At 41.8% G+C, this 288,358-nt stretch overlaps 3 protein-coding genes and 1 long non-coding RNA gene across 7 annotated transcripts; 2 read left to right on the forward strand and 2 right to left on the reverse strand.

The window, feature by feature from the left end:
• Positions 1-3,621: 3,621 nt before the first annotated feature.
• Positions 3,622-237,674, forward strand: Pdzd2 (PDZ domain containing 2). Of its 3 annotated transcripts, none has more exons than XM_027936223.2 (24): positions 3,622-4,253; positions 136,648-137,149; positions 147,299-147,441; positions 150,429-150,561; positions 155,149-155,304; positions 178,609-178,720; positions 185,362-185,504; positions 188,885-189,004; positions 190,138-190,252; positions 193,956-194,029; positions 194,177-194,402; positions 195,140-195,257; positions 197,882-198,014; positions 203,717-203,798; positions 205,272-205,306; positions 206,044-206,200; positions 206,920-207,722; positions 210,741-210,885; positions 216,423-220,464; positions 221,303-221,420; positions 224,747-224,848; positions 225,490-225,760; positions 228,122-228,256; positions 234,793-237,674. In XM_027936223.2, the coding sequence occupies exons 1-24, from the start codon at positions 3,778-3,780 to the stop codon at positions 234,954-234,956; spliced, it is 8,505 nt and encodes a 2,834-aa protein (XP_027792024.2). In that variant the 5' UTR covers positions 3,622-3,777; the 3' UTR covers positions 234,957-237,674. The 3 variants fall into 3 exon arrangements, with proteins under 3 accessions (XP_027792024.2, XP_071468737.1, XP_071468738.1); XM_071612636.1 differs by lacking the exon at positions 3,622-4,253 and adding an exon at positions 39,744-39,836 and having other exon boundaries at positions 234,793-237,673; XM_071612637.1 differs by lacking the exon at positions 3,622-4,253 and adding an exon at positions 95,796-96,009 and having other exon boundaries at positions 234,793-237,673.
• Positions 205,829-226,587, reverse strand: LOC117794754 (uncharacterized). 2 transcript variants are annotated; one of them, XR_011707636.1, is made up of 3 exons: positions 226,556-226,587; positions 215,964-223,295; positions 205,829-207,402 (listed from the first exon to the last, which is right to left on the reverse strand). It is a non-coding gene; the product is annotated as an uncharacterized lncRNA (long non-coding RNA). The 2 variants fall into 2 exon arrangements; XR_004618620.2 differs by having other exon boundaries at positions 205,829-207,409.
• A 9,989-nt stretch (positions 237,675-247,663) lies between the features above and the next one.
• Golph3 (golgi phosphoprotein 3) lies at positions 247,664-280,920 on the reverse strand. The gene is made up of 4 exons (XM_027936240.2): positions 280,696-280,920; positions 260,066-260,197; positions 256,538-256,652; positions 247,664-249,597 (listed from the first exon to the last, which is right to left on the reverse strand). The coding sequence occupies exons 1-4, from the start codon at positions 280,918-280,920 to the stop codon at positions 249,173-249,175; spliced, it is 897 nt and encodes a 298-aa protein (XP_027792041.1). The 3' UTR covers positions 247,664-249,172.
• Positions 280,921-281,086: 166 nt separating this feature from the next.
• LOC114093461 (uncharacterized) lies at positions 281,087-282,580 on the forward strand. Its single transcript, XM_027936241.3, has 2 exons — positions 281,087-281,659; positions 282,350-282,580. Exons 1-2 carry the CDS (start codon positions 281,087-281,089, stop codon positions 282,401-282,403), a joined length of 627 nt encoding a protein of 208 aa, XP_027792042.2. The 3' UTR covers positions 282,404-282,580.
• The last annotated feature ends 5,778 nt before the right edge of the window (positions 282,581-288,358 follow it).

Consider the following 288,358-nt stretch of genomic DNA (forward strand, 5'->3'; position numbering starts at 1 on the left):
CAAGGTGGAAAACATTCTCCAGCCTGCTCAGGAAGTGATTTATTTAACAAGGAATAATAACACATGGGCCAAGTGTCAGAAGCCATGTCAGTAATAAATGACCTTATTACTCAGACACCAAAAAGATATTTCCAATAGAGTGTGTTTTGAGTTTCCAAAGAACTTGAGTGTCAACTATTAATTGGTTCCAAATAAATCAAAAGCTTAGCAAATACCTACATAATTATACAGCTCTTAAAAAGAAATGCAAGATCAAAAAAAAGATAATTCATGTATGTGCAAAGATTGAATGTCTCCTTTGGCCAAAATAAGTAACACCTCTCACTGAAAAATAACTTTACTCACAGATATATTAAAATCTTATGAACAAATCAAAACATTTTCATCAGGTCTAACGGCTCTTATGAGTCTCCTTTTTCTCATCTGTACAATGATCCGTGAGGTCTCTCAGACCCAGCAAGGTTTCCTTGAATACAGGGATACTATCTTCTTCTTCAGCAGTGTGTTCCCTTCCTCAGCTTAGCACCTATCACATTGTAGACGATCAATAATTTAGAAAAAAACATTCTGAAGGTCCTTTAAATTAAATGTTTAATGTCTTGAGATTCAAGGTGCTAGTCACAATTCAGATGATTCCATACATAGAAAACAGATGTAAATATCATGGGCAAGCTGCTCTTTAAATAGGTCTGAGGAAAACCAAACTTAAGAGTAGTAGAGAATTTCTTTTTCCTAGTGTCAATTTGTGTTCACACATCCATTCATTCACCAAGTATTTATAGAACATACATGAATAACCAGGCCTTGAATGTGTCACTGTGAGTGTGCTATCAATATGGCAAATGTCTTACCCTGGAGGAATTCGTGATATAGCGGAAGCACAAATAAATGGAAATTATAGGCTGGAGGTGTAATTCAGTGGTCATATACTTAGCATATACTCAGCCCAGGGTTCAAACTCCATAACCCCCCAAAAATCTTAGAATAAATGAAAATTAGTATATAATATATATGACAACCCTCAGCAGAATCAAGAAGTTGCTGGGTGCCAAGTTCAAATAATAATGCACACGCGCGCACACATCAGTTCATGAGTCCATGTCCATTGGTCCCCAGCTGGGTATCTTATCAAAGCTGGGACAGAGTTCTTCCTTGAAAATCGTGTGCAGAGACTCAGAAGGTCCTACTGCAGGTGGCAAACACTTTTGAGTGTTTGGATGCTCTGAATGGCAATATCCTGCCTGCTGTGTGCACTGACTGAGATGCAAAGAAATCATCCTGCCAAGAAATAAGGTCGATCCCTGGAGTGCAGCGGTGCAAGGCTGGGGAGAGAAAGCATCCCGGCACCCCCCAGCATTCCTGTTCTTAGCTTCAGGAGCCTGGATGAAGCTGCCTTGCTGCCCTCCCCCTCAGCCGGAAAAACTGCATCAAACTTTACCTTACATTACATTTTAAAATTAAACTACTACAAAGAAAAAGAAAAACAAAACTTTAAGTGAACCTAGAGTTAAATAGACTGGAGTCAGTTTCTGATCTTGGAGGTGAGCAAAGCCGATTGGCTCAGCTTAGACCAGTTGCCCATCTGTAGTCCAATCAGCTTTGGCCAAGGAAGTGCAGTCAAAGATGACAACTCTGCTGAGAGTCCAAGCTCCGACTCTGAGAAGTGGTGAAGACAGGGAAGCCGTTTTCAGGAGAGGAAAAATTGTTGAAGCGCAGGACATCCTCACAGTCTTATTCTTATGTAGGTGTTCATAGGCTCCATAATCTTTCAGTTCCATGCCTATAATTGAGAATTTTCCAGTAGTTCTTCTAGTCCTTTATTCTATGTACTCATTTTTCTGGGTTTTTCTATTAACTAGAGAAGTAGAGGGGCCTCATTCACTTGCAACGATTTGAGATGATTCAGGGCACAAGAAAAGTCTGATGATTTCACAATACAGGTGGAGCATCCCTAATTCAAACATCTGAAATCATCCAGAATCTGAAGCTTTTTGAGCACTAATGCGATGCCACAAGTGGAAAATTCCACACCATGAAACTTTGTTTCATTTCAAAATTTATTACAATCGTCTGTAAAGTTACCTTCATCCATATATAAAAGGTACATACGACACAGAAGTGAATTTCATTTTAGACTTGGATCCCAACCATAAAATATCTCAATATATACTCAACCTGTACTATGAAAAGAGTCATTCTTCAAAAACATCTAATGAAACATCCCAGTAAGCAAAATGTTGACCCTGAGAAGACAGAGACCACAAACCTGAATTTAAAAATATGGATGTCCTCCCATGACTGATCTGTGCAAAGATCTACAGTTCTCTGGGTTAGTCAGTTTTTTGTCACTGACACAAACAACTTAGAGGAGGAAAATTTTATTTCGGCTCAGAGCTTTCAGTCTATGGTTGGCTGGTTCCATAGCTCTGGGCGTGAGGTGAGGCAGAACGTCATGGTGGAAGAGCATGGTGAAGGAAAGCTCAGGACAGCTGGGAAGCAGAGACAGACAAAGGAAGGGACTAGGGACAAGATATAGTCCCCAAGGGCATGCCCCAGTGATCTTCTTCCTCCAACCATGCTCTGCCTACCTGTGGTTTCCACCCCCTCCCAGTGGTCTGTTCAGCTATTTGTGGGTTAGTTCACTGATAAGATCAGAATCCTCATGATCCAATCTCTTCCCAAAGCTCCACCTCTGGATATTGCTGTGTTGGGGACCAAGCCTTCAACACATGAGTTTTGGGGGGACATTTCATATCCTAACTGCTATAGTCTTCCAAATACAGTTCATTTCATTTGTGAGCAGAACTCTGGCCACTGAGGCCCACTGTGGCAGTCCAATCTATCACATGCAATTCTCCAATTAGATTCCCATCTCAAACAAATAGCCATGGTAATTTAAATCAGTTTTGAGTAGCTTGAAGCTGACAGCCTTAGCATTCAAAATAGATGCTTTGGTTACTGAGGTAATCTATTACCACACTGTTGAAATCTGTCAGCTTTCTTGGATCTTCTTTCAGTTAAGTCATGCATCTTCAGGAGAGGTGACATTATTGTCAACAGAGTGGACACTGGTCCAGAACTCTCTGTGACCTTCCAGGGGAGCTTTCCACACTGCCTTCCAGTTGGTTGTGAGTTAGATGGTATGTTGGTGGGGGTTGATGTAGCAAAAAGCATCTCACTTCTTTGCTGATCAGGGACACTTCCTAGAGAAGGTCAGAGTTCCAGAAGCTTCTGCCTGAAAGAAGTGTGTATTTGCATGGGTGTGGAGGGAGCCACACTGGGGGATGGAGAGAGGCCTTAGGTTCCGACTGGAAAAGCAAACATGGTCCTCCCAAAGCCCAGGGGCCTTGTGTCCTGTGCCACCAGGCTCACTATTTTGATTTTTTGTTTGTTTGTTTGTTTCCTCTTCCTTTCCTAGATGCCAATGAGCCCAGGAAAGGACACACTGTTGCTGCTGCAGGAATACCCAGCTTCCATGGGACGTGTATGGACCCTGCTGTGAAATGAACTCAGCAAGGACTTGTTGGCTATGACCTCCCTTCCCCTGAGGAGCACCCAGAGCCATCGTTCCTGGGTTTTCCTAATTGTGTCCTGTCCTCTTCTTGCCAAGGTCAACGGGCCAGTCTTGAGTAGGCGTCCCTAGGCTCATCTGCCAGCCTCAACATGAACACAGGCACAGCTGATGACAGCCAGGGTTCCCAAGGGACGTGGGGCCCCACGGGGTCCGGCCCCCAGCCGCAGGACCTTTCATGATGCGGGTGTCCGGGAGTGAGCACCATGCCCATCACCCAGGACAATGCCGTGCTGCACCTGCCCCTCCTCTACCAGTGGCTGCAGAACAGCCTGCGGGAGGGCGGGGACGGGCCCGAGCAGCGGCTCTGCCACGCGGCCATCCAGAAACTGCAGGAGTACATCCAGCTGAACTTGGCCGTGGATGAGAGTGCGGTGCCCCCCGACCTCAGCCCTCCAGAAATGGAGATCTGTACTGTGTACCTCACCAAGCAGCTGGGGGACACAGAGACCGTCGGCCTCAGTTTTGGGAACATCCCTGTTTTCGGGGACTACGGTGAAAAGCGCAGAGGAGGCAAGAAGAGGAAGACCCACCAGGGCCCCGTGCTGGACGTGGGCTGTATCTGGGTGACAGAGCTGAGGAAGAACAGCCCCGCGGGCAAGAGCGGGAAGGTCCGGCTGCGGGACGAGATTCTCTCCCTCAACGGGCAGCTGATGGTCGGAGTGGACGTCAGCGGGGCCAGGTGAGTGGGCGGGGCGCCGGCCGGCACAGGGGCTGGACCCACCCGTGGTCCGCTTGGGTCTGAAGGGCGAGTCTGCAGCTGCAGCCGTGGGCCCTGTATTCTTCCTCTAAGGGAAGAATACACTGAGTCCAAGTTTCTCTGTATTTCTTTGTTCTCTTTCTTCACTTATTCATGGTATTTCTGTTTTCCCCTGTAACTTGGGATAAGAAAGAGAGGGAACAGGATGTGAAAGGAGTATGAGAAAAGCCACATTGAGTTAGAAGAGGAGGGGACAAGATTGATTCTTTTTCAAGGTTCACTTCTTAGCTCTCTTGAATAATTATGAGATAACATTTATTGAGCTGGGTCTACTGCAGTGGGCATCTGCCAGCCAGTATCTCACTTCATACCCACCTCCAGAGGACAGCTTAGATGAGAAAACTCAGCTTCATGTATCTTGTTCAAGGTCACTGACGTAAGAGACCAAAACAGACTTGAACCAGTGTCTGTCTGCACCACAGTCTGTGCTCCTGACCACTGAGCTATACTTTGTTGTTTTGTGGCCTGTGCACAATTTCATGGATGGTTTATAGCTGCACCAAATACCTCCTTAGCATAATTGCAGACACCAGCAAGGAAATTACTAGAACAAATTAATAAGGCTTCCATCTACCCAAAAAAAAAAAAGGAAAACAGAAGCCATTTATCAAAGGAAATTCAATTTTTATACACACCCTGTATTAGGCCAGTCATGGTAGCACACACCTGTGATCCTACTACTCAGGAGTTTGAGACAAGAGGATCACAAGTTCAAGGTTAGCCTGTGCAATTTAGACCCCATCTCAAATTTAAAAGTAGAAAGGTGGTAGTGCACATCTAGGTTCAATCCCCAGTACTGCGGGGGGGGGGGGGGGACTGTTAGTTTAATTTACATTACTATAATTGAAATATCTGACAGAGACTACTTATGAAGAAAAGAGTTTATTTAGTTAAAAGTTCTGAAAGTCCAAGATTGGACAGTCCATTGGTTCAGATTCTGGTGAGGGCCTAATGGTAGATGGTGTCATGACAGGAACAGATGGGTGAGGGGGAAAAGCATGCCACCAGATGGGAAGCAGGCAAGAGACTGGAGTCCCACAGTCACCCCAATCCCAACCTCCCACTAGGTCCCCACCTGTTAATAGTCCACACCCCCTCCCAACATTGCCATACTAGGGATCAAAGCTTCAACACATAAATCTTTGGGGGACAAACCACATTCAAAGCAAGCAGAATCCCTTTGGCAAATTACATCTAGCTTTAGGGTAGAATCTCTTTGAGATTTGGGTACAGTTGTTCCTCCTTTTCTGATGGGTATTGGTTCCAGGACCCCCAGTGTATTCTAAAATCCAAGAATTCTCAAGTCCTTTACATACAGTGGTGTCATATTTGCATAATTTCTATAAACTTTAAATAATTTTTGTTTACTTATAATACCTAACAGAATGGAAATGGCATATAGTGGTTCTTCTGTACTCTATAGGGTATAATAACAAGAAAAAAGACTGGCCAGGTGTGGCCTGTAATCCCAGATATTCTGGAGGCTGAGGCAGGAGGATGGCAAATTAGAAGCCAGCCTCAGCAACTTAACAAGACCTTATCTCAAAATAAAATCAAAAGGGCTGGGGATGTGACTCAGTTTGTAAAGCACCCCTCAGTGCAATCCTTTGTTCCAGACACACACACACACACACACACACACACACACACACTGCCTGTTCATGCTCTTTTCCTTTTAATATTTTGGATCCACAGTTGGTAGAATCCTCATGAATAAGGAAGACAAATTGTAGTGGGGAGTTTAAAGTGTTTGAAATGTTCTCAAAATGTTTCTTTTTCAATCATTGTAACTGACTGTTTCTATCAACACCAGAATTTCCAACTACCCATGTGGATTTTATCTTAAAAGAGTGGTGATCAGAAATTGGGGTTTTGTAGGGACCCAAGGTATTTCCCTGCTCCTCAGCCAACAGCCCCCTCAGCCTCTTCATCATTATTTGTAAGCAACAAATTTCAGGGGCCAACACACCGACTCCTTGCCCACACTGCCAATCTGATGAAATCATCTATAACATGAGGCATTCTTTTGGGCAATTTGGTCTGTTCCCTCTCTTGAATTTGATTTTAAGTTCAGAATTATCTTCGATGATATTATCAGTTATCCCCCAAAATTCATATGTCAAAGTCCAAATCCTCAGGACCTCAGAAGGCAACCTTATCAGGAAGTAGCTCCGTAGCAGATGTGATGAGTTAAGATGAGGTCATACTAGAGTAGGGTGGCCCCTAATGCAATCTGACTGGTGTCATTATAAAAGGCACATTTGGACACAGACACAAGGAGAATGCTAAGTGAAGACTGAAGTTCTGCTGCTGCATGACAGAGAATTACCAGAAGCCGGGAGAGAGCCCTGGAACAGATCTTTCCCTGCACCAGGGGAGTATGGCCCTGCTGTATCCTTGATCTTGGACTTCAAGACTCTAGAACTATGAAATAACACATTTCTGTTTCTTAGGCCACCCCATTTGTGGTGCTTTGTTATGGTGTTAGAGTTAAAGCTTCGTCCCAGGGTTTCATAAACTGACTTCCAGACCACTCCGTATAATCGAATCAAGCCTTTATTGAAGCGCACCGGTGGTGGCTGACCAGAACATAAAGCTGTTCCCCTGATCAGCCCCGAACAATTGCAAGGGCACTCCTTATAAGCCTGTAAACCTCAAAAGGGATGTTCAGGGGGTCTAGCCAACGCAAGCAAGCCAGGTTATAGAAGCGGGACAGTGCAGTCAAGCGGAGGGAAGCCTAACCAATCACAGTTAGCCCAATCACCCCAGTTATAGAATCCCGTTACCCTAGTTACAGAAACAATGCCCCATTAGGTAGTTCTGTGTTCTTAAAGGTTTCTATAGCAAAAGGAAATGAACATCTTGCCCCAGTCATGACTCTTCTACTTGGCATGGTTGTTTTACAAGATGAAGTCATAAAACAAAATGGAGTCACATTTGATCCTACTATCACAACGGCAGCCTTAGGAAACTGACACAGGAGATACTTTGACCAGTCACCTTATATCAAGTCAAGTTTCAATTTTCTCCCTGCCACAGGTTCCTTTAGAGCACTGTGTGTTTTTGGAAAGGACACTGAGAATTACGTGTGCTCAGCGTGGGAGGATCAGGTGCACCATGTGCAAGATGAGGTCATAGATTGCTTCTTTCGAAAATTAGTTTAGATCAATTTGGAATGTCCACCTCTGAGGAAAGAACAGGAAATTCATAGACTTGAGTGGGTTCGACAGCCTTCTGTGCCCCAGACCCTTAGGAGAACTGAATCCATAACTGCCCCTGAATTACAGGCACTATTCCTGCCTTCTCAACTGGCCCACACACCTGAGGTCCACAGCTGGGTGCTAGGCTCCTGGAGGACTTCTGGGAGGTCCTTGTTCCATATCAGTGATAATGACTTTATCCTGGTGTGAACTTCCAGAGAACTTTCTAGGATGGGGGAAGGACATCAGTTGTGTTTGATGTCACACACCCCATCTTGCAGCCAAAGCCCATAACACATCCGAAGAAGGTTCTGTTTGTGAGCTCTATCACCACCCTCTGAGGCAGATAGTGTTTTCTGGAATGTTCTATTTACCTCTGTTTGGTGCAAAAGAACTGCAAAGGTTTTTAGCTTAGTTCCTACAAGGAATACTTTGTAATCCCAGTTACTCCCTCCACTAGCTTTCTATAAGTAAACCAGATCTGTTCCCTGAGGACAGATTGTTCCAAATTGGTAAGGAAATGTGGAATTAATTAAAATGAAACCCACACACCAAAACCAAAACAAATAGACTTTTCTAAAAAGTAGAAGGGCCCACGTTTCACTTTTAGAATTTATTTATTTTTTTTCAGAATGTGAACTTTGGGCATTTTCATACATTAATAAACATGAACAGAGCAGAGTGCAGAGGACTCAGGCCCAAGAGAGATGGCTCCGGCTTCCAGAACTGCTTGTTGGCCGTGTGACTGTGGAGGTGGATTCCGTTTCCTTAATAGGGCCGTGTAGTGGACGAGCAAAGATGATTTACTCGATGTACTGAGTACAGCATCTGGCACACGGTAGATGTTCAGTCAAAATAGCTTTTCACACCCACCCAGTGGACCTCAGGCAACCTGAACCCAGAGCACATCCTGCAAATGAGAAAAGGCCTTTGAGTTTTGAAAAAGAGAAAAAGCCTCAAATGCTGCCAGTCAGTTCACAGAGAGACAAAGAAAAAGCTTCTGTCCCCAAACTGGGGAGATAATCAAATTACAGTAGTCCCCCTTCATCCATGGGGTGCATTCTAAGACCCTCGGTGGATGCCTGAAGCCAGGGGTAGTACTGAACCCTGTACATACTATGCTTTGTCCTATAGGTACCAATGACAAAGTTTTAAATTAGGCACAGTAAGAGATTAGCCACCATAAGTAATGATCAAATAGAATAATTATAACAGTTTACTATAATAAAAGTTATGTGAATGTGGTCTCTCCCTCTCTCAAAATATCTTACTGTACTGAACTGTATTTTGGGATCGTGGTTGGCCACAAATAACTGAAACTATGGGTAAGGGCACTACTGTTTTGCACAACTGGTGTGGCATGGCACCAACCACTTGGAAAGGACCCTGGCATTTGTAGAAACAGTGTCCCTGAGCCCACTGGCCAGAGAGTACTGGAGTGTGAGGAGTGTGTGGTCCCAGAAGAGCCAGGTTCAGGGGCAGGCAGGGGGTCAGAGGGACAAGCTGCCTGGCCCACAAGAGTTCCATGCTGGAAGGACTAGCCGAGTATCAGCCCTGGCCAGAAGTAACCTTCAGCACGGTCCCCCGTTGCCTTGAAATTGTGTGTAAAATTAAATTTAGGGTTGGTTCCAGCTTAGACTCCGGTTACCCATGGCAACCTAGAGTTCTGTCTGGATTATAGCAGATTTGAAACAGAGTTTCAAGAGGCTGCAAGAAGGTGTTACTTGGAGAAATGACACAGAGAGTGATATAGGCAACAGAGAGGAAGAGTGGTCAGTTAGAGCTTTATTCTAGTCTCTGGGGCCTGCCCACCTGAATGTGCCCAGAGTACCTGATGTTCCACGAAGCACTATACAGGTGTAAGAGATGGTCATCCTGATGACCCAGGGACATTAAGGAAAGGCTAAATTATACTCAGCATACTGTTTAAAAAGCCAAAGAAGCGTGTAATACACTTTAGAAAGATTTCCATTACAGAAGGTTAAAAGAAAAACAAGCTTCAGCATTTAAAATTCAATTATCTGGAAAACTCACCATGTGGAACAGCCCATTCCCCGAGGACGTGGTGTAAATGAAGCGTTGCAGGACCGTACATTTGCACCCTACTTCATTCTTTTCCGCCTGCTCTCTCCTCATGCTATTTTGTTTCATGCCTGGGTTTCTGGAGGGTGTCCCAGAGTTCACCCAAGTCCTGTTTTCTCATTGTGGCAAGGAGGAAATCAAGGCTTGGGGAAGTGGCTTCCTGAGGTCAAGTGTCTTCGTAGAGAAGAGCAAGGACTGGAATTCATGCCCTCTGACTTGGATTCCAGAACTTTCTCCTTAACACTGTAAATAGGAACCAATAAAATTAGGAGATTTTTTTTGTATAGTTTATTATTTATAATGAAAACAGAAATCAGTTTGTTTTATGTGTTCTGTGAGTGGGTGGGGATTGCATCTAGAACCTTCCATTCTTAACAAGAGTTTTGCATATAGCAACTTCATGAAAGGTGTAACTGAGAGCTGGAAGTCACAGCTGGAGCTGGCACTACTCTGGCTCTGAGTGCCACCAGGGCAAGGCTGCAGAGGATCAGAGGATCAGAGGGCCATCGCCTGCCACCTTGTGGTGGAAATCGAGCACAGTGCTTGGGAAAGTGCTGGGAGTTGAGGTCAGGCGTGGGATTCATTGAACGGTGTGTGCTTCACAACTGTGCCATTACAGTGATGCTTTTGGCCTTCACGTCTCTCCCTAGAATGGCAACTTCTTAGCCATCTGCAGGCGCCATGCCCTCCTCTGACTGATGTTCTCGTGTTGCCCAGGAAGTCGCTCCATCCCTCCTAACACACCCTGGTCCTGAGGTCCCCCCACTGGTAGTAGATGAGGAGTGATCCAACAAGCTCTTTGTGGCTGATGGAATTAATTAAAATGAATCTTACCTGGTTTCTCTAACTCGAGCCTCGGGAATCAGGGAGTTTCCAGGGAAAGTGTGAGTGGCAGCAACTAACAGGATGCCAGTCAATGGGTGGTGGGGGGGGGTTCTGTTAGAAAACGGGCAGTGTTGGCACACCAAGATCATTGTCACAGCCCAGATCATCATCCCAGCCACTTACAGAGAGGTTTCTGAGGGCCCACTTATGATGGGATAGTTTACATTAAAAGGATAGACTTCTCATTATTTAAGGGTGGAAGTTCAGGGCTACATCCACAGATGCTCTTTGATTTTTATTCCAGTGACCTGCTTCTCTGATGGTACCCACATCAGACCTGAATGGGGTATTTCAGCCACCGCTAGGTGACAGACTCCTGCCCTGGAAGGTGGAAAACCAAATATCTCACTTAAGACACTCACTTTTAAAGGGTTAATATTACTTCCACAGATTATAATTGTAAACCGTAAAGAGAAAAAAAGATCAAAGTGTCTTAGTGTGATTATGGTGTTAGCTCTGGCTTCAGAAACTTCTGTTTATGGGTACCCCTGGGCCGTTTTCAGGAATCTTGACTTCTACCTCACCTTTCATGTCCAGGTATTAAATAAGTTACAAGCATTTTTATTCTCTCATTTGAGTACCAAATGCCCCCTCATGACTCTCAAGCTTTTTTTTTTTTTCCCCAAAAGAGCTTTGAATTCCAAGCTTTGGCACTGGTTCACCTCTGGTCTGTCCCTTCCGAAGTGGAGGTAACCACATCGCTTGGCTTTGCTTTCATCCTACCCCGACTTGCCAACACAGAAATAAAATGACTTGAGCCCCTGTCTTCTGTTGTTCAGCTGAGGGTGGCTGCCTTCTGGAGAGCAATAAAACCTGATGCCTTAAGGGCCCAAATATATATCACTTGATACAATTTAAAATAAAACAAAGGCCGGGATCTAGTTCAGCGGTAGAGTACTAGCCTGGCATGTGAGAGGCCCTTGGTTTGGTCCCCAGGACTGTATAAAATAAAATATAGGTTTTAAGCCAGGTGCAGTGGTGCACCACTATAATCCCAACTACATGGGAGGCTGAGGCAGGAGGATCACAAGTTCAAGGCCCAGCCTGGGCAACTTAGACCCTGTCTCAAAATTAAAAAAAAAAAAAAAAATTAAAGGGCTGGGGGTGTGGCTCAGTAGTAGAGTACCTCATTCCCAATACCATGAGAAGGAGAAGGAGAAGGAGTTGTTTTTATATAGTTTGATTTCTCCATGAGATTCTTCTTTGAAATGTGATCTTCCTCCAAAGATTTTGAGGACGTGAGTTTAAATCATGCTAATTTAAAATGTTCATGGAGACATAACTACTAGTAGCTTTTAGGGGGACGTCATAACAATGTTGAAATGCACAGAGTAGTACACAAAGGTGTGGCGTATCTTGTGGATTCTGCCATCTTTGATTCTTAGACTCAGATGCCAGCCCTGTTACATAGGTCTAACAGCCAACTCATCCCACAGGTGCCTATGCAGGGCTTTCTTCACCAAGGAAACGGGAAACGATGACTCTGTCATTTATAATGTCCCTTGGCCTTAAAATGAGCCTTTTCCCTTTGGGGAGAGAGAAGAAGACAAAGTCTGGGTTATTTCCAAGGCTGGAATACAAGGTCTAAGATCAGATGGTTTAAATGGGACTGGGATTTTATTAAGACGCTCTTGACCCGTGGGATCCCAGATGTGTATTCTCAAATGTCCCCGAAAGATGTTCTAACTATCCTGGGGTAGGAGATGGAAAGTGTGTATCCCTAAAACTTCCACTTGGAAAGTACAAGCCTCTGTCGAATTGCGTGGCAGTTCTTGTTTTTCCCGACTCCTGGGTTTTCAGAAGTCCAAGTGTACTTTTCTGCAGTCCTTTTCTAACCCAGCAATGTAGACAGAAAGGACTTCCATGGTGGTCCACCTAAAAATGGCTCATGCCCTAGCACAGAGATTGCCAAAGTGGAAAGCCCAAGAAGATCCATGGGGAAGCAGAAAAAATATTTGCATCCTGAAGTATATTTTTTATCTTAAAAAAATAAGAAATTGAGCTCGACTAATATTTTCAGTATGGATTGACGACAACCTCCTTATTCAATGGGTACATCAGAAGGTCCCTTGTCCTGTATGACCTGTGATGTATTGTGAGGAAAGGGGGAGAGATCCACAAAAGGCCATCACTGCTTAATTCACTTCTGACTTATTTCAAAGGACTGTAGTTGATGTAGGTCCACTCAGTGAAGTAGGTTTATGGATTAAATGACTTTGTTTTAACTTATCAACCTTCACAAAATGGGCAGATAAAATAAAGAAATTCTAGAATGGAAAAAGAGGATTAAAAAGAATGCAATGAATGCAGACACAAGCAAACAATAAGAACATGGCTTAGTTAACTAACACTTCTCTTTCTGCCAGTATGTCCTTGGCCACATTATGAAATGAAACAGCCTGTTCATATTGCCAAGAAGTCAGACAAAAAGATAACATTGGGAGCTAGCAAGAGTCTATATGAAGTACAAATTTATAACCACTATCATTAAAGAAAAAGTTCCGCCTATATATAGATTATGTATTGAGATACTACTTAGTGATGGTATGAGGCCATCATGAATAGCAAGATATTTAAAATCTAAATATGCACAACAGGGATGCAAATAGTTTAAAATATTCTAGCAATGTTTAAAATTATGCAATACTAAATCTAGTCCAGAATTTTACTAAACTGAATATTTAAGAGCCTGTCATGAGGGTGTTGTTTTTTTTTTTTTTTTTTTTAACTTAATTGCTTATCACAAAAAGCCACATACCATCAGGAAAACACTCATTCTTCCTGGTGTGGTAAAATAGCTAGACTAATACATGGAAAACAATATAGGTACAAAATAAACTGCATGGTTTTGTTGTCAGCAATTTCTTTTGGAAGATGCTCAGAAACATCACTGAAGTTTTAAAGAGAGAGTGCTGCAGTGTTGGGAATTTGCTATGCAGTTGGGCAAAAGTACTGCTGATTTTCATGTGAAGTAGGTTTATGGATTACATGATTTAAGAGAATGTGCTTGGTTCTGTTTCAGTAATGAAATAGAGCTACTTATCCATGAGTCACTAAAAAGGTACCAAAAATAAGGGCTACGAAAGAGAAGTTTCCTTAATTCAGACTCCCACTCTCTTGTCCCTATCAATTACTGCACCCCAAAGCAACACTCTTACTGGTTTTAGAGTTCCTTTTCAAGAATTCTCTAAGCATATACAAGTGCATATTGGCTATATTTTCTCTAGTGAGAGCACACTGTCATACTGTTCTGCATCTTAACTATTTTAACTTAAAAACCTATTTTAGAGATTGTTTCAAGTCAGAAGATCATTCTGTTTTGTCTTTCACTTTTGAACAGCTATATAATAGTCCACTAAAGGTTGCCAATGTGATTTTAATCAGTCACCAATTAATGGGTGTTGTATTGTACAGTTTTCTTTTGCAGTTTTAACAAGTCTGCAGTCAATTTTATGTTCACATGTACAAATGTATGTGAAGGATAAATTCTAGAAGTGGGATCCTCAAACAAATCACTTGTTAAATTTATTACTCACACTGCAAATTGCATCCCAATTGACTTTATATATAAAAAGTACTGCTTTCCCTCATAGCTTCCCCAACACTCTAGTATCTTTAAAATATGGGATCATGCTACATGCAGAATTCTGTTTGATCCTTTTTTCACTTAACACATTTAAACATGTTCCTCCTAATTAAATGGTCTCAAGGTATGCTCTTCAATAATCTAGGCGAGCATGCTCTTTCTGCCACTGCCAGTCTTTCAATATTATACTTAACATTGCATCTAAAATGTTTGTACCATGGCCTTTTCCCCCTTTGACCGTCCTCTTTAGACACATTTCTTGGAATGACGTTATTGTGTCAAAAGGACATTTTTGTCAAATTGCTTTTCATAAATTGTTTTTACCAGATTATTCCACTACCAATAATGTTTGAGCAACAGTATACCGAGCCATTTCCAGATTGGACATCACAAATTTACATTTATGTATGATTTTTTTTTTTTAAAAATCTGTACTTAGTTGATCAAGGAGTTTGGTTATTTCCCCCTAAGGGTTCTCTTGTTTGTTTGCTGGAGGAAAGTAAATGTCCCCATCATGAGCAACAGATGGAAGGATGCAGCCTCGGAGCAGAGAGCAGTTCCTGGCTGGCATCTGGCAAGGAAACTGAGACCTCAGTCCTACAACTCAAAGAACCAAACCCTGCCAACAGCTGGTGAGCTTGGAAGAGGTCCCTGAGCCCCAGATGAGATTATTGGCAGCCCAGGCCAACACCTCATGCCAGTCTTAGCAATGCTGAGCCGAGAGCCCAGGCAGTCTGTGGCTGCTCCTCACCTGCGGAATTCAGAGCTAATAAGCGGGGGAAGCCCCAAAGTCTGTGCATTTATGGCACTTTGTTGCACAGCAGGAGAAAACTAATAAAATGGAAACAGACAATAAAGTACTTAATTCCTCTCATGTCATTTACTCCTTGATTCACATGTGGAAATCTTGTCTCCCTTAGCCAGATTATAACCTCCCTGAGAACAAGACCAGTTGTGATGTTTCTCCTGCGCCAGCCCCATTATCTGCCTGCCATAGGGTCTGCACTTGGGGGAGACAGGGGTCAGTGGGAGTAGCCTAACTATTCCCTGCCTCGGCTTAAACCTTGACTCAACCTGTCTAAACTTTGGTTCCCTCATCTTTAAAATGCGAATAAAATGCATCAGAAAAATCATTGGAAAAATATGCAAATGTGACCAGCAGTCACTTCTGAAAGTGGGCAGTGACAGAATCAAATTCCACAGGAGATTTGTGGGGATCAAATGAGACAATTTTAAAGCCCTTAGTGGAGTTCATCGTGGTACATGGTCAGTAGAAAAAGGCCATTTGTTTGGTATCATGTTACTCCAGCCCTTTTTCCCTACGCGCGCACGCGCGCGCACACACACACACACACACACACACACACATACCCAACAGCCCCAACAGCCCCGCTTCCACCCACTGGCCATCAATCAGGGGTAGATAAACTAAATCCAGCCTTTGGCACTATTGGCAATCAGTTTTATCTCCTGGGAATTTGGAGCAACCATGCTGAAAGTTCAAGTGGAATGAGGTCCAAAATCTGGTCCAGAAAGAGCCAGAGCCACATGCACACACTAGAGTTAAAGAAGGACAGACATCAGGAGGAAACCTATTCCTTTACAGGAACACAGATGCAGGATAAAGAGAATGTCCCCAGGTATAAAGTATGGGATAGTGCTTCCAGGGGCCAGGGGACTTGCAGTTCCCAGCACAGGTTCCCACAGTGCCTACCCGGACTTGATTCCATGAGACTTGTGTGTCCTCACAAAGTATCCTTGTAAACAGATAAGCCTGGCCAAAAGGTTGCTGGTGGGGGACAAATCAGACAGCTGGTCAGGTTCTAATAAGCCCTAGCACACCAAGCCCAAGTGAGTGCTGATTCCACATAAATCTTTAAAAGAAAACTAAATTGTGTTTCTCTTCCTCCAGACGGTCCTTCATCTGTCAGCAGATGAATTCCCAGTGGCCTCTGGAGGGCACTATTCAATTAAGTTTATTGCATGGTAGCGAGCAGAGCACTGTACCGACGGAGCATTTTAGGAAGTGGGTGTTTGAAGGAATCATTACCATTTATTGAATCCCTGCAATGCGCTTGCTGGGTGCTCTGTATATATTACAGCTGAAACAATTACAATTCCTCTTTCCACCCACCAATTGTAGATTCTTTTCTAGCTTTGTTTCTTGTTTCTATAGACATGTCATTAACAGGTATCAGGCAAAAATGAAAGCTTTTATTTTTCCTTTTAATAAACAGGAAGACCTGAGGTTACTGCTTCTGTTGGGAACCGGTTCAGGTTCAGTTGGCCTTCAATTACTTGATGTACTTGGACATCATTTGCATTTTTATGGGCATGTGCTCCTTTTTAATTAGAAAAACAAGGAATTAAATGTAGCACCACTATAAAACAGAAAGAAAAAGTATTCTGCTGACATGGGTATAATTGGCTGTGACCTTCTCTCTCAAGAGGAGGTGAGGTGCTTCCTGTCTCATCTCTTTTATCCTCCCAGAACTTGGCTGGTGGCTGCTGGGGTGTGGGAACTGGGCGGGGCGGGGGGGGGGGGTGTGCTTTCTCCACTTTGCCCAATACCACGGCAAACAACCACAGACCTATCTCCATCTTTTTCTTTTTCATTTCTTTTTAGTCTTTAATTGAGATATTTGGGAAACTTATCTATTCATTAGATAGTATCAATTTAATTGTTTATAAATATTGTCCACAAAATTTGATCCCCAGAACCCCCCCACCCCCCCCCACAAATATATACACACACACACACACACACACACATACCTGTTGTTCACAGGAAACATCTATTACAGGTACTTTTCTCATTTAATTTTTACAACAACCCTATGAGGAAGGAGGTAAGTATTAGTTTTTTTGAATTGGCACATAATAATTGGACATACTTATGAGGTACCATATGACCTGTATACATTTTATAATAATTGTATACATTATATACAATAATTTGAACATTATATTATGATCATAATGTTCAAATCAGGTTAAACATATATATCTCATCTGCCACTTCCTAGTGATGAGAATATTTGCAATCCTTTTTTCTGGCTTCTTTTGAGGTGTGCAGTACATTAGTGTTATCTGTAGTCTCCGACTGTGCACACCAGAACTTCCTGCTCCTATCTACCTAATATAGTACCCTGCTCAACCTTTCCTCCATCCCCCTTCCCCCTCTGTCCCTGGTCTCTGGTCACCACCATTCTACTCTCAACTTCTGTGAGATGAACTTTTTAGATTCCACATATGAATGAGATCATGCAGTGTCTGTTCTTGTGCCTGCTCATTTCGTTCAGCATGTCCTCCAGCTCCATCCACGTTGTCACGAATGACAGGATTCCACCTTTTCTGTGGCTGATTAGCATTCCACCACGCACATACCAAGAGGGAAGCATTTCCGTATTATTGTCTACATGCTTCAGTGGGAAAGTGCAGGCTGAGACAGATGGACAAACCTACCAGGTTGCTAAGGGGGGGAGCCTGGGATCAAGCTCAGGTTTACCTGCCTCTAAGACCTGAGTCTTTTATGGCCAGGATGCTCTTTGTACTGCTATTCATCCCACAAACAGCATATCTGTCCCAGCAGAGAGCACATCCATACAAGTAACAGCATGTCAGTCCCCAGTAAGGAGCATGAGAATTCTGTAAATTTATCCTGATCCAGGCACCTCACTCCTTATTTTTGACATCACTGTCTTTCACACGTAACCACAGTAGAAGAGAAGAACCCCAAATCAAGAGGTCTGGGTTCTGAGACGCTTCTTAATATCTTTATATTCTTATTCACATAAGGATGTTTATTGATCACCTACTATGTTTTAGCTGTGATGCTTCCTCTCAGAGGAATACTAACGCACAAAACGTAGCAGGTCCCCTGTTGTCTGGAGCTTGCAATCTAGGCCTTGAGGAACTGCCTTCCTTTTGTAGGAGTAATTGTGACTAATAAGGATATGAAGGACTTTTTAAAGTAAACTTTCTTATAAGAGCTTTACTTAGATATAGTTCACATATTGATCAAATTTGTCCTTTAAAATGTACAAGTGGTGCTGTACATTCACAGAGTGAAATATCACCAGTCGCTAAGTTTAGGATGTTCTTCTTTTTCAAAAGAAGTCCCAGCCCATTGCCAGTCGTTTCTCACGCCCTTCTTCTCCAGGCCCTGAACCACCAATCTCCTTTCTGTCTGTTAGAGATTTGCAATCCATTCTGTGCATTTCGGTTGTGATCTTCGGTCACGGGCTCCCTTCATCTAGCCTGATGCAGTCCGTGTTCACTCATTTTGCAGCCTGTCTTATTAGAACTTTGCTCCTTTGTGTTGCCAAACAGTGTTCAGAGGATGTTTAGCCACAGTTGTTTGTCATCTATCAGTTGAAGGACATTGGGGTCACTTCCGCTTTTTGACTGTAACAAATAATGCTGTGAACCTTGGTGCATGCTCTCTTTTGGATGTGGTTTGTCTCTCAAGGGTTCATGTGCTGGAAGCTTGGTGCCCAAGGTGTTGGGATGGTGGAGGAACCTTTAAAAGAAGCAGTCTAGTGGGAGGTCCTTAGGTCATTAAGGGTCCTGCTCTTAGGAGGAATTAAAGTAGTTCTCATGGGACTTCTTGGAGGTCCTCTCAAGAGGATTGTTACAGAAGCCTGAGCCTGGCCCCAGCCAGCTCTCTGCCTTCCTGGATCAAGAAGAGATCTCTCACCCCCCCCACACACACGGTCCTACAGTGATGTGATGCTATCACCAGAGGCCAAACCAGTGGGGCCATCCGAACGTGGGCTTTGAACCTCCAAAACTGTGAGTTAAATATACCTCCTTTTCTTTATAAGTAGCCTGTCTCAGGTATTTTATTATAGTAATAAAAATCTGATGAATAAAACTTACAAGTTTTCATGTGAGCATGTATTTTCCATTTTCTTGGGTGCATACCTAGGAATGGCATTGATAGTTATGATAACTTTACAGGTAACCTTTTGAGGAGCTGCCAAATTGTTTTCTGGAATGTCTATACCACTCCCCACCAGCAATATTTAAAGGTTCTAATTTCTCCCTGTGCAGATGTCTTTTCTTCCCCTGACCAAGGTTTCCCAACAGTGTAGAGCCTTTGTTGACCCAGCCCAGTCACAGGATGGAGGCCTTCCTTGGGGTGATTTATGAGGTACAGAGACCCAACTCCCTTCCACTGTTTTTCCTTATCATGGATCATTAACCAGTAGAAAGAGAGATGTTCGAGGGGGATTAAACTAGATATAGTAGTGACAGTAATGTGGACATTTAAGAGTGATTGCTTGAGAAGTAAAAATGGGTCACAGTAGTTGAATTTAGTGGTACAAAGACTAACCAAAGGGTGGGAAGAACTGTAAACTGAATAAAACTTTGGGCAAAGATAAGGGACTCCAAATAACTAACAAAAATCACTAGGAACCAATTCTGCCTTTTAAAGGAATTTGTCATTATAATAGGAGATAACTTGCCTTAAAATATAACAAAGGCCAAAATTTTCAGAGTCCAAACTAATATACTATATAAACATTTTTAAATTTTTAAAAATTATTTATTTTTTAGATTTTTTTTAACCTTCATTTTGTTTTTATGTGGTGCTGAGGATCGAACCCAGTGCCTCACACATGCCAGGCGATCACTCTACCTCTGAGCCACAACTCCAGCCCTATTTTTTACGTTTGTTCTACAACTTTTTACCATGAATAGCAAGGAAAATGAAGTGTGCAAGATGGTATTCTCTAAAACTTAAATGTAGAATTACCATATGATCTAGCAATTCTAATTCCAGGTATATATACCACCCCAAACTGAAACAAGAACTTGAACAGATATCTATACCCATGTCCATAGTTGAATTATTCACATTAGCCAAAAGGTGGAAGCAACTCAAATATCTATTGATGGATGAATGGATAAACAAAGCTGTGGAATATACATTCATATTTTTTCAGCCTTATAAAGTGTATTAGGGCTTCCAAGAATCACAGAGGGGAGTTCAGAAATTTATTTTCTCTCAATCCTAGAGGTTGCAGGTCCAAGAGCTAGGTGGGTTTCTTCTGAGGCCTTGCTGCTTGGCTACCTTTGTGCTGTGTCCTTACATGGTCCTCTGTGTGTATGTATATGTGTGTGAGTGTGTGTGTGTGTGTGTGTGTAATAAGCCACCTATGAAAGATAAGCATGTATGATTTCACTTATGTAAGGATCCTTGAAGAGCCAAATACAGAGAGAACATGGAATGGAGGTTACGGGGGGCTGGGAGTCTGGAGTTGCTACCTAATGGAGGCTGAACTAGTTTCAGAACTAGATGATGAAAAAGTGGTGGGGTTGTACTGTGCTGACGGTTGCGCGACACCATGAATGTTGTGCCTTTAAGAAAAATTAAAGTGGTGAATATTATGGGATGTATATTTTACCACAGTTTTGAAAACGTACAGTAAGTACGAACTTAGTTGTGTGAGGACAGGTCTGGGTCAGAGGTCTGAGGAATGTCAGGGTCTTATAGGTCTTCCCTTGTCCCTCCACTCTACCCTCAACTCCTATACGCAGGTCTTAACCAACCCAGTGCCAGGGTGTTGCTAACACTCTTGGTTCTAGTTAACCAGTAGCCATGTCTGTACCTGGTTGATTAATAGGACAGTACAAGGCTTCCTCCCCAAGCTGGGGAAATGAGACAAATATCAAAGGTCAAGACATTTGTTGTATGCATCTTGAAAGTGACCACTGGGAGCAAAGGTGGAGGAGGAAATGTGGATACTTTCTGATTTCCTGGAACTTCTAGACACCCTGAGAAGCTGTTAGAGGAGAGCTTTCCATCTTTCCTCCTGAGCAGGGAAGCAACACATGGGCTGGGATACCCTGATGATACCTCAGCTGGGACCCTGGGAGCCACACTAACCTGGCTCACACTCCGCATGTGTGGACCGTGGCCATGCAGTGATGTCTGGGCCAGCCAATGCACACTGGGCCTGCATGGCCCTGCAGGGCAGGGAGAGGACAGGTAAGCTGTCTGTGGGTAGCAATGCCAAAGCTGTGGGGGTGCCTCAAAGGAAGAAGGTTCTACGGGGTGCCCACTATTTCTCCTCTGATGCACCATCCATTGTGATGGCTGGACATTTATAGGACATTTTCCAGGATGATAAGTTTCATTTAATACAAAGTAACTTCAGGAACAAGCAGCACCAGGAGCTAAGCCAGGTTTCATTGCCAAGAAGAGGAAAGAAACAGCTCTAAGGATCTCCCTGGCCCATTGGTCCTTCTCTGTGGGTCTCCAGGTCTGGAGAAGCATGTGACCAGTTGGAGCGACTGCCCACCACTCCTCCATCACTATCTGACCACCAGTCCACCTGTCCAAGAGCTTCTGCTTGAACAGGACTCCTAGAAGCACACGTGATTTCATGACAACTAGCAACAGCACAAAGATGAAGCAGCAAAAGTTTTCTTGAGTTTATGGATACTCTTTAAAACAAATTTTGGACTACACAATAGAAATTAAAGCTAGAAAAATGGCTCTAAGCTGTGACTTTCTGGTGACATCTCTGTGTGTATCTTTCTGCTACCTAGAACATTATGTGGTACTCAACCCTGGTGACTTTTCACTTTGACATCTCAAGCCTGAAAGGGAGTAGATGGCCTCAGCTTGTAGAGGATCCAAAAAGGTGACCAGGAAGCCCATCTTGAAAGATTTCTCTCACTCTGTTATTAATTGAAGGAATGATTAAAAAGAAAGATCCTGAACTTCTCAGGAATATCTATTGGTGTTTCCTAACCCTTCCCAGTCAAGAGGACTCCACCATTGATGCTTTTGAGTTAAAGAACATTCTGTGTGTCACAGTAAGACACTCCAAGACAAATATGTACACATTTTTGTGTACGTAATCCAAGGATAATGATATTAGAATTGTCATCACTGGTGTGTGGATATTATTGGTTGGATTGTTGTTACATGAGATTGCTGCAAGCTACCATCCCTCAATATCTTCTATGCCTTTTTTCTATGTGCTGTGTCACTCTATTTAAAGTTTTTATGAGTTTATGTTATAGCCTCCAGGATCCTGCCTTTTGTAAGAAGGTAAGGGTTCATCTAGGTACAGTTATATAAACTGTCTTCTTTTAATAATTTCTGGAGCTGATATTTTTTCATCATTTATACTTGGAAAATAAGAGCTTCCTTGTCTTGGACCACCATATATACCACACACATAACACATAATGAAAGCTTAGCAAGCATGTGTTGAATAAAATAAATGTTCCTTCTTAAGATGAAAGTGTGTTAATCAGCTTTCTATTGCTATAACAAATACCTAAGATAATCAAGTTATAAAGAGAAAAGGTTTATTTTGGTTCAGTTGTACAAATTTTAGTCCGTGATCCATTAGGTCTGTCGTGGCACATCATGGTAGGACATATGGTAGAGCAAAACCACCCAACTTACAGCTGGGCAGCAGGAAAAAAAGAGAAAGAGAGCAGGGTCGCACAATCCTCTTTGAGAGTATGCCCCCAGTGACCTGCAGACCTCCTACTAGATCCCACCTCTTAAATTTCACAATCCCTCGCAACAGCGCCACACTGGGGAAACAAGCCTTTAGCACATAAGTCTTTGGTTACCATTTCAGATCCAAACCCAGAGCAAAAAGTCTTGGGTTTGTCCATTTCTATAACTGGTGCTGAGTCAGTTCCATTATTTCTGGCAGACACATCAGTCGCTGAGAATGTCTTCTTAAACCCTGGAGGGTCCCAGATTGGAACTTCCATAATTGTCCACCTAAAAATAAACAGAAGTGTTGTATGTTATGTGCTTTATAATCTGCTGTGTTTGCAAAAGGGGAGGGGGCGTTTTACATTGGTGTTCCCAATTTACCAGTCTGACTTGTATGTTTTAAAATAGGATGAAAGCTATTATAAAAAATAGCACACGGATGGTATTTGTGTATGTGTATTTCTTTGATTCTATAAAGTAGGGTTAATTTTATTGTTTCTGTGTGGGGAGGAATGACTTTTACAATTTCTACAACTCAATCTAACTCCTTCCTTCTTTTGCAACCTCTGCTACCCAGGTGGCTTGGTGCCCCAGTGACAAAACGTGAGGGGCAGGTGAAAAGGCTTCTGTGATCATCTCTAGAAACCTCATTTAGAGAAGGAGGCCTAATCGGTCCAAGCTTGTTTTAAAAAGCCATGCATACTAATCCACTTTTGGAAGAAGAGGAAAAGTACACTGAAGTAAATTCTCATTGTGTGATAAGAATCTGTATTGGATTTTTAAAGCAGAATACAGGAGCGTAGGTCCCTCCCCACAGAATTCAGGCTCAGGTGCCTGGGTGTGCATTCTTCGTGGTGAGCTAGGCGGACCCGCTTGTTATACTGATGAGAAGCTCCCAGCCTAGGAGGTGAAGGGACTCCCTCTAGATCTCAGGGAACTGATGGCAGAGCCAGTCAAAGCCGCCAGGTCTCCAGACGTCACCAGGACCTTCTCGCCAGGGGATAGCAACTCCCACCTGCCAGCTAAGAATGGTTTTTACATTTTTAAAAGGTCACAAAGAGTATGAGACAGAAACCATATGTGGCCAGCAAAGCCCCAAATACTTAATCTCTGGCCCTTTTACAGAAAAGGATTGACAATCCCTGCTCTGTCCCTTGTTAGAGATAAAAATTTTCATAGCTTTTCTCTGGGTCTGAGGCCCTAAAAGCCCTTGATTAGAAGCTGGATAGTGAAGCTGGAGGCTGGGGTGGGTTGGTTTTGTGTTGAATTGACCAAGCCTATAATGCTTTTCCCCAAAGTCCCTCCCTGGCACATTTCCAGGTTGGTGTGGGCCACAGGAGGTGTTTGGGTGAGATGTGGAATGTAGGAGTAAAGCAGCAGCCACACTCTCTGTGCCCAGAAGGGCAATGTGACAATGTGATGTAACTTACTTTTGGGAGTAGAGCAGCAGCTGTCTGAGCTCCTTCCCTGTCTCCCTCCTCAGCTCCCCTGGCTCTGGCCAGGGCAGAGGGTGAGGTTCCTGGGGTGATGGCTGGGCCTGCAGCCCCTACTGCCCCTGGTCTCCTTTAGCTACTCTGATTCCCAGACCAGAAGCTCCACAGGTGTTCAGTTCCTTGATGATGGACACCAGCTAACCCAGTGGGTCAGCAGAATTATCCAGGCTGGAGGCTGGAGGCAGGGAGAGGGTGCCTGGCCCCTCTCTTGGTTCTGGCTCATTTTTACACATTTCGGCTTCTTCTGACTCTCCGCCCCTTGACTTCTGGATTCCCTTCCCAGTTGCCCACCTGGCTGGCCTTAAAGGTACTGCCGAATACAGACTATTTACCCAGTTCCATTCATTGACAGGGTCTCACTAGTTTGCTTATCTAGTGAGTTGCTAAGTCACTGAGGCTGGCTTTGAACTTGCAATCCTCCTGCCTCAGCCTCCTGAGCCATTGGGAATACAGGCGTGTGCCAATGTATCCAGCCCTATAACATTAAACATTAAATTCTGTGTTTCCAGACTCTCCAGGCCTCAGGAGACCTGTAGATCTGGAAACACTACCTGTAGAGAGCTGTACAAGCCTCACTCTAGAATCAGAGTCTGGAAGACTTTGAAAACTAACCTCTTTTTGAAAAAGAAAATCGCCCAAATTCGAAGAGCTAAACACTCATGCAAATGTGCAGGTGGATTTTTAAAAATGTGTCTGGAGGCACTGTTCTCTGAAAATGGATTAAACAGGGACAAAGACTCAGCCAAGAAGTCTCTCTTTTAAGGTGTCTTATTCTTCAAAAGTTCATGGTTTCTCAGCAGTGGTTTTTCATTGACTTAGTAGTTCAATATCACTGTAAATTTGACTAGACCTCCCTGCCGTCCTCATGCGACAGCCCAGTCAGGGCATCCCGCCCTGTTGCAGAAATCCAGCTCTGGGGCATTCACAGGACCTCAGGCCTGTGAACACAATCTGGGCCTCCCTGAGTGGAATGTAGCTGAACTCCCAGCCATTGCTGTCCCGAGTGCCCTTTACCTTCATCTTCCAAGTGGTCTCTATGGTCTGGAAGGGAGGCACAGCCTCTGCATTGCCAGCCTCTAACTTGACTTGTCTGCACACCTCCTCCAGCCCCCAGATCATCTGACTTAGGGGGACCCATAGAGCTCTCAGGGGTCGCTGCAGAGAGCAAAACAGGCATCTCTCTCTTACCTCCTCCTGCATTGTTACAAACTGCAGGAAAACAGGAAAAGGTCATTGCTTTTGAGTTCCTTCGATTTGCTTTCGATTCCCTTACTCCCTCCCAGAGGTCATCTTTGAAGACCAGCTCTGTTTATAGGGGGCGTGGAATCTTAATTTATCATTGCGGTTCTCCTGGAACCGCAGGGTTTGGAGCAAACAGTTAAGACAAATGTTTGCTTTGGTGATCCTTCATCATTTTAACCTTAGTAATGACCATGGAAGAGAAAGAGTTTGTTCCTCAATGATAAATAATCATGCAAAAGGAAAATGTGATCAACAAAGAAAACAGATTTTAGGAACTCGTTGCTGATGTTACAGAGTACATAACTTGCAGATCTTTGGGTCAGTAATGCTCATGCTCAAATTGTGAATACATTCAAAGTTTAGAACTCAGATCTACCACCCCAAAGACTGAGCTAATAGAACCTGAGCTTTTAGGCCACAGGGAGGATATAATCTTAATTTTCAAGAAGTTCATTTTATTCTGAAGGTTTCTCTGGGGTGGGGAAGGGGGACCGGAAAGTTTAGTTATAATGGACCTTGAAAATGCTACATCTGACATATCATATTTCATACATTTGATTGAAGCAGATTATGAACTCCCATTTTTACCCTGTATACATATTGCAGATTCACATTGGTATATGATATGTCAAGAGGTTTGTAATGTTTTGAGCAACTAATAATAATAATAAAAAAAAATGCTACATCTGTGTCTTTCCACCCTGCCCCTACTGCTGTCCACTGTGGACTAGCTATTCTCATTTTTAGGAGCCTAATTTTGACTTATTTTTTAAAGTTTGCTATCAAAATGAAAAACATTTTTAAACTGTAGAACATGCACATTCAGTTCAGTAAGGCATAAAGAAGAATGTAAACGTCACCTGTCAGCCCACCATCCGGTGGTGACAACTATAGCTGCCAGGTAAATTTTCCTCTAAACTGAACATACACACACCATAGAAGCATCTGCAAGAATGGTTTGACTGGGCTTCAAGTGGCTAAGAGCAGGAACTTGCTGCATCCTGATCCTACTACTTGAGAAATGTGTGACTGTGGGCGATTTCTTAACCCCACTAAGCCAAGGTTTGCCTAACTGTAGAATGGAGTAAAGAAAAATCCCTAATTCACAGAGTGATGAGAGATTAAAGGAGGATGTGCATGTGAGGGTTTATCACAGGGCCTGACACACAGCACTTAAAAAGTGAGCCATGCTGCTGTGGCACCCGCCTGTAATCCCAGCTGCTGGGGAGGCTGAGGCAGGAAGATCACGAGTTCAAAGCCAGCCTCAGCAAAAGTGAGACACTAAGCAATTCAGTGAGACCCGGTCTCTAAATAAAATACAAAACAGGCCTGGGGATGTGGCTCAGCAGAAGAGTGCCCCTGAGTTCAATCCCTGGTTTAAAAAAAAAAGCCAATATTAATTTGTAACTTTCTGTTGTCATTAAAAAAAAAAAAATGTTATAACTTGGTAAGCCTTGTGGTAGCTTTAGAAAACTACCTGTTCCCCTCCATTTCATCCTGATTTCAGTGGAATTTGCATATATTTGAACTCTTCTACACAGTTAGGTTCCTGAACCTACAATTATAGTCATTGTTCAAATAATGTTTATACACATTCACAGTTACGTGCCAGCACTTGATACATGCCAGCTCATTATAGCTCACAACACCTCTACAAGGTAATTGTCCTTATCCTCAGTTATAGATGAGAGAATCCAGGCTGATAAAGAAGAGCTCAGATCCAAACCCAAGTCTCCCAACTCCAAGGCCTTCCCTTACTGAGCTGCTCGCCTGACACTGTCCAGTCCCCAATCAATAGCACATCCTTCCAGGGACATTGGAATAAATCTTAAAGCAGCTTTCTGGCCAGGGTCCAGCCAGTTCCCAAAAGAGCTAACAACTTTGTGCCAGGAAAGGAGGGCATACCCTGGAACAGAAGTCAAGACACCTGGGTTCCAAGGTGGGAGGATCACAAGTTCAAGGCCAATCTGGGCAACTTAGCAAGACCCTGTCTCAAAATAAAAGGCTGAAGGTGTATCTCAGTGATCTTGCATGTGCAAGGGTTCAATTCCTAGCACAAAAGTAAGAAGAAAAAGAAAACCTGGGTTCCTGAAATTTTTATATCCTTCAGAGGTATTTTCATCTCTGTGGAGTGGGTACAATCATATCTATCTTTCCTTCCTTGTGGAATGAAGTGATATCCAGATAAAAATACAATACCTTTTTATCACAAATTACTAATGCTTTTATGACTACTTACTAATACTTTCATTACAAATTGCAAAGTATTAACAGCAACTTATTAAGTTGCTAAGTATTACTAATAGCAACTTACCATTTTTACCACTATGACTGTGTTTAATGATGTCATTCATGACTCTAGTAATTCAAAATGCATACCGCCCCCTACCATCAATCCTTACACTAACAACTTTCTCTTAATCTCATTAATGTCCTTCCTTCAAGGCCCAGGCTGGCCTTGAATCTGCAGTCCTCTGCCCAGCCTCCCAAGTAGCTATGACTACAGGCATGCACTGCCACATCCAGGAACAACATGGACTTAAAGGTTGAGATGCCCCAGGGGCCTACAGAGGAAGCCAGCTTTATTCATTTTTGAGAAAATTACTGGAGGCTTTGCCTGGTCCTTTGTTTTTCCAACTAGGAGCTTCTCTAGCTGATGAAGAGTAGTGGAGAACAGATCAGAACTGAGGTCGGAGACCTGAGTGACTTTTCTGGAAGGATTTCTTGGAGTTGGAAAGTATGGAGAATTAGGAATAGGAATGCAATCCTTGAGGTCAGTTTGGAAGAACTGGAGCTAGAGATACCTGCTCGGTATTTCCTTAATGTGGTTCATTGACTTGTAAAGAGGAGACATTTTGATATAGCATCAGAAGAGAGCAAGTCAAGGTGAAGCATTCAATGGAATGGTAATTGCTTGGGAAGGGAAGAGGGTCAAAGTGGTTGAACTTAATGATGCAGAAAGAGTGATCATAGAAAGAGAATTATAAACGGAGTGAGAAAGGTTAGGCAAAGGTGAGGGACTTGAAGTCAGCTATAAAGAAAATGATTAAAAGCCTCTCCTTGTAAGAAGACATCCATCAGTGAGGGACAGGGACCACAAAGAATGTTTTCAAGGGTCCCAAGTTCTGACCAGGTGATATGTTCTATTTTCTCTGTATTTACCCATTAATGAGTATAGAAGGGATTTTTTTTAATAAAGGCAAAGTATAAGTACAAATTAAGATTGTCAGATTTAGCAAATAAAATTTTTCATGTGCTATTTGGGACTTACTAGAATAAAAATTTATTCATTTTTCATCTGTAATTCAAATTTAACTGCATTTCCTGTATTTTGTCTGGCAACATGAGCCGGAACCTGTGTAGGGAAGGGTACCAGCCATGCTAGATGAAAGTTTGTAAGGAGAAGAATAGCCTCTGGGAGACTCTCCAGATTTAAATCTCCTTAAGAGTTTATTGTAGGACCTTCTGGATAACACAGTGCTCATTATTATAAAACCATCTGGTAGGGCCAGTGTGGGCTAGGCCTAGAGAGAGGTAGGCAGTGGCTACATTGGATTTTCTGCTCCTAGGTTCATGGTGTCCAATGCCCAGTTCTCAGGGGCAGATTAAAGCCAAAGACTTCTGTGAGCTGGAACAAGTTTTTTTGGTCCAGGAAACAAAGAAGGAGGAGCTTGAGTATTTGGTACAGACCAGAGAGGGAGAGACGAGGATTTGGATCTGTAATGCCCTGATATTATTTCCTGGGAAAGCAAACACTGAAAAAACATCAAATCATATGCAATTGACAGGACCACGTATTAATGGGATTAAGGTTGGGTAAGATTCTGAATCAGGTTAGTTGGAGTTCATGAATGCTTCTTGCAGATGGGAGACTGTTTTATTTTACACTTAATATGTAATGAAATGGACGCAGGATATCTGAAGGGAGGCAGAGGCAACTCCACTTAAATGGGATTACCACTGGAAAACTTGCTAGGTGGTAGGAGAGGGACCTCTTACAGCTGGGGCCTGTATGGAGTCTTGACAAGATGAACTAGTAGAATGAGCTGGGCCTCAGTGAAGAAAAGGTCAGCATAGGGTATTTAGGGGACTACGAAGACTAGAATCACGTCTTCCTATGGAAGGAAGTAGAGTCACTCTATACCTTGGAACATCTAAATGTAAAAAAGAGTATAGTAATGGGTGAAGAGAGGTTTTTTTTCAGGCAGAGAAGATGGAAGTAAGGGTGGAGTGAGGTTAGGGGCCCCGGTGATGAGGGATTAACAAAAGTAAATCATTTTGCACATAAAGAATTCTGACATTCAACATGCACAAACAACCCTTTACTAAAGGTTTTACCACCTGTGGCCACTGAGGCTCCAGCAATGAGTAGAACAGTCCCCCCTAATCTGTGGTCTTGCTTTCAGAGGTTTCAGCTACCTGCAGTCAGTCATGGTTTGAGAATATTAAATTAAAAATTCTAGAAATAAAAATTTCATAAGCTTTAAATTGCATGCCATTCTGAGTAGCAGGATGAAATCTCATGCTGTCCTGCCCCATCCCTCTCAGTACATAATTGTCCCTTTGCCCAGTGTATCCACACTGTATATGCTACCTGCCCATTAGTCACTTAGTAACCATCTCAGTTATCAGATCAGTTGTTGCAGTACTGCAGTACTTGTGTTCAAATTCGTTATTTTACTTAACAAGGACCACAAAGTGCAAGAATAGTAATGCTGAAAATTCATAGATGACCCCAAAAAAAAAAAAAGCCATAAAGTGCTTCCTTTAAATGCAAAGGTGAAGATTCTTGACTTAAGGGAAGAAAACATGTGCTAAAATTACTAATATCTGCTATAAGAATAAATCTTCTATCTATAATATTATGGAGAAGGAAAAAGAAATTTGTGTTAGTTTTTCTGTCATACTTGAAACTGCCAATGTTATAGCCACCATGCATGATAATTGCCTACTTCAGATGGAGAAGGCACTAAAGTTTATATATATAAGAAAAACTGAGTACCTATAGGGCTTGGTACTATCTGTAGTTGCAGGCATCCACTAGGGTCTTGGAACATATCCCCTAAAGATAAGGGGATACTACCATAAAGTCCGAAGTCTGTCCCTATGGGACTGCCAGTCTAGTGGAAAGGGGGAGCTTATAAATAGTGCAATGCTGGAGTGTCATTCCACACACCAGAGAAGCTTGGGCCAGGCTCCATCTTTCCTTGCCTGGTTTCTTATGGCAACATCCTCACCCCTCTTGCTGCCTCCACCCAGGATATTCTCCTAGGATATTCTCCTCCTTGAAGCCCATGTGATCTTTCCAACTGGAGAATCTGTCCATACCGCTCTCCTGCTAAAAGCCCTTCAAGGATGAAGCCCAAACCACGGCCTTGTGGGCTCTACCTCTCAGCCCCTGTTCAGTTTCCACTCTCCTAACACCAGCCCCAGGCCAACCAAATTTGCAGCCAGTGTGCATTTTCTAAGGCCACAGAACATGACCTCCCCTGTCTTGGCATGAACCTTGGCACTTGCCATTTCTACTTCCTGGACTCTTTTCTTTACGGTTCATCTCATATTCACTTGTTCTGGAAGCCTTCCCTTAGCCTTTCAGGTCTAATTAGCAGCCCCTAATGGGATTCTGCCAGCTCCCTGGATTTAACATTATCCCTTAATCTCCGCCCGTCACTTCATTTGCCCACCTCGGCCTCTAAGCTTATGTTGCTCATTGGCGCCTCCTCACCTAGCATGGCACCTGGGTCAATAAAACATATTCTAAAATAAATTCCTAGTAAATTAGAATTTTTCAGGGTGCAGGAAGAGACCTGCCCATGTTTTCATAGCCAATTGGGGTTCGTAAGAAAGATCTCAGAAGAAGCCATTTGGGCAACTCTCAGAGATCCCAAAAGGAGGTGATTTATCAAGAAAGCCTTCACAGTAGGGGGGATTTTTGAGCCCAGTGTTGAAAGATGAATGGATGTTTGCCTAGCCAGGGAAGGGGACCCACCTGAGCTGCCTGCTCAACAGTTGTCAGGTTCTTTTGTTCCGCATTAATAGCCTTAAATTATCAGGAAAGATTGAGAACTACCTGTCCCCTGACCATAACCTTACTACCAGGTGGAAGGTTACCAGGAATGCAAATCCTTGACTCTGGCCATATGAAGAGTATTAGTGACCAGTCACAGAAATAACCCTACCTCCTTTGTAAGTCTGGAGATATCACCAATCAGCCCCTTCCCAGCAGGTTCACTCTGGAGCTCATGCAGTAGCACCCTGAAGGAAGAATCAGCTGACCTTATCATCAGAATCCTGCCTTATTGGGGGACGCTGGTCTCATCGCCACAGCTGAAGTCAACACTAAGAAGTATGAGGAAGCTGGTTCCCTGATTCTCACAGCCCAGCAGGCAGGGACAGGGGTGTTTGTATGAACTTTCCTAACCAAATTACCTTGAAAATTTTCATGCCACAAATGAGAAAAATTTGTTTCCAACTTCCATGTTGTTATCTACAGAACCTGCTGTAGATGTAGATAATGGTATTTCAAGAATTTGATGCAACCGTGGAATGTAGACTCCTGACAAATGTCCTTCACACGTCAGTTCACAGTCTCTAAAGTGTGGAGTGTGGTTGACACTGCTTGACATCACACAGCGTGCATCAAAATATTTTAAAGTAGATTTCAAACAAGATGAAGAGTGAGTAGGGACACTCCAGGCAAGGTGATAGCCACCAGCAAAGCACGGGAGTGAATTCATGGGTAAACTTGTCTTAGCTGGTGTGAGTTAAACCCATGTATGTAGAGCTCTGAAAACTTAAATGTTAGAGATTTGTTTACATTAAGGTCCATGTGAATGACTTTCTTCATGTGTACAGTAGGAATAATAATAGTACCTGCCATATGGGTTTGGGGAGGAGGATTACAAGAAAAAAAAAAAGAGAAGAATTCAACATGATGCCTGGTACCTAGGAAATGCCCAGTAATCATTAGCCATGGTTCTTTTTATCACCATCGTCATTGTTAATATTAGGGTAGTAATAGTTGTTCTCCCAGTGCCTACCCCTGTACCTGGTTCACAGTAAGCACTCAATAAGTAGTTGCAGGAATGAATGCATTTGGAAGTCTCCTGGCTTATACTCATTCATTTGGCAACTATTTCCTGGGCAGCTGTATGTGCCAGACACAATTCTAGGCCCTGAGAATAAAACAGTAAGCAAGGCCACATGACCTTCCCCTAAAAAAGCTGCTAGTCTACAAGGGTTACAAACAAGTGCACAGGCAGCAAGGCTGCTATGGGGTCTGAAGAAGAGCCCTGAATATATTCAAGAGGAAGGTCAAGATGGGCCCCCTGACTTGGGCATGGGAGGGTGGTTAGAGTAGGGAGAACAGCCCCAGCCCAATGTGTACAGAGGCCCCAGGGAAGAAAGAACTTAACTTGCTTTCACCAGCTCTGGGCAGGCAGTTAAATATCTCCCCGAGAGGCTTAAGAATGACTGGAGACTAAGGTTTTAAGTTCTCTCATATACAGCTGTACCAAAACCACCTGTGTTTTCTGACTGTAAAAGATACATCTAGAAGATATGGTCTTCAAATCTAGAGAATGGGGGATGCAAGAATGGGGGATTCTCTCTCTTCCCCTCCCTCCACACCCCCTTTAGTCTTCTGGTTAATGTAGTGTGATTTGTGCTCTATCTAAGAATGTTGGCCTTTAATCTTAAGTTTCCAGGTCTCTGACCCCATTTCACTGACCCTGTTGAAATCTACAGGTCATGACTGGACCATCTTGCTGCTCCCACATGTTTTCCCATCAGCAGCAGGAGAGTTCTCTGGCTTGAGGCTGCTGGAGGCTCCAGGTTGTGTGGTTGTGGTTGGAGTGGGTGGTGGACAAGGGCTGAGAGATTGAACAAATCCCTCCATGACCTTCTGGCTCTTTTGCTATATTTGTTCTTTGAAGCTGGGTGAAAATCAGCTGGGGAAGTTTTCACAGCTTAATAGTGCGTCACTGCAGATGCCACCAATAAGGAGGAGCTGACCTTTGCCCAAGTGTGTCAGTTCTCCTAGGATCAACTTCGACATCCCTTGCATTGGGCTCAGGCTCCCAGCGTGAGATTGGGTTCATTTCAGAATTCCCTTCTGGGCACTGGGTATTGGACGGTTCTGGTATAGATAAATTAACTCCCACCCAATGCCCTGCCATCACAAGACCACCCTCAATTAAGTGTTTCCTGCAAAGGATCCTGGGAGTGGCAGTCATTCAGCCCTTTCTTTCATGTTTACTCAACCAGTATTTACTGAATTCCTACTAGAAGCTTGGTGCTGTTAGAAAAGAGAAAGAAGATGGGAATTTACATTTTTAATAGATTTTTAAGAGCTTTTAGCGGTTTCTCCACCTCTGCATATTTACATTTCGAACTGGATAATCCTTTGGGAGGCTGTCCTGTGCTTTATAGAATAAGAAGGGTTTTGTGGGAAGTTCGTAGGTCAATGGGGTTGTGAGATCCCATCCTGTTCCTCTCTTTTTCCTTCCTTTCTATAAGGTGAGCAGTTTGTCCACCACACACTCCCGACCATTGTCATCTGGCACCCCCACCAAAATCCTAAAAGCAATGGGTCCCCTCAGTCATGGACTGAAACCTCTAAACCATGAGCCAAAGTAAATCTTTTCTCTTTATGATTCATTCTCTCAAGCATTTTGTTACAGTGACAAAAATCTGACTAACATACACTCTTAAGATTGTAATAAGGATTTATTGAGGAACAGATGAGTGATGTGGCACACACCTATAATCCCAGCTACTTGAGAGGCCAAGGCAAAAGGATCCCAAGTTCCAGGCCAACCTCAGCAACTTAGTGTGACCCTGTCTCAAAATGCAAAATATAAAGAGTGGGGAATGTAGCTTAGTTGTAGTGTGTCTCTGGGTTCAATCCCCAGGACCACAAATAAAATGAAATAAAAATTAAAATGTAAAGAGCCTAGGGAAGAATTTGGCTTCCAGCAAGTTGTCAGTAGATGTTAACTATTTTGTACTTGATTCTGTTGGACTTCAGAGTTTAGAATCTATACTATTAATAATAGTGACTTTTGAATCAAAGCCTGCAACTCCTCCTCCTGTATTTATGGCAAAAACACAGTAGGTATCTTTGGGTTGGAAACCAATCTCTGGTGCCATGCACTGTTTCCAGGGTACCAGTGTCAAATGGCTCAGCCCCTGTTGGAGCTGTGGGCTGTGCAGCATTGATGACATCTTCCCAACCTAGATTCAAAGGGGCAAAGAGGCGGCACCAGCATCTGTTGAGACATCTGCACACTCATCCATCCCTTCAACCAACTTTACCAAAGATCTTTTTGATTCTGGGCATCATGTTTCTATTAAGTGCATCTGGAATGCCAGTAAGTCACCACTCTGTCCATGTGTTAACTGAAAGTTTATTGGGTAGAAATGTCATTGTTTAGTTTCAGGACAATTCGAACTTATTTATGTGGATTGTGTCAAAATACTGAGGTTTCTTTTCGTGCTTTGCTTGATGTCACAGTTGGGCTTTGTATGTATGGAGATCCCATGGCCTGGATGTGGTTGGGGATCTCCTGGGAATTTCCGCTTTCTTCCTCTCTCCAGCTTTTTATAGCTACATAAGGTTCAGATCTATTAACAAACACTTGTATAATTACGCCCTTCTCTGTTTATGGACTCAGGATAAATTGTCTTGATGGGAAAATATCTATCCTTTGGAGTAATTTAGATCAAGCCTTTTTAGTTTTTGTTTGCATGTGGTTCATTTGCCCTTCTAAAAATTATTTTGATGTCTGATTCATGAATCATCTACTGTGGATAAATTACAGTATTCAATAAGCCTCATTAAAAATCTCGTCTTGACCTAAAAGTAGTTGGCATAAAGAAAATATGTGACCCATCCATATGCTTTCTCATGGAGCTAAATCAAAAGAAATAGTTGAGGGCCGGAGTTGTGGCTCAGTGGTAGAGCGCTTGCCTAGCATGCGTTTGATCCCCGGCACATAAACAAATAAAATAAAGGTATTGTGTTCATCTACAACTAAAAAAATATATATTAAAAGAGAAATAGTTGAGTTTTAAGATTCTTAGGGGACACCCTTAGGGGACTCCCTGGAAATGATCAACCAGGGCCTTGGCCACCAGCGTGTTGGAAAAGTTTAGTTCAGCTCAGTTTGTTTTGAGCATCACAGTCAGAATACACTTGTATTCATAAATTCAACAGTCACAGAACCATTATATGCAAGGTGAGACTATTTATGGATAAATTTTTCTATATGTTACTAATTTCAATTTTACTAAAACAGACGTGACTCTCATTTGGATTTTTCAGCCCTGTGGAAGACAGCCATACACCCTCTGAATCAGAAGGTCAATTCCATCCTTCTCTGTTATACTGGGAAAAATTGACTGTGTTCCTCCAGTAATATAAACATGTAGAAGACTTGACTTTTAGTCCACTTGGGCCAAGAAGCACGAATTATTTCCCCAGTGTTTCCTCCCTCTGAATAGCTAAAAATGTTTAATGATGGGAGGCAGTGTTTTAATTAAGTACACCCTTTTGAGTCAGACTAAATGTGTTTGAATCGGGACTCCCAACATTTACCAGCTGGGTTTCTTAACCTCTTGGTGACTCAGTTTCTTTGTGTTAGAATAAAGCTAATAATTATTTCCACTTCACAGAGCTACTGCAAGAAAATAAATGAGAAAGGTAGCCTACATGAAATAGATTGGGCGCTGTGCCCAACATAATTATAGTAAGAGCTTAATAATTCATAGCTATTATTATCATTATCATCATCAACTAATATTTCTTTGCCCACACAAAAAGCAATGCTTCCTGTATACTGAAACATAAATTTGAGAGTGTATCTATGAGATCTTCTTATCATCTATCCAGTATGTGAAGTTGGGCATATTTTTAGAGGTACCCATTCCAATAAAGACACAGGCTCAGTTTGGAGATCATTACATTCTTGGGGCACCTTGTTTGTGAGTTAGGAACACAGAGACTCAGGGTCCTTGCTCCTACATGGATGGAATAACTATCATTCAAGAAGGGGATGGAGGTTTTTCTTTAGCATAGCTTCTGCATAAACAGGCAAGACTCAGATGACATCTACATGGAGTCTGCAAAGGAATGGCAAATGAGACTGTTCTGATGTCAAGTCAGTTACCATTAGGACAAGCAAGATAAATCTGACCCAGATTTAAAGTGGTATTTTGAGTCTCTTACCTCTTCTGTCCTCTGGAGAGATGAAGAACAGCTGGTCGGTATCCTCTGTATAATAACCCTTCAAATAGAAGACTGAGTTTGCCTTTAGGTACTTTTCCTCTCCAGACTAAACAACTCCAAGTCCTCTAACCTTCCCTCATAGATTCTATTTTCTGTCTCTTTAATCATTTAGGTTCTCCTTTGGAACCTTTCCAGTGTCTCACATCTTCCTTAAAACAAGGTACCTCAAAAGGGACATACCTCCTCATAAGATTCTGTCTGCTACCAAATTCTTTATGACAGGATAGGGAGCAGTGGGGTATTTCCCTTCCATGTCACCAGTGTGAACACCCCAGTGTTGGGTTGCCTGTTTCTTATCAATATGGGGTGCAGATTCCCATTTCATGCATGATCTTCCACGATCCCCATGATCCTCACCACTTTGTCTGTTTTTCTTGAATGTAGATATTAAGCCTCATTTGAGCCCGTCCTGCTGATTATCACCCCCGAGGATACTACTTTGTAATCAGCCATCATGCTGAATTCTAAACTGTCTTTAATGAACCATTCCTTAATGTGTTGAAGCCACTTTGGATTCTCTTAACATATTAGCGGTTCCAACCTAAATTCCTGTTGTTCGTAGAGTCTGGGTGTGCATGGAGCAATTTCAAGTATTATTTAAACCAGACCCAGGATGAAATCTTAGAGTACATTTTAAGCACTACTTTGTTTACTGAGCCATTGATTTCTTTTCCAGGCAGCAGTGAAGCCTGGGTAGGGAAAAGACAGACCCGATCCTATCTTTCTGACCTGCTGATGAGAATGGCATATGCTTTTTAAAGCCTTCCTGAAGCTAAGATATTACGCAGATGTGGTTAGATTTTTTAATTCCCAGCAATACACACACTAAAGTGATATTAAGCAACAAAGATGGAGTGGCGGGGGAGGGGGGCAGGATATTTATTTACATTATACTTAAAGCCCCTGATTTACTTTAAAAGGAACTGATTTACACATCATAAATTACACACTGGATTGAAAGAATAAAGAAGCAACAGCATTAGGAAATCATCAGTGGAAAAGGCTCTCAGAAAGGAAGAAAAGGAACACTTCTGGAATTATTTAAAAAATTATTCAATTTGAACATGGTTCCCATAAAACTTATCAAATACTGATTTGCCACATAAAAGGATGCTCATGAATCTGCTTAGAACTTCCACCCTATGTCAGGAGAGCTGGAAAAGGGGAGGGAGGAGGAGCTAGCATTCATTTTAATATGTGTAAGCCAGATACTTTGCATTGGCATCATGATACATTTGGCTTTTTTTCTGAAGTCATCAGCCTCTAACTTGCCTTGACCCAGGAATTGCAGTCTTCTGGGGACTGGCTGGCAAAGCTTGTCTCCCTGGACATGCATAGAGTTCTCCTCAATTCCACGAGGTGGTGTTGGTTGCAGTACACACACCTCCTTGAGATAGACTTTATCCTGAGGTTTTGTTTCCTTCCAGTACTTCTAAAGGAGGAATGCCACAGCCTGGCACTCCTGCCTGTTTCCGGTTTCCTCTTGCATTGGCCTGAATGAAGCAACTGGAGGTAGTAGTTCCAGGACTGGTAATTATGATGAGTATTTACCGAGTGCTCTTGGGATGCTTCTCAGAATGGGCAGATTTCCAGCCCGGGCTTGACATGGGCTGGCCCCTCCTAGGCTCTAATTACCTATTCCAGTGTCAGTAATGGTACTGGGAATTGAAGCCTTCCCTGGCCTCCTCCATTTTAATTAATTGCTTTGAATTCCACCAGATCTGTCCATTGCAAAGTTCATTTGCTTTTAGGGGCTGCTACATGCCTAGGGGGAAAAAAATAGCTTAGAGACCCAGGGGCAGGTTGGAAACCTGGCAAGATTTTGGTGCAAACCCCAAGGAGAGGGGAGGGTGTGTACCTGTCCATGCAAGTCCCCGGAAGGACTCACGGGGCTGGAGTGAGTTTATTTGTGCCATTTAACCCCAGGCGCTCTCCATACCTCCAGCTCAGCTTCCCCTGGGAGCTCCAACTTGGAGCCCTCCCCAAGCCAGGTGAAAATGTGTTTTGAGCAGAAGTTCCTTAATGGTTTGAGGTTTGGCACAGCAGTGCTCTTACTTTTCAACAAATGTTAGAAGTGTAAAAATGGAATAAATTTACAACTGAAGTTTTGAAAAAGCAATGAAAAGCGACTCCCCCCTGCCCCCAAACCCCTCTCCTACTTTTGAGAAAAGCAAACACTCTTTTCCTGTCTTATTTGTATTACCATTAATTTAAGACAGGAAGCCCTCAGTGGGTGTGATGTAAACAATTGGGCCTCGTGGGTCGGGCTTCCTCATCAGTTTGCAGCTGGAGAGATGGTTGTGCAGCCCAAGCCCATTCGGGCCTCTCAAGGGGTTGACTTGCTGACTGAACCCGCTGAAGGTGGGAGGGGCAGGCGAGCAGGCGAAGGTATAAAGGAAATGCTTGAGTCGTGCAGTCACGGGCAATTGTAATTCAGGGGTGGTAAATTTGGTTACTACTGCAGAGAGGATCTGACTGGTGATTTCTGGAAAGTTCCCTGACATCCCACCCTGTGTGATAGTTGTGATTTTAGTACCCCCCCCCCCAAAAAAAAAAAACACCCATGCTTCTGCTGATTATGAAACTGAGTGGTTATGAAATGAATGATGTTAGGGAGGTGGAGCCTCTTTTAGGGTGGCTCTGAGAGAGAACTTCGAAGCTGGGTGAGGGTATCAGGGTACCGGGAGGGCGTTTTCTCCTTCAGTCCTGCTCTCAGTTTGCAGCTCCTGAGCACTTGACATAAACAAAATCGTCTGCCTAAGAAACCCCAAACTCCTTGCAATCCTTCCCGGGGCGGTTTCCTTTTCCCTGCGAGAGGAGGGGAGTGTCGGGGAAGGGATTCTGGAATGCTGTGGAGTTTTGACAAGTGAGCCCGGGAGTGACGAGCCGCGTTAGGATTACATTACAGTCTTTTCATAACCTCCTCAACCGGGGCCCGAGGAGGGAGGGAGGGGGTCCTCCCACAGATCTGTAGCCAGCCGAGGGGAGCGTTCGGGAAGTCCTGCACGGATCCTGCTCCTGGACTGCCCGCCGCCGTCGGGACCTCGGGAGGGCGGCGGCCCGGGGCGGGGAACCGGCCTCTCGCCCGCCCCTCCCGACTGCCAGCAGGTGATTAGGCTAATGACCGGCCCCTGGGGGTTGCTAAACCCGGCCCCGACGGATTACCCGAGGCCAGCTGCTCTGGACGCAGTCTCCAAGGAAGCTGCGGGAAGGGGTCGGAGAGGAAGCCTCCAGAGGTGACTTCAGAACTGGAGGTAGGGATCTGCCTGGAAAACCCTCCCGCTCACCGATCTGATCCGGGCTGCGGTGCAGATGGAGGCTGGATCCCTCAGCCTGGGAATTTAGCCACAGAAGGCACGAAACCGAGCAGCCGCACGCTCGCCTTCTCCCAGATCGCTTGAGTGTTTGGTTTTCCACCTGGGGAATTGCGTGTTTAGAGGTGGTTTGTGTTCCTCGGGAGGAGTGATTTGGAGCTCGTTTGTCAATTACTGGACGGAAGGAGGCGCCCTGTGTGTGTGTGATGGGCAGGGAGGGGGCGCGCACCAGGAGGAACCCCGAGGGGCTCCCGAGCCACTGTCCTTTCCTACTACACCTTTTGTGAGAGTGCTGATGAAGCCCCAGAGGGGCGGTGAGGAGGTTGCAGCCCAGGCACCTGTCCTTATCCCTTGCTTCTCACTTTGGCTAGCAGGCCAGCAAATCTGGGGCCGAACAAAGCTGTGGTCTCTATTGCAGGGAGCTGTGTTTTTGACCCCACAAGAGGTCACAGTCTCATTTGGGACAGATCTTTGCCCCAAACTACTGAACATCCTGCTTGGACAACAGCCCCGCCACTGATTCACGAAATGTTTTGATTAGAGTATCCACTAATGAAAAGATCTTTTAAAGATGAAAGATGTTTGGAAAGATAATGGCATTTTCTATCATGTAGCTTCTCTCTATTAGAGTTTATAAATACTAGGAGTGAAATGAAGTCAATTTTCTCTCATGACATGAAGGGAAAGGAGGAGGTAACTTAAGCTGTCATTCTGGGAGAAAATATTTTTTTGAATGTAAACAATAAATGCTTTTCATAAAAATAGGTCAAGCTGTTTGATATAAGGGGATAACATAGACTCTAATATGGAAGTACCTTAAAATACACAAAATATAGAAGTATGGGTGTTTTTGCAAGTGTAAATTCACATTGCAGATGAATTTTTAAAATATAGTTAAAATTTTTAAAATGTAGCAGGGCACAGTGGTACACACCTGTAATCCAGCAACTCAGGAGGCTGAGTCAGGAGTATTACAAGTTCAAAGCCAGCCCCAGCAACTTGTCTCCAAAAAAAATGAGGACCCGAGGCTCACTCCACTTGCTCCCAGGCTTGTGCTTTGAGGCTGCACAGCCAGGCATAACTGTCCAGGAGGTGCATTCAGCATCCCCCCCCACCTCTGGCCCCATCCAGGGTGAAAGGGAGAAGGCGCAAAGCTGCAGAATTACTAAGCACTGCCTTTCAGTTTGCCTTCTTGCTTCCATAAATTACCCAATGCCGTGCCTGGCATGGAGTTGAGCTTCCTTTCAGCCTGTTCCTGCTGATTCCATATGCTCCAGCAGGTCACACTTGGGAATTGTTTCCTTGAAGGGACCCCACTCCACCCTGACTCCTGGGACCTCCAGGTGTCGACTCTGCTGCCATGGTACTTGGCTGGTCGTCTTCATCAAGGCTTCTGTTTCCCAGGGCATTCATTACTCAGGCACCTGTGCTCTGCCTTCTAGAGAGTGGGCGCTCCAGGGTGCTGCTTGGGAATCTTTCTGATTCTTACTCTCAATCTGAAACCCAATTCCTAGTCTGACCTTCTCTTCTTTCCCTCTTGTATGTGTATCAAAAGGACACATATACATACTTTTAAAAGTGATATGTTTCTATAAGACTTATAACTACGGACCCCTCACCAACCGCAACATCTATGCCCCAGAGACAATCACTTTTCAAGTTTTTATACATTTCTTAGTGCCAAATGTATCCTGTCCTCTGGTTCACCTCTTGTCCTCCAGTTATACCCTGGATTTGCTGTCTGCACAGACACTATCATGGGATGTCCTTTCTCTATCATACTAGGGAGGCATTTTGTCTCTTTCTCAGGTGGCATCCCCTGTCTTCTAAACCTCACGACTTTCTTCTTATATTCACTTTCTGAAAAACACATCTTCCGGAAAGAAGGTCCTGACAAAAACCACATGTGAGGTGATTTTTTGAGATCCTCCAAGGTTAACGGACAGTTTGTATGGGATATGGATTCTATATTGGGGATCCCTTTCCCTTTGAATTGGGGAAGCACTACTCTTCCAGATTTAATACCGTTCAGATGTCTGATGTCATTCTAAGACCTGAGGCTTTGAATGTATTTCTCTGAAGGTTTTTAGGATTTCCTCTTTGTCCCTCGTAATATTCCTTTCTCTTTGTAATGAGACTTCATTGTATCTCGGTGGTACTCTTTTTTCATCACATTACTGGGCTTCCAGTGGCTTTTCTCTCTGGAAGCTCTGCCCTTTTGTTCTGAACAGTTTTCTAGAGTTTTAAAAACTAAAATTTCCATTCCTCTCTTCTGTACCACTTATTGATTGGAAGGAAACTCTTATGGACTGACTCCCTTTCTTTTTCTATTACATTTTTCTATCTCCTTTAAAAAATATTCTACTTCCAACTGTGCTTGGTGGTCATGGTGGTCATGAGTGTAATCCCAGCTACTCAGAAGGCTGAGACAGCAAAAGGATCGCAAGTTCAAGGCCAGCCTAGGCAATTCAGCTCTTTTTTTTTTTTTCTTCACCTTTCCTCAACAAGACTCTGTCCCAAATAATAGTCTAAAAAGGGTTGGGGACACAGCTTATTTGTAGTGGTAGAGCCTTTGCATAGCATGAGTGAGGCCCTGGGTTCAATCCTCAGTATCACGCACATACAAAAAAAAGTACAGAAATACTTTCTGGGAAATCTCTTCATTTTATCTTCCAACCCATATATTCCTTTTTTTATGTCTGCCATCAAATTTCTAATTCCCAAGAGCTCCTTAAAGATCTGTGATTTTCTTACAGCCTCCTGTTATTGTTTCATGGATGAAAAGCTGCTCAACTCTGCAGATCTCATTACAGCTTCTTTGAAGTATTTCTCTCCTCCCTGCATTGTTTCTGTTTCCTCTGATTTCCTCTTAGTTTTGTTTTTGTTTTTTAATCTCCTCCATGTAAAGACTTTCCTCACTTGTCCGATGATCCCTAACTGACTACTGAAACCCTAACTGTAATGTCTGAGAGGATGGAACTTGCACCCAGAAATAGCTCCCTTCCAAGAAGGTGACCCAGGAAAATCTCAGAATCCAGAACAATGCCTGGCACACAGTAACTTCCCAGGGACATTTGCAGAGTAATGGAATGACTATGATCTTGCTAGGTCCCAGGTGGTGGTGATTATTAATTAAGAGTTCTGCAGGTGACTTGAATGCACAGCTAGTGTGGAGGACCTCTGCTGTAGAATTAGCTCGCTGGTGGTTTTACTGGAGGACTCTCATTAGGGGAGGATCTTGTATCTGGAGAAACTACCCAGGTAAAGAGAAATTTCAAGACACAGAAGAGTTGATTGGTTGTAGCATTATGGAAGCCAGATGGAAAGAAGACTAGGAGTCTAACCATTTGATATGGAGACTTTCTCTTATTCTGCTGTATTTAGAGTGGTATGCCTTCCACAAGGTTGGTGTCTCCAATCCATAGCTGTCCCGACTCAGCAGAGCAAACAGGTCACAGAATGCAAGCCCTTACCAGGGATCAACAATTAAAAGAGGGATGTGGCGGTCTGATGGCTTCATATTCAGATCTTCAGCGTGCCCTCCTGCTTTGGGTGGGTCCCCTGCTTCTTCAGTGCCTGGTGCTCACAATTCCAGAGCCTCTCTGGAGTTCTGGCTGTGAATCTCAGACTTCCCACACTGCTGGGCTAGGTTTTGGCTTTCTCTCATCTACAAAGTCAGTTATCACTAGTTTGTGTGCTTTCCAGCAGCCAAAATTTTGTTGCAATCATTGTTTCTCTTGTTCTCTTTATTTTTGAGAGTTTAGTGCTCCTCCCTTCCCCAAGCTTTTAAAAAATCCTGTACTCTCCTTTTACTCCATCATGCTTACTGGCAAGAGTCTCCCTGCCTGGGACCCCGCTTTGACTTGGAACCCTCCTCTCAGTTCTTTCTTCAACATTTATACCCTGATACTGCAGGTGCCCACTTGGCATGACTATGCAAATAGGCCACCACCCCATACTGAGGGATTGCCCCCAGGGGTACAGTGCAACTGAGCTACATCCCCAGCCCTTTTTATTTTTTTAATTTTGAGATAGTCTTGCTAAATTTCCCAGGATGGCCTTGAATTTTCAATCCTCCTGCCTCAGCCTTCCAAGTAGCTGGGATTAAAAATATGGGCCACTGTGTCTGCCTAGACCATGTTATACTTTGATCTCAGCCAGTAGTGCTTAAAATTGCCCCAACAGGGTGGTTGTTGAGCATTTATATTGATGTGCCCGAGAATTCTCCTTTTGGTCATTATGCCACTGCTTATGGATAAAGTATCAGGCAGAGGGCATTTGATCCTGTGGCTTATCAGGGCTCCATTTGAGAGAATAGCTGTACAGCATGTTAACTTCTTTGAATTAGGGTCATGCTTATTTCCCTCTTTGGTCTTCACCAGCAGCCCCTTGGTGGGTGGAGTGGATTTGAACTGGGAAGCATTGTTCTCTGAGATGATTAGCCCATTCCGGTCTGGTGCCTCCATGCCACACCCAAGACACAAGTGTAGGAAAGTGCCTGCCACACAATTCTTGCAGTGGAGTGTGAAGACCTCCAATCTGTTGGGGAGTTTTTAGGGAAGGTTTGCTCATTCCTAAGAAGGACACAAATGGGTGGTCCCTTTGCTTCCTCTGCATGTTGCCATCTTGAACTGCTAACAGGTCTTGCTTCCCTCTTGGGATGAAGCCAGCGTGCAGGAGAAAGCAGGGTGTAGAAAGCCCCAGAGAAGCCCCTCGAGCCCCTCCCCATGCCCCCTCTCTTCTGGTCTTATGAGATGGTTCAGTTCCTCCCTGTTTAAGCCATTTGGAGTCAGGGTTTGGTATCATTTGCTGCCAGACTGATACAGGTGGAGATTTATTTATGCCTCGCCTTATCTCCAAAAAGAATTAAGGAGACGGTGGGCTCACTCCGATTTGAGCAGTCCGATTCCTCATTTGATTCTTATTTTGATTCCATATGAGATTCCTCTCGACTCTGCTGTTTTCTAGGCAGATGAAAGTAATTTTACTCTCTCTTCCAACTTCAAAGGTAGGAATGACTATGAGAGATTTGGGGGTAAAAAGGTTTCTTTGCTTTGGAGCTTGCTAGCCAGTCCCCATGTGAGAACGTCCCAGGCTGTCTTGGCAGTGGAGACTGTTTTAAAATGACATGGCACTGCTGGAGTGAAAAGCCAAACGGTGGCTCTGACTCACCCCTGCCTGCAGACTGGCCATTGTTCCCTCTGCTTTCCATCCTTTGTGCATGTCAGCCTCTGGGAAGCCTTGAAGATGAAATAAACTCCGGAAGTGCTCAGTGGCGTCAGGAAGACCAGAATGCAGGAGAAAGTGGACTGTTCATTTCTGTGTTTTCCGGTTGGGCTCAAGTGCAGTGATGCCCTCTCTCTCTCTTTTTTTTTTTTTATGAATGAAAGGACTATTGGAGCCATTCCATTCCTCCTAGAACGTTGGTGTGAAAGGAAGTTCTTAATTGCACTTAGCATTATACCATCATTTTCCTGTTTATATCTGTCTCCTACTAGACCCAAATTTTAGGAATGCAATTTTTATATTATAGCCAAATTTTGTTGAGCACTTACTACTTACCAGGTACTGTTAGAAGCATCACATATATGAGCCTATCTCATCCTCATGAGGATTCTGTGAGCAGAGATTCAAATATCAGCTGCTGTAATCCCAGCAGCTCGGAAGGCTGAGCCAAGAGGATTGCAAGTTCAAATCCAGCTATAGCAATTTAGTGAGACCCTAAGCAACTCAGCGAGACCCTGTCTCTAAATAAAATATTTTTAAAAATGGCTGAGGATGTGGTTCAGTGGTTAATTACCCCTCGGTTCAATCCCTGATATATATAAAAAAAAAATCTGGTTCTGGAGCCTACTAAATACTATATAATGTGTATACTTTTCACTATGTAATTCATTATTTTATCCTGAACACCTTTATACCATTGGCGGTATATAACAGGAATTCAGATGTTATTGTGAATGAATAACACCAGGATTTTTCATCGTATTATAGACACTCATTAATTGTAATGGTAGTGAATTTTCCCACAGAGGCAAAGGACCGTAATATGGGCAAGTCTCCTCCAGATCTGACATATAAGTAGCATGGGCTATAAGAGCTGAGACTGTCCTGAGAAATCTCAAACACACAATCACTAATTGGGATATGACCAAGAGGTATTTTATTTTTAATTCAGCTTTTCCTTCTCTTCCCTCGTGTTACCTTTCACCCCCTAAACCTCCACCCCTAGAAGGGGCGCTAATCCCAGTTCCAGATTTCCATTGCCATCAGTAGAATCCTGCACAAAAGCAGATGGCATTTTGGAGACACTAATATTTTGGAATCTTTTTCCAGGGGAGCCTGTTAAAGGTTAGCATTAGTTGGCAGAGAATTGCCCTGTGAAAGTCAGATCCCTGAAATGCTGCCTGCTGAGTGCCGTTTTCCAGGTGGTTTCTCATAACATGTCTTATTACACTTTGGAATCAAGAGATAATATATGACTTTCATTCGTTATTTAAGACTTTTGGCTGACCTCCGAGATTCTTATTTCAATTGCCAACCGATAAAATATATAAATGGAAAAATGCATTAGTATGCAAACTTTGGAGTTGGTTTTATCATTTGAAATTGGGGGGAGGCCTCTGTGGATAGATAAAAGAATACTTGTGAACCAATTTTGTCTGGTTAGGAAGCTGTCTTCTGAACAGTTTCACTTTTTATGTCCTTTGGAAACAAATACACTATGTCTTAAACAATACAAATGTCCTGAAGAAGTTATTTGCACTTCAAGAAGTTCCCATTTTAATAAATTAACTATATCTGAGATATTCTAGAAGACCTTTATGTTTCCCTTTAGATCGATTCTATGGTGGGAGCCATTTTGCAGAACAAATTATTTTTTTGAAAACTCAAAAATGTATTTGTCCTCCATACAGCATAATTATGGACATGTTCTTGTTCCTTCCGGTCCCCAAGGTCAATTGCCGCCTTCCTCTATGCCATGTGGATCACTTGTATGACCTGCAGCATCCAGGTTCTCTTGCCTTCTCTTTCTGCTTGGGTTCAACCAGTGTGATCTGTCAGTGGGAGGCAAGAGGAGAGAGCATCAAGGTATTTATCATTCCCCTCACTGTCCTGCCCGCCCAGCTGAGGTTCTGACAATGGCTGACTTCTTCCAAGTTCTTGAGGGGCAGCTCACTTTCATGGCTCCAGCTCCCACACAGACCACTACCAATGCTTCCTTCCCTTGCCTTTCAGATCTAGAGGTAGCAACCATTTCCCATGGTTGCTGGCCTCTGTGTGCTGCGCCCTGCCTGACACTTCTGTAAACAGTCCCCTTTAATTAAACCTTTCTGATCGTGCCTTTGGATTCCTGCTAGACCCTGACTGACAGCACACCACGTCCATCTCTTTCTCATTTATAGTCTTAATTGTCAAGTCTGGCTCTAAGATGCCAGTTACATTTACCACATTTGAATTGGAATCGTACCTTGTCTGAGATTTGTCATCTTCTGCCTTTTTTGGTTTGCTAGTCCCAGGTTGCTGTGGCAAGTGAGGAAGATTATTCTACCCTCTCCCTACAATGTCTAGCACACTGCCTGACCAAGGTCATAACACTTTGCAACTCTTGAAGTAAAATAACACATCTGGGAATGTGTGTATGTGAATGAATATGGTGCACTGTATCTGTTAAAGAATTTTCTTTTTTAAAAAATGTATTTCTAGTTGTAGATGAACACAATACCTTTATTTTATTCATTTATTTTTTATGTGGTGCTAAGGATCAAACCCAGTGCCTCACATGTGCTAGGCAAGCGCTCTGCTGCTGAGCCTCAGCCCCAGTCCCTGTTAATGAATTTCCATAGGCTTCCTTTATATCCTTATCAGCGTTGGTTCATTCATTTATGCAGAGAGCAATTATCCAGCACCACTGAGAGGCAACAAGCGATGCTAGATATTAGCATTCATGTTTCATCAGTCAGGGGGTCTCTCTCTCTTAAAGGACCAAACTACTAGAATTTTCAAGCTAAAAGGGATCTCAGAGCACATCTAATCCAATTTCACTCTCTCGAGGTAAAGTTCAGGCTGAGAAGTTCAGGGCTTCATCTGGAGCACATTTGGTAGACGGTAGGGATGATACCAGAACTCGTATTCTGACTCCTCCTGGGGTCCTTTCCCCATCTTCCTCCAGCCACACTGCCTGGTCATCTTCGAGGTGCCTTCTGGTGCAACAAACTTCCACCAGGTGTCTTTTAAATAGCCCTTCTGCTGCTCCTTATTGCTTCCCTCTGTGCCCCAAATGCAAACCAGACAGTCATGCCCTGAGCTCATAAATGGGCCTAATGGGATGCAGATGGTGGATTCCAACCCAGGCTCCAACATTAGCCCCAAGTGTAGACAGCGGGGGATCATTCAGAGCAACCCACAGTCACTCTTGGAGATGCCTCTCCACCAACTTTAAACTTGGAGCAACAATTTATGTCTGGGAATGAGGTGCTGGGGTTGGGTTGAAGGAGTTCGTTAGAGTTTCTGTGGTTACAGGAGCCAGAGGCTTTGCTCTCATCTGCAGATGTGGTCTCCTTCAAGCCAGCCCAGGGCTGCTGGTGAGCCTTTGGGGGACAGGGGTGGAGAGTGTTGCTGTAGAGGGATCAGTGCTGCTGCTGTCATGGTGGATTTTCATGGGTCCATTTAGCACAAGGATCACAGTATAAGGTGTTCCCTACAAAACCCAAAGTCTCTGTCTCCACTAATTCGCAGCTTAAAGTTGGCTTAAGATGGACGGGAAAAACATTTTTCCTTAATGAATAGAAACAAAGCAAATTAGATAGACCGCCGAGAGCAAGATTAGGTCTTTGCATGATGAGATGATTGCCCAGTTAGTGTTCCAGGCTCAGTCTCTCCTGTGTCCCGATGAATCTTTACCCCATACCTGTGGGACTTATGTTCAGAAGATTAGGGAAAGCAGGGAGGGTTGGTGGCCTTTCCTGAGCCCCTGTTCTTTGTCAGGCTTTGTGCTGAGGTTTTTAACTAAAGGATCTCATGCTTGGATAGCTCAGTGTTGTCCTCGTTTTGCAGCCCTGGACCTTAGGCTCAGAAGGACAGTGCCCTACAGAGTTACACAGATAGTGTAAAGTGGTGTTATGGCTTAGATATGAGGGGGCCCCCCAAAGCTCACGTGTGAGATAATGCAAGAAAGTTTAGAGGTGAAACAGTTGGGTCATGAGAGCCTTAACCTCATCAGTGCATTAATCCCCTGGTAGGGATTAACTGAGTGGTAGCCACAGGCAGGTAGGGAGTGGCTGGAGGAGGTGGGTCACAGCGAGCATGGCTTTGGGGTTTCTGTTTTGTCATTGGTGAGGGGAGGAGTCTCTCCCCTCCCCGCTTCCCGGTGCCGCGTTCCCAGGTGCTTTCCTCTGCCACACACTTTGGTGTGATTTTGTCCTCATCTCAGACCCCAAAGAATGGAGTCGGCCATCTATGGACTGAGACCTTGGAAACCATGAGCCCTAAATAAACTTTTCTTCCTCGAATTGTCCTTGTCACATCTTTCAGTCACACCAGGGAAATAGGGGACTAAAACAGGTGGCATAGCACGTACTCAGTTCTTTTTTTTTTGTTTTTTTGTTTATTATTTATTTATTTATTTTTATTTTTATTATTGGTTGTTCAAAGCATTACAAAGCTCTTGACATATCATATTTCATACATTTGATTCAAGTGGGTTATGAACTCCCATTTTTACCCTGTATACAGATTGCAGAATCACATCGGTTACACATCCACGTTTTTACATACTGCCACACTAGTGTTTGTTTGTTTTTTTGATACTGGGGATTGATCGCAGGGCTGTGCACATGCTACGCAAATGCTCTATCACAGAGCTCTATCCCCAGCCCTTTGTATTTTTTATTTTGAGATACGGTCTGAGTTGCCCAGAATGACCTCCAGCTTGTGATCCTCTTGCCTCAGCCTCTCAAGTAGCTGGGATTACAGGTGTGCACCCTGCGCCCGGCCACATACTCAGTTCTAGCTCTCTTGTAAATGAAGTACTGACTTTCCAAGCCCAGTTGGCCCACATGACTTTGGGGAAAATTAGTTTTGCCTTGGTTTTCTTGACTATAAAGTGGGGATGAGGTTTGCCTCTCCCTCATAAATTAGTGCTAAGTATTAAGTGTTCAATACTGTGCTGGGCACATAAGCTTTTTATTAAAAAAAAAATGGACCCTTGTGCTGAGCTTTCTGCTTCTCCTTTCTCCAGTGTTCTTTGTCACTTTGGAGCCCACTGTTAAGGTCCCTGAATTAGTTTCCATGTTCATCAAATGAAGCGTGGGTTAAAGATCAGTTTTCCTAATGGGGAAAACACCAAGGAGAATTAATCAAATCTATGTTTTCCATATTATAACTATGAAACTTCCTGATGTGCCTGGTCCATATGTTACTTTGGGACCTTATTCATTCATGTCTACTGTGAGAATCTAGACTTTGTCAGTTACCCTGCAGGAACCCTTTGTCTCAGTCTGTATTCTGTTGCTATAACAAAATATCTAAGATTTGATAATTTATAAAGAAAAGAAGTTTATTTTGGCTTATGGTTCTAGTGGCTGGGAAGCCCAAACTCAAGTGGCCACATGGAGCAAGGACCTTGGGCTGCTTCAACTCATGGTAGAAAGTGGAAAAGCCAGTGCGCATGTGAAGGGGGGAGAGAGAACCTGAGGGGAGGAGCTGCTTTATAAAAATGCACACTTGTACCTAATATAGTCCTGTGAGAGTGAGATCTCACTGCAATGAAAAGGGCATTGATCATTGATCCACTCCTGAGGTTCTTCCTTGGCTCAGACACCTGCCACTAGGCCCCACCTCCCATCACTGCAGCAGTGGGATCCAGCCTCCACATTAATTTTAGTGGGAACAAACCATATGTAAACCATACCACTGGGTAAATCCCAGCAGCACTCAATTCTTTTATTTTTATTTATCTATTTTTTTTTTTTGGTACCGGGAATTGAACCCAGGAATGCTTTACCACTGAGCCACATCCCCAGCCTTTTAATTTTTTATTTTGAGACAGAATCTCATGAAGTTGCTTAGGGCCTTGCTAAATTGCTGGGTCTGGCCTCAAAGTTATGATCCTCCTGCCTCAGCCTCCTCAGTCTCTGGGATTACAGGTGTGGGCCACCATGCCCAGCACTCCTCAGTTCTTACTGCTTAGGTTTTTTTCTCCTTTATGACTTTCTGTCCTTGCCGATACCCATTTGTCATTGTTATCAGCCTCCTTTATTCCTCCTCTTCTCCCTTCCATTTGAAAAGAAACGTATTGGTTGTATTGAGCCTTGTTTACAGCTTGGAATGCTATCCATTCTTTCTTTCCACTTCAGTCAGTGGTGACATAGGTAATAGGCTGGATAGGTCTCCAGTGAAGCTCCCAAGAAAGTTAGGCCCTTCTTGAGAATGTTCCAGAAAATTCTCCATATCTCTTACACACAGCCTCCCTGGCTCATGTTGCTGTTGGCAGTGCCTCTGGCAGTGCTGGAGCTGAGCTCAGATTCTCACTTCTGATGCTGTGCGCTGGGGCATCTGAGGGCAGGAAGGGTGGGTCTAGCCCCTTCAGAAAATAGTGATGGCATCCGGGAGTATTCATGGCCACACAGCTGCTGCCCAGGAGCCTGCCCCCAGCAGATACTTCCTGCCATCCTTAAAGGCGTCTTGCCACACTGCACAAATCACTTTAAAAGGAAAAAGGAAGAAAGACAAGTCGAGACAGAAATCCAGTGGCCCTTCCAATGCGTCTCAGATGGCAGTACCCATCTGCACTGTGAAAGAGGCACCTGTTTCTGGATCCTCTGCACCCAAAATTTTGGATTCCTCTGGAGTTCCCAGAGCCTCTCTGAGAGAGTCCACTTATGTTTTGTGCCATGTTGCCATGGCTACCTGCTGGGGAAAAGAGGCAGAGAGGAGAGGAAATGTGGGAAATGAAGTTATAATTTACCTCATATACTCAGATATAAGGCAGGGTACCCCAAAAAAGTTACCAGAAACGAGAGATTTGGCTGAGCACAGTGGCACACACATGTTTTCCCAGCTACTTGGGAGGCTGAGGAGGGAGGATCACAAGTTTGAGGCCAATCTGGATGACTTAGCAAGACCCTGTCTCAAAATAAAGAGGGCTGGAGATGTGGCTCAGTGGTAGAGTGCCCTTCTGGCATGGCATGTGTGAGGCCCTGGATTCAATCTCCAGTACCAACAGGGAGGGGAGGGGAGGGGAGGGGAGAGAGCAATGCCTTACGTTTAAATCTTAATGAATCTCTCATGTTGTGGGAATATCTTGCAATTATTTTATTTTGGAAATCAGAGTCTTATTTAGGGAACACCCATTAGCCTGAAATGACCTTAGTGCTGGTTTTGGCTGTTTATGAAAATCAACTGAGAAAATCATATTTTTAAATGAGGGAAGTGTTAAAAAAAAAAAAATCTAGTAACATTACAGGGCATCTGACCTCACAGTAAGAAGTGTTGGATTTCTTTGTCAACAACACTTTTAAAGATCCTCTGTAAATGGAACCAGTTAAGAACCTTATTCAAATAACTTAGCACAAAGTGAAAAGGGTATGTTCTGGAAAATTCAGAATGAAGTTGTAATCACAGAAACAGGTGTAAACTTGCCACTGACACAGAAGAACTGAATAAACGTCTCCTAAAGTGTGGGAGCCAGAGGTGGAGGAAGCCAGAAAGCTTCTAAATTAGCAATAACTTCTATAATGTTGACATGCTATTTGTACATGTATAATTCTGTATATTGCTATTTTGAGATCTTCAAGTAAATATCTTAAATGTAGCATATTTTAATATCTTAAATAGAACATTTATATCTATGAATACAAATTCTTTCATTTATATCATTTATGTTTGTCTAATCAAATTGTCCATAAAACATTTTCAGTTATCATCTGATTGGGACAGTTGATGATCACTTATATTTGGAGTCACCTTATGATCCAGTGAAGGGGTCTTTAATTTACCCCTCATTGTAAAGGAAGTGAAATTTGGTGTCAAGTATTTATATGAGACATATTGTCACCTTGAATCACTGCATCAGTAACTCCATTCTTGTTTCTTACTTGAGATTTTTTTGGTGTGCAAGAGGCAAATCAAAAAAAAAAAATGAACAGAAATGCAGAAAATTAAAAAGACTCAAACATATTTTTTTCTGAAATCAATAAGGACTCCAGCTGGGCATGGTGGCACACACCTGTAATCCCAGCAGCTCGAGAGGCTGAAGCAGGAGGATCGCAAGTTCAAAGCCAGCCTTGGCAAAATCGAGGTGCTAAGCAACTCAGTGAGACCCTGTCTCTGAATAAAATACAAAATAGGGATGGGGATGTGGCTCAGGGGTCAAGTGCCCCTGAGTTCAATCCATGGTACCAAATAAATGAATAAATAAGGACCCTATTCTAGGAAAGGGGTACCAGCTTATATTTGGGGGTGGTGTGGTTTAGATATGAATATCCTCCAAAGTGTTAAAGGCCTGGTCTCCAGTGCAGCAGTGTTCAGAGGTGATTGGGGAAGTGATTGGATTATGAGGGCTCTGACTTCGTCAGTGGATTAATCCATTGATAGCTGGGCAGTGGTAGAGAATGTCCTCAGTGGGACCTAGCTGGAGAAGGTAGGTCATTGCAGGCAACCCTGGAAGGGTATTTCTTGTCACTGGTTTGTCTGTCTGTCTGACTGACTGTCTGTGTCTCTCCTGGCTGTCATGAGCTGAGAAGCTTTTCTCCTCCAGACCCTTTGCCATGATATTCTGTCTCACCTTAGGCCCAAAGTAATGGAACCAGCCCACCATGGAATAAAACCGCTGATACTGACCCAAAATAAATCTTTCCTACTCTAAGTTGTTTTTCTGAAGACTTCATCATAGCAACAAAAAGCTAATAACACAGGGGGTCACTTTGTACCCAGGATATGTGGCATTTGGAGCTGCATTAGGCAGATTATTTTCGGTTGTGTGTGGCCAACCCACTTGACGTATTTGATAACAATATGAGCAAAACAGAGTGCCATCTGCAGGAGAATCTGTCTCCAGAGAGTAATCATCCTCAGACAGCATGTCAACCTGTGGTTTTGTTGAAGCAAGCATGGAGAGTCCCCTGTGGAAGCCTCCTAGGGACAGGAAGGACGGACCTCCCTTCTCCAGCTCTTCTTCACCCCACATGGGGGTGTGGACTTCTGTGCTCCCCACAAGGCATCTTGCCAATAAGTCATCACAGGTGGAGAGAAATTTCCACCATGGGGAAAAAAAAAACCCATATCCAACAAGAAGCCACCTCTCCAAGAGCTTTATATTCTCATGAGATATATATTCTTCCAGAAAATAAATGCAAGATGTGTTACATCCCAGTGTGTCAGTGTTAACTGGACTATCATTGGCCCTCCCTCCCACAAAGCATGTTTTTCTACCCTTGCCAGTGTTACAAAAATTGTGCGCCATTTTAGTTGTTGAGAGACCATGGCTGCCCCAAAACTTGCAATGTTGGTGTATTAGTCAGGGTTCTCTAGAGAAGCAGAACTGAGAGGGTATGTATATCTGTGTATATTGTGTACGTGTGGAGAGAGAGATTGAAATTTATTTTTTGAAAATTGGCTTGGAGTCCAAATGGCAGATATTAAGAATACAAACAACAATAAGTGTTGGTGAGGATGTGGGGTAAAAAGGCACACTCATACACTGCTGGTGGGACTGCAAATTGGTGCAGCCAATGTGGAAAGCAGTATGGAGATTCCTTGGAAAATTGGAATGGAACCACCATTTGACCCAGCTATCCCTCTCCTCGGTCTATACCAAAAGGACTTAAAAACAGCATACTACAGGGTCACAGCCACATCAATGTTTATAGGAGCACAATTCACATTAGCTAAACTGTAGAACCAACCTAGATGCCCTTCAGTAGATGAATAGATAAAAGAAAATGTGGTGTATATATACACAATGGATATTACTCAGCATTAAAAGAGAATAAAGTCATGGCATTTGCAGGTAAATGGATGAAGTTGAAGAATGTCATGCTAAGTGAAGTTAGCCAATCCCCAAAATCCTAATGCTGAATGATTTCTCTGCCTTAAGGATGCTGATTCATAATGTGGTGGTGGGGGGCAGGGGGCATGGGAGGATTAGATGAACTCTAGATCGGACAGAGGGGAAAGGGGGAAGAAGGGGAAAAAGGGGGCATGGGGGTAGGAAAGACGGTGGAATGACATGGACGTCATTCCCCTAAGTACATGTATGAAGACACGAATGGTGTGACTCTACTTTGTGTACAACCAGAGATATGAAAAGTTGTGCTCTATACGTGTAATATGAATTGTCATGCATTCTGCTGTCATATATAACAAATTTTTTAAAATGGGGAAAAAAAAGAAAAGAAACTGTCTTAGGGCTGGGGCTGTAGCTCTCAGTGGTGGAGCGATTGCCTCACTTGTATGAGGCACTGGGTTCGATCCTCAGCCCCACATAAAAATAAACAAATAAGTAAATAAAGATATTGTATCCATCCACAACTAAAAAAATATTTAAAATAAAAACAAACCAAAAAACTGGCTTGTCCATGTGATTGTGGGGCTGGTAATTCCAGTATCTATGGAACAGGCCAAGAGGCTAGAAATCAAGGGAAGAGTTGATGTTCCAACCTTCAGTGAATTCCACAGGGATGTCTGTGGGTGTCTGTGTTGAAACCTCGAGGACAACTCTGTGTCCTTTGGGAAACCTTAATCTTATCTCTCAAGGTCTTCAGCTGCTTAGATGAGGCCCACACACATTTTAGAAGGTGATTTGTTTTGCTCAGAATCTGCTGATTGAAATGTTAATCACATCTAAAATCCACCTTGATAACAATATCTGGGCTGGTGTTTGATGGAGCAACTGATCACCGTAGCCAGCCATGAAGACATATAACATTAGGTATCACAGCTGGGATCTGCACTGTTTATATTTTATATTTTGAAGTGAGAATGAGATTATAAATAATCGAGAAAATACTCTGTGGGTTGATAGAGAAGTTGATGGAGAAACACTAGATTTGATGATTGTGTTTTTGAAGATTCTTTTAAAAACTTAAAACGTGACAAACTGCAAAAAATAATCTAGCAAACATCCATATTCCTGCCACTAGGATTTAGAAGCCATTAGTATTTTGTCATGTCCGTTTTTAGGTTTTATTTATTTAAGCAGAGAATTATTTGGTTTTAACCGAAGTCTCTATTTTTGTTTTTAAAAATATCTTTATTTTGTTTGTTTGTTTTCATGTGGTGCTGAGGATCGAACCCAGTGCCTCCCATGTGCCTGCAAGCACTCTACCACTGAGCTATAACCCCAGCCCCCAAAGTCTTTTTTAATCCTGGGGAACCTAGCTCCATCTCACCCCAGTTTAGTGCATATCTTCCAGTCTAGGTTTTAGATGGATAAATATTATATGTTACCTAAAAGTAAATATATGCATTTTTTGTGTATTTTAATTTATGTAAATGCTATTGAATTGCATCTTAATTTTTATATATAACATCTTTTTGAAATCTGGCTATGTTAATGAAGTCATTAATTAATTAATTGATTAATTAGTTTTTATAGTATAGAGGATTGAACTTAGGGCATTTTACCATTAAGCAACATCCCCAGTCCTTTTTATTTTTTATTTTGAGACAGGTTCTTGCTAAGTTGCTGAGACTGGCCTCCAACTTGTAATCCTCCTGCCTCAGCCTCCCGAGTAGCAGGGATAACAGGTGTGCACTACCACAGACCACTTGGAGTCATTCATTTTAACTATCTTTTCTGTTTTAAGAAAATCCTCTACCCTCTATATTTTTCCTTCAGCAGTTTTTCAAATTTAGGGGAGATCTTTTGGCTTTCATGTGGAAAATATATAATTAGACACTTAACTCACTCCGAAGAGAAAAACAAATTTAAAATGGACTAAAAATAAATTTCAAATGGATTAAAAATCATTACAGTGATTAACATGTTCTCACTCCACATATATCATGTAATCCCTAAAATATATATAGGTCTCCTAAATACATATATAGATAGGGCTCCTATTCCCTTCTGATAATTCATCTAATCCTGCATTAATATCACCTTGTCTTAATTACTATAGTTTTCTAATGTATTTTAGTGTCTGACAGAGGGAGTGCATCCTTTTGCATTCCTTTTTTTAATGTTATTGTATTTTTATACCTTTATTTAATTATTTGTATGTGGTGCTAAGGATTGAATCCATTGCCTCACACATGCTAGGCAAGTGCTCTACCACTGAGCCTCAATCCCAGCCCCTTTTTGTACTTGTTTTTTGGAATGGTCTTATTCTTGGTTCTATACTGCCCTACATAGTTAATAAATTTTTTCAAGTTTTCTAAAGATTATTGTTGAGAGATTTGTGAAAATTTCACCAAAGATAATCGATTAATCGGGGAATATTGGACATTTAAAATATCTCTTCTCTCCATAAATAAGGCTTATCACCCCATTAATCAAAATCTTCTTTTATATCCTTCAATAAAGTATTATAATTTCTCACTAAAGTTGCTTTAGAATTTTGCCTTTGTGCTGGGTGCAATGATGCACACCAGTGATCTAGTGTCTTAAGTGATTTGGGAGGCTGAAGCAGGAGGATCAGAAGTTCAAGGCCAGCCTCAGCAACTTAGTAAGCCCCTGTCTCAAAATAAAAAAAAATAAAAATAAAAATGATGGGGATGTAGTTCAGTGGTAGAGCATCTCAGGTTCAATTGTCCAGTGCCACCAAAATAAAAAAGACTTGTGCCTACATAATTTACAGTTTTGGCTACTATGGCAGCCAATTTTTTTCTTATATCATCTGGTTGCTGCTGGTATAACATAATGCAACTGATTTTTTAATTTGAATTTTTGTTTTCAGCAATCTTGCGGCATCCTCCTAATTGCTTAGAGGTTAGTCTTGGTAATTAAGCATGAACAACTGACTGCAGGTCTAAAGTACCTTTTTAAATTATAAACTCTGTAATTACATTGTCATCTGTAATCACACAAATTTCCCTGAGCCTAACACAGCACAGAGAGCATTGCCTCCGGAGCCCAGAGGTGTGCCAGGGCACACACAGGCAAGATCAGTGGAGCTCCAATTGTCATGGCCTCAGATTCTGTTAACAAAACTGCAATGTCTGTGCAGCTCTTCAGACCACTGGGTCCTATGCCACCCTGCCCAGTTTTCACATTTTCACAGGAAATGGTCTATGTCTCAGATTTTCTTTTTTCTGTAAAATGCTGCTAATAATAATATCTCCTCATAAAGGACTATGAGGAGTCAATGAGTTATTGCATGGACCTGGCCCAGTTTAAGCTTTCAACAAATGTTAACTATTATTTTAGGAGAACATTACTGCATTTTAAAAATTTCAGCTATTTTAGTAGGGCTGGGGATATAGCTCAATAGTAAAGTGCTTGCCTAGCATTCACAAGGCCCTGGGTTCAATTCCCAGCACCAAGAAAAAAAAAAATCAGCTGTTTCAAAACCTCTCTTGAGTAGCATAGGATTGTTAGTAGTTTAGACTTACAAGTGCGTTATCAGAAAACCAACCTTTTCCCTTTAATAACTTGTTTTAAAGTGCTGTGCTTTGTTCTTTTGTAATCACATCATTTCTGATAAGATCATGCCTGGTACCCTCCACACAAGTCTAAAGGAAAATCACTTCACAGAAGTTTGCTTTGCAAACGTTGCTGAAAGGCTCCTTGTTTTGTTGTTGAAGATATCTCACAGCTCTGTATTAATTGGCTCTGTCATAGTGCCTGAATAAAATGATAAACTAGAGTCCAGAGATTTGAAGTAATTTGCATTTTAGTTTCTGAGACAAGAAGGAAAATCCCATGACAGTGATCTGTATGCTCGGCAGCCAGAACTGCACATGCTCAGATTGCTTACGATTGTGACAGCCCATGCCTGGAAGAGCTGCCCTGGCCCCTTCTCCATTCACTGAAAGTACGCTTGGCCTATATCTCCCTTAGTGACTTTGTTCTGGGTCCCAAACAACGGACGGATGCCATCCCTTCCTATTGTCCCCTGTCAACCAACCTGTCTTCTTCTAAGAATTTGGATTCAAAAGCACTAATCTTCTTTTCTGAACCTCAGAAGAACAATCCCAAGACCCTGAATGGCACAGGTTGCTGTGAAGTTCCCTGGCCCCTTGTTCTAAGGGCCACAGCAAGGGAAGAGGGGAGAAGTGCTTCAAAAGGGTGCAGCTCTTATTCTCCAACATGCATCCCCCCAACCTCCACCCATGGTGCCAGGGATTGCACCCAGGGCCTTGTGCTTGCAAGGCAAGTGCTCTACCACTGAGTCACACCCCCAGTCCAGGTCATGTTGTCATGGTTGAATGAATGTGATTGATTTTGGAATTTGATAGAAGTTAGCTAACATAGTATTTAAGTGTCTGTTATTATACATCCCTCAATCCTATCGGCAAACTATGTAGACATGGCACCATCTAACAATGAAGGTGTCAGACAATGTCAGTAGTCTGGCTATGACATTGATGTGGTCTTTCTTTGAGGGTAGCCCAATATATATTCCAAATCTTCTCAGTGTTGTATTATTCAAATGGATATTGAAATTTGACATTTCTTCTCTAGTATGACCCAGTAAGTTGTCACACACTCTTGTTTTTTAGAGTAGAGTCTGAGACTAGGAACAACTCTAGTTTTCCTGATCACTGTTTCCTGAGACCCTTCTCAGCAGGAGAGGCAGCATCCAATGTTGGTTCTAGGGGTTAAATCCAGGGCCATGGACTTGCTAGGTAGGCTCTTCCCATAAGCTGTACCCACCAGCCCCATGTAGATTTTGTACATTTCTTTTCCTGCCTACATTTTACTTTCCCTCTCCTTTTCTTCTTTCGATGCAATCTTCAGAGCTCTGTAAGGATTGAGATATTTTTCCCCCTTTCCTTTTGAAGCAAATTTTAAAATGGTTTCCTTACTATCTGTCTTCGTGCCTTCAATATCTGTTAGGTTAAAAACAAATCCTTCTGGTATGAACAGAAGGGTGCCTTTAGCGACCAAACAGATCCCCAGTTCAACCCCAGATGGGATTTTGGCTATGCTGTTGATGGGGTTCTGAAACTCCTCACAATTTTTCTCGTAACATCTGTTTTAAAAGACCAGAGTGACGATAGACCTTTTGGCTGATGCTTTATGCTAAAATTCATGAAGATATTTCATATTTGGTCAACTTGAAGATACTAACTTTTCACTTATTTGAAATTATCACCATACATGGATCCCCTGTGTTTCAACCACCTGGAACCATCTCTGAATGGACAGAAGCAAAAGTGTTCAAAATTCTGTGGACAGAATGTTCTCTCTCCTTTGCTTCTCCAGAGTGACTGTAGCTTTTATCCTCATTTGCAGAGATCAAATCTGGTCCTCAGGAACCCTATTTGTATTGGCCGTTGGGCCCTCATACCTCTGTAACTAAATACCAATGTATGAAATAGTTATTGTTCCCTGGAGTGAGGTCCCTGGCCAAAAAACATTCCTTGTGATTTTAAGGAAGCCAAATGGAAGCTGTAAATGTCCTGGCAACCAAATCGGGTTAACATGAGCTCCTCTAGCCTCAGACACAGAGATAGGAAGGTGACTTTGGGGCTGTGGTTCAGGACTAGGATCTCTGGTCAGCAGGTTGGCATTTAACTGAAGCTTCCCCATCAACCTTCCCCTCTGCTCTACGAAGTCTAAGACTTAACGACTAATATCTGCCATTAGGATTGGATTTGACTTACTTTGTAAATTAGAAGTATTTTCTCAGGAATGTATTTTTAATGATGTTGGTTCATCCTGTCCCATTTTGCCATATTGACCGTATTTTGATGAGTCCATTCTCTGATTCTAGGCCTGTAAAAACTCCTCCTGAAAGTTGACAGCTCTGCGGACTGTCTTTCCTGAGCCAACCAAATAAACTCCAGTGATTTCATTCTTGTGGCATTATGCTAAGCAATACCCTTCGAGGAGCAGAGCCTATTATTGAGTCCCCTTGACAGAGGAAGGACCTGACACAAAAACCCCACAATTAGCTAAGTTCCCACAGTTGGGAGATGGAGCTACTCCAGGTGAGAGGAGGATCTCAACCAGAAGCACACTGACTCAGGCTGTCCCGGCTCCCTGGGGATTTTGCCAAGGGACCCTCAAGTGCCAGATTCCTGTACAGCACAGGCATAAGGATCAGAAGACTGGGGAATTCCATAAAGAAGGAGGAGGAGGAGAGGCAGCCATGTGTCTTCAGCACTGTCACTCTCTCTTCCATGTGGGTTATCCAGACTGACTGGTTCCCCCCACCCCCTGCATTCCACATTTTAGGCCACTCATTCATGGATAGCTAGTCTAGCAAAGGCTATATTGGTACTTGCAGATAATTTTTTTTTTTTAAAGAAAAAGGCAAAGTGCATCATTTTTTGATTATTTTCAGCTTTGTGAATGGTTTTAAAAGTAATGACTGGTGTTATCATTCAGCACCCATTCACCAAGACCAGTCATTACATGGGTCCAGCTCTGGGTCTTGGGAGCACAAGAAAGAAATAAAAAGAAAGGAAAAAAAAAAAAAAAGACAAGGATTCTCTGCTCTGTTCTCATTTAGCTTAAAATCTAGTATAGAGAAAGAGAAAGTTAACATGTTGGTAAATAATTAGACAGCAATGATAAATGCATATTTCAATGAGTTGTTTTTTTTTTTTTTTTTTTTTTTTTAGTGAAATTATCAGTTAGTTTCTTTTTCTTTGATGAGAGAAAAGTACATGAATCAGACGCAGACTTGCCAAGTTTTGTTTTCAGGTCAAATCTCAAATCATCTCCCCTGTGCAATTTAAATATCGGGCTGGCCCACAGACACAAAGTGGAGACCTGGGCCCTGACTGGTCCTGTCCCTGTTCGGAGGCCTCAGGCTCGCCTCTCCAGCCCCTCTCTTCTTGGATGTCATTTGTTGCCTGAGGGAGCTCTATCACTCTGTGGTTCCAAAGTCTGCTCCTGGGAGCCCCAGAGGTCCTTTCAGAATCAAGAAGGGGAAGTTGATGGGACTCAGGACACCCACTCGACCTCTGCCAGAACAATTGTGCCGTTGTCTGTTGGCTGTTGAGGATTTTCTTGCATTGGAGAAATAATTCTGCTACTGGAAAGAACCGTTTGGCAGCCAATGAGTTGTACGTGAGAAACTGCCTTTATCCTTTGTGGGAAAATGCCATGACTCAAGTTTTTAAAAGTAATAGACTGAGAGTTATATCAATAATTGCTCCCCATCATCCAATCTGGACAATGTGAAGGTTAAGTTCAGGCTTAGGTAAAAATGGACAATGGATTAATAGCTCATATAAAAACCTATGAAGTAATGAAATAACATGGGAGAATCCAGAAAAGGGCAGAATACAGTTGTCTCTTGGTATCTGCAGGGAATTGATTCCTTACAATGCAAATGCCATTTAAGTAGTTGTTAGGCTGTATGGTTTAGGGAATAATGACAAAGTCTGTACATACTCATTAAAGATGCATCCCCCCCCCCACCGTGCCCCCAAGTATTTTTGATCTGGTTGAATGAATCCATAGGTACAGAACCCACCAGTATGGAGGGCTGACTCTATTGGAGATGGTAAGTCAGAAAAGAGAACATGCAAATGCCCAAAAAACGTTTCTAAAAAAATGCATTTTTGTCACTGTGACTAAAATACTTGACAGAAACAACTTTAACGAGGAGGAAAAGTTTATGTTGGGTCAGAGTTTCAGAGGTTTCAGTTCATGATTGGCTGACTCCATTGCTTTGGGCCTGAGACAAGGCAGAGCATCATGGTGGAAGAGTGTGGCACAGGAAAACTTCTCAACTCCTGGCAGCAAGAAGCAGAGATAGAGAGGGAGCAGGGGAAGGGATAGGCCTGGGACAAGATATCGTTTCCAAGGATGCATTTATAGTGACCTACTTCCTCCAACCAGGCCCTACCTGCCTGCAGTTTCCACCACCTCCTAGTAGTCCATTTAGCTATCAGTTGGGTTATCCACCTCTGGATACTACTGCATTGGGAACCAAGTCTTTCACACAGGAGCTTTTTGACATTCCAGATACAAACCACAAGAACTCAGATCATCAGGAAAATGCAAATCAAATTTGTTGCTTTTTTTCCCTACTGCTCTCCATCATCCGATCTGGACAATGTGAAGGTTAAGGTCAGGCTTAGGTAAAAAAGGAAAAAAGAACATTGAATCAAGTCTAGTTAGATTAGGGAAATGGGTATGTGCATGCTATCAATGGGAGTAAAACTTGTCACAGGTATTTTGTCACTGTCTATTAATATTTAAATTGCACATATTCTTTGACCCTGGAATTGCACTCTAGTTAAATTCTTGCACGTGAACACACATTCACTCCAAAAGTGTTTGAATGGGGAAACATGAAAATTAAACATTTATCAGTGTAGAAGAATGAATGAATAAAATATGGCAAGTCTGCATTTTAGAATACTATGTGGCTGTTTTCAAAGAATGAAGTGGATCTCTGAATGGAATGATCTCTAAAACTTATTAGGTGAAAAGAAGTAAGTACAACATGTGGCCATTTAAAGTAAAGGCATGCATTCCCCGCCCCCCCCCCCAAATGAATCTAAGAGTAGGTAAATGCTGCGTCCAGAAGATCTAGATGAAAAACAGAAAACAGTGGTTTGGTGGGGGAGAGGAGAGTAGAATTAAGAAGGAGATTAAGCATTCTCTCTCTGGTTTGAATAGAGCACTGAAGGAATGTCTGGGTACAGATCTTCAGCAATTAATGATACATTTGTTAACGCATGCTCTACCCCAGAGGAGCTCCAAGATGGTCACAGCTCAGAGGTCTGATTGCCCAGCTGTTTATCTGCCTGCAATAGGCCCCTTCCTTCCCTGCCTCTCCTCCTTCCTCTGGCTTGCTGAGTCCACTGCCCTGACTCCCTTCCTCTCTCCTCCCCATTGAGGATCTGCCAGCTGGAGACATTCTTCCCTTGGCCTTCCACCCTTCTGAGAACTGTGGGTTGGCAAGGGCCCAGCAAACTCCCTGAAGGAAACTGCTTCTGTGACGGATGCTGTGAAATACAGGCCCTTTGCCATGTCCGGGGACCTCTCCTTGGCCCTCCTGCCTTGGTGCCCAGGGTAGATTTCAGTTCTTACCTTGGGACCCAGTGACTCCCTTAGGCAGAGCCCGGAGGCAATTAGGCACACAGCAGGTTCTGTAAATGTCTTTTGAGTACTTATGGTGTACAAAATCCGGTGACTGGAGCCTTACAAGTACTTGGATCAGCATATCCCTTCTGTCTGAATCCTTAACATTTTGATATGGGCAGGACTCGTGCTTACAGTGGATTTTTGTATAACCATCACTCTGATAAGTTCTAAAAACCCTGAAAAGTGGATAGTTTTAAGTAGGGGCTTGATAGTCAAAAACAGATCACATACACAAATTATGGTCTGAAAGGAGCCGCAGGGACAGAGAGGCATTGTTAGGAAATTGACTCTGGTCACAGAAATGCATGTGCCCCGGGGTACACGCTCTGGAGGAGGGACAGGACTTAGGGTGTCAGCAAAGACCACCCACACTCTATTTTGTTTCATTTTGCTTTTTGCGATTGAGAAGTAGCCCTGCAGGTGAAGATGGCAGCTTTTCCAATGAGAACCTTTTCAACAGCAGGAAAGGGCCGTTCCTGAGATCTGCAGAATCTGCTTCCCCTGTACCTCTGTCCTTACTATCAGTTGCCCTTGGAACAATGGAGCTAATTTGGGGGGGCTAGGAATCTGACAAAATTTAGTGTAACTTTACAGAGACCTGCCAATTAGGGGGATAGAGTGGAGAATAGCCAAGGACAGATGCAGAGGGTGGCCTGCACAGACACTCTGTTCTGAACCTATCCCCTCTTTGGTTTCAGTCATTAATTTTGTATTTTTTTTTAATTACTTTATTCTAAAGGAAAAATGAAATGGATTGGCCTACTGGGGGCCACACATAGCTTTGAAAGTTTGCTTAGTTGAAAGGCACTGAGAGTAGGGAGGGGGCCGTTCAGCACTGTTAAGTTCAAACACACACTGAGTATTTGGGGGCACATCAGAGAGAAACAAGCTTGGTTTCCAGGGGTGCAGTTGTTTCGGCCCATTGAGAGCAGTGGAATTTGGCTGGAGCAGATGATGCCCAGAGAAGCTTTCTAAACAAGAATATGGGGTCGGGTTGGTCAGGACTGTTCTAGGATTTGTGAGGTGTTGAACTCCTTGTGGGCTTAGCTGTTAATTTGGTGGTTTATACTCTACAATGCATGTTAAGTGAATGTGGGGGTGGGAGGGCAGGAGGGCTGCTTATCCACCCGTTACTTTAATGCCTCACACGCAGGGGGAAGTCGGTAGCCAACTGTTGGCCATGCAGCTTTTCTTAACACTAAATCACTCCCTGAGAGAAGCCAATGAGCTTGACTGATTTAGCTACCTGCTACTTAGAAAAATTCTTATGCTGAACACCAGTAGGGGTAGGAAGTCAGTCCGCCTAGGATCTCACCATTTGGGAGAGTGGTCCCATTCAATGATAGATAAACAAATGTTAGGGTGGAAATATTCAAAATGGAGAGACCCTAACATCCCGAGCCAGGAAGAACTTGAGCCCAACCTCCGTGCTCAAATTTTCCTTTTTTCAGCTTGCTTGACCCTCCTCCCCGTCTCCCTCAATCGCACACATTTTACAAGTTGTTCTATTGTTTGTCTTTGAAAAGATTGATTTATACATCTGCACAGAAAATACCAGAGCCTTTTCCTCTTAATGCTATAAAGTTGCCATTTAATGAGGCGTTTGGAAGGCCACCCAGCCACTTGAAATCTGAAGTGTCACGCTGAGGGATTGTTACCAACAAGTATTTACGTTGGAACCAGGGCTCTAACTCTCTTTTGGCAATTGATTAATTTACTGCAAGAGCCAATAAATCTTTGGACAGATGAGGAACAGATTGGAGGGGCGGAGCTTCTGTTTGAGGTCATTTTCTTTTGGAATGCTTTTAACACTTGGCCCATGGAGGATTCTGCTCTTTTGTTAAATAGTTCAAGTTGACCATTGGGTGGGTGCTACGCAGAAAGACCTGCCAGGCCAGCAGGAGGGAAGTGACTGGGGCGTCCTGGGCCCGGGCTTTGCATGGACCTGACACTTCTATGGAGAGAATATTTCAAAATGCATTTCCTTAAAAGTAGGACTGTATAAATTATAGATCAGGTCTGAGAGGGTGATCTGAGTGGAGCAGGCTGTAGGAGCCGTGGGAGAAGAGCCCCTCGCTTGCCAATGCTATTTTATGTGATGGGAAAAAAAAACTGCTGCTTTCTTTGAAAAATTTGGAAGAGGTCCTGGTTGTGGCCCTGGCATGTCACTGTGAAGGACTTTTCTCTTTGCAGTCATTAAAACACATGTGGCGCATGGCCTCCTGAGTGTTGATAGGGCTGGGGCGTTCAAGCTTTTGAAGAGAGGAATCCAAGGGAAGCTCTAGAGCCGCATTGTGCAGTAGAACTTTCTGGATGGTGGCAATGTTCTCTTTTTGAGGTGACCCAAATGGCAGACACTAGCCCTGTGTGGAAGGTGACTAGTGTGATAGAATTTCTTCTTTTCCTGTGGTGCTGGTGATGGAATCCAGGGCCTTGCACTTGCTAGGCAAGTACTCTATTGTCGAGTTACACCCACAGCTCAGTAATTGAATTTTTAATTTTAGGTTTAAATAGCCACATGTGGGGAGTAGATATCAGATTGGCCAGTGTGTTCTGGAGGGCTTTATGCTTTTTCTAAAGAACTCTAAGTTAATCTTTGATTTTCACACTGCTGGTGAGGAATGGAGGTTTGGTAGATAGTCTGCTCCCAGTAGGGAAAAAAATGAAGAAACCAAGACCCAGAAAGCCAAATGAATGGCTCAAACCGTGGACTAATTTATACAGTGGAGCCAGGACTAGAGCCAGGGCCCCTTCTGCCCGGACTCCCACCTCTTCCAGTCTTCAGAGCCTGGCTTTAGATGTTAATTAGACGTACTACTTAGCAGGGGACCCCAATCACAAAGTGAAGGCTTGCTTAACATCTGGAATCTTGGCTGTGGGCCATGTATTTAATCTTCTGCTTTAAAATCAAACAGGCTTAATGAGCAGCGAGAGTTGGGAAATCCCTCTGGGCCCTTAAATCCAAGGAGGGGTTTCTGGGGAACCAGAGGAAGTGGGCCAGACAGGTGGAGTAACTCCCCTCCTCTCCGGCCTCTTTCACATGGCCCTGTCTGTGGCCATTCCAAGCAGGGAAGGACCTGTGTTGATTTGTGGTCCTAGTTTCCTATCCTTAATTTGCTACAAAAAGACCAGACCCCAGGACAAATGGCATACACTCAGATAATCCTGATTTTATCAGCGCTTCTGGCGACTATGTATCAGTGTGCTTTTAGCAACAATATAAAACCAGAACCCTCAACCTCCAGGGCTTTAATTGGCTCCAGCTCTTTCCTCGCCTTCTCTCATTCTTTCTGCTCCATCTCATGCTTGAGAACATAAGAAAAGCTGAGAGATTTTTCCATTTCTAAAGGGTACCTGTAGGCCCTTAGAGGATGACTCTGGGGCAGGACACTTAGCCTGGGAGCAGAGAGGACTGGGTGGCAACAGTGAACACTAGCCATTGCTGTGGAATTCTCAGTAATCCTGGTGTAGGTTTAATGCTGGACTGGTTTTCCCCAGTGCCACCAGCATGTGTTTACCCTTGCCAGCCTCACTCACTGCCCAGATTAGTCCAGTGTGCTCAGAGGAGCAAAAGCAAGGCAAGATTGATACTGCTATTAAAGGATTGGCCAGATAATCTGGGAAAGGGAGGGGAAATCTGCTGAGACAATTCAAACCACCATCATGCTTTCAAATTCTTAACAAAATTCTGTATTACAAATCCGCAGAGTCTGTCTACCAATCTCCCTACCTACCTACAAAAATCAGAGCAGTTAATGGGAACATGACCTTAAAAACAAATTTCATAAAACCCAAAGCCACATTCGTTCACTGTTTATTGACCGGATAGTTGTAGAATTTATCGTACATACCAGGCCACTTCTGAGAGTGAAGAGAGGTATCAATAATTACACTAGAATGACCAGTTTAAACTAGGGTGAACCAAGAATAACAGGGCAAGGTGAGCTTCTGCTGAGGGCCAGGCTGTGTTTGAGTTGGGGATACACAGGCGCAGAAAGCTTTGCGTATTCTCTTAAGAAACTTACAAATGGCAGTAGAGACAGGTGTCTAAGCACAGGCAGTGCTACAGCTGAGTATGGAAATATGGATCTCAACAAGATGGTGGAGTGGGAAGATAATGGGGAGGGGAAAAGAGGGGGAAAAGGGGCAAATTGTCCTGGGGACTATTAAACTTGCGTTCACTGATCAGAAGGGACCTTTCAACCTCTTCCTTTTCAGGGTTATTTGTGTAGAACTTGGTGAAGACCATATATATATACCAAGAGTCATCCTTGAATGTTCAAGGATGTTCTACAACGTTCAATCCAACATTAACTGTGGTTCATGGGGAGGGGAATACTCTACATATATGAGTAATGAAATTTAAAGGGTGCAGATGACTTTCCATTGGTGAATGTAAAGTGATCAGTTTGGCCTGAAGTGTGTCTTATGGTGTTAGTCAGGTCATGTAGGTTCTTTGTCTCTCCTCCTCCTTATACTAAAGACTGCCTAGTTCCACAGCAGAGATGCAGGTGCATCTGCGTGTGTTCATCTGTGTGCTGTTGCTGCTACAAACTTCAATCCGGGTTTTTTGTTTTTTTTTTTTGGGGGGGGGTTATGCATTTGTTGGAATGAAGTTAGTTAGACCAGAAATTCTCAGATCTAGTTTGAGATAAGTATTTTAAAGGTGTTCCATAGGATTGGAATTTGCACTGAAGTTCTGACCAGAAGAAATTGAGTCTTTGGTCTTTCATTCCTGGAATCTCTGGACTCTGTGGGCTGCAGCTACATCTGGCCTGTTCTTCAGTGGATTGAAAGCCAGGCATGGTGTAGTGTGTGATTTCAACAGCAATCTTGGGCCAAAGGCTCCTAAGGCTAAGAGGCGTGGATAGGATTGGACTGGGCCTGACTTGATATGTTTTTCCCTTCTCAACTTTTACATATTACACTACTGAGATCATAATAATGTAAAAAATATTTTAAGGGGAAAATTCTCAGTCCTACTCTCCAATGCATAACCACTGTATTTTGTTCTTCCAAGCTTTTCCAGACCTCTGTCTGCATGCACACTCTTAAGAAGTGGTTATATAATAGTGTATCCTGATTTTATTTTCTTCTGGTTTTTCCATAAAATGAGATTAAGTTTGGGGTGAGCTGGTGTGACCCAAAAGATTGAAAGATAATGTCCTAAGTGTGGTCCTGTCTTCATCCCAATGATTCCTTAATGATGATTGAGGGAGATATCCCAGAAAGTGAACTGATGGGTTATTCAAATGCTGATAGTGTTTCTGGAATTTATTGCCTCATTTTCTCAATCTGGCCCCATTTTTCCTTTTGCCAAGTGCAATGGAACGTGTGTTTATGTTCCCCTAAAATCCCTATGTTAAAATCCTAACCCTGAAGGTAATGGTATTTGGAGGTGGGGACCTTTTTTTTTTTTTTTTTTTTTTTTCAGAGTAGAAATTAGAAGTTTATTAAAGGACAGCAGAAAAGACTTCTCCCAGAGGAAGAAGGGGACCCAAGAGGTGGAATCCCTGGAGGTGGGGACCTTTGGAGTGACTAGGTATGAGGGTGGACTTCTTCATTAATGGGATTAGTGTCCTTATGAGAGAGTTCTCACCCCCTCTACCATGTGAGGACACAGCAAAAAGACAGCCATGTATGAAGAAGGCCCTTACCAAGCACATTAGCCCTTGATCTCAGACTTCCCAGCCTCCAGAGCTGTGAGAAATACATTTCAGTTGTTTGTCAGCCACCTGATTTGTGGCATTTTGTTATAGCCACCAAAACGGAATATGACACCAAGTGACTTTTAGTTCACTGACATGTCTTCTGTACAACTCATCAGAAAGAGGATTTTCTGTTTTAGCTGGGCCAAGGGAATGACTTAATTCCACCTGGAATCTTACATGAACATGTCGTGCATCTTCTTCCTCTTTTTCACTCAGCCACAAAATAAGCGTGCCTCTGGCACAAAGGCCTCTCTACCTTTTCCTTTCCTCACTCCGTCTGCTCCCACCCGTCCCAAAGACTGCTGTGTTCATACCTGAGCAGCAAGCCCTGGCCAAGGGCCCTTTTCACCTCAGCTTTCTCCTCTGTTCTTGACTGTGGATAATAAGCTCCACGTTCCTGCCTCTGCTAGGGATCTCGTGCCGTGAAACACCAACCATGCTTCTCAAGAGCTTCTGCATACACTTGCCGCAGCCCTTCCAGAAGCTCTGTGAGATAGCTGTTTGTTCCATTTTACTAATGAGGAGACTGCAAGTTGGAATTGAAGAAATGTGCCTGAGGACACAGACTCAGTACTGGTAGGATCCGTAACTGGCTCACTAAACCCGTCATTTTCCACTGGGCCATGCTTGCCTCTGGCCCTCGTTGACACCTCCCAGGTACTGTGACAGAAAGGAAAACACTTGCACAGAGAGTTTGGCAGAATGTCATCCGCTGGGCAGAGAAGGGATTGAATAGGGTGCATCAGCTAGTTTCCTGGTGGTAACCATTGGCGGAGTTGGCCCATCCCAGGTGTTTGATTGCCTCATCAAATTCCTATTTGATACCCTCATGTGATCCTTAAATCCAACTGCTTGGAGTCACAGTTCAATGCCTGCTTCAGCTTGCCCACCTCAGCCATGTTTTATATTCTGGACTTGACCCAGCTCCTTTTCCCAAATGAATTCATCTATCTAAAAAATGTTTACTGCCCTCTTTCCATGCACAACGCCCATTGAATAGATTACAGTTAAGTTTCTCAAACAAGGACTTCTGAGTCTTTAGAGATGCATAGGAATTTTTAAAACTGTATTATTACCATTATATTTTTTTTAAAAAAAATTCACGGATTACTAAGAAATAGCTTCCTCTTTTAGAGCAATAATTTATAACTGAAAAGAGCGATAAAATAAGATTTCATTTTCTTAAGTCAGTGTTATTCAAAATGAAGTCTGAATATACAGTGGGGGTCTGATAAGACTGTCTTTATAACGCATCATAGGATGGGGATGTGGCTCAGTGGTAAAGCACATGTCTAGTATGCACAAGGCTCTGGGTTCCATCCCCAGTATTATTCTTCTTACTTCGTTAAAATAAAATAGTCAATACTTTACTCATGTGAAAAATAAAAGGTTAAAATATTTTTCCTCCTGCAGAAACATATTTCTGTTTTACGATACATTCCGAAATAGCACCTAAACCCATGGAAGAGCTCAAATCTTTGAATTCAGGGCCCCAGAACGTATTGGCTAATGGAAAAGCTGTTTCTAGAAAGTGAGCCCTTGGTGTCCCGTCACAACATGGAAGCTGTGTTCCTGCCTTGTGAAAATCTATAGGCACATGGCCACTCTCTATTCTTTGTGGTGCTTTCTCAGCTACCCAGTATGGTCCCTCTGTCCTCTCAGCCCTCAGGGGTTGTACTCACTTCTGATCTCACTCCTCTACTTTGTCTGGTCTTCAGATATAAGTCAAGAGTGATATGCGTTCAGAAGTATCACTGGCTGTAGTTGCATAGAGATCACAACTGTGATGACTTTGACACTCCTTCCCTTCCCCAGTGTCAGCAAGACAGTGCCTTCTATTGCCACAAAAACAAGGCAGGTAGAGAACTGTTGCATGCAGAAAGTCCCAGCAACCAGCAAATCACCATCTAGCTGGGTACAGAAAAATTGCACATGAAACATTCAGGCCATGCAAGGTCTCATTTTGCTTGACCACTGTTTTGTCTTCACCCTTGGACACTCTTCATCATTCATTTCCTCTCTGGAGTTGACTAAGTATTATGAACATTGTGTTTACTGATGAACTAAAATGAATCATACCCAGAAAAGTATGGGGTCTGGTAAGATCCAGACCTGCTTTGAAACCATTGGCCCTTGCTTGTCTGTAGAATTACCTGCTTCTATCAATTTATCAAGAAATCGCACCTAATATACGGTTGATGATAGAAGTGATAATAGACAATGAGCCCTTAGTGGCAAGACTCTGGGAAGGAGCAGTGGCAAACTAGACTCTTCCAGCCAGTGGTCAGGGACAAAGGACAGTGATGGGTTAAGTAAAATACTGACAGTCCAGCTCCAGTACAGGCTGTTGACAGAGGGTGGAGGCTTGGTGGGTTCAGTGCAGAAAGCTTTCCAAAGCTGCTCCGCCACCTTTTCCTTTGGAGCAGAGCCTCTCACCTTCTGCCCTGCTTCTATGAGCTCTGCTCTTGGCAGCCCTAAGAGACTCACACCCCTGGTATGTGTGGTGTAAATTGTGCTCCCCTCACCTGGGAGAAGATGTCCACACGCACAGGTGGGCTCAGAGCTTCCTCCAGCTAAGCCTTTCCTAGCTGTCTGTTTCCTTAAATGGGTGGGCACTCGCTGGGCTGGTCACCCAGGATGGCCTCAGGGTCAGGCTCAGGGATGGGTGGAGCCTCTTTTGCACAAGAGGAGAAGCACTGGACTTCCAGCACTGTCCTGGCATGTTAGAATCTCCCACCTTCTGCAACTAAATATTTTAGCTTCAAGTTCCTGGTATCACATTACCATGTTCAACCATGTCCTAATCATGTAGCCTTAGGTGAGTTAATTAGACGCCTCAGTGTATTTGCTATGGTCGGAATGTTTGTGCCTCCAAATTCATATGTCAAAATACTTCCTTATCCCCAAGATGACAGTATTGGGAGGTGGACCTTTGTGGGGATGACCAGGTCATGAGGTGGAACCCTCATCAATGGAATTGGTGCTCTTATTAGAGTGAATGAAGGGAGCTCATTTGCATCTTCCATCATGTAAGGACACGGTTACAAGGTCCCAACTGTGAACCAGAAAATGACCCTCCCCAGACACTGAGTCTGCTGATGCCTTGATCTTAGACCCAGCCTCCAGAACTATAAGAAATAAATCTCTTGTTTATCGGCCACCCTCCTCAAGTGGTGTTACAGTACCCTGAACAAATTAAGTGTTTATCTATAAATTGAAAGTAACGACTGTGCCTCCCACTCAGAAACATGGTGGGCTGGAATGGAAGAATGCGTGTGAACGGCTGACTTGGCTGTGGACTAGCACACAGGTGAAAATGGCAGAGGGCGCATTTGGGACCCGTGGTTGTGCACTTTCTGGTGTGTTCCCTCTGGCTCCTCCTCTTGGCTCCAGATTCCAGAAAAGCATAGATAGCACCACATTCAACCTCGCCTGGTCTTGGGCTAAGGTCAGGCAGTCAGGAAAAGCTCACGAACAAGTGTGATCTTGACTGATTTAGGCATGATGTGCCGGCTCTTACCCTTACTCCCGAGGAGGTCACCTTCCTGTAAACAGAATTATAAACAGCTCACTGTTGACACCTTCCTTAACAGAAGGAGATGGGCAGAGGACTTTGGGCCTGGCAGGAGGTGAGTTCCAGGTTTCCCAAGGCCAGCTCTTCTCCTGGAGAAGGGGGAGGACCGTCTCGGGCTGCTGTGGAGGTCGGGCCAGCCATCAGCACCCACCATTCCTACTGTCAAGCATCTGTCTGAGGAATGGCCTTGGCCTGAGGAAGCAAGGTCCTGCCAAGAGGAAATGAGGAGACGGGAGATCAAAAGAGGGACTCTCACGTGTAAAATGTGTTTAGTTATTTCTTATGGCGGAGGGGACAGAAGGATTTGAGCCCCTAGCAGTCCTGAAGCTCGCTCTCTCTTTTATCACCCTGACACTTCCCTGAATTTTTGGTACTTTATGTAATAGACTTGTTGTGTCAGCTCCTTGGAATAAGGAAACGAAAACCTCTCTTCTTTTCAGGGCCCCAGGTTTGTGTGGGGTCATCGGGGAAAGAAGGAACTACCCAGCAAGAATGCTTAGATTATTTTATTTATTTACTTTCTTTAAAACACATCTTCATCAATCTGAGTAGATACTTTTCTTTTTAAAATGTAGATTTCTTTTTCTCCCTAGTTTTGTCTGACCACTGTGTGTTGCTGGTTTAGAAAAGAGGAAGGCAAAGCAAGAAATGACCTTCCTGAGAACTTTCTTCTTGATAAGCATTTAAATATGCATTTAGGCCAATGGCTATAGGAAAGGGGGACTTGAAGTGAGATAGTATTAGTGGATCTTGACTTTTGCCTGTTTCAAATTCAAGAAGTAAATATTTCTTCTTCATCAATCAATTTTCAGTACCTAGTAAGGGACAGATAATCTTAGGGAATCCACATCTGTCCTCCTAGGATATTTCTTAATAACTTTGTTGATATAAAATTATTATACGTACAATTTATGCACTGAAAGTCTTCAATTAAGTGTCTTTTAATATAGTCACAGTTATGCAAACATATAACTATTAATTTTGGAACATTTATATCATCCCCAAAAGAAACCCTACATATTAGCAGCATGTATTAGTTAGCTTTCTATCAGTATAACAAAAGAGTGCTAGGTGCAGAGTAATGAGAGGCTTATTCTGGCTCATGGTTCTGGAGACTCAGGTATATAATTGGGCAGCCCCTTTAGTTTGAGCCTCTGGCAAGGTGGCACATCATGTCAGGAGCATGTAGCTAAGCAAATGGCTCATATCATGAGTCAGGAGGCAGAGGATTGACCAAGGTCCCATCATTCCCTTTGGATCATGTCCCCAGTACCCAAGGGCCTCCCACAAGGTCCCACCCACCCATAGTAGCACCCTCGGGACCAAACCTTTAATTCACAGGCCTTTGGGGGACATTACACAACCAGACAATTGCACAGGTGTTCCCTATTTCTCCCCAAGCTTCCCCTTCCTGGCAACCACCAATCTACTTTCTGTTGCTTTTTCTTTTCTGGACAGTTCATATAAATTAAATCACACAATATGTGGTGTTTTGTGACTGACTGCTTTTCAAGGTTCACCCATGTTGGAGTATATATCAGTACTTCATTTCTTTTGATCACCAAATAATTGTCTAATGTCTGAATATAGCACATTTTATTTATATTCTCACCCATGATCAGTATTTGGGTTGTTTCTACTTTGGGGCTATTATGGATGATTCTGCTATGAACATTAATTTACAAGTTTTTGTGGGGACATATGCTTTTGTTTCTCTTGGGTGTATATTACAGTCTCACCTGCAATGCACAGGGATTTCAGTTTCTCTACATCTTCACCAGCACTTGTTAAAATCTACCCTTTTAAATTATGGTCACCCTAGTGGGTGGGAAGTGGTATCTCATTGTGGATTTAGTATGCAATTTCCTAAAGACCAATAATGTTGAGTATCTTTCTATGTGCTTGTTGTCAGTCTGTCTCCTTGGAAAAACATCTGTTCAAATCCTTAGCCTATTTTGAAGGTTGTCTGTTGATTATTGAGAACATTGAGTTATTAGAGTCTTTAAATATATATTTAGTACTGGGGATTGAACCCAGGAGTACTTAACCACTGAACCACAACACTAGGCCTTTTTATATCTTATTTTGAGACAGGGTGTAAGTTGCTCGGGGCCTCACCAAATTGCTGAGGCTGACTTTGAACTTTCAATCCTCCTACCTTGGCCTCCCGAGACTCTGGTATTACAGGCATGCACTACTGCACCCAGCTAAATATATTCTTGATGTGATTCCCTCATCAGATATGATTTGCAAATATTTTATTCCACCCTATGGGTTGCCTTTTTCTCTTTCTTGATGATATCCCTTGAAGAACAAGTTTTTAATTTTGATGAAGTCCAACTTATTTTTTTTGTCACTTGTTTTGGTTTTGTATCTAAGAGGCTTTTGTATAACTTAAGGTCATGAAGATTTACCTTTATGTTTTCTTCTAAAGGTTTTATAGTTTTAGCTCTTATATTTAGGTATGATCCATTTTGTGTTAATTTTTACGTATGGTGTGAGGAAGGGCTCCAACTTCATTCCTTTACGTGGGAATTTCCAGTTGTTCCAGCAATATTTGTGAAAAGGATAAGACAAACTATTTGCAAACCATGCATTGATTAGGAATTTGCATTCAGGGGGAGAAAACTCCTACAACTCAATAATTAATATCATACAATTTAAATGTGTGTATTTTAATGAGTCAAATGCAAGTAAAATCAAATCAGCAAAATGCAGCCAAGTAATAACCAATAAGTCTTTATCATGATATATTGATTCAGCATTGAGTTATGCCATTTCTTACAAGCTTAATTATTAATAAGAACTTACCATATCTACAAATTACAAATTCATCTTGGCTGGTTTGAATAAATCAGCCACAAATGTTAAAAATAATTTAAAAAAAAGTTTATTTAGTCAGTAGTCATTCAGTAAACAAACATTTATTGAGTGCTTGCTGTAGGCGAGATTGATCATGGTTCATGCCAAGGAAATAAAATAGATCTCTGTCTTCCTAGGACCTTTAAAATGAACCCGTGTTTGTAAACATGCCAATATATCCCCTGGGAAAACAATAAATATTACCGTTGTCAGAACCTAGTAGGTGAGATATGGAAACTTGAGTCCAGATAGTTTAACACAAGGTCTGGAGGGTGCATATCATTGGAAAGGTGCAGATAAGGAATTCTGGGAACAATCACACGGAATAAGGCTGAAGTTATAATTAGGCATTGGAAAAGAAGCAGCCCATTTAAATGTTGCTGCTTGTCTTTCAAATTAACCTATAAAATGATGCAAGTGAGTCTGCTTTTGCCTAAGGGGACAGACTGGTGATTAGACAGCAAACCTTTCTTGCATCTTTCTTTAACAGTTGAAGCAATGCAGAGCCAACCTTTTACTCCCTTGCAGTGTTCTCACTTAAGCTTATGTGGTTTATTAATCTCTTTCCCCTTCTCTATTCAAAACCAGAGGACTCTGGGATTGCTTTCTTCTAAGTCAGCTAATGGGATCTTCCTCCTTTGGGGTTGAATCCAGTCTGCCGCTGGAAGATGTTTGCATCTGCCAACCCAGTCCCCAGCTAGACACCATGAGATACAGTGCAGATGGCTTCACGCTGGCCATGTGCATTTTCTTCTTACTCGGAGGAAAAGTATCTCATCGGGACAGAGTTTTGCCTTCCTGCTGAGAACTTCCCAGGCAGAGGAAGGGTGCCCTCCGTGAAGTGGAATTGTGGCAGCATTGATCCGTCCCATTTCAGGTGACTTGAAAAGCTGGGGACAAGGCATTCATCGACTGGAGGCCATGACACATCTGCCACAGGTTGACAACCTTCCTCCCTGGACTTGGGAAGGGTAGGGAAAGTTTGTTTATTGTTATCTATAATTAGCTTTCCTCAGGAGAATGCCGTTATATACATCGCTCCCCTCTTTTAAATCAGTTTCCCTTCCCCAGTTCTTGGCTAAGTTCAGCGATTCTTCTTCATTTTTAAAATTGAGGGAATTTTTACTGAGATTCCACGCGTCAAATATTCCTCATGTTATTAGTTTGGTTTTCCCAATGATTTCAGAAATGTATTAAGAGGTTACTGACAATATCTAGGACAGAGACAGGCGTGGTAGTGCACACCTGTAATCCCAACAGCTTGGGAGGCTAAGGCACAAGGATCAGGAGTTCAAAGCCAGCCTCAGCAACATGACAAGACCCTAAGCAACTTAGCAAGACCCTGTCTCAAAATAAAATTAAAAACAAAAGGGGGTATGAGGGCCATGCTGAGGATGTGGCTCAGTGTTTAAGCCCCACTATAAAAAAAAAATTTAAAAATACCTAGAACAGAATGTTTGGACTTCTTTTTTCACGTTTATATACTGCCATGTGTAGTAAGAATTATATTGTTCTTAAGTCTAGCTTGAGTGTGGAACCAACCCTCAAATTCTGGGCAGAATTTTGGATTAGTGCAAGTTTATAATCATAAAGAAAACTGAGAAAAGACCAACATCAAAGGGTGATTTTGTTACAGTGGATGATTGTTCTGTTGGCAGTTTGGTGATGATGACCTCTTAACGTTTTAAGTGGCCTTGCTCCTTACCTGTCTTAGCTTCAGCTACCCTAACAAAATACTCTAGAAAGCATGCCTGAAACAACAGAAAGTTCTAGAAGCTGGGAGTTCCAAGATCAAGGTGTCAGCATGGCAAGTTTACAATGGATCTCTTCCTGGCTGTGGAGGAGACCTTCTCACTGTGTCCTCACATGGGAGGAAGGGAGGGAGGGAGCAAACCACCTCTCCAGGATCTGTTCCTACAAGGGCACCAATCCCATCCCGAGGGCCCCACCCTCCTGACCTCATCTAAACTTAGTTACCCCTTAAAGGTCCCATCTCCAAACACCATTACCCTAGAAGTCAGAGTTTCATCGTGGGGGACGCAGTCCACAGTGCTACCTGTCGGGTTCTCCTGGTCGCCAATGTTGTTGGGGTTGTAGTCAATGTGCCAGAGTTATGGTTCATTTCCTTCAGGAAACCTACTCAAAGCCACATGGTATGGAACATCAGGCTGAATTCATCCATTTCCAGTGAGGAGGAAATGAGATAAGATATTGTGAAATATAATATTCTCTGTGCCTAATGTTCCATGCTTTATGAAGGAAGAACATCTTGTTCATTTAGTTGGATTTCATTACTTAACCCTGCCCCCACTCCCAATATTGAAGGCATAAAATAAGGTTATCAGGTAAAAACAATTGAGTGACAGCCTTAGCCTTTTTGAAGATTGATATACATTGAAGACACATGAAGATTTTCTGTATTTCTCTCCATTTTATTTTACTTTGGTTTGATCTTTATTACCATTTAAATCTAAGTAAAAATCAGGAATGAGAGTTGTAAGCGTGCTAATTTAGGGAGCAGAGGCATATGGTTTGAGATGCTTCTTGATACCAGTTTGATTTTTCTATGCAGATTTAAAAGAATAAGGATATTTTCTTTTACCATATGTAGTGGAATATAAGCCCCATACCTAAGCAAGAAGAGCCACAAAAAGGTTTTGTCCAACATAAATACAAGTGAAATAATGCATCTAGTATACAGATAAGATATAATCTGGTGTCCCAATAATGACACAAAGATATACATGAAATAGTCACGTCCGTCTTTACTATTTGTTTTGTTAATTTAATTCACATGCATGTGTGAAATCACATTTAAATTTTAAATATAATTAATTTTGAATATTTCTTTGCCTACTCATGTAGGCTATGAAACAAATTCATTCAAACTCAGGGCTATATTTTGAACATTTTTCCAGGCATATCACCTCCACTTCCACCTTTATTATTTGAAAGACAGCAGTTTTCACATCCTTGTTCATTGGGCTTTTTATCCAAGGCCACATGTATCCATTCACATAGCTCTTGCATCATTCCCCATCCTTCATTCTATAATTGCAAATAGCTTACATATATTTATGTATATATTTATTATGTGTCAAACATTGCCATAGATGATTTTCACGCACGAAGTGATTTACTCCTCAAGGAACTTCATGAGAAAGATTCCTTTATTGTCTCATTTTACTGAGGAAATTCAGGTCCAGAGAGGTCAAGAAACTTGCTCCAAGTCACACAGCTCATGAAAGAGCCAAGATTTGAACACAGATAGGGAGCTCCAGTATTCCTGCTTTTAACCACCATGCTCTCTGCCACAAGGAAATCCAGCACTTAAGATTATGAGATCATTTCCCCTAGCAGTAATTGTTAAATTTAACATTAAATTCATTTCCTGCCTTTATTTTAAACCAATTCTAAGTAAGCATCTAAAAGTTGCATTGATTGACTCTGAGATAATTGTATCTTCTCCAAACAGTAGCTCATCATCCAAATTGAGAGGTTCATTGTGTAATTTGTGCAGATTTAAATATAAAATAATCCCTTTCTTATGAAAATAATTTTAGAGAAGAAAAAATATAACCTTATGCTTTGGTCTGAAAAGGCCTAAGGGCACAGTCAGTTGATGAAGGCTTCATAGGAAAACTGTACTGTTTCTGGACCAGCTACTTACTGGTCCCGAGGTGCAGCATTAAGTGGTTTGCATACATCACCTGGCTTTGTTTTCTCCATACCCTATAAGGAAAGTAGCCTTGTCCCAGTCTTGTAGATGAGTAAATTCAAGCTCAGAGAATGAGAAAATTGCCCAGTTCAGATTTAGAGTCTGCACAGCAGCCTGGAGATTTCAGCCTTTGTGTAGCCAACTCTGAAGCTCGTGCTCTGCAGAGGACACCATATGGACTCCTGGGCATAAAGCACTGGGTTTAGAAGGCTCTGCCTTACAGCATGTGGGCCCTGCATTACCCACACCAGCTGGCGTCCACTGGCCTACTTCTTTTCATTTCTCTGCTTTCTTCCCTGCTGATCCTGCCCAGGGCTTTTGGCTGCAAACAGCAGAAATTCCCGTAGCTAGTTTAAACAGAAAGGGGTATGTTAAGGGATATTAATTTGGTGGCTCACAGAATTTCTGGGAAAGACCAAGGATCAGACTCGAATGTTATGGAGTCAGGAAAAGAGCCCCAGATCAGACTGGGGGACTATTCTAGCAGAAAAACCACACTACCTCTGCTTGGGTCTTCAGGGAAGAAATGCCTCAACTGGGCCTCCTATCCACAGTGCTGGTCAGAAGGCCTGTGTCCCGCCTGCCTCCTGTCACTCACCTCTGCATCCAGGACCTGCTGGGATCCACGACTGGTGACTATGAGCTCACCTGCCAGTATCCTGGCCACAGGGAGTATGGGAAAGGCGGGGTTGTGGGGGGGAGGGAATTTTTGGTTTGTGTTTCAGATTTTCCACTAAATGGGGATCGAGTAAAGCAATTTTCAGAGTCTCCCACAATGAACCCTGGTCCTAGCCCCAACCTTGGCTCCACCACATGAAATCCAAAAGTGTTTTAGTTCATTTGGGCAGCTGTGAGAATAAACCCAGGGGTTTATAAATGAGAGAAATTTCTCAGAGCTCTGGAGGCTGGGAAGTTCACAGTCAAGACACCAACAGATTTGGTGTCTAGGCCTATTTCCTGTTTCAGATACAGCACTTCCTGCTCTGCCCTCACAGGGTGGAGGGGCCAGGTGGCTCATCTGTAAGGGCCCCAGTTCCATTCCTGAGGGTTCCACCATGATGACCAAATCACCTCTCAAAGGCCCATCTCCTGATACCATCTCCTGGGGTTTACAATTTCAACATCTGAATTTTTTTTTTTTGGGGGGGGGGGCGGGTGACACAAATATTCTACCACAGTAAATGGCTACTATGGTGCCTCGATGTCCTTGGTGAATACAGAATGAACTGCCGAGTGACACATTTGTCCAGCCTCCACAATTCACGCGCTACGAAAGGTCTCCCTTGCTCTCCTTCTGCTGTCGCTGGTACAGGCCACACTGAGGCCAACCGGATGGTCCTACCTAGAAAACTACTTAACTACTCAGAGGAGACTCGCCCCATGGAGGTGCCTCTCTGACATGACAGTATTTTCTGAAGTTATATTTTGTTTTAATGGAGGAAGTCTTTCTTCTGAAGCCTGGTGTAACAAATTGGAGTTCATTCAGTGAGGACCATAAGTTTTCATTGCTGAATTTCTCTCTTGAAGTTTTATCTTCTGGGTCCCACATCCTGAGCACAAAAAGCAAAAGTTACAACCAAGCAACATTTTAGCATCTTTCTTATTTATAAGAAAAACATTGAGTCCTTTAGCCTTTGGCTTTTCAATTGCTTTTGAGAAGGGTATCAGGTATAGACCTGTATCAGTCAGTTTTTTCTGTGTGACCAAAGTGCCTGATCAGAACAACTTGGAGGAAGAAAGTTTTATTTTGGCTCACAGTTTCATGGGTTTCAGTCCACAGGAAGGCAAATCCATTGCTCTAGGCCAAAAGTGAGGCAGAACATCATGGCAGAAGGGCATGGGGAAGGAAGCTGCTCAGAGAGGTGTGGGGAGCCAGGTGGGCAAGATACAAATCCTTAAGGGCATACCCCCAAAGATCTACTTCCTCAGCCATGCCCTTGGTACCACCCAGTTCAGTAGTTTTTTCAAGTTATCAATCCATCAAATGGGCTAATCCACTGATTAGGTTACAGTTCTCATAATCACTTCACCGCTGCAATAATGTAGGAAATTGGGGGTGACACCTCGTATCCAAACCAAAACAAAATACAAGATCTGAAAATAATAGACTTTAAGGAAATATGTTGATTAGAAGACTAGAGAAAAGAGAAAGGAGCATGAACCTAAGATTTGGCCAATGGTCTGCCTATTGACTGGGTGACTTCAGACAAATAAATTCATGCCGGACTCATTACCTACTCTATAAAACAGGAAAAAAAATACAAGACCCTAAGAGTTACTGTAAGAATTAAATACTCAAACTCTGGCCAGTGTCTAGTGCATAATTTTATAACATTAACCTCTTGACCTTTTGAGAAATCATAATCCCCCTGGGTTGGGGCCATTCCCACCTTAGCTCTTACTGCTAACTCTGGTTCCTGTCTTTCCTAGGTTGATAATTTACAAGGGTAGTTTGCAGCATCAGGTGAATAAGCAGATCAAAGTTTAAATAATTCAAAATAGGTAGGGGAAGAAACAGGTCTGTTTCTTTAACATCCTTGTTCATTATGACTGGAGTTCAGAGCTTTTACAATATTAGAAATAAAGTCATTAGGAAGGATTATAGTTGGCAATTTTTTTTTTCTGATTACCTTATAGTCTTGATTTTTGCCCAGAGCTTGCAATATATGTCTGAATTTTCCTTCAGGGTTCATTTAGCAGCAACAAGGAGTGAAGTCATTTGCATTTTAATTGGGTCACTCTCCATCCTCTCCCCCCACTCCAGCCTTCTCTCTCTCTACCACTGAGAGCTGGTGCCAGATGTCACTCCCTGCATCTCTGTGACTTGAATGTAAATGTCTGTGACTCTACAGTGGCTACCATCCCAGGCACCGGGTGCCTTGATGAACCTCTCCAAAGCCCCACAACTCCAAAATTAAAGAGCTAGGACAGTCCTCAGTTCAAGTGGTACGTGCCCATGCAGCTCCGACACAGGAAAAGCTCGGAGTTCTTGAAGTTTAGAATTACTAGTAGCAAAAGTTTATTGCATTTTGATTCCCAGTAAGTCATCCTCAAGACTCTTCTTAAACACAAGGATCTTGTGTTGAAAAAGAGAGTTTTACAAGTCGATGGTATGTGTCTCGGAGGACACCTTTGAAACGTTTGGAGGACAAACGTAAATATAAGAAAGGTGACACCTGGTGCCATGGCCTATCCTTAGATGAAGAAACCGAGGCAGCAATCTATGGCAAAGGTGGCTTCTTTCTCTCCAGCCGGAGTTTCTATTGAAATTGAGGCTACGCTGTGCACACAGCCACTTCGCAGCCCAGAACTGACACAGAAAGCTGGTGAAGCAGACCTGAATTCAGTCCAGCAGCCTCCGCGACTCTGACATTACTGTGCTTGTAGGGAGCAGAGGCAGCATGAAATATTTACAGGAAGCCGGACGGGGATGAGTGCCTCCAGAGGTCGAGTTCCGCAGAATGTAGGACGTGGAGAAAGCCGGACGTGGTGAACACTTACCTAGTTGTCCCCCAAAGAGGCACAGTCTTTGCGATGAACGCTCTCTCTCTTGGAAGCTCTGGGGGTGGGGAAAGCAAGGGTTTTCATTCCATACCTTTACCTTCTCCCCAAAAAGGAAGCAGGTGTTGGATGTTGCAGTGACAGGAACATTGGGGGACAGTTGGTGCCCATCTTCCTGTGACTTGTGTACTCTGGGGGAAACGTCTCTCACCTGAATTCACCAGCTGCTGTTAGATCGCGGCTGTCACATCTAGCCAAAGGCAGTGGTGATGCCCTGTCACCTACCCTTGGTCCTCACTGGGTCAGATTTACCTGATGGCCTCCCCTAGATTGTGCTTATCCTCGGTGAGCCAGTCACAGACCTCCTGTGCTGGATAGTGTTCCCACAGAGGCAATGCACCCCTAGACCTGTGGTCTCCCATACTCCCTGCTACTGGTCCCCTGGGCTCTGGGCCAAGGTAACCATCTTTGTTTTGTATCCAGACAGTTCAGCCTGGAAGCCGGGAAACTCTGCCCCCAAGAGGAGGCCGTTTCTGGGCGTGTCTGAAAACACCCCCGGAGACTCTGAGGACGCTACAGGCCAGAGGGTTTCAGAGATCCTGAGGCCAAGGATGTGAGAGGAAGGGAATTCTGATGGTGTGTTAGTTATTTGTTGTTTTTGTTACTTCGACATTTATCCTGTTAGAGACAATATTCTTCTCAGGTTTTTGTGCAGATGAGTTAATGAGCGCTTGGCCCTTCTTTCTCTGAGCCTGTCCTGTGTTCATTCATCCATGGGGAAGATTTCCTTTTTAGGGTGCACCCTCAAGGGCTTTGCTCACAATCCCTTCACGTGGAGTCGCTTGTTTTTGAGGAAGCATTTATTGCAGGTCAATTTGGCAGGGGCTGTGGCTGTCAAGACATGAATGTTTTGGGGGACCGTGGGAGAGAGCGTGTGGGGTATGGGGCTTCCTATGCACCAAGCAAATGTTCAGGAGATCAAAATACTAAATCCATCGAAGGCAGACAACTGTTTGGATTTTTTTAATGCTAGAATTTTGTGGTCCTCCTCCCTTTCCTCCTAGACATGTTTTTAGATTTAGAGTGCTATTTTGCAAAATACAAGGCCTTTAGTGCTTCCTAGAGCAGTCACTGGAATCTGTTGTTGCCCTCTTTGGGACAAGCCCATCCCACTGTCTATCACTCAGAGGAAGCTGGTCGTATTGAAGGGTTGGCTTCCACGCTCTAGCTGCAATTGTGTGAAGCAGGCGCTCTGGTCCCAGGGAGAGTCCCTTTACGTGCCCTCCTAAGTCAGGCCTGAGCTCTCCTCCCACGGAGTTCTGATTGCCTTTGAGCCTGAGGCCAGTTAGTACACCTGTGTGTCCTAATGTTGCCACATACGTGGGGATGCAGGTGTCCCAACCCGGTGAACGAGACCAGGTGAGCTAGGCGTGGTGATGTTTGCCTTCTGAAACTGTCCTATGTCCCAACTCAGGTGCATCTATTTTTAGGACGGGCTTGCCCTCATTGGAGGGTCACTTTTACAAGGCCATGAGCTGTACCTGTGCTGTTGTTTCCTTTAAGGATCCCTATGTGTTCACTTATTGTGATCAGAGGCCTTAGTATCCACAAAGTGCTAGTGTAGAAACCACTTGCTTGGCTGCCCCTGGGCCAGAGCGTTTCATTCAGCCAGAGATGAGAGTTAGTGTCCAGGTGTTTGGGGAAGGGAGGGGCTACAGGATTGATGGGGGCCATTTACTGGAGTGTGAGCTGGGAAAGAGACGTGAGCCTCTTACCAACATCTCAGAATTGACTGAGGGCCTTGCGCTAATTGTCAAGTAGCAGACCTGGGGCATTGTTTGTGGGTAGCTATTTATACACTCTATAGCACCGTATGTAAATGTGGGGAGCCGAGAGCCGCCAAGGGTGGAAGGCCGTGACTGAAGACCGCATGGATGCTTGAACAAGGAGGGCACAGCAGTCTGACATGGGAGATGGAGAAAACTCGGTAACCTGGAAAGGAAGACAGGTCAGCAGGTTGAAGAGTTTGGACATAGGATTGGGACACTGATTGCCTCTGGATCCTGCCAGGTGGAGAGCACTGAAAACCTGTGTCCATGGAGAGTGGAAAGGAAATAAAATAAGGTCCTTTCCACTGGAGGGTATAGAAAGAAGAGATTCTGGTGGGGTTTCTCGAGAGCTCAGATTGGAGGTGCCCGTGAGGCAGAGGGGTTGCCTTGGGGAAAGAAAGGGTGTTGAGCTGGGTGAAGGTCCTGGGCACATTCTGTTGGAAAGGTCAGCTCCCTGCAGGTAACCTGGAACAACGAGGGTTGGGGGGAAAGGGCTTCCAGGATTGAGAGGTTAAGATGGAGAAAAACTTGGGGCTGGGGTTGTGGCTCAGTGGTAGAGCACTCACCTCGCATGTGTGAGGCACTGGGTTCAATTCTCAGCTCCACGTATAAACAAATAAATAAAGATCCATCAATAACTAATAAAACATTTTTTGAAACAAGTTTATAAGAAGATGGAGAAAAACACCTGGAAACCATTCCTGGCTCTCTTCTGGGTGTTTAGGACCACCACCCCCCTCCAGGGTACTACATTCAGCACCTGGATAGCACCAGGAAAGGTGTGGGGTTCTCCCAGGTTATCCGAGATCTGCTTTCTTTAAAAATAGCATAGTTAAAAAAAAAATAAAAATAAAAATAGCATAGTTAATCATGCTAGTTCAGCCCTCTTTTTGATCTTTAGGGTAGCCTTAGTAATTATACTTCTTTTTCTTCTATTTATCAGTTAAAAAAGAGGGGGGTGAGAAATAAGCCTGGGCTCCTCTCTGAGAAATAATTTAGGAAGTAAAAAAAAAGATGAAGTTCATGGAGCAGTTCCCATCCAAGGGGGAGCCCTGGACCTGGTTGGTGGCAGGACTCCTACCCAGAAAATGACCAAGATGTCTTTCGGTGAGACTCCAGAGAGTGTTTAGTGTAGCTTTTCCTGGAAAATGCCGGGTGGCTTATGGTTCTGCTCCCCCCCCTCATCAGGTAACGGGTGCCTGATTGGAGCTGGCAGCCCCTTTGGGGACTGCTCCGTGCTGACTTCAGAGTCTTTTAACACAGCTGCTCCCACGGCACTCTGTTTTCCTTTCCCAGTTTCCCCTTTGTCACTTTCAATTAAACCAGGAACTTTTGGAACCAGGACAAGCCATGCATAATTTGGCCAGTGATGTCAGTAAGCTAAACAGCGGAGGGGGACCTGAGACATGAAGACACAGGGGTGGAGCAAGGAGTCTCTACTCAGAGTCACTGTAAACCTTGGTTGATCAAATGTCTCCTGTACAGTCGGTGCTGAGACGGTCCAGAACATTCTCTATCTTAGCCCAAACTCTACAGATGCATTACATTCTGTCAGATGAGGAAACTGAGGTTTAGAAATAATATTTACTAAGCATTCACATAGCTGGTAAGCAGAGAATGCTGTAGTCCATGATTGCCTGGCGAAAGCTCTTTTTCTTTTTTTTAAGGAAAATTTTTAAAGAGAAGTTTTAAGTTCATAGCCAAATTAACCAAAAGATATAGGTAGTTCCTATCTACCCTCTTTCCCCACACATGCATAGCATACCCTATTTCCAACACCTCCCAAACACCAGCATTTTCATTGGTTATACCCAGTGGCCTGCTAGGAGGACGATAGACTCTTATGTTGCTGGTGAGACTGCAAATTGGTGCAACTACTCTGGAAAGGAGTATGGCGATTCCTCAGAAAACTTGGAATGGAACCACCATTTGACCCAGTTATCCCTTCCTCAGTTAATACCCAAAGTACTTAAAATCAGCATACTACATTGACCCAGCCACATCACTGTTCACAGCAGCTCAATACACAATAGCTAAGCTACAGAATCAACCTAGGTGCCCTTCTACAGATGAATGGATAAAGAAAACATGGTATATATACACGATAGAATACTAGTCAGCCATAAAAAAGAATGAAATTATGGCATTTTCCAGTAAATAGATGGAACTGGAAAGTATCATCTAAGTAAAATAAGCCAATCCCCCCAAACCAAAGGCTGAATATCCTTACTTGCAGATGCTAATACACAATAGGAGGGGGGAGAATAGAAGTTTATTGGATTAGACAATGGGGAATGAAGGGGAGGGAAGAGGGATAGGATTAGGAAAGACAGTAGAATGAATCGGACATAACTCTTCTCTGTTCGTATATGAATACACAACCAGTGAAACTCCACATCGTGTACAACTACAAGAATGGGATCCTAATTAGGATAAGTTACACTCCATGTATGTATAATGTGTCAAAATACGCTCTGCTGTCAGGTATATCTAAAAAGAACAAATAAAAAGTAAGTAAATTTTAGCTGGGCATGGTGGCGCATCCTGTAATCCCAGCAACTTGGGAGGCTGAGGCAGGAGGATCCCAAGTTCAAAGCCAGCCTCAGCAAAAGTGAGGCACTAAGCAACTCGGTGAGACCCTGCCCCTAAATAAAATAAAAAATAGGGGTGAGGATTTGGCCCAGTGGTCAAGTGCCCCTGAGTTCAATACCCAGTACCAAAAAAAAAAAAAAAAAGTAAATAAATTTTAAAAAAAGAACAAACCATAGAGGCATTACCTCAGTACTCAAAGTACTAAAAAATACTAGCAGTACTCTGAGTACTAGAAGTACTCTAAGTTTCACACCTCAGCTGCTGTTCTTATTGCCAGAATTTGCATTGTTACAGGCTAACCAGGCACATTCTTGGGTCTTTTGTTCCTAAATTGTTTTAGAAAAAGTTTAAGACCTGGAAGTCACTGTTGCCTGATTCCCATGGGAAATCTCCTCCAATTATTTAAAGAAATTCTTGTGGGAAAAAAAAGGGGGGAGGGAACAAATAACTGATTGTTTGGAGACCCATAGAAAGAAATTTCCATATACAACCCAATTTCCTCGCCAACATTTCTGAAAGCTGTGGTTTTGTAAAGCCAGTTCCTACCACCACAGAACTGTACGTGATTCCAAGAGAAGATTTCTTCTTGGTAAAGATGAGAAATACCTTGAAAATACAGCTCTGAGCCCAAACATGTCATTGAGAATTATGTGGTTTTTGATAGACTCTTTTCCTCCAAGGACTTGACTCCACCCTTCCTCACTTGAATGAGAAAGGCTCTCATAATTTTTAAGTGTAACGAAGACTTGGTAAGCTTAGAGTGGGCTGAGATCTGGAAATCACAGACCAGCTGCAATGAACTCTGAAAACTCTGCGCTTCAGGGGCTGGGGTTGTGGCTCAGTGGTAGAACACTTGCCTAGCATGTGTGAGGCACTAGGTTCGTTCCCCAACACCACATAAACAAATAAATAGACATAATACCTTTATTTTATTTATCTACAACTAAAAAAAAAAAAAGCTGCACTCCACCAGGAACTAAGCATTGGCTCTGTTGGGTTTACAGAAGAGCAAGGAAGAGACGGTGAGGGTAGGAATGTACTAGTCGCAGAAACTACTCTGAAATAAATCCCATTTCCAGTTCACAGAAGTTTCACTAGCCCTTCTCAATCACACCTGCAGGCAAGTGACTGGGCTGCAGGATTTGCATAACCTCAGTGCCTGCCCTACACCTGTTTAAGTGGGGCCATGGTGGAGCCCCTTTAAGTTTCTGAGAACTGAATGAATGGCAATGCTTTCGCTATCGGACACTGTCATTGTAGTAAAAATAAAGCGGAAAGGGTTGGAGTTTCCAAACTCCCCCACCGTTTTTGCTTCCTCCTGTGAAGCTTTAGTGGAATTATGACAGTGACCTTCATTGTGCTTTTCCACATCTGGGCTCCAAGATTCATGGGCAGCAACCTGGTTGGCCATGCCCTTCGCAGGGCGTCTGTGCAAGAAGCTGCTGTTGGCTTGTTCCATGCCCTGAGGTGCTGTGCCAGGTGAAGAGCTGGAGCCAGAATGCCCTGGTCTCCAGGGGAGCAGCCATGAGAGGAGCCTCCTGTCCTTTCATAAGTAAAAGGGAGAGCTCGGAGCTGGGAATGTATCAAAACTGAGAACCAGCCTTTAAGATTTTCCTTAAGACCCACTTCCTCTGAAGTCACTTCCATTTTCCCAGCTGTGGGGACACCTCCCTGTGGAAATCCTGGAGCTTCCCCCACCGTTATCCGTCCTGTCACATTTCACGTGCATCGCCTTATGGTGGCAGGAATTTTCATATGTGTAGGGTCTCATCTGCCCTGCAAGTCTGCATAGCCCGTGTGATTGGAGGAGACCCTCATTAATCATTCATCTGATTTGGGGCTCCAGTGGGATCCTGTGCTGAAGCTCTGGGGGAATGGATATCTCCATAGGGATGTTGACAAAACTGACTTCTTAGAGATCCCAGAGCCTTGAGTGGCACTGGAGAGAATTCTGTACCTGAAGGTGGCTGGTGACATTGGCTCAGGAAATTACTCATTCCCCCTGTGCCACTAATTATGAGTTTTCACTGACCCCTGGAGCCTGTCCCTGGGGGCGTCAGGTGTATGGCAGGATTTCTGAGAGTACATTCAAGTCTTGATAGAGCTGGATTTAGTTTCTAAAACCCAAACTGTCTCCGTTTCTGTGAAGGAAAAAAAAACTACCCCCAATTCAAAGGACTAACTGGACTGACTAGCCAGGCTGGGAAGTGGGGAGCGAGTGGCTATCTGGTAACTGAGATGACCAACTGGTAGATCTAAGCAGTCTGTCCTTCTCCAGGGACCAAGGAGGCACAGGCTGGGCCAGTCCAGCTTTTTCTGTGGACTGCAGCAGGCAGGTATTCAGAGGACCTGTGGACTGTCTGCCCCTCTGAAGTTAGACTTTCTTTTCCCAAAAGTGATTGATCCTTTGCTTCAACTATGTCTGGAAGAAATATGCTTTTTAAATGAAATTGACCTGATCCTCATTAATGGAACTTCATTCTGAAAAGTTGGCTGGAGGTGACCGATGGCCCTACAGACACATCTGTCCCAGCCCCTTGGGGTACCCTGATTATAGTTCTTCTGTTTGGCCACATGCCCTTTCCCAAGAGGACCCTCTCTGCTCCCTCCATCTTTAGCCACGATGGCTCCTTCCTGAGGTTAACTGAGCCATTTCAAAATGCCTATGTGAGGAGGGAAGACAGGCGGATGAGTACAGGTGAGGAGAGAAGAGGTCCCTGGTGGAGGGGTGGGGACTGAGGGACAGGGAGAGAGCTGGTACTTTTTTGCACACAAATGGAAGTTTAAACTGAGAGCACTCTGTAGCAAAGGGAGAATAAATCAAAACAGCCAAGGAGAATGCTTCAAAGTATATTTCAAAGTCCTCAAAGTACTTGCTCCACAAATATTAAGAAATTACACTATGAAAAAGGCTGGGGTGGGAACTCCGATACAATCCGAACTGGACATAGCAGTGGAAGGAAGAACTAGTAAGGGACTTATTTGACCATGGAGTCTTTTTTCCATAGAGCATCTCCCCAGAATGATATTTTATGGGATGTATTTTTAGAAAAACTAGATTAAGGATCACTAGAAAAATTACAGAGAAAGAGACCTAGAGAAGAAGATTCAAAAGGATAGCAAAACCGTGTTAAGGGTCTGAGATGAAGAGGGTTTCATCCTATTTTTTTCATTTATTTACTAGAACTTAGGAGTCTTCTGGGCTCTGAAGGGAAATATAAGAGAGGACTTTTCAATAAATATTGATCTGATACTTCCAATAAAGTGTGTGCCAGAGAGGAAAACAATCCCCAACCCTTGCCCAGGAGCCCCGTTCAAGCTATAAACCAGGCCTCTTGCTGCGTGATTGAGCTCAGTGTTTTTAGACTCAAGACTGAATGCTTTGGAAGGGCATTCTGCTCCAGTCCCCAACATCCCCCTATTGCTTTGCTTTACCTTTCCTCTCATTCATATAATTTTTTTTGCACCCTGCCAACATCTATGCTTGCATCCCCTAGAGCAGGAAGCAGTCGTGGTAATTATAAATACAGTATACTGTAGCATTCTAAGAACCCATCTGGTGCATACTATCGATGATTCTTGGTCGTGGGGCCCTGTCTTGTGCAGAAGTGTTTACAGCATCTCTGTCCTCTACCACTAGATGCTAGCAGCAAATCCCCACCCCCACCCATCCCCATTTTGACAACTAAAAATGTCTGCAAATGTTGCAAGTGTCTGCTGTGGGGTCAGAACTTTTCAGTAAGGATCTCTGGTTCATGTAAAAGCAGATACATGAAGAAGAGCAGCAATCATGTATGTGTGTGCAGTGGCTTTTTTGGTGAGGGCACTGGGGCTGGACCAAGAATGGTCTTAGAACCATCCAGGGATGCTTAGGCTCTGTCTTTGGGGCCAAGGAGACTTTGCTAGACAGTGCTAGACAGCACTTGAGCACTTGAAGCAGATTTTCTGTATTTGCCATGGGAAACCTCGGTGTGCAGGGTAGACAGCTGAGGAAGTGAGAAAAGTTAGGAATCAAAGCCCTGAAATCAACATAGGGGAGGGGAAAGGTGCGAGAGTCGACAAGACCTGAACTTCTAGGGAGGGAGGAGTCAAGGACGACTCATTTGTGCTTGGGTGACTAAGGACTGGCATTCATTGGAAGAGGAAGTCCCGGAGGAAGAACGTGTCCCAGGGAGAGCATAACTGGCTTCATTTCAAGGCATGCTGAGTCTGAGGTATCTGCAGACATCCAGCTGAATCCGGGTAGGGGGTAGGCAGAGGTCTGTGTCTGAAGCTCGGAAGAAGGATGGTGACTGAGGGTTGGTGGCTCTTACATGGTTATTATAGCCATGGAAATAGAGGGCATCACCCAGAGAACAGGAGAGAGAGGGTGAGGGGAAGAAACAGGTGCCCATCCACATCCCTGCCTGGCCTGGCAGGGGGAAGGAGGCTGAGAAGAGCTGGTCAGAGAGCTGGAGGTACCTCTGTGCCCCAGAGGCTTATGGCCTAATTGGGCAGATTTGACAGCTAAGAGACAGATCTGTGTACAATTAAATACCAAAAAGCAGTCTGACCTCAGCATATGCTGCCAGAGCTGTGAAGCGAGTGGCATTGCAAGCTCTAAGGGGACTTGGTGGAGGAGAGAGGCAGGCCACAGCTTTCTTGGAGGTGCTCGTGAACTCTCTGCAATGGCTGGCCAGGGCTCTCCTAGCTTGCAGAATCCACAGGGTGTTCCCCGTCAGCATTGATACTCTCATCTCCCGTCACAGAACAGGAACACACACTGAGCACCCTGTTTGCTTTCATGACTGTGACTCGTGTGGAGTGGGGCATGAGGAAACGGAAGGGGGAAACCTTCGTGCTTCCTCTTATTTCCAAGGTCATTTAGGAGTTTTATTTAATGGCGTGTGATAGCCTTTACATTTTGCAACTTTGATAATGAGAAGCACGATAGCCATCGAGGTAGGCGAAGGGAAATTATAAAGAAAATCCAAGTTCCATTGGCTTTTTAGAAAATAATATACATACTATAAAAATTAGCATTTTGACCATTTTTAAGTATACAGTGTTGTGGCATTCACATTGCTGTGCGAACCATCACCACCGTCCTTCTCCAGAACCTTTTTCCTCTTTCAAAACTGAAACTCTATACCCAGTAACCCCACCTACACCTCCGCTGCTGGCAACCACCGTTCTACTTGCTGTCTGTATGAATTTGACTAAGTTCTTCACATGAGTACAATAATGCAACACTTGTCCCTTTGCAACTGGCATATCGTCTTAGCATGTCTGTTCGGGGCTCATCCACGTTGTAGCATGTATCCAAATTCCCTTCCTTTTTACAGCCGAATAATATTCCGTCGTATGTTTATACCACACTTTGTTTATTCACTCATCCATCAGTGGAAACCTGGGTTGCTGCCACCTTTTGACTTTCTGAATAGTGCTGCTGTCAACATGGGTGTGTAAAAGCCTTTGTGTTCCTGCTCTCAGTTCTTGTGTATACACCCAAGAATGTCCATTGGCTTTGGTGGTTTAGTTCATCCCCCTTCCCTGCTGGGGACTGCTGGAATCCTCTCCGTAGCCACCTGTCCTCCTCACACTCCCCACGTTACTGTTCTGCTTTTGCTGTTAGGAGAGTCTTAGGTATATCCCTAGGCTGGGCTTTGGAACCAGCTGGAGAGCCATAACTGAGCTCCTGCCCGTAGCTCTTGACTACAAGATTCACATCTCATCCAACTGGCCTTAGCATGCAAGTTAGCACATGACTCTAACCTTCACTAATATGCCCTGTGACCTTGACAAGATTCCTCATCTCTCTTGGGGTCTTGTTTCCACATCCCCACAGTGGGAGGTGGAACTAAGTGTACCACTCGGCCCTTCCCAGCTCAGAGAGGTGCACACTGGTCTCCTACGCCTGGGGACCAAGGGGGACAATCAGAGGGCAGAGCTCCTAACTGCTACCATGCACAGCTTTCCAGAAACTCCCCAGAAACCTCAGGTGGAGAGATGGCTTGTGTACTTCCTGCATTCTAGTATGTGCTACGTGGCTAATGTGGGTAGTCAGCAGCAGTTCCCCTTAAAGCAAAAATTTATGTTCTATATTATCCACCCTTTGTTTGAGAAAACAGGACAAAGACAGGTAGAATAACTGGTTTTACCATAGATTTTTGGCAGATGTCACACTAACACTGAAGAGAATATTCTATAGGCAGATTTTACCTCTTGCTAGGACTGCAGTTTGGTCATGGGCCAAGAAAATTTTAACCCTCACTTTGCCTCTTCTTCTTTAAAAAAAAAAAAAAATAGACTTCCTTCTCTTGCCTTTTTTTTTTTTTTTTTGGGGGGGGGGTCCCAGGGATTGAACTCAGGGGCACTCAACCACTGAGCCACATCCCCAGCCCTATTTTATATTTTATTTGGAGACAGGTTCTCACTGAGTTGCTTAGCACCTCGCCATTGCTGAGGCTGGGTTTGAACTCACCATCCTCCTGCCTCAGCCTCCAGAGCAGCTGGGATTGCATTCTCCTTGCCTTTAACTCAGAGCAGAGTCCACTCCCTCCTGAAATAGGAAGGGAAGTCCCAGGAAGCCTCTTGCACTGCATGTGAAAATTCAAATGGGTCTGGGGTTCCCTGAGTGGTTGGAACCTAGGTGCTCATCTTCCTTTCAGTTCACTCTTGCTCCACCACATACGCTATGCCTCTGTATCTTCCCTGTCTCTGCCATAAAACATAAATCACCTGTTTTCTTTCTTTCCTTCTTTCTTTTTAAATTTTCTTCCAAAGATGTTGCGTTGGGGTGTCAGGATGAAGGGAACCCATTTAGAGCATATGCGAAAATGTATAAGTTTCTTCTTAGGAGATATGGTAACCATCTAATAACAACAACCAAAAAACCAAGACGAGTCCAGCTACCAATCTATCAGTCTTTTAATAGATAAAAAATGAAATAATTTGGGGGTGATTGGAGCTAGGATATGACAATATGGAGTTCACAGAAGGAAAGTCTGTATCGGATAAAATTCCAAAATAAATGGATAGATTTAAAAAGACAGTAATCTGGGAGTCCTGATTTTTCTGCAAGCATGACCTGAGAATGGCTGCAATAAGGAGAAGGTGTTGGTGCCTCTTTTGTCCCTCCCAAATGTACATTGGAATTATTTTTAACGGTGTCTGCTTCTTGATAATGTCGTACAGAAACCAAATCGGTCTTTGTAATTGTTGACATTGTGGTAGGATTAAGTGTTCTCACGCGTTGACGGATCATCTCTGGTTTTGCTGGTAGTGGTCTTAATAGAAGATGGGAGCTCAGTTGGATTTGAAAAGTTGTAGATTTGGTGTTATGGCGACAAGTAGCTCTTATTCACCAATGAATTTATTACAAAATAAACGCTCCATTCTTGTACCCATTTGAATGCAATAGAAAAAAAAATTGGCCCGTTAATAGGTGTGAAATATTTTGAATTCAATGTGAAGTGTCAGGTCACTGGGTGGAAAGTTTCTTGGCATTGTCCTGGCTTTGCCTTTTTAGTATATGTGAAATATACACTTTGGTATATTTTTAGTTGTCTCATGCCCGAACTCTTCAGTCCACCTCCTGGCCTGTACCTGTATTACAAAGCTGTTGTGCTTCTATTGCCAAGGTGCATGTCCTTTGCTGATGGAAGAGCTGATTTGCAGATACCTGTAGGAGGAGGTCACGGGTGACTTCTGCCGGGGTCTCGTTTTCCTCTGTACTCCCAGAAAATTAAAGCTGTTTTTAGCAGCACAGATCCAGTAGGTTGGCAGAGCAAGGATTGGCTCATTCTCTTACATGCACAGAGTAGCTGGATGCACTCATAAATGAAAAATGATCTGAGTGCTGAGGGTGGGTGGGGCTCTGGAGCTCAGGAGGTGAAATGGGAGGAGAGAGAGAAAATCTGTTCTATGCCCAGCAGAGCATGGGGCGCTGGCAGGAAGTCGGAACACACACTGGCATGGCTCACGTTTTTGTTGATAGTCAATAACCCACTACTTTAAAGAAACTGAATGGAGAAGGGAAAGAAAGCTGAACAAACTTTGGAGTGTGTCCTGTGTAAGTGGCTACAGAAGCCCAGCGGAGGACATTCACCCGATCAGCTCATGAAGCAGGTAGGAGAGACATGCGCAGCACAGAGAATCATATCTTCTCTCTAAACACAACTTTTGCCTTCGGAAAGTTTATTCTTTTGTTTTTAAAAAAAAGTGTATGGAAAATGAGCAGATAATATTGACATAAGAAACAGACGTAGCCTGCATTGTGCTGATATCTGCCTGAACAAGAGTTTTTCTCAGCCACTAATTTGATAACCAAATGTCAGTTTTATATTCTGAGGGTTGCTTTAAAAAGAAAAACACAGAAAATCATGCAGAATTTTAGTTAAAAGCAATTTTTAAGTTGGCAGATGATAAATGAACCGTAGACATTCTGTTTTAGAACAAATACTTTGAAGAGAATTGACCAGAAACTGATTTTCTGACTTGATTATTGCTACATTTTCATATTTCAGAGCCAATGAGGGGCTTGCTAATTTTTGCTGGCTCTTGTAAGAAAAGAGGTGGATGTCTAGCAGCTGTGAAATGTACAGCAATTGACTGGGATCCACAGTGAAGCCCAAATGCACTAATGTTTTCTCCATTAAGGTAGGCAGCCTCTGCCCAGTCTCCAAGTCAGGGAATTGAAAAGTAGGGAGAAAATACGGTGTGGATCCTGAATATGTGTCACGGAGTGGGTTGGAAATTGTCACAGTGATGTAATTGCGCTCAGCAGCAGAGAATAATCAGGGAAGACCATGGTTGCAGCCATATACAAGGATAATTTAAAAACCAACTCATAGCTCCGGTGATTGTAGCCGAGTCTCAGAGCACACTTTCTGTGTCAAGGCTTGGCGTTTGTGATAAGAGAAGCAGAACAGAATAAAGACCATCTTAGCATGAGGTTCAGAACCATTTCCAGCTGACTTCTCCCAGGCGTTGGGGTAATTTGACATGCTTCCCCCTCCACTGACATGACATGGTCAGAGCACTATAGAATTGAGCTGATGGGAAGAAGGTTGGAAATGGTGTGTTCCGGGGAGGGGGACATCAGAGGTAGGTGGAGAACTGTGTTTTAGTTAGAATATTGCATCCTGAATGTAAAACTCCTTGATTTGAGCTCTTTGAGGAAGAGTTAGCCTTAGGGCTGTGTCTGTGCATGCAGATGTGGGAGTTTGGGTTACTGCTTACTGGCCAGTTTTCACCCTTGTCCTGCAGTGGCCAGCTCTTGGGGCTTTGCACTTTAGGACAGGAAGGCTGGAGAATGGTTGTGCACAGTCAAGGCAAGCTACCTGGCTGCTGTCTTTTCCTCTGTATGATTTCTTTCCTCTGTTTAGCATTCCACAGCTAAACTTCTGTGTCACACCCTTGCTCTTGCCTACTGTCCACCTGTTTACCCTTTGTCTCCCATCCTTCAGACTGAGCTGTCTCAGATCACCGCTGTCTGCAGTGAATTAGGCTGAACTGAGAGACAGGATCCTTTTCAGGGTCCATTCTGGAAACAGTCAGAGGTCAGCAAACTGGCCCAAGACCAAATCCAACCTAACCCAGACTGTTTTGTATGGCCCAGGAGCTAAGAATGTGTTTTGCTTTTAAAAAAGCTGAAGAAACAAGGCAAAATATTAGAGGCATCTGTGGTCTATGAAGCCCAAACTATTGACCATCTGACCTTTTAGAAAAAAATGTTTGCCGTGAGTAGTGTGAACAGTGGGTCAACACAGCTCATAAGGTGCCCAGCAGTTTGAATAGACTGTGGTTTGGGGAACTGCTTTTGGTTTCTTGTCTGTACTAAATGGCACTATTACCTCCAAAAGGTTAGGTTTGGAAGTCAGAATGTTGACATTTTTCTTCAGGGTTCAAACAGTGGTGAAGAAGTATCAGATGAAGTGTGTGCCTGTGCTGGATTTTCACCCTGTCCCCTGATTTGTGAACCCACATGACACCAACCATATGCCCCACTGAAGGAACCCAGTGGAGAATAAAACTCTGCTAACATGACACAAAAATCACTCACTTCCCTCTTTCTCGATGGACTGAATGCTAGCCAGACTTCCACAATCTCTGAGTGATTGGTGTTGTCACTTTGAAAAGGTATTTTCTGTAATAAAAAAAAAAGACAGAATGTTAACTGAATATCATATTTTCTTGTATTTAAAACAATGTTTCTTTATGGCTCTCTAAGAAAGCTTACTGCAAGTCTGCCAACCTTACCCCTGAACATAGTTCTCTACCCAGCACAGTATTTCATTGTTAATGTCATTTCCAATAAGGGAAGAGGAAAATCTGGTGACCTTGTTCATGTTTAACTTGTGTCAAAACTGCAGGCCTGGATATAGAGCTGACTTGTGTAAGGAGCTTATTGTCCATTGCAGAAAGTTGGGAAAGCTTCTCACAAGGAGGCTGTCGTTGGAAAAGGAGAATAAAGTGGCTGAGGCTAAATTATTTTCTCCAGGACATTTTAGCCATCTATCCTCCTGTATTTGGAAATTGGATGCTGTCAGTAGAGAAGGAGGAGGGAGGGGCTTAACTTGATGGTGGAAAACAAGGGAGGAAGGATGAAGATAGGAACAGTATGGCGCCTTGTGGGAGGTAAAGCCTGAACAACAAGATGGCGCCCGTACTGTTGAGGAGTCGGGTTGTCAGCGCGGGAGGGTGGGTCCTTTAACCTACCATGAGAGCCAGGCAGTGCCTGGTCTGTATTTAGCAAAGGGGTTGGCTCTGAATTTAGAGATTAAGCAACCTGCTGTTCCTGTATGCACTGGAATTTCAGACACAGTCAGAAACCTAATTTGCGTAACTGCTGAAACTCAACTGGAAGCCAACCAGACTGAGGCTGGACTCCCCAAGTGAGGGGAGGTAAGGACTCTGAGCTGGAGCTTATGAAGGAATTCACCGAGTTCACCCAAGAAGTAGTGTTGCTGCGTGGCCAGGCTCAGTAGGGCAGACTCTGGGGCAAAGGGTCAGCTTGGGTTCCCAGAAGACCTTGAGTAGAGCAGCAGTGACAGCTTTCTCTGAGAGTTGACGGTGCATATGCCAGAGCCCTAGAACTTCCCAGTGTCTCAGGGTAATGAGGAGCCCTTTCACTTCCTCGCCAGGCAGCCAGGTTGGGTAAAGACACAGAAACACCAGGCAGTAAGAATCCGACCCCTGGAGTGCAAGCCATGCACAATCATCATGAGCCAGCTCACTTTCACAGCCTTGGGAGGGCTAAATGTTTGGCTTAAAGCAGGAGCATCTGCCCCTTCCCTCTGGCTGTTGAACAGGGCTGGAGTCTGACATCTATTAGTCAAGTTTTTTATGGCAGTGAATGGAATAAAATACCAAACTAGATGTGCATATTATATGTGCAAAAGTGTGTAAATCTAGAGGAAAGGAATAGCCTATGATTCTGACTTAGAGAAAACCCTCAATATGTCCTTGAAGGGGAATCAATAATTTCACAGCCAGCGGCTAGCAGGCAGTGTTTTGCCAGGTTTTGTGTTCCCACACAAGTCATGCCCCCTTAAGGACTTCTTTAGATAACACATTCTCCCACTTCCAAACATGCTCTCTATACATTTCCTGCAGTGGGGATGGAGAAGCATAGGTCTACTCCTGCATCAGTGGTTGGAGAACAAGATGTCATCTTAACGTGGTATCTGCTCGTGTAGCAGAGCAGGAAGAGATGGAGTGTGTGCCACCATAAGGTCTTCTGTTGGCTTTGCTGCCTCCTGCAAAGGTTTGTTAAACCCAGGAGTGCCTGGGTGCAAGGCCACACTGTGACTCCACAGGTAGCCCGGGTAGGGCATGGTGTGAGCTCCCAGTCTCTGTTTAAATACAAGGTCCCTGTGCAACGAACGAGTCAGGCCAAGGAAGTGGGTGACCTGGGAGTCTGGGTCTGCCCTCCATATCATGATCTCTTCCTGAAGAATCAGGACACCTGTATTTTTCATGTGCCAGTGGAGCAGCACTGAGAGGGACCAAGAGTGACTCATTTGCTAAAAAAGAAGGCTCAACCCATAGTCCATACTTTTTATAATTTCATGATTTGGAGGCTATCAGACAGGCTGAAAGCCAGATGCAGTTGGACCATCATTTTACCTTTCTAATTTCACACTCATTTTCTTCCCAAATTAGAAGTAGAAACCAAGTTGGAAATTGGCAGAACGGAGGCTCTGAAGGAGGCATGGGGAGGCCTGGAGAATCCACTTGGTGATAAGCCTCCATTTCAGCGAGACTCCTCAGACCATGGGTTTGCAGGTTTGCAGGCTGCTCCTTTTAAAGAGAGCAAGTGGTCTTGTGTTCTAGTTTTGCAAGACGTGCGCTCACAACAAAAACTTGGAGCGATGTTCTTACAAACTCTCCTCCCCACCTCCCAAAAGAGTGGCCCTGCAGAGAACAAGTTAGAATTCCTATGTACATCAGAACATGAATGGGGAGCCAAGCCAGTGGGGAGCAAGAGGGAATTCGAATGCTGCACCCTTGGCCTTCCTTTGAGCTCAGGAGTCCCATGCGGTGGGACAGCAACCTTTCACTCATGCCTTTTGCTCCTATTTCTGCCTCTTTGGCCAAAGTGTTCATATTTTTCCCTGCTGGCCGACTCCCTCAGCCAGAGGAGGCCAGCCTCCCAAGACACCTCCCATTTGACTTGCAACTTGCCAAATTCCACCTTCACTTTCTGCTTGCAACACTTAGACAAGTTCCCCAACTGCTGCCTGTGGGGTAGCCCGTGGACTGTTGGCGGTAAGCTGCTGGCTTCAGAAAACATCACAGGTATTTTATTGTAACGAGCAAGATAGTTTTGGCAGGGGAGCAATAAAGACCTGGAGGGGAAACAGAAAATTACCTCTAAGTGCTGCAGGAAAGAAGGTAGTAGAAATAAAGGATGCAGTTTGGATTTGTAACGCTAAGCCCTTTGCACAATCCATTTACAGGCTAGAACTTGCTTGACTTCAGTTTATCCCTCAAAGGAGTCCAAGAACACTGAAGCTGAGGAACTTACTTGGGGAGATCTTGGTGCATGAGGATTATATTGGGATCCCACTACCCTGACCAGGCTTTGGTGGAAATCCTGCTGCTTTCATGATACTAAGACATTAGACACACTTAATGAATTTGTTAGGGTAGCAAAAATGTAACATTGCATCTTAAAAGTGAGCCGAGAATTACCAGTCAGTTCTACAGTGTTCTGGTGGCTTAATTAATTACATTTGTTGCCGTTGGGATTTCAGAATAGGAAGAGAATCTGCTAGTTCCAGTGTTTTTTTTCTCCCCCTGTGGGTTCTTTATCCACTCTAGAAGTAATCTCAAAGCTGAGATACCAAAGCTTGCAAATAGTCACCTTTCTAAGCCAGTGACAGTAAATAAAACGGTGCCAATTTTACTGTGATGTGATTTGCTGCGATAGGTTCTTTTTACTCACAGGCTGACTCTTAAATCTGTGAGGTTTCCTCTGTTTCCACCTTATGACCACATCTTAGGTTATGTATTAATCAGAACCAATTGAATATGTATGAGGGGATTTATTAGATTGACTCATACCATCAGAGGCTGAAAAATCCCACCATGACTGTCTGCAGGCCAAAGAGCCTGCAACCCAAAAAGCCAGAAGCCTCAAAGCAAGAAATAGAGAAGCCAGTGATGAAACCCTCATCTGAGACCCAAAGCCCAAAAGTCCCCAGAGACCCACTGGTGCAAGTCCATGTTCAAAGGCTGGAGAACCTGAATCTGGTGTTGATGGCAACAGAAGCTCCAGGAGGGGTATGCAAGCTGGAGCAAACGGCCCCCTTGTTCCAGGTTTTTGTCCTGTCTGAGGCTCCATCCCATTGAATGGTGCCGCCCACATCCAGGACAATCTTCTTGTCTAAGTTTCCTTATGCATACACCAGTCTTCTATAGATATGTCCTCTGCAACACACCAAGAGTATGCTCTACCAATTCTGTGAGCATCCCTCAATCCAATCAACTTAACAACCAAAATCAACCATCACGGATTATTAGCCCTGGAATCATGGTAGGTGCAGAACTAGATAAAGATAATGCAACTAAATAATGACACGATGTTTGGACCATGACGGTTAGAAATCTACTTTTCTGGTGAGCAAACTTAGGTGAGGAAAATGTGAGTGTGAGTGCTATCATGCTGTGCACGTGTGCTTTCATGAATATGTGCACATACACACTTACTAGGAAAGTGCAAGGGCTATGGCTGGCTATTTCATGGATCTGGGACACAGCTGGGACATTTTTGTGTAAAGCCACGTGTCTCCATTTGTAGTTCTTTTCTTTGTAAACACCTGGTCCAAACACACTGGCGTGATTTGTTTTCTCACAGAAATGCCTCCTTGGTAGCAGCTATCCTGTGAGAGTCCACACCGAGAGTCAGATGAACCCCCAAAGGTGGTGTGCCCAGTTCATTTTGTTTTCATGGTACCTTGATGACTAGGAGGGGAAAAATAGCTTCAGAGCGATGAAGATGGGTGGACAATTCTGAAACCCAGAGACAAATCTATTTTGGCTTTCCCTGGAAATGAATATGATTTTGAAGGCCACAGTTGATAAGGCTGTGGGAAGTTTTGCTTTCTCTTGGCACCAAAACTACCCAGGAAAGGTGCTTTTGATCCAAAAGGCAGGGAGCCTGCTCCAGGCGTTGGGCAGAACAGGGATACCATTCAGCACTTGATGTCAGTGATTATTAAAGTCGCATTTGAGAAGAAGCACCTATGCGGATAGAGAGGGCAACTTCCTTACAAAAACGAGAGGATTTTAGTTTCCCTGGGCAATGGTATTCAGAGTGCAGTGTGACAGGTCTGTTTCAGAAATATTTAGAATCCAACCTGAAGAGTTTGATCCCCAGTACTTGTTACACATCCAAGTGCTTATCTAGTGTGAGGATCTTGTGCGGATGCTGGGTGACAGAAACTGACAAGGTAAGAGCGGGAGTAATCAGAGAAGGAAGTGATTTGATCAGTTCATGCTCAAATTAAGATTAGACCAAGAGACAGAGCACAACATTCTTTTCATTCCTCTTACATAAAATCTTTAAGCATCTCTTCCTTTTATTATAGATTCTATTAAGAGATTTTAGGGGGCCGAGAACTGGGATGTGAAGAAAACATAATGTTTATTGTCACTCTAGTTCAATTTTTGTGTTTTCTTCAGCTGTTGATGTAGGCAACAAAGTACAATGATATTAGCAGTCGCTCTTTGTGGCCAGAAGAAAATGATGCATGTGATTTGTGGCATTTGTCTCCTAACCTCATACTTGCTCATTACTACTGTGAAAACATGCCAGCTAGAAAACTTGTTGCTAGATCTTGGAATTTAATGTGTTAACAAAGAAGCACACGTAGGTTACAATATTAAACATTTAAAATATTTAGGATATCATATTTCAGCCTAATTGGTTTTCCTTGTAATTCTATTTATCTTATGCATTTTAAAATACTATTTTGAGCCTCCACCAGATCGCTAGAGAACTTTATGGTACAAAATAGTAACAAAGAAACAGACTCCCTGACCTTAAAGGCTATTAGTACTCAGATTTTCATTTGCCAGGAGGAAAAAAAAAAAAAATTACCCAGGATATTGTGGTATGTTCTGGCCTGTGAGTCACCTGGGAATTTTAATAAAATTCAGGTTCTTATATAGTAGACCTGGGGTGGGGCTTGAGATTTCTGCTTTTCTAACAAATTCAGATTAGCCAGGCTGTAGACTGTAACAACCCCAAATAAAGGCCTGTGCTTTCCAAATTCACTTCCCAAATGTTCATAAATCTTAGTTGTAAGTAATAGCTTAACTATTCTAATACTTGGTTAGGGGAAGACTTGTCCCAGGAGGGGAAAATTGAGAAAACCCCCAAAGACAACTTCACCTGTTTCTAAGTACATATGTTGCTTCGTTTGGAACTCACAGTTACTGCCAGGTTGGGAAATTAACTGGATGGAAGCTCAGCCCCTGGGAGAGAGTGCCATGTGAAGGGTGGGGTAGCAGAGTAGCACGTGTCTCCTGGTGTGACATACATTCCCTGGGAAGCCACTGCAGCTGAAGCCTCGGAGGGGCCGTTTCCTGAGCTCTGGGGCAGGTGTGAACCAGGTGAGCTGTGCACAGCCGGCAACAGCTGCCTGTCTGCAGCCAATTACCTCCGCCAGCCTCAGACTGGAGGAAGACAGGATTACCATCCAATCCCTGGACATGTGTGTGGTGGATGTTCTGCACTGAGGAGCACTGCATGAGGCGTTTTTCTTTCCCAAAGTATATTTTGATAAGTGTATTCTTAGATGATGATGCAAGTTGTATATCTTTGTAAGGTTTTTTGGGTTTTGTTTTTGTTATTTTGCAGTACTGGGGATTGAAGCAGGGGCACTCTACCACTGAGCTACATCCCCAGCCCTTTTTATTTTATCTTGAGCTAGGGTCTCAGTAAGTTTTTCAGCCTGGCCTCAAACTTGGGATCCTTCTGTCTCAGCCTCCCGAGTTACTGATATTACAGGCGAGTGCCTCTGCTCCCTTCTATCTCTGTAAAAAATTTTATAGATATTTGTTAATTAGAGTAAAGTCCTTTGGCATAGGATGGCAGTGGTGAGGAGGGGTAGGCACTGTACCTAAGCCACTCTCTTTAACTATTCCAGAGCCCCCAGTCCTGACCAATATTTCCTAATAGTATGCTATTGACCTTGGTCAAACCACTGTCACACAGCCAGCTGTGGCTTCAGGGTGGCCACAGAGGTCCAGATATCCAATGCTGTCTATATGCCTGAGGTTATCAGTTGCTTGGAGACTGACTTACGCTAATTTAACTCCCGGGAGACTGGCACCAACCAATCCAAACCCCAATTATTTATTAATTCCTAGTGGTGGGATCCTTCCAGTGTGACCAGATATGCTACTGCCACTTTTCTTTCTTTCTTTCTTCTTTCTTGTTTGTCTCTATCATCTTAGTCCTATATTCCCCAGAGAGAGGTAGTGGAATATAAAAGACATGTTCACATGGAATGAATCTTAAGGAATGTTCTAGAAATCTAGACTTAGTGTCTTCTCTCATATATAGGACTGAGGAATCACACCAGAATTTTCAGTCTTTGGGCTGCCTTTATTGAGACCCTCCCTCCCTTGTTTTCCCTATTCTGTGGGGACCCCCCACCCCCAGATATTCGGCTGAGCCTTCCATATTTCCAGGCTCTGCCTTCCTGAGACCAAAGCTAGCTGCTCCAGTGGACTGAGTCCAGATGTCTCCTGGGTCTCCTCACCCACACACCCACCCACTGGTGTGCAGGTTGTCTCTGAGAGGAAGGATGTAAGGATGGGGTCAGGCACAGAGCCATTGCAGGGCAACCCTGACTCCTTCTACTATGCCTACTCTCTTTCTTAGTTTAAAAACAAAAGCAAAAATCTTCCCACTGTTTTCTACTGTGGGGTCAATTCCCTGTCTCCCCAATTGGGTCAGTTCCAGCCCTGAGGAACATAGGTAGCACCTTGTGCCTGAAGAGTTCTCCCAGACAGAGGTGCTGTACACATAGCAACATTTTATCAACAACAGATACAATGGGGTCCCATAGATTATACTGCATAGTTATAGCAGAGCCATATAGTTAGTTTATGTACACTCTATGATATTCTTATAAGAATGAGTGTGTCATGGAGCTGGGGTTGTAGCTCAGTGGTAGAGTGCTTACCTAGCGTGTGTGAGGCACTGGGTTTGATTCTCAGCACCACATACAAATAAATAAAATAAAGGTCCATTGACAACTAAATATTAAAAAATAATAATAATGAATGCATCACAAAATGCTGCATCTCTCAGAACAGATCCCTGTTGATAAATGACTACCGATTTCCACAGGAAGCATGCTTAAGAATCATCTATTCCCCCAGTTCCTAAATACCGTTCCCGGGAGACAGGATGCCTCACAAGAGACATTCTATGAAACATGAATTGCTGGGCCCCATCTCATGGGTCTGCATGATATCCAGAGTCACATCTGCAAAACATTCGTCAGGAGCAGAGGAGTCCTTGATGGTGGCCACCTGTTTCAGAATAGTTTTGTAGCACTGCCGTCAACAGTTATGGGTTCATTGGCAACCACTTATCTTATTTATGCTTCTCTGTTTTGCTTAAATCTTTTACATGATGAACATGTATCAACTTACAGTCTTTCCCCCCCCCTTCTTCAAATAAAAGACTCTCCAGATTTTTCTTTTAATCGGCCAAATTTGGAAACCACTGCTGTGGATCTGTTACCTCAAGCCCACAGCCCTCATTTTAGGAACAAGGAAAGTGAGGCTACAGGATGAACTGGCTAACTAGCATGGGGGTTCCAGGACTGAACAGTTTGGAAACTAGTAGGTGAAGAATATGAAAACCACACTCAAGATATACTCCTTTCTTCTTGACTAGACTCATGGTTCTAAGCCCCAAGGGGCTTTGTTTTGTGGTGATTGCATTAGACTATGATGATCAAGTGCCCCAATATGTAGGGTGCTGGGACAGATTCAACCCAAGCCTCATCCCTTCATTCTAGACTAAAACATGAGTGACATAAACCATCCCGATGCTTCACAGCTGTTGAACTAGAGCCCCCAGAATAGCCAGGGTGCTCTTCATTAGACCCCTTCATCCTTCAGTGCCTCAACTTCTCTGTAAAAGGAGGATGCATCTATCTGCACTGATTCCCTTAAAAAGTTGGTGTGAAAATCAAATGAAATTCCGTAGAAGGATTTGGGAAAGAAAGTACCAGCCAAGCATGTCATTTCAAGGTGGTCTCAGCAGCATCAATATTATTATATTATCTCCCAAATCATTTACATATCTTCTGAGTGACTTAAAGTGAAATCATTACAGGTAGAAGAAATGCCTTACCAAACAAATGAAGGACTACTGGGGACACATAGAGGAATCAGGATTCTCATAGAAATATATCATTTCTGTATTTCCTGATTACAGTAGCTCTGATGACCCATTACTGAATCATTTTCTGCCCTCTGCCCATTTCATAGCCACTTCCTGTCTAAACTCTAGAGCCAGGAATCCTTTGGGTGAGCAAGTTGGTACAAGTAAGTCAGAGGATGTTGTTCTGTCTGCTGAAAGGCAGTAACTGTCTTTCGTGCTTCTGCTGTTCTGGGTAGTGACATGCTTTCAAGATCTGTCATTTTGAGAATGGCAGGGTTCTCGACCTTGTGTTCCAGCCTACGTTAAGAACCAGACAGATCTGAATATCTGTCGAAAGTTTCTGCAACTGTTCCAACAAAGACTTATCCCCAAATGGATGAAGTCTTATTTTCTCTCCAGAAAATGATATTGCTTGACAACAAAGGAACTTAGTCATGATAATTAACTTTGATGTTAAGCATCAACTATGTCTTCTTGGAATTGCTTAAGGAAAATGTGCAGATTTGGAGAGACATGGAATACAAATACAGAGAACATTTACATAGAATGTAAAATTAATCAGTATGTGATTCAATGACATGATAACGGATGCACATGCTTACTTACTAGAGGGTGCTTCTATCTCTGATCATATAATTCTCTGCATGGCCTGAGGTTGCAATTGTTAGGAAAGAGTTCATGGAAAAAGCTGTTCTTAAATAGGACCTTGATTCATAAGCAGGATCTGTATAGGCAGAGCAAATGTGAAGTATATTCCCAGACAGCACAGGTAGAACAGAGGGAGCAGGTGAGTGGGATGGGGTGGTTTCGTGTGACAGCTGGCTGACAAGGAGAAGTGGGAAAGGAAATGCTGTCGATGCTTGTAGGCTGGTCAAGTTTGGTCTAAAAAGAAAAATAGAAGGTTGGAAAAAAAAAAACCTTAGTAAAATGGTGCAAAAAGATTTTAGTAAAATTCAACACAGAGACATTGTGTAAAATGGTGTCAGTCATTTTTCTTTGCTTAGGAACCCCATTTGCCAATGCTCAACTCCTAAAAGTCTGTGTTAGAATTACCTGGAACTTTAAAAGAGAGAAAAAAAAAATGTGCTTCAGGCTTTTTCTCACCCTCGCCCCCAGATTTATTCTTTCTGAATTTTGGGAACAATTGGAGGAGGTAGGGGTAAAATTAGGAAAGAGAACTTCATTTTTTAAACAAGTTGTCCAAATGGAAGCAACATTAGGAACTATGGATTTTTCTAAAAATTTCACCCTCATGTATGACTAAGGACAATGCAAAATAGCAATTAAAACCCCAGTTCTCCAATCCTAACAGGATTTTCAGGTTACAAGGAACAGAAAACAGTTCTGGCTCATTTAAGCTAAACAAGAAACTTAGTGACAGAATACAGCAAAGCTCACAGAAGCCACCAGGAGTGTTGAGTCTGGACTTGAAAAAAGGGACAAAAACCGGGCTGGGGTTGTGACTCAGTGGTAGAGCGCTTGCCTAGCACATGCGAGGCCCTGGGTTCTATCCTCAGTACCACATAAAAATAAATAAAATAAAGGTATTATAAATAAATAAATTTAAAAATTAAATAAATAAAAAAGACAAAACCTAAGGGAGACGAGATGGCCAAGGACACCAATCATGTCACAGACACCCCTCCTCCATTGTTAGACTCTTAGGTCTAGTTTTGTCTGTCCCTGTCTCTTGCTATCACCCTCTCATGGGTCATAGTGCCAGCCAGGTCCTCCAGTGGGACAAACCTAAGTCATGTGCCTGTGGACAATTGCTTGGGAGTCGGGAGAGAGGACAATGGCCTTCTCCACCACCTGTCACACAGTGGGGACTTACGCAGCTCCGACAGGTGAATAACCACAAAAATGTCCACCTCCCTACCACTTGGGCCAAGTGAGTTGGAGAGACTGGGCTCCTCTTCTCCTCCATCTTCCCACGCATAGGGAAATGCCCTTCCTCTTCTCCTTCTATGCCTTTCCCAGACGCCCAGCCCCTCATAGGCTTGGCTTTGCTGACCCACCACTGAGCTCAGTGTGGTTGGCTTACTCTTGGGCATTTTTCTTCATGTTAGTCCTTTCACCCAGCCTCCTACTAATTCAGAAACCCTGGTGGCAGCATCTCTGGTGGCCTCCCTACCTCAGATGGCAGCCATTCCATCAAGTGACAGTGCCAGATGTGTGAAAAGTCTTATTTTTTTAAAGTCTTTTATAAACCCAAATGTCTTCCACCATTTATCTTTTTCCTGTTGGTATCAATTCTATAATCTGTGCCGCACCGAAGTGGCCTGCCCCTTTCTCCATGTAACCCTGCCTGTATTTGTGTGTGAGATCATCCTCTCCCTCCCAATACTCATGGTCCTCCTGCATTCTCTTCTCCAGAGTAAGCAAGTTTAGTCCTTTCATGGTTCATGGTAAGATAGAATTGCCATTTTGAAATTTTGGTGCCAGAACTGAGTCAATTTTTCTATATGCAGTCTTACCCGGAACAGGATTATCACCTTCTCTGGTGACATGGACAGTTTGCTTCCCTTAATGCAGTGAAGGATTACAGTACTTTTGTAGTTGGTTCACTCATGAAATTGTTCACGGAAGCCCCTTGGTTTTGCCTAAATCTATATGAATCTTGTTTAAAACATCCTGTGGGATCAGAATCAGGAGCCTGTAGCTGCCATTAGCTGCAGCATTAACACAGTTAACTTGATTCACTTGAGAGAACATCCCCCATGGATCTGTGGGAGAACTGAGTCGGTGAGATCTAGGTGGCTAGAAAAATGAAGAACACTAGCTAGGTGCAGTGGTGCTATAATCCCAGGTACTGGAGAGACTGAGGCAGGAGGATCATAATTCAAGACTAGCCTGGGCGACACAGTGAGACTCCATCTCAAAAAAATAAAAATAAATAAATAAATAATAAATGAATAGCATTAACCTATGAGCAAGACTCAATTGAGTATACTTTATTTCCATGAAGTGGATCTTCATATATAATAAGCAAATAAGTAACTGATATGCTATTGATGGATGGATGGATGATGTTAGGAGAAAATGGGGTGAAGGTTTAGTTTGCAAGAGTGTTTTTTATCATTTTTTATTAAGCCAAGTTCATTGATGTATAATTTGTGTATGTTCTTTAGCATAATGAATTTTAATTTTCCCCAATTCCAGAAAAGAATAAATGGAATACACTTATATTATAATATGCTAACATAAGAACTAAAGGAAGACTTTTCTTATTGTACCATCTATAAATTCTGACCAATACAAGTCATGTGAATTTGCTACCACACTTGACAGACAGCCATTCTGTCACCCTTAAAAGTGTCCCCCCAAAGTGAACTCCTCACCTCACTCTGGCAACCACTGATATATACTCTGTCCCTATTGTTTTGTCTTTTTCAAAATGCCATATATTTTTTTTAAAGAGCCATATAAATGGAGTGTCTTAGTATGTTTGGGCTGCTATAACAAAATATCTTAGATAGTAATGTGTAAACAACAGAAATGTATCCCTCCTAGTTCTAGAAACGTTAAGTCCAAGATCAAAGTGCCAACAAATTCTGTGTCTAGTGATGGCTGTCTTCCTCAGAGAGGGTGCCTTCCTGTAGCATCCTTCACTGCAGGAGAAGCAAACAAATTCCCTTGAGCCCCTTAGACCAGGGCACCTCTCCCGCTCATGAGGGTTCTACCCTCATCCCCTAATCGCCTCTCAAAGGTTTTTTTGATATTTTGTTTTTTAGTTACATGGACACAATACGTTTATTTTATTTTTATGTGGTGCTGAGGATCAAGCCCAGCGCCCCACAGGTGCTAGGCTAGCGCTCTACCACTGAGCCCCAGCCCCAGCGCCAGCGCCAAAGGTTCTAGCTCTTAATACTATGGCCTTAGCGATCAAGCTTCACCGTATGAATTTCTGGAGTCACAGACATTCTGACCCACAGGAGAATCATACTGAATGTAGCCATTTGAATCTCCCTTGACCTATCCCAATACATTAGAGACTGTCCATTTCATCTGTGTTGATGGTCCACTCCTTTTACTGTTGGTAGTATTCTCTTGTGCAGACGTGGAGCAGCAGGTATGACATTTGCATCTCGAATGTTCTGTTACATCAGGAGGCGATCCACATAAGTATTCAGATGGAGTAGGTATGTTTTCTTTTGCTTTGCCCGCAAGCATCAGCACTGGGATTTTTGTCTATTTTGAATACAGATCTTATTTCTATATCTTATTACACTTTGGAACAAGTTTAAACCCTTCTTGGATTTTGTTTATTTATTCTTTTTAAAGAAAGATCAGGTCAGTATCTTTAAGGGAAATCAGTCAATGTTCTAATATTATAGCTTTTTTTTATTAAATTGTAATTATTACATGAACAGGGATGCCAGAATTTAAAATCTCTTTTAAAGTGCTGTTTTCAGTTTAAAATTGGACTTGGTCCACGGAATGTCTAAGGTAATAATTTTGGGATATCTGTGCCAAGAGACATAGTTATACCATAAACACTGCAGTCTGAAACTCAGGTTCGAGAAGGTTATCATAGAAGAGGATGATGTGAAGTAACTATGAGAGGGCAATGTCTGAATTTGTAACCTCTGCATGCCTTTGATTTATGATCTGGTAAACACAACATTTAAAGAAAGCCTTCTTGAATTTCACAATCTCAATTGAAAATTTGTGGGCTGCTGATTACAGCATAGAGATTCACTCTAAAGATTCAAAACTGGCCACGGAGTGAATTAGCTGTTGCTTTTTAATGGGGCGACTTTAACTTATTGCCTCCTTAAGTGAAGAACATTTGTTCAGGTTATGTATCTACACCCCCAGTTCTTGTAAGTAGTAAGTAGACTCTGTAGACATTTTGAAGACACCAGATTCTACTATCTTCTTTTTCTATCTATAAATAAGAGCAATTTCCATCAAAATCTGAAAAGAATTATTTTGGAACTTAAACAGGTGAATTATAGGTCATCCGGAAAGAGGAGAAGTGATTCAATAGCTGAGCAATTCTTGAAAAATAAGAACAATGGGGGTGGGGAGAGGTATGTTCTTACCAGAGAGCAAACTATACTCTGAAGCACTAGTAATTAAAACAGTGTGGCCCAGGAACTGACAACAGAGCAGCCAAACAGAGCAGGAATCCAAATAGACACATATGTATCAGAAAATGCTGTGCATGAAAAGGAGGTATTTCAAAACAAGTATAAATGGCAGTCTGTTGAGTAAATCTTATTGAAATAATTAACATTTTAGGGGGAAAAAAAGTATAAAGTTACATCCCACACAAAAGCAAATTCCAGATGGGATGAAAATCTAAACATAAAGAAATCTGTGGCAGTAATAGAAGAATATAGGATAATATTTTTATTATCTAGGGTGGGGAAGCTTCCTGAAGTGAGACTATAAATGCAGGAAGTCACAAAGGAAACAAAAATACACTGAACTCTTACATATGAAGGTGTACCTTCAAAGTTGAAAGTCAAGTTTTTGGGATGATGGAAAGAAGTGATTTTCCCATTCTACTTGATATACTTCTCCACCATATGAGTATATTTACAAGAATGTGTTCACAAATTGCATAATTTTCTCAATGTGCTTGCCACAGTGTGTGGACTGTAGTAAACACTCATATAAATTATAGCAGCTATTACTATTTTTAAGTTTCTTTCCTCACAATGATTCACATTTAGAAAATGTGGTTCCCTATCTAAATGTATTTTTTAAATTCTCTCACGTTTGGAAAGCATTGCCTCTCTGTTGTTACTGAGTGAATTTTTCTACCATTTGTCATTATTGCCCAATGCAGAAGGTAAAAGATTTAATTCTGTTATTAAATGCATGATGGCTGTTGGCTTACAGTGTGCCTAGGAGTATTCTGCATACTGGGGGAGGATGCACAGACAGGAGGTTGTCAAAGGACCACAAACCCTCCTCGAGGTGTATAGTCTTATTGATTGACATGATGGACATATAAAAGCCACCAGAGAGCAAGTTGAGTAGGTTTTATCTAAAGTACTGAACTGAGTGTAATCAGCCCAGCGTTGGGCACTGAGGACTCCTAAGACTTTTGCCCTGTGGAACTTCTCCCCAAGACCTGACTCTCCAGGAGTCGGGAACATTTGGACTCAGGTACACAAACACTCATGGAAACTTTCCCAGTCCTCTCTGTCCTTTTAAGTAGGCTTCTTTCTAGATGCACCTGTGCTCTGATACTGAGGTGATTCACATGTGCCATAATGCCAAGTTAGAAGGTGGATTTTCTTGGGGGGATGGGGGGTACACATCCTTTCAGGGCTGCGGTGGATGCATGGGTGCAGGCTGTGTGCTGGAATCCAGCTGCCCAGCATTTTCATCTTCTCCATGTGGGATTTCATTCCTTCCCTTCACTGGGGGGGGGTGGGGGGGGGTGGGGTATATGTCTTTGACTTCTCTCCATGTGTAGATCCATAGGCTTAGATGAAGTCATCATTACATTTCTTAAGTATTGCAATGTTATGCCTTGTGCTTTGTGTCTAGATATCATTTAGTTCTCATAGCAGTCCATTTCAGAGGAAGAAACTCAAGCAAAGAAAGAAAAAAAAAAACCTTGTTTCATTAAACTTTTCTATTATTTTTCTAATCTATATGTCACTAATTTCTGCTCCAATTGTTGACATTTCCTTCCTTCCACTGATGTTGGACTTAGATTGCTCTGTTTTCAGTTCCATAGGCAGAAAGTTAGGTGATTTGTTTGAGATCTGACTGTTTCTGGACGTAGGCAGTTATCACTCTACACTTTCCCCTTAGAATTGCTGTTGCTGTATCCCATAAGTTTGGAAATGATGTGTATCCATTTTCAAGATTTTTTTTGTTCATACTTTTGATATTTTTTTTACTCTGATTCAAAATGTGTTACTTTTTACATATTTGTGAGTTTTTAAATTTTCTTTATTATTGACTTCTAGTTTCACACCTTTGTGGTTGGAAAAGATACTTGATAGGGTTTCAGTCTTTTTAAGTGCTCTAAGACTTGTTTGGGACCTAACATATGATCTCTCCTGGACAGAGTTCCATGTGTGTGCTTGAGGAGGGTCTGTGTCCTGCTGTTGGAGGGAACACTGTGTAAGATCTGCTAGGTCCATTTGGTCCGTAAGGGTTGCTCAGGTCTGCTATTTTCTCATTGGTTTTCTGTCTGGATGATCTATCCATCATTGAATGTGGCATATTGAAGTCCCAACTATTATTGTATTGCTTCCTATTTCTTCCTTCAGTTCTGTTAATATATGTTTTATATGTTTAGGTGCTCTGATATTGGGCAAAAAAAATCATAGAAATGAAACTAAGAGTCTAGATAAAGGCTTGTTAAAAAAACGCTGACTTAAAGAAGAGTGAGAAAAGATTCAAATAAATATAATTATAATTGGAAGAGGAGACATTATAACTTATAATACAAAGACTACTATGAACCATTGTATACCACCAAACTGGAAATTAATGTTTTGAAGAGATTTTATACTCCCATATTTATTCCAGAATTATTCACGGTAGCCAAGGTACAGAATCAACCTAAGTGTCTGTCATCAAATGAATGGGTAAAGGCAATGCGGTAGATATACACAATGGAATATACTCAGCCTTTAAAAAGATGGAAATCCTATCATTTATGACATGGATGGACTTGGAGGACATTATGCTAAGGAAAATAAGCTAGACACAGAAAGACAAATACCACACAATTTCATTTGTATGTGGAACCTTAGAAAGTTGAGCTCATGGAAGCAGAGAGTAGGATAGTGGTTGTTGCTGAGAACAGGACTGGGGAGATGTTGATCAAAAGGTGCAAAATTTCAGTTAGATTCAACAAATACATTTCGGAGATCTGGGGCTGGGATTGTGGCTCAGCGCTCGTCTAGCACGTGTGAAGCCTTGGGTTCGAACCTCAGCACCACATAAAAATAAATAAACAAAATAAAGGTATTGTGTCCAACTACTTCTAAAAAATAAATATTAAAAAAAATCCATAGACCTATTTTATAACATGATGACTATAGCTAATAATGTATTTTATAACTGAAAATTGTTGAGGAAGTAGATCATAAATGTTCTAGCCACAGAGATAAGTATGTGAGGAGATAAACAGTTTAATTAGCTTGGTTTAATCACTTCACAAGTGTGTACACACATGCAAACATGTTGTACATTACAGGCACAATTTTATTTATCAATTATGCCTTAATAAAGTTGGGGGAAGAAATAACAATATAACTAATCACAAAAAAAATGCATGATTTGCTTTCAGGCCACTCAGTTGGTAAGTGATGGAACATGGATTCAATTCAGGTCTCCAAGTTCTAAAACCTGTATTCTGTCCAACAGGCTGCTGGATCTAGCCTGGTCCCTTCTTAGGGAATATTGCACACTTCCTGCAGCACAAGGAGAAATCTGGAAGATCTTCCTTTCCAGAGTCCAGCTAGTTCCTAAAATAGCAGCTGCTATCTTTTAACCCTCTCTACAGGGGGAGGAAGGAGCCTGGAGTACAGATGAGCTGCATGAAGCTCTTTCATTTCTACTCCTGAATCTTGTCACTTATAGACCAGAGAAAACACGTCGTCTTACCTATCTCACATTTGCAGCGGTCAGATGATGATGATACTACTACCGACAGTGACTCGCAGGAGATGAAGAGACTTCTGTTAAAGTAGGGCAGGACTAACAATAGCAGTGAGATCTAAACTTTCCTGTCTCATGTGTCAGCCTAGCAGTTCTGATTGAGATTTTATCCTTCTGCTGATACACCTTGCCCAGGACTGTCCTTCTGACAGTTTCCTTAACTCTCTCCTAAAGATAAGACCTTGAGTAACAAATCCAGACCTCCTTGTATAAGGAAGGGAAAAGAGCCTTGTAGATGAAGGTGCCCATTAGAAATGCGGACATGTCTTCAATATGCACGTGGCCTCCTCCTTTCATGAGACCTTTTGAGTGAGGCCTCGGCAGAGCAGGTGTCCAGTCTTTTATTCTGTTATGTAACAGGTCTGTCCATGCTTAAACAAGATTAGCATTTCTTGTGCTACAGCAAAATGAGGGAGTTGCTACTGGGTTAACATGGGCTGAATAACTTTTGAAGTACAACTAGGACAGAGGACAAAGAGGAAATGGACCATCCCAAAGCGTAAGCTCCTTTAGCAACCTGTGCAAAGTCTGGGCAATAGACTCTGACATCCTCATTGGGTTCGTTCGCCTCCTCAACAAGCTCTGACAGGTGCTCGGTGATAAGACAGGTTGAAGCAACAGCACAGTTATGCCCACTGGTTCTTCGACCCAGGGGAGGTCACCAGTCACTTGGTTCTTTGAGCTCTGAGCAGCTTACTCCACCACAAGATCTCCCCCCTGGGCAGGAGTTCTCACATCACAAACTGAGGGCTGGGAGATCACCAGGGGTGGGCCCAGGGCACTCCTGAGGCTCATGGCATAAAGGTGAGTGGTAATGAGTCACTTCAACATATCACCGAAAATCAGAAGATAAAATAATTGCTTAAATATTTTCCACAGCAGCCAGGTGTTCTGCCCTTTTTGTATGTCTTAGGCTTCCTTTGTTCTCCTTCTCTCTTCCCCAGGACAGAGCAGCCCAGGACATATTAATTAACAACCTTACGGCTCCCTGTGGGGAGGGGCAATTCCTGGAACAGGTTACCTCAGCAACAGGTTGGAGCAGGGAAGAAGTTCTTGATAAGGGTGGAGGAAGGGCTCTGAAGGAAGTAACATTTCAATCTCTCAGGGGACAGTCTCCAACTTCCTGGACTCATTCAAAATTAGCCTTATCCTTGATCTGACCTGACTTGATTTACCTATTTATACTGACTGCATTATTACCGACCCTCAGTTCATCCCAACCATCAGCTCTGTGAGGGCTTTGCCCATGTTGTGATCTTAAATGACTTCCTCCACTTGGTAACATCTTAATGAACCCATAAGAGACCATTGGTTAAGACAAGAAGTGAAAGGGACACTGATGATTCAAGTTAATGAGGGCCATGGTATGATGATTCTCTACATCTCTCTCACTGTCTTCCCCAGACCTTTAAGTTAGAGTCATCCAATCAAAATGTTTATATAACAGCTGTCTCTTATTCTGTCCCAGGTAGCTTCTGTTGGTTGAGGTAAAGACTGTTCATCCCTACAGTATGGTAGTTCCCCCTTATCTGAAGAGTATATGTTCCAAGACCCCAATGTATGCTTGAGCCCACAGATAGCACTGAACCTTAATAGACTATGTTTTTCCCATATGTGAATACACAGGTTTCATGCTTTTTTCATCTTAACTAAGCATTTATCATGCATTGTGGTTGAACCAGCTTCAGGTTTAACTGAGGACTAGCACAAATTTCTTCTTCCTTCTTTGTAATTACATGGATGGAACAGGTTTTGGAGTACATTCATACATAATCTAATATGTCAATATGATTTCATTCTTAACATTGGTCTTAGCAACCTTAGCATACAATTTTTTTTTTTTTTTTTGCTAAGTTGAGAATTTTTATCTTTTCACTTAAAAGAAGCACTTTATGGCTTTTCTTTAGCATGTCCCAATTGCTAGCATTGTTCCCCTTGTGCTTTGAGGCCTCATTAAGTAAAATAGGAGTTACTTGAACATAGTGCTGCAGTACCACAAAAGTCAATCTGATAACTAAGCTGCCAAGTAACAAATAGCATATACAGTGTGGATACACTGGACAAAGGGATGATTCTCTTCCTGGGCAGGACAGAAGAAGGTATCCAGAGATTTCATCATGCTACTCAGAACAGCAAGTGATATAAAACGTATGAGTTCTTTATTTCTGAAATTTTCCATTTCATATTTTCAGACCCTGGTTGAGTGTGGATATCTGAAACTGCAGAGAGTGAAATCATGAGTAAGGAGGGCTAATACATATAGTTTGAGAAATGATTACAAATCATAGCTGGAACACTTCCTTCTCATCTTGTCATTTAGACAGTAAACATCATACTTTTAAAAATAAACTAGGAGATTTTATACAACTCAAATGCAGAAATTCCTAACATACAAAAAGACTTAAGGCATCAGGATTGAGGGTTTTTTTCCCCCACCTCCAATTCCTGCTGTAGCACATAAGTAATTTTTTTCTAACTTTTAAAGTATATATTTTTAATATATTTAAGTGATATATATTGAAATTCTATCAGTAAATCGTCTTCACTCTTATAGATTAATGTGAACTAGCCAGGCTCAGTAGTACACACTTGTGAAAAAATCTCAGCTAATTTGGAAGGCCAAGGCAAGAGGATTGCAAGTCCAAGGGCAGCCTGGGCAACTTAGCAAGACTCTGTCTCGTAATAATATAAAAAGACTGGGAACGTGGCTCAGTGTAGAGCTGTTGCCTAGCATATGCTAGGCCCTGGGTTCAATCCCCAGTACCAGGGGAACAAACTCAATGAAACAACATTTGTCATTTATGAAACAGGGAAAATAATCTTTTATTTTAAAGATTATATTCAAACAGATTTTAAAATACATTCATAGAGAATCTAAAATATTAATATGACTTTGTTTTCATGCAAAACATGATAAAAATCATTTTAACAGTCTTAGGGATTTTACAAGATTACATCTTATTGTAAAAGTTCAAGAGGCTTCCGGGCATGGTGGCACATGCCTATAATCCCAGCGGTTTGGGAGACTGAGGCAGGAGGATCACAAGAAAGCCATCCTCAGCAACTTTTGGAGGCCCTGTCTCTAAATAAAAAGTGAAAAAATAGTTTGGGATGTGGCTCAGTGGTTAAGTACCCCTGGATTCAATCCCTGATACCAAATATAAGTTCAAGAGGCACCAAAGGCTTGAAAAAAGACTTTGTTTCCTAACAAAGCACCACAGACTGGATGGCTTACAACAACAGAAGCTTATTCTCTCTCAGTTCTGGAGGCTGGAAGTCTGAAATCAAGTTGTCAGCTGGTCTCCCTTTTAGGAGCTTCTAAAGCCAACTGTTTCTATTGGATTATTCATATGATTAATATAATTTTAAAATTTACATAATAAAAAGTTTATGTATTTATTATGGCCTAACATACAATATTTAATAGCTATTGTCTTATAAATAGATAAGTTTGCATTTAATATAATTTATATAATTAATCAATCTCTTAGGAGTTAATATTGACTGTGAGTCAATGAGGGCAGGAACCGCCTGCCATATTCTCTGCCTTGTACCAATATTGAGCCTCTGGCGTCTGTTCAATTTTTGAATGTTATGTATTTATATCCTCTTTTTATTTTTCAGAGAAAATATTCTAGGTCTGCTGCTGCCTGCACCCCCAGGAATTGCCCTTGGTGGGTGGGGCCTGAGGGAGTTGCCTGAGGTCCAATGAAGCAGGGAAGAAAAGGCCTCCTATTGGGTTTGGTGTTGTCTGGGGGAAGCATACATTGTCTTGAAATCTGAGGTGGGGCAGGTGCATCTGAATTAGTTAATCCTGTTGAGATTTAAGAAAGATTTAATGAAATCTGAAAGCTCACTTTTCTAACTTATCCTTCCTCTCAGTTGTTTTATTTTTATTTTTTTAATCTTCCCTCCCCCCACTGTGGCCTCAGGTAAATCAGGTCATCTTAACATTAAAAGACAGCCAGGTGAGGTGGCACCAACCTGTAATCCTCAACCACTTGGGAGACGGAGGTAGGAGAATTGCAATTTCAAGGCCAGCCTGCACTCAAAATAAAAAGGACAGGGGATATGAGATTGAGATTGAGAGAGAGAGAGAGAGAGAGAGAGAGAGAGAGAGCGCTTTGCCTAGCATATATGAGGCCAAGGCCCTGGGTCCAACCCCAATACAGGAAAAAAAATTTTTTTTTCTTTAGACAAAACAGGTAGGATCTTTGATTTGGAACTTTAGCCATTTGCAAGGATCTTATAAAAAGGTATCCTTGGACTTAGTCAAGTATCTTTTTTTCCAGTACTGGGGATCAAACCAGGGTCTCATGCATGCTAAGCAAATGCTCTACCGTGGTGCTGCATGCCTAACCCACACATTTATGTGATTCCAGTGAAACTGGATCTTATAAACTTTGTTTCTGACAATTTAAAGAACACTCCTTTTCAGTTCTTTAAGAGACAACATAGTGGGCTAGGGCTGGGGCTCAGTGGCAGAGCGCTTGCCTGGTACTCATGAGGCACTGGGTTCGATCCCCAGCAACCCCATAAAAAAATAAATAAATAAAGGTATTGTGTCTACCTATAACTAAAAAAAAAAAAATAGTTTTTAAAAAAGAGACAATATGGTGTAGTATTTATACCATACTTTTAATCATTAATTTAAAGTATACACCTACTTATTTTGAAAAATGTTCACTGTAGCACAGTATGCCATGCAATGCCAGCCCCAGCCTTGTAGTCCCCTGTTCTCTGTGTCTCTCAGTTCCATCAGGAGGCCGCCCTGATCGGTGGCCTTCCACCATCTAGGCCTGAGTAAGTGCACCCTATGATGTTCACACAACCATGAAATTGCCCAGCCATGCATTTCTCAGAATACATCTAATTTCAAATGTGACTAATTTCAAAAGACCACAATCAGTCTCGTTAGGAGGAAACCTCTGAAGAGGACTTGGAACGTACAGTGTTAAGACAACAACTAACCCCATTGTTGAGTGTTGCCCTGACCCTGCAATACTGTGTCCTGGGTCTGCCCCAGAGCCCAGGTCCCGCCCTTTAAGCAGCTGATATATTGTGTATCCCCACCTTGAACGGGGACTGCTGCCATCCTCATCAAGTGCCAGTCTGTGTGAGGAATGAGCGCAGTTTGCCCTGAGCCTGGGGAGCCGGAGCCAGCTCAGATGCCTGTGAGAAACATCTGTGAGTGTAAATGGAAAGCTGCCGCCACGGAAAGCGCTCTGTGTTTGCCCCCAGAGGTTCAAGAAGGTCCTCTGGTCAAATGCTTTTTGTTTCTCTTCCCACTTCCAGATTCTCCCAGGTCACACTCTTCCTGGTGTGCAGTGCAAGACATAACTTTTCAGAGCGTTTGTTTTTTTCCAGGCAGCCCAGGGTTTTGGTTTTGTTTGTGGATGCTTTCCGTTTGCTCTAAGGAGGGTTGCGAGGCTGGTGTTCGCCTGCCAGCTATTTCCTGCTGAGAACGCTTGGTAACCAGGCGAGTCCCTAAGCACTCGAAAACACACCGGCAACTCAAACCCCCTCACCTGCTTGTACCTGTGAAGCCAAGCCAGAGCAGAGGCTGCCGTGCATGCTGGGGTGGCAGGGTTCTCCTGGTTGACATCTGATGTCTGCAGCTCTAAATGCTTGAATAACATTTTACTACAGACTCTCTATTTGTGTTGTCATCTGTTGAAATATTTAATGTGAGAACAACTGAGTTTTTGAAACTCTTGCTTTATAAAAGTGGAAAAGTCCTTTTAAAGGAGGCCAAAGAACCCAAAGGGAAGCTTATCATCCAAGTATTCACGACCAGTGAAGGGAAGATAAAAACAGTTGCTCTGGCTACAGGTCAGAGCGGGGTGGACGCCAGGAGAGGCAGTGGCTCTCCTGTTCACTTGTGCATCTGATTTATTTGTGGCCGTTGTTTGTATCGGTGTGAATGGCCCATGTGTTTTACAGAATAGTCGGGGGTCAGCTCATCTTGCAGCCTGACGGGATGGACAGCTTCCAGACTGTGCCTTAAGTCCTGGGACAACTTTAGGACCTCTGGGACCCACCTCAGAGTTCAGATCGGGCCAGAAATCTTGCAGTTTCTCTGGGAGCTGGGAGTCTGCTCCTGGCCAGATGGACACAGAAGTGAAACAAAAGGCCACCACTGGCCTGCATTTTGAGAGCTATCTGTCTCATCTGTCTCCGGAGGAGAACGCGACCTGCAGTTAGCCATACTCTGGCTACTATCTACACTAGTCTGATCTCCTCCCACAGATGTGCACACAAACCCCTCCTCAGCACAATGACTTAGGTCATGTAGTCCCCCAAATGCCTCTGTGCCTCAAGGGTGCCTTCATCTCTAAGGTCTTTTAGGTCTTTGGTTTTAGTATCCATTTTTTTACTCTCTTCCTGTCCAAGTGAATTTGATTTTTCCAGAAATTCTTTTCCCCTAACTTAGCTCCCTTTGCCCCATTCCTATTACAGAATCAGGTCTTGACCTTCCCCTTGGTGAGTTCACCTTCAGTAGGATTCTATCCAGGATAGTAGCAGCAGATAAGTTTAACTAGTTGACCTATGATTACCTAGTTAATTTCTGAAAGGGAAACAGACTAACATTTATTGACATTTACTATGCGCCAGGCAGGAAACCAGCTATCTTGGTCCGTTATCCCATTTAATCCCCCCACCAACCCCACAAGTAGATGATACTGAGGAACGAGTCTCTGAGGTTGGTGTCTTGCCCACATGGCAATACTAGAACGTGAGCCAAGGTAATCTTAGTTATAGTTGATATTCAGGTGAATTTTGACAAAGTTCTTTAGTTATTAATTCAAGAGAGTCCCAATCAGATGGAGCTTTTTGCTGTTGGGTTTTTGTTGTTTTGTTTTGTTTTGTTGGTACCAGCGGTTAAACTCGGGGGCACTAGACCACTGAGCCACATCCCCAGCCCCATTTTATATTTTATTTAGAGACAGGGTCTCACTGAGTTGCTTAGCACCTCAATTTTGCTGAGGCTGGCTTTGAACTCATGATCCTCCTGCCTTAGCCTCCTGAGCCACTGGGATTACAAGTGTGCACCACTGCGTCTGGCTGCTATTGTTTTTTTATGCTACCAGCCAAAAGATTGAAGGGAAATCCTTGTGAACACCATTCATCTGACCTGATTTGTCAAAAATGCCTTTGGGGCTTCTTTTACACCCAGATTAGCTGAGTCCTGTCCATTCTCTTTCTGACTATCCCGTCCTCTCCTTTTGGGGAGATACCTTGTTATCCTCATCATATACTCTCTTACATTGGGCTCTTCAGGAAGCAGATACTGCGTTGGAGTGAAGAGTGGGAATGTTTGTTGGAACTGTGCCAGTAAAAGAAAAGGGAGAAGCAGGACCCAGTAGGAGGACTGGCACCCCATGAAACAGACCTGACCCACAGGGAGCTCAGGGATGAGGCTGGGCATGGGGGGACATGCCTTATATCCTGGCCTTTCACACCCATTACCCAGGTGTCACCCCAGAAGAGCATGACCTTGACTTAAAAGCTGAGGTGGACCCTGAAGAAGCCAACAGCTGGAGGTCAGGAGCTGACCACCCTGGTCACCACTCGGAAGCAGAGCCTTCCTTGAAGGGGATCTGAGTGGTGTGTTTGTGTCAGCCACACATCCCAGGGATTGGCCTGCTCCTCCCTTGTTCTGACTTCTCTTGGCCCATCACCACCTGGCACATCAGCCTTCACGAGAATCCATAAGAAAAATGAACATGGTGTTGAGGTGCTCTACAGGTGTGGGTAGACTGTATACAATCAGAAAGGACCTTTATTTCAGAGGGAGAGATCTCCAGTACATGTACTGTTTGAGAGGGGCCACGTTGGGAGGTGCAGGAAAGAGAGGAGGTGACTGGGTGTCCCTGAGGGAAGAGGCCAGCCTTGGAAGGGCATATCCTGTGGGTCCATTTGCTTGGCCTTGGCTGGAGATTGGGTTCTTAGTCAGATGGGTTGGTAGTCCTCTGAGTCTAGGTAATCTGAACCAGTATTGCTACAATAAGGATTTAGAAGTTGCTTTTTCTAAAAACCCTGACTCTTTATTACAAATGTAAAAAAAAAATATATCGCCTAAATATGTAAAAAAAAAAAAAAATGAGCATCTATTCCTCCATTTTACATCTGTCTCATTTCTGCATCATCTGGGATTCCAGGAACAGCAAGTCTGATTGATAAACCCTGTGTGAGTCAAAACGACCCCACCCCCAGGCAACAGCAACTTTCTTTTTTCTGTCTTCTTATCACCAATAAAGCCCCACCTGACCAATCCCGAGATGATGGTCACCTAGACCACAGCTTGACCAAGACTGCTAAGCATATTCTGATCCCCTTGTCTGTAGAATCTGAGAGCTCCTATCAGTACCCTCAAAGACAGGGCTGGAAATGCTGTTCCCTTGTCTTCCCATTATAGTTAGTTCCTTTCCTGCTTGTCACCATTGCTTTTTTCATTTGGTTTTGGAGGAAAGTGGCCAAACCTGACTTGTCGGGACCCCCAGAGTTGGGCCCTTTGCCTAGTAACAATGCCTCCATTTGTTCTAGCATTCTTGGGGACTAATGCAATCTCATTATTGAAAGACGGAATGGAGAAGTCCACTTCCACCCATACCCTGAGAAACCACTTGACCTCTTCCTGCCCCATGGGCCTGCCTGAAAATACCTCTTGTCTTCTCTGAGGCCCTTTTCTTATGGTTCAAGGCATACTTGGGGTGTTAACATACCACTAAAATGAAATTCCTTATAATGCTAATGTAGATGGAGGCCTTTCGGGCTATCAGAAGGTACAGACTTTATCCAAACCTAGTCTCATGAACCACAATTGGATGGACCTTTGCCTTGAATTCCAAGGTCACTTCCAGGGTTTGTTTGGAATCAGAGGAGGACTTGAATCATAGCTCCACCCTAACCAGTTTTATGAACTTTGACATCTCTGAAAGTTGGATCATAATGTATACTTTAATCAGGTTATTTAGGTTGAAATGAGATGATATGTGCATGCACGTAACACAGTAAACAGCATATGGGCAAGACTTAATATTGGTATCCATCCCCTTGTCTATTATAAAACTCACATTCATTTTGGGAACTTCTACTACAAACACACCATTAAAAGGAAACTCTTCAGTTTCAGTGTTTGTACTTATACATTGATTTTTTTTTTTTTTTTTTTTTAGTTTTTAATGCTTCACTTGAAGTTATTTAAGATTTCTAGTAGAGAAATACAAGTGCTTCTTCATTTTCCTAAGAACTAAGAATTAGGGGACTCAGAGAGCTCAAAGATATATGTTTGTTGGAACCATGTTACAACTGGTCAACAGACACAGGAAGAGTGCCCAGATTGGCAGCCAAAATTTGAAAAGTTGTTCTGTCCACATCTGTGAAAACTTGCTCTATCTACTTTTCTAGGCTAATGTTCTATTGATTTGGCTTTCTCGTAATGAAATTCCTCTGAACCAAAAAGAGTCCTTCCTAAAGAATCATGAGGAGGCACAAACAATTGGGGGGAATATCCAACATTTTCTTCAGCTTCTAAACTGCACCCTTTCCTGAGGATGGAGGGTTACAAAACTTAGTCTGCTTGAACCTTAGTAGGTTATGAGGCCCCTCTAGCCCAGCCATACCTGCAAAGGAAGAAAGAAAGAAATCAAATTTAAAAAAAAAATCCTTGGTAAAAGAATAGTATATGACATTAGCTAGAACACGTGGCTGGGGATAGTCATCTTGCCATTTCTCCAGAATCTTTTTCTCTGCTGATTTCAAAATAGTAAGAGCAATTTGGAAAAGAGGACCACTATTTTGACGGAAGCTGTTTTGACATAAGTGAAACCAGGCTTAGCACAAGACGGGGGCAGGATCCAGCCAAGCCAATGGAATGGACCCTGGAAGGATTGAGGAGAGCTGGGGAAATTGTTTCAAGATGGAGCTGGATCCACTTGAAAGGGCAGGAAAGTGGAGGGTACAGACATTCCGTCAATGTCTGAGGTGGTATGTGAGAAGCATCCTGCGCCTTCTGAGATTCATGGATCCACAGGAATCTCCTTTCTCATAGAGTCACCTCTGAGGAAGGGAAAGGGGGTGGCCCACTCCTTTTGAATGGAGCACTGTTGGGGAGTGAGGATTCCCCTCTGGTTGTGAACCTTTGGGTTTGGCTGCTTGAGGGAAGGGTAACCAAAAAGGAGAGTGTGTGTTCTAACTTTTATAGCTTCTAGCAGCTTCCACATGGGGAACATGGAAGATGTAGTAGGGGCAATATGGAAGTCCATCCTTGGGTCATCTTGAACACATTACTTAGGGCTTGATGCCCCCTAAATATACATCTGTCTTCTTATCCTTGAGAATTGATAGTAGCCTCTTGCAAGGCAGGCCAAGGGCAACAACACAGGTGAGAAAACACAGGCATTGCTGTAAGCTAAGAGCATATCAGGCCAGAATCAAAATTTCTTGACTACCCTGATTCATCACTTGTATTTCCCTATCCAAATTTTATGATAAAATTAATTAAATTCATATGATAAAATTAATTAAATCCATACATTTTTATAACAGATCATACTCGCTTTTCCACTTTCTCTTCTCTTGGTTACAGATAAGGGAGAGGAGAGAAATGTTAATGAGCCCCAAAATTCAATGACTCCCCATTTCCTATTAAAGTCTTTATGGAAACATACAAGGCTTTGTAGGAACTGGTCTGATACCTCACCCGTTTCCTCTTCACTCCTTTCCAGCCAGAAAGCCCTCCTTGCTGTTTCCCCAACCCTCCAAGTATGCTTCCAATTTACCCCTTTGGCACTTGCTATTCCCTCTGTCTGGACCATTCTTCTCCCAGGCAACTCTATGGCCAACTCTTAAGCTTCTTCATGTCTTTGCTCAATGGAGTCTTCCCAGTGGGGCTAACTTACCCACAGAATTTAAAATTCATCCTGGCTTTTCAACTCTTAGCATACTTAAGGTTCTTTCTTATGCTATGTTTTCTATTTTCCATAGCACATCTCACCCTCTAACGTGCTGTATAGTTGGACACACATTTCAATAGGTCTCTTATTTGTTACTTGTTTGTCCCATCTAGATTGTAAGCTAGATTCCACAAAGACAGGAATCTTTACTTTATTCAATGCTGTACTCCCAGGTGCCTAGAGGAGTACCTGGCACATAGTAAATAACTATTTGTTTAACGATTGAATGAACAAATGGATAAATCTGTAATGAGCAAGTAGTAATTTTATAAAAGAAAAAGAAATAGCACTGGGTCACAAGAAAAAAAAATTAAGTAAAAAGCATTTCCAGGTACATTGTCTGAAGCTCATCAATTCCCTGATGAGGTGAGATTTAACTCTTTCATGTACAACAAAGTCTGACTTTATAGCATTCCAGTAAAGTCTTCCCCAATCTCCTAAACCAGGAAAATATGTTCCATCATATCAGGAACAGTGGGCAGAGTTATGTGACTGCAGTTCTAATTAGATTCCCTATAGACTGCAGGTTGCCCCCATGTGATTTTAAGAAACATTGATCTGCTCATAGTAACCTAATAATGAAATGCCATCCATTGCAACTAGAAAGCTAGAGATTCTGTGCAGGGTCAGTATCTCTGTAGTATATTTTATAAAATCAGTTCTCATTGTTGATCAGGAATATTCTATTTGTTTCAGCTTGTGAATTCCTATTTCCAACAGGTGTATGAGTTCTTTAAAAAGCTTTTCTTGACTCATGCAGAAATGAGGTGCATGAAAACCTTTGAGGAAAACAACCTTCACATAAGCCTACTGCTCGATGATAGGAGGGACCATACTTATGTTTCCTTCCTGTGTCGTTCTCTTCTTATTGAAAATGTGTGATGCATTCTAGTGTTAAATTTGCCATAAGGGCTGTGAATTGGAGTCAACCTTGTTAGTTTGAGTTGTGAGCTTTAAATATAAATATGACAATCAGTGATACCTTGTTGCATGGAAATCATAATAGTTGATCCTGTGATTTAGCTACTTTTTACCTAGTGTTTCTCTATGTTGTCCCCTCCTCCACCCTTTTGTACCCAAAAGCTCTTAGCAGGAGACGAAAAGAGAACCAGCTGTGCTTCAGCACAGAAGGGCTATCAGGCTGGTGGTCTAGTGGTTGCAGGAGATGGAGCTGAAGCAGGAAAAAGACAGAAGGTGTTTGTTTAATGCCAACAGACACAAATGTAGCCGTCATCTTAAAGGCTGATACTCTGAATTTTATCAGAGAATTGTGGACTCACAATTCTTATTCTCTTTGGTATAATTCTACCTCTCTTTCACTTTACCTAAAAGAAAAATCTATTTAATATTGGCAGGATTCAAGATGTGTCTTGGTTTACATTTGTAGTTACTGGCTTTAAGAATAAAATTTTAAGCTCCTTTTTTAAAGTTTGATATTGGGGAACAAGTCCAATTTTAAACTGAGTTATTCTGTGTATTATCCTACTATATGTCAAGAGCTGTGATTTTACTCTGCTGGTAAGCTACCAAGTTAGCCTGCCATAGTTTCATGGACACGGTCAGAGATTTGAAACTCTTGGGTCAGAGAAGAAAAATAGTTCATTTTTCACTCCCCCTTTATGCTCAGTCTCTTTTTTTGAATTTTTACTTACTGACCATCTATATCAGTCTAAGACTATTAAGTAGGAAAAAAAATCCAGAAATAAGTAATTCAGACATTTTAAATTGCACACTATTCTGAGTGGCATGATGAAAATGAGTTCCATCCCACTCTACCTCTCCGGAGACGTGAATCATCCCTTTGTCTGGTGTAGTCATGGTGTCTATACTACCACCTGCTGCCTAGTTTACCATTTGGTTTTTCAGATTGACCATCCTGATATAGTAGTGATTATTTCAAGAAACCCCTATTTTACTTAATAATGTTCCCAAAGCATCAGAGTAGTGATGTTGGTGTTTCCTTTAAGCGAAAAGTGAATATGTATATGTAGGAAAAGAACAGAGTATTTAGGTTCAGTACTGTTTTTAAATTATATGTTCATTGGGGGTCTTGGAACATAGCCTCCCTGGATGATGGAAAGCCACTATGGCCAGAGTATCAGCTCCAAGCCCTCATTCCCTGAGGGTAACATGGACCTCTGTGCTGGTAGTCAGATAGGTATGATTTACATTTCACTGCTAGACTATGGCAGTGGTTCACAGTCTGTTGCTGATAATTTGGATTTTTAAATGGCTAAGATTATATCATAGAACCAAAATTTCCTTAAATATCCTGACTTATTATTCTCAACTTGTGTTCCCCTCTCCAAGTGTCATGATAAAATTAATTAAGTCCACATATTTCATAACAAACCGAATATATTCATTTATTCATTTTCCCTTCTTAATTCCAGATAAAGGAAAGAGAAAGAGTTGGTGAACCCAGCCATTTCTGCTCGGTAGAGGAAGTTCGGTAGTGGAAATTGGCTTCCTCAGTCTGTCTCTTCAGCTCACACTTGGAATACAGTGTTGTAGTCAGGTCTGCTTCCAAGCCCAGCTGAGACCTACTTTCAGAGCCTCTTGGTGCCTAAACCCATCTTCCTCCACCTAGTCAAGACTTTCTTTCCAGAGTAGCAAAGCAGTACATTGATTTATCTTCAGAGAGGGCCTATGAGCACATGAAGAATGTTACTCTTGTCATCATAATATTTAGGGAAAAAAATTCTACCTTCACAGTCCCCCAAGGATAATTTGACTCTTACTAGGAAAAGCTGTGGAATCCGTGAGGACTGTCTCCAAAATTCCAAGATAACTAGGAGGCAATGCCTGAGAGAGACTGTCCTCGGACAACCAGATCCCATCCCCTTTTATGAAGATGTTCAAACTTGTCTCCTCTGTTTCCCAGCCACGCCTTTATTAGGAAATTAGTCTCTATATATTTAACACTTCTTCTCAACCTACAGACTCACAGCCCCAGACAGCCCTCTGGAGTCATTACGCCTCACAGGTTTTCAAAGGACTACAAACAGCTTTTGGATTTCTCATTACATATTAGGGGAGAAAAAAATCATGGGGAAGAATAATTGACCTCCGTTGGTCCTGTGTGTTAGACAGGGTAGCTATTAGCAGTTGGTCCTGTTCTATAAAACTCCTACCCAGTCATGATAACTCATCTATAAACATCCTCTTGCAGTCAGTGTTTATGCTCTTGTTGTCTGTACCAAAGGCCTGACATACTCAAATGAAGTAGGAATGTCTGCTTTGGTGAAAAGTCTGAGTTCCAGAATTGTTTTGTGTGTTCTTGAGTTAGACAGTATTTTTATGGCATTGTGTTGCAGGCCAGTGCCCGGGTGACAATCCAAGTTGCTTTGAATCACACACACACATATATACCCCTGGTTCAGCTTGGCAGCACCCCTCTGTGAGGTTATACTGTGTGCCAGCCGTCACCAGTGGTTGGCTGAATGCCCAAGATGATCTTCAGAGGCACCTGGAGATGGTTCCTTCCAAGGATTTAGGCAGAACCATCAAAATATCAAAATTGTACAGCTGCCTCAAGCCCTGTTTTGATAGAATCGGGACACAGATAAGTGATGTGTGTCTTTGGCTTTCTAACCCCTTCCTGTATCTGCCCTCTCTATTCTTCTATTTCCTTGTATTTGTTGTTTTTCAGTCTCAGATATCTTTATCCTTCCAGCTTTTCCAGACATCCAGCGTCACCTGCCAACTCCTTCCCAGTCCTCCTACGCCTGGAGGGTGCAGACTCCAGAATTATGACAGTAGCAAGGAGCAAAAGAGATACTCAGAACTTCCCTTTGGATAAGACCTTGTGATGTGTGTGGGGGGTGGGGGGTGGAAGAGAGAGGAGATGAGCTCAGAAAAGGCTGAGGGAAATAAAGAACTACGACGAGTTTCAAAGGAAAAGTTCTAGGCTAATGAGTTGGTCTTTCTTCTTAAGGTCATCTTAGGAAGGTTAAAATCAACTAAATTTTAATTGAATTAATAATTTCACTTGCCAGAGGACAATCTCAAATTTGGGGGGAAAAATAATTATCTGGGTTCAGTGGCACACCTGTAATCCCAGCTACTTGGAAAGCTGGTCCAGGAGGATTGCAAGTTGGAGGTCAGCTTGGGCAATTTTGCAAGAAGGTCTCTATTTTTTTTTTTAATTTTAAAAGGTATGAGATTTTAGCCCAGTGGTAGGAGAGCCCCCCTAAGTTCAATCCCCAGTACCCTCAACACACACAAATAAATTCTACATAGAGAAGCTTTTAAAAAGCTAATCGTTGTTATAAAAAGGAAGCTTCCTATTTTTCTAAATCACATGATTTAGAAAATTATATTTTTCAAATATTCTGTTATACTTTGAATATGGTTTATTCCAACCAAAACTCATGTTGAGACGGTGTCTCCAATGCAACAATGTTGGGAGATGGGGCCTGGTGGGAGCATTTGGGACTTGGAGGAGGAGCCCTCATGAGTGGATTTGTGCCTTTTTCATCTGACTAAGTTCTCATTTTCGTGGGACTGGATTTTGTACTTTGAGAACTGACTGTTAACAAGTAAGTCCACAGTTTGTATTCTTGCTCTTCCACATGCACCCACTTTCCCTTCTGCTTTCTACCATGAGATAAAGCACATGTTGGGCTTCCCAGCCTCTTGAACCATGAACCAACATGAACCTTTTTTTCTGTATAAATTCCCCAGTCTCATATATTCTGTCCTACCATAGAAAATTGACTGTGTCATACTGACTTTAAATTTTAGTGTAAAGATAATAATATCAGGGGCTGAGGTTGTGGCTTAGTGGTAGAACGTTTGTCTAGCACATGCAAGGCCATGGGTTTGATCCTCAACACAACATAAAAATAAATAAAATAAATATTTTTAAAAAATTATAATATCAGGGCTGGGGCTAGGACTCAGTGGTAGCGCACTTGCCTGACATTTGTGAGGCACTGGGTTCGAGTCTCAGCACCACATATAAAAAAATATAATAAAGGTCTATCAACAACTAAAGAAATATATTTTTTAAATTATAATATCAAATAAGAATTCTACTGAACAAAAAAAAAAAGTGGGGGGGCTTGGGGATACAATTAGCCAGAAGGTACTGGAAAAGTTAGGTAAATCATTTGAATGCAGATGGATACAGATTATGGAGTGATTAGGTTGAAAGTAATTTGAATAATTCTAAGAAAATTACTCTGCACCCCAAAAATCTCTTTCTCTCCATCTTGCTACAGTGTCCATAGTTCATTCATTACCCTTTGTCTTTGGAATGACCTCAGAAAATTCCAATCCAGGAAGGAATAAAATAACTTGTCATATAGTTCCTTTAAGGTGTCAGGATCTTATTTATTGCTAGGAAGCCAGGAGAGGGCAGGGAGATGGTACTGAACTAAAGATAAACTCGTCTTGGCTCTGTAGTTTTGCCAAGTATGAACCCTGCAAAAATACAATATTGTCTCAACCATAGGCACCTTCAAAGATTCTTGGCACTTTCCATGAGAATGCATATTTAAAATCTTATACTCCAAATCAGCTAGCCTTTTTGTTACCAAAAAGGTATTATTTCTCTGCAAATAATACATCAAATTGTTCAGATTTTTTTTTTTTTGTATGAAAGGTAGGTTTCCAAAAGCAATTTTAAATGAATTGACTCTGTACTAAATCCTTTTGCATTCAATGTTAAGTATCCAAGGGACCTGTATTAGTCAGCTTTCTGTTGCTATAACAAATGCCTGAGATAATCAACTTAAAAAGAGGAGAGGTTTATTTTGGCTCAGGTTTCCATCCATGGCTTCTTGGCACCATTGTCTCTAGGCCTATGGCAACACTGTGCATCATGGCAGGAACTCATCGTAAAGAAAGCTCTATTACCTCATGGGATAGGGAAACAAGAAGACAGGAAAGGGTAGAGTCCTGACATCCCCTTCCAGGGCATATGCCCTTCTACTGGACCCAACCTCTTAAAAGTTCCACCACCTACCATTAGTGCCACAGGCTGGTGACAAAGTCTTTAGCATGTGGGCTTTTGGGGAACACTTATCCAAACCACAGCAAGGCCTAAGACAACTTGGACACAGAGTGGATATTTTGTTTTTCATTTGTGTTTTGTCCTCAGCACTGCACCAAGACCATTGAGATGACTTGATTCTTTATCCCCAGAACCCTGCCTGGAAAACTAGCACTCACAATTATTAGAATGTGAAAGCAACATAGAGAGGACCCATTTCAACACCCTCGCTTTACAGATGAGGAAACCAAAGCACGGAGTTGGGAATGACAGCAGAATTGCACAGCATGAATAGTGTGGGCTTTGGAATTGGATAGAATTAGTCCTGCCTCTTAGGAGTTCTGGGAACTTGGGCAAGTTAATTAGTATTTCTGAGCTGCAGTTTCTTCTAAGACAGTTCATAGGGAAATGGGGTCTGTCAAGCACCTACTCAAAGAATGAACTCAAAACTTGCCCAGATTATTATATATTTGCTACTTTTTAAAAACCAAGGTAGAATTCATGCCATAGTTTGAATAAGTGTCCCCCAAGGCCCATACATGAAAGCTTTGGTTCTTAGTGTGGCATTAGTAGAAGGTGGTAGAACCTTTAAGAGGCTTGGAGACTGGTGGGAGGTCTTCTGGTCACTGGGAGCATGTCCTTAAATGAGATAGTGTGTCACCAGCTCTTTCCTCTTCTCTCTTCTGTGTCCTAGTCATGAGGTGGATGGTTTTGCCATACACTGCCACCATGATGTGTGGTCTCACCACAGGCCCAAAACCAACAGGTGGTTGAAACCTCCAAAACTGTGAGCCAAAATAAACCTTTTCTCTTCATAAGGTGATTCTCTCAGGCATTTGTGACAGTAACTGAAAGCTAACACTATTGCTATAACAAATTCACCAGTTTAAAGTGGGCAACTCAGTAGGCTTTAGTATATGTCTAACCATCACCAATGTCTAATTGCAGAACATTTCTATTCCCTGCCAATTTAGTCCCAATACTCCTGTCTCCTAGCTCCTGAAATAACTCCTCTTTTAGTCTTCATGTGTTTATGTCTTCCGGATATGTTATGTAAAGGAATCACGTCACACAGGGCCTGTTGTGGTCTGACTCCTTTCACTTAGCACAGTGGCTCCAAGTTTCACTCAGGATATGGCATATGTCATTTCTTTTTATTATCAAATAATATTCCTTTATATGGATGTGCCACAATTTATTTATTCATTCATCCATTGGTGGAAATGCTGTACATTTGTCATTGTTTTAAATGGTTGGGCCAAAGCCAGAATGAGAACTTGGGTATCCAACTCTTCACCTGGTCCTGTTTTTACTTCCCCACCCTTTTTTTTCATAACAATTGAACGTGCATGTTATTTTAAATGGCACTGGTCAGCTAAGAGAAACCCTTATAACCTGGCTACCTAATTTTAGGATTTTACACCTTTTTTCCTTTTATGTAAAGTTTTTATTTATATATGACAGTAGAATGCATTACAATTCTTATTACATATATAGAGCACAATTTTTCATATTTCTGGCTGTATACAAAGCACATTCACACCAATTCGTGTCTTTATACATAAACTTTGGATAATAATGATTATCACATTCTTCGTTAATAACCCCATGCCCCCTCCCTTCCCCTTCCCACCCCTCTGCCCTATCTAGAGTTCGTCTATTCCTCCCATGCTCCCGCTCCTTATCCCACTATGAATCGGCCTCCTTATATCAAAGAAAACATTCAGCATTTGTCACACCATTTCAAGAGTTTTTTTCAGGTGAGGGGAAAATACACACAATCCAAAGAAATGAAATTTAAACATCGTAGGGCAATTGTGCCAAGAACCAGGTTTAATTGCTATTTTTCTGCCTCCTTCACCCTCCTGCCTTTTACAGAATCACCTGAGATCTGTACAGTGTCTTTTTTCTACTTGTTTTATGTGTGGCTTCACTACCACGATTTATAGCTCAGGATCAAAGAAAGTTTTTATTAGATTTAGTTGCTGTTTGAAGAACTTTCTCTCTTGTTCGCTTTACTCCGTGACAAAGATGGAGAAATATTCCCTCCTTTAGTCAGTCACTGTTGCTGCACTATCTGCCGATTAGGCCTGGGGAATATGTGCCTTTGGGCCAGAATCCAGTGCATTTCAAACACAGCCGTCACCTCTTCTCCCCTCCCATTGCCCACTACCTGAGGGAAAGCTCATGGTGAGATGAGAGAGGACCTCAGTGACCTGGCCTGTTTCCCACATGCTGGCTGCCCCAGCTCTCAGATCTGGTTTTCCCTGGTGACAAGATCACAGAAGGGCACCTTAATGTCTGTTTACCTGCAGTCCTCGTTTCTTTAGAGTCAGCCTCATGCCGGGGGCTGGGGAGCAGCTGGCTTGCTACACTTGGAAAGGTTCTGTTTCTCGCTTACTGAAGATGTAGGCAGCGCAGCCCCAGGCCTTCTCTTTGTAGGTGTAGGAAAACCGGAAGCAGGCCCAAATTGTGAAGGATTTGGTTGTTGACACTCTTTGTTTGGGAACCTGTGAGCTGTAGGATGCGGCAAGATTCCAGCTGGGAGGAATCTCCCTGGGTTCTGCGAGGATGTGTGCTTCTTGATCTCCCCTGGCACGTGGAGGGTGGGGCCCAGCCTCGCTTCCTGACTGCAGCAGGTATTTTCTTTGTTGAAGCTTTAATGACCTGAAATCCTGACTGCAGCTAATTACTCACTTTATTCAGTGTTCTATTTTCTTCATATTCTTGAAGCTCTGGAGCATTCTTGCATATTATACTATACATACATACTGCATTTATATTATTTCCTGTTTCTCAATATTTGCCCATCCTCAAATATATAAAAAAAAAAACAAAACAACAACTGACCCTGACCCTGTCTTCTCTGCTGAATGTCCCTCATTCCCCTGACTCCTCCTGGTTGACATAGTTTCCAGCATCCTTCCTTTTCCTGGTCTTCTATGTGCTTTCCACTTTGTTCGGTGATCCTCTTAAAATGATGCCCAAATTGGGCATGACTGTCCTTGTGTGCTATGAACAGCTCACATTAGGACCATACTAAGAAATGAACCTGATACTCATTCTGTGCAGCACATGGCTGCTAATGCTTCCTTAGCATCTTCATATTAGTCTGGCCCCTATCCAGTATTGGAGCTTTTTGGTACACTTGGAAAGGTTCTATTTCTTATTGAAGATGTAGGCAGCATAGCCCCAGGCCTTTTCTTTGTAAGCGTAGGAAGACTAGAAGCAGGTCAGATTTGTGAAAGACTCAGTTGTCATCACTCTTTGCTTGGGAACCAGTTGCTGTAGGGCAGAAGCTCCTAATGTGCAGTTAATCTTTTTGATCCTAGAAACAAAAGTTAACATTTCCCCCAATCCACGCTCTCTATTCTTTCTTTACCCGGGGGACTCAATATCATTCCTTCAGCAATATATGGATGGCAGTCTGGCTTAATGCCAATGTCAGATGTTCTTGAAGGAGTAAAGAGAGTAAAGAAAAAAAGTTCTTAATTTTTATTCACCCACTTCTTTTATTAATCATAGTTAGCCTATTGTGCTGGAGAACATTTGAAGTTTTTAAAAATATTATTAATTGACATATAAGTGTATTATGTGTGTCAATTATGTGATGAAATGTGACATTTCAATGCATGTACACAATGTGTAATGATCAAGATAGTTGGCATACTGTCACCATAGACATTTGTCATTTCTTTGTGTTGGGATTATTCAAAATCCTCTCTACCACCTATTTAGAAATAGACAATTAAATGTTGCAACCACAGTTACCCTACTATACTATAGAACATTCGACGTTATCCCTCCTATAAGAATTTTATTTCATTTCAGTGACTGGGGATATAATTCAGTGGCAGAGCATTTACTTAATTTGCATGTGGCCCTCGGTTCAATCACCAGAACTAAAAAAAAAGTTTATTTTTTAATATGTTAGGATTGGCTCTGTCAGTAGAAAAACGCTTCTCTGACTCCTAATGCTAGGGGACTTAAATTAGTAATTTCTAGTTCATGAGGTTTTTTTGTTTATTTGAGGGCTTGGGGATCATTTATCAATTATATAAACAATTATATAAAAAATATAATATTAACAATTATATAAATTTAAAAAGTTGAATGGTGAGCTCTCTAGAAAGCTCAAAAGTACTTCAGTATGTTGGCCAGGGTTTTCATCACCAGGTCCCGTGAGGTTTGTCCAAACTGGGTGTTAAGAAGGGCGTTGGCGGCTCTAACAGGCACCTCTGTTTTTGCAGTTACCTGGCTGAGCAGTGCTGGAATGGCGGCTTCATCTACCTGATCATGCTGCGGCGCTTCAAGCACAAAACCCAGTCTACTTATAATGGCAACAGTGGCAACAGCTCTGAACCAGGAGAGACACCTACCTTGGAGCTGGGTGACCGAACTTCAAAAAAGGGGAAAAGAGCAAGAAAGTTTGGGGTCATTTCCAAACCTCCCACCAGCAAGTCCCCGGAGGAATCCAGGAGCAGCGCCAGCTGTGAGTTGGCCGATGACACCAACACTGAGCTGGAGAACGGCACTGACCCTGAACTTGGAAACGGGCATGCCTATGAGCTAGAAAATGGCCCGCATTCTCTCAAGGAGGTGGCTGGACCCCATGTCGAGAGATCAGAAGTAGACAGAGGAACGGAGAACAGAACTCCAAAGACAGATGCTCCTCTGACCACAAGCAATGACAAACGTCGCATCTCAAAAGCTGGAAAGACGGACTTTCAGTCAAGTGACTGCCTGGCTCGGGTAAGGCTCCATTTGCTTATAGAACCTACATTTTTTAAAAAAAAAATATATATTTTTTCAGTTGCTTTTTAAATATAGAAAATATGTCTAAGATGACCTTGTACTTAGAAGCCAACAAATTTATCAAGATAAATGATCAGAGCACATAACAACAGCAACCATGAAAAGGTTCAAGTCATTTTATCCCATTTAAATAAAGAGCTAGTCAAGTGATCATAAGTGGAAAAATTCAAGCCTTCTCTGGTAAAGTGTGTGTCTTGAGCTGTGTCATTATTTATCATTGCTGTCACAGTGAAATGGTTACTCCAGGGCCAGGAATTCCTGGTGGTATTTGAGAACACAAACATCCCATCTTCAGTCTTACACAGGAAAGGAAGCAGCTGCCTTTATTTTTAACAATTCAAAACCAGTGGTATTTTCATGGGATCATATTCTTGCATTGGTAAGTTCCAGTGAAATGGGAAGTTTCACAGAAATCTCTGACACTGTGATATTCAGTTGCGATGGTCAAGGTTGGTCTTACCTAAAAGCAGAACAGATGTGAATATTCTGACAGGTGATGGGTGAGCTTCTCGCCTTGATTGTCTCCTTCATTATAACCAACATTCTTTCATAGCAGAGTTACATTTCTCTAAGGTAAACATGTCAGTCCCAAGAATCCCCTGGCAGATGTTTTGATGAACCCTAAATGAAACAATAGCTTCCTAGGTGAGTGCTGATTGGTGTCTTCTTTAGTCAGGAGACACCATCTATAGAGATAGAAAGGTGGGAAAGGACACAAAAGAATCATGTTCAGTTTTGCATTGAGAAAGGGGTGCCCTGGGAGTGAAAAAAAAATTTCTCAAAAGGCTATTTGATGCAATTATTTCTATAATTTCAGCCAATCTACATGATGAATTGAATCAAAATAATACTTCTCTCAAGGGATTGTTTTCCTTCATTTTAGGAGTTAAATGATCCCCATAAAGCCAGAGGAGGCATTATTTATAAATGGGATATGTAAACAAACGAGAAGGGAAACCTTGTGTCTTTATCAGTGATTTTCCTACCAATTTTATGGGATTCCCCCCAAATTAAAAGCAATGAAAATACTATATGCTCCTTATCAGGGACTCTGTCTTGCTATGATTTTTCTTCTAATGATTGGATTACAAATACCCAGAAAGTCTAAGGTGAAAAATAGAAAGTAGGGTGTGTTTCTTCCTTTATTATTTTGAAGGTTCGGGCACCAAAAGAGGGTGAATCTTGCTTATAATCCAAAGAACAGGCTTTGATTTGGCCTAGGACACAATGGAGATAATTTGAAATGATAGTAAAAGAAAAAATGAAAAATGCCACCAAACTTTGAAGAGTACCCCTCCTCCACTCATCTTAATTAAAATAATTGATATTATTTTTTGGATTGGGGTATCTGAAGACTACACACATGTCAGAGTGTCTTTACCCAATCTTTAAAAATTTTTATTTGTTCTTTTTTAGCTATGCATGACAGTCAAATATATTTTGACATATTATACATACCTGGAGTATGACTTCCCATTCTTGTGGTTGTAGATGATGTGGAGTTACACTGGTCTTGTATTTATACATGAACATAGGAAAATTATGTCTGATTCATTCTACAGTCTTTCCCATTCCCATCCCCCCTTTCCTTCATTCCCTTTTGTCTAATCTAAAGTACTTCTGTACCCTCACACACATACTTATTGTGTGTTAGCATCCACATATCAGAGAGAGCATTAAACCTTTGATTTGGGGGGATTGGCTTATGTCACTTAGCATGACAGTCTCCAGTTCCATCCATTTACCAGCAAATGCCATAATTTCATTTTTCTTTATACCTTTGCTTGATATTTGTGCTCTTTTTGTCCCAGAAGGTATAAATGAAAGGGTGAAAAAAAAAATTCAAGACTTGATTGCGTTTGGGGCAATTGGTTTGTTTTGGAGCCACATTGCTATAGAAGGGAGAGACTGGCCATTTGGAACTTGCATTCTTTGTACCTGTCCATTAACCATAGACTGATTGTTGGCCCTGGGTCAGACTTTTGGTCTTGGTAGGTAGGAAGGGCCTGTACTCCTTCTCAGGCACTCATGTTTTACCACACTTTTCAGCCCCAGAAGTAACCTCATTAGATGGCTTTGCTCAGGATTGACGGAGTTGGCAAGGAGATCTTCATGTCCTCATAGCACCTAAATTGGAACCAGTCTCCCTTCATAAAAGATTGCTTAGGTTCTTGGGCTGGAGTGGATTTTTATTTTTACTCTAGGATAGTTGAGACCAAGGTCATGCTAAAATGGAATTTCCAGGAAAACAGAAATTAGCTATTTACCTCTTAAGCCTTTGGGGGGAAAAAATTCCATTGCATTTGAAAAATGGGAGATTAACTGTGTCAGCATTGTTCCGTTTCTGCTTTATTAATGATTTAATATATCTACAAAGACTTAATAAATTACAGAAAAGGCCTATAGTGCTCATTCAGACCAATTTTGTTTGCCAGGTACTTCACTTATTTGTTCTAAGAAAATATTCCATTAAACTAAATCCTGTCTTTGTTTCCCTGGTCTATTCTCTCTTCACAGAGCAATAGGAAATGTATTTCCTTTTAACAAATATTTTCTTTTTTTAAAAAATGGTATGCCTGTGTAAGATAGTAACACACAATGATACATAGACAAGCACATTAATTTTTAAAAATACAAAAGTTGGGTTCATCTTCTAAAACATAAGGATTTCCTAGGACATCAACCAGTAATTTTAGAAATGAACCCAAAGTTCCTTACCACCTTTTCAGCAAAGATCATCAGTCATTCAAGATGACAGATTTCTCAAGTCTGTTTATATAGAAGGTATATTTTTGTAGTATTGTGTGTTGAAAATGTGTACAACCAAACAGTCTCATAACAAAAGGAAAAAAAACCCACTGTTTGTCAGGCAGGCAAGTTTATTCTCGACTGGCATTTGTACGTCTGTGGGTACATTTGAGGCCTTACCCCAGAAATCATAATCACTCGTAGAATACCAGACCTTTCTGCTGTGTCGTCTCCATAAGTGCTTCTTCAGAGAACTCAGGCTGCAGGATGGAAAGCTAAGAAGGCAATTCACACCCAGGACATCCACTGATGTTTGCATCAAACAGGGGCACCATGAGGATGATCCTCTTCTAGGAAGTCCTCAGGGCCACCTGGTGAACTCACATTGTCCTAAGGATCATATTCCCTAAGTTCATGTCTGAGCTCTTGCCTATCTCCAGAACCTGCAAGGTTTATGCCAACTCCCTACAGGATGTCCCCATCTTGGATGTTCCACTTCACACCTAAAACTCAATGCATCCACTGTCTGCACCATCGGACCCACCCCAATGTTCCAGGTCTCACCATCCACAAGTTGTCCAATCCAGAACCACCTGAAATCCAACTGAAGTGGCCTGGTTTGTCCAGGTTTTACCATGGTTTTTCACATGGTTTATCTTGGGAGAGTCTCCCTGGTCATCCTGGTGTCCACTGAAACTCTATCCTTTCCTTTATACCAGATCCAGTCAATTACCAAGTCCTGTCAACTCTAGTTCCCTTTAAGATGCACAGATCTGGCCACTCCTTCCCCACTCCCATGCTGCTGGTTCAAGGCTAGGCTGCTTTCATTGCTCACCTGGGAGGTGTGGTAGTGGCCTCCCACCTCACTGCCCCTACTCCCCTCCCTTTCATCTATTGTCCCCTGCAGCCAGAGGAACATTTCTGAAGAGCCAGTCTCATGACTCACGTGCTCGCACACACACACACACACACACACACACACGTGCACATGCATGCATGCCATGCACACACACATAGGCACACTGTAGCTTAGATCCTTGGGGAAGTCCACTCTCCCTTCAGGGTAACATCCAGACACCTTGCCGTGTCATCAGAGGCCCTTCATTATGTGATCCCTGCTTAACTTTCTGTCTCTATCTCCTCCTTCCTTTCTTTTATTTTTTAAGCAAATTAACCAGTTTATTAGATAATAAAGGATATGATAAAGGATGTAGATAAGCAGCTAGCTGAAGAGGTCCACAGGATGAGGTCTTCAGGGTGCCCACCACAGGAGCTTCTGTCTTTGTGGAAGCGAGATACACCCCTCTTCTGGCACATGGTTGCATTACCCAACCCAGAAGCTCTCCAAACCCCATACTTCAAGAATCTTGATGGAAGCTTCACCACATTGGTGTGATCCATTGTTCACTTCCAAGCCTTTCATCCTCCCTGAGGTTGGGGGCGGGCTGGGAACTCCAGCTTCCTTATGACCTGGTCCTTCTGATGGCCAGTGCCTCTCCTGAAGCTGTCTGGGATATTCAGTTTCTCACTGCTTGCTTCCTCTCATGGCAGGGTCCTTCAGAGGCTGTGTTTGCTTTGCCACTGAGCCATGTGGGGACTGCTGTCTCTGCCCAGTCGCCCACCCTACCTCCACCCCCTCCCCTCCATAGCTTGGCTTCTGCCTTCCATAGAGACCAAGCATCATGATGCTCTCTTCTTGGAGGCTTTTTGTGACATTCTTGCCACCTGCTCCATCTTTAGACCCCTCCTCCCTGGGCTCCTGAAGTACCACCTGCCATTTTCACTGATGCACAAACCCCACATCTTCCAATTATCATTGGCTTGTTGTGTCCTCAGTAGACTTTTAAGGTTGGGCCTTATTTGTCTGCCACGGGTCCCAGCTCAGGGCCTTGCACTTGCAGGTGCTCTGTAAATCTTTATTTATGAAGATGCTCACGAGCACCATGCCCATGAGCTGGGACAATGGGTTCCAGCCCCAGTTCTTCTATCCCCAACTGTGTGGCTTTGGGGCCGTCATCACCCTTCTCTGGGTTTCTATTTTCTCACCTGTAAACTGAGCATTTGGGCCTGATGACTAAGGGACTTCCAGCTCTGACATTATGATCACACTTTTCTCTGATTTCTCACTGACCTTTCTAATAAGAAGGGGAAAGCAAACAGTCTCAGAGTAGGTTTGCAACAAGAGCCAGAGTATTTGCTGCAGTGAAATTCAAGTTGGATGATGTGTCTTCTCACATTTGGGGCAAAGATGCTGTTGTAAAATGTTATTTTTGGTTCCAGCAGAAATGAGGTCATTTAAATGCTGCAAGACAGCTCCCTTTAATGTTCCACCCCTGTTTTAGTAAATAAATCCCTGATTGGCTCCGGGGAAGCAATGCACGTGTGGACTTACACAGTAGTTGGCAGCATGCAGGAGAGGGTAACGCTGACGACCTTAGTTCAGAAGTCCACAGCACCTCCTTTTTCGTGGTTTGGCTTTTTCTCAATAGGCTAACAAAGTTTCATTGCCCTTTAAGCCAATGTAAGAGAAAACAAATGCCCGAACCATCTGCCTAGACATAGTCTGTTTCAGAACTCAGTTGTCTCTACAACTGGATCGGTGTTCACGTGTTCACATATTGAACGTTGGCGAACACACAGGTCTCACATCTGGTTCAGCCTTTTAACAGTCTCAATTGTCCAAAGGACCATAAGATTAGTGGATAAATGTTCCTTTTTGTGTATTCCATCGTATTTGTGGAAAATTGATATTATGTGATAAGACTCTGTTCCTGAGGGTAGAAAGTCTTCAGTTGTACTGATAACTAGCTTCTTTATCAGTTATGCTGATAACAAGGAAACCTGCACTGATTTCTTTGAACATTCCCCTTAAAATTTTTTACTTTCAATTATGGGGAAATAATCATTAATGGATGAAGATGAAGATCTGGTTTCACTGCTAAATGAGGTAACAAGGTTCCATGTCCTGTAGTATTTATACCATAGAAGGGACTGTCAACAACACATAAGCAATGAATCATAAGGTCCAAAGGGGACAAATATAAATGAACTAAACGGGGTGAAGTGCACGATGGCTGGGCAGTGTCATAGGTAGAGGGCTGGTTGATATTGGGTGTCGGTGAAGAAGGACCTCCTTATAGAGGTGATGTTTGAGCTGAGCCTGAGAGTCAGGAGAGGGCAGCCCTGAGAAATCATGGCTCAGAATGTTCCCAGGAAGGAACCAGCAAAGACAGCAGCTCTAAGACAGGAACAACAGAGTGTCCCAGGAGTGAAGAAACCGAGTGCCAGGAGATGATTCTGAGAGTGGACAGGGCCACCTTACAAAGGTTCCCAGCTGCCATCCCAGAGTTTGGACCTTCCTCTTGGTCTGTGGGGAGTCACTTCAGCCATTGGAGCATCTACGCTGAGTGCCTCATGTCCTGTGCTTCTTAGTCCCCTGGGTGTTTAATGGAGAACATTATAGGAGGTGAAGAATGAAACAGGAGACCAGATCAGAGGCTATCATGGTCACCACGCTGAAAATGCTGGTGGCTTTGATAGGGTGCTTATGGGGAAGATGAGCAGAAGCAGATCTATTTAGGGAATAGAACCTACAGATGTCTCGCATGGTTATGATGTTGGCAGTGAAATATCATTTTATTTGCATGCTCGAGAGCTTTTGGCTTGCATATCCTCTGTAGCTTGAGTAGATGACAGTCCTGTTCTCATTGAGATGAGAAATCCAGGAGTAGGAGGGGAAGAGTTTTGTTTTGACTGTACTGAGGTGTGAATTAAATACCCGTGTGGAATTGTAAGAAGGCAGTTGGAAATATATTTAATATTGTTATATTTAAGTTAGCCTATTTGTTTTGGACAAGTACCAGCTTTAGCCTAATAAACTTCAGACACTCATTTTATTTTTAACTGAACATTGCTTTTGCTATAGGCAACTCAATTTAATACTGGCAATTAAAACTGATAATGTTTGCCTCTTGCTGCTTGTGTCTTCCTTTCTATTCCTCTGAACTCCTTCATTAGATGATCAAGAAATCCCAAGGCAAGGAAACTTGGCATTGATTTCTTTGAACATTCCCCTTAAAAATTTCTATTTTCAGTTATAGGGAGAAAACCATATCATTGGACGAAAGTGAAGGAGATCTGGGTTTTTACTGGAATAGTTAGAGATATTACAGACTGTCCTTTCTACCCTCTGAAGCCACTTATATTCAATATATGTTTTGTCTTACTTATTTTTATCTTTTATTTTTTTAATATTTTTTAATGCCTTCATTTTTATTTATTTATATATGGTGCTGAGGATCGAACCCAGGGCTTTACACTTGGTAGGCGAGCGCTCTAACTCTGAGCCACAACCCCAGCCCTCTTACTTATTTTTAACTAGCTGTAAATGTGTTGGGACAGGGGAGGGTGTGAAGTGGGTATGTTAGTGCTCTTGATGAAAATTGTCTTGAACTTCTCTGCCAGAATAAACATTTAGGTCATTTATCTACCTACATGAACATAGTTTTGCAAGTTTCTTATCACAGGTTCTAATTCTAAAAGCATTTTAAAATTAAAAGGAGCATATCTAGTGTTATTGCACCTACTGTGAATCATACAGGTTCTGTTTATAAAAGAGGAGAGTAAACGGGTGTGGAGGGGAATAATGGCATAAACCAGTAATGGAGGTAGATAGGTTGTTATTACTTTGGGGCTCAATCTAAATAAAAGAGTTTCTTCTTTCTGGACTCCAATTACATACCTTGGTGCTGTTTGGAAAGAGTTGCCCAGCTTTTCTGTGCTGGGGAGGGAGGACTGTCTCTCATCTGCTAGAACCCAGGAACCATGATATCTCTTCCATAGAAAGAAACAGGTCAAGCCACTGTCCTGCTCTTGTGTCTCTCACTGCACCATGAGGCCCAGGGAGACAGCCACAGGCTGTCTGGGATTCTGGCGTGGGAGACCCAGCAAGCCAGGACAACTAATCAGCCCTCCTGAATGTGTTGTTTTTGGTGATATCCGCCAGGCATTGGAGTCTCTTATATTAGAAGTGTTGAAAGCTGCCATCTTGGTGATCACATTGATTCCCAAGGATGGCTTTCTGGAAATAGTGGGGCAACAAGAGACTTTAACGTCCAGGGGAGAATGTTTCTGAATGGGAAAGAGAAAGGTGTTCCAGAGGTCAGAGGCAGCAAACCAAAAACTGTGAAGTCCAAAGTGAGACTACTGGATGAAATAGGGATCGATGACAAGTTCATGAACGAGTGTGGTAAGCCAGTGACTTCTGAAGTTACATTTGGCCAGACAAGCTTCATTTGTCTGTGGTCAGAGGATGCAGGAGACACTTGGCACCACTGCCTGTTGCTGGAATGACGGAGTCCCACCGAGCAGCACTGTGCTAGAAAAAGTGTAGGATCCAACAGGTCTCTGTCTGCTAATAATTTCCCTAGACATTCCTATTGCTGCACATCAGTGACTGCTCAACATCTGGTTTTTTCACTATTGCATAAAGTTTCATTTTAGTTTCTGACAGTGTGTATTTCAGATTTTCCAAATGCTTCACATTCTTTCTCCCTTGCAAGCAGCTTGAAAGGGCAGGTTGCCTATTTCTAGGGGGTGATGGTTCCATTGGGCCTTCATGATAGATGAAGAAAACAGAGAGCTTTTGTTTTATATGGTGAGAAATATATTGTGACCCAGGACTAAAAGAACCACAGGGATGAGCCTAGATTAAGACCCCCCAAATAAATCATTTTTCAAGATTTTGCTTTCATTTTTCTGAATAGCTAAGTATCTGAAAGAATTCAATGAGTTTGCAGTGAGTATGCTTGCATCCTCAGAATAAAATAAGGATCAAAGGGAAGGATTAACCAAAGCAGAGAAGCTATCTGCAATCCGATAACTTAAAGACATTTATTAGTTTTTAAAATATTTTTAAATGACAGATTGTTATAGGGGTTGGAACAGTTTTTAAATGTATTTAAGAAGCATGTAGACCAATGTCACCAATCCTATGAACCAACAGTTGATATCAACATTAATTTTCTGTACAAGATCTCATTTGGATTGAATTCAGTATGCTTTCAACATACATATATGTGTGTGTGTGTGCACAATTGCATATGTTCATATAAGTACAGATTGAGCATCACTAATCTGAAAATCTGAAATCTCCAAAATGCTCCAAAATACAAAAACTGTGGAGCACCAACCTCACGACACAATTGGAAAATTCCACACCTAACTTCATGTAATACATCACAGTCAAAACACAGGTGCACTAAAAATATTGTATAAAATTACTTCAGGCCATATGTATAGGGTACATATGAATCATAAATGAATTTTTGTTTAGATTTAGGTCTCTTCCAAAGATATCTCATTATGTATATGCAACTATTACTACACCCCCCAAAAAATCTGAAATCTGAAACACTTATGGTCCCAAGCATTTCTGATAAGGGATACTAACAAATAGTATATGATTGGGGCTGGGGTTGTGGCTCAGCGGTAGAGCACTTGCCTAGCACATGTGAGGCCCTGGGTTCAATCCTCAGCACCACGTATAAATAAATAAAACAAAGATATTGTGTCTAACTACAACTAAAAAATAAACATTTAAAAAACATAGTATATGATTACCTATATTCATTATGTAACTGCTAGGTGTTATGCTGACACCTATTTCCATAAATATCTCATTTAACCCTAACAGCCAACCTAGAAATACCAATCCTTATTCTCATGTTAGGGGCAAGGAAACAGATTTGTACACATTACATGACTCATAAGTTACAGATGGCAGAACTAGGTTCAAACTAGTTGAAGTCTCCTGAGGCCAAGACATGATCTTTCTTCTTTTATTAATTAGTAGCTATGAAAAATAAAAGGATTCAGACTAAGCCACTGTGTACCTACAGAGTAGCATGTAGGTCTCAGGAAGAAGCAGTTTCATTTAACAGGACCCTGGTCAGGAATTCAGTAATCACACTTACTGGGCTGTCCAATATCAAAGCCACTAGCCACAGGTGGCTATATAAATTTAATTAGAATTCGGTGAAATTAAAAATTCAGGTCCTCTGTCACCACCAGCTGCATTCAAACACACCATCGCCACCTGTGGCCAGTGGTTCCATATTGGGTGGCACAAACAGAACATTTCCACTATCACAGAAAGTTCTATTGGACAGCACTGCCAGCCAGAGGCTGGTCCAGTCCACAGGAGCTTTTCCTTCTGGGATGAGCTGTGAGGGCTCTTGCTGAGCGATGGATATTTGGCGAGACATGACAGCTCTGTGCTCCGGGTGGGTGCCACATGTCTGTTAGCGTCCTTCACGCATGTTCACTTTTTCTTCTAAGGAGGAAGTTGGTCGGATATGGAAGATGGAGCTGCTCAAAGAATCAGATGGGCTGGGAATTCAGGTTAGTGGAGGCCGAGGATCAAAGCGCTCACCTCACGCTATCGTTGTCACTCAAGTGAAGGAAGGAGGTGCCGCTCACAGGTGACTAGATAACTCTCCCCTGTCTCTCTGTCTCCTGTCCTCCCCTCCCCTTTCCTGGGTGCTTGTCCTCTTCCGGTTGGTCAAAGTCCTAATAATTATAGTTTATAAAGATCCTTTGGGTGCGTGGGAGGAAATCAGGCAAGAACAGTGCTAATCACACCTCTCTGAGCACAGGAAGTGGCTAATTGGTGAGGAGAGTGCAGGATTTTCCAAACCACGGAGTCAAGGTTGGGTTTCTTTCTACACCAGACGTAGTTTCAAGCAGATGTTATTGATCCTACTTCTTGGAGGCTGGTACTATGGAATATGTGGTTACTTATCAGGAATATGCTGGTAAGCAGAACACCACATCCCTGACGTCTTAACTCCCTGAGACTGTGACTGAGACTCAGGAAAGCGATTCCTTTCCACTGTGACCACAGTTCATGTACTAGGGCTTCCCTTGTCAGGTCAATCAGGATTTCACACACACTTAATGCACATGTGTCTGTTGGGCAGATGTGGAAGGGAAAGAAATAAATGTGAATTCCTTTCCATGTGACCTGAAAACAGTTCATGATTAAAAGCTTATTTTTTAATCTGAACAATCATCGGATATAAGAAGAAGCATTGGCTAGAGCATGTGCAAAAAAAGGAGATCAATTTGAGTGTGAGGGATGCAGCTCAACCAAAATATCAGGCATGTTCTTTGCCCTGCTAATTGCTTCCATTCATGTAATGGCGGGGTGGGTGCAGGTGCTACCTTCCCACATGTGCACAGTAAGTATATAAAGAGAAAGTCACTGATGAGGGAGGAGATTGACTTTTATCTAGTCTGGAATTGTTCAGTCCAGGTACCCTGATTCTAAGGGGGATATGACCAGAGCAGGATCAGCCTGCCCAAGAATGAGAGGGAACTCAAGTATGTCTCATGAGATGTAGTTGAAGGAGCTAGAGGCATTTAGTCTGAGAATGCAAAATTAAGAAGAGGACCAGGAAACAGCAGCAAAACGTTTCCTGCTTCTCAATCCTCTTAGAGAGGAAGAAGCTAATAACTAAAGTAGAGAAAGGTTAGCTACAACTGTCAGTTATCTGGGTGACAGGAATTATTAAAAGATTAAAACCTGAGATGGTTTTAAACCAAGTGAGCATTACCAGACTTCCCATGACACATGCTTTAATGAACTCCCACCAGGTAGCCATTTTCCCACAAATCCTAAGCTTAGGTTCTAGTCTATCTTTGGCAAGTTGGCAATTAGGAAATTCCTGTGCCCAGAGATAAGCTTTGCATGGAACTGTGTTTTGTCTATTTCCCACCGGAATCCCTTCTAATGGCTCTCATCATTTTCCGTTCATTCTCAGCATGGAGTTGTATGTCTAGCTTTGCTCCGGGGTGTTGACTCCCAAGTGGAACATTCTGGCTAATAACAGGAGAAGAGAGAAATGAAATTAGAGTGAAATAGGAAAGGGGCTGGGCTGAGGCTGGTCTTGTGGGTATTATAGATAAGCAAGACCAGGGACACTGGCCAGAGCCCTTGGATTTTTTTATACCAGAATCCCTCTCCTCGGGATTACCTACGGAGTCCACCCACACTCCTAGTCTTGAGATTCTAGGGGTTTTCTTCCTCCATGATTTTTCTATTCCCTTCTTCTGCCTTTTCAAGCAACCAGAGGTGCCCTTAGCATTTCTGTGCTTCAGGGATATTTTTCCCCCCCTGGGGTGTTGGGGATTGAACTCAGGGCCTTGTACATGCAAGGCAGGCACTCTACCAACTGAGGTATATCCTCAGCCCATGCTTCGGGGATTTTTGAAGGACAGCAAATAAGGCTGTCAGATGTCTGTGCTGCCTTCTGTCTTCTGTTAAAGCCTGAATTTATAAAAATAAAAAGATTATGATTATGTCCTAAAGAAAGGTGACAGAGAGAAACAGCTGAAGACAAGAGGTAAGGATGAAAGGAGAGAAGTTGGTTGAAAGAAAGCAAGAGAGAGAGAGAGACAGACTAGACTAGAGAGAACAGAGTTGGCTGGATCTGCCCACAGCAGCCCCTGGGTGCCCCTTTGAAGGATACTGTAAACCCTAGGTGAAGGTTTGTTCACCTTATCAGATTTGAAGCCATCTGTGGCTCCTTTAGGATTTCAGGATACCAGACCATTGGAGGCCCAGTTGGAACCCATGGAAGAGGCCTGCCCAGTGTTCTGGCATAGTGTGCCACGGAGAGCCCTGAGTCCCAAGGAGACAATTTCCAGGGACAGGAGAGGTTCCTTCCATCCCACCAGGAAGAAAGCTCTGGATCACCCATAGTTTAATTTAAAGGAAATCAAGAAACAGAAAATGTTTGTACACCCATGTTTACAGGCCAGGTCTGCTACCTACCATAGCAAATTAAAGTTTATTATTTTGATTTACCCTTCTCCTTAGGAAGCTTGGTTGTAAGGATCCAATGATTAAAAACGAAAGTACAGAAAGATTTCCCCCCCAAGGTCCTGTAACCTTGTTGGGGGTGGGGGAGGGCAGAGACCATAGAGTGTGGTGGTCACAGGTTCCCCAGAGGAAACCTGGTAAGGGTCCTGTCATCTGGGAAGAGAAGGGGCTGTGGGTCAGGGAAGGCTGTGATGGGCTTAGGATACCCTTGCTGGCCCTGGACTGAGCTCAGTGACTGGGTTGTGGGGACAAGATGACAGGTTTAGAAAGAGGATGACCTGACTTCCCCAAAACCCTGGGGTCTGGGTTTCTCTGTCCCCCTCCCCACCTAGTTGGGTGCTTCATGGACACCGATGTCAATAATGGGGGAAAGCTGAAATTCTAGAAATTTTCCCTCCTCTAGTGGGAATCTGGACTCAAAATATAAGGCTGTTCCATCCCAGACTGTCTTTGGTTGTCACCGCTTCCTCTGTAGCCCGACTTTAACTGTCCCTTCTCATGACCTCCTTCACTCCTGGAGAATGACCCTTCTCAGGCCCAGGACATCTTGATGAGGGATTTTTTTTTTCATCTCCATTTCCTCAGGGATGGCAGACTGTCCTTGGGAGATGAGCTGCTGGTAATCAATGGTCACTTACTGGTCGGGCTCTCCCATGAGGAAGCTGTGGCCATTCTTCGTTCAGCCACTGGAATGGTGCAGCTGGTCGTGGCCAGCAAGGTAGGTAGTTTTGTTCAGTTTTTGAAAAAACTTCGAATGGTGGTGGTGGGTTTGGCGTCGAGCCCTCCCCCTGCCACACCCGGGTGCGGATGTGCCTGCACACGTTGACCCTGGGCCCTGATCCGCAGGGCAAGCCAACGTGGAGGCCCTCCTCAGCTGAAGTACATTCCATTCGTTTTGCTTTTCTTTGAGAGTCTTTAAAGATACATGTTGCAGGGTGAAAAGATAATAATAGAACTAAGGAAAAGGTAAGAACGGTAAGGTGGAAGGAAGGACGGTGTGGAGGGAGAAGCAGTTCTCCCAGGAGAAACTAGAAAGGGGGTATGGAAACCTGGACGGCAGGGAAGAGGGAGGTGGGGGATTGTATCTTCAAGTTCAGAAGGAAAAGAAGACCCGGGGTCCTCCATGGGCAGGCCTCGCTGGGGGAAGCCTTGGGGGTCTTTTGCTCCCTCCACCCTGCGCCTTTCCTTCCTCCCAGTTCTACAGATGAAGAGTGAGGCCGAGCCTCCATTGGCTGGCTTCCATGTTGCAGGGGCCGGGATGCCCTGAGCATCTGGCCATCAGCAGGCCCCCAGCATCTGCGCCACTCCCCCAGCCCTGGTCACCAGTCTTTAAGTGCTAGAGAAAGAGTGCAGGCTCCACAACTCTGATGAGAAAGGGGGGCACTGACCTCTCTCCTTCCTGTCACCTGATTGTGCTGTTGGTGAGACTCGGAAAGAGTTCGTGTGAATGAGCAATTAGTGAACAGAGCCTGGGGACTTCCTTCCACTTCTGGCAGGGAGACTGGGTGTGAGGCCTTGTGCACCTTCTCACACTACGCTGTTGCTTGTCAGGGTGATTCTTTTCCTATCATCCCTGCTGTTTTTTAACCTTGCATCTGAGGTTTATATATATATATATATTCCCATTTAGATTCCAAGATTGGTTGCTGATTAGAGGAATACAATTGGTGCCTCTTATCCATAAGTTCTGCATCTGCAGGAAGGACTAGTAACCTAAGGATTATTTGAAGTACGTGGGAGGATGTGTAGGTTATATGCTATACACTATTTTATAAAGGGACTTGAGCATCCTTGGATTTTGGTATGGGGGAGCGTGTCCCAGAACCGATCCCCCAGAGGTACTGAAAGTCAACTGTATTTAACCAGTAGATTAGAAGAATACTTGGAGCTATCTGAAAAAAAAAAAAAATCTGCTTTTATTCCTTTTCACTTTTTACCCCAGATCCTTGACTGGACTTTCAGGCTTCCAATATGCAGAGCCTTGGTGAAGGCTCAGTGGGAAATGCAGACATCTGAGCCCCTGGAGGCAGGAGCTGAGCCCATTCTAGGTCCTTTCCTCCCCTTCCAGAAGTTCCATGGGGTCCTCCAGGGTATCCTAAGTCCCTGGAGCTCCACACAAATGCCTGCCTGAGGGCTGTCTATATCCCTCACTGGGGACAAGGAAGGACAGCGGTCCTCAGGATGTCCCCTGTCAGCCTGCCGAAGGCCCCTGGAGGGAAATGCTGCCCCAGAGAAGGAGAAACCATTTCCTCATTTTGCCAGACCTACCAGAGCCGGAAAGCACAGCTCCCCTCCCCACAGCTGCAGCTCGAGAACCTGGGGTCCTGCCTGAGCTCTGTACCATGTGTCACCAAGCCTTCATCTCTGTGCTGCCTGATTTTTTTCAGCTAGTTTGGAAAATAAGGAAGGAGGGACATCTTTTCTACATCAAGCTGTTATCCACAAACAAAAAATATACACTATTAAAACAAAAAGGGCCCCTCACACACAGAGCTAATAATGAAGGGGGATCCGCTGGGCTCTGAAATCTAGTTCCCAGGGGATGCCTGGTCTCTGATCTCACGAACCACCTTAAAGGAAGAGAGGACACTGCCAGGGCTTCTCACCTATTATCTATTATCTCCTTGGATTCTTAAGAGTACAAATCCCATGATACAGGTATGGGTTCTTTTTATTCAAAGGATGGAATTGAAACGCCAGTTAACTTGCTGTGGTGATGCGGCAGTAGATAGCAAACGCAGGGGTTATGCCGAGTCCTCCAGACTTCAAAGTTCATGCTGCTTCTCATACTCCATGCTGCCCTTCAAGCAAATAAAATATAAAGGACCCCAGACCCAATGGTATTAGGAAAAAACGTAATGTGTTCCTGCCAGAGGCATTGACTTTTAGGGACCCTTGCTGGGTTCTTGTAGGGCTGAGCAACGTGCGGACGACAAGAATGGGTGTCCATCCCGGCTCTTGAGCATCCAGCCCAGTTCCCAAAGGCGTGGTTGGGCCCCTTTTGCAATTAGACAATGAACTGTGGAGCCGCCACTGCTGCTGGTGTCTAACCTCAGCCTCCACCAGCCAAGGTGTTCATCCATTAGGGGGAAAAGAAGTGTCACTTTAGACTCCTCTGGGCACCTGTTCCTCTCTTGTATCTAACAAGGGGAGATAATCCACAGACTTTTGTTGTTGTCTTTATATTTGAATGAAGGAAGCTTCTAACTTGCTGAATAAAGAATAATAAAAATGTAAAATGTCTTGCTGGACATGATGGCACACACCTATAATCCCAGCTACTCAGGACGCTGAGGCAGGAGGATGGCAACTTTAGAACCAGCCGGGGCAACTTAGAACCTGCCTCAAAAAATAAAAAGAGCCAGGATGGAGGTCAGTGGTAGAGCGCCCCTGGGTTTGATCCCTAGTACCAAATGCACACACACATACACACACACACACAGTAGATTCTTGTTATTCTAGATAACAGTCACCTTGTCACAAAATTTTAAGGCATTGTTTGGGAAATATAGCAGTTACAGCAGAGAGGCTGTCTCATGTTTCTGCACAAATAGGTTGTATGTTTATAGTAGGAGCTTATAAAGTCTTTGTTGAAGGAACTCAGAATTTCCAAGTTAGTTTTGCTATTTCTGGAAGCATCACATAGCAATACAGAACTCTCTCTCTCACTCTTTTTTTTTTTTAGTCCTGATTTTTATTACCAAGTAGTAGATTTTTATTATTTCTAATGTAGAAAACCCAGAAAAAAAAATAAAGAGAAGAAAAAGATGAAATTTTGATAATGTCACCAATGATATAATCCACTAAGTGGTGTGTCCTTCCAGCTGGGCACATTTCTTTTAAATGGAGTCAAACACAAGGAGACAGGGTTCACACTGGGGGCAGTCCCACCTAGAATTAAGTGCCAGCACAGCCCTTGAAAAGCCATGCTTCATGGGCACATCCTTGCAACTCCAAGTCTCAGTTTTTTCTTCTGTACAGTAAGAATCAGTGACCACGTCACAAGGATGTCATGGAGACTGTAGGAGATGGAGAGGGCCCTAAGCAGTGGAGGAGCGTTTGGCTTTGTGACTTTATTACCTCTAATTCATTATTACATGCCTCATTAATATCATGCTCATTACTGTCATTTTAATCGGCTCGTTCAAGGAGCAGGGTGCTGTAAGATCCTGCCTTTCCACCCAGGAGGTGATTTCTACAGCCCCCCGTTTTCATGGCTATGGAGTGCTCCTTCCTGTGGCTACCGTGCCATTTACTCACCGATTGGCACCTTTTTTTATTCTTCTGTTAATAGTCCAGCAAAGTTGACATCCCAGAAATTAACTCACCTTTTATTGAGTAACTTTTTCATTTCCGTGGTTAAGAACTAACAACATAATATTCACAAATTGCAAATCTACGATGAAAATTCTTTAGGTTCCTTAAAGGTGGAAGCAGCATCAAACGAGTGACAAATGCCACTGTCATTAGGTGTTCAAGCACTATGGTTTGTAAAGTCCAGTGTTGAATGTGGGTGTTTTTTGTTTTTTGTTTTTCTTTGTCTTCTATTCTGTCAACCTCAAGGCATATGATGATGAAAACTTTCACTTGTTTCCTTCCCTGAAGAAGTGGCTGGTGTGGGAGGGAGGGGAGAGAGCACAGTTTCTCACTGGCCTCTGAGCAGCTCTGCCACTGCACCCCTCCCTCCCTGGACCCCAGCCCCCCATTTGTGGCATTTCCCAGGAGGGTGCCAGACTGCCACGTGTCCTCATTTGCACTCATGAGCACTTAACAATCTCACCTGCATCCCACAGCCTGCTTTGGCCTTCTCTGCACAGAGGAGCAGAGGGCTGGGCTGATGAAGCCTCTTGGAGTCTGATCTTAATGGAGTCTGATTCTATGAATTGTTGTTGACCTTTAAAGGTTGTTCAAGGGCTACTTTCATTGAAAAGACATTCTCGTGTCTCCAAGTTGGCATTTTGATTCAATAAACAATCTAATCTTTTTCTAACGGGCATATGCCGCTGAGATGGTAGCAGGGCAGGGAGGAGGGGGTCATAGATACTTGAGCTCTGTGCTAGGTCTGGGGACGTGGATATGAGTAGAGATGGTGTGAGGTGGGAGGAACACTCATACAGGCAGGGCAAACAGACAAGTGATGTTAGACATACACGCAGGGGAAAAAATAAATAATCAAGGCTATTAGAGAAGACGCCTCCAGGATGATCCCAAAGGAGGAAGCTCAGGCTTTGCCCAAGCACCGGTGGTCAGCAGAACTGGTTGGTGCCAGGGGATAATTCCTGGACCTTTCCTTGCATCCCCACAGGAAAGCTCTGCAGAGGACCTCCTCAGGTTGACCTCTAAGAGTCTGCCTGACTTGACCAGCTCGATAGAGGATGTGTCCTCATGGACCGACAATGAAGACCAGGAGCCAGACGGGGAAGAGGAGGAAGGGACCAGCTCATCCGCCATCCAAAGAGCAGTAAGTGTGACTCTGGTTTCTCCCAGGCTGCTCTTTTGGAATGGTTTCCCTGAAGACATGGGTGTCAGGATCAGAGGAGAAATACTTCAGAGACTGGAATAGACACCAGGAAGGGAAAGGATCTCAGTGCACTCTTTTTGATATTTTTCTCAGAATCTTCCGGAAACATCTGTGAGGGGAAGGCGTTTCATTTCAGAAAAAAAAAAAAAATGAAACTCCAAACAAAATGCATCTGGCTATTGAGTTCAGTGCATAGATCAGGTCTAGGATGCTTTGTGATATAAACAAGGATTTTGTTGCTGCTGCTTCTCGATAGTGTTTGAAAACAAGTGTTCGTGAATCTAAACTTAGACGGCAAGATTTCTGGTTCTGAGTGGAATGTTAGCACAAAGATCACTCAGACAGATTTGTGTAGAAGACAGCTTACCATTTTAACTAAGCCAGGATACCCCGCACAGCTTGGGGCTCTTCCTCACATGGCTGGTGTCACTTCACACCCTCACGTTCTGCACATGTCACCTGGTGTACATGAAGCTGTCAGAACAGCTTCTGGCTCCATGGTCTCCTCTTTGTATCCCAGATCTAAAAAATGTGTCATTTTGTGTGTGTGTGTGTGTGTGTGTGTAAACTCTTATTAGTCCTTTTTCTCATCCAACTAACCTTGGGGAAGGCACCCTCTTCTGCCATTTGGAACCTGTTATTCCTTCCCACCAGCTTTGAACCTAGGTAGCATAGATAGTGTTGGAAAATCAGCTTTGTTGATCATAAGGCCATCAAAGGCAAAAAAAAAAAAATGTATCTCATCTTATTTGCCATAACATGCCATATTACTTTAAGAAGAAAAAGATTTTCCTCTTTACTTTTGGTCCCTGGAGATCAGGGCCACTGTGTACGGTTTTACAGGTTGTAGGCTGCACAAAGGTATCACATCTCAGGAATCACGATTACATCATAAAATTTAGAAGCTTTTATAACATGTGTTCTAAATGATTGATTTCATGATTGATTTCAAACATTTTTCCAGCTGCTTTTCCCTCAAAGGAGGGAGCTTTCTCAGAAGACCAACCTGCAATAGCAGGCACACCTGAACTTAACAAGTGGGGCCGAGGTTGACAGTTTGAAACAACTGTGTGCTGATTCCTATCTTTTTGCGTTATGACCATTCAGTGGCTTTCCTTTGACTTTTGGTAATAGTAGAGACTCAACTAATTTTCATGACCTATCATGCCCTCCATGATTGACCCCTGACTGCTTCTCAGACCTCCCTGTAGACCAAACTGACCCTCAGTTCTATGCAACCACCACAATGCCCATTCCTGAGCCCCTCATGGTGATTACACACTTTCTTGCCACAGGACCTTTGCAAATGTTGCTCTGTCTCTATGGAATCCTCTTTGCATAACTGATTCATGTTTATCTTTTGGGTCCCATAATGTTACTTCCTCAGAGAAACTTCCCGAATATCCTTTTCCAATCCCTCAGCTCTAGCACCACGACCAAGCATGTGCCCTCCTGTGAGCTACTTATCACAGATCTGTTTGATGCCTGGGGGCAGGTCAGACTAAGGTGTGTTTCTCCTACCCGGTGGTGAGCTCCAGGAGGTGAGAAAGCATGATGACTGTTTGGTGGATCTGTAAGACTGAGGCAGTGATCTGGTTGTTGAGTTATATGAAACTAAATTTAACAGTAAGGCTACTGCAGCAAGCCTGAACACAGCCAGCAGCTTGCGGCCCAGCAGCCCAGGTAGCGGATAGGGGGCGAGGGTGCAGGTTTAAAATTTAAAAGCAGAGCGGACATTCACTGAATACCTGCCATTTTCTCAGCTCTGTGCTAAGCCCAGAAAATAATGAAAAATGACAACAAAATCCAACTAGATTTACCTACCATCAATTTTATGGCTATTCCCCTAGCCCACAGCTGACCACAGCATGGCAGCCTCAAAGGGCCTCAGTTTCCTGTGCATGTCCCCATCCCGTTGACCTCAGGGATGCTCCAGGAATAAGCCTTGAGCACGTCTAAGCATTGTGTCTTCTCCCCACCACCTACTCCTCTACTGTCTACCCATCCATCAAGGCCAAGGTCATCCTGAGCTCTTCCTCCCTGCGACCTCCAGCCCCAGGGCTCTGGGCTCTGGGCTAACTCAGCAGTTACCCTCTGCTCCTTGTGGTACAAGAAGGAGCAAGGGCTGTGTCACCATACAGCTAGCAACTCCAGCACTTCACCTCTCTAGCCAGACTCCCTTCGCTGCTGGCTCTGCCAGCCCTGCACTAGCCCAGGGAGTCCCCTTGCTCTCTCCCTCCCTGTGCTCCCAGTCTGGACAGTTCACCCTGGCTGAGCAGGAGCCCTTGGCTGAGCGGCCATGCCTGGGGAGGAGGTCAGCTAGATTTCAATGGAAAGCTCAGTGAGCTCAGGGTCTTCTCCAGAGGGGAGAGGGGACCTTGGCTGCACGTCTGATAAAGCCCCCAGCCTTGGCATAGCACAAAGGCTCTTTATGGGGAAGGTCACAGTCCCATAAATTTTTAAAACTTCGTAAGTCATATTCTCTTGCAAAAAAACTCCAAGCAATTATTTAATTGTCTGGGAATTTTTTTATACCAAATACTGCTTTAATAAATAACACATTGACTATGTTAAATATATTACATGTTGTATATTATAATTTAAATTATAATTTATGCTTACAATTTTTATAGATTCCTTTTGGGAAAATTACACTAATGAACATGTAAAACAATGTGATTAATAGGTAAACTATTTTATTGTTGTTGTTGTTGTTTAAATATATTATCGGTGATCTTCGGAACTGGCCACTTCTAGGAGTATAAGTATCACTATAGCTCAGTTGGTAGAGTGCTTGCCTTGCATGCACAAGGCCCTGGGTTTGATCCCCAGTACCACAGAAAATAATAATAAGAAGAAGAATAAGTATCATCTCTCTAGAGAAAGCCTTTGACCAAGAAATTCTGCTAGAGGAGAATTACATCAAAAATGTGCACAGATATATACAGGCAAAGATATATATACATAGATATCTACATAGAGATAATAAATTTTCACAAATTTATTATGATTTATTACATATAATTTAAATGAATTTCTCTGAAAAAATCAAAAAAACAATATACAATCCTATTTAAAGATAGTCATCTAGAAACATTTTGCTATGCCTTTCTAACTGAATTATTATAGCCCCAAAGGCCATCTATTTTTAATTAAACTTAGAAAACCATGCTTACAAAACATGCTGTGATTTTAGTGATACAATCCTAAGCATGTCCCTGTATTAAAGCCTCTTCTGAAACCGTGGTTTATAATGGCTAATATTCCCTAACATGGAAGTGCCAAAATTTGTGTCGCCAATTTACATCACTCACATGTATATTCAGTTTTTTTTCAAAATGATAAAGATTCTGTATATCTTTGCTCATATATGCCAATGCATATTTTTAATGTTTTTTTTTTTTTTCCCCTTAAATACCTTGTAGCAGAATTGCTTGATCCAAAGTTTTCTCCAGAGAGGTTATACTAACATTCATAGCAGTGGCCACTTCTGTAATCACCAATAACATTGTCTTTAATTTAATTGTTTGTCAATTAATCACATTGTTTTACATGTTTATTATTTTATGTGCTTCTCCAGAGGAATTTCTGTGCATGCTGTCATACACATCTTATCTGGGATACAGTACTTTGTTTGCAAAGAGGCGAGAAACAATGAAACAATCTTTTGTGTGTGTGTGGTGCTCGAGATTGAACCCAGGGCCTTGTGCATGCAAGGCAAGCACTCTACCAACTGAGTTATGTCCCCAGCCCAAGAAACAATCCTACTTCAACAGTCTCCCTTCTCTGGGCCCCTTTTCCAGTTTGTCCCCTGGACCTGGGCACCAACCCTGTCTTAGCCACTCTGGCTTCACACCAGGAGAACCAGTCCTGAGGCAGAACTGTGGGCAGCCAGCCTCCCTGCTCCCCTCCCAGGGTCTGCCCTGATGCGCCTTAGACAAGGGCTGAGCTAGTGAAACAAAAAATTCTTTTAGTTATGGGTTCACAATCCAAGACTCTTGTTTTGTAATTTTTAAAAACTAAAGAACCACTGAAATGAAAGAAATCTGGTACCATTTTAATCAATAAGTCACAAAGGCTCTGATTCCACAGATGATGATGGCTAAACCTGCTGCCCAGGTCCACTCGGACACTGACTGCTTTTGCACCTGTCCGTTGTGGTGTGCTCCAAGTGCTTCCGTTGAGCAAATGTGAGATAAAGGCTAGGGATCTGTCATGAGTGTGCTTTGATTTACTTACCATTGCTACAATAAACAGCAATGAGATTTTTCCTTTCAAAAAACTTAGTATAAAACCATATGTTGAATATCAAGTTTGAAGAGTTTAAACTGGATCAAAAGAAACAGGAAAGGATGGTGGGAAAGACAAGCATTTGCACAATTGCTGTCCTGAATGGGGCTGGCTTCAGTGATAGGGCTCACTCTCCATCACCTGCTCCCAGTGTCACCACCAGTGCATGCATGATTACAGTCTGTCAATTTTGGTCTCAGAAGTCCCTAAGTCTAGACCCCTCCTCCACTCCACCTGAGATCCTTGAGCCCCAGATGGGTCTGTCTTCCTGGAATCTCTCATCTCCATCTCATCTTCTGCTCAGCCATAGTGTTTTAAATGAGAGTCTAGTTCTGTCACTTAAGCAAGTAATATAATTGAGTAGCTCTCAATTACCCTGAAGTTAAAATCTCAACTCCTTAATGTAGAATACAGTCATCCTTCAGCAAGCATGAGCTCTGCATCAGCAGGTTCTACCAACCACGGATGGAGAATAATTTGAGGGGAAAAATTGCACCTGTACAGAACATGGAGACTTTTCTTCTTGTCGTTGTTGCCTAAATAATATTACAACTATTTCCATAGCATCCACATGGTATTAGGCATTATAAGTAATCTAGAGGTAATTTAAAGTGTATAGGAGTATATATATATATGTTTTATGCAAGCACTAAGACATTTATATAAGGGACTTGTACACCTTGAATTTTAGTATCCAATGGGTATCCTGTTACCAATCCCAAGCCTATGGCAAGGAACAACTGTGCTGCCAACCCCAGTCTGGCTGTGCTGCCTGTCTCCTGTGTATGCTCCCAACAGCTCTATGCATGCACACATACACACACACACACACACACACACACACACACACACCACACCACTAGCACTGTGAGCTCTATGTTTCCCCCGTATTCTAGAATTCTCACTACTTGGTGCCTCACACCTCTGTTCTACCTGGAAGACCACCTTCCTTTCCTCACCTGGCAAGATCCTTGGCAACCCAGCCCAACTGTCACTCCACCCCTGAAGCATCCCTTTCCCTGAGCCCTCGGGTTATTTAGTCTATGCTCTGCACTTAGGTAGCACTCTGTATCTATCATAGTGTTTATCATCTTTTTTTGTATCATTTATCTTTTTACTGCTCTATCTTCCTAATTGGACATAAAAGTTTCAAGAGCAAGGAGCAGGAGGGATTAAGCACCTCTCTCTCTATCCTGAGGATGCAGTATAGTACCTGAAGTGTAACAAGGGGTGAGGGTAGGGAAAGATTCTCCTGTGATTTTTTTTTTAGTTGTTGATAGACTTTATTTTATTCAATTATTTACATGTGGTGCTGAGACTCGAACCCAGTGCCTCACACATGCGAGGCAAGTGCTCTACCACTGAGCCATAACCCCAGACCTCTCCTGGGATCTTCTGACCATTCAGAAAAATGTGTGTTCTGTCCCAAGTGTAAATAATCATGGTTCATCTGAAAAAAAAAAAAAAAAAGATGCTTTTTCAGAGGGGGGAAACAAAATCCATGTCCTACCCCTCTGAAAGTGACTTTTTTTTAAATAAAGAAGACGACTTTCAGAATGACGGGGCGGAATATGGGTGATATCTCTTCAGTGAATCAAAACTTGTCTCCTTTTTTTTATATTTTTAACAAAGAACAAAACCCTCAGAAATGGAAGTCATGGTTGTCTCTGCCAAATGTACAGTTGTCACCACTCAGCTAGGAAGAGCTTGTTTAGCACATCAATCAGGAGACCTGTATCCGGCTTCCTTTGGCATCAAGAGAATCAGTTCCAGTGTTTCTGGAATCACAAGTTTGGGGAAATCTGGGAGAACTTTGGGAGATTGGGATTTGGGAAAGATCTCATCTCTCGAAAGGAACAAAGAGCAAAACTGGACCTTGCAACTCTGTAAGTCTGATGTGGGTGTGTGATGCTTTGTCATTGTGGAGGTGAGAACCTGGAAGACGGTACCCTTCAGGTAGATATTCATTTTTGGAAAGAAAGGAGAGGGCCTCTTGTGTTTTGTTTGGATAGAGTAGTTGAGAAATTGTCCACTCTGTGTGTTTGCAGAAGTGTCTGAAGACTTTTATCACAGCATCTGAAAGTGTCATTTCTGGTTGAATCAAGCTGCCCTGGCTGGGGAACTGTCTCTCCTTTGGGGTCTGAACTAGATTTTTCTGGTGAATCAAACTTAAGCATCTGATACAAAAAAAACAAAGAGCACCAAGCGCATGAAGCTGTGATTCGTGTTAAAGCGGTTAGACGTTCCTCCTGACTGGAAATCAGATCTTCACAGGCTAAAACAATTAACACAGAGAAATACTGGCACAGGGGAGCCAGTATTCTTTCCCCACAGCTTCAAGGGGACAGTGTGAAGACTTGGCTGCTTCTCTGAGGTCCTCAGAATTCCTCTAAACCCAGGGCAGTTGCAGTCTCTGCTTAGAGATTCACGCAGGTGTGCAGGTGGTCCCTCGTCTGTCTAATGTGCAGCAGGAGGGTGTGGTGTACGTAGGCTGGCGTCAGATCCCCAGTGCCATCTGGAAAGGCCCATTCCGCAGCTCCATGTGGGGCAGGCCTATGAGTCTGTTATCAGAAGCTTCCACAAGACCCTGCTGCTCACCCAGACTATAAAAATGAAAACAGCAGGTCTCTTAGGAGCCTCCTATTAGGAGCTGGTTGAAACTCTGGGACCTCTCTGTGCATTGAGACAAGAGATTTTAGGCCCCCACCAGCCTCCCTCCTTTTTGCACTTTGGGAACAGAGGAGCAAGGCCACAGGGGTTGTAGTGCTCATGGGACACTTGGCAAGCACAGGTCCCCAGGCTGCTCCAGCTCCTCAGGCATGGAATTGGGCATGTCATCTTCTCCTTGCCTTCCCCAACACCAGCTTGTAGTGTATAGACTGTGCTGTGGATGCAAGAACTGTCCCAGCACCTTGTATGCTGATCCTCTACCCTGAGTTCTGCATTTTTCTCTTCCCTGCCCAGATCTACAAACTATTCTTTCTCCACAGTTCTGCACTCCTCCAGCTAGGTCTCAGTTCACTTTGATGTTCCTTGAGCAACACTTTAACTGGCATGAGACAGACAGAAGTCATTGCATGAAACTGAATGCAGTATGCGAAATTGCCAGAGCGAGATAAGAAAGAAAAGGCTTGCAATTGCTGCTGGTCTAGGAAAATAAGATTTAAATTTGGGGGTGGTTTTGATTTGGTTTGGTTTCATACTTAAGGAGATGAAGTGATTATTTAAAGGGGTGGCTGAAGATAAGAATAATTATTTGGCCAGAATGAATTGCCCCCAAAACTGCTGACATTTGAGTTAGGCTTGTCCTAGTGGCACTTTGTCAAAGACTTGTTCCAACTTGCTACCTGGCTCAGTGCTGCGTTTCCACCCATGTAGTTTGCAGTTCTCAAGGAAGTAAACAACTCATGTTATTGACATAGAAAAGCAAGTATGGTATTCCACGTGAAGTCTCTAAGCCCAGGGCCTTCCAGAGAGGAAGCCAGGTGGTTGCTGAGAGAATGGGAGGGAAGTATTAGAACTTGCCTAGATCTTATCGGTTTCAGTTGCTTTGTGTCTTATTGTGCATGTAGACATGAGTGCAGTACTGTAGGCTTGTGATTTATGAATCTATGTTGGGAGCTTCTCAAACTAAAAGGGCTGACATCAGAGCATGCAGCCATAGGACATATAGATCAAGAAATCCTCTCCATATGCAGTCAACTTTATTTGGACTTGAAATTTTCCTTCAAATTTCAGTGAAAAGAAAATACAGCCCTCTAGAGCATAGCATAAGGTTTCTCTGCCCTCAAGTTAATTTCTTTTATTAAAAAAAAATATTGTAGAACTCATAGGGTGACTAATATTGCTTTAGGTAAATTGCTTCCTGTCTTTGCATCTTCGGGCACAATATTTCAACTCTGACCCTTATTAGATACTTTCCTTTTTTCTTAATATCACCCTGTTTTCTTAATTTAGATCTGCATGTCTTTGGGGGGTTTGAATCTGTGGTCTACACATTGAAACATAAAGTAAAATACATTAAGGCTTAAAAGAAGGTGACAATTCAGTAATGAAACTGAAATTAAAACTGTCTTCAGCCATAGACAAAGTGATAGCAATAAATACTGTGCACTGTGTATCTCAGGATAACTTTATGAGCTTGAAAGTCTGAAGGTCTAGAAAATTCCTGAGGTGCTTTCTGAGACCACCAGTGAAGGTAAGGCACACTGAGAATCTTACACCAAGAGGAGGTCCCTCTTTGTTTCCATTCCAGTTATTGTGCTGGTCTTTAGGCAAATGACAAAATAACTTTTGACAGTATGCCAATGTGTTAGATAAATAGGCCTTGAGTGCTAGGGAAAAACACATCTCACTTAAAGGCTTCATGAACCTTGGAAGATTTTAAATCTTTTGATATTTTTTCTTTCTACTCACATCTTATGCAACATGTAGCACAGAGCCTGGGAAATCAAAACAAAGCAAAATACAAGAGGTCAGAAGTTCCCCTGTGGAATCCAGGGCAGAAATTTCTCAGAGAAGCAGAGCTGTGTAGGACCAATAGAATTCTCCCATCCCCGCCCCCTGGAGGTACTGTTTGCCTGCCTGGCTTTTTGTTTGCTGTTTGTTGGCTTGTTTTTGCTTGCCTAGCTTTGTAAGTACTGATTTAGTTCCCTAGATGACATTTGCAGAAAAAGAAGGCTATGATCCTTGCTGTTTTCATTCCTTCACTTGAAATACCTTCCCTTCCATGCCTTGACTATCAAGACTTTAAAGCCCCTGTCCCTCAGAGACTTGTCTAATTACTCCAGCCTTCTGTCACTTCTACCTTCTCTGATTGCCAATTTTGTCTGTTTCTTGCATGTTAGCGCTTAAAATCAGAAAGTCAACTCCTGATTTCATAACTGGGTAGATGGAACACATGTATTTACCTAATAAAAATTTGTGGATATATCTTTTAAGCTAGGAGTCACAAACAGGTGGTCTGCATGTCACACACACACAAACACACCCCTCCTCTTGAGCTCCTAGGGCAGACATCTCTAAGTCTTGCTAATGTTCTTCTCACCTACACCACAGAAGTTTATAGCAGGTGCCCCCCAAGCAGCCATAGTATGATTCAGTGCTGTTCACCAGCCAGCTCTACATCTCTATCCACATACCTACAAAGCCCTGTGCTGGGTACTCTCTTCCTCTCTAACAATATCTGTTATTCCAAAATGAAATATTATTTCTGACTTTTTCTTTTTCCTTCTTCTGTATAATAAATCCTTTGGAGCCATAGGCTGTATTGATTTGGAGGAAAGAGAGAGATCTCATTTTTTTCTGGAGATCAGGGAGGGCTCAATAGATACAATAATATTTGACTATTTCATAGGATTTCTGCAGGAGCACTCCCAGAAATGAGTGACATTCTAGTGCAGAAACATAACACAGACAGTGGTCCACAAAAAGAAAATTTTAAGGCCCGTTCAAAGATCAACAAAGGGCCAATGTTCAGCCTGTGCTCTTAGTTCCAGACTAAGGAATTACAGATTCTTTTATGAGGACGGTGACTCATTGATGGCTTTTTATTTGTGACAGGCTCAGGGTTCCTGTGGTGAGGTTACTTGGGCAGTGGGGTAGAGAAGGAGGTGGAGAGAGAACAGGCAGGTTGGAGGCACAGAGATGGATGTGGAGGCCTCTACTATAGCCCCCCTGAGAAATAACCAGAGCCAGGGCTGAGAGAGAGGAGCCATGAAGCTAGGAAGAAAGAGAACAGTGGGAGTGGGTGGTCAGAGGAGAGAGGGAGCTAAGTTCTCCCAGCATTTGGGTGCTAAGTTCTGGGTTGTCTTCTTTTTCTTTTTCTTTTTTTTTTTTTTGTGGGGGGGGTATGTTTTTTATTTTGTTCTTTTGTTTTTCCCTCTGAAGGCAGGGCCATTACTGTGTTTTGACCAGGTTTCTGTTTACTTTTGAGCCTTCCTTCCTCCAGTCCTCTCCTCCTCTTCTCTCTTGCTGGCTCCCTCTACACAGGTTTCCTGGAGCCTAGTACCCTCCAGCTGCTGTACACTGGCTCACCGAGGTCCCCACAGCATCCTCCGTCTTCTACAGGGTTCCGTGCCCCCAGGCAGCCTCTCTTCCCTTCTCCTCCCAGCCATTTTCTCTATCTCCTTTCACGACCACCAAGAAACAAATGCTTTCCGTTCCTTCCAAACCATGTCAGAAAAGCAGCCTGACTTCAGTGATAGTCAGTAATCCTATGACACTAGCACAGTATGAATATTGAAGAAAATCCTTGTTGTTTCAAATGAGTCTATTTTTTTATTTTTTATTTTGGATAAAATTTTAAAATTAACTTTAAAGATAAAATCAGGCAACCTGGATGAGTCCAAAGAGGAAATACTGTGGTAGACCAGCAAGCCTTCCAGCTTCTTACCCACTTGCCAATTCCTTCTGATTGACTTGCTAAGTTATGTTTTCTAAAAATGCTCCAGTTTCTTTGCCTTGACTTACGACTGGAATTTGCACCATTCCTGTGGATGAGGAGTCAGCACCTGTGAAGGCCAAATGGTAAACATTTCATGCTTTGCTGTCAGGAGTCTGTTGCTCAACTCTGCCTTTGCATTTCCAGAGCAGCCATGACAATTAGTAAACTAGTGAGTGTGACTGAGTTCCAGTTACAAAAACAAGTGGTGTGCCCCCTTGGGCCCCTAGGCAGCAGTTTGCAGAGCGCTGGCTGATCTTTGGTGCATCTGGGTTAGCTTCTGGGCCTTCACTTAGCACATCCCTGTTTCTCATCAGATTCTTAGAGAAATATATACCCAGCAGCACATACTCAGTACTGCTCCTGGAAATGAAAATTCGGCCTGTACTGATCTAGAAGAGGCAGTAGAAGGCTTAAGCTTTAAGGTACTGCCTAGAACCTAGCAATGAGCCCAAACTGAACCACGATGATACCTTCCTCTTATTCTAAAAACTGCCTCTGATATGCCCCATTAGGATGACCTTTTTCTGTTATCATAGGCCACATAAGAGTATGAAACTTTCTCTCAAAGTTGTATATGTTTGTATATCTTATACATGTTTGTGTGGAATACTGTTACTGCAGAACTGGGTTTGATTAGCTACTGTCTCAGGGCACCTCTGACAACTCATCCCGTATTTTCTTTCCCGCTAATCCTCTTACTTACCTCTTTTAGAAGCCATTTATTTGTATTTGTATTTTTTATTTTTTCTGGTGCTAGGAATGAAACCCAGGGCCTTTGCATGTTAGGCAGGTACCACTGAGCTACATCCCCAGTCTGTGCCTGTTTTCCACCCTCCACCTCTATTTCTTATATGTCTGATGGTCTTCCTACACACACACACACACACACACACACACACACACACACACACACACATCTGATTTTATCATTCTGGAACTTAGGGTAAAGCATGTCACAATCCTGCTCTGAGAGATCTGTCAGTATCAGTGAACGTGGCAGGTAACTCCTGCTGAGAAATGACCTATGTGTCTTCCCTTCAGTGAGCCCACAAACCCAAAGAAGAATGTCAGACCCCACCATATCTTCACCTACTAGGTCACAGGGACATGGCAAGAGTGAGGGAGCCCTACCTCATAGACTGTCTGTCCTTGCCTTACCTCATTTTGAAATCTACAACCAGGAGAATGTATGCAGATTCCCCCTGACATCCACATTCAAAGAACCGAGAGTCCCTGAAGGACACTCTCCTCTCTTTAGGAAAGTGACACCAACTCACCATGAGATGGTCAAACAGGGCAATGACTGATGTCTTAAAGGTGACTTCTTTACCTTGAATTTCTTTTTTTCATTCTTTCTTTCTTTCTTTTTTTTTTTACACACTGGAGATTGAACCCAGGGGCACTGTACCACTGAGCTATATCCCAGATTCTTTTTATTTTTTACTTGGAGATAGAATTTGGTTAAGTTGTCCAGGCCAGCCTCAAACTTGCCATCTTCGTGACTCAGCCTAGCAAGTCGTGGGATTAGAGGTGTGTGCACCATGCATGGCTGTCTTTACCTCAACTTTCTTTTTTTTTTTTTTTTGGAGGGGGGGCAGGCACCAGACATTGAACTCAGGGGCACTCAACCACTGAGCCACATGCCCAGCACTATTTTGTATTTTATTTAGAGACAGGGTACCTCAACTTTCTGAACAACCAAGAGATCTGTTTAATTTGTATGCATAAAAATCATCCAAATAATCACCAACAAAGTCCATTAAGCCCATTCAGCTTTAGGGGGATGATGAAAGGGAAGAGACTGGGAACAGGCTCAGATAGAACAAGGGCAGTATTATCTCATTTGCAAAGCTACAGCGTCAGCTGTGGCTCTTCCCCCAGCTGCATCTGACGGGGAAGAGTGCACATGTTTTACACTCTGCATGTACCAGGGCATGCTGGGGGCTGGAGAGTTTTACTTTCCAGTTTTACTGTTACCCTCTTTAGTCCTGAGTTACTGTCTTTGCAGGAGAGCAGTGGGTCTGGCATAGCAGTAGGTTCACGGTTTTAATTTCTGCAGGCAGCTTGCAGGCTTCTGGCCACTTCGTGCTGATTTATTGTTGTTCTGATTCCTTCTTTCTGAATGGTTATTCATTTCCAGCCCTGGCCTCTCTGATGGCCATCTGGTTCTCTTTTGGTCACTCGAACATCTGCCCCAGAGATTTGGAAAATGAGCTTCCTTTGGCAGCCTAAAAATAATCTTAGTGTGGCTGAAGCATGAAAGGGAAATCACCAGGCTCCATGGTCCTGTGGACACTGATGGGAGAAAAGCCAGTCAAGCTTCCTGGGATTCAGAACTGAGATGTCTTCTGTCACATCTGCATTTTTAAAAAAAAAAAAAAAAAAACAAATGCTGGGAACCATAAAAATGTGGTGTGACCTGGGTACCACCAGTCCTCCTGAAGTGTTCCCTGGGACTAGATATGCTTGCACAATGGGATGAGGTAGAAAGAAAGGCCATGTTTCACCTGGTTTGTTTGTAAGGCCTCAAGAACTAGCTGAGAAAGACAGATGATGCTCAGAAGTTAGACATCAGATTAGTCACAGTGTGTTCAAGGAGCTCTCACAAATGCTTTGAACAGCAGTTAGAGGACATTCCTAAGTAGTCGTCTTTAGCTTGAACCCAAGTGGCCTGTCTCATGGGAAATGGCTTGCTCCCCACTCCCAGAAGACGAAATTTTTCCAGAAGCTAAAACTCTGGTCCCTATGATTTTTCTTATACAAAAGTGCAGCTTGTCAGAAGTTCTGCAAATGAAATAAAATGCCACCACAATGATAATCAAGCAAATGCCAACAAATTTATATCTTCTTGCAAGTCATGATCCAAACATGTTAAAATCTAAAGCAATTAACATTCAAACTTAAATTTCCTTGACTTTGTGAGTTAAAAAAGCATTTAATAGCCTCCTTTGATCTCTCCTGTATCTTATTTTTCTCCATCTAAGCTAATGAGATTTTTGATGCTGAATGCTGGAAAGAGATTGTATTTTTCAGTGTCTGTAACCTGAGCTATTTTTTCCTGGAACAAATATGGTTTCTCCAGCTCCAATAACATAGAACTCATTCAACAGCAAATATCTCAGTGACATGTAGATGAACAAAGAGTAAGTGAACACACAATGATGTCAAAACATTGGCCCCACACCCATGACATTTAGAAAAATGAGCCAAATCCCAACCCCAAGATAGTTGTCCCAGGTAAAAAAAAAAAAAAAAAAAAGGAGATTTTACACTATAGTTTTAAAGAATCTTCTTGGCAGAAGATGAGATTCCTGGGTTTAAGACAAATGACTTTATTACTCATGGTGCAGCAACTGGATTTTGGCTTTCTCTATCTAGTTTAGGATCAAATCCCAACTTAAAGTTCCACCTTCACATCACAGCCCACTCCAAATCCTGCAGCTGTAATGCAGAAAACTCAGGTAGAGACACATGCAGTAGACTTGCTCACAGGTAAAGAGTCCTGAGGATAAGCAACTTCAATCCTTCGTGATGGACTAGACACAAGCCTAACTAGGGTTTACTTTGGAGGGAAAGAGAGATTTCTTATACCAGAGAGCAAACAAACCCACACCTTCCTCCTCGTACTCTATCTCTAGCTTTCAAGGCTGTTCACACTAGGTACATCCTTGAGAGATTGATACCTTGGTAAAAACAGCCTGTGCCTCCATTCACAAGCCATGTAGAAATGCACAAGATCTGTGGAGAGTTGTCTCCCAATTGGCTATAGCCGAGAAATTCAGTAACATCAAGTATAGAAAGACAGATGATGAAAATATTCTTGACTTCTCTTGAAGATGCCAGTCATTCTGTGATTATTGTCAAGAGTGCATAACCATGAACTTAAATTCAACTGGCAAGGAATCTTCTCCCAATTGGGGTTGAGGGAGATCAAACTGGTCCTACTTAAAGCAATTTTAGTGCATTCAAAAGCTTCTTGGTTTGCATTTTACACTTTGACACAAAAATATAGGGCTTCCTGGTGTACTGTATTGAGTATAGATTGTGCCTCTGATGGCGCCTCAGAGTAAGAATCTTCCATCCTGGACCATATTTTCCATTTATACTGCCTCTTGCATAGAAGTGCTAAAACTGAAGAAGCTACATCTCTCCTCCCCTATTTATTTGCTCAGCTGGGAAAACACCTTCTGCAGATTCATGAACCAGACCTGCTGTTGATGATTCTACAGCTTCTGCCCCTAAAAAACTATTAGAGGATAATAATACCTCTGCCACCAACTCCTCCAGATTCATCTTTCCTCAGGTTTTAAATGTTCAAAGGGTCGAGTAGTGTTGCTTTCTGTCACATATTCTTGGTCAGTAATTGGATGCCTCTAAGGTTTTATATCCCTCCCCTTTGGGGAGGACTCCACTCCCTTGAATTTCTTTTTCACCTACTGCTTAAATTGGTTCCTTTCCTTCTTTCACAGCCCTGTTTGCTGGATTTGGATGCCTTTAAATTTTTTCCTTCTGTTCCTTTGCTTTCTAACTCAGAATTTTTTTTTCCTAAAATACTAATCTAGATTCTGTCATATGAAAAGATGGAATCAATGAGTCCCCTAAAAGTCTCCATTATTCTAGTGCATCTTGACCATCACCTCCAGCTCAGAATTAGCCAGGGCTGGCTCCCTCCCTATTTCTCACGTTTACTCCCTCTGGATTTCTAATTTCATACATTTCTCAGGTCCCTTCCATTAAGGCAACAACAACAACTGTGTCCTTGTGAGTTTTACTCAGGAATTCTTTTTATTCTTTCTTACCACCCACCTTTAAACCTGTACACTTTCTGATCTCTCTTGGTGTAGCTATCCCAAGGCCTTTTACTAAAGCATTTCATTTGCAGGGGTTTTTGTTTTTGTTTTTGTTTTTTATTTTGTATTGGGGATTGAATCCAGGGCCACTTAACTACTGAGCCATATTCCCAACACTATTCTGCCCCCCACAATAGGCTTTTTTAAATGATTCTATTTTGAGACAGGGTCTTGCTAAATTGCTTTGGACCTCCCTAAGTTGCTGAGGCTAGTCTCAGACTTACGATCCTCCTGGACCCATCTTCAGTTTTAAAATCACATCTCTCTTTGTGTTCTGGGCCTAGGATGCCACTCTCTTTTCTCTGTTTTTGCCTCTGTTCCTTGGTTAGATTTCTCTTCCTTTCTCCTCCTCCTCCTCCTCCTCCCCCCCACCTTCTTCTTTTTCCCCCTCTTCCCCCTTTCTTCTTCTTTTCTTCCTCCCCTTCCTCCTCTTCCTTTCCTTTCTCCTCCTCCTTTTTTCTTCCTCCTCCCCTTCCTCTCTTCCTCCTCTCCCCAGCACACATGCTTTCTTACTAAAGGTCAAACTCAAGGCCTTGCTCATGCCAGGCAAGTGCTCTACCAATGAGTTACTCCACCAGCCTGCATACACTTATGTGCTTGTAGTCCATACACTGAGTGGGACAGGTTTCCATAATTGCTGTTCAGAATACACATATTCTAGGGGTTGGGGTTATAGCTCAGCAGTAGAGTACTTGCCTCGCACATGTTAGGCACTGGGCTCAAACCTCGGCACCACAGAAAAATAAATAAAATAAATAAAGATATTGTGTCCATCTTAAAAAAAATCTTTAAAGAAAAAAAGAATACATATATTCTAGACAGCAGCATGATGATGATAATTCCCCGTCAGTTTTTGCCTGATGGGCTACTTCAGTGTAGCTACTCTCCATCTCTGGAGTAACTCATGAAATAACAGGGAAAATTGCAGGTCAATTCTACATCTCCTTTGGCTGATGCTTCCACCTAGGGTGGTAATTCTGAAGGGCAGGCCTGGGCCTTAGTATGCTTTAGTGGCTCTCCAGGTGATTCTTATGCACACCAAAGATTATCCAGGCCAATCCCAGCCTCCCAAAAATCTCTGTAAAAAATCAGACTACTATAAATGCTTGCTGCAATCACCTTGAACTCTTGGCCATTTCTTGTACCATTGTTCCAGCCTTACCTTTGTGCCTGCTTCCAGAGGTCCTCTGTTGGCCACTCCTGAGTTTTGGGAAACTTTCTATGCAAACTGGGTTTCTATTCAGTTTTCTCTAATCCCTACTTAGAGAAATCCCTACTCAGCATAAATCAGATCTGTTACCACCCATCTGATTGCTTACTGGTTTCCAGCATTTTGTTGCTATTGTCTTCTGTTCTTTTTGCCCTTGTAGAATTATTCCTTCCTCCCTCCTTTCCCCACCTCCTCCCTCCTTCCTTCTCTTCCCTGTCTTGTAGCATTGTTTTAAAAGGGAAATCTATCACCATTAATCAGAATCCTTTACCACTTAATTCTTAAATGCAGACCTATGTTTGAGATAAAGATAATAAAATGGTGTAACCAGGATTTGTGCTCAGGCAATTGGACTCTTAACCATTCTGCCCACCAAGGTGCTAGAAGCTAAAGATGTTTCTTCACTGAGAGAGTTTCACAGGTTACAGATACAGAATAGGACAGAAAGAGAGGGACTCCATGGAAATTGGCAAATATTATTAGATTGCAAAAATCTAATGGCATTGTTTTCTAACATGTGGATTAGAAACTGCTCATGAATAATACATTATATCAACTGTTTCACTGAACTGAAGGTCTTCCAAGAGAAATTTCTGCAAATTTCATTTTAGAACAACTAAAATGATATTTTCAGAACAGTTTGATTTGTTCTGTGTATCAGGGCAAAATTCACACAGCAAAGGGATTCTGTTAGAGTGTGGACATTTTTCAGACAATAGTCAGAAGACTAAGGAAAGGTTCATTGTAATCAAAATTATACTTTGTACGCTGCTACTTCCTGCTTTAAACTGGAAATAATGTGGCTAGGTAGCCACTTCCTGTTCACTGAGTTACAATCCATCTAACATCATGACAAACCAGTTTTCTGTTACAGGAGGAAATAGTCCCATTTAAATTCAGAATTCTATTGCTGTGGTTTGAATAAATTCATGTGTTGGAAATCTAATCCCGGTCAACAGTGTTGGGAGGTGGGACCTAAGAAGAGATGACTAGAACCCTCATGAATGGATTAATGTTGAGAGCCACAGCCAAGTCAGAATGATGCCTGGCATATTGCCAGAGGGAGTGGTTGAAAGGTGACACCAGCAAACCATTGAGATGATGATTTGAGTTAAGCTGTATATAACTGCTTTGATGCTGGATTGATTGAGTTGTTTATGGACCCTGCTCCGGGTGAATGGGGTGGCTCAGGAAATCTGCCTTGGTCACCTGCTACTTTGGAGTTCCCGAGCAGTTCTTGTGGGGGTTCGGGAGATTGGGCGCCCTGAGCCCGGTGGAAGGAGTGTGTTCCCGAGTAGTGTGTGTGCAGTGCCGATGAGAGTTGGGGAATAAAGAGTTGCTGTTTGAACCTACAAGGCTTTGTGGCGGCTCTGTTATTTGTGCCCAGCCAGACTGCGGCAGATTAATGTCATTATTGTGGGAGAAGATTACTTATTGCAAGAGCAGGCTTATTGTAAAGGTGAGTTTGGCCTCTTGTTGCTCCCTGTCCTTCTGCAAGGACACAGCAAGAAGGTCCTAGCCAGTTGCTGGCACTTTGATATTGGACTTCCCAGGCTGAAAAACTGTGAGAAATACACTTCTTTTCTTTATAAATTACCTATACTCTGGTATTGTGTTATGGGAACACAAAATAGATTCAGAAAGTTTTGCTAACACTTTCAGTAGGTTCTGAAATAGAATTCACTCCTACTCTGAGCTCACCATTTATAATATTTTGAGATGTCTCTAAATCCATTCTTATTGGGTCTACCCACAAGATTGGGTAATAACATGCACTGTTATTAGCATAAGATTTCTCTGGCCTTTAAAAAAAAATCTCATTACTGGGCTGGGGTTGTAGCTCAGTGGTAGTGTGCTTGCCTCGCATGTGTGAGGCCCTAGGTTTGATCTTCAGCAACACAAAAAAAAGTAAATAAATAAAAATAAAGATATTGTGTCCATCTACAACTAAAAAAAAAATTTTTTTAAATCTTACTGCCTTCTTGTAGAACACGGAAACAAAATCTCATTTCATTCTTTCATTGAGGGATTAAGAGGAAAAAAAGCATTGTTTTTGTTTTTGTTTTTGTTTTTTTTGTTTGTTTGTTTTTGTTTGGTTTTTAACCAGGGATTGAACTCAGGGACACTCAACCACTGAGCCACATCCCCAGCCCTATTTTGTATTTTATTTAGAGACAGGGTGTCACTGAGTTGCTTAGCACCTGTCCCTTGCTGAGGCTGGCTTTGAACTCAAGATCCTCCTGTCTCAGCCTCCAGAGCTGCTGAGATTACAGATGTGCGCAGCATTGTTCTTTAAGGCTCTGATTCCCTTACTTTTAAATGCCTGCCCTGGACTTCTAATACTAAAGAAGAGTTTACAGTTTTTTTGTTTGTGTCTTATGGACTTCAGATTTGACATAGTACATGTAACCTCTTGTACAACTCAACACCACTTTTCCTGTACTCTTTCTTTCTTCATAAACAATCTCTTAGATCCCAAATATATGTCATGAGCAAAAGAATCTAACTTAAGGGTCTTGCTTTTATTTCCTCATCTGTCAAATGGAGGTGATACTGTTTACCATGGGATATATATTTGCTATGAAAATTAAATGGAAAAACAAGTGGAGTGAACTAAATGCTTGTTTGGTATTAATAATCCACATAACTCGTTTAGTTAAACGCATCTTCAGGTTGAGGGGGAAACATCCTGGTAATATATGAGCTGGTGTTCAGAAATGGAGAATTAAGCCGTGGCCTTGTCTGTATGGTGCTAAGAGGCCCTGGCCTGCCACTTACCTCCCTGGGTACTCAAGAGTGCTTACGTCATCTCCAGAATCCACTCATTCTGTGAAAACTGGGGGTTCTTTGGGAAGATGGAGGGGAAGAAGGAGGTCACTTGAGGAGATCAGAAGCAGGAGGCAGGGGCAGTTTTCTTCCCTGGACAAGAGAGCTCAGGCAGCACCATGTAGTAAACTGCTCACTTAATGGGCACCAAAGGAAGGAGTGACCTGCAGTCAGGGGAGAGTGGCTCTCTAAAGGCCGGCGCCTGGGTCAGGTGGTGTAACCAGAAGGAGGGGGGATAAAAACAACCAGTGTCCAGTGATTGCTGTTTATAGCTGGGTTCAGGTTCTTTCCATAAAGTCTTTAAGCCACACAGAGGAGAAGCCCTGGGAGTCCTCTCTGGACTATTCCTATTTGTTCCTCTCCTTGTCTCATGAGGCTCTGATCTCTGGCATATCTCAAAATGCTTCTTTTTCACTGTTTGCATCAGTGTCAGGTTTCAAGGTTGGAAAACTCATCCCTCTAAAAAAGTATCTAAAATTGTCCTCAAGATTCCATTGTCTCCCCTGCCCCTGTCCCCACCCCTCATACTGAAGATTGAATCCAGGGATGCTTTACCTCTGAGCTACAGCACAAGCCCGTTTCATTATCTTATTTGTTTGTTTGTGTGTGTGTTTTTATTTTAGTATAGATGGACACAATGCCTTTGTTTTATTTATTTATTTTTATTTACTGCTGAGGATCGAACCCAGTGCCTCCCACATGCTAGACAGGTGCGCTATCACTGAGCTACAACCCCAGCCCCTCATTTTGTATTTTGAGACAGGGTCTCACTTAGTTGCTTAGGACCACATTAGTTGCTGAGGCTGGCCTGACGCTTGCGATCCTCCTGCCTTGGACTCCCCAGTTGCTAGAATTATAGGTGTGTGTTACCACATTGGCTTTGCCTTTTCTTCAGATTTAAACCTGGACAACTACCTGCTAGCCCCTTGTATTGTAATATGAATGCACTAAATTTGTTATCTTTGTTTTGTATATCAGGGTTAATTTATTTTCCCAGTGCTCCTTATTCAACTTTGCTTATATCTCTTCCTTCTCAGACCTTTTATTCCTCTTCCTTATCCAGAAAGATACTTGAGCTTAAGAAAAAAAGAGGAACTTTTTCAGATATTATTATATATAAACCTATATAAATAATATCCTCTACTTCATATATTTTTATACACTGATTTTGAGGTACAGGATATAATACATTACCTGTTTAAATCAGGTAGGGCTTTTTTGCATTATTATCACATGATTTTTCATTGTCAAAGAATATCATATATGCATTTTAAAACATGTACATGTTCCTTCGTATGAATCTTATCTACTTTATTGTTAGGCTTTTTCTCTAAAACCTCAAAGAAAAATAACTTTTCAAATAAAGAGTTTATTGTTTTATGTATCTCATAAGTTTGTTATGTATAAATTACCCACTCCATGTTTTTAACAAACCAAACACACAAATTTCCTTCCTCCATCTTGTAATTGTACTTTTTAGCATTTTTGGATTTTCTAGGATGGAGAGCCCCATGAACCTTGGGAGCACTCTTCCCACGTCACTCTCAGGATCCAATTCTACACACACTGCTTACAGATGTGGACCGAGTCCTGCACATAACCTGGGTGGTGCTTGTTTCTGGGAGGTGTTTAATCAGGGCATGGGAGTGTACATGGAACATCAGTGACTGAAGGTATGTAGTCAGGTGACGCACACTTCAGTGAGTGACAGACTGCACATGTGACTGTGGTCCCGTGAGATTACTGTGGAACTGAAAGGTTCCTATTGCCTAGTGATGTCATCAGGCAATGCATTGTGTGCTCTGGGGACTGCTGGTATACATAAGCCTGGGCCATCAGTCATGTAAAAATATGGCATATGCCATTATGTACAGCACATAATATTTGACAGTAGACATAGTTATGTTACTGGTTTATATTTTTTTTAACTTTATTTTATTTATTGTCTGTGATGCTGAGGATCCAACCCAGTGTCTCACACATACTAGGCAAGCGCTCTATCACTCAGCCACAACCCCAGCCCTCTGGTTTATTACATTTACTATGCTTTGTAGCATTATTTTAGAGTCTACTCCTACTTACTAGAAGTTTACCTTAAGACAACCTGCCGTGTGGTGCTGGCAGCAGCCTCACCATCTCTTGTTTACATTCGGTTGTATCAGGAGGCCACTCAGAGTGGTTGACTAGACCATCTAGCTTTGTGCTAGTACACTCTGTAGCCAGGCATGGTGGGGCACACCTGTAATCCCAGTGAATCAGGAGGCTGAGGCAAGAGGATTGTTAAATTGAAGGGTAGCCTCAGGGGGTTAGCAACGCTCTTAGCAATTTAGGGAGATCCTGCTTCAAAATAAAAAGGACTTGGGATATAGCTCAGTGGTAAAGAGCCCCTGGGTTCAATCCCCAGTACCAAAAAATAAATAAATAAATAAATAACAATAACAACAACAACAACATTCCATGATGTCCTTACAATGACAAAATTGTCTAATGCCACATTTCTCAGCACACATTCCCATCATTAAGCTATGCATGCCTGTAGTGTTTTTTGACTGCTACAAAATCAAAGTTTTGCTATATTTTAGATGTTGCCTGCTGAAAACTCGGTTCTTATCCCCAGTGCCAATCCAATAATGAGGACTCAGTTTGGGGAAAAAGAAGGTTTATTGCTTTGCTAGCAAAGGAGAAATACAGGGGACTCCTATCCCAAAAGCTGTGATTCTTCCCATCAGCAGCAAAAAGGGGCTTTTAAAGAGGTGACTCAAAGGCTATATTCCTCGGGTTCTGTGTTGGAATTGTAATTCACTTGTTAATTTGGGAGATTGTCATTTCTGAGATCTTCTGATGCCATCCCCAAAGTCTGGATTATTTCATTCCTATGGTGGGTGTGTGCTCAGGGACAGATAACTCTGCCTAGGATGGGGAAGTAAGGTAATCTGTTTCCCCTGAGATTAGGAATAGGGAGAGAAAAGGAAAAGAAACACGTCCATTTTAAAACTCAGTTGCAGGACTGGGGTTGTGGCTCAGTGATAGAGCCCTCGCCTTGCACGCACAAGGCCCTGGGTACTACATTAAAAATAAATAAGTGAAATAAAGGTATTGTGTCCAACCACAACCAAAAAATAAATATTAAAAAAAAAGATAAGTTTAAATAAATAATTAAATAAAAATCAGATGCAAGGGCTGTATTCCAAGCATAAAGTGGACCTCTGTTACCTTGGAACCTTAGAATTGGGTTTTAACTTCTGGTTTCATATTTGTTGCAACTTGCATTGTAGGAAAGCACTGACCCACAAGCCAAGAGACCAGGCTATGATTTTGTTTTTGCCATTGACTACCCTGGGTAACCTTGACCTACAGTTTCCTCTAATCTAGAATGAGAGACAGCATAGTCCAAGGACTGCCTCCAGTTGAAAACCTCCCCGTGTGCTGAGGAAGGACTTCCCAGCAGATGCTGCTGTCAGGCTGTAGGTTATCTGCAGGTTATCAAGTGCTTTGATCCTCTGAAATTTTTTTCTCACATGATATCTGCTCCTTGAACTCTATTGAGATAACTTCTTGGAGGGGTAGCATAAGTGGTTCCAGAACTAGCCTCTCCCACCAGCTCTGTGTCCTCTATATTTCAGATGCCTGAGTCAGATGAACACCAAGATGTGTGCGGCCCTGAGGATTCCAAGGGGAGCTTGGAAAGTCCCAAACAGGGCAACAGTAAACTGAAGCTCAAGAGTCGTCTGTCAGGTAAGTGTCAACTCTGCCTGCTGAGGCCTGCCCCAAGATGAGCTTTCCGCCTCGGGAGTGGGGAGATAATGCCATTAACGGAATGAGCGCTTTTATTCCTTAACCTCAAAATTGTTTTTCCTTAGATGATGCATGCTCCTGGCATAACAGCGCCATTAAGCCTGGCTGCCCACGTAAATGTTTTTATCTGAGTCATAACAAAGTGAATGTCAACATTGCTGTGTGTCTCCACCAAAATGTAAATTTGTTTGGTTCATTTATTTCTGTAGGATTTCAGGTGACCCCTTCAGTGTGGAACACCCCTGATGGTCCATCTTCCCCACCCTCAGCCAACCAGAAAAAGGGACAAAGAGCCATTTATCTAATATCAAATTTGCATCTCAACTAATCAAGAACAAATGGGATGGAATTTCAGCTTTTCAAACAAATAGATTCTGTATTCTCTACTTCCTGGGCATTTCCTTAGAGTCGCTGGCCTGTGCCCTGAATGCTGAAAGCGGAGGCCAAATGCAGGAGACACAGGATGACTTTCATGGGTCTCAGGCACTTTTGCCCTGATGGGGCATTTCTTCCACCAAAAAATAAGAATTATATTTTATACGTGTGTTGGTATACAGATACAGTCCGGGTTCATGTAAATCTATTTGTTGTGATTATGTTCGATTTTTTTCTGCATTTAAAAAGTAATTAAAACATTCCTGTGGGTCCTTGAAAGTTTCATGGGCCTCTGGCACTGTATTTTGTGGCCTAATTGGCCTAATGGAGAAGTCGATCCTGGCTGCCCACCCATGACAGTCATCTGGGATGACTTTTCTTTTTTTCTTTCCTGGAAGGAAAATAAAAAGGAAGACACAGAGACGAGGTGCAGAGGCAGGAAAGTGACTACCCCTACATGTTCCTCTTTATTTTTATTTTTTTTGGAGGGGGAAAGTTAACAGAGAATTGAACCCAGGGGTGCTCTACCTCTGAGCTACATCCCGGCCCTTTTTATTTTATTTTGAGACAAGGTCTCACCAAGCTTCCCAGGCTGGCCTTAAACTTGTGATCCTCCTGCCTTAGCCTCCATAGTCTCTGGGACTACAGGCTTGTCCCAACCCTCCTGGCTCTCAAAGCAAGAGCCGTGAGGCCTGGCAGCGCCAGGCTTACCCTTCAGCTCTTGAATTGCCTCACACCCTTAGGCTGATTTCTGAGCCTCCCCAAACTTCTACTCCCCACCTGAAATAAGAGAATAATACCCTGACTTTGAAAGGTTGGGCAGATGTGTGTTTTTAATGTACGTGATTCATCTAGGGCAATGCATAGTGTGTTGTATCCAAAAACCATCCGCTTTGTCCTCCACCACCCAAATGGATAGAGGGGGCAGTAGCCAGGCTACCAGCCAAAGTCTGGTGCCACCTCCCTCCCTTCCCTCCTCCCTCCCTGCCCGGCCTCCGCTGAGTCTATTCTCAGGCAAGATGGTAGGTATGGGACCATAGAATACATCACTTTTTCAACAAAGTAAACAAAATCAATTGTATTTGCCGCTCTGCAGACTTAGGTGGTGTTAAAACATTTGTGAGAAAAGAGACCCGTGAAGCCAGAGACTGATGAGGAGAACCAGTGCAGGTTCTCACCTGGAGGCAGCAGCCAACAAAACTGCCCCCCCCCCCCAATCACCAGTCCTGAGGAGTGGTTGAGAGAAACATTTAAATCCTGTTTGTGTTTGGGTGGGGAAGGCCCTGAGGTCAGCTCTCTGACACCTTATAAACAACCCCCAGGGAGGCTCACAGAGCTCTGAGGAAATACAGGGACCTTTGAAACCAACCTGGTCACATTCTTCATTTTATGGATGAGACCTGAGAAGTTAAGGGAATCCCAAAGGTCGCTCAGTCAAAGTCGCTCTGGGAAAAGGAGCTGCCCCCATCCCTACTCCCACCCCTACCGCAGACATTTCTTCTTCCAACCCTTGAGTTTCCTGATCATGAAAGAATTCTGTCCCCTGTCTGGGGCTTCCTAGATCCATCTACATAGGGAGTGGGATATAGCAGGGGCCGGGTTGGGGTGGGGTGTGTGGGGGGGAGTGTCTGCTTCCGGATGTGTGATTTTATAATTCTGTTCATGCTAGTGTTAGTCAGCTTTGTTGCTGGGACAAAATACCTGAGAAAAGGAACTTAGGAGAGAAAAGATTTATTTTGGATCATGGTTTCAGAGGCTTCAGTCCGTGGTTGTCTGGCTCTGTGGCTTTGGGCCTGAGGTGAGCAGAACATCCTGACCAAAGGAAAGGGCGTTATGGAGTAACACCTCATGGCAGTCAGGAACCAGAGGAGGGAGAAGGAGGGCTCAGGGTCAAATGTACTCCCCAAGAACGTACACCCAATGACTTACTTCTTCCATTCAGCTATGATTCATCTGATGAAATCAGAGCTCTCCTATCCAATCATTTCCCAAAAGATCCACCTCTGGACATTGCTGCATTGGGGACCAAGCCTCCAACACATGAGCCACGAGGGGACATTCCAGATAGACTGTAGCAATACTGTAAATTTGGAATGAGCAGCACGTCCAGCTGAGCATTAAATCCAGAACTGGCCACTGTTTGTCATGAAGGACTGCCCTCCCCGTCTCTTCCCGTGTCCTTCTGGGGACATCCAAGGCTGTGACATGGAAATGCAGAACAGGGAGAAACACATACACATTATCCAGAACTGTATTCAGTTCCCAGCTATGCCACTTCTGGTGGGACAAATGACCTGGGACAAGTGACTTCTCTGGGCCTCAGTTTCTTCTCTGTCAAGTGAGGGTTATAATATACACCTATCCTGACAGTACTTGTGAGACGCTTCCAAGGGCCAAGTCTGGTTGACAGATCCAGTCAAGAGTATGCATGTGGCACTGCCATTCTGAGTGTGGCAACTGCGCCCTTGCCTCGTGGTGGCTGCCACCCTTATTACCCTCATCATCTTTAATACCGGGCTCATTCTCATCATTTTCATCTGGATCCTTCTCGCCTATTACCCTCTCAGAGAGACCTGCTTGAATGGATTCAGGCAGGAAACTTCCCAGGAATGCCTGGTCCCAGGGTAGGCTGCCCACAGGTACACAGAGCAGTGGACACCATCAGCCACTCACCAGGCCAAAGACAGGATCTGTCCAGGTGGTGGCGCTGTGGGGAGACATCAGAAGACACAGATGAAGGGGCGTCAGGACTCTGGCAGGATTTGAAAGAGAGATTTTAGGGACAATGGGGGAGAATGTATTAGAGAAGTTTTGGCCACTGTTTTTATTCCTCAGCCATTTGAAAGAGCCAAGATGAACTGACAGCAACAATGATTCAGGGCAGCAGTGCTCGTCAGAGGGATTAGGAGAAAAGAGGCCATAGAATCCGGGGGTGGGAGGCAAGGGGGCAGGCGAACGAAGGTGGGAAAAACTGCATGTGACATCTGTGTGTCCCAGTCCAGAAAGGAGGGGGAAGAGGACAAATCCTTTCCTTCGACAGTCATCAGCACAGAGCAGGGTAGTAGGAGATAAGACTGGAAGTGTAATCTGGAGACATGCTGAAGAGGCTTAAAGAACCGGGCCTCGTTCAGTCCTGTGAAATCCATTCATTGTAATGACTTATTTGCATACAGATTTCCATGAGATCAGCTCCTAGTTTGTACTGTGAACCTGGATGTTGATTTCATATTTTCTTAAATGAGTCACTCTGGCATTGCCCTAGTCAGTGTTTTATCTCTGGACACTACAATGTGGTTTCTGTCCTGTTAGTGACAAGAGCCTCCCTGTCAGCTCAAGGGGAATTTTTTTCTAATAAATCTTTTTCAGATGAACAAGCATGCCAAGAGAGATTAATCGGGTCATGAATTATTAACTTATAAACTATTAAAGAGTATCTGTAAGGAGGTTCCAGCCATTTCCACGAGGGTTTTGCCCAGTCTGACGAGAGCAGCAGCGTCTCTCCTTTCAGGGAGAATTTTTCTGATATTTGCACCTGAGTTTTTCCTTACTTCATGCTTCCTTTTTGTCTGCAGGGTTCCCCTTTAATATTGGTACTTTCAATTTATCTATGTTAATCCCTTAGGTTTGTGATCTTTTCAAATGCAAAATTTTCCTTGGTTGCAAAGGAATTTCAGATGTTTAAAAAAACCTACTTCACAGAGTTAGTATTTAGCTTTTGAAAAGCCAAGGCATTAGTGATATCCATTATAATATAACTGTATCAGCACTTTTCTAACTTTTTATCACTATTAACAACTCATCAATATATTCTTTTTCAAAGTACCAAATTACCTTGCTTTATTCTATGAAAAATTTTCAGAGAAAGTTTTAGGTAAATAGAAATTTTAGGTCATCAAATGAATCATCACATAGTACAGAAGAACTTGATATTCTAAATTATCTATATGTCAAGATATATACACACCATACATACACATACATACATGAATACATATATACTGTATATAGTAAAAACATTGCAATAATATTATAGCTGTATTCATATTTAAATGACCCATCATTTAAGATTAAAATCTCTTCCATTATCTTTCTTTTTTTAAATTTCTGGTTATAGGTGGACACAATATCTTTATTTATGTGGTGCTGAGGATCAAACCCAGTGCCCCACACATGTTAGGCTAGTGCTCTACCTCTGAGCCACAACCCCAGCTCTCTTTCATTATATTATTTTGAAACAACATACAATGTAAATTGGAAACTAATAACGCTGCCTTTCAAAATCATTAATTTCTTAAACAGGACATTAAAGTTTTAGCCATAAAGGTGAAAAATGGTACATTGTCATGTACTACGTGACATTTCTGTGCCCAGTGGCCCATGTATATGGCTATGGTCCCATAAAACTGTATCACCATTTGACCTTGTAGCCATCTTAGTTGGTGTAAGTACACTCTATGGCAGTCTCACAACAAAGTCACCTAACAGTGTATTTCTCAAGACATATACCTGTCATGAAGTGATGTATGATCATCTTGTACTGAATTAAAATTATGAACTCTGATTCATCAAAAAATACCACTAAGGTAATGAAAAGGCTGGTCACAGACATGGAGACAATATTTACAATACATTGATCCCACAAAGGATTCATAATTTAAGATATATTAAAACTAAGTAAAAACTATGACTCCACAAGAAAATGACAGAAATCCAATAAAAGAATGGGCAGAATGGGCTGGGGATGTGGTTCAAACAGTAGCGCGCTCACTCGACATGCGTTCGGACCGGGTTCAATCCTCAGCACCACATACAAAGATGTTGTGTCCACCAAAAACTGAAAAATAAAAAAAAAAATTAAAAAAAAAGGAATCTGCAGAGGCCTCCCACAGGCACTTTACAAAAGAAAAACAGCCAATAAATACATGAAAAAGAAACTTGGTCACCTGTGAAATGCAAATTAAAAACCATAGTGAGATACCATTGTGTACCCACCAGAATGATTGACATCAAAGACTGACACTATCAAAGACTGGCCATGAGGACATGGAGAAGCTAGAATTCATACATTGATTGCTGGTGATACAACACTAGCAAAGGTGAACAGATGCCTGTACCCAGCACCGCCACTCCTACGTGCCACCCAACACAAATGACTTGTGCAAGAGATGTGTATGAGAATATTCAGTAATGGTATACCTAGATCAGAGGTCAGCGAACTACCTCCCACGGCTATTATTTATATGGCTAAGAGCTAGAAATGCTTTCCACACTTTGAGTGGACTATTAAGAATGTGTGACAAAGACCATTCATAGCCCACAAAGCTAAGAGATGTACTATCTGGCCTTTACCAAAAAAAATTTGCTGACCCTTATTCTAGTTCTAAAACTGGATACAAGGCAAATATCCATCAACAATAGAATAAGTAAATAAATAGTGGTATGTTTATGTGATGAAATATTATGCAGAATAGGAACAAACAAGCTACTGGCATACAGACAACAGGAGTAACTCTCACAATGTTAGGAACAATGAGCCAGACACAGAAAGTACATATTGTACACATTCATTTATATAAAGGTCAAGAACAGGCCAAAATCGCCTGTGATGTCAAAGTCCAGATCATGGTCATTGCTGGGGGAGGGGTGGGCAGTGGCATGATGGGTAACCCTGAGGTTCTGGTTAACTTTCCGTTTCTTGACCTGGGGGTGTTGGTCACTGGTACGTTCACTTTGTAAAACTTCATGGAACTGTCGGTTAGGATTTATAAGTCTTACTTGCTAATAAAAATTTTATTTAAAAAGTTGTGCTACACGTAGGTTAAAAAGTATCTGCCCCGTGATGGAACTGTACCAACCACAGAATTCTGCTGCTCCACCACTGGATGCAGAAAAATGTCAGGCCTTCTCCCTGACATTCCTTGCTTTTCCACCACACCTATATCTGACTTGGATCAAACATATCCATGGCCTCTTATCCAGTCTGGTCACTTAACTGGCAGTTTCTTCATAACCTGGCATTAATAGGCCTTACTACACAACAAGCTTATGCAGAACTTGGTCTGGGACTCTGTGGGCTTGGTACTTTGGGTATCTTGGACACCAGGCCTTCTGAAACTGTGCGTATGGCATAAACACTACAAGTTTATGTCTGTGGTTACTTCTTATCCCATATCAAGCCATATTTCCCACCCCCTCTATTTTCCAAGGGGGTGTCCACCGTCTGGAGTCAGTGGAAGAATATAATGAGCTGATGGTGCGCCACGGAGACCCCCGGGCCAGGATGTTGGAGGTCTCCCGAGATGGCCGGAAGCACTCCCTGCCCCAGCTACTGGACTCCGGAGCATCGCAGGTCAGTCCTGGGCCACGGGGTGTCTCACTCAGTCACAGCCACAGTTGCTTAGTTAGAGAGCAGGGTTACCAGCCTCTGGGTCCCCAGGCTTTCTTCTTCTTCTCCTAACACATGGTCTACTGTGTGAAGAAGAACCTTCCATCTGTGTGGGCCATGAGCATCTGGGGCCAGAGAGATAGTGGAGACAGTAGAGAGAGGGAGGTCCACCCAGAGAGACTGGAAGGAAGAACCCTAATAGGTGAAAAAAGTTAGAAAAGAAAGAGAACCTCCATTGCATCTCAGCCTCTCATTCCCCCTGCTGCTGTGGATTTTGGAACTAAAAGTCACTTTCAACTGCCAGGAGACAATGGCGTCTCACAGTCTGTGGTGAACCACCATCGCTTATTTAATAGGCGCATCGGGTGTCAGCATAACAACTGTGGGGCTGGGGTCTGCTCGAGCCTGTGCCATGCCTGGGGCCTACCTACTCCATGGTGACAACTCACACAGCCAGGGTCAGGACGGGCTGCCCAGAGCGGTGAAGTAGCTGGTTGTTAATATTCCAAGCCTGTCCCCTCAGAGCACTGGGCTCCGTGACCCTGTGTGGGGGCTCCTCCCCAACTGTAGTATCCCCAACCTACTAGAAACTGGGTAGACGGTCTCACAACTGAGTTGGCGGCAGGCTCAGTTTCTAGGGAACTTGTGGGGTTCTTTGAGTCCTGGTCCCATGGGCCAGAGGACAGTAATGGAGACATTGGCATTGTATCCCCAGGCCGACGATGAAGCAGAGCTGGAGGAGGAGGGATAGCACCAAGGACACCCTAAGTGCCTAGAGACTCGCAGATGGTATTCTTACGGTCTTGGATCAGGTGTTCTAGGTTGAGCCCTTACTTTTTGTGTGTTATGACCATTTTGCAGCTGTGACAACTGAATCTCAAAGAGGTTAATTATTTCACTCAAGGTGATTTGCCAGAGTCTCTTTTGTTTAAAAGTGCATGAATACAGGTGGCTCTATATCAGGGTCAAGTATTTCTCTTGCTTCTATTGCTTTTTACCTGAACCAGGAAAAAAATAGAAGTGTTCATGTTTCAGAGCCAGTTACTGATCACGGTCTTTTGTATTGCATTCACCCAAAGGGGAGTGAGGCACTGAGAAAGAGCAGCAAGAAAGAATTGCATAGAGCTGAGCATTGTGGCACACACCTGTAATCCCAGCAGCTCGGGAGGCAGAGGAAGGAAGATTGCTAGTTCAAAGCCAGCCTCAGCAACTTATTGAGGCCCTAAGCAACTCAGCAAGACCCTGTCTCTAAATAAAATATTTTAAAAGCCTGGGGAGGGCTGGGGTTGTGGCTCAATGGTTAAGCACCTCTGGGTTCAATCCCCAGTACCAAAAAAAAAGAATTGCGTAGGATCTGTTAAAGCTCATCCAGACCTACAACTAGGGACAGACGGGTCTGTGGCCTGGTCAGAATGATCCCATCGGACCCACTGAGAAAGAGAAAGACCAGAAAGCGGTAGGAGAGAAACAGGTCAGGCTCTTTTAGTGTGGAAGATGAGAGAAAACGGTTACTACCATCAGGGTCACAGATCTAGCATTAAGGTGGTAATTTCATAACTGACTTGTTAGGCAACCTGACCAGATTTATAGTCCAAGAAAGGTTCATTTCTAATCGATCTCCAGAAATCAGGAAACTTGTGCTAGTAAAGAAAGAAAAGAATTTTTCCTTCTTCAGATGTCCTTTCTCTTGATTCCTTATTTTCTGCCCGCAGGATTCACCTTTCTTTTTATTCGGTTTTCTCCCTCCACTAAAAAGTATCGTTACCTGGAGTTGAGTTATCCAATGACACTGTCCACATGGTTGGAAGTGCTTTGTATCTGTACTGTCCAAGATGGTAGCCACGTGTGACTACTGAGCACATGAAAAGTGGCTAGTGAGACCAGGGAGTGAATTTTTAATCTTAGCTCACTTTATTTTAAATATAGACAGCCAGTGGTGGCAGGTGATGACCATATTAGGCAACACAGGTCTTGAAAATGGAAGGGGACCCCTGAAACTCTTGGAGAGACCCATGAAGTGGGCAGGCTTTGATTCTCACTGGTTCCCAAAGGGAAATGGAAGAAGGTAGTGCTGAAGATTGGTCATCAGCAGAAGAATTCCCTGGTCAGGTCACACGGAGATCTCTTTATTTGAGGGTTGGAAGCCAATAGGCTGTATCTGGTGCCTCTGCAATGGTTTCAGTAAAAGGGTAGTGACCTTGCCAAGCCCACCACATCGTTTATTTAATGAGCCCAAGTCTGGGAGGCCCACATTACTGGCAGGTATTCTGTAAAACTACACAGTATAATTTTCTAAGCTGCCAGGAATACAAAAATATTATTGGGGGACATCTCATTTCTATCTTGGAGGGTAGCATATGCGAATGAAGGATAAAAAGCTATTTTGTGATATCTCTTTTCTCATTAAATATGAAATGATTTTTGGGGGCTTGTGCTAGAATATCTGGGTCATTTAAAGCATTTATTATTTTAAGAAGAATAACAAGGAGCTAGAGTGCAAGAGTGTGTTAGCCAGAGTCACTTAATCTCTTGTTTATATTGTAAATCGTGCACCTGGCTAACACACGGGAATATCATGGGTGAGGGACATGAAAAGGGGATTGAGATTTGAGCTGCTGAGTGCCAGGAAGGGAAAGTGGGGCTTATAGGAAAATATCTTATTTTCCAAATGTGAGGGATTAGATCTTAAGTGGCTGCCGTCTCTCCGCGGGATGTTTTATGTGGAATAAGTTGTCTGGGTTTGTGGTTTGCGCTTTATAAGAAACAAGGGCTTGCTGAGTTTTTGAATGAGTGAATTAAAATAGTGAGAGACTTTCTAACCATGACTGTGAAGTCGGGATTCAGAAGGGGGGATTTCTGAGGAGGGACTGACCCTGGGCAGTCATCCTGTATCTTTGAGGCCTCTTGGTTCCTAGTTCCTGACTTCATTCCAACACTGCAGTCTGTGGAACGTGGCCAAGAAAGAACACAAGGTGCTCGTGGGCTCCAAGCAATTCTTTTTATTTTTTTCTTTTTAAATTTTTGGAGTTGTAGGACAGAATACCTTTATTTTGTTTGTTTATTTATATGTGGTACTGAGGATCGAACCCAGTGCCTCACACATGCTAGGTGAGCACTCTGCCACTGAGCTACAACTGTAGCATCTCTCTTTATGAGGGAGAACACCTGGCTGTCTGTTATGGCAGAGGTTTCTTTAAGCCACTGAACCAGGGGATGCACCCCAGGGAACTTGCTGTCCAACACAAAAGACAACTGAGATTTTCCAAGTTTTGGTGATATATTTGCATACCAGAACCCACGGCAGGATGAGTGAGATTATGTCTGGTTTTGTCATATGCTTTTAGGAATACCACATTGTGAAGAAATCCACCCGCTCCCTAAGCACCACCCATGTGGAATCTCCCTGGAGACTCATTCGCCCGTCTGTTATCTCCATCATAGGCCTGTACAAAGAAAAAGGCAAGGTGAGCTCTTCCCACAGTCTGTTTTGCCCTCTAGGTGGTACCATCTACTTCTTAAATGGCTAATTTTAATTTTATTTTTATTATTTTTATATGAAATTAAAAGTAACAAGTGTAAGGAAGGATAGACCACGTGGCCTTCATGTGGTTTCTCTGGCATTGTTTCCTGTGGACCTCAGAGTGTGAGACAGTCATACCCTCTTTGCCCTTGTGTTGTGAGGAGTCACCAGTGCCCAGCTGCTAGGGAAGAATCCAGGGTGGAATGAATGACCCCCAACCACTTTTGTTTGTGTGTTTTGAGAACTGAGTCCATGACCCCTAATTTTTACCTCCTTTGAAAGAAACGCAGAACCAGTTTTGCTTCAGGGAATACTTCCCATGTCCTTTCCAGTGAATTTCTTGGCATTACCACTATCAAGGAATTATATGAACAATTTAGTATTCAACAACTATCAAAATATCCACTTTGATGTTATATAAAGTGGAAACACTGAACCAAAAGGGAAAAAAAAGTATGGCCTTGCATAGTGTGAAATGACTCTCAAGCTATCCAGTTGATACATATGAAATTGGCTTTTTTTTTGGGGGGGGGGGGTACTGAGAATTGATCCCAGGGGTGTTTAACTACTTAGCCACATTCTTGGCCCTTTTTTATATTTTAGAAACAGGGTCTCACTCATTTGCTAAGTGCCTCAATAAGTTGCTGAGGCTGGCTTTGAACTCACAATCCTCCTGCCTTGGCCTCTCAAGCTGCGGAGATTACAGGCATGTGCCACCATGCCCAGTGAAACTGGCATTTTAGGAGGTCAAAAATTGTCAAATATTAGCAGGTTCATGTGTTTCAACCTATGATTTTCTCCCTTTAATGTAATGCATAGCTAGTGCAATGCAAACAGATATGAGAAGTGACATTTATAAATTCAGACTTGTCACTTGACATAGTGACAAGTCTGAATTTGTAAATTCAAACTTGAATTTACAGCTAATTGACTGGCTTAACACTGAGCCTGATTAGAAAGGACACCTCAATTGAATACTAGGTAGGAGAGATGCCCTTGGTTAAGTACTGCAACAGGAAAGATGTCTTTAATTAAGTACTGTGATGTCTACCTGACTCCCATCTGCTTTGAATGTAGGGCCTTGGCTTTAGCATTGCTGGAGGTCGAGACTGCATTCGAGGCCAGATGGGGATTTTTGTTAAGACCATTTTTCCAAATGGATCAGCTGCAGAAGACGGAAGACTTAAGGAAGGTAGGAGAACACATCTTGGTGATCTGCCAAGACACTGAGCTTTGATCCCATGAGAATCTGCCCCTTTCAGAAAATGGAGCCAATGGCCCGCAGCTGAGGTCAGGGGCATGAGAGTCCTGTAGACCAGCACCTCCTCATTGTGATCTTGAGCAGTTGTGTAATATGAGCTTTCCTTTCCCAGTGATGAACTTGGAATGTTAATACCTGCCTTGAAGGATTGTTGTGAGAATTAAAAGAGACATACTCAAAGTGGCTTGATATGTGCATTGGGACCACAAGTGCTTATTTTGTCCCCCTGGTCCGTGGTCCTTCATTGTGTTCCTTGTCTGTACTGTTCCTGAGAGTTCAGTCCGTTCTCACCTTGGGGCTAGTGTGAAAATAGAGAACCTAATCTTTAGTAGCCATTTACTATCCTGCTGTTGAAATCAACCATCATGTAGTTTGGTTCCTAAATGAACATCTTTTACAATTCTCTCTAGCATCTACCATTTGCAACACAAAAATAACACTAAACAAGTGCTTTTGAATGCAAGTTAGAGTAATATTGAGGTGCCAAGTTTTACCTTGAGAACAAAATTTTTAAATGCTTCAGTACATCTTATGTCTTGTAATGCTTTAAACATTTACTATACATTTCCATATATTTCAATTATTTCATTAACTGTATTACAAGCCTATCGAGTTGGCATTTTGGACTGATCATACAAGTGAGGAAACTAACACTCGGGAATGTTAAGCGACTAAGATTTTGTCCCACCCTTAGTCATGATAGCAGTGAAATTCAAATCCATTTTTCTGATCCCAAGTTCAATTCTCCCCACCTTACTACCCAAGATTAACTCATTTCTTCCTTCTTGAACATGATACTTCAAAAAACAAGATTTGAATACACCAAAATTTCCTTTGTATACAGACATACTACAAGCTGCTTTTAATAAAGGTAGAATCTTCCTATGCATGTTTGCATATTTGTATATTTGCCACAGAATATTATTCTGGATTAAGACTATTTTTTCTTTTTATTGGTTCATTTTTGTTATACATAACTTAGGATTCATTTTGACATAATTATAAAAGCATGGAATGTAATTCATTCTAATTCAGTCCCCAGTACTTTCCCTCTCCCTTCCCTCCTCCCTCCCCCCTTCCCTTGCCTCTGTGCCTCTGATCTTTCTGCTATTGTTTTATAGTTTTGTTTGGTTTTTTAATTAGTGTCTTGTGGATGTACTCAATGGTGAGATTCACTGTGAAATATTTATATACAAACATAGGAAAGTTAGCTCCAATTCATTCCACTGTTTTTTCTCATCCCAACCCTTGTTCCCTTCCCTTCAATCCTGCCCCCCCCCCCCCTTTTGTTGGCAAGGATGTGGGAGGAAAAAGGTATACTCATACATTGTTGGTGGGACTGCAAATTAGTGCAAGTGCTCTGGAAAGCAGTAAGGAGATTCCTCAAAAAACTAGGAACAACCATTTGACTCAGCTATCGCACTCCTCAGTATTTAATAAAGGATTTAAAGTCAGCATACACAGTGATGCAACCACATCAATGTTTATAGCAGCACAGTTCCCCAACAGCCAAGCTATAGAGCCAACGTAAAGTCTTCTACAGATGAACGGATAAAGAAGAATTCATAAAGAAAAACTTTATGGCATTTGCTGGTAAATGGATGGGACGGGAGACTATCATGCTAAGTAAAATAAGCCAGACTCGGAAAGTCGAAGGTTGAATATTTTCTCTGATAGTCAGAAGCTAATCCAAAATAAAGGGGGAAAGTTTAAAAAAAGAAAGACTATCTACTTTCATAAAGCACATTAACAAATTCTGAACATATTTTAAATAACATTCACCAAAATGTCAATCATAATTTTCCCTCCCTTATTATTATTCATCTTTCATGAAAGATTAAATCAGAATTTTTCTAGATATCTTCGAAAATGAACTGCTCTGACTCTTTAGTTCATTTGACCCAAATTGTAGCCACTGCTGTATTTTACTGATTTACTTTTTTTTTTTGGTGGTGGTGGTCCTGGGGATTGAACCCAGAGCCTTGTGTATGTGAGGCAAATACTCTACCAACTGAGCTATCCCCAGCCCCTCTCCTTTCTTTTAAGGTAGAAAAACCATAAAGCCTATACTAACAACAAGATGTGGCCAGGCTTAGTACTCCTAGGGCAAAACATTTATTTCTCTCTCTTGGAGGAAGGGTTAACACCCAGGTGGTGTTTATGTCTAGTTTCAGAACAATGTAAAATTATCATGTGTTTATTGGATTGAAAGACATCCTTCAAGACTGTTTTCTTTTTTCATATGTGTTCCTTTATAAGAAATGTAAGTCATCAGAACAGATTTTCAATCTGTTGAGTGATGTGCCTCTTAAAAACTTTTGTATAAATTTTAAGAGCATGAGAAATCATGTTAATGTTTCTATTACTTTTCCCATATAGACAAGACCTCAAAACCTTATCTACAGAATTCCTTTTTTTTTTTTTCTGTAATTGTAAATGGACAGAAGGCCTTTTTTTGTTTGTCTGTTTTTATGTGGCACCAAGGATCAAACCCAGTGCCTCACTCATGCTAGGCAAGCACCCTGCCACTGAGCTACAGCCCCAGCCCCTACAGATTGAATCGTATACACAGTATGCTTCTAGGATTGGCTATCTGTGAGAGGTGAAATGTGTGTTCCCAAGTTGGTTGGCACTGTCTCTTAGGTATACAAATCTCCCTTCCCTACTGCACTGGCACACGAAGTTCATCTGTGCTCTCTGGGGCTTCTTCAGAGTGTTTTTGATGAACTGGCATTCAGAAAAAAACAAACAACAACAAAAAAAAACAGCTCCCGTCATAAGAGTTCATACCAGAAATGAGTTCTTACAAATCGACAAGGATGACCAGGGTCTTTTGGATTCCCAGCAGACACTACCCACAGCTTGAAAAAATGACCTGCCCTTCTCTCCTTAGTGTTGGAGATTGGAGTAGCTTTAGAAGGCCAAGAGGCAAGCAAGCATGTGCAGGCCCATGCCTCACAATCAGACGTCACCTTAGAGTTATCTGACATCACCCTACAGTTACCTCTGAGACAGAAGCCTACAGTCGCTTGCTAGCTTGATGGTAGAGAACCTGGAACTGCATCAATAAGACCAGACATCTACACTATTTCTGAAAGCCAGGCTGCCGTTTCCCAATAATATCTCAACAAGTTTTTTGACTCTATTATTGAAAATATTTTTCATACACTGTGGATTTGGGGAGCTTGTCTCTCAGCAAATACAGGAGTGGCTTCTCAAATGTTGTGTGTGCACATGCTTCATTGCCAGTCTTTAAAAATGACTGTGAGGAAACCCTTGCAACTTTATATTTGCAATTTGATCTCTAAACATAGGATATGTTGTCAAACTTGACAATGACTAAAATAATAATAATAATAAGAAGAAGAAGAAGAAGAAGAAGAAGAAGAAGAAGAAGAAGATCTTGTGATGTTTTCATTGAAGACTGGAATACAGAATTACTGCAAAAGAAAATGAATTTTCATTAACTGTCCCATTTTTGTGACATGCCTGGGAGTGAACTGTAACAATAAAAGTTACTTTATAAAGTAGAAAATCAAGGACCATATTCTGTCTCATTCTAGCACAAACCATGCACTTAGATTCCAGTAAATCAAAGCTTAATGTTAATGTGATTCTTATTTTATGTCACTAGGTGATGAAATTCTAGATGTCAATGGAATACCAATTAAGGGCTTGACGTTTCAAGAAGCTATTCATACCTTTAAGGTAACACCATACCTGTTGATTGATCTCCTTTGTCCTCTTTCTTCTTCCTTTATTTCCTTCTGGTGTGGGTTGGATGAAATGTTTTCCCCCCTTTGCCCTAAAAAACAGTCTGATTGTTTGAGGCCACCTTCTTTCTTGTTTTTGCAGCAAATACGGAGCGGGCTGTTTGTCTTAACAGTTCGCACCAAGTTACTGAGCCCCAGCCTCACACCCTGCTCGACCCCCACACACATGAGCAGATCGAGCTCCCCAAACTTCAACACCAGTGGGGGAACCTCAGTGGGAGCCTCTGATGAAGGCAGCTCTTCATCCCTGGGTCGGAAGACCCCTGGACCCAAGGACAGAATTGTCATGGAGGTCACTCTCAACAAAGGTGATTCTAGCTGTTCCTCCCTTCCACTGGGTTCTCTTGATAACAATTTAAAATCTCTTCTTACATTAAGTGTTTCTAAGTTTCCTTGGAATTGTTCCTTTGGGACCATTTGCTATCAACAACAGACAGTGTTCTCTAAGTGGACAGGGGAATCAAAAGTAGAGATTTCAGTCATTTTACAAGTGAGGAGAAGTTACCCATAGCAGAAACTCTCTGAGCTCTCCCCAGATGAATCACTGTGAATCAGAGACTCATGTTAAAACAAAATTACTGAGTAGCTTAAGTCTAGGGCTTATATATAAAATTTCAAAAAACTAAAGATTATAGTTAAGAATACAGTTAACACCAGTAACTAGAAGTTATGGGTGATCACCAAATCTTACTGCCTTTCATCTTTGTTTGCTTTTCTTCCCTACCTATGGAAATATGATCAGCAATTAAATAACCAAGAGATACATTGCTTAAAAAGAGGCAACAAAAGCCTAAAAGTGTGTACATCTAGAATAAAAATGTTACTGATGCTCTGCCTATTTCCAAAAACAGATTTGAGCCAGCCTTAGACTAAGCAGAGAATAGACACTTGGATAAAAGAAAAGCAGGATATACATTCTGATTCTGACCCAAAACTAAATGCTTACCTTCTGAATGTATGTTAGTACAGTTGCAAATAAGTTAACTTCTTTTCCGGTTACTGTGTGATTTTTGCTTTTGTTTTCTTTGAATTATGCCTCTCACAGAGCCAAGGGTTGGACTAGGCATCGGTGCTTGCTGCTTGGCTTTGGAAAACAGTCCTCCAGGCATCTACATTCACAGCCTTGCCCCAGGCTCAGTGGCCAAGATGGAGAGCAACCTGAGGTAGGTGGTGCCCCTGAGAGGAGAGGGTTCTGGCCTGTTTGTGAATATGTGAATGCACACACATATCTGCTGTGCTACATTCCTTTGTAGAATTATACATCTTTGAATTATTTCCAGTAATATAGCCAAGACTACCATTCATAGCCTCTCTGAAGACAAAAAACTGACATAAATGAAGTGTGGCTAAATCTGAGAACTCTGGATCTTGGTTTCCCTGTCTGTTCTGTTCTATTTGGACTCAGAAGTTTAGTTTTTGAATCCTGACAAAACACAGCTCTCTACAGATATCTCTGATTATCTCAATATATTCTTTCACTTTTATATTTACTTATACAAAATTCAGACAAGGTACCGGAACTGCTCACAGTGGTCCAGAATCACTGGATGCAAAAGAATCTTGAAATCATCCCCTTGAATGGGAGGCCTTTCTTGTTATTATCTCTTGAACTTTTTCCATTGCTTTCATTCCTGTGTGAGTGGTGATGTCTAGGTGCCTGTGGTCTGAGATCATGGAGCGTCTGATTTCTTAATCCAGGTAGTTGAGTTGTATCATGAGTATTCTGTTTATACAAGAGATGTCTAGGTGTTCCATTAGACAGGAATTGCAGTGGGTTGGTGCCCGCCTTCACAGGAATGTACACGCACTGCACAAAGCACTCTGCAAACAGTACCACCTCTCTCCCCTATAAGCTAAGACCTTCAGCAGTTGAAGAATTGTCACAATGGCATTCCTTGAGGTTGCCATTTTAGGGCCCTGTTAATAGGTGATATTATATTTTTAGTTAATCTTCACAGTGAATTTTCATATTTTAAAAAAACTTAGTAAATCATCCAAAGTACATTAAAGAAAATATACTTTTAGAACCAAGGAAAAAAGAAAAAAAAATCCTTTAATGACATCCCAAGATGATGTTTCTTTCTTGAATGGTTCCATATGTCTGGAGGCTGCCAAATGAACATTCTTCAAACCCCATGTAAAGAGTCTTTGTTCTCTCTTACTGAGTTCTCTCCCTATAATTTCAAGTGGGCAACTTGTCCCCAATTTCTCATTTTTTCAAATTTGAAACGTTTTTACAAATTCCTGGGTAACCTTTGAGCTCCAGATATTTCCTCCTTAAATTATATTACAATAATCATTTCAAGATGGTGGGAAGAAAGAAGAAACTGATGGTGGTCGAGAGCTTGTCACATGATGATCAAGAGGCAAACAGAGCTGAGTTAGTTCAACATAGTGTGACATCTGGGTGACCTACTGAGCCTGTAGCCTTACCTACATAATGGAGCAATAGTTATACCTTTTCAAAGCATTGCTACATAAATTTCTTGCTATTGGGCCTGGCATACAGGATATGCTTAAAAAATAGTAGCCTTCCTTGTTTCCTTGTTAACTATGTTATTTAGCTTTACTACTTCTGAAAATGATATGGATAATTGCCTTTGCCAGTTGAAAATCGTACATGTTTATATGAATGTATTGCTTTTTTTTTTTAAGATGGGTGCAGAAACCTTTGTTTTCTTTGCTGGATCCCCACCATCTTTATAAATCACTGAATTTTTGTACCTTTGTCATGACTGATTTGTTTTTCATGGGCCTGGAGATAGAACCCAGCCCTCATGCATGCTAGGCAAATACTCTACCACTGAGCTACATCTCCAACCCTCATGACCATAATTTTTTTTCTTCTTCTTTTTTTTTTTTTTTTTTTTTTGGTACTGGGGATTGAACCTAGGGACACTTAACCATTGATCCATATCCCCAAGTCTTTTCTTTTTTCTTTTTTTTGTTTTTTTGAAATAAGGTGTCACTACGTTGCTTAGGGACTTGCTAAATTGCTGAGGCTGGCTTTGAATTTGTGATCTGCCTCAGCTTCCCAAATTGAGAGATTACAGGTGTGTGCCACTGCACCTAGCTCATGACTATAATTTTAAGGCAAAAACACAACATCTTTATTTTCATCTGTCTGTATTCTTAAAGTGCATGTGTAGGTTCATGTGTGGTATGTTTTGGCAGCATGTATGTTTATAAATGTGTTTATATATTGTCTACATTGTACCACACAGTTCTATAAATATTAAATACCATGCAACAAAAAAAACACACAACTTTTCTCTCAGAACCACAAAAGTTAGGAGGTTTTTAACTAAAAATGAGAAAATTAACTGGTTGTAACTGAAAGGAGTTAATAAATGTAATATTAAACTATAATTATGTTTTAGAGCACAAACATATATTTGCTTAAGTTTTCCAAGTCTCTTTGAGAGCTACACCCTTAGTCTGAATAAACTAAATGAAATGATAGCTATTCAGTGACTACGTAGGACACTTCCAAATAAGATAAAATATTAAAATAGTCATTGCTAAATCTAGGTTTGCGTTTATCCACCTTTGGCTTTGTTACAGGTGTAAAAAGGATGCTAAAAGATGGTGGTCATGGTACAATTAGGAACACACAAATTTAGGCCTAATAGAAAAAAAAAACATGTATGCAAAGATGAAAGGATGATATTTACTTCTTGAAAGTATTCAGAAAAGATTTCATGATAAATCTCTCATAGAAGGAAGACTTCTTGTCTTTTAAAATGCTGATTTTACCACAAATTGTTGACTATGTCGTCCTCCCTAGCCGCGGAGACCAAATCCTGGAAGTGAACTCAGTCAACGTTCGCCATGCAGCTTTGAGCAAAGTGCATGCCATCTTGAGCAAATGCCCCCCAGGACCTGTCCGCCTGGTCATCGGCCGGCACCCTAATCCTAAGGTGAAGTGTTCCATTCTACTCTGAGCAAGGGAAGGTGGCTTAGCCATTTGTCCAGCAGTAGTGACTCATATTCCTAGACTGACACTAAGTATGATGCTAACTAATTGGTTTTTAAAGTAGGTTCAGTGAACTTTAAACTTTTTTGAAGAAATGAGAATGTGACAAGATGGAAATAGTATGAAATTACATTTCTATAATAGTTGGAACAATGATTATTCAGAATGTAATTTAAACTTGAACGATATCCTTAATTCACTTATACCAATGACTGTTTTTGCATTTCTGTAGGATGTCTAGAATACAGAATTTTTCAAGGACAAATGTCTTTTAGATTTGAAGAGAAAGGTTTCCTTCTTAATGCTCATTTAGTTGTTTGTTGGGTCAAAAAACTACCTATTTATTCTATCAAATGACTGTCTCACACAACTGAAAGAAATGAAAGTAAGATGAAATCTGGCTTTGCAAACCAATTGCTTCCTTGCAAATATTTGTGGATTTTGCTTCCATCAAAGAAAATGAGAGAGCACAGCATTTCAAATAAACCATAGTGGAGAAGTTGTTAAGTGTATTCAGTATTGCAGAAGATCCTATTTTTCTGTCCAGTGGACCCAGACTAAATTTTTAAGTTCATCATTGTGTCTTTTCCACTAACTACTACCACAGATGTTCTCAAACCAACCTATGCAGCATGTGTTAGTCAGCTTTCTATCACTGTGACAAAATACCTGAGAAAATCAACTTAAAGGAAGAAAACATTTCAATCCATGATCAACTGGCTAAGTTGTTTCTGGGCCTGTGGTGAAGCAAAACATTGTGATTGGAAGGGTGTGGCAGAAGAAAGCTGCTTAGCTCATGCAGCCAGGAAGCAAAGAGAGAAAGAGCACAATAAAGGGATGGAGGACAAGATATACTATAGGGCACAATACCAATGACCCCCTTCCTCCAACTAGGCCCCACATCTTACATTTCTACCACTTCTCAGTAATGCCATCACATTATTAATCCATCAGTGGATTAATCCACTGATGAAATCAGAGCCCTCATGATCCAATCACTTCCCAAACTTTCCACCTGTGTACACTGCTGCATTGGGGACCAAACCTTTAACATATGAGTCTTAAACACTTCATATCCAAACCCTAACACAGCATAAATACATACTGAAGTTCTCCCAGACATTTAGCATATATTCACATTATCCAGCGCTGGTTTTGCCTGTTCTGCTGAAGACACAGTCTGAAAGTGGGGAGTCTTTTCTTGGCATATCTCATGAAAGCAGCCCCAAAGAAGAGAACAGGAACCATGTGCAATGTGGAGTCAGTAGCACATGCAGATCACTGCAGCTCAGTCCATTTTCTGGTAGTAATGAGGCCCACGTAGTTTTCTATTGAGAATGAACCATTAAATGACCTTTTCTTGGTTCCAAGGTCTACTTAATTAGGAAAGAGGAAAGATCTAACACTAGTAGCTCAGCTGTAAGTACCAGCAGCCTGTGTAAACCTGATACCAAACAGAAGAGGCAGAGTTCCTGACAGACCCTGTGGGTGAGCTGGAATGGGTGTGGAAGCTGGAAGCAGGCAGGAGGCCAAGCATCCAATTAGTGGAGCAGACAGCCTGACCTTCCCTGTCTCCACGCTGCCCGTGTGATCCGATCCTCATCAATCCCTGTCCTATGTCAAATTCATTATCTAACGTTTATTGAACTTCCACTGTTAACATGCCGGAGCTGCACAGAGGAGTTAGAATGTATCCCAAGTCCAGAAACTTATATTCTTAATCTGAAGGGGTTCTTAACCTGAAGTCTGTGGACCTTTACTGGAACTTTACGAATGACATAATTTGGGAACATATTTACATTTGTGGATGAAGTCAACAGGTTGCATCAAATTCTCAGTCATTTATGACCCCTCAAAATGTTAAGGTGTTAAACAGATGAAAAAGGAGACCCAGCTTAAAGAGAGGCCTCTTCCTCTGTCCAGGTCATCCTTGGCCTGCACAGATACTCTGTCAATAAGACCAAAGAGTCCATTAATTTTTTTTTCAACAGCAGCATCACATTGTTGATCCATACTGAACTTACAGATAATTGTAACCCATAAATCATTAGTCTCTGCTATTTGGTTCCGTCTCTTCTGTAATTCCATAGTTGCTTATGATTTTTTCAAGTTAACCATAGGACCCTTCAGCAACTTCCACTCAATCCACTTAGAGCACCATTTTTTGGTTGTTTTGAGTCCATGACATAAAAACATTTTAAAGTTAGTTTGCCGCTAATATTACAATCAGATCCTATTTAGCAAAATCTACACCTTTCCTTTAAACAACTCAAAATGTCCATTAAGAACATTGGAACCCCACGTCTATAATATTAAAAATATTATAATTGAATAATATTGCAAATTATATAATTTGTAATATTATTCAATTATATCCTGAATGATCCCAGGCTACCAATGTTTGATGGATTTGTATGCCACTGTAAGAGTAAGAAGTCTGTTCCAAAGGATCTTGTGGGTTCCCTCATGGGCCACATCTGATATTTCTTGACAGCATCATTTGTAAATTCTCAGTGATGCTCCTGGGTTGAGCTGGTGCTTCCCAGTGCACATAAGTGCTATTGAGCTATAACTCTATGCCTCCATCTGGGGGGGGGCAGCAGCAATAACAATGCTAGGAATAAGATGGCCCTTGAATGATTCAAAGGCAACTGCCTTTGCACATTGTGTTCTATTACCTATATGCATTCTCAGAAATGTCTTGCATCAAAAATATTTAGTATCATTAATATAAAACCAGGTCCTCCTCCTACTTTTTTCCTCCTTCCCATCTTTCTCCTATCTCTTCTGTGATCCTGATACATTCTTTAAGAATCTGCTCTACTTTTTAGACTCTCTCCACTGTTGTCCCCATGGCTCTCTCTGGGTCAATTTTAACACCATTTTGACTCATAGTTACAGAGAGAACAGTTCTCAGCTCCTTTCTCCAGGGTCTCCACTTGGGTTCTGTCACCCCCATCATCTCTTCCACCTCAGGAAACAGACCAGTCAGTAGTCAGCTGTGGCTGACCTAATGCATCCCTTGGCAACATTAGAGAAAATTAAGTTTTCAGTGGTTTGCAGTCATTGGCTTCAAGGCATGACTGACTTCAAAATCCTTCCAGCATAACATGGGCCATGATTTGTTCAAGAGACCATTCATCTCGACCCCAAAACATTTGCCTATTTGCCAACACAATCAAAAGTCAAGATAGTGTTTCAGTGCAAAGCATAAGAATCCTGATAGACTGATGGTCCAAGAGTCTGTTGGACACAGGTCAATTTGTGCTTCTAGTCACAGTAAAATGGGCTTTCTGTGATAGTGTGGAGATGTGTCCGGCAGAACCACATTTCAGTATTTGACTGGATTTCACGTTTCTTCCTAGGTAAACATGGTGTTCTTGGTTGTAACACCATACTATATTTTTCTTTTGGTCAAGATTCTGTTTTATGTTCAATGTATTCTTTATACCACTTATCCCAGCATTTCATGCCAACAGAACATTTTGATACTGAATGTATGTGCTCCCTTAGTTTTTGTGTTGTTCCAAGAGAAATACCACAAGGATTTTCTTTTTCTTCGGTTTCTCATAATGTCTGGTGCAGCAGTTGCCCAGTTAGGATATTTGAACCTTCCAGGTCTAGACAGGCTAAAATCTGGACCTGCTAGGGTAGCAGCTTCTAGCTTAGGTTAAGTAGAAAAAAGTAACAGAAATCCATTTTTCTCCCACTCCGAAAAACTGTTGTAAATATTGAAAGCCTATTATTAAGAAAAATAGCAAGCACTGTTTAAGTTCATATTTTCCCTGGCTCATTTGTACAAAATTCTTCTTGTTCAGGGGTGGGGGTGGTGGAAGTATATATATATGCCTGTGTGTATGTATACATGTTTTATTTCTTGTGGCACCTACTATAAATTATTACATAAAGGCCGTGATGTGATTATGATTTATCTATTTGAAATGTAATGCTGAATCCTATAGAGAAATATTTATAATTATTAAGACAAGTCACTATACTGATGCAAATATTTACTTATGCCATATGTTATTTTAGTGCACAAAATTACCACTCTAAGTTTGAAGTATTCTTACCTTTAAAAAAAGAAACTATAAGTTTTCTAATTGAAATGGTATCATAGTTCAGTATATGTCATGCTTTAAAAATATCTTCCCATGAATAATGACAAGGAGAAAAACTGATAGAAAAAAAAGAATTCCATAAATCTATAATAATACTAACAAATATAGAAGGAATAGAAAAGTTACAAAATAGTTGATTCAGTTACAAAATAGTTGGTCATAATTGATTCAGGCAAGAATAATCGATAACACTAAAATCGTGGGGTAAAAATAAATTGAGGAGCAGGGTATCTACAGTCTCAAACTGTTTCCTCACAGATTACTCATTAATGACATTCCAGTGGAAAAATCTGACAAGTTGCATCTTAACCAAAGAAATTCAAGTTATCATCACCATTTAAGAGACACATTGACCCTTAGTACCTCTGTAAGTGCTGAGAAGGAAACTTTTTGTAGTTTTTCTGCCAAAAAAAAAAAAAAATTAAAAGCATAATCTGAATCTAAGCATGAGGAAACTATCAGACAGATCCCAATTGAGGGTTTGGGTTGGCCTGGGTTTCTTCCAAAATATCTGTATCGTGAAAGACAAAGAAAAGCTCATAACAATTTCTGATTAAGAAAGACTAAAGATGCGCAACAGCTCGAATGGATTATGTTCTGAATTGCCAAAAACGATTTTTCTGTAAAGCACTCTTATGCAGAGAAGCTGATCCATGATGGTCCCACACAGGTTTGAAACAAGAAGAGCTTGCACCAGGATGTAAACCAGTTACCTCACTGTACATGCCATTTGGTTCAGTTGACATTTTTCCCCTTGGCAAGACTTCGTTGATGAAGCAAGCCGGGTTCTAATTTGCATTCCAGATTACAGTCTTTATGTCACCACAGGTTGGTGTCAGACTTTCTGTGAACTAGTTGCAACCCACAGATACACTCAGAGTAGGTCTTCTAAAATTAGGATGGTATCGGAACATTTTGACAGAAATTGGAATATGACATGTAAATTAAAGAGTCATCTGGGATGAATTTCCTGAATCAGACAATAGTATCATGGTTATCTGAGAGAAAGTCCTTATTTTTAGGAGTTACCCATTAAAATATTTACAAGTGAAAGATCATAAAGTCTACAACTTGCGTTTGGTTTAACAAAAAGTTGTGACTCTGTGTGCATTCACATGCATGCATACAAAGAGAGGGCATATACATAAATGTGGCAAGTTGTTAAAAATTAGTGAATCAAGGTGAAGAATGTACTATTCTTGTACTGGTCTTCATTTTTTGTAGGCTTAAAATTGTTTAAAAGAAAGAATTGGATTGAGTGTTCTAGAAAGAGAAGATGCAGTCATGGCATGGTACCTGAGCTTGGGAAGTTGAAGGTCTTATTATACATTCATTCTTTGAAACAACCCACTAACCCAACTGTACTTACTGTCCAGAGTTATTGCTTCAGAGGATGGTCATAATCTTTGACCATGTGATTTGCCTTTTTTATCTGCATTCAACTTGGACTCTGGTCTCAGCTACTTTTATTGGGGGAAAATAAATAAATAAAACCATCTAATTTGTGCTTTCTGCTGAAAATCAGGTTTCCGAGCAGGAAATGGATGAAGTGATAGCACGCAGCACTTATCAGGAGAGCAAAGAGGCCAGTTCCTCTCCTGGCTTAGGTACTGTAATTGCACATTTTCATTCAACATTCAGAAGAGTGTCTCATTAAGTTCACCCAGGGGGCGCTCCCCAGTGCAATAGTATTGGATTCTGTAATTATCAGGGTTGGTGAAAGTAGCTGTCAGAGAGAACTAGTGCTTTCTCTTAGTTGGTACTTTTTCTTTCCACAGTTATTTAATGTGCTTCATTAAAGATCTAATCATGCATGCTTCTTGTACTACTCTCAAATACTTTGCAAAAGTGAGTTAACAGCATTTCATGTATTTATACACGATTCATCCAAAATGCTGTAGATGAAAGTAAGATGATACCAAAATATGAGTAATTTGATAGATGCAGCATATTACTCATCTAAAAGCCTGAGATTTCTTTATATGAATTTAAAAAGTTTTAATGTACAGAGAGTAACAGAGGCAGCAAAAATCATGATTTGTAAGTGGAAAAAAGTTCAAGCGGAGAAGGAGTGGCCAGGAGTTTCATATGAATTTAGAACATTGTCTTGCATTTTAAAACTAATGTTTCCTGTAGCATGGAAACCTAAAGAGACTCTTCAAACATTTCTGAGCTGGAGATTTTACTGATGTTCAGATTGATGTCCCAGAGGGAAAAGGAACTGAAATATGAGTTACTGGTTGTCAGAGAAAAAGTAAGGCATAATATTTTTTGGCAACCATGAAATACCCTGATTATTTGCATCCATAATTAATATATTTGAAGTGGACTCAGCCATAATAGACTCTTTATTCAACCATTCAATTATTCTGACCTGCCTGAAAGCTGCAGTCTCTTAATCCCAACATTTCACTCTATCAGTTAGAAAAGATTTTATTAAGCATGATCCATATGCCCTAAATCGCTTTTGCTTGTGGCATAGAATTTAAAATCTAAATTCTGAGCTTTTCATCCTTTAGTTAAAAATTAAAATAGATATCCATCCCTCTCCCTAGTTCTTTCCTAAGTTTCTTGAATGATGTTCATTTGTCCATTCATCCTTCAACCCATTCAGCAGATACCAATGAACACTTACTAGACAGCAGGTGCAATGCCCAGCTCTGGGGGTCCAACCAGTCAACCTCTCTGCTGTACCAATTGTGAAATAGTCGAGCAAGGCAGATGAGATACATCCACTCATCACTAAAATTTCCTGTGTATCTGGAAATGGAGGTGTGTTGTCTAAAAGACTTTGAAAATTCAGAGAAAGAAATTACTTCTAACTGGGGTCATTATGGAAGGAGGTAACATTGGAGTCAGGGCTCAGATCATGAGCAGAGTCTTGGGAAGTAGGATGGGGTGAGTCAGGGACCCAGGTAGACTGTACGCATCTACCTATGTGCACAGTCCCTCTGTACCCTGGCAGCAAAGGGAGCTTTTGTTTAATATGCTTGGTGCCTCCTTTTCTAGTTAAGTGTGTGAGCCTCTTAGTGATTTGAACTTCATCGTTTTGACAATACGGTGAATTCTTCCCCATGCAGGTACTCCCTTGAAGAGCCCCTCTCTTGCCAAAAAGGTGAGTCAAGACATGTTACTACCTACCCTGCTCAGCAGGACTCTAACCAGGAGCCCCTAAGTCAAGCCAGAGTGCCCAGCACATATTTCTGCCCATGAGTCCTTTATGTCACTTTTTACAGGAAATAGCAACCATGCTAATTTGAGAACAAATCCCCAAGTGTGTCTTTCACTTATTAAATATTCATCCAGGAAAAGAGTAGAGCAATAAAATTAAAGAACCAGAACTGCAGTTTTAAAAGTAGTTTTTTAAAAAACTGCTCCATATTAAAGCAGGCCTGAGTTTTGGGGGACCTGTGACTTTAAGGAAATGGTGGAACATCTCTAAATCCCACTCGATCTGGGCGCAGAGTTCTCCCCACCCCCAATCAATTGGCTGGGCCAGTTGGCTTGGGATTTCATTCTGTGTTCTTATCCCTTCCTCCAGTGTGTTTCCTGGGATGGTTGATAAACTACTGCTGTGGCTTTCATGATCATTGCCAAAAATGTGACCACCACCACCCCCAAACCTCTAAAACCAGGGTCTGGCAACAGCAGTCACCTTTTTATTCTGTAATCGTTAATTTAGCCATTCTGAAAAGTAAATGGAGATGGGCGTTTACTATCACAGCTGTTTTGAATGACCGTGGATTAGAACAAAGTGTTCTTGCAAAGATAGGAAGTAATTAGTTTCAAATAATCTGCTTCTGGTGCATTTTCTGAGAAAGCGGAGACATCCAGCATTTTCTTCTCCAACAGGACTCCCTTATTTCTGAATCTGAATTCTCCCAGTACTTCGCCCACGATGTCCAGGGCCCCTTGTCAGACTTCATGGTGGCCGGCTCTGAGGATGAGGATCACCCAGGAAGTAGCTGCAGTGCCTCTGAGGACGGCAGCCTGCCTCCCAGCTCCTCCAGTAAGCAGGAAGCCCCAGTGGGCCCTGGGCTCTGCATTCCAATAACCAAGTGCTAGTTTGCACCTCTCCACTGGAGGCTATGGTGGTTTAACTTCCCTGGTGCTAAAATGTGAATGGAGAACTGGAAAGCATGCCTCTGGATGAACAGAGGTCATCTTTCCACCCTGACTAAACACAGTTTACTCTTGGTAGATGCAGCCACTGTAATGATGGGCCACTCAAGTGGACAGTAAATGGGCTGAGTGCAGACTCCATTCCCAGGTGGGGAAGGTTGGCTACCCCATGAGGCAGATGGAGGGACCTCAGGTGATGGAAAGGCCCAGGTATGGGGGACACATCATTGGATAATTCCTTCTAGAGAGGAATTATCCACAGCAGCATTTAGGTTGGACCCCAGCAACCTGTGAGACATCATGGAAATCAAAGAGTTACAAGTCTCTGTCTCCAGACAGCACACAGTCTACGTTAAATTATCCAGAGGGCTAGGGATAAAAGGGTGGGGGATACCAGAAGGAAAAGGGGAGCCATAGGCTGGCCATCCACTCTGAATAGAGCCTAAGACGTCATGTCACTTAAGCACGGTGTCCAGGGGTCAGAGGTTGAGTGTCTGCAGTTGTGAATGCCGCCAAATGCTCCTGTGTTGTGATGGGATTCTATTATCAGACCAGGCCAGATTCAGGAACTTGGTTTCATTTGACTTTTCTCTCTGCCTCCTCCAGCTCACAAGGAACCAGGAAAAGCCAGGGCCAACAGCCTTGTGTCTCTGGGAAGCCAGAGGACCTCTGGGCTCTTCCACAAGCAGGTGACAGTTGCCAGACAAGCCAGTCTTCCTGGAAGTCCACAGGTCCTCAGGAACCCTCTGCTCCGCCAGAGAAGGGTGGGCTGCTACGACGCCAACGATGGCAGCGATGAGGAAGAGTTCAGCAGAGAAGGTGACTGCGTTTCCCTCCCAGAATCCCTGCCAGGTCCCAGCAGGCCTCTGACAGAAGACCACTCTAGGCATGCCTTGGTGACGTCTCCCAAGATCACGGATGTCAACAAGCAAGAGGAGCAACGCCAGAAAACACAGGTCAGCAAGGCCTCCTCAGTGCCCCTCCTGGGCAGCTCGTTGTACTTGGAGGAGAGTGTTCCAGAGGGTATGGTGGATGCTGCTTCCCAGGCAACCAGCCTGCTGGGTTCTGCAGAGGTCCCAAGGAATGGCCCTGGAGGCTCAGGAAGAAAGGAACTGTCAGGATCCAGAAGTTCACCCAAATTGGAATACAAAGTCCATATAGATACCCAGAGTGTGAAGAGCACAGAGAACCCTATTCCCCCCCAGAAGAGTGAAAACCTGATGTCCAGGCACAAACCAGTGGCCAGGGTCAGCCCACACTGCAAGAGGCCCGAGGCAGAGTCCAGCTGCTCAGAGACAGAGTCCCTGACTGACAAGGCTGATGGACCATGTGGTCAGGACGTAAAAATCCAGGCCACTGCCTTCAAAGAGACTGTCACTGGTCTTCTACCAGATGGAACTGCCAAGGAGGTAACTGACTTTCTCTTGGTTACTTTGAATCTAAGTGAATATTGTGTGACTGAATAGGGGCTCTGTTGGTAAGCACAGGGAAATCCACCTCAACAAAAAGGATGCTGGTCTGGGGTGTAGCTCAGTAGTAGAGCACTTGCCTTGCATGTGTGAGGCACTGCGTTCGATTCTCAGCACCATATAAAAGTAAATCAATAGAATAAAGGTATTGTGTCCATCTACAACTAAAGTAAATATTAAAAAAAAAAAAAAAAGATGTTGACAGGAGAAATATCTTTCGGGAGAGTCATTCATTTAATGGGAGCCTATTAGCATATTGGTAGGTCATCAGTCCTGAGGTCATTCAGCTAAAAGCGATTGCTCCCTTACCTGTACACAGGGCCTCTAGTGGAGGATGGAAAGGCAGTATGGTGTGGGTGGAGCAAAGCCCTGGGCCTGGTACCAACTGCTCCACTGACTAAGTGGTATAAGTTGAGTGACTACTTAGGCAAGTTACTGAGTCTTTTTATTTTTGGGGGGGGGGGGGGGCGGTGGGGGTGGTTACCGGGGATTGAAATCAGGGGCAATCAACCATTAGCCACATCCCCAGCCCTATTTTGTATTTTACTTAGAGACAGGGTCTCACTGAGTTGCTTAGCACCTCGCTTTTGCTGAGGCTGGCTTTCAACTCACGATTTTCCTGCCTCAGCTTCCCAAGCCGCTGGGATTACAGGGTTATTGAGCCTTTTTGAGCCTCCATTCTGGCTGTAAAACAGGGCTGGTGCTGTCTGCCTGGTCAGGTCGGAGTTGGGGGAGCCACCAAATCTATGTTCGCGGGGATTCTCTTCCACTGATAAGGTTATGAGTGGTCCTTACTATAGCTTGATTATTATTATGTCACGTGAATAAGGGGGGTTATAATCATTTAGAAATATATAATGCACCCACATTAGATGCAAGTTAATTTTTTGTTACTACTTGGTTAGAATTATCAAATTGTTCATTTTTTTATATTTTGATATATACCTCTTCTTTAACAAGGAGAGAGGAATTAATGTTGTTTATTAATCTGCTCAACATAAATAATTTCTCTTTATCTCTGAGCAAACAACCTGAGGTGACTTAATCAGGCCATATTTGAAGATGTTAATTGGCTTATGTAAAAATACATGTAAATAGATCCAGAAATGAAAAATCAAAAACACTATATGAGATCAGAAGTCCTTTTTTCCAACCCTATTTAAAACAAAAACAAAAACTGGGTGTCATGGCACATGCCTGTAATCCCAAAGACTTGAAACGTGGAGGCAGGAGGATTGTAGGTTCAAAGCCAGCTTCAGCAACTTAGCGGGGCCCTAAGCACTTAGTGAGACCCTGCCATAAAATTAAAAATGAAAAGGGCTGGGGATCTAGTTCAGTGGTTAAGCACCCCTGGGTTAAATCCCCAGCCTCAAAAGTAAAATAAATTAAAAAGTAGAAATATACATCTTTTTTTCCCCTCAAATTATATCTTACCTCTAACCAGCAGGAGTTTTGGTTTTTTTCTTTTTCCAACCTATATTTTATAAAATAATGTTTAAACAATGGGTATGTTCCATTTTTTTCAAAAAGTATCATAATCAGTTTTGGATAACTATAGAACACCAGATCAGGATTTTTATTCATAATGATGTCTATCTATTAAAAATAAGAGCCTTTTGTACTTTTGAAATTATATTCTCAATAAGAACTTTTGAGCAGCATTTAAAACTGATGCAAAAGAATTTTTCTCACAAAACTTTTTGTTCCAAAATTTAATTTAATGATATACAAAAAAATAGAATGCATTGCTCTGAAGTATCCTCAAATATTGGAAGTTGAAAGCAAAGCCAGGGGGCTGGAGTTGTGGCTCAGTGGTCGAGCGCTTGCCTCACATGTGCGAGACACTGGATTCGATTCGCAGCACCACATATAAATAAATGAATAAAACAAAGGTCCATCAATGTCTAAAAAATATTTTTAAAAAATCAAAACCAGAGAAAAGCTTTGATGAGTAGGTTTTCTATTGCTTTTATTTAATTCTTTTTATTCAGGCAAAATGTACATAATGTAAAATTAACCATTTTAAAGTACACAGTTCAATGGCCGTGGGTGCATGTGACGGCCACCTCTGTCCCATTCCAAAACTCTGCCACTGCTTTTACCTTACACTTACCTTACCTTACTGAACCTGAATGGAGTTAAATGCTAGGAAGGTTCCCCTCCCCTGGTAATTGACATTTTAAAAAAATGAATTTTTACAAGAGTTGCTCGGACACACTGTACCTCTCACTTCTCTTCTTTGCCGCCACCCTTGGGCCACTTTCTGACTCAAATTCAGTAGATAAATTCCAAATAAATCCGATTTAACTTTCTAATAAGTTCAAAAAAAAAATTTTTTTTTCCTCAACGAAGAGTAGGATAGAAGAAAGCAGGATAAAGTCATTGACACTTGGCCTGAGAGAAATCTTAAAATATTAAAATGTCAGTTTCATTTAGCCAGATTTGTCGTTTCCCTCACTACTAAGCTAAGGAATTGACTTTACAGTCTTGGAAATCTCTAAATAGTATTATAATAATACTGCCTTCCATCTCGGGAGCCTTTTATATGCCATTTTATAGCTATTCTCACTTAAGCATCTTTTATTTAAAACCCCATCGTGAGGGCTGAGGCTGTGGCTCAGAGGCAGAGCACCTGCCTCACATGTGTGAGGCCCTGGGTTCAATCCTCGGCACCACATAAAAATAAACAATGGCATTCTGTCCATCCACAACTACAAAAAAATAAAAAATTAAAAAACCTCCATAGTGAGACTTATCATTCCCATTTTAAAGCTGAGGAAACTGGGTCTTGGGTCAGAGGAACAAGACCACGCTCTTTTCAGGTCCAGATCTCCTGGCTCCTACTCCAGCCTCTTCTGACTTTTCTCAAACCACTCTCCTCTGCTCTGTATGATGTTGTCTTATGATGCAGAAAACCTGAAAGCCATCAGCAGTGACTTGTGGTTGTAATTGTACCAGGAACCTCTGGGGAAGCTGACCCCTGGGGATGGATGTGTCCCGATTGACTGTGGGCCAGCCAGTATTCTGTGTCACCCTGACCCCGGACATCTCACAGAGAACCCCCCCGAAGCTGCACCAGAGTGGGGGCAACAGCCTGTGACTGGTGAGATTAATTTATCATTTGTTAAATTTAAAAGTAGCAAGGCACACACCCTAATAAAAGTATTACAAGTGGATAATTTTGAGGAGGGGAAAACTTCTTATGCGAATTTATGATGTTTAAATGCTGCCTTCACTTAACAATTTGACTAGACCATTGTGTCTAACTTTATACCTTTTTTTTTTTTTTTTGGTATTGATGATTGAACTCAGGGGCACTTGGCCACTGAGCCACATCCCCAGCCCTGTTTTATATTTATTTGGAGACAGGGTCTCACTGAGTTGTTTAGCGCCTCACGTTTGCTGAGCCTGGCTTTGAACTCAAGATCCTCCTGCCTCAGCCTCCCAAGCCGCTGGGATTCTAACTTCATAGTTTTAATTCCATGTCGATGGCATCCATTTTCAGGCATCAGTACTATTTTCCCAAAAATGTGTCACAAATGAGACATGAGATAAAACACAAGGATTTTCCACCCTTCAGAATCTCAACACACTGCTTATGTGAAATCAAGTGCACTGAGAATGGCGACAAAAACCTCCACCAGGGAAAGTAAAAAAAAAACAAATATTGGAAAAAGTGTTGATGAGAGATGGAGTGATGTTGTGGAAGCAGAAATCGTGTCAAAATCAATGTGACCACCTAGCATCTTGTAGTCATCCAGAATAATGTTGCAGAATGAGATGTTTCTAGTCAGGGTGAATTTCAATAACTTGTCAGCCTTTTTAGTGGAAGTTGCAAATTTGTCTTTTAAACTTGCACTTTGGTGGGGACACTTTTCTCAGTGGCTGAGAACCGCTGGAGGGCCTCTGAAGTGCTGGCAATCCCTCTGCAGCTGCCACCAGAGAGTCTTTGCCTATTGCAGTTCCTGCTCTCTGGTGAGCAACTATGGCAGAAGAGGGACATGAGAAGCCCCACTTGGTAGGGCTGTCCTTATAAATAAAAAATTTGGAAACTCAGAATATCCTCCCGATATTTTGATGGCCACTCACAGAAAAAATACAGGTCCCTGATGCTTTGTGATCTGTGGCTCTTTGTCCTCCTGTGGATGAGGCTGTTACCCTGGTTTCTGTTCTTTACGGTTCACACTCACTCACTGACCCAATGTGAAAAACCAATTTTATTAACAGCCTGACTTTTGCAAAGTGTGTTAGCTTTAAGGGGTTTTATTTGAGGGAAGATAAGTTATATGGAGGAAGCCCTCGGGGTCACCTTTCAAAAGAATGCTTGATCTGAGGCCAGCATCAACCACCCATTTGAAGAGTGAATATTCTATAAAAGGATCCTCTGGAAGTTTCCTTGGAAGGGACGTTTGCTCTGGAATTGAAGGGGAGGGGCAACAAAGGGGCATTTTTTTAATCACCAGCCTAATGCAGAAATCCTCTCCTTTCTCTTTCCACATGAGGACGTTTTCCTTAATTCTGTGCGTTTGTGACTTAAATAAGTGGGTGTTTGCATGTAAATTTCTCCTGGGTTATATTCCATGTAGAGAGACATCAAGCCTACCCCTCCCCACTTCCCCCCCACAGAAGAACTGCCTTCCCTGTGTGTTACAGCTTCTGACCCTTCCCACTGCAGGTGTGTGGGTGCTCGCCTGTCTCCCCCTCTCTGGACTCCCTAGAGATGATGAGCCCTGAGAAAGGAGCAACTTGTCTCCTGGGCATTCACTGAGCAACCAGTTAACACTGTGCCAGGAACCGATACTTAGTATTTGTGCTATGTTCAATTAACATATAATTCATGATACCCATTATCACCCAATTCTTAAATGTCAGGGTCCTCATTATGAGGACTGACTGTTGAGTTATAGTGACACCCTGGCACCCTCTAGGCTTTTGGGGTGTATGAGAAGTATTACACATTTTACCTGGTCCCAAGCCAGACTTGATGGTACACACTGCTAATCCCAGCTGCTCAAGAGGCTGAGGCAGGAAGGATCGCAAGCTTGAGGCCAACCTGGGCAACTTATCAAGACCTTGTCTCCATGTCTCTTTTAGAGGGGAGGCAGGGAGGTACCAGGGGTTGAACTCAGGGACACTCAGCCACTGAGCTACATCCCCAGCCCATTTTTGTATTTTCTTTAGAGATAGGGTCTCATTGAGTTGCTTAGTGCCTCACTTTTTGCTGAGGCTGGCTTTGAATTCATGATCCTCCTGCCTCAGCCTCTTGAGCCACTGGGATTACAGGTGTGCACCACCACACCTAGCTCCATATCTCTTAATAAAATAAAAAAGGTCTGGGAATGTAGCTCAGTAACAGATCACATGCTTATCATGTGTGAAGCCTTGGGTTCAATTCCCAGCATGGCAAAATAAAAACAAATAAATAGATAGATAGATAGATAGATAGATAGGTAGATAGCATCATCCCTACAATTTTATCAGAGCTTCTGAATCCTTTTTGTGGATTTCTATTTCTCCTTCCTAGTCAAAAAGTTGGTCCTGCCGAGAAATTGACTGTTAATCAAAGCTTGCTTTCTTCTCATTTGATTATAAGTAGCTTAGCTACTTTTCAATATGTAGGAAGAATATTCTTCAAAATATATTCTTTTTTTATGTAAAGATCCCAGAATGCTTAACTGATAAAGAAGGAACACCTTACCTTTTTTTTCTTTTAATCCTTTTTAAGATTCCAAAACAATGTACGTGCAGCATGATAGTGAAGCCTGTGGCACCACCTGCAGGCTCCCTGGGTTCAAGTCCAAGCTTCAAAGTTTGACCAGGGAATTGACCCTGGGCAAGTCACTCATATCCTAGGTTGCCCACCCCATGGTTTTAGGGGTGTTTTTTTGTTTTTTGGAGGAATCAATGAAGTTTTTCACAGATAACATTTGGAGGCCTGTCTAGTATACAATATACACTCAATAAATTTTATGCACATGATTTTTCTAAGGAAAAATACACATATTTCACTGCCTAGAATATAATATACATGCAGTTGGATACATGCATGTACACAGACATGCAAACAACATGATTTTTCGAAGAAACTTTCTAGAAAGGAATAAAGATCCACTTGCTATTGTACACAGGAGTGATCGGCCAACCAAGCAAATGTACCGGTGGGGAGGTCTGACGTTGAGCCCAGGCAGATGGAACTGACCCCTAGTGGGTAGCTCTTAGAAACCAGGAGGAAGAGGCAGCCCAAAGCAGTGTGGGGAGTGTAGAAGTCCTTGTTTGCCACTAAATTTTTAAATAACTCTCATGAAATGCATACATGATTATTATTTTTAAAAACTGAGAAAATAATAGTTAATAGAGAAATTGTTAGCATAAAAATCATCTAAGCCCCAGGGTGGGGAAAAAACTCTATTAACATTTTGCTATGCATCTTTTTTTTTTTTTTTTTTTTTAACGAATGCTGCTAGTATGGAACTCAGGTCCTCATACACTCTGGTCAAGTGCCCTACCACTGAACTATGTCCCCAGCCCACTATCTAGTCTTTTAGTCCTGTTGTGCATACATGAGTATGTGTAAAATATATCACTCACAGTCCTATGCTGTTTCTTGGGGTAGGGGGGGACAAAGTACTCCAGTGTTCACCTGTACCTAACAACCTTTTTTTGCCTCAGACAGAAGATAATTGAGCAGTCTGCTGGGGTGACAAGACTGATCCTAAGCCTGTGTGATCAATACAGTCCCCTGCAGCCTGTCCCATGCCCTAGCCCCTCCACAGCAGCACAAATGCAGCCTTCTTGAGTGAGGAAGCTACACTGATGTCCCCAAGTCCTTCCACACTACAAACCATGAGTGACAGCTCCTGGGCCTTTGGCCCAGGGCTGTGCCCATTACTAGGCATTTGGGGAGTTTCCAAATGAAGCATTATTTTGGAAGATGATATAAGGCTGCCTGCACGTAACTTAATCTCCCTCAAATAAAACCCTTCAAGATTCACACTTTGCTATTGCACAACTTGCCTGGGAGGGGTGTATTCAGTGAGTGAATCTGAAATTGAAAACTCAATCTGCTCCTCTTGTCTCATTGCTCCCTGTATTTGGTGTTAGTAAAAGCAGGAAAATTATGCTTTGGGAGTCCAGGAAAGGCTGAGCAGAGAACACCACTGGATCTGGCTCTCTGAAGGGCCCTGGCCTCCCCAGAGGATCCAGGAATCTCGGTGCCTGTCTCAGAGATCCATACTTGCTATTGCCACATGCTGTCAACACAGAGGCCACAGGGTTAGGGTTCAGTCTACAGCGTGGCTGTAGATCCAGTTACATCACCTGTGAACGGTGACCTTTGACATGCTGCTGAACCACTCAGCAGCTCCATCTTCGTCTGCCCCAGGCCGATGGTCACAGGGCATTCCCCACAGTGTTGGGAGGAAAACTAAGTGCCTGAGGGACTCTTAGCATGGTGCCAACCTTCATTACTGGAAAAACTCGTAGTGCTAAGTCCTAACAATTACTTCATAATTATTCACAAAGGAACTTCAGGAGGGGGGAAAGCGCAGTTAGGATGATTTTATGTGAGAGATGAGGGATGAATGTAACATTTGGGGTAGATGACTGTTCTCAAACCAAGAGCATTCATGTGACTGAGCTTTGCACTCCGACCTATGACCCCAAGAAAACTGCTAACCCTGGTTCTTTTTTATGCCAATCTCCCCACCAACCCCGTTGCCAGGTGCTATGTACCAGAGGTGGATAGATTAGCCCAAGAGTATGCAGGGCTTTCCAAGGAGCCACCTGCAGGATAGCGTGGGTCTTGAAACATGTCCCATGAGTGACTTAAGTACCCCGTTTCCTGCCACCATGAGCGTCCATGCTTTCTTACCTCTGTGCTTTCATTCCGTTGCCTTTCTCACCTTCCTTCCCATCGCTGTGCCCAAACTGTCCTCGTGAGCACCCCTCCAGCCCCTACCCGCTCCGTGGAGGCTTCCTGCAATAGCTCAGCCTTCTAGCCCCACTGTGCTGAGCCTCAAGACGTGCCAAGGCCCCAAGTAGACGTAGCCCTGAGTCCCACCCACAGCATCTGTCTCTGGGTAGCATCTCTTAAGCTAAAAGGAGGCCTCTAAATTCAGAGATTAGACTTTCTTATGCTGTACCCTGTCCCTCCCGTCTCACAGCCTGAGGGACAACCCTCACCTGATGGGCCAGATGCTGGGACTGGGTGAGATGCGAGGCTCTGCCGAGTCCACCCCAAATCTCAGGCATCGCACAGAACAACTGCTCCACTCCTCCTGAGCTTCTGCTGTCAAAGAGCAGCTGGTGTAAAGAAACCCAAGGATTTCTGGTGTCCCCCGTCCTCAGAAATCACCAAGAAAGAGAAAAATGGGCAGGCTCACACGCTCATCCTGCCAGCTCGTCTGAGTTATTTTGGGGCGGCTGAAGCAGTGTGGTGTTTGCTGGATGTGAGCGCTCTGTAATTTGAGAGACAAAAACAGACAGACAAGAAGGCCCACGTGTAGGCTGTGGAATGTCCTCCTAAAAAAAAAGAAAAAAGGCTGAGATTGTTTATGGTTCTCTTTTCATTGCAAGGGCTTCTGTTTTCCTCCCTTTGCCCCTTCATCTTCTCTACCACTCCACTTTTTGTTCTCCACACAGGACCAAACAGCCCTCCGGCCCTGCTCCCTTCCCCAGGAAAGGAGGCCACCCATCCTGATCTCAGCAAGACCTCCACGGATGCATGGCAAGTCAGCAGGCCTGAGAAGGCTGGCCAGCCTGTGTTGCCCAGGCTCCTGGAGCCTGAGGCCCAGGGCAGATCTGCTGTGATGGTCCCCCACGAGTGCAGCACACCGCCAGGGGAGAAGGCAGTGACCCCTCCTGACTTCAGCAAGACTCTGGCCAGCTGCCATGGCACCACCAGAAAGGCAGCTGCCCCCAGAGTTGTGGGACCTGGGGCCGAGGAAGCAACACCAGCCAGTGCCCTCCTGCCACAAGACCTCATATCCCGGGAGCAGAGTCGAGGAACTCCAGCCACCCACTGCAAGGGCTCCAAATCCTCAGAAGACCAAGCCCCTGAGACCCCCCAGGAGGCCACTCTGCTTGAGGTCACAGATGCTGTGTCTGCAAGGGTGTCACGGGCCAGCCCCTCCCTGCCAGTGCCCACTGACAAGACCAGCGACACGTGTGATGGGGTCTCTGGGCACTGCTGCCCACTGGGGAGCAGAGAGAGCCTGGTGACAGACATTGACAGATTCATCAAGGAGCCAGAGGCTTCTGAAGTGAGGCCTCAGTCTTCTCAGAAAGGGGGAGGCAGGGGTCACCAAGGCACTTCTCAGGTTATGCTGCAGGCAGGAGCTGGAGGTGGCAGTTCCCAGCATGCCCTTCCAGTCACAGGTGACCAGACATCGTCCCCCAGGAAGGCCTTGGCCACTGCTTCCCCAACAGCCCCACTGTGGGCCTCCCAGCCTTCAGTTTTAGATTCCATTAATCCCAATAAACATTTTACTGTGAACAAAAACTTTCTGAGCAACTACTCTAGAAATTTTAGCAGCTTTCATGAAGACAGTAACTCCCTGTCAGGCCTGGGCGACAGTACAGAGCCATCTCTCTCCTCCATGTATGGAGATGCCGAGGACTCCTCTTCCGACTCCGAGTCGCTCACTGAAGCCCCACAAGCTTCCACCAGGGACAGCTGGTCACAGCCTCGTTCTCATGGGTCTTCTCCCAAGGAAGATCCTACGGAGTCTGAGGAGGAACAAATTGAAATTTGTTCCACGAATGGTCACCCCAATCCACCCTCGACGACTCCCGCTCAGGCTGCACCCTGCCCGGCTTTAGCCAAAGTTCTGCCGTTGAAGCACAGTGCGCTGAGCGAGTCCCTGGGAGACCCCTGCGAGACAGCGTCCTTCTTGCCAGGAGCCTCCTGCACTTCCAGCCCAAACTCTCCCCAGATGTTTTCACTCCTGGATCTGAGGGCTCAGGAGCAGGAAACTCCTGCGGAGATGAGCATTTCACAGAGTCACAGGACTCTGCGTGCAGAAGAAACTATGGAAGTGAACGGCCAACCTTCTAAAGTTGTGAGGCACGACCCACCAGTCACGCTCGGCTCCCCTCACGTGGTGAATGGTCTGGGACATGACTGGCTGGATGACAAAAACCCAGACAGACAAGAAACAAAGGCAGACACCACTGAAAACGTGTGCCCCTTCAGTGTGGACATCCCAAAGAACGGAGAGTCTGTTTTGGCAGACCTACACATCTCGGAGAGTCAAGACCTGGATGACTTGCTGCAGAAACGAAAAATGATCTCCAGGAGGCCCATCATGGCCTGGTTTAAAGAAATAAATAAAAATAGCCAAGGTTCACACGGACAGAGCAAACCAGAGAAGGACTACTCCACCATGCCAGCCAGAAGTCCCGACTCCAAAATTCAGATGTTGAGCTCAAACCACAAAAAGGGGGTTGCCATACCTAATAGCCCTCCTCCGCTCAAAATCAATCTTGAAAATAAAGATTCAACTAAAAAGGGTTCGGTGGAAACACTTTTAAGTAACTGTCAGAAACCCAAGTGCGGCCCGAAGCTGAGGAGACTCAGCATCAAAAGCAAAAGCAAAGTCTGCTCTGAGGCCCCTGCTGCTAATCCTGCTAAGGCTGGTGGGGCAGACCACAGGAAATCCTTAATTTCACCCCAGACCTCCCACAGAATGCTTTCCAAGGGAGCGTCACACCGGTTTCACATAGCTGACCAAGAAGAACATGACAAAAACACCACAGACACCCCCCAGGCTCCCCAGTGTGTGCTGGAGAGCAGGCCACCACTGGCTGCCTCTGGGTCACTGAAGGCCTCCGCATCAGACACGAGCATCAGCACATTCATTTCCCCCCTGACCTCCCCAAAGACGCTTCCTGAACAAAGCACGTATAACCGGTTCCACGCGGCTGTCCACTCAGAATCCACCAGAGGTTGCCCAGCGACCCCCAGATCTCCCAGGTGTGGACCAGAGGGCAAGGCACCCTGTGCTGTCTCTGGGCTGGTGAGTCCCGCAGCGTCCAGGAGCAGTGTGTCCCTGGCAGGGGTCAGACAGAGTGAGCCACGCACATCCAGTCAGATGGTCTCAGTGTCAGATGCAGCCCAACCCAGGGGGACCAGTGAAAAAGGAAGCAAGAGAATTGCTAGTGATCCCCTGGAAAGAACAAACCAGCTGAAAATAGTTGAGATTTCTTCTGAAAGAATGCCAAAGAATGCATGTGGTGACAAGCCTGCTGAAAGTGACAGACAGGGAGGGTTCTTGGCCCAGGGCAACTGTCAGGAGAAGAGTAAAATCAGATTCCACCAGTCAGTGGAATCATCCCCAAATCATCCATCCTCACTCGTGCCTCCTGCCCCCCAGGTGGAGCAGGAAATGCAACGATCCTTCAGTGTGGCCAAACTGGCTTCCTCCTCCTCCCCTCAACTGCCTGCTAAAAAGGCAGATCCCTCCCAGGGAAGATCAAGCCTGATGTCAGACTCCCTCCGGATGCCCAAGAATGACATACCAATGGCCCCTGCTGGGGAAGACCATCCCTACTTCACCCCAAGGCCAGCCACCAGGACCTACTCCATGCCAGCCCAGTTCTCAAGCCATTTCGGACGGGAGAGTCATTCCCCGCACAGCCCTGGTCGCTCCCCTAGGAATGGCCAGGTCCCTGTAACTAGCACGGGTCTCCCTGAGGCAAAGGCATCCAAAGGCAGTATTCTCAGCCTGGCCAATGGACAGGCTGTATATAGTGTCAAGCCTTTGCAGGAAATGTCAAAGAATGTCCCAACCATAGAGGAAGGCGACATCACCGCAGTCCAGGAGACAAGCTGCCTTGTCACAGACAAAATCAAAGTCACCAGGAGGCATTACTACTATGAGCAGAACTGGCCCCATGAATCTACCTCATTTTTCTCTGTGAAACAGAGGATCAAGTCTTTTGAGAACCTGGCCAATTCTGACCGGCCCACCACCAAGTCCGGGGCATCCCCATTTTTGTCTGTAAGCTCCAAGCCTCCCATTGGCAGGCGGTCATCTGGCAGCATCACTTCAGGGAGCCTTGGCTACCCAAGTGATGCAGCAGCGAGGTCACTGAGACGCAGCTTGAGTTCCTGCAGCGAAAGCCAAAGTGAATCCGGTGCTCTTCTCCCACCGATGACCAAGTCGCCGTCTAGCATGACTTTGATTGTCTCCCGGCAGAATGCACCAGAGACCAGGAACAAGGTTCCAGATTCAGACCAAAAGAAATCGCTTGTTCCTCTGGGAATCCCCACCCCAACCGTGACTCCAGCCTCTCCCATCAAGAAGAACAAGTCCTCGGTGCGCCACGCCCAGCCCTCCCCTGTGTCCCGCTCTAAGCTGCAGGAACTGAGAGCCTTGAGCATGCCCGACCTTGACAAGCTCTGCAGCAGCGAGGACTACCCTGCAGGGCCCTCCGCCATGCTCTTCAAAACCCAGCTAGAGATCATCCCCAGGAGGTCGCTGGGCTCCCCCAGTGGCTCCCCAACTGCAGGCCTTCCTGGCCTTGATGGACCGGCCACCCTTTCATGTCCGGGGAAGGGTGGAAACAGGGCCTGTCCAGGAAGAAGCAGTCCTACAGCCAGTGAGCCTGCAGCACCCAGTTCAGCCAACGAGGTGGGTAAAACCACCCAGGACCTGCCTTCTGGAAAAAGCTGGTCAGTTAAGTAAGTATCTACCCTCCCTTTTGTTTAAATAAACTTACATTATTTTGGAATAGTTTTTAAGTTCATATGAAAGTTGCCAAGGTAGTACAGGAAGCTCCCATGTACCTCTCACCCAGCTCTAACTGTTGTTAACATCCCACATAACCACGGTCCATTTGTCGAAAGTAAGAAATTAACATTGAGCAATCCTATTAACCAAACTACAAAGTCTATTCAGATTCCGCTAAATAAATTCCACTAATGTCCCTTTTCTATTCCAGGATCCAATCCAGAGTACCACATTGCATTTAGCCTCCTCTGTTTTCAATATAGTTACGGGAAACAAGTGCCTGCAGGGAAGAGTTTGTCAAAATGCTGCCCCGAGTAGCACATTCCCCAGGCACGGCACTTACTAAGCAAAAGCAACCTGCAAGGGAGATGGGAAGGAAGAGAAGGCTGCACCTCAGGGGGGAACCTGGGCTGTGGAAAGTGACTGCAGTCCAATGGGAATTTCCAGCATATTTTAAATGTTTCACCTGAGCCTACATATTAAATATTTTACATGTCAGAGTAAACCCCTGTATCCATCCCCTAACATCTTGGAGGAATCCCTGAACCCAGAGCACTCCTATTAGTATTGTCAAAAATTGTCCCAATAATTGTCAATGTGAAGGACATTCCTGCTCAGCATTCAGGGCCCTTAGTTTGGAGTGGGAGTTACAACTAGAAGAAAACATAAGCAGCAGCACCTCAGAAAATAACTGCCATATATTTGAATAGCATTCATTTCAAATGCATCCTTAGAAAATGGAAAAATTGCTTCCTCCTTTAATGTTTTCAAAATATACTTGTTATTTAGTTTGGATCAACTTGAAGTCTCAGTGGGGGACCAGCAGAGATTACAGGCTGTTTTGTCATCGGTGGGATCAAAATCTTCCACCCTCACTCTCATTCAGGAAGCGAAAGCACAATCAGAGGTGAGTGAAATGCAGAGGGTGCACAAAAACGGCAGCAGCATTAGTGGCCAGGTGCCCGTCGCCTGCTCTGACAGCCAAGGAGGGCGCGTCTGGTCCTGGAAGGCCTGGCTGGGCTGGGAATTCTACATCTCAGTCGGACTCTTGCCTCGTTTGCTGCCAGCTGGCTTCAGAAGCTAGACCTTCATGGAAAGTTCACATGCCATATTGGTGTCACTGCTATTTTAATTCCCTGGTAGCAAGTTACCACCTTTCCCACCCCCAGATTTGGAGTTTGTCTGCAGAGGGGCTTCTAAGCAGGACTGTGAAATGCTTCCAATGACCAAAGTCCCTCCAGCCACTTCACTGTGCACATTAACTAGTGAAGGGCGCCACCTGCAGGTAAAAGAAACAGTTACACCAATACAGTCCTCCTTGTATCCTGAGGCCTAGGAGTTTGGGAACCCCTGTATAAGACAAAGGAGCTAATTACAAATAAAGTCTTTAAATGAATCGGATGTAACAATAACAAAAGAGAGGATGGCATCACATATAGAATACTACTCTGAAGAATAAAAGCTTCTCAGGACTGTTCATAGAAATTCGAAACCTAAGAGTTGAATATTAGGAAAATGCAAATATGAACAAATTTTTCTTTCCTAGTAATGTATTTGGCTTACTAACTTCATCTACAAACACTGTTCTAAAAATTAAAATATTACCCAAAGGATGCTATTTGAGGTTTATTATCTAACAGTCTTGCCATTTTTTTTTTTTTTTTTTTTTTTTTTTTTTTGGCCATACTAGGAATTGAACCCAAGGGTGCTCTACCACTGAGCCACACCTCCAGCCCTTTTTAGTTTTTGAGACAGTGTCTCAGTAAGTTACCCAGGCTGGCCTTGAACTAGCAATCCTCCTGCCTCAGCTTCCTAAGTGGCTAGGGTTCCAGGCATATGCCACCCCACCTAGCCAGCTCTGGCAGCTAATAAGCTGGCAGGGATGGTGAGCACAGGGGGAAGAGGGGAGATGATACCCTTTTAGTTTCACCTCCCCTCAGAGTCTCAGCCCACTGGTTTGGGTGTGTGCAGTTAGGAAACACCTGGGCACCAAGCAGTTTTCACTTTCAGTGAAAGGAAGTAGTCCATCTCTCGCTGCCTTCTTGGACTTGTCATTACAGTAAGCAAGCATCTCACGCAGGAAGAGTCTCAGATCTCTATCAAGGTGGGAAGGGTGGGGTCACCCTCAGCCAGGACCCTCTGCTCCGAACATTTTATTTACAGTGTTAGATAATGTGGAGAAAGAGAAAAACAGTCTAAGCCAGCCTCATACACCAGGTGCCCATTACAGGAACCAGAAATAAAGTGGTGACTTTTTCTATGGACAGGATGCCCAGTGCTGCCCTTGCAGCCATCGTCTGAGGCCTCCCTCCCTCTGGTTTGATATACATCCCCAGTGTGGCTTGGTGTTGAAGATCAAGCCTACTTTCATCAGAATACAGCTCTCTCGCGCGTTCTCTCTCTCTCTCGCTCTCTCCCCCCCCCATCCTTCCCCCTTGTTTGCTTATTGTGTTCCCAAGCTGATTTCAGAGAGGAGGGGTGAGCAGAGACCGCCTCATTCTGCCATCTTCACACTAGCAGTTTTCTGCCTTGTTTTTTTTCCAGTGAGTATGGTTTGCAGGTGCTAAAAATGGAACTGTACAAAACTACTTCACAGCCTTTGGTGGTGCTGTGAGAGATGACAGAGGTCATCTCACAACCATCCCTGGTCTTCTGACTTCAGCACACCCAAGCCTTGAAGAGCACTTCATGGTTCATCTGGCTTCCGGGGTACTGTGCTGAGCTTCTCAAGCAAAATTTGGCCAGTTAGCCAGCTTCTAGCACACTGGTATCCTCACACACCCTGGAAAAAAACAATTTGAATGAATTAAAATATTGGTGACAACAAGTACTGCATTATAGGAGCTCTATCTTCAAATGTTCTGTCGCTTTGTGGTTAAATACCTGGGAAATACTCATATTCCATATTCATATTTCTTTACCTTCCAGAAGCTACACAAAAATCATTTACTGCCCACGTGTTTCCATTTTTGTTTAGAAGCCCAGTAGACATCCTTCTGTCTACTGATGTGTGCTTGGGCACAGGTATGGCTGAAGGACATTCTGGTATCAGCACATGTGCCTTGGTCCAAATCAGCTTCTTAGGAGAGAGAGAAAATGCTTAGAAATTAGCCCTTGTGACTTCCTAACAGGACCAAACACTTTCTTTTACCAGGTTCTCTCCCTTGCTGTTATAGAGTTGGTCTTCTGTCTCAGCTGTTTTCTTTCATCAAATCCATCTTTAAGGGTTATTTTTAGACTTGTTCTAGTGCTATATTTGAGAACACCTTGAAGTGATGGATTATCAATCACTTCATAAGAAAAAAGAACAATGCAGATCTTTAAAATCTTGCTGAATCACATGTCACATGTGGGTGAAGGAAATAAGTTCAGAATAATTAGCCCAGCCAGTTTATTTATTTTAAAATCTTTTATTCCAAAAATATCTTTGGATGCGCGAGACAGGGACAGTCTTCTGGTACTTAGTCCTACGATACTACTAAGAATGCTTTAGTCTCAATATCAGTTGAGTATTAGTTTTAACATAGTTTTTAGGTATTTTCTTCTTTCCTTCCCAGGGATTGAACCCAGAGGTGCTCTACCACTGAACTACAGGGTTTGTTTTGAGACAAGGTCTGACTGAATTGCAGTGGCCAGAAATTAGGGATCTTTCTGCCTTAGCCTTCCAAGTCACTGTGATTATAGGTGTCCACCATCACCCCCAGAAACATACTTTGTTTTTTATATTCTGAGTATTTTAGGACTGCTAGTTAATTTGCACCTGAAATCTAGTAACTGAACGTGCCAGAAGTGAGCATATAAAACACAAGGCCTCTGTCACTTAATCTTTTTTGCGGCTGTTGAAATTGGCTTTGCTAAATGTAGATGTAAAGAATTCTAGAATAAGGAATTCCCTTCAAGGTGAAAGTCTGTGCTATAATCAGATTTAGGAAGATACAATCTGGTGCCTCAAATGGCTTGAAAACGTGGGAATGCTTAATGCCCCTGCCCACATCCTGGTTCATGTTCACCTTCCCAGGGGTTCCACAACTGCAGCATAGACCCTCAGAACTTTCCACTTAAGCACTACCCAGAAGGGGTGCAGGTTGACCTGGGGACTTCTCTGACATTTCTGTGTGAGCTAGGGAATCACTGAGGCCTGGGATGGGCACCTACAGGAGGATTTAAGTTGGAGCGTCTCATTCTTGGCACTGGGAATATACAGTAAATTGTTTTCCTGTTTCTCTTGACTAGAATAAAGAAGATATTTGCTTCATAGTCTTGAATAAAAAAGAAGGCTCAGGTTTGGGATTCAGTGTGGCAGGAGGGACAGATGTGGAGCCAAAATCAATCATGGTAAGTGACAGTGCCATTAGGATACAGATTGAACAGGACACAGATTCTGATTATAACATTCAAAGGCTACTGAGTTGTGTTAGCTACTACTTACACAGAAATGGAAACATGGAGGAAGTAGTTCACAGTATTTTCATTGACAAAGAAGACTGACATATGACTGACATGTATAGACCACATGTCAATACATATAAGCACAGTTATCTATATCCTTATAACTTGCCTAAATATCTTATTTAAGCACTAGAAAAACCTGAGGATCAACTGACCTAACTTAAATTCACTTATAAAATCACTTCTTTCCAAAGAATAGTAATGTAAGATATTTTATCACTCAGAGGCCTCGAGATCATGAAGGCCACTTTCATTGGTCTCATTTGTCCTTGTATTCCTGTTGCCTCACGGATGCCACACACATTAGACACTAACAAGAAGTTGAGTAAAAAATATGTGCTGGTATTGACATTTGTAATTCCACGTCCCGCACTGAATGATTTTGATCAACTTAAATATTTGTCATGAATAAGAAAACTTGTCATGAGGAACTTGTCTTCACTACAGAGTAGCAGTTGCTGTCTTGCCATCCCTGGAGGTCATAAATGGATTCTAGCTTTTGTTCCCCTTTCCTTTCTCCTTTCCAGGTCCATAGGGTATTTTCTCAGGGGGCGGCTTCTCAGGAAGGGACTGTGAACCGAGGGGATTTCCTTCTCTCCATCAATGGCACCTCGTTGGCTGGCTTAGCCCACGGAGACGTCTTGAAGGTTCTGCATCAGGCACAGCTGCACAGACATGTCCTCATGGTCATCAAGAAAGGGAATGAACAGCCCAGATCCTCCTCCAGGCAGGAGCCTCCCATGGCCAATGGAAAGGGTTCGCTTTCCAGAAAGACCATGTCTCTGGAGCCTGGAACTGGTAAGATATCAGTTCAATAACCAGCATTCTGGTTAGACATTAAAAAAATAATGGCCAGTTCCTGAATCAGAAAAAGTGAATGTAGTGAAATATAGTGTTTGGGGATGCTTCCTGCAAAAGAAGTATTACAAACAATTTTGTTTAAAACTCCGTAGTGAAAGCCACACTGCTGAAAATTACTTGGCAGCTTCTCTCAACATCCTAAGGAGACACCATCATATTTACATCTCTTTGTTAGAACTTAAGTGGCTGGTAAGTAAAATCAAGGAATTCTTGTGACAGGGAAAATCCGTATTGAAGGAGAAATTCAAGAATGAGATTTGTCCCTGGGAAACATCAAGGTTGAGATTTTTTTCCTGTTTTGTAAGAACATAAGGAAATGAAAGAGCAAACATGTTTTTGTGTTTGAAAACAGACTGCAGCCTTCATCTGCTGAGAAGTATTTGCTACAAGGGATTCTCTGTGCCCCTCTGCGAGGTACTGCCTCAACACCAAGTACGCTTGTTTCTGACCACAGGCTGATTTCAGCCTCCAGAGAAGCACTGCACCCAGTGTCCTCCGCCTCTGCATTTGGGAATGACCTCTCTCTAGTCCAGAAGGCAGACAAGATCTACTGGAGTTGAGTTAGGCCACTGCCTTCTGGGAGGGGCCTTTTGCTTTCTTTTCAGCATCTCCCCCTGATGATCAAGGGTAGCTGAATGTCTCTGCTAAACTTGGCTTCACTGTGGCCTGAGCAATCTGTAAAGATTTTGCTGAAAATGGATTTGATTCCATTGAACAAATGAGAAACTCTACCTGTCGAGATTCCGACACAGTGGCTCTTCTGTTTTCCACTCCTAGAGAGCTGACACCTTTCCCAACACACGGAAACACCTTCCTCATCAGACTGATGCTCACCTTTGCCCCAGCACTCTCCAGTGGTTGGAGTATTTTCAGTGGGATCCTGGGGATTCAACCTATCAAAGGAAACATTTGGCACTTAATCCTAATAGCTTCCAGAGTTTTTGAGATTTACAACTCAAGAGAAGACCATCTTATTATCACTTATAATCCTGAAGTATTTCTGTAGCACCTCCAGACCACTGACCTTGAACCAGACCCAGCAGCATTATCCAGCTGTCAGCACCTTGAGGGCTGAAGCTCATTGCTATTCTTTGGGGTTTCCCTGCCCTGGGGCTCCCTGGTCCTATGCAGTTATTTTTTGGCAAACACTGACAGCATCTGATTTAGGCCTGATATGATAAGTTGCACATTGGAGATACCTGGAAAGCTTTGTCCAGAAAATTCCTCAATGAAATCAGAATGCTACGGAGTGGGGACCTGGCATCAGCACCTCTTTAATGTTCCAAGTGATTCTGAGAGGCAGGGCGCCCCTGGATGGGTTTTTTGTTTTTCTGTTTAACAGGAAGTAAAGTCACCTATTGAAAAATTGTGCCACTCCCCGTATTAGTAAATGTCCTTCAGACCATGTGCTTTGGCTTTAAGCCGCAATAATGATTTATGTTCAAAGGTGATGATGCTAGCTAGCTCCGCCTCCGCCCTAACAAATGTGGTTAAGTGGGCCCTTTAATTCCTTTGTGGTCCTTCCCCTGCCTCCCGAGCAACTAAGTGCACCTTTCCACTCAACTCTAATATCCTTGGCTGGAACAGCACAGAAGAATCATTAAAAGGCGAGTTTACAATTCCTACTCGGACCTCAGCCTGGCCTCTCCAAACTAGCACAGAGTGGGCGCCAGTTCCTCGCAATGGAGGAGGTGTAACCATGGAAACGCTTCTCTCCACTGTGGAGCCAGATGCCAGTGAAGGCAGCCGTGCCTGGAGGCAGGATTTCCCCTCATAGGAGCATGATGCAAGGAAGGAAGCCCTGCTCAGTCCCAGGGAGCTTCTGAGTCAATTATGACAGCCCTCATGTGAGGCCAGGCACTTTGGTACTGCTGCTTTTAGTACCAGACGGTGACACTCTGCGGCACAGAATTCAGGGTTAGCAGGAAATCCAATTTGATTCCCTAAGTGTTACTTCCATCCTCACTAAGATGCGTACCATCAAGCCCTGGGCTTGGCAAGAGCAGTATTTTCTGGGGATTTCTGCTTGGGTGTAAAAGCATTCTCCACACTTGCGGGAAATACACAGGAGAGCAGAATACGTAAGCACAGCAGGAACGTAGCCAGGCAGGCAGCCACATGCTGGAGACCAGCCTGAATGCTGAGCCCAAAGGTTTTGCTGAAAGTACTTCATGGGTTACAGGACTTGAGGGTGGCAGGAGACTATAGTGGGAGTAATGCATTTGGGGGCGGGTCATTGGGCATGTGGCACAATGAGCAACCCTGTCATTTTTATCCTGATAAATATCATTGCTGCAGGGAGAAGCGGAGCTGCTCCTGGTGCTCTGTGTGTTGAAGTGCTAAAGACCTCAGCTGGGCTGGGACTGAGTCTGGATGGAGGAAAATCATCCATGTCTGGAGATGGGCCCCTGGTCATTAAAAGGGTGTACAAAGGTAATGTCCGGGGAAGCTCAGCCAGCCTCCTCCTACCATTTCCACATGTCTCCATGAAAAATCAGTGCCTTCCATTGGAAATCAAACTTGATTTGATTTTGTTATTTTTATTTTGTTTTATTTTATTTTAGTATTGGGGATGGAACCCAGAGAGACTTTACCACTGAGCTATATCCCCAGCCCTTTTTATTTTTCACTTTGAGACAGGGTCTCACTAAGTTGCTGAGGCTGGCCTCGAACTTCAGATCCTCTTGCCGCAGCCTCCCAAGTCAGGCATGCACCACTGTGTCTGGCTTCACACTCGTTTTTAAAATTCTAAAATGTCTTTAATGCTTTTGACATGTAGGGATTATTCTGGGTCATCCATGTAGTTTTTTACACATATTAAAACTCATGCTGTATCCATGTAACAGCCTGTCAGGTGACTAACAAGCTAAGTAACGCCATCAGACAGACTCACCAGTCAGGAGCACTTAATACCAGCCAAGATCTCTCTAACTGAAAATACTAGACTGCAAGATGGGGACTGGGGTTGTGGCTCAGTGGTAGAGCATTTGCCTAGCGTGTGTGAGGGTTAGGGTTCAGTCCTCAGCACCATATACAAATATATAAAAATAAATGTTCATTGACAAGATTTATATATATATGAAAATAGGAGGTAGATCTTATTGAAATGATCAGTAAAGATGAGGTTTCTTTGTGAACTTGGATAATTCATTTTATGATCTTGAGCAGCTTTCAAAAATCTCTTCAGATTCCTAAACTGAATAACTATATTAATGATATAATTGTAATATTATTATGTATTGTCATTGTTGGTACAGAGTAGAAACCCATTAAAGTGGGCTGGGGTTATGGCTCAGGGTGCTTGCCTAGCATGTGTGAGGCACTGGGTTCGATTCTCAACACCACATATAAATAAATGAATAAAATAAAGGTTCATCAACATCTAAAAAATATAAAAAAAACCATTAAAGTTAAGAGAATGTTACAAAATAAGTAAGTCAATAAATAGTAACATCAGTTCTTAGCTAAGGATTTTTTTTATTATTTTAATGACCACAAGTCATTAGTTACTGACCTTTGGTGTTTTTCTATAATTATATAGTAATTTTGAAGCCTTTCTCCACTCCTGACACACAGCACTAATAGTAAAAAAAAAAAAAAAAAATTCTTCAATATAGAGCTGTGCTTTAAAAAACAATCTCCAGCGCTCTCAGCCTTACCCCATCTTCTAGGAAACCTTGAGAGCCACATGGAGGAAGAAGCAAATGCACAGGGTGAAGTGCTTGTGAACTGCTCACCTGTTTAACCCAGAGGCCACAAGAACCAAAATAAGGGCCTCTGGGGGCCAGGGAGGCTGGCCCAAGTCGTTGACGGCATGCTGCTATGCTGCTGTCTAGAAGTTCTTTGAGTGGATCTAGACCTTCACTGCCATCGAGTTGCCAAGACTACCTCTGAGAGCACCTGCGCACACAATAACCTTCTCTGTTGGTCATTTGCCCTGACCTTATGACATTCTGAACTAGTTCTATTCTCCATTGTGGCCAAGAGCAACACATGAACACTAAATTATCTCTTCTGCTAACTTAGCTGAAGAATGGGGGGGGGGGGGGGACCTCTATGGATCAAAAGTTGAAGTGAAATCCATAGTGACAGGTAAGCAGGGCTGCCACCCTGTGGCCCAGAGGAAGCAGGAGATGGGAAACAGGCAGTGGAAGCTGGGGCTCCAGTGTCCACCTAGGAGTAGGAGCTGAGCACCTCCTGAATTTCTGGACAACTGGAACCAGGCATCTTGTGAAGGGAAGGGCTGATCTGTTCTCCACCAGTCAGCTGTCTGCCCTTGGCCCTACCAGCAGGCAGAAGACAGGCATGTATCAGGAGTCGGGCCTCTGCTACGTGGTGTCTGAACTTAACAGTGCCAAGGTAGAGAAACCGCATTCGTTACTCATCTAGTTGACAGAACAGTAGACAGAGAGCTGAGCTAAGGCAAGCATGAAGCAACTTAACTATAACAGCACTGGCAAGGGACAGCTCTCGGGAGTACACAGGACGTGGAGATCCATTGCCGGGAGCCCCATGAATAGGAAAGCCCATTAAAAAATAAAGGCAGGAATAATATCCAAGCATCAAGAGCGTATCCAAAAGGAGCAGAGATGTTAAAAAAACAAATGCCCACACACACCTTTAATGAAAATGAAGTCAAATGTATTTTTAATTAATAAAAAAGTAGACTGAATTCATATAAGGACAGAATTTGTAAGAATAGTGATAGAAGAAACAATTTAAACTACAAAAGGGTAAAAGGGATAAGGACTTTCAGAAGGAAAAGACAGATGAGAGGAAATATGAGGAGAAACTGTAACTAAGACTTTTCCAAAACTAAAAACAGGAGTCCTCAAACTGGGGCGGGGGAGGGGGGGGAGATACATCATCAAGGGCAAAACAGGCTGCATATATAAAAACCCAAATCATGTAAAGAATAATGTGGAAATCTAAATAGCCAACAGATCAGTTCCTCAGCATGAATGCCAAAAGTTAACAGAGTAACACCTACAGAAGACAGAGGGCAACTGCTGTCCATCTACCCACTAAGCCATCACTCCAGAGGAACAGCTGAATGGAACTCATGAAAGGAGCTGGAGTCACTGCCTCCAGGGCCAGTCACAGGACAGCCTCCATAGGCTAAGAAGCACACAGCAGGCTGGGTGGTGTTCGACTCCTGTAATCCCTGCAGCTCAGGAGCCTAAGGCAAAAGGATTGTGAGTTCAAGGTCAGCCTCAGCAACTTAGCAAGGAAGGCCCTAAATCTAAATAAAATATTAAAAAGGGCTGGGGATGTGGCTCAGTGGTTAAGCACCCCTGGATTCAATCCCTGGTACCAAAAAAAAAAAAAAAAAAGACATAGCTAAAAAAGGTGTCCAAGGCCAATGTACCCTAATCCCAGAGCTACAAATGGCTTAGCACCCAATCTGACTGGGGAGCCTGTGCTCAGTTTTAGAATTTGCAGCATTTTCAATTTTCAGATTAGAGATGCTCAGTTGGTGAAGTCTATCCACATATTCCAAAATCTAAAATACTTCTAGTCCCAAGCACTTCAGTTAAGGGAAATTTAACCTGTACTGACTTTTTGTGTAAATCTAATCTATTACCGCCCCCCCAAAAAAATTTTTTTAAATAACTAAATATTGTATCTCCCTTAAAGGTCAGAAATTGTATCCATGACCAAATTAATAAACAGTTATTTTTAACTCCTTATGTGCAGCAGCAGCCACCCAAGAAAAAGTTAGAACATCGTCACTAGTACAATTCTGGGTCTTGGCTTCTTCTGAAATGTTTCTCCTTTCATCATTTTACCAAATAACTCAGCAATACATAATCCAAAAACAAAAAAATTGAAAACTGGAAGTATAGGAATATAATTGGAAAACTGTTCATACTTCCTGACGGGGAGGAGGGGAGAAGAAGAAGAACCTAAGATAATCTAATATCAGGCCAATGTGAATAGTTCACCAAACTGAAGAGTTCACAATCAATATACAGAGATCAACAGAACTTCTCATACGTTAGCAATAACCATTATTTTTAAATCACACGGGAAGATTTATTCAACATAACAGAAAACCATCTTTAAAAAAAAAACAATCATATATCACTTAACAACAGGGATAGATTCTGAAAGATGCACTACTAGTCAACTTAGTTGCCACAGGAACACCACGGTGTACTTACACTAAGATAGCCACGCCACTCTAGGTGATGTAATATTATGGTACCACCATTGTATATGCAGCAAGTCACTGACCAAAATGTCATTATGTGACACTTTTGACAGCAGAAGGTTTAATACATGGGGGGGAAAAAAGTCTGAGCAGATATAAAAATACAAGTGACTGACTAGAAGAACATCTATTGTATTTAATCAAAAAAAGGTTACTGAATAAAAAACTATAATTCAAGAAAAATACAAAACATCTGGTGCAGTGGTGCACACCTGAATCCCAGCTACTTGAGGGGCTAAGGCATCAGGATCTCCAGTTCCAGCTAGCTTGACAACTTTCCTGTTTCAAAATGAAATTTCTTTAAAAGGACTAGAGGAATAGCTCAGCACGAGAGTGCTTATCTAGTCTGTACAACGCCCTGGGTTCAGTAACTGCAAAAAAAGAAAAGGAGAAAGAGAAAGGAAAGAAAAAGAAGGGGGAAAAAACACAACTAGACTGGGTCCAGCGGCACATGCCTGTATTCCCAGCTGCTGAGAGGATGAGGCAAGAGAGCTGCAAAACCGAAGCCAGTCTGGGCAGCTGAGCAGGACCCTGTCTCAAAATTAAAAGAAAAAAATTTTACAGGGATGTACCTCAGTGGTACAATGCTTGCCAAGCATACCAGAGACACAGAGTTCAATCCCAGGCACACTAAAAATTAAAAATTCAGGTTACAAGGAAGCATAGAAAATTAACAAATGTTAAAAAAACCTAAATGGCCAAGAAACACAGAAGGGCAAACTTAAATTAATTGTGGGATGAAAATTATGACAACTATCAGGAATCGTTTTTAATGTCAGGTTGGCCAAAAATAACAAATCTCGTATGTTGTCAAGAATGCAGAGAAAAGAAAGCCCTCGTTACTTCCAGTGGAACCACTTATTGGGTCATCTCTCGGGGGAAATGTGGTAGGACTTACTAATATGAAGCCATGAAATAGCTTACCATTCTGTAACAGAACGGAAGACAACATAAATTCATAAAAAAGGAAAGCAATATGGCAACATAAAAAAGGAAAGCAATATGGCAACTTAAGAAATACATTAGATCTTTGTACACTAACCAAGACCAGCTCAAAAACAGCATAAACTGGGTAAAAAAAGCCAAATGCAGATTCTGCTCGGTTTAATACCAATTCATAATAACAACAGCAAAAACCTAAGAAAGTGTTAAAATAAACCTATGGAAGATGAGTTGGAGAAATAGCATAAAAGCCAGATTCCCAAAGGATTTTTTTTAAAACTGAGTAAATGAGGAGAGAGACCTATCCTGCTCAATCAGGATTTGTTTGGCCTCATGAAATATCAACCTTAAGATAGCAGAGGTATAAACCAAAGAGAAGTTTATTTCTCACTCCTTTAAAGTCCAAAAGCTGGTATCACCTTTGGTTTGCACAGTATGGAATGTTTCCTGAAGGATTTTCATGTAGTTCATCTTATTCAATCCTTTCACCAACCTAGTAAGATAACAGGGCAGATATTACTGAAACCATATTTTGCAGATGAGAAACTTGTTTAGAGGAATTTGTAACTTGCCCATAGACACAGACTGGAGACCACAACGCAGCTGTAGTCCATGTAGGTGTGCCCCGTAGGTGTGCATCCCACTAACATAGGCTTCTGCTTTGGTTGTTTGGAACACTCCACGTCTTAGACCCAGGTGAAGACTCCAAATCACTTGTTTTCATATGACCTTCTTGAGGCCTTCAGTTAATATTCTAGAACAGGAATATTGGATGTACTAACATAACTATAACTGGTTATGCCAAACAACAGTGCTCTGGTTCCTCCAGGAATTTATAAAAAAGCAGTGACTGCAACCAGCTCCTTCTCTTTGTTCCACTATGGAGCTGATGTGAGGCCTAGACTCTTCTATGATATCTGCCTCTATCATTCCCATAGAAAATACTTCTGTCCTTGGGTGGACTAGATTTGGACTTACTTTCTTCCAGGCTGTATTTTTATCAAATTTGGTTAAAAAAAAAAAACCTTTATGTATAAATATTTAATGACTTTCAGATCATCACAATGAAATACATACATCTACTCAGTCTTTTGAGATCTAATTAAGATTTCTAAGAAAATGAATTTTTACTTTCATACTTTGGAATTTTTTGATGTCATTTTGTCATGATAAAATGATTCCAGCCAATGTGCATTTTTTCTTCAATGCGATGTTTGTTTTCGATGTATACGTGCAAGAAAGTAGGTGGAGAAAGCTTAAACTTTTTTTCAAAGCTCACGAATTTGCTATAACCTACAAAAAGCTGTAATGAAGAAATATTTGTTTGCAGAGAATCAATTAAGTAGCTTCCAGTCACTGGTGAGCAGATGATTCCTGCTTCTCAGAACTTGAATGTTTCAGCCAATATCTGTTAACAATTGGAAGTTGAGCCTATTTCCCTGAATTCACTGGCTATTTAACTACTGATTTCCTTTGCCTAACTTTTTTTCATTTTGTATTGTTTTATTGGTTTGTAGTTCTTCATCTAGTAATGGATACTAACCCTTTGTTGGATACATTTAAATTCTCACCCCCTTGTCAGTCGCTTATTTTTGTCTTGTATTTTGGTGGTGGGGGGGGATGAGAAAATTGATTTTTTTTTTAATGTAATCCAACTGATTTTTTATTGGTATTTGTGTTTTGTATCCTAAGAAATAGTTCCCTATTTTAAGAATATAGGCATATATCATTTAGAGCTTCTCCTCATTTAAATTTTAGAAATTTTGGAAAGCTATGAAATTTCCAAACCCTCATTCTGCATTTGTTCTGACAGGTGGTGCAGCAGAACAAGCTGGAACAATAGAAGCTGGAGATGAAATTCTCGCTATTAATGGGAAGCCCCTGGTTGGGCTCATGCACTTTGATGCCTGGAATATTATGAAGTCTGTTCCAGAAGGACCGGTGCAGTTAGTAATTAGAAAGCATCGGAATTCATGAATTTCAACATGACTCTTTGTTTTCTCAGTTCTTTCCTCATTTTAGCAAATCAGAATGACTTCTTTAAATGACAGGTTCTTGAAACGACAAATAGTATAGACGAAAACTATAAAAATCTCCAATTTTTTTGCTTTTCCACGAAGCCGGACCTGTTGTGTTGCAGCAGCAATGAAGTTGAACTCTGAAAGCCTGCAGGGGTCGTTTGGTTCTAGTGCCTATGCCCTCCTTTTATGTTTGCATTGAGGACACAAGAGGTGACATGCTCTTCTTCATCTGAAACACCTAGCTACACCTTCACTTCCCTCCTGCCACCTCTCCCAACATACAGTCCTGGTGCAAAGAGACCGGATGGGTAACACAAATGTCACAGCTAAAAAGACTAGTTTTATATAATTTTTTAATTAAGTGACATGCTTTTAGGCACAGTCAATGGAAGGAAGAGCTGTAAGTCTATATGTTATCCTGAAAAGAAAATAAGGCTTAGAAAAAAAAAATGAAATTATGACCTAATCATTAGGCTGAGCTCAGGAATTATCTAAATAATGAAAAGGCAAAATAAAGAAACTAATATTTTTTAACTAGTGTAATGTACAATATATGGGTGCAGAGTTCAATTCAATGGGTCACTGACTATGAAGTAATGATCACCTTCTAGTTCTCCAAGGTTAAGTCAAAGGCTGCTTTACAGTATAACAGTTCCAAAAACTGCACTAAACAGCCGTGAGCTTCACTGCTTACAAGGAGCAGGGAGTTGCAGATCTGAAAGCACCTTGCATCTGGTTTTCAAACCTGTCTTGGATAAGTGCTTAAATTCAAGACTGGACAACACAAAGCAGACAAAACTATCAGCCATGGGTTTCCACTTCTATATTTCATGCACTCCAACCACTCATTTCAAGTAAATTTTTAGAAGTATCTTTTTAGTGTCCTTAGATTTATAAGCAAAGGTATTCTATTTACAAATCCAAATTGAGCAGCATATATTAATCCTTTTGAGAAAAACTTTGGGTTGGTTTTTCTCTGCTTTCCCAGCACTTAAGAAATGTGACGTTTCTAGTTAATGGATCTCTTGTTTCTAGTTAATGGATTTCTTGACCTGGTATAACAAAACTCTATAATGACTGAAGTTGTTGCTGTGTATTCCTGTTTTGCAAATTCTTCCTTTTGCTAAAAGTATTTTCCTCCAGAAGAATGTGACTCATGCTGCTTGTGAACACCCCCCAGCTGCCATAAGCTTCTTCAAAGTACCCATTCTTATCCCATGTGCCATTCCCCTGTGACAAAGTTGGCTTTTCTCCCCTTGCACTATACCTTATTTTCCTAAATTCCAAAGCCTCATCAGCTTTGTTTACCAAAATGTAAGAACGAGGAAGAAAATGGAAAAACAGGGTGAGTCACTGTCAAGGTGAAGGAGTATGTAGTATTTACAACTTAAATCCTCGGGTGGTAAGAAGCCAGCCCACTGAGTCCTGGAAATACGGGTGGAGATTGTATTTGTCATACCTGCATGCATGATTCTAAGATTTTATGTTGGTGATTTAAAAAAATAACCTACAGCCAGGTAAAGGGCTATAAGTCCCAGATCATGGAGATACTTGAGCTGTCATCTATATACATCATTTTTCTGAGGACCAATTCTGCTAAAGATCTGTGAAGTTGGCCCAGTGAGGTCCCTCAGATGGGAGTAAAATACCTGGCTTGTCTGAGCCCAGATTTCTCATTTTTCAACAGGTTATGCAAAGGAAAATATAGTGCAGCAGTTAGCTAGAAAAACCTGATTGATTAAGCTTAGATTCTAATTTTCATTACAGTTACAGGTAGGATATTATAGGAAGTCAGTGCAAGGTGCATGCTAGATTATTTTTGAAGTCTCTGGGGTCAATTTCATGGTTTCTACTTCTTGCCTAAAAATTAAGAGACTACTTGAAGTCAATACTGAAAACCATTTTTTGCCTCTACTTTTACAGCTTTGCCTTTAAGAAATGTAGAATCCATCATAAAACTCTAATAGTAAAGAAATGCACACTTCTATGTGAACAGACAGAACTTTCTAGAGCAATGGCATTACAAGGGTGGACCTCTGGCTTCTCATACCAAGTCATCAGCTATTTCTATTCCATCGTGCCAGAAGGATTCCCTGACCAACAGTAGGAATTTAAGGGAAGAAGCAAAAGCTGAATTTTGATCCTGAGAGATAGAAAGCTATTTATTTGTCTTCAGTGTTCAAGGCATGACTAGTGTTTCTAATTAGTCTAATAAGCTCCCACGCTTCCTGAAGTGAACACTATAGTATTGTCCTACTAAAACTCGTTTGTTTTTTTTAAACTGGTCAGTCATTCACAGTAAGCTATGAGGGTAAATGTGTCATAACATGTAAATCGTAGTTGCAAGAATATACCGTGAAAGCTGAGGAGGTTGGGTTTCATTTCCACCCTCCCACATGCATCTCATTGAATTGTATGGTTTGACTATAATTGGCACCACACTTGTTGTATATTATACATTATCCTTTATTTATGTAAAATAAAATGCCTTATATATTAAAGAGTAAGTGCAATAATATGAAATAGCCTGTACATTTTTAAATGTTGTTGCCAAGTTATGTAAATCCACATCTCTGTAAACAACTTTTTTAAGTAATTTTAAAAAAATAAACACTCTGCTTACTACTTGGCCTTTTTTTCCCCAACTGTTCTATATTTACAGAGTAATATCAAGATAAACAATGTCTGCTATAACCTAAATAGGTGAGAGGTACAAAGGCAAGATAACTGAAGTTAGCCATTATTTTTCATGGTTACAATCAGAGCTTTGATAGAATCTAAAACCACTCTGCCTTTAAAATCTTAAACATTACCACAACCTCCTGGCTCTGGTCATCTCCTGGCTTCAATTACAACAAGGCCTTTACTCTCCTGACAACTGTCTGTTTTCTCCCCATCAGAATCCTATCCTTTCTTACTTCCTTCTCTTTTCAGACCAGACCCCATGGCAGAGGACAGCCCAGAGACTTTAGATCCTGTATGCCACTAACCAGTCTTTCCAGAAGTCCTGGATCTTCCCGACTGTCACATACCAAAAGTTGCCACAATAAATTCATAATTTCCAACTTCAACTGGGCCCTTGATGCTGCTCAGTAACTGTTTCCTTGTCAGTTTTTTCTCTCATTTTTCACAATGACTATGTTCTTTATTTTTCTCAGAAACCCTACTTACTCACCTTCCCCCTCACACATGCATCATCTGGGATCCTGGTTCAGAGTGAAATAAAAAGCATCTATTTTATTTAGGTGTTTTTTGGTTTTAAGATACAGACACCAACCTAGAGTAGTAGCTCAAGGAAGAATGCAAGATGGAATCTCATAGAAGAATGGGACCCAGCATGGGACTACAGGAACTCTAGGGTTCCGGGTTTTCACCCAACTCCTTCTACTGGTAGAGCTCCATGGTTGTGGGTCTCTCTCTGCTGGCCTACTATCTCCCAGCTGGCATCCTTATCCCCAGTCCTTAACTGTCACCTAGAAACCTACCACGAGTGCCATTTTGTCTTAATTTGGCCTACTTAATATCCCAGAATCTCTCTGGACATATACACCACAGTCTGCCTAAATTTCCAAAATATCCCAAATATAAGACTCTGATATATTGGCTCATATATCAAATATATTGGCTCAGCCCACCCCTACTTGGGTAATTTTTCCTCAGGAGAATATCTATTTACATAATTCTCTTCCCTGAAACCCACTGATGTGTGAAATGAACAAATACAAACAGGAAAACTCTACAGATATGGTGCATACCCCTAATCCCAGCAACTTAGGAGGTTCAGGCAGGAAGATCATCAAGGTCAACCCAGCAACTTAGGGAGAGCCTGTCTTAAAAAAATTTTTAAATGGGGACTAGGGATGTAGCTCAGAGGTAAAGCACCCCTAGGTTCAATCCTCAGTACCAAGAACAAAAAAAATAAATTTAAAAAAGGAAACTGGAAACCTAGTTCTAATATGGAAATTGACATCACATATTCTATGAATGTGGAAAACTATGATATTCATTGTATAATAAAACCTAAGACCAAACTGAAGAACAATGGAATGGGAAACAATTCTCTCTAAATGAAAGAAAGCAAAAGTGGTATGAGAGTTTTGAGGAATGCCACCAAAACACTTAACCTGAAGAATGGGGTCTACAGAAGGTAAACCCTTAAAGAAGCGGGTTACACCCAAGTCATCTTCATGCTTTGTGATCTAAGGGAAGCTTCCCTCAGTCGGGATCTTGCAATGACAGGACTCAACTGGCTCAGTACGACACTAGCTGCCCCAGGTCACCACTCACTGACAAAGGTCACAGTGACCACCACTCCCCACACCCTCCTCCTGATACTCCTGAAACAGCTGAGCACCTCAGTAAAGATTAACATCAGGCTGAGTGCGGTGGAGCACACCTATAATCCCAGTGGCTTGGGAGGCTGAGGCAAGAGGATTGTGAGTTCAAACCCAACCTCAGCAATTTAGGGAGGCCCTAAGGAATTCAGTGAGACCCTATCTCTAAATAAATACAAAAAGGCCTGGGGATGTGGCTCAGTTGGTTAAGCACCCCTGGGTTCAATCCTTGGTATCAAAAAAAAAAAAAAAAGATTCATATCAGCAAGGACATAGCTTTCCTCTCTTGGCCTAAGGGACTTATTGAAAAATACTCAAACAGAGCTATGAAGAACCAGCTACTGACCAATCTTGGGCCAAATGGCAGGCTTATAAAGAACTTAACCTAATTCTACCAAATGTGAGTCAGCAAGGGTCTTACTTATGCAGAAATAACAGGTAAAGAAAAGGGCATAAAAGAAAGAATAGAAAATAGAAAGCAGGGAGAGAGAAATATTAACATGCAAAAGGTGCATGCACACAACTGATACAGAAAAACCACAGTAAATTGCAGCTGAAATTGCAAGTTTTTCACCCTCTCATAGTAGTCAAGTGTGTGAACTGGGTGGGATGAAGGAGGAAAAGGGCTGATGCAAGCTGTGCACTCTCAGACTCCATAATGAGGAGAAACCACGGGAAACAGAATCCAAGTTCAGAAGGACAAGAACAACAGGGAACAAGAATAAGAATCAGATGAAAACAGGTAAGGTGAACAGTGGCAGAAATCAAACAGCCATATATCTGAACACTCCACCAAAACAAATAAGAGCTAGACAATAGTTGAGCTGCTCTCACATCTCTCTCCTAAAAGAATAGGAAAAGAAATTCAAGAACCAGAGACAGAATATAAACGAGGTCAAATCCCATAAAAAATGATAAGAAAAAGTAACATGAGAAGCAAATACACTATCTGCAGACACTAAAGTACACCAGAGCTGGGGATGTAGCAAGGTGATAAAGCACTTGCCCAGCATGAGAGAGGCCCTGAATTCAGTTCCCCAGTGTGGTACCAAAAACAAGCACACAAGAGAGACGCATAGGAAGCTATTAAGAACCTGCATCAAGTACATCAAGAAAATGATCTGAGACAGGTACAGTGGCGCATGCCTATAAGCCCAGTGACTCAGGACGCTGAGGCAGGAGGATCACAAGCTTGAAACCAGACTTGACAACTTAGTGAGACCCTGTCTCAAAACAAAAAATGTTGAAAAGATCTGGGGATATAGCTTAGTGGTAAAGCACTCTTGGGTTCAACACCAGTAACAAAACAAAAAAAAAAAAAAAAGGGAAGAAGAAAAAAGTCACAAAATATGACTGAATAACATAAAAAAATTTTAAAATGCAGTAAAATTTAAGAAAAAATTAAATGATTTCAGAAGAATCAACTAGAAATATTATTCTTGGTGAATAAACACAAATAACACCTTGAGAGACTATAACGGGAGGGAAATGTTGAAAGATCAGTAAGAAAGAAGAACCCAAGCAAAACTGACAGAAATAGAGTATATGACAGGAATCCCCAAAGAGACAATCCAAACAAGGAAACAGAATACTTTAATCTTTAATTTTACTGAAATCAAGAATAGAAAAAGAAAATTGACACTTTTTAGTAAAAGAACACACCAAGACCAAAACATCCTCTTAAAGCTGGAAAAATACCAGGGAAGAAAATCCCATGGCCATTCAGGCAAAAACAAGAAAGCACTCATGAGGGATACAAAATCATGATTCACAAAGCTCTACAGCAACGCATTTTGTCAAAAATAGAGCACACTTGGGCTGTGGTTGTGGCTCAGTGGTAGCGTGCTTGCCTAGCATGTGTGAGGCACTGGATTCAATCCTCAGCACCACATAAAAATAAAATACAGCATCCATCTAAAACTAAAAAATAAATATTAAAAAAAAAAAACTTAACCCATTAATCCCAAGTTTCTAATTCTGCGAATATTTCAAGGATGGATGTATTAAAATTGGTTAATATTTACTGTTCAGTTTAAGTTTTTATTGGTGTTACACATCTGAGACAATGGGCAAAATGGATTAAGATACTCAAAGAAAATGTGACCCAAGAATCTTGCCATCAGCATACAAAATCTTAGGAATATTATTCTCACAAGCCCTTTCTGAAGACAACCTAAATGACTCGATAGACTGTGACATCAGGAATGGTGATAAGCATTAAATATTGTGTGTACTTGCAGAGTTTAAAAAAAAAATCAAAGGAAGAGTCAAAGGAGACTTAATGACTTTGTTCTTGCAATGCAGATGCAGCATTAACTACAAAAAGGGTTGGAATGAAGAGAGCATATTAAAAAAAAGTGTTGCCAAGATCATTGTAATGTCATGTGTAGATAATAAAAGAAAAAAAAACCCAACTCAAAAACAACAACAAAAAATTGTTTTTGTTTTGTTTTCGCAGTGGTGGGGTAAATATAGTATTTTTTAACTCTCAGTAATCATATATTGCTGATATTGTGGCAATACTGTTATTTTGAGGATATCATGAGTGTAAAGATACAAAGCAAATTAATAATTTATGTATTTTAATTTGATCATTACCAATTCCTTGAGAATTAGGATTCCTGATATGGAAAAGTAGAGATACAGAAAACCTTACAGTTTTAAATATGAATCCAATGTAAACTCATAAAGTATCTGTATTTATTTTTTTATCATAGTAAAATACAGATAGTCCTACCATTTTAAGTATACAACTATATACTGTATACTGTAGTGTCACTGTATATAGTGACATTCAGCCACTGATATTGTAAACCATCACCACCATCAGCTCCCAAACTTTTTCATCTTCCCAAACTCAAACTCTGTATTTTATTTTAATTTATAAATTATTTATAAATTATCCTATAAAAACACAATTTCTTTGCCTAGAAGCAATGACCATGGCAATAATAGTAAATATTCTGAAAGCCCACATTATGGTCTTAAAATACCAATTTATGCCAGAAGAAATCACAGCTTTTTGAAGAAAGTGATGATTACGGATATGGGGAAGAAAACATACAAACGAATTTAGAACATCTGACTATAACAGGTCATTAAAGATGACTAGGATTATACCAGAAAGACTAAGGATCCCTGAAGAGGGGTCCACTGGCCACAGATAGGTAATCCCAAGCATTAATAAAGATAACCATGGTAGATCAATACACATAAATGTTACATTATGCTGTGAAATAAACAGGCACAAAAAGACAAAATTCTGTTATGATCTTATTTATGTGTAGATTCTCAGAAGAGAGTAGAAAGGTTATTACCAGACACTTGGGTGTGGAGGTGAACGCTGAGAAGATGCTGATCAAGGAATACAAAATTTCAGTTCAACTAGAAGAATAAGTTTTACAGTGATCCACCACACAGCATGGTGACTAAAAGGGGTAATCTATTTCAAAAATGCTGTAAGAACAGACTGTTGATATGGTAACATTCTCACCACATACAAAAAAAAGGTAAGTTATTGAGGTGACAGACATGCTAATTAGCTTCTTTGAATCTTTCTATAATGTATACATAGATCAAAACATTATATTCCACATATATATACAACAATTTGACAATTATATAGATGACAGTTTCTTTCCATAAATTCTTTGGAGAAGACAGACAAGTGTATTTTGAAAATTGACAAGTAAATTGTGGAATTTATCCAACCTTTCTTGTATTAACTTTACTCAAAGGTAATGTAAAGTTTTTCTTTTTAGAAACATTCTAGCTAATGAATAAAGAAGAAATAACAAGAATTTAAAAAGCACCACTCTGCAGCCCCAGTTAATCACAAGATCGAAGAATTCAATGGCAAGGCTGCTAGTACTGCCAAACGAGAGACAAGGAGGCATTATTTGTCCTCTGGTGGAAGTACACACCACACAAAGAAACCTGAATGTCACGAACCCTCCAGAGCCAATCACCAATTCGTGAGAAATATAAAATCAAAGAAACATATTAAATTACACCATGCAGATGCAACTAGTAGAATCTAAACTTTAGAAAACTCCACAGGAATCTATAAGTCTGTAATCCCAACAACTCAGGAGGCTGAGGCAGGAGGATCCCAAGATGAAAGTCAGCCTCAACAACTATTTAGCCCGGTCCTAAGCAACTTAGGACCTGTCTCGAAACTAAAAGGGGTCAGGGGATGTGTCTCAGTGGTTAAGTGCATCTGGGTTCAATCCCAGATACCAATAAAAAAGAAAACTCCACAGAACAATTGATCCAATTTCACCAATAAATATTTTGCAAAGGAAAAACCAGAGAGATGCAGGGAAGAACCTATAGATTAAAATAAACTTAATAGGGCATAGCAGATGAAAAAAAAAAAGAAATAAAACAGAATAAACCTATTAAGGATGCACACTGGGTCAGGACAAGTGTTTACTCTTAGGAGTTAGGAAGATAGCTGGGAGGAAGACACAAAGCTTCAGGGTGCCTGGAAAGGTTCTATTTTCAGACCTTAATGATAGCTATAAACATATCTGTGTTAAAATAATTATTGAATCTATACATTTATGTTTTCCCATTTGGATTTTAATCAAAATCTTAATGAAATGTTTGCATATAAATGTATCTACAAAGTTTTCATTTGTTAATTTAGTTGTACCTCCTCCAAATTTATACCTTTCTGAAATCTGACCACCAGGCATACGGCTTTAGTACAATTAAGATCTCTACCAACTCCATGCTTGCGAAGTGTACCTTATACTTCTGAATACTAATGAAAGAAAAGTAAAAACTTACCATAAGCTAGCTCCAAAGACTGGGAAAACCAACTGCATCACAAACACAGGGTTAAGTCCTGGTGAATCAATACATAACAACATCAATGCCCATTAGGAAAAAAAAAAAAAAAAAACAAATAAAGAACATGAACGGGTGGGGGCTGGGGTTGTGGCTCAGTGGCAGAGCACCTGCCTAGCATGTGTGAGGCACTGAGTTCAATTCTCAGCACCACATATAAATAAAAGAATAAAATAAAGGTCCAGCAACAACTTTAAAAAAAAAAATATATATATATATATATGTGTGTGTGTGTGTGTGTGTGTGTGTATTTTCAGAGAAAATACAAATTACCAATAAAGACAGTAAATGATAATTAATTCCTCCATAATTAAAACAACTTAATTCTCCCCTATTAGCTTGGCAAAGGCCAGGTTGATAATATCTTCTATCTGCTTAGGGTACAAGGAAGCCAACATCAGCATTATTGGTAAAAGCAAAGAAGTTAATATGAATCTTATTAAAAAAACTTCACTTTTACATTTTCAAAGAATATTCTTTGATCAAGTCCTTTTCTATTAATTCCATCCACATCAAGACAAACGTACAAAAACATACAACACTATTTGTAATAAAGAGAAATACAAGCATAACTCATATGTCAACTAACGAGAGGTGTTTTTTTCTTTTTTTGGTACCAGGGATTGAGCCCAGGGGGGCTTTACCACTGAGCCATATCCCAAGCACCACCAACAACCTTTTTAAATATTTTTAGTTGTAGATGGACACTTTTTTAATGTGGTGCTGAGGATTGAATCCAGTGCCTCACACGTGCTAGGCAAGCACTTTACCACTGAGCTACAGCCCCAGCCCCCAAGCCCTTTTTAATATTTTATTTAGAGGGCAGGGTTGCCGAGGCTGGCTTGAGCTGCTGGGATTACAGGAATGCACCACCACACTCAGCCAGCCGGGAGATTTAACTAAGCTGTACAATGAAGCCTTTCAGAATAACATGTACTTATTCTGAAAGGTTTCTAAAAGCAAGTCGTACATCAGTATGTAATGACACTAGTGGGAGTTACATTATACCACTATTCTATTAGGAGTAAACACCTATACAACATTGGGCTAACAAAGTGTTCATATCAATTTAATTAATCTGTTTTACCCACACCCTACTGAAGGATATCCTGCAAGGTTATGAATACAACTTTTCCAGTGTTATTAAAGAATACATGACATTTGTGCAGAACTTACACAAGGCAGTCATATATATTACCCTGGGACTCAATGGGCTGACAGACCTTAGTCTGTCAGTCATCTTGATCTAAATGAAGTCAAATGGAGCAGTACCATCTGACAATAAGTTAATGGAAGATGGAGAGGCCATGGAGTTGAAAATTTAACTTCATAAAGTAAACACCTCACATAAACATGTGACTGGCCATTTCCAAACTGCTGAGGCAAGAAGAATAGCCATGCCCAGTGGTCATAGACCCTTGTCAACCTCAGGCTAGGTATCACAACTCACTGGTCCTGTGCTGCTACCACACCATTCAAGACACCAGCCCTTTTCATTTTCTTTTGAGTAATGACCAAATTCAGGGGTTTACTAGGCTTAAAAAGATTATTGTACCCATCTACTCACAAAAAACGGGAAGGACAGATTGGTGGTGTGAGTCAGAAGTCATTGTTCAATCCTGCTTCAGCAGGCCAGTGACATTCATAGCCATTTGACATGTCAATGTTTCTTCCTTTTTCATCCCCAAAAAGATAACACATGTAAATTACACCAGGATCTTCATTTACACCACTATGTGAAGCTTTTGCATGCCTGTTGTTCTGGTTCTGTCTCTTAAAGAATCCCCCTCCTCACGCCCAAATAAAATGGAAAAATTATAGTTGAATGCATCACTATTACTCAATCACTTTAGGATCAAAAGCTTGAATAGTTATTGGATAATGGGAGACTGAGCAACTCATCCTCTCTGCCTCTTCTCTATTAAGTAAAGACTGGTAACTGAGTCTGGGGAGATCAAAATGAAATATAAAATACTTCACTAGCACAAACCATTTGTTTAGTAAACTTCTGTTAAGAGTACTACACTAGATAAGGTTATTTTCAGGAACACTCATCAATTAAACAATATATAAATAAGTCAAAAGGAAAAAACAACTACGATTTTTTGCACAATATTTACATTTTACTATAAAAATACACTGCCTGATTCTGCGTTCTGACAGTATTTAACCAATATGACAATAACCTATGAAATACTGCTCCTATCACATGGAATAACTATTTCCATAGACACACATCTTTCCCACTGTAAAGAGACTACAAGCAATACCTTTTATAGAAGACAGTTCTAGATAACACCTGCTCCGTGCAATTTTACTACTTTTCCTATCCTCTGGCTCTAGAAACAGACTGAACTGATGAAACACACAGGCAATGGTTAAGTATGAGTGTGCACTGTTTTGAAACAAATACTGACAAACAATAACAGATGTACAGGCCAAGCCCCTTTTCCCTTGCTTGAGAGTATCAATGCTGCTGCTGAACTATGTTAGAAATCCCAATAACTTTGCTTCTAAAATCTTTCAATGGAAAAAGATTAATTTTTCACCTGGTAAGAAACTTCAGCATACTGGTATGTTTCCAATATCAATTTTATGGGGAAACAAACTTTCAATTGATTCTACATGTAACTACAGTAATATCACTTTGGGGTGGGGGGAGGAGGTTTCTGCTTTTGAGACAGGGTCTCTCACTAAATGCTTAGGCAGTCTTCAAACTCAAGAACATCTTTGCCTCAGCTTTCTGAGTAGCTGGGATTATAGACAGGCAACACCACACCCAGTCAAGGAGGTTATTTGAATGGACAGAAAAATGTGTCTTTTTTCCTGCATTAGTACAGGGGCTGGCAAACTGTAGGCCATGGAGAGCTGACTTGTTTCTGTGAAGTTTTATTCCAACACAGCCTAGTCTCTTATTTATAATGTCAATGACAGCTTTCATTCAACAAGTTGAGGAGTAGCTGTAACAAACAAAATATGTGGCTCTAAAAGCCTAAAATAGGGGCTGGGGATGTGGCTCAAGTGGTAGCGCAGCGCTCGCCTGGCATGCGTGCGGCCCGGGTTCGATCCTCAGCACCACATACAAACAAAGATGTTGTGTCCACCAATAACTGAAAAATAAATATTAAAAAAAAATATTCTCTCTCTCTCTCTCTCTTAAAAAAATAAAATAAAATAAAAAGCCTAAAATGTATATCTGGATATTTAAGAAAAAGTTTTCCAAGTCTTGCATTGAAATTTGACAATTCTATACTAGGTAAAACTTCATTTAAAAGCAAACTCAAGGGGCTGGGGTTGTGGTTCAGCGGTACAGCGCTCGCCTAGTATGTGTGAGGCCCTGAGTTCGATCCTCAGCACCACATAAAAATACATAAAATAAAGGTATTGTGTCCAACTACAACTAAAAAAATAGATATTTTTTAAAAAATAAAAGCAAACTCAAAACACAAAAATACAAATGACATGCTTGCTCTGATTCAGGCACTTTCAAGATCATAGTTTATTTATTATTTCAGATAAAAAGATAGTATACATATTAGGGAATCCCTTAAAATTCAACTCTAGAGTTATACACCATCTAGTACTTTTGCAATGAATGTTAACCAAAGAAATTCCTAAACACCTGAAAGCCCCACTATTAACATGAACTATAGTAATAAAAAATTGACATTTAATTTGTTCAATGTATAGTATTTACATTATGAAACCAATGGTGGTATGATAAACAGTGATAAAGAAATAGTAAAAATAAACTTTAAAAGCAAAGGTTTCTAGTCTTACAATGTGCTAATTATCATAATTGCATATAAAAAATTAAAACAGCAGAGCTTTCTGTTACAAAATTCTTAATCATCTGAGTTGTAGTCATTACTTGCTACCAATTTACATGCAACATCTGCTAGGACTGACATTTGATTTTTTTTTCCCCCAAGGAAGTGTAAGTAGTTAAGTGACATTTCGAAGCAGACATTAATTTACTTGTTGACAGAAAAAAACTGTACTCAAGATTAGTACTGGTCACAAGCCTCTTCCCTACAGAAATCATAAGGACAGTTAAGACACACCCCCTCCAAAAAAAAAAAAAAATCCAAAAACAGATGCAAAGGCAAAGAGTACCGTGAACGGCAGAGCTCAAAAAAATGCCAGCACCAATCAGATACACATTTTTTTCTCTCTTTCAATGATGAGAGGTCTATTTTGCCATCAAATAACAATGACTGAAGCTAGTAAGGGGCACCAGGTGTACAACTAATCAAATCTTGCAAAATACTAAGATGGAGGCAGGGTGGCCAGAAGAAGGAGTAATTTATATATAATTCAAACTATATACAGCTTAACTGGAATGCAGCTCATCCCAAACTGGCTTTGTGAAACAACTGGACCTTTATGATTTAATAGTTAAAATTATAACAAGAATAATAATACAATAGATTTACATGGGAAGCAAAAATCCAAGGGGCATTTTATATTAAGTATTTACTGTGCTGTCTCAATTTAAAAATAATTTTGCTAAGTATACATCTCAACTGAGGTCTATGTATAAAATGTCCTAATAGATACAGATATTTACCTTTGGTGAGTTGAAGGCCTTGTTGTGACTTCTGTCTGAATTGTAGGCAGAATGATATAGATGGACATGCACATGTGGGAAAACTCAAGTTGAGGTAATCCAGAAACTGTGCACGTGAGGTGACTGGAAGTACTTTGAAGACAAAGTACATCAGAAACCCAAAACAGGTAACAGTGAGAATGGAAACGGGGAATGGAATGCCAATATGGCAGTAAATTTGTTAAAAACAGAAAGAGGAAGGCCTCTCGTACCAGCAGAATCCTGCATACATACAAAAAGAAAAAGCCACCCACCATTTTATAAAACAAAAGCCAATTATAGTGTGGGAAAGTACAAACTGCAGAAAACCAGAAGTCAATAGAAGAAAAACTACTGGTTTACATGAAAGAAAGGAAACATTTCATTCCGACAGAGTTACTTGGTGAATGCCGCCACCACTGCCCACAGAACCTCGTTGGTGTTGGCCTTCAGACATTCTACCTCGGGGTCTAAGTCAAGAAGCTGCCGCACTCTCTTGGTAGCTAAGTCATATTGCTCGTCCAGAAGAGGTGCAAAGGCATTCTCCAGGACATCCGAGGCATGGGCTAAGTAAATGAGAGCCAGCAAGCGCTTGTCCATGCGGTGAGGGTCATTCACCCATTTGTCAAGAACAGCTTCTTGTACCTTCTTGATGAGGCGCTGCTTAATGTTGTTATTGGTGAGAGGATGTGTCGTCATGTCAAAAAGTAGGAAGTTCTGTTTCTCTGTCGTCAGTACACCCTTTTCCACCAGGTTTTTAGCTAATCGTTCCCTCACGTTTCTTAATTGATAATGCAATTTTAATGGATTCCATGTCTCACCTAAACAAAAGATTTTGGAAGTTAGAAATGAAATGATGAGTATTACTTGCTAATTTTGCAAAGTTTAATAGTAATAGAATGAGCAGTAAAATTTAACTTTTCCCCCAAGAAATAAAAAAACTCAACAATATTTTGCTCCCCAATAAGACCATGAAGCATCTGAGGCTAGACCTTTGAATTTTAGGCACCTGACACATTCTCAGGCACGGTATTCACACAAAAATCTAATCAGAAAATAGTCTTCAAACCATAGTCACCCTTAGTCTAATGGGAAAATGAACTCAAATTATATTTCTAGTTCACTCCAGCTACTGCCAAAAAGCAGCCAACAGCAAAATACAAACTTTCTCTACAAAACACCAGCCTGCAACAAATGGACAAAAAAATTGATGTTTCCATGATATTCCTGGAAGTGCCAAACACATAGTCTAAAGGCTTTCCTGTGCAGGCTTGCTTTGATGACAAATAACATAAAGCTAATTCTAAGAGGACAACAAATTTCACAATTTTAATCTTGTGCATACTTCCAAGATAAATATTTTAAATAAAAGCAAATATTTTTCACTACAAGTTTTTTTCTTTATATAAGATTGAAAGAAATATAACAAAATATTAACCTTGATTATCTTTTGGATTCTGTGTGACAATTTTTCTTCGTATTTTTCATTATTTTCCAAATGTCTCAAACAAATGTTAACTATTTTTGTAATTTGAAAAAAAAATACTATAATACTTTCCAAAATTAGGACATGACAAAGATCAACCACAGCTATCATTAATTAGTTGCAAAAGCTCTAAGGTTAAAATTTTATAAAACTGAGAAAACCTTTAACTGGAGTGCTCACAACAGACCAATAAATACCCAAAATAACTAAATTTAAAAAAAAAAAAAAAAACAGTTCCTCAGTTGCACAAGTCACATTTCAAGTACAAATAGCTATGTGCAGCCCTTGGTTACTGACTAGATGGCATGAAATAAAATGTTTTCATCATCACAGAAAGTTCTAGTGGTCTTAAACTATGTTCAGTTAGCCATGGACAAGTATGTTACTATATGATTGAATACTAGTGAATACAGGCTTCTGACAGAGTAATCATTCAATCCTAGACTTGCCTCACCATAAATAGAAATCTGGAGGAAATCTAAGCAACCCCTATGATGTCCAAACTTACTACCTGAAGGCACACACAAGACAACAGAGCAGAATAGTCACTCTGGTCTGAGATCAGAGGTCAGAGAAGCCAAGGAAGCTGGAATGTGCAAGGCAGAGTACTGAAGCAAGATCTATGCACAGAAAGGAAGTCTAGAACCCTGCGTGGTATACCCTTGAGTCTCTGACTAAAAACTAAGCCACACATGTTAAGGTAAGAAATTGGGCAAGGTTAGACAAAGAAATACCAGAAAGTTTTAGCTGAATAATTCCAAGAGTTCACATAAAGATCAGAAACGCTTTAGGTGAAAAGACCTCAATGAACACATAGGATGTGCAGAAGAGACCACAGAAGGATGACACTTTAGTAGTGGGGTTAAACTAGATCAGACCACCCAAGATTGGCTCTAAAATAAGCTGATCCAAGCCAGGCACAGTGGTGGGTGCCCGTAATCCCAGAGGTTTGGGAGGCTGAGGAAAGAGGATCCAAGTTCAAACCCAGCCTCAGCAAATTAGCAAGGCCCTAATAAGCAACTCAGTGAGACTCTGTATCAAAATAAAGAAATGAAACAGACTGGGTATCTGCTCAGCAGTTAAGCACCCCTGGGTTCAATCCCTGATACCAAAAAAATAAATAAAATAAAAATAAGATGATCCACAAGTAGTTTAACTATTTACTCCAAAACAAAATTCAACACTCTTCAAAAAAACAGCACTCAACAATCTAACATTCACAATGTCTGCCATTCAGTTAAACACAAAAATCATTAGATTTGCAAAGAAGCAAGAAAATATGATCTAACACTAAGGGAGAAAAAAAATAAAGAAAATAGTAAACCAAATCAGACATCACCCAGAAATGACAGCGGTAATGGAATTAGCAGACAAAAAAACTTAAAACAGCTACTATAAGTTATCTAATTTAAAGGAAAATATGCACACAATTTTTTTTTAAAGGGCTTGTTTCCTCTTAAGGAATGATACAGAATTGTCAATTTTGGATTTACTTTGAAAAAGCAGGGAATTCAAAACTGTCGAATATTATATGACATCTAGGCACAACTGCACAACCCTATAATCCCAACTACTCAGGAGTCTAAATAAGCAGGAGGATTACAAATCCAAGGCCAGCCCCAGCAAATCTGCAAGTCTCTGTCTCAAAATAAAAAATAAAAAGGGCCAAGAATGTAGTTTAATCATAAAGTGTTCCCTGGGTTCAATCCCCAGTGCCAGGAGAAAAACAAACACACACACACACACACACACACACACAGGTACCTAACTCACTAATAATTAAAGTCACTCCATGGATTTAAAGACAGCAAACAAACAAAAAGTAGTCCTGGCAAATCAATTTCCACAAAAGAAAAACAATTGCTACATTCAATGTCTTTGGTACTTTCAAAAAGAAAAAGCACTGAAATATATTTGGAGCCATATTAGATTTAACAACCTTACAGTATGAAAGAAAAACAGTGAGTAATAAACATGATTCTTATTTCAACTTCTAGTGTCAAACAAGCTCATAACTACATTCAATGTCAAGAAATTAGTAACTGCTGATGAGGCAGTATAACAAAACAAGATTAAGAACAGGCTCTATAGCCAGACTGGTTCAGTTTAAACCCCTACTTAGGCAAACACCCAGCTGTGTAGCCTGTGCAAGGCTCAACCTCTCTCCTCCATTTCTTCATCTGTAAAGTAAGGATAACATTGTATCAAGCTCAAAGGGCTATTATGAGAATTAAATGAGACATCAAATTCTCAGAATAGAGCCTGATACACAGTTAAGTTCTCAATAATTGTTAAGTATTATGTACTAATGTGCAAAATCAATATCCTGGATGAGAAAATTTATAGTATTCACAATGTTCTCAGCATAGAGTAGGTAACAAGAGTATAAACATTAAGACATATTTTTTACCCTGAAAGAATTTAAAATCGAATTAAAGACACATTCATGTTAGTGGATAGAATAAAATGGAAAGAGGGCCCTATGAATGACATGAACAAAGTTCCCAAACAAATGAGAAATGACTTGGGTTTAATATTAAGGGGTATTTCTAAGAAAGTTAGAAAAGAAAGGCCAAGCTAAATCTAGAAATCTGAATTTCTAGAGAATCTGGATTTCCAGAGAAGAACAGCCTGGACTCTGGACCAAAGAAACAACAAAATACATAGCCAGTGATTATTAGCGGGCTATAAGTCCTAGAGGAGGTACACATCTTCTTTCAAAGGTATGGGACATCCAATTTTTTATTGTGCCAATCCACTGTCTCCCAATAAATGCCTGTCTGCTGCATCTTTCACCAGACAGTATGGGCTTTATTTTGTGTTTCCTATGGCAACGATTAGAGTAGAATGGGTTCTATTAATTGATTTTTAAGAAATTTAAACTAATACAACATAAAATACTAGCCAAATTTACATTAGTCTGTTTAAAAAACTACAGTTCAATTCTAAATTAACTAACCATGCAGTTAATATGTAAATTACCAAAAAAACACTACTATCCCCTGGCAATTCTAGCTAATTAGGTATTATTGCTTTAATATGTTTATGTTGTCATCAAACCAAAATGTAGCAGAACAAATAACAATCCACCCAACTTTAACTTAGTAAGTTAAACAGGAAGGAATTTTATGCCCCACAAAACATCTTGGTCATCTATTACCAAACAATAGGAAATAGAGAAGTATGTAATTCTGAAAATCCAGTTAAATTTCTCTTTGTAAGCATTTAAAAGAACACTCTTCTAATGCTGCTACACAATGGTTTGTTTTCTTTCTCAAGGGAAATAGATAGGATTAACAGTTTATGACTACTGCTTATTGTACTGAAGTCATACGAATATCTGCCCTCACCATATCCTTAATTATATCTTATATATTACAACCAATGGAACATGTAATGCTTACAAAGTTCCTGTGAAAAATTTCTCAACTCCAAAGTATGCTACCTTAATTGTTCACTGTTGCAACTAAAATTGAGAAGAGTCTATACACAGACCCACCTTCAATAAGGTGTTCCATTTATGATTGGACCTTCTCATGGGCAACCATTTCTGCCTCAGAGGAAGTAATAAAAAGGGACCAAGTCATCATCTTCTTTTGTAGCAATTCCCTGAAAGAGGGCAAACCATGTGTGCTCACTCAAGAAAAAGTGAGTTATTCAGATCTCCTCAGATATAAAAACTTCAAAGGGTTTTTTAGATCTCCTCAAATATAAAAAATAAATTTCATAAGCAAAAGGTTGAAACCATAAGGGAATATCTCAAGTGCTATATAATATTTCTTGTGATACACAAGAAAAAAGATATAATGAAATAAATGAGTATCTTGGTATCCTGAAATTTCTACCTTTTATTTTTAAAAACAAAAAAAACAAATTAAGCCAAGTGCAAAGGATAAAGTCACCCCCAAGTTAGGCATAATTAAGACATCAGTATAAATTGGGATGAGAGGAGTATAGATGGACTAATGAAAATATAAGGTTTGATCTATGCCAGCTACTAAAGATTTAGTTACTTCAGTTTAAGAATATTAAAAATCTTTTCAAATTTTTGTAATAAATGCTTGATGAATTAGTGTTTGAATTACTACATTAAAAAATATTACTGTGATCCAGTCCCTAAATCACTGTGTGTGTATGTATGTATGTATGTATGTATGTATGTATGTATGGAAAGACTTGGTAAATTATACATGCAAATTTAAAATATATAGAATTTATTTGTAGTTCATTTTTTAAAAGAAAGTGTGAGAAGAAAAGTTCTTAAGAGATAATATTCACCACCCAACAATCATACCAAAAGAGAATGACATACTAAATAATTTCTCTGCAAAGAACTCCTAACTGCCTGGACATCATATTAAACTATAAGCAGCTTCCCCCATACATGTGGCAGTCTAGTGACACCCTGTGACCAAACTGATCAACTACTTAAGGTTTCAGAAGCCAGAAATTTTATTTTACTAGAGTTTATAATTATATATAATTGTTGGGTTTATCCCCTACTCATACATGCGTACAAATTAATTTCAGTTCATGACTAATTTTATTTTTAAAAACAGTAGTTTTGTTAAAAACTTTTAAAGTCCGTCTTGCATATTTTTTATTAATTTTAAGAGATGTTTAAATGTTTAAAATGTTATCAATAGTTTTAACATTATATAATAAAAAATGAGTCCCTAGGTATACCATCCATCCCAGGTAAATAAACTTTTTTGTTTCTTAATGAAAATATTCTCTAATTGCCTTCTTTATTTCTACATTAAAAGCCTCCTGTGTACCATCTCTACTGCTGGTTGTAATAACCACCAATAAACCTGTGTTAATCATTCTCTCTTCTTACATATGATCACACATTTCTGTTAACAATGCAACAGCATATAATCTTTGGAACAAACACAGACCCAGCACGTAAGGACAGATTCACCAATTTTACCACTACCTCTAATCCCTCTAAACAGACACACTTCCTTTTGTGTCTCTTTCTTACTCTTTAAAAAAAAGTCTAATCCAAGTATGAAATATGATATATCAAGAACTATGTAATGTTTTGAACAACCAAGAATAATTAAAAAAAAAAAAAGTCTAATCCAATGTCTACATCTTACTTCAACTACTAAAGATCTCAAGGATTTCTCTTTTCTGAGCTACCGAACTTTCAAAGAACCATACTGTTACACTGTTAAACTCTAATCTGTTATCAAATTATTTAGACATATACAATTGTTCCAAGTGGACTTTAAGATTCTTTCAATCGTTTTTGAGTATCTCTTTTAAAAAAGTTTCATAGCACCTATGTCTGTATTGTTGAAGCAACTGGTATTTGATACCATATACTATCTTAAAGCAACTAAACATTTTTAAAATTTTAAAATCAGAAAGCTGGCCTCAGAACTATACCCTTATAAATGATTAAAATGGTAAATATTACATTATTTATATTTCACCTAAAGAAAAGAAATTTTAATCAGCAAGCAATATTTTGGTACATTCACTAGATGGGAAACATACATTTGCTTAAATTAAATCTTAACTGTATTTAAATACTTCTGAGAAAAGCTTAGAAGACTTCACATCTTTTCAATGTCCAATCAAGTGGGAAGAGTGTAACAGCTGCTCAAGTTAAGAATCAAGTTCAGTTACTAAATAAAAGTCACTCATAAAATGTTAGGTAAATACAAGTAGATAGTCATCTTAAACATCAACCCAACACCCTTATGTGACATACTAATTTATACTAATTTCCTCTACCAATGCATATACTGTCAAAGGACATGTGGCAGTCAAAGATATGCTATTAAACCCAATGTACTATTATATTAGTATGTATGATGTAAGATCAAGAAATGACTTATGGGCGGAGCATCTGAAGATATCTCCACAGCTTAACCCAGCCTACACAGAATAAGAAGTGGACTACAATTCTGATAAAGAATTATGGGAGCTGGAAGAAAGAATATTACATCTCATCAATAAATGCTCAGGGACTAGGTATATAGCTCAGTTAGTATAGTGCTTGCCTCGCATGCAGAAGGCCTAGGTTCAATCCCCAGCACCACCAAAAATACATATATTTATATATACATACATACATACATCATAAGATGAAACTGGGAAAAAAAACACTTTTTTCCCCCTTAGTGATAAATAACCTTCAAATCTGTCTCAGTGACTAAACAAGATTCTGCTATTTTTTATGGGCTCCTTTCAAAAGAATTTAAAATTTTATAAATGCTTTTAAATAAAATTCATTTTTTAATTTTTCTACAGTGGCTTACCACTAAGTAATTCAATCCAGTTCTGGACTGTTTCTGGAGGTTGAGTCTCCTTAACATGCTTTAGAGCTTCATCCAGAAGAACATCCCCTGTTGGTGCATCGGACTTACAGATCACCTAAAACACAAGCATTAAGACTGTTTTCTGACATAAACTCTTTGAATAAAAAAAAAAAATCAACAACTGTGCAAGTAATTCACCAAGCTCAAAATGTTCATTTCATGCAGTATCAAAGTTCAAAGTTTAAATTAATTCTGTGTTAAGGAAATTCTGTATTTAACCTAACCAGATTAGGTACAAACAAATGAAAATGAAGCTACTATGCAATAACTAGTAAGGCAAAATGCTAGAATAATTCATTCTTAATACAATTCCACTTATTGAACCTTGGGCTATTTGATCCAGAAACTCATTTATAAAACATTATTAATTCAAAAACCAATCTTGCTAGGTGCTGTGGCACACACACGCCTGTAATCCCAACAGCTCAGGGGGCTAAGGCAGGAAGATCACAAGTTCAAAGCAGCCTCAGCAAAAGCAGGGGCTAAGTAAGCAACTGAGTGAAACCCTGCCTCTAAATAAAATACAAAATAGGGCTGGGGATGTAGCTCGTGGTCGAGTGCCACTGAGTTCAATACTCAGTACCCCTACCCACCCACCCCCCAAAAAACAGTCTCAATTATTTGAAAGAATCTCATATACAATAAAGGTGACATTTCACATCAGAGAAAGAAATCTGAACATCATTAAGTTGACTAATGAACTGGAGGCAAAAATCAAGTAAGATTGGCTCCTCTGAGCTTCTTCCACAATAAAAGATTAAGATTCAAATAGGAAAAATAATTTTAAGGATGAGAAAGACTTTTTTAAAACTGCCACCACTAGTAGAATAAAAATTTTATTAAATCCCCAGCACTGCCCTCTGGGGAAAGAAAAAACTAAAAACAGAACAGAAGCAGATATAGACAGACACTAAAGAACAACTGGAAGGCTCTCTCGGGATGTGACTCAAGTGGTAGCACTCTCACCTGGCATGCGTGAGGCACTGGGTTCGATCCTCAGCACCACATAAAAATAAAATAAAGATATTATGTCCATCTAAAACTAAAAAAATAAATATTAAAAAAAAAGAACTGGAGCAACCAGAAGATGGAAAAAGCAAGGAAAAGATTCTTCCTTAGAGACTTCAAAGAAAACACAGCACACCTAGATTTCAGACCTCTGGCCTCCAGAACTGTTGAGGGAATAAATCTATTTTTTTAATTTATTTTATTTAATTAGGTATATATGACAGCAGAATGCATTTTGATTCATTGTACATAATTGCAGCACAACTTTCCATTTCTATGGTCGTACACACTGAAGCGTCACACCATATGTGCACTCATACATGTTACCTAAAGTAATGATGTCCACCTTATCCCACCATCTTTCCTGCCCCCGTGTATCCTCCCTATTTTCCATCCCCTTTGCCCAAAGTTCCTCCATTTTTCCCATGTCTCTCCCCTCCCAATTATGGATCAGTCTCCACTTATCAGAGAGAACTTTCGACCTTTGGTGTTTTGGGATTGGCTTACTTTGCTTAGCATGATATTCTCCAACTCCATCCATTTACCTGCAAATGCCATAATTTTATTCTTTTTTAATGCTGAGTAACATTGCAGTGTGTGTGTGTGTGTGTGTGTGTGTGTGTGTGTCACCATTTGTTTATCCATTCATCCACTGAAGGGCTTCTAGTTTGGTTTCACAGTTTAGCTATTGTGAATTAAGCTGCTATGAACACTGATGTAGCTACATTACTATAGTATGCTAATTTTAAGTCCTTTGGGTATAGACCAAGGAGGGGAATAGCTGGGTCAAATGGTAGTTCCATTCCAAGTTTTCTAAGGAATCTCCATACTGCTTTCCAGACTGGTTGCACCAATTTGCAGTCTCACCAGTGTGCATTTTCCCACATCCTTGCCAACATTTATTATTGTCTGTATTCTTGATAGCTGCCATTCTGACTGGTGTGAGATGAAATATTAGAGTAGTTTTGACTTGCATTTCTCTAATTACTAGAGATGTTGAACATTTTTCATATATTTGTTGATCAAGTGTATACCTTCTTCTGAAAAGTGTCTGTTCAGCTCCTTAGCCCATTTACTGATCAGGTTATTTGGGTTTTTTTGGTGTTACATTTTTTGAGTTCTTTATACATCCTGGATGTTAGTTCTCTATCTAACGTGTGTGTGGCAAAAATTTTCTCCCAAAATGTACTCTTTCTTTTGCTGAGAAGAAGCTTTTTAGTTTGAATCCATCTTATTAAATAATTCTTGATTTCATTTCTTGCGCTTTAGGAGTCTTGTTAAGGAAGTCGGGACCTAATCTGATAAAATGAAGAAGATTTGGGCCTTACTTTTTCTTCTAGGTCCTAGGTCTTTGATCCACTTTGAGTTTTGTGCACGATGAGAGATGGGTTTATTTTCATTTTGCTGCATAAGGATTTCCAGTTGTCCCAGCACCATTTGTTGAAGAGGTTATCTCTTCTCCAATGTATGTTTTTGGCGCCTTTGTCTAGTATGAGATAACTGTATTTAAGTGGGTTTGTCTCGTTTTCTATTCTGTACCATTGGTCTACATATCTATTTTTGTGCCTATACCATGCCATTTTTGTTACTATAGCTTTGTAGTATAGTTTAAGGTCTGGTATTGTGGTGCCTCCCACTTCACTCTTCTTGTTGAGGACTGCGTTGGCTATTCTTCCAAATGAATTTCATGATTGCTTTTTCTATTTCTATAAGGAATAATGTTGGGATTTTAATTGGAATCACACTGAATCTGTATAGTGCTCTAGGTAGTATGGTCATTTTGACAATATTAATTTTGCCTATCCAAGAGCATGGGAAAGAAACCTTTCCATCTTCTAAGGTCTTTTTAAATTTATTTCTTTAGTGTTCTGTAGTTTTCATTGTAGAGGCCAATATGACCTCTACTGAACCACACCACAGAAATAACTACTCAAACCTTCACAGTGAAGACTGATATCTGAAAAGCACTCAAGGTCTACTAAAAAGATCAATAGCCAGGGCTGGGGTTATGGCTCAGCAGTAGAGTGCTTGCCTTGCATGTGTGAGGCACTGGGTTGGATCCTCAGCACCACATAAAAATAAACAAAACAAAGGTACTATTTCCATCTACAACTTTAAAAAAAAATTAAAAAAAAAAAAAAAGATCAATAGGGTAACTTACACAGAAACCTTTTTGAACTTCTTAAAGTTATGTCAACTCTTTGAAAATCATAGCTTTTAGAAGCAGCAAATAAACTTGGGCATATATCTACATATATAAATAGCAGTGGTCACTGATCCTAATAATGAATTATATTATTCATTATATATGAAAGAATCAGGAAACCAAGAATACAAAAAGGATAAGGAATGCAATCCAATAAACATTTAAATCACTTCAATTTCTGAAAGCTAGTAGTAGAAACATTCTTTGTTTTAAGCAGAACAAATTCAATAAAAGGATGTTAGCAATCCTCTTACCTTTCTTGTTAAAAGACTTTTACGTCTCATTCCACAAGCCTCTAGTTGTAACCTTCCTCTCAATGCTAATTCAATTAACATACAGCCACGTAATCCAGATGATATACAGTCATTCCAAAATGATGTGTAACCCTATTTTTAAAAGAGGAAAACAAAATTTGCCTTTAATTAAGAGTCAGAAATACTTTTAGCCAAAGTCATTTTTTTATTGTCTTTTACCTTTCATTATCTTTCTACAACAAAATATTGAAAAAACAGAATACATATTATTAATCTAAAGTTACCATGGTCTTTCGTCTTTTCACCATATATCCTTATATACAGATAAAACAACTTTGATCAAAGACTTAGAAATATAATCCATGCTTTACTGAGCTGTGTATTAGACTCTTACTGATCACAAGTTCCAGGAAACCTGGAAGTTAACTCAGACTAGTATTTAATTAGTAGTATGCGAGAAAGTTCAGGAAATCAGGAAAAACAATCTAGCCAATTAGGTCTCAAGGAGAATTAAAACATCATTTATTTGTTGCTATAAGATAAAAACACAAAGTTAATTTTGGAATACATCAGAAAAAGACATGCATAAACCCAAGAGTGGAAAGGACAATTATATGCCTAAAGTTCTGGGTAACAGTAAAAATATTATCTTGGCCCTTAGAGAATATAAGTGCAACGTCCAAGCATCAGGGAATACTGGTCAATCAGGCATCACACCAGGGTACTCTTCAAGAGCAAGAAACAGGGGTTGTTCAAATTATAAAGCCAAGAACTCTGCCAGCAGAGTTCACAGCTATCAATTTAAGATTCTCAGTTCTCATAAGAAAGTGGAAACTTCACTGGTTCTAGTTAAGCCCCCTCAGAAGTGGATAACAAATAATTTTGGTAGGAGAGAAGAACATGTCAACTGAATGACAGAAGAGTGGACAGTCAGAATTAGGATCTAACCGGGATTGAGGAGGCCTGGACTCTCATATCTGGCACTTTTATCAGGGGTAAGGATGCTAAGGATTGAATAGGGGCCGGAGGTTACCATTGAGCTACATTTCCAGATCTTTTTTTTTTTTTTTTTTTTTTTTTTTAACCTTGAGACAGGGTCTTCCTAAATTTTGGAGGCTGGTCTTGAACTTATAATACAATCCTCCTGCCTCAGCCTCCTGAGATACTGGAATTACAGGTGTGCACCACCATACCCAGCTGTATCTGGCACTTTTAAAAATTAGTCCTGGAAGCTGGGGTTATGGTTCAGTGGTAGAGCACTTACCTCACATGACTGGGGCACCACATAAATAAATAAATAAATAAACAAACAGATAAATAGATAAATAAAATGAAGATCCTGTGTCTATCTACAACTAAAAATTAAAATAATCAGTCCTGGTACTTTGTAAGGTCAGAGTGGTCAATTATGGCCCATGAATCATTATTGATACAAGACTTACTTAATACAAGTAATTAATTATTGATACAAGTCTACTTAAAGTAGACTGAGAAAGCTACCATTCTTAAGAATGAGGAGGGCTTTGGGAAAATGAGAATTTAAGGGAACCCTAAGAGAAAAACAAAATTATAAGTTTGGGGGATTTTTTAGAGGTCAATTTAAATGTGAGGTAGATGGGGAAAACTAGATTTAAGAGAATCCTTTTAGACTTGGTAAATGTAAATGATCTGATCAAATTAATACCAGCAATTTTGCAAGTGGTTACTAAAACTAATAATAGAGATTAAGTAAAACACACGGAAATTAAAGCTGTAGGAAGACTGGAAATAGATTCTACATGAAACCAAAATTACAGAATAGATTCTACATGAAACTAGAAGTACTAGAATTACAGATATGTGGCTCTAACTGACCTGGACACACAGATGGAGTTCCTAGAGTTACAGTTCTACAAAGAAAGTACACCTCATGAAGAATGGTGTGGAAGGATCTACAGCCTGAAAGTCCCAGCTGAACAGAATTTAGAAGTTTACATTTGATAGCAGAGGACTAAATAAACATTAGTCTCAACTGATCTCGGGATATCAGTAACCCAGAGATGTTAGCAAAATTGAGTTTTTATTAATAGACTTAAGAGATTTATACTTAGTGAATGGTTCTGGAAAATTCATGTTGGAAAGCAGATGAAGGACAATTCTATAGCAAGGCTCTGGGACTCATCAGGAATATTCCAAAGATAAGTGAAGCCAGGCATAGTAGCATACACCTGTAATCCCAGAGACCTGGGAGACTGAGGCCCTGTCTCAAAATAAAAAATAAAAAGGGCTGAAGATGTAGCTCAGTAGTAGTTCCCTGAGTTCAATTCCCAGTTTAATAAATAAATAAAGGCAACAAAAGACAAAAATAAGCAACAGAAAGTCTATTATTTTGTGACCTTCTGCTAAAATCCATATCATAAAAGCATAATCAAGAATTAAATGAGAAGGGTTTTAAAAAGAGAGGTTAAACAAAAATGACCAAAAAAAAAAGTATGACTGATCAGATGGCAATAACACATGGGAAAGGGAGAATGCAATAGAATGGGAGAGTCAAGTGAATTTGGTCATGACATAGGCTTGCAAGGTTTTTGACAATACAATACAGACTACCAGCTGGCAGGGGAACTTTACATAAGATAATCTTGCCAAGTGCTGAGTTCTTTTATTTTTTCATCTGTCTTGTGCTAACCTTAATAATATATATTTTATCAACTTCTAAAAATATTATTTCTAAGGTTTAGTATCTTTGAAATTCGAGTGCACTTTTAAATAATAATGGCACCTTAAAGGACATTCAGTATTACAGCTATTGAACTGACCTAAATACATGGAAGAGAGAGGAAACCTGTGGTCTAGGACTGCTGGGTACGCAGCAATAGAGATGAACTTGTCAATTACTGTACAGTACTTAAAATGTGGTACAAGATTGGGCAACTGAATACCCAGATCTAGTCATGCTGACAATCTGCCCGATTTATCAGTGAATATGATTTTATAGGAGTGCATCAATAACAACCAGACAGCCCAGAGGATTTCAAACTGCTACTCTCTATGAAGCAATTAGTAGTCTGTAGTCTAGGCAGAATAGTTATGTATTCACAACACTTGTTTGTGCCCAGCAAAAATCTTATACCCATCTATCAAGCAGAGAAAGCCACTACTTTAAAATGGTAATTAAAATATGTGGAGAAGACTAGTGATTAACTGGCAATATCAAGCTATTATTTGATTCAAAAATATGGAACCATACTTGAGAGGATAAAGAATTGATAATGTATTCAGGGATGGTACCCAACTCCTGCTCCTGGAAGCTAATAATCATTTCAACCTTAAATGGATTTGAAATTCTACAACCACTAATGGAGGGGATACCTTCGTGGCCTCAGTCCACTAGTGCTCAACATTCAGTCACCCTAAGGACGGACCACTAGACAATCAGCTGGTTGATGAAGCAGCAGCAGCTGCACTAGGATCCACAGGACCTTGAGGGTATCCCCCATGCACTGTATAACTAATAACTCAGTCCTAAGACGATCACAAAATAAATAGTTTGGAGCACTACAAGTCCAAGATTATGATCAGAAATTAGTCCATATATTTTAAAATATAAGGAGAAGAACAGAGACATCCCAAAAAGGAATAGGTCATATCCACCCACAAAGAATACAGAAAAACATGACTTTACTAGGTTTATAGATCCAAAACACAACAAAGCATGCAGAACAGAGTATGCCATTAAGACCCCAATATGCTGTGCTGATGTACTGGGATGCCAGAAAAACCTATAAACAGGCACATTTGAAAGTTATACCATGTGCAGCTCAGAGATATCGAACAAAACCGGGAAGCGAGACAGGAAGAAACCCCTGGAGACCAATTTATTTAAATAAAAAAATAAAAGAAAGAAAAGAAAAACTACTTGCCTTTTACCAGTCACCTCTTAATAACCATTAAATCCCAGAAGGCAAACACTTTGCAATGGAGCACCCGTCTGCAGACTTCTATACCAATCTGTTTAAAGTTTCTAGGGTCAAAGCCTCAGACAAATGGCCAATCTTCAAGGCAGATAACATTAAGGTTGTTCAAAACTAAACTGGGATAAACTCCCTTTTTCATATAGCATGCCATTCAAAAGTAAGGAGCCCAGAAGAAAAAATGAATGACACAATAACAAGGGAATGACCCAGGGAACATGTTCTGCAGACATAATACTTCCCTCAATGGGCAGGATCAAGGTCAAAATTTGGGGAGCAGAGATTATAGGAAACCCAATGTGGTTTCACATATAAGCAAGAATCAACTGATTTTTCTCAGTGATAATATTGATACTTATTTGGATTCCAAATGCCTGATTTTCATTTCCCCCTCAAAAGGCCCAACCTGAATGGGGAAGATATTTTTACTGGGTCCCCTATAACTGCAAACATTGAAATGAGGTCTCACCACTGATCTACTCTTAAGTGCCTAGTCTTCTGTTAAGAAGGAACTCACAATTTTAATAAAATAAATACATATTATATAAATGTCATATGAGAGATATATTCAGATGTGTGTGTTTGTTTTGGTTTGGTATGGTACCAGAGATTGAACTCAGGAATGTTTAACCCTGAGCCACATCCCCAGCCCATTTTATATTTAGAGACAGGGTCTTGCTAAATTGCTATGGCTGGCTTGGAACATACAATCATGCCTGAGCCTCCTGAGCCACTGGGATTACAGGCATGCACCACCCACCTAACTGTAAGATTTTCCCTAATGTGTTTGCAATATGGAAAAATGGGGGGTGGTATATCAGGTAAGTTCAGTATTTCCCAAACTTTCTTGACCTTGGAACACTTATTTTTGGTAAGCCTTTAACAGCTTGCAGATTACAATTCTATGTAAATCAGTTTTTTTTAAAATCCTGATGCAAAAGATCAGTGCAAAAATAAGAATTACATTATCAAATTATGTGTGTGTGTATAAAATGTTTCCATTTTTAAGTAGATAAGAAATGTTAGCAGTAGAAATGGTTATAGTTAATTTTATTTCAGACTTTATAAATTAAAGAAATAGTTAATTTTAGTTTAGACTTTATAGACTAAAGAAGACTGGAAAAGACCATGGTTGTTCAGACATATAAGGTAATAATTAACACAGTATGAATAACAGTGATAAAGGCAAAATATTAGAAGCACTAAAAAACTTCCAATGAAAATAGCTAAGGACAAATTAAAATAGAACTGGGAGGTAATAAAGAACAGAGCTTAAGAGCCCAAACTATGAATAACACCTGAAAATTCAAATCAACCCCCACTCTGCCACATACTATGTAATTAAATTTCCAAGATTAGTTTTCTTTGCATAAAGAGTACATATAAAGCAACTCCTGGCAAACAGTAATTTTTAAATAATGACAAATACATACAACTACAATGGAATAGGCGGTGGGAGACTGCAAACTCAAATACTTAGAATGTACAAAGAACAAACATGATTGAATAAAGAGCCCAGGTATAGACTACTACAAATGAGAATGTCCTCCCTACCAAATGCAGAAAAACAACTCAGTTCAAAACAACTACTGGCATGTCACAGTGGCGCATGCCTGTAATCCCAACAGCTCAAGAGGCTGAGGATCACAAACTCAAAGTCAGCTTCAGCAACTTAGCAAGACCTTGTCTCAAAATGAAAAATAAATAAAGGACTGGGGATGTGGCTTTAACTGCCTCTGGGGGGTTCAAAAACCAAAAAACCCGCTGCCATGTGTAAAATGTGCATACTCTTGCCACATCTTTTAATTTTCCAAGAGAATAAAAATGTCTTTGTGTAAAATGTCCTATCTTTGAAATAGTTCAACAAGTTTTACCACTACATAGATCAAACAAAATATACCTACAAACCAGTGTGTAACTTCTAAATTAAACCTTTTACAAATATACAGTTCTCAACTACCAGTAATATGTACCAAGAACAGATACAGTTTTCACATACAAAATATTTCAAAATGAAACCACTAAAACACAACACTGTATCTTCCACATAATATTTCCATAGAGTTGAATTCTAATATAATCAATGTTCTGAAACCATCTTCCTAAACAGACTTTCCCCAACAAAAGAAAATAACATTACCAAAACGTGGGGTTTACTACCAAACCCAATCCAAAAAGCAGTGGTAATGATGCCCCATCTACAGAACGAGGTGATTGTGCCTGAGACGTCTAACTAGACTAGAATGGGCAAATTAAAGTCTTACTCAAGAACCTAAACTTGGGGCTGGGGATGTGGCTCAAGGGGTAGCACACTTGCCTGGCATGCGTGGGGCACTGGGTTCGATTCTCGGCACTACATAAAAATAAAATAAAGATGTTGTGTCCACCGAAAACTAAAAAATAAATATTTAAAAAATTATCTCACTTAAAAAAACAAATTAAAAAAAAGAACCTGAACTTGGCACACTGGGTCAGTTATGGAGGCACTGGAACTATAACTGTGTATACAGAAATTACAAGTCATTTTATAGAAATGCAAGAGTTTAAATAAAGCTAAGCAGAGATATTTTCACAGTAAAAACAAGGGATTATACAATGTGAAGCAGAGAGACACACAAACACACACACCCTAAAAACTAAAGCATACCTATATGGTTGGACTAAACCTTGTTTCTACAAGATATACCTACCTGTATCTACTGTTACTTGGGCTACTTTGAGAGGTTTTTAATCTTACAAACACATAACTTTTTTTTTTTAACTTTCACTCTTAAATTTTTTTATTTAATAGTGTTTCACATTGAAGGTAATAACATTAAATGCCTGCATTAAATTACCTCCAACTGAGCCACACGTGAGGTGGACACGCCTGTAATCCCAGTCACTTGGGAGGCTGAGGCAGGTGGATTGCAAATTCAAAACCAGCTTCAGCAACTTAGCTAGGCTCTAAGCAACTTAATGAGACCGTCTCTAAATAAAATATTAAAGGAGGGGCGGGATGTGGCACCTGGGTTCAATCCATGATACCAAAAAAAAAAAAAAAAAAAACCCTCCATCTGAATTACTGAGGCAAACACATAACTTTCAAGAAGACCAAAAGGAATCTAGTGACACACTGGACTTATAATATTAAATCAGTGATAATATAACAAAGGCCTTTTCTATTTCAATTACAGAAAATACAACTAAAAGGTTCACTGTAAACTAAGAAATGCTATGCATGACCAAGAAATTCAAATTTACATGGCTATACCGCTAGGATCTATTAATTAATAGATCCTATTAATATTAATAGGAAATCAACAAGTGTGATTATCACAATAAATGCAGATACTATTAACCAACTACAATTCAACCAATCAATATAATCCACTTGTCTGAGAGTAAATAAGAACTTGTTATCCAACACTGCCTAAAATTTAATGCCATGTTAAAATCAGTCTCCCTAATTCCAAGCAAATCCATAAATACATACACACACACACCCCACATTAAAAAGGATTTATACAAATCCAAACTGAGAAACATTCTACCAAATAACTGATAAAGAACTAAAAGAAAACATGTTTAAAGAATTACAATGGCTCTTAAAAAAATGATTCATCAAATACAGAAACTCTATATAAAGAGATGCTAGTTTTATAGTTGAATAGTATAGTGAGATGAAAATTTCACTATAAGAGTTCAACAACAGACCAGAAATCAAACTTTAATTTGAATAACAAAGAAAAAAGGAGAGACCATAGACACCTTCAAACATCCCAGAATAAGAGTATCAGGAATCTCACAGGGAGATGAGGAAGCAGAAAAAATAACAGGTGAAAAATTCCCACATTTGATGGGAATACATTCATCTAAGATCCAAATGTTTAACAAATTCCAAAGGAGGGAGGCGCAAAGAGAGCCTCACCTAAACACACAATAGTCATATTATTGAAAGGCAAAAACAAACAGCACACCTTGAATATTCTGGTTTCTCTTCAAATCGCATATATCTTTCACCTTTTACTAAAGATTTCCATGGAGAAACTGGGCCATGGCACACACCTGTAATCCCAGCGGCCCACACCTATAATCCCAGTGGCCCAGGAGGCTGAGGCAGGAGGATCACTAGTTCAAAGCCAGCCTCAGGAATTTATCAAGACCCTAAGCAACTTTGTGAGACCCTGTCTCAAGATAAAAAATTTTAAAAGGGTGTGGCTCAGTGGTTAAGCACCCCTGGATTAAGAAAAATCACACCTTAAAAGCAGCAAAAGAAAACTGACTTACCACATCCTAGGAAAAAGGAGATTACAGATTAATAAATTCTCACTGGAAACACTGAAGGAATTAAAGATAACATTCAATGTACTGAAGGGAAAAAAACTGTCAACGAAGACTTCATACACAGCAAAACTATTCTTCAAAAAAAAAAGAACAAAGCATTTGCAGATAAAGGACTGAATTTGCTGCTGGCAAGCCTACTTTACAAGAAATAAAGGACTCCTGTTGGTGAATGTAAATAATATCAATCTTTTATATTAAGGTAAATAAACATAAGGCTATATATTTCCTCACTGGCCTTTTAAAACTGACTTAAAAGTAGATGATTTCATAGAACAGCATTGTTAGGGTTATAACTTATAAAGCTGTAATACTTCCAACGATAATTTCATACAGGAAAGGGAAGTAAATAAAGCTTCCTGGATCAAAATTTATATTTCACCAGAATTTGATTAGTATTAATTTGAAAAATATAATAAAATGAAGGTGCATATTGTAATTCTTTAGCACAACCACACACACACAAAGGCCTCAAATAGATATAAAACCAAAAAAGTAAACAGAATAATTGTAATTTTCTATTTAACACCAAAGGTGAGAGGCAGTATACAGCAAGACAGACTTCAAACATTCCACAAATATGATTCTGTCAATTAAGAATTTACCCAGAGGGATGGGGTTGTGGCTCAGGGACAAGAGTGCTTGCCTAGCATGGGTGAGGCACTGAGCTCAATTCTCAGCACTGCATATAAATAAATAATAAATAAGTAAAAGTTAAAAAAAAGAAATATCAATCTTTAAAAAAAGCTATTTGTAAGTCAACTAGGGTATTTTAAAAACTGATGAATAGCATATAAAGAACTGAGGAACAAAGTTAAAATACACTATACATATCTAATGGGGTACCTAGAAATTGAAACTTAGCAAATACATAAGAACTGGAAAAGGTGTGGAACTATGTACATTTGCACATGATGTAATTGGGTAACTAGAAAATATGACTGAGAATAAATTGGCAGGATTATAAAACTGATATCAGCAGCAGTTATATACAAAATATAAATGTGAATATATAAAAAGTTAAAATACAATTGAAAAGACTTCATTTAAAAATAGCAACAAAGTGTCTAGGCAAAATCTAGCTAAAAAGGGCCTTAAAAACTCTTTTGAAAGACTTAAAAATAGACTTGGGCAATGAAAAGATTTCTCATTCTTGGATATAAACTCAACATTATGAAGTTACGAGGTCTCTTTAAGCTTACTTATAAATTTAATATGATCCCAATAAAAATAGCAACAGATGTTTTCCCTCTGGAGCTATTCAAATTTAAAAAAATGTCTGAAGAATAAAAAACAAAAAAAAGAAAGACTAAAGCCAGGAAAACTTAAGGAAGTAAAAAGCAATATGAGCACACCAAAGTGGAAGCTGTCCTAGGAGATACTGAAAAAAAATTTAGAACTCTAGTGCTGGGATACTGATCCGCACAGGAATAAAGAGACTAAAAAAAGTAAGTTCAGGGCTGGGGTGGTAGCTCAGTGATATAGCGCTTGCCTACGATATATGGCAAGACGGCGAGTTCAATCCTCAGCACCACGTAAAAATAAATAAAATAAAAGGTACTGTATCCGTCTACAACTAAAAAGACTTTAAAAAAAAAAAAAAGTGAGTTCAGAAACAGACCCATGTATTTTACTGAAACAAATTACATGATAAACGTGTCATCTCAAATCAATGTGAATTAGCCATTTTAATCAGTAATGTTGAGATAATTTGATAGCCATTAGGAAAAACAAAATGGGATCCATACATCATTATACTGGATGAACACACTGAAAGATATTCACATAATAGAATACTATGGAGCCACAAAAGATCTCTATATAGCTGGGCACAGTGGCACATACCTGTAATACCAGCAACTCAGCAGGCCGAGAATCACAAGTTCGAGGCCAGCCTCAGCAACTTAGTGAGACCCTGCTTCAAAAAAAAGAGCTGGGGATGTAGCTCAGTAGCAAAGCATCCCTAGGTTCAATGCACAGTACCAAAAAAATGGAAGGGAAAAAAAAAAAAAAAACCCTCTATAGTGATAGATAACAATCTTCAGAATATAACACATAAAAAACAAAGTACAAAATGGTACCTTTTTTGTATATTGGGAGAAAAGCAAGAATATAAAAACATACATTCATATATAATCATATATATATAATTCTGCTAAAAAACACACCTTTTCCCATGTTACTCAATTTCCTTTTTAAGCAATCTGCAAATCAGAATGTATTCCTCCACAGGAATAATAACCAGGCCTTGGATCACTAGGACCTCTACTATCTCCAGTTTAAGTCAATCCCTTAACAACCTGGCAAATCTATCTGCTGCTTCCCCTGGTCAAAGTTCTCACTACTCTCTATCACAGCTATTTCAAAATTCCATTCTCTCCAATTCCTGAATTCAGCTCATCTGCAGATTACTTCACAGAAGCAATAAATCAACCCAATAAACTCACTCTTACCCATACATGTTCCTTTGTCTGGTTACCAAAAGAAAACTGCCCTGCCTAAAGCTAATCCTTCTTCCCATTCTCTTAAGACTTACCTTTGTTCACAACTCCTGCCTTCCTAAATACCTTAAAGTTCTTACATATACACCAGTACCTCTCTGTTATTAGCATTCAAAATTTTCAAGTTTGCCCATCATATGAAGGAGATTAAGGACCAACCCTGTCCTAACTTCTTTCCATTCACACCAAACTCAAAGTACAGTCAAAAAGAAGTCTCCCTTTTACTTCCCAGTCCAGGGCACCATGATAAAATTCTTAAGAAAAAGGTTTCACTTAACTCCTCCACATTCACTGCTGATGGCATTCCCTTAGCTTCTACAACCCCTCTTCTGGCTTTCCTCTGGCAACTACTGCTCAGAGTCATTGACAGGTTACTCTACCTATTCCTTAAAAGTATTGCTCACTGGCCTTTTCTCAGCTCATTTACACACTTTCTTGAGACATCTGAAGCACTCTCACTTGTTTAGAAAAAAAATTCAAATAGAAGTACATGAGAGAAAATTAAACTACCTCCTCCCTCCCCTTCCATCCCTCACCCACTTCTTCAAGGTAACATCATTAACACTTGGGACATATCCTTCCAAATCCCTTTTTAAAATTCACATAGTCATACTCTGCCATAAACTGAGTACCTACTATATGTTAAAACTATGCTAAGCATTTGATGTATATCATGTCCAAAGATTGCACATCCTTAAAAGCTAAGAAATCCTTAGAAGATTATACACTTTATTCTTCTAGTTTCACAAGATTGTGGAACTCAGCTCAAGGAGAATGAGGAACTGCCAATTATTCATGCCCAAGAGCAGTGGACTCTAGATATAGTAATATCACTACTACTTCACACTGTCAATATTTGAAGTTGAAACACTTTGAAAAGTTCTATAGAAGTATATAGAATAATGGAGGCACATAAATTTTCTATCTAGTCAATATAACATTTATTATATAGTGGTCTCTGCATGCTTTTCTTACAGCAGAAAATCAACCCCACTTAGGAGGCAGAAGCACAAAGTTGTATACAAAGTTAAAGGCCCAGTTCATGACTATATTTAAATACAAGGATCTAAATTACCATATATCAAGGAAGATGTTCTAACATGAAGTCATTACAAATAATGAAACATTTTACTTCTGAGTGTGCCAACTGAAATTTTTCATGAGCACATACCATGAAAAATTCTCTTTACTGACATGAGAAGGTGATCACTGTGTGTCATTAAGAGAAAGAATGTTAATAGAACATGTGTCATAAGATAGTCCACTCACTTTTTAAATAAAAATGAGCATAGGCAAACTCCTTTAAAATAAGACTATAGAGTTGGGCCTTAGCACATACTTGTAATCCCAAAAAGGAGGCTCAAAACTTATCTCCAGAAGTGCACAGTGGTAGAGTACCTGTAGTCCCAAAATTTGGAAGGGTGACACATAAAGATCACATGTGCCCAGGAGTCTGAGACCAGCCTGAGCAATTCATTGAGATCTCATTAAAAAAAAAAAAAACTTATCTCCCCTAAGTGCTCATCTCCTCTCCAACATTCCTCTTTGGTCACCCCTCACCTACAGGTATTTATTCCACTCCTTAGAGTACTCAACACCTACCCATTCTACCACTGACAACAGTCACTTTTCCTTTCCTCATGAAATCTGGGAAAACAGACCATGACCAAGAGCTCCCTCCCTTCAAAAAATTCTCTTAGCTGGGCAGGGCGGTACACCCACATGCCTGTAATCCCAACAGTTTGGGAAGATGAGCGAGTTCAAAGCCAGCCTCAGCAATAACAAAGCGCTAAATAGCTCAGTGAGACCCTGTCTCTAAATAAAATGCAAAATAGGATGTGGCTCATAGGTTGAAAGCCCAAGTTCTATCCCCAATACCACCCCCCAAAAATTTCTCTTCTCTTACCAGTTATTAATATAAAAAATTACAAGTAGAAACAACCCAAAGCCCATGAATGGATAAATATAATAGGTACTATAATGGATTATTATTTTAATATTTTATTAGTTGTTCATGGACCTTTATTTATTTATATGTGGTACTGAAGAATGAACCTAGTGCCTCACACATGCTAGGCAAGCGCTCTACCACTGAGCCACAACCCCAGCCCCTATAAGGGATTATTATTTGGTCTTAAAAAGAATAAAATTGTGATACATGGTACATATGAATAAACCTTGAAAAGATAAAGTAAAATACACACAAAAGGGCAAGTGTTGGTTTCATTTGCATGAAATACCTAGAAGAGTCAAATTCATAGAGACAGGAGCTGGGCATGGTGGCATACACCTGCATTCCCAGCAGCTTGGAAGGCTTCCAAATTCAAAGACAGCTTCAGCAATTTTAGAGAGACCCTGTCTCAAAATAAAGAATAAAAAGGGCTGGGGATGTGGATCAGTGGTTAAGCATCTCTGGATTCAATCCCTGGTATCAAAAACAAAAACAAAAAATTCAGAGACAAAAAGCAGAACAATGATTATCAGGGACTGAGGGGAAGGGTAATGGGGAATGAGCACAGAAATTTCGGTATAGGATGATTAAAAAGATATGGGAATGGTGATGGCTGCAAAACAATGAATGTATCTAATGCCACTGAATTATACACTTTAAAAAAAGACTTAAAATATTTTGTTATGTATTGTGGTAAAATTACCACAATTTTTAAAAGCTTAAAATTATTGGCTTTCCTTTCACTCTCCTAGACTCTCAGATTAAGAGTATGAAGACTGTGGAAGGGAGCTATACTCCTAATGTTTCTAGCCTAGAACTCAGGACACTGCAGTAAGGTCCTGGGTTCCATTCCCAGCCACACAAAAATATTAAGATTTCCAGCTAGTACACTGGTGCACAATCATAATCCCAGCTACTCAGGAGGCTGAGACAGGAAAATCACAAATTTGAGGCCAACTTGGCGACTCAGTGAGACCCTGTCTCAAAAAATAAAAAGGAGTGGGAATAGCTCAGTGGTTGAGTGCCCCTGAGTTCAATCCCTGATAGCCAAAAAATAAATAAATAAAATATTTACTGAATGGTAGATATGTGTCAGGCTGAAATAATACTGAAAAATCTGAAGAGCACCATAATTAAGTTTTGTAGTTTACTGGATGAATTCTGACATACAGAAAGGAAATAAACTTTAAAAATAGAGATTTTCTAACATTTGTACCTATAGTAAATGGTCTGGCACAGAGAATGTGTTCAATAAACATTAAGCTCAATAAACATAGACATGGTTAGAATCCTAGATGTGGTAATTACACTTCTCCTAAATTCACTTACGAGAACTCTGGAACAGGCCATGGAAATATTGACTTCATATTTCAAATCTTTTTTGTTTGTTTGTTTGGTACTGGAGATTGAACCCAGGACTACTACCACTGAGCTCCATCACCAGAGCTCATTTTCTTATTTTGAGACAGGGTCTTGCTATATTAATTAGGGGCTCATTAAATTGCTGAAGCTAACCTCAAACTTTCAATCCTCCTGGCTCAGCCTCCTGAGTTGCTGAGTTTACAGTCATAAGCCATCACACCCTGCCACTTGTAACTAAAAATCCAACTCACTACAACCATGAAACCTGAAATTTTCTACAGTCAATTTCAGGAGGAATAAGAAGAATGAGACAAACCAAAAACAAAAACCTTAAACTAAAACAAAAAAAGAGCTCCATTAGGTCAATTTTGACTTTTTGGGGATCATGAAAATGTTTTGACTATTATTGAAAGTTACAGCCTTTCCCCAGGAAAACACACACATTTGCTCAAGGATCACAAAGTTTCTAAACCCCATCTGTTGACTCCAATTTAGGAATCCCTCCATTAAAGGAATATGTAAACTAAATACAATTTATTAAGTATAAAAATAATTTTAGTTCAAAATGTATTTATGATTAAAAAAATATGAGGGAAGCCCGGCATGGTAGCACACCCTGTAATCCCAGCAGCTCGGGAGGCTAAGAGGAGGATGGAGAGTTCAAAGCCAGCCTCAGCAAAAGTGAGGCACTAAGCAATTCAATGAGAGCCTGCCTCTAATAAAATACAAAATGGGCTGGGGATGTGGCTCAGTGATTAAGTGCCCCTGAGTTCAATCCCTGGTACTCCCCCAAAAATAAATAAATAAATTATTTATGTGTGTATATATTTTTATTTATTTATGTATAACTGCATAGTAGAGGGACCCTGGGTTCAATTCCCTAATACAAAAAAATAAAAGTATATTTACCAGAAAACTCTTTTGGTAAATGCTGTACTTTACTCTTTGTTGTATTTTTAATATTTATTTTTTAGTTATAGGTGAACACAATATCTTTATTTTATTTTTATGTGGTGCTGAGGATCGAACCCACTGCCTCTCACATGCTAGGTGAGCGCTCCACCTCTGAGTCATAACCCCAGCCCCAGTTATATTCTTACAGATCAGGTTTATCAAACAATTAACAAGAAAACAACCTGTTTTCCATTTTAAAATTCAAAAACTTCAAAGTATACTAAATGACATTTAAATACTATAATATGATACTAAAACAGGTTGCAGTCTTTCCAGCTTTGAAAAGAGAAACCTAAACCATGTGCATCAGCACAGGCATGAGGGGACAGATAGACATCTCAGAAGGCTTTATTAGACTTTCGAATTACTAAAAATCTTCGACAACATGAAATTCTGAATATTTGTTGAATGTATTTCTCATTTACAAATTTGTCACGTACAAATAGCATACATCAACTGCAAATGTGGAAAGAATTTTTAAAAATCAAAGTTATACATCTTGACAAGTACTAATTTCAAAGTAGCGACCATGGAAAATTTTTCCCCATTTTTGGAGCCAGTGTAAAAACCACAAGTCAGTCAATTAAATTCAAATAACTGAATTTTAAATTTAATTATTATCCAGCTCAAGCATCTACTTATTTTTTTAAATTCAGTTGTACTGAAACTGTCTACAAACATTAGAAATACAACCTCTAAAAAAGAAACTTTACTGAAGGTGCTGGAACTTACAAAATAAAAATCAGGCTAGAAAAAGACGGCACCAATGAACTAGAAAGAAAGAAGCTCAAAAAAAAAAAAAACAAAAAACAAGTCAAAGAAGAGTTTGATTCATACATGGACACTACTTTGAAAAAAATGTCCAAAGAACTGTTGCTCTTTCCAGACCCAAAACCTAAGGAAAAAACATCTTGACTAGACAATTCTGGCTGCAGCATAAAAGGTTAGGAGAAGATGATTCAAGAGGCCACCAGAGTTACACACAATGGGGAACTCTCAATGACAGAACCAGGAAGACATTGTGGAAAATTAAACAAATGTCCACAACACTACAATCAAAACCATTTTACATGAGAATTCCAAAGCTCAGAGAACTTCAATATGTAAAGCAAATAATACATTTGGACCACAACTACGCTTCTCTTCACTTCTCTATTCCATAGGCAAACTTTGTAACTGGCAGTTTAAAATAATCAAATCCAAACTTAAAACACTAAGATTTAGTGCTTGCCTCACATGTACAAGGCACTGGGTTTTAAATTCAGTTGTATTATTCAGTGTCCCCAGGACCACAAAAAAAACTAAGATTTGCCACTAAAGTTATTCAAAAGTAACCTGAGGGGCTGGGGATGTACTCAGTAGTACAGCATGGGTTGGGTTGTTTCAACAGGCACACACACGTTATATGAAAATAACCTATTAGTATAGGCAATTATCAATAAAATGAAAATGCTCTATTGGAGGCATCTATAGGGAAAAAAGAAATAAGGATCACTAGCTCAAAGCCAGCCTGAGCAACTTAGTGAGGCCCTCAGCAACTTTCTGAGGTCCTGTCTCAAAATAAAAAATAGAAAAGGGCTGGGAATATGGCCCAGTGGCAAAGTACACCTGGGTTCAATTCCTGGTACCAAAAACAAGTAAATAAATAAAAATAAAAAGGTTGGAGATGTGGCTCAGTGGTTAACTGTCTCTGGGCTCAATCCCTGGTAACAAAAATAAATTCAAATTAAAATAAAATGGGAGGGGGTGGCCTGGGATGTGGCTCCATAGTAGAACTTGCCTGGCATGTGTAAGGCCCTGACTTTCATACCTAGCACAACAAAAAATAAATGGGGAAAGAAAAAGAAAAACACCTACCACTTTTGCTCTCCCTCCCCCTCAAATACAAGGAGGGAAGGGCAGGGATAACAGAAATTAGCAAATTAATTGGAAGGTGAATTCAAGTGTAAACCTAAACCTATCTGCAATCCTTGAAATGCCATTGAAGTTACCTATGCCACTGATTCTTTACCCAGAGTGAGCAGCAGAATCCCCTAAGGGGCCTAGGCATCTGTGTTTTATAAAAGCTGGGAAGGAAAATCACTGGTAAAAAAATCTGAAATGTGCACTTAAAAAAAAAAAAAAATCAATCTCAACGACTTTAGACTCACCCTTAATAGGCATTGTGAAGCCAGACCATCTGCTTATTGGCAAACTGAACCTTCTGTTCAGTAAAAGGAAGGAAGAGACTTGACTCAGAATATCAAAGTAATCTTTAAAATATTGTAGATTGTGTTAAAAGTAAATTGGTATTACCCTAGGTACATGTATGATGACATGAATGATGTGACTCTACTTCGTGTAAAACCAGAGAAATGAAAAATTGTGCTCCATTTGTGTACTATGAATCGAAATACATTCCACTTCCATGTATAACTAATTAGAACAAATAAATGAATTTTTAAAAAAGAAAATAAGATTTTCGGCAATAATATTTAGTGATAAAGGGCTGGGGCTGTAGCCCCAGGGCACTTGCCTCACATGTGTGAGGCACCTGGGTTCGATCCTTAGCACCACAAACACATAAAATAAAGGCATTCTGTCCGTTTACAACTACAAAAAAATAAAAAATATTTAGCAATAAATATTTGAAAACTAAAAAATATTTTCCTAATAACCCATAGGTCAAAGAGGAATCCCAAAACAATTTTTTAATATTTTAAATTGAATGAAACAATGTAATTTGTGATATATTAAAAAAATAAGCAAATTGGTATGACAATAAGAATAAACAAACGACAATTTCACACAACATGGACTGACCAACGAAGAACAAAAGCCAGACACAAATAAAAGTACAAAAACCAGGCAAAAGTAAGTCTATCCTGAATTTTAAAGTTAAGCAAGTGGTTATTCTCAAGAAAAAGATAGTGACTGGAAAGAAATTCAAGTGAGGTTTCTGGAGAGTTGGTCATAAACTATTTCTTGCCCTACATACTGATTTAACAGGATTCAGTTTGTAAAAATTTATGTTTATTTGCATTTTTCTGCAGGTTTATTGTCATCCAACATTTTTAAAGAGCCAAAATATGTAATTAATAAACCTGGGTTTTTTAATCAGAGTAAAATTTCATTATTAAGAAATTTATTTAAATGATTTTAATTTAAAATAAGGCTATAATATATGCATATATGTATATATACATATATGTAATACATGTCCAACAATAATGACTTGCCTAAAGTTTAGCTTTCAAATATCTTAAAAGTACTCAGATATTACAAAAGTGGTTAAGTTAAAATAAACATAGTGCATTTACTAATCCATATTACTACAGTTTAGAATTTATTAATAACAAATTTGGTAAGTTGAAATCTAATATTAATAAGCATAAATGCCTACGTTTGGGGTAAAAAAGCAATTCCTGCCCCCTAAAAAGGGTGATATAAGACATGAGAGAGGGGGAACTTACCAAGCAGGAAAACATGAATGGATGAGTTTACAGTACAGGTAATTACTATGTGAGTATGTGATGAAAGAAAAAAATAGAGGTTAATCTCTAAAACCAAAATCTAAGACAAATGCAAAACCCCAGATCACAACTCCTCAGACCTGCCTACAAAAAGCAGGGGAGGGGAGCCCTATGTGGTTGTTGAAATCAGCAAGAAGAATTAGCTATTGTGGACCTTGTCCATGACTTGCAAAATATAGTGACTAATAACAAACATATCAGATGATTTCAATTACCTTCCAAAGAACTTCAAATTGTCTAAATAGTGTAAGTATCATTAAACATCAACAAATTCTTTAATTATGTTCTTGAGGCCCAATCACAGAAAACAGCATGGTAATAGCTTTAAACATGAAGAGTTAATACATATTTTGGGGGGGGGGGGGGGGGAAGAAGAGGTACTTACTATAATTCCTCACACTTAGTGACTCAACACCTAAAGCTACTTTTTGTTTTAACATTTCTTTATAATTTAGTTTTACACAGTTTTATCCAAACAGAAGTATCAAAAACTAAATTATTAACCAGAAATGCTTGCTTTCTTCATTCTGCTTTTTTGATATTTTCTAAAATGGGGGTGGGGGGCTTAAATAAAAATGTTTAATAGTTTACTAACAAGATTCCAAACTCTGAAACCTAAAAAAGGTCAAGTTGAATACTTTCTAAATCACATTTCTGGACATTAATATCTAGTTTGTTTATTCATCCTCAGAAAAAAGGAAATTCACGTATGGCCTACTTTTATCATCACAACTCGGCAATAAACAGATACTGGGGACCCTTTTACAGTCAAAGAGACATCAACTTTTTTCAAAGTGGCTGTTATTTACTTAAGATCTGAGAAATCAAGATATTGCAGACGCCCTAGACATTTCTATGAAGGTAAAACTTAATGCATTAGATTACTAAATTACAAACAGTCCATAAAAAGACTCATCTATGCCTGATAAAATCTGGGGCATTAGGAAAAGAAAGTTTTATTGGGATGAAATCTTTTGCCCACCTTCCCAAATGAAAAATTAACTTAAAACAAAACAAACTTCTGCATCTGACTCTCAAAAGATGTTGTCTAGTTTCCACACTAAGGTAAAAAAGCTCCTAGGGCCACACAACTCATCATTTACAGAATTATACAATCATGTATTTATGTACAGATCTCTTTAAAATTCAGTTTTGTAGCTGGGTGTATACGTGAAAAAGCAAATAAAACAAAATAGTTCTATTAGAGTCTAGACATGAGTATATATAAAGATGTTCACTGTAGTTTTTTTCCCCAACTTTTCTTTGTGTGATAATTCTGGATATTAGGATGAAAATGATCTATTTCAAAAGTCAGAACACAAATATCAATCGCAACTACAACCTATCTAAATCTTTGAGACCTTTCATCAAATTACAAACCTAGCATTTCAATCACTTTACGAAAAAAAGCCATTCCTTTAAAACGTCAAAATTTTTTTCTTCATAACAGTCAACTAATAAAATTTAACAGCAATATTAAAGATAAACTCTCACCTAAAGCAAGATCATCTAGAAAGTCGTTTTCCAAATTTCATGACAACTTATGACTTTCAACTTTAATGGGAAAAATAACTTTTTCCTCCGAATTTTTTCATAACACCAAGTGGTATACCTTAATCTGTTCAAAAGAAAATACAAATCCCCTGACAAGCGGATCTGTGGACCCCTCCCAGGTCCTAAAACCCGCAAAACCCAAGAGTTCAGGGCGCTGGAGGTCCTGGTGTTCGATCTAGCGGGCAGTCTCCAGGGTGGAATTGCAACCTAGGATCTACCCAGGCTGAACAGGCAGAGAAAAAGCGAGGAACAAACGCAGACAGCCGGGTGTCGAAATGGAAAGAGACTGTGAAAGGGGGAAGGAAAAATCCAAGCAATCTGTGCGAGGAGGATCTGGAAAGCACCGGGCGGCGCAGGAGGGAGCCAACTCAACACTCCTCGGGGCAAGCTGGGCGCTCCTGGCCTCCGGGCTCAGGAGCGAGGAGGGCAGGTGCGCGGGCCCAAGGCCGGCGCCCACCTGGAGCCCACCTGGGGTCCGGGCCCCGAGTCGCCGCCCCCGCCCTGCCCGCCCCGCCCGCACCTCTCGGTCCTTGAGGCCCAGCAGGAGCACCTCCTCCATCAGGGTCAGCCGCGTTTCCTTGGAGTCGCCCTTGTCGTCGTCGTCCTGCTCGTCGCGGCGGCTCTGAGCGTCGTCCTCGCCGCTGCCGCTGCCGCCGCCCGCCGCCCGCTCCTTGTCGGCGGCGTTACGGGAGGCCTCGGTGCGCCGCTGCACCAAGCCCGAGCTGCGTTGGGTCAGCGAGGTCATGGCTCGGGCCAAGGAGCCGCGCCGGGCCGAGAGGGACGCGGGACCGACCGGGTCTCCCTCCTCCTCCTCCACCTCCTCCTCCTTCCCCCGCGGCCCCCGACCCGGGCTTCCGTGTTAAATCACTGTTCTGGGGCGACGTCGGTCGGCAACTGGTCCGGGAGCAGTCATGAGGAGACAGGTCGGGGTGAAGCGGGTGGGACCGGCGTCGGCAGGGCGGGAGACGAGCGCCTTCCTGCCGGCCGCTGCCCCAACACAACCCAAGCTCCCCAGCGGAGGCGGCGGCAGAGGCCTTCCAATATGGCGGCGCTGGCTGACGTCACCAGAGGATGTGGCAGAGCCGGCGAGGGGCGTGTCCCGGGGCGCCGGAAGCGGCTGGATCGGGCGGGACTCTTGGTCTTCACCGCCCACCGCTCCGGGCCTGCGAGGTTCTACCAGCCTCTCAGTCCCTACGTACCCTGGCGTCCGCTCCCACACTCGAGACGTCCCGCGTCTGTCCGCCTCCCCGCTTCGCCCCTCACTACTTGGGCTGGAGCCTGAGGCCCCCAAGACCCCCTACGGGTGCGGCCCGATCCCGGGCGCCCTAGGTGGACCCTGCTCGGCTCGTAGCTGTCCCCTTAGCACTCCAGACACTGTGGCCTTAAGAGGAAGCTCCTGTCTTTGCGTCCGGGATCCCGCTTGGACGCCCGGATCCCCGCGAGCTGCAGGAAGGACTTTGTTCGCTGCTGGTGAGGTGCCAGAGGTGCGCTCTCTGCCGGGACTTCCTGGCCCTTAAGAAGGAGCACCTGCATCCAAGTGGCTCAAAGTGGACTGGTAGTGTTTTCCAGGCGTAGAGAGGTTAAACAAATTGACCACTGACTACTGCTGGTAAACCTTTTTTCCTTCCTTGCCTTCGACTTGTCCAGTAAAGTGACCAGGGCTCGGTGAGTGCTGTACACTTAGTACTGAACACGGTAATACACTCGACCTTAACGATCCTTTTATAGAGACAATAAACCTGTTGGGTTTCATGCCACGTCTTTGTTCACATTAAATCTCTAAGTAATGACTAGGTTAAATCCTCTTGGCGTGCTTGACAGTTTGTTCAAACCATGTTCGAGAATAGCAGTCAAGGGCTGGGATTGTGGCTCGGTGGCAGAGCACTTGCCATACACGTATGAGGCGCTGGGTTCGATCCTCAACACCACGTAAAAATAAATTTAATAAAAGGTGCTGTGTCCATCAGAACTAAAAGAAAGTGAGAAAGAGAGAGAGAGAAGAAAGAAAGAATAAAGAAAATTTTAAAAAAGGAATAGCTGTCAAACCAGAAAACCTGAGGGATTTGGAGGAGTAGGAGAGGGGAGCTGACATTGTGGGTCATCCAGTATTTCAAATAATGAACACAGGCTGTGGCTGAACAATGGTTTAGATAGATTTGTTTCCCCCTCCACAGATCCAGAACTCCTATGTACCAGATCATGCCCAGGAAAGTGAGAATGCTCAATGACGCCACTGTGGAAGGGTGTGCACCAAGCCTACCTGACCTTTTTCCTGTCTGAGCAAAGTCAGTTTCCCCTCAGCCAGTTTCTCCCATCCATGTCCTTTCCAACTTTTTGTTCTTTCATCTCTCTTCCAGTTCTTTACCAAATAAATTAAAGCATGTTTCTTTGTGAAAGAAATGTAATTAATTTATTATGTGACTTAGTCAAATCCATAGTTCAAAATGTATAAAATTGTGTGTACATAAAGATGAAATAGTGGCATTAGCAGGTAAATGGATGGAAATGGAAACCATCATGCTAAGGGAAATAAGTTAGACTCCAAACATAGTGTTGAGTGATTCTTTCATATGTGGAAGCTAAAGTAAAATAAGGGAAAGAAGGCAGTGTCACAGATTGGATATCAAATATATAGGGAAGATCAGTAGAGTAGGAGGTGGAGAAAGGAAGGAGGAAGTATGAGAAAGGGGAGGAAATTTGGAATGAATCTTTATCAAAATCACATTACATGCATACATAAATGTGCCAAAAGAAAATCCACCTTTACATGTAGAAAATATCAATCAAAACTAAATAAAAGAGCCAAAGAGAGAGAGAGAGTAGAGGAAGGAGAATAGGGGGAAGAAGGAAGGGAGTGGGAGATAAGGATTGAAATCAAATTCCTTGCATGTATGACTTTGTCAGAATGAACCCAACTACTATGTGTAATGCTCTAACTTAAAAAAACAATGTGTGTGGGGCTGGGATTGTGGCTCAGGGGTAAAATGCTTGCCTTGCATGTGCAAGATGCTGGGTTCAATCCTCAGCACCACATAAAAATAAATAAATAAAATGAAGGTATTATGTCCAACTACAACTAAATACACACACACACACACACACACACACATATTTTTTAACTGTGTAGCCAAAATCTTCCAGCACTGCTCCTGTTTATCCAGTTGGCCCTACCCCCTGCTCTCCTGAAGATTCTACAATATGCCAGCAATTCTCTGATACTCTTCCCTTAAAATGTGAAGCCAAACATCCCTCCGCTTGAGTGTGGGCCAGACTTACTGACTTTTCCAATGAAGTGAATGTGGCCAACATGACTGCGTGTGACTTCTCAGACTAGGTCATAATATTCTTTGCAGCTTCTTTCTTTCTCCCATAATCCCATCATTCACTTTCGGGGAAGCCCACTGCCATATCATGAAAACAATGGGAGAGCTATTCACTAAGAGACCACTGGGCAATGACAAAGTCTGTATGAATTTATCACAGTGAAGCTTTTGAGAAACATATAAAATTTCCAAAAGGATCTATCATGTAGGTGGGTATATACAGGGACTTTGTGCCTTAACCCAATAAAAAGGCCTTGTAAATTAAGCTATAAAAATACAAGAAGAAAACCATGGATGAATTATTTTATAGCAATAGAAAGGAGAAGCATTTATCACCATGACACAAAATCTGATTTAAAAAAAATTTTAAGATTACGTATTCACATAAAGTTGCAAAATTATTACAGAAGTGTCTTGCATGCCCTTAATCCAATTTCCTTCAGTGGAAACATGTAACTATGATATGCTGTCAAAACAAGGAAATGAGAAGTGAACATTAGCACAATTCACACATTATTCAGATTTCATTGGTTTTTGTATATACTGTGTGTGTGTGTGTGTGTGTGTGTGTAGGTCTATGCAATTCTACCATATGTACTCACCATCACAATTAAGATATAAAGCTGGTTCATCATAACAATCCTCATGCTACCCCTTATAGTCACAGTTGTCTCCAGCCTCTCACCCCACCCCATTTGTAACTTCCGGACCAGTGATCTGTTCTCGATCTCTATTATTCTGTCATTTGAGAATGTTACATAAACGGAGTCATACACTTTATAGACTTTTGGGATTTGCATTTTTCTTCTGCATAGTTCTCTTGAGATCTATCCAAATTGTGTATATCTATAGTTTGTTTCTTTTTATCTTTGAGTAGTATCGGATAGTACACGTGCAGTACGGTTTGTTTATTCGTTCATTGAAGGACTTTTGAGTTGTTTCCACTACTATGAATATTTACATGTTTTTGTGTGGATACAAGTTTTCACTTGTCTGGATTAATGTCCAGAAGTACAATTGGGAAGAAAGGGAGGAAGAAACAAACAAACCCAAGAAATTGTTTTCTAGAGAGGTTGCTATTTTACATGCCCAGACTAACTTTTTATGAAGCATAGAAGTATTATTAAAAATAAGTAGCAAATCTTTCAGAGGCATGCAATAATTTTTTTTTCTTTTAAAATATGATATGAGAGCTGTAGATGTGGCTTAGTGGTAGAGGGCTTGCATGGCATTCATGAGGTCCTGGGTTTGACCCTCAGCGCTAAAAAATAAAAACCAAAAAGAATTGGGCAGGAAAAATGTAATTAACCATTAATTATATGTCAAAGAAGGCTCTGTTTTACATGTTGCTTTTATTTATTTATTTATTTTTAATATTTACTTTTTAGTTTTTTAGGTGGACACAATATCTTTATTTTATTTTTATGTGGTGCTGAGGATCGAATCCAGTGCCTCATGCATGCCAGGCGAGCATGCTTCCACATCCCCAACCTACATGTTCATTTTAAACTGAAGGATAGGTCACAATTCTTCAGTCCCCATAATCGTATTTTTTACATCCTTGCTGTGGCCTTGTAGCAGCAGGAGTATACTTAATGTATACTTTAGGAGTATACTTAATATATACTTTAGGAGTATACTTTCTCACTCTTGATGTCAGTTTAGCCCAAGCCTTGACCTCGGAATTGAGATGTTGAGAGCCACAGCCGAAGGGGCCCCAGCAAACTTCCAGCTGCCAGCAAACTTCCAGCTGCCGGCTGATGATTGGCTCACAGCGGCCCCAGCAACATCTAGCTGATTGGCTCCTCTGCAGTGATGCTCATTGGGCTATTTCCCTGCCCTTTCAGACCACGGAGCTGCTCACTGGGGGACTTTTTTGGCTCCGCCCACGTGACCCAGCCAATCGGCCTCAAGAGCAGGAGGATTGTGGGAGGTGGAGAGAGAGGCTTGGGTTGGAGAGAGAGGCTTGTGGAAAGCCAGTGGTGGCAGTTGGGGCTCTGAGGGTTTTTCCTGAGAGGCTGTTTTGTTTGGCGTGTGTGGTTCTAAAAATAAAGTTAGTTTCTTTTGACAAGTGGCTCCTGATTGTGCCCAGCCAGACTGCGGCATTTGGTGGCTCGCACAGGGAGCGACTGAGGGTAAGTGATAAAGTAAACTGCTCGCCCCTGAGGGCAGGGCAAGAGGATGGGTAGCCATTTTAAGATTCCTCTTTTGTTTTGCTTCACTTTTGTTTTAAGTTGCCTGTCCCTGGAGATGAGTGAGACGGAAGAAAAACCGCTCACATCTGAGGAAAAACTATTTGCATCTGAGGAACAGATAGGGAGAAAGGTTATAATGATTTTTTGTTGTTCCATTTTTATTTCATTCTATCTCGGTTTTGTTTGGTGTTATCTTGTTGGGTTGTATTATAGTAGAAATATGGGATCAGAAATTAGTAAAAAACAAACCGAAAGAGTGTTAAGTAAATTGTTAGAGGAAGGAGGCAATCCAGTAAAATCAAGAGCAGTCAGGGCATACGTTGATACAATACAAAAATGTAGCCCATGGCTTTTTAAGGAGGAGTTGTTAAATATATCACAATGGAACCATCATAGTGAAGATTTAAAAAGAATAGAAAAGAAAAGCCCAGGGACTCTGCCAGTTGGCACATTGCCATTGTGGACGTTCGAATCTGGTTTGCTTAGTTCAAAGCCTTCAGTTCAGACAATGGTAGAGGAAGGATAAGACATATTGATTCAAGTAAAAGAGAAGGTCTCTCAAGTTAGTCAGGCAGAGGAAATGATTCAAGTAAAAGAGAAGGTCTCTCAAGTCAGTCAGACAGAGGAAAAGATTCAAGTAAAAGAGAAGGTCTCTCGAGCTAGTCAGACAGAGGAAAAAATTCAAGTAAAAGAGAAGGTCTCTCAAACTAGTCAGACAGAGGAAAAAATTCAAGTAAAAGAGAAGGCCTCTCAAGCTAGTCAGAGAAAGAAAGTGTAAAACAGAAAAAGCCATCAGGGGGAAAATTACAACAGGAGACTGCTACTAACACCTTTCTATCACCAGAGGGTGTAAGTGTCCAACCAACAGCACCACCTCTACAGGAGACTGCTACTAACACCTTTCTATCACCAGAGGACGTAAGTGTCCAACTAACAAGGCCACCTCCATATGCTGGGAGGCCCCCAACCCCCACAGTTGATAGTTGGGATCCTGAGACAAGATCTCAAATATTAACATGCCCTGTATTTGAGGCAAGAGGGCAGCGAGTTTACCATGTTTTAAATTTCAAAACAGTGAAGCAGCTAAAAGAGGCTGTAACAACCTATGGTCCTCAAGCACCCTTCACTGTAAGCATGGTCGAATCCATTAACAACTTGAACATGACGCCAGCAGATTGGGCTAATGTTGAGAGCCACAGCCGAAGGGGCCCCAGCAAACTTCCAGCTGCCGGCTGATGATTGGCTCACAGCGGCCCCAGCAACATCTAGCTGATTGGCTCCTCGGCCCCAGCAACATCTAGCTGATTGGCTCCTCTGCGGTGATGCTCATTGGACCGTTTCCCTGCCCTTTCAGACCACGGAGCTGCTCATTGGGGGACTTTTTGGCTCTGCCCACGTGACCCAGCCAATCGGCCTCAAGAGCAGGAGGATTGTGGGAGGTGGAGAGAAGCTTGTGGGGGGAGAGACAGGCTTGTGGAAAGCCGGTGGTGGCAGTTGAGGCTCTGAGGGGTTTTTCCTGAGATGCTGTTTGTTTGGCGTGTTTGGTTCTAAAAATAAAGTTAGTTTCTTTTGACAAGTGGCTCCTGATTGTGCCCAGCCAGACTGCGGCATTCTGGTGGCCCGTACGGGGAGCGACTGAGGGTAAGTGAACTGCTCGCCCCTGAGGGCAGGGCGAGAGGATGGGTAGCCATTTTAAGATTCTTCTTTTGTTATTTTGTTTCACTTTTGTTTTAAGTTGCCTGTCCCTGGAGATGAGTGAGACGGAAGAAAAACCGCTCACATCTGAGGAAAAACTATTTACGTCTGAGGAACAGATAGGGAGAAAGGACGGATGCACATGTCAGGAGGATAGAAAGGCTATAATGACTTTTTGTTGTTCCCTTTTTATTTCATTCTGTCTCGGTTTTGTTTGGCGTCATCTTGTTGGGTTGTATTATAGTAGAAATACGGGATCAGAAATTAGTAAAAAACAAACTGAAAGAGTGTTAAGTAAATTGTTAGAGGAAGGAGGCATCCCAGTAAAATCAATAGCAGTCAGGGCATACGTTGATACAATACAAAAATGTAGCCCATGGCTTTTTAAGGAGGAGTTGTTAAATATATCACAATGGAACCATCATGGTGAAGATTTAAAAAGAATAGAAAAGAAAAGCCCAGGGACTCTGCCAGTTGGCACATTGCCATTGTGGACGTTCATATCTTGTTTGCTTAGTCCAAAGCCTTCAGTTCAGACAATGGTAGAGGAAGGAGAAGACATAATGATTCAAGTAAAAGAGAAGGTCTCTCAAGTTAGTCAGACAGAGGAAAAGATTCAAGTAAAAAAGAAGGTCTCTCAAGTTAGTCAGACAGAGGAAAAGATTCAAGTAAAAGAGAAGGCCTCTCAAGTTAGTCAGACAGAGAAAGAAAGTGTAAAACAGAAAAAGCCATCAGGGGGAAAGTTACAACAGGAGATTGCTACTAACACCTTTCTATCACCAGAGGGTGTAAGTGTCCAACCAACAGCACCACCTCTACAGGAGACTGCTACTAACACCTTTCTATCACCAGAGGACGTAAGTGTCCAACTAACAAGGCCACCTCCATATGCTGGGAGGTCCCCAACCCCCGCAGTTGATAGTTGGGATCCTGAGACAAGATCTCAAATATTAACATGCCCTGTATTTGA

Source organism: Marmota flaviventris, chromosome 5 (assembly GCF_047511675.1).
Source record: "Marmota flaviventris isolate mMarFla1 chromosome 5, mMarFla1.hap1, whole genome shotgun sequence".
Classification (NCBI taxonomy): Eukaryota; Metazoa; Chordata; class Mammalia; order Rodentia; family Sciuridae; genus Marmota; species Marmota flaviventris.

What these genes read in the sequence shown, in the direction of transcription:
- LOC114093461 (XM_027936241.3), top strand. Translation starts at nt 281,087, where the DNA reads ATGAGGAGACAGGTCGGGGTGAAGCGGGTGGGACCGGCGTCGGCAGGG. An exon ending in CTGCTGGTGAGGTGCCAGAG is followed by an intron (nt 281,660 to 282,349) that starts GTGCGCTCTCTG and finishes CCCCCTCCACAG; the next exon opens with ATCCAGAACTCCTATGTACC.
- Golph3 (XM_027936240.2), bottom strand. Translation starts at nt 280,920, where the DNA reads ATGACCTCGCTGACCCAACGCAGCTCGGGCTTGGTGCAGCGGCGCACC. An exon ending in AAAGTCTTTTAACAAGAAAG is followed by an intron (nt 256,653 to 260,065) that starts GTAAGAGGATTG and finishes CTTGTGTTTTAG; the next exon opens with GTGATCTGTAAGTCCGATGC. An exon ending in CTGGATTGAATTACTTAGTG is followed by an intron (nt 249,598 to 256,537) that starts GTAAGCCACTGT and finishes TCTTTTGTTTAG; the next exon opens with GTGAGACATGGAATCCATTA.
- Pdzd2 (XM_027936223.2), top strand. Translation starts at nt 3,778, where the DNA reads ATGCCCATCACCCAGGACAATGCCGTGCTGCACCTGCCCCTCCTCTAC. An exon ending in TGGACTCCGGAGCATCGCAG is followed by an intron (nt 185,505 to 188,884) that starts GTCAGTCCTGGG and finishes ATATGCTTTTAG; the next exon opens with GAATACCACATTGTGAAGAA. An exon ending in AAGCGAAAGCACAATCAGAG is followed by an intron (nt 221,421 to 224,746) that starts GTGAGTGAAATG and finishes TCTCTTGACTAG; the next exon opens with AATAAAGAAGATATTTGCTT.